Raw genomic sequence first — 243,714 nt, 5'->3', positions numbered from 1 at the left:
GACTTCAAAATAAAAGTATGGCATAATTCTACTAGTTGTATGCATTTGCATCACTGTCAATGACATACATTTATTTTGAAGGCAAACTGCAAATTCCACTATTGTGCCTAATCCTTATTGTGGCTAGCTTCACAGCATATAACCCGGTCCGGTCGAGCATCACTAGCCAGATGAAGCTAGCTGGCTGCTTATAACGTTAGCTTTGGGCAACAGGGTTAAGTAGCTGGATAGCTATTTTTTCAATTCAATATCAGTTCAATTTCAATAGGTGAACAACAAGTGGCAACCTAGCTCATACTTACTTACAAGGATTCCCAAATCATTACTAAGAATAATGAAAATGTCTGCAGTATCTACTGGTCATTGTTTTCAGGCTGGTTGTATTGGCGCTAGCTAGGTACCAAGCTAAAGCTAGCTACCCCAGAAGTTGCGGTCAAACAAATGATGCTCTATTAACAACGCGGTATTGTAAACACATCGTTCGTGGCCGGTGTTTGCAGACATTTTTGTACAGCTTTGACAGTGCTACTGTATCTTTTTGACACGCAAAGACCCAAACGGCGTTCCATAGTATGTATGTATTATGTATGTCGTGAAGCTAATAGCAGTGACGCTATTACTGTGTAACTCCGGTAGGGCAACATATGAAAAATTATTTAAAAAAATAGTCCTGTACAAGGTATTTCCATAGCTGGTAAAGAAATTATTATAAGCCAGCTGGCTGATGATACTACACTTTTTCTGAAAGACGCTAACCAAATTCCCATAGCGAAAAATGTGATACAATCCTTTCCCAAAGCGTCTGGTCTATACCTTAACATTAATAAATGTGAACTCATAGCTGTCAAAGATTGTGTGACACCTTCATATTATGGTATTCCAGTAAAAGAAGAACTTACATATTTAGGCATAACCATTACAAAGGATCAGAAGTCTAGAGGCGTACTAAATTTGAACCCTCTTATTAAAAATACCCAGAAGAAGCTAAATCAATGGCTACAGAGGTACTTATCTTTAAAAGGTAGAGTCCTAATAACCAAGGCCGAAGGCATCTCTAGACTAACATATGGCGCTCTATCTTTATATCTTGACAATAAAATAAGCAAGGAGATAGACCAGATGCTTTTCAACTTTCTTTGGAGAAACCGTACCCATTACATTAGGAAAACTGTTGTAATGAACACTTATGAGAATGGTGGACTGAATTTTCTGGACTTTACTACTTTAAATAATACTTTTAAGATCAATTGGATAAAACAATTCCTAAGAAGACCCACTTCTTCTTGAATTTTATTCCTCATCATGTCTTCTCTACTTTTGGTGGCCTTAACTTCATGTTGTTTTGCAATTATAATATTGACAAAATTCCAGTGAAACTTTCTGCTTTTCATCGGCAGGTTTTCTTGTCATGGTCCTTAATTTATAAACATAATTGTTATCCACACAGATATTATATATGGAATAATCGGGATATATTGTATAAAAATACTTCTTTGTTTTTAGAATGTTTTTAGAATAATATCCTATTGGTGAGCCAACTGGTAAATGCAGAGGGTCTTTTAGTCAGTTATAAGGAATTCCTATCACTTTACAAGGTCCCTGTAACAACTAAAGATTTTGCAATTGTTTTAGACGCCATTCCCTCAGGTGTTGCTCTGTTATTCAGGAACGTGTCAAGACCTGACCCTCAGAACCTACCTTCTATTGACCCTGTTGCCTCATCAGTAGGAAAGATTTGTTTCTCTTTTGGTCCATTCAACAACAGAGCGATACGAACCTTGTTTCAGCAGGATGTTGTATCTATACCTTATGTCATGCCTTATTGGAATGGATTTATTGATAATATCTGTTGGAAAAAAGTTTGGATGTTGCCACAAACATACCTACTTGTTAACAAAATTAAGGAAGTTTCCTTTAAAATTATTCATAAATATTATCCTGCCAACCACTATATGAAGACGTTTAAGGAAAACATCAACTCAAATTGCTCCTTTTGTAATGACCACCCAGAAACAGTGTTGCATCTTTTTTGGCATTGTATACATGTAAGAAAACTGTGGCAAGACATCAGTAGATTTATAATTGAACACATTTATTAAGATTTTACACTATTGTGGAGAGATGTACTGCTTGGATTCTTGACATACGATAAAAATAAGCTGAACATTTTTATGTAATTCATTTCATTATTCTTTTGGCCAAAATTTACATTTGTGTATATGAAATGACTAACAAAAAAACACATTTTCTTACCCTACAAAAAGAAATTGAACTGTATTTTAAGACAGTTAAATACTCTACTAACAAAAAAGCTGTTAGAATTGTAAGTGTATGTATGTCCCTTAAGGTCCTTGTGTAATTGTAATGTGATATTGTACCCCCTAGCTCGATTGTCCATTATATACACTGCTCAAAAAAATCTGAATGAATGAAATATTCTTATTAAATACTTTTTTCTTTACATAGTTGAATGTGCTGACAACAAAATCACACAAAAATTATCAATGGAAATCAAATATATCAACCCATGGAGGTCTGGATTTGGAGTCACACTCAAAATTAAAGTGGAAAACCACACTACAGGCTGATCCAACTTTGATGTAATGTCCTTAAAACAAGTCAAAATGAGGCTCAGTAGTGTGTGTGGCCTCCACGTGCCTGTATGACCTCCCTACAACGCCTGGGCATGCTCCTGATGAGGTGGCGGATGGTCTCCTGAGGGATCTCCTCCCAGACCTGGACTAAAGCATCCGCCAACTCCTGGACAGTCTGTGGTGCAACGTGGCGTTGGTGGATGGAGCGAGACATGATGTCCCAGATGTGCTCAATTGGATTCAGGTCTGGGGAACGGGCGGGCCAGTCCATAGCATCAATACCTTCCTCTTGCAGGAACTGCTGACACACTCCAGCCACATGAGGTCTAGCATTGTCTTGCATTAGGAGGAACCCAGGGCCAACTGCACCAGCATATGGTCTCACAAGGGGTCTGAGGATCTCATCTCAGTACCTAATGGCAGTCAGGCTACCTCTGCCGAGCACATGGAGGGCTGTGCGGCCCCACAAAGAAATGCCACCCCACACCATGACTGACCCACCGCCAAACCGGTCATGCTGGAGGATGTTGCAGGCAGCAGAACGTTCTCCACGGCATCTCCAGACTCTGTCACGTCTGTCACATGTGCTCAGTGTGAACCTGCTTTCATCTGTGAAGAGCACAGGGCGCCAGTGGCGAATTTGCCAATCTTGGTGTTCTCTGGCAAATGCCAAACGTCCTGCACGGTGTTGGGCTGTAAGCACAACCCCCACCTGTGGACGTCGGGCCCTCATACCACCCTCATGGAGTCTGTTTCTGACCGTTTGAGCAGACACATGCATATTTGTGGCCTGCTGGAGGTCATTTTGCAGGGCTCTGGCAGTGCTCCTCCTTGCACAAAGGCGGAGGTAGCGGTCCTGCAGCTGGGTTGTTGCCCTCCTACGGCCTCCTCCACGTCTCCTGATGTACTGGCCTGTCTCCTGGTAGCGCCTCCATGCTCTGGACACTACGCTGACAGACACAGCAAACCTTCTTGCCACAGCTCGCATTGATGTGCCATCCTGGATGAGCTGCACTACCTGAGCCACTTGTGTGGGTTGTAGACTCCGTCTCATGCTACCACTAGAGTGAGAGCACCGCCAGCATTCAAAAGTGACCAAAACATCAGCCAGGAAGCATAGGAACTGAGAAGTGGTCTGTGGTCACCACCTGCAGAACCACTCCTTTATTCGGGGTGTCTTGCTAATTGCCTATAATTTCCACCTGTTGTCTATTCCATTTGCACAACAGCATGTGAAATTTATTGTCAATCAGTGTTGCTTCCTAAGTGGACAGTTTGATTTCACAGAAGTGTGATTGACTTGGAGTTACATTGTGTTGTTTAAGTGTTCCCTTTATTTTTTTGAGCAGTGTATTATTAAAGAAATGCTTTACATTGAAATAGAGATGTAGAAGTTCCAGAGTTAATGATCCAAGGTCAGTTTTGCATTTCACGTCCTGATGATTAAGATGACTGACAGTGTAAGCATGATTAAGCCTTGTGTTTTTTTTTAATGTATTCTCCATCTGTCTCTCGTCTGCAGGTATATTTTGATGTGAGAGAGGATGCCAACCCCCAGCCTCGTCATCACCACCTCACTCGCTCTTAAGATAACCTTCGGACCAACTGGGTGCACAAGGCTGGTTAGGAGACACAGCTAGATACACTATTATGTAATTGTGATGAACTGCGACAATAAGTTTAGTAGCACTGTAATTCAATAATCATATGCTGTCATCCCTGCTCCTCTGTCCTTACCTCTTTCCCTTTCTGTCTTTTATACTCCCTCATACCTCTCTCCCCACCTCCTTTCTTCCTCTATTTTTATAATGCACACCAGATGTGCATTGAAGTAGAGATTGAACTTGTATTTATAATGCATGTATTTATAACACTTGGATAATGAACATGTTCAATAAAGCGTTTCACATTCTCTACAGGTTGAAATTAAGTTTCTCGTTTGATGAAATACTACACCTATCCTGTGTCCTCAGATCAGTGCAGATGAAAGAAATTATATATGGAGATTAACCGGTTTTAGAGTATTTACATGATGCATAGGACGTGTAGTGTACTGTTTATGAATTACAAATCTGCCTTTAGTTAGTTAAATCATGTGTCTATTCTATTGCATAATTACAATGTGTAACCATTGATGTCCCAGGACCAGGATTGGTAACACTGTTGAAGTTAATAATTGTAATACATACAGTACCCGTCAAAAGTTTGGACATACCTACTCATTCCAGGATTTGTCTTTATTTGTACTATTTTCTACATTGTAGAATAATAGTGAAGACATCAAAACTATGAAATAAGACACATGGAATCATGTAGTAGACAAAAAAGTGTTAAACAAATTAAAATATGTTATATTTGAGATTCTTCAAAGTAGCCACTCTTTGCCTTGATGACAGCTTTGCACACTCTTGGCATTCTTTCAACCAGCTTCATGAGGTAGTCACCTGGAATGCATTTCAATGAACAGGTGTGCCTTGTTAAAAGTTAATTTGTGGAACTGCTTTCCTCAATGCGTTTGAGCCAAACAGTTGTGTTGTGACAAGGTATGGGTGGTATACAGAAGATAGCCCTATTTGATAAAAGACCAAGTCCATATTATGGCAAGCACAGCTCAAATAAGCAAAGGGAAACGACAGTCCATTTACTTTTAGACATGAAGGTCAGTCAATCAAAATGTCAAAAACTTTGAAAGTTTCTTCAAGTGCAGTCGCAAAACCATCAAGCTCTATGATGAAACTGGCTCATGAGGACCGCCACAGGAAAGGAAGACCCAGAGTCTTCATTAAGTTCATTAGAGTTCACTGCACCTCAGATTGCAGCCCAAATAAATGCTTCAGAGTTCAGGTAACAGACACATCTCAACATCAACTGTTCAGAGGAGACTGTGTGAATCAGGTCTTCATGGTCGAATTTCTGCAAAGAAATCACTACTAAAGGACACCAATAAGAGACTTGCTTGGGCCAAGTACACGAGAATGGACATTAGCACGGTGGAAATCTGTCCTTTGGTCTGATGAGTCCAAATTGGAGATTTTTGGTTCCAACCGCCGTGTCTTTGTGAGACGCAGAATATGTGAACGGATGGACTCCACATGTGGTTCCTACCATGAAGCATGGATGAGGTGGTGTGGGGGTGCTTTGCTGGTGACATTTATTTAGAATTCAAGGCACACTTAACCAGTATGGCTACTACAGCATTCTGCAGCGATATGCCATCCCATCTGGTTTGGGCTTAGTCAATCAATCAAATTTGTTTATAAAGCCCTTTTTACATCAGCTGAAGAAAAGTGCTCTACAGAAACCCAGCCTAAAACCCCAAACAGCAAGCAATGCAGATGTAGAAGCACGGTGGTTAGGAAAAACTAGAAAGGCCAGAACCTAGGAAGAAACCTAGAGCAGAACCAGACTCTGAGGTGTGGCCAGTCCTCTTCTGGCTGTGCCGGGTGGAGATTATAACAGTACATGGCCAAGATGTTCAAACGTTCATAGATGACCAGCAGGGTTAGATAATAATAATCACAGTGGTTGTAGAGGGTGCAACAGGTCAGCACCTCAGGAGTAAATGTCAGTTGGCTTTTCATAGCCTATCATTCAGAGTTAGAGACAGCAGGTGTGGTAGAGTCCAAAACAGCAGGTCCGGGACAAGGTAGCACGTCCGGTGAACAGGTCAGGGTTCCATAGCCGCAGGCAGAATAGTTGAAACTGGAGCAGCAGCATGACCAGGTGTACTGGGGACAGCAAGGAGTCATCAGGCCAGGTAGTCCTGAGGCATGGTCCTAGGGCTCAGGTCCTCAGAGAGAGAGGGAGAATATACTTAAATTCACACAGGACACCGGATGAGACAGGAGAAATAACTCCAGATATAACAGACTGACCCTAGCCCCCCGACACATGAACTATTGTAGCATAAGTACTGGAGGCTGAGATAGGAGGGCGAGGCCAAACAGGCAGGATATAACCCCACCCACTTTGTCAAAGCACAGCTCCCACACCACTAGAGAGATATCTTCAACCACCAACCTACTACCCTGAGACAAGGCCGTGGGACTATAATTTGTTTTTCAACAGCAAGGACTATTTGACCAAGAAGGAGAGTGATGGAGTGCTGTATCAGATGACCTGGCCTCCACAATCACTCGACCTCAACCCAATTGAGATGGTTTGGGATGAGTTGGACCGCAGATGGAAGGAAAAGCATCCAACAAGTGCTCAGCATTTGTGTGAACCCCTTCAAGACTGTTGTTAAAGCATTCCAGGTGAAGCTCGTTGAGAGAATGCAATTCCACAAATTAACTTTTAACAAGGCACACCTGTTAATTGAAATGCATTCCATGTGACTACCTCATGAAGCTGGTTGAAAGAATGCCAAGAGTGCAAAGCTGTCATCAAGGCAAAGGCTGGCTACTTTGAAAAATCTCAAATCTCAAATATATTTTGATTTGTTTAACACGTTTTTGGTTCCTAAACTCAGCAACAACAAAAAAACGTCCTCTGTCAACTGCGTTTATTTTCAGCAAACTTAACATGTGTAAATATTTGTATGAGCATAACAAGATTCAACAACTGAGACATAAACTAAACAAGTTCCACAGACATGTGACTAACAGAAATGGAATAATGTGTTGCTGAACAAAGGGGGGGTCAAAATCAAAAGTAACAGTCAGTATCTGGTGTGGCCACCAGCTGCATTAAGTACTGCAGTGGCACCAGATTTGCCAGTTCTTGCTGTGAGATGTTACCCCACTCTTCCACCAAGGCACCTGCGAGTTCCTGGACCTTTCTGGGGGGACTGGCCCTAGCCCACACCCTCCACACCCTAGTCAGCTAGCTTACTAAATAGCAATTTACGTAAATTAACTTCATGTCAAAAAAATATGCATAATCGTTGGTCTCTAAATTTACCTAACATATTCTTCTCAACTGTAAATGTTTTGCATGATTAGTTATGACATTATAATTACTTAAATTTGCCTCCATCCTAGAATTTTTGTCAGCCATCTTTGCTGAAGAAAGTCTCCAGCCTTGGGTTGCATCGAGTCAACTTCGTAATGGGAACCACTCAATTTGATTGGTCATCGCCCAGTGGGTGCTGCTGGTGATTCGCGTAAAGTTGGGAAATGCTGAACCTTTTCACTGCCTCCCACGCCACTTTCGAGCCACCCAAAGGTCCCTCGCCCACACTGCCTCTCACTGCTTTCCTTCCATTGAAAATGAATGGGAAGCAGTGTTTCACTGCATGGTAGCGCGTACTAGTGTACACGTCCAGTATGGAGTGTGTGCAGTGTTTTCCACAAGTACCGAGCCTTCAGAAAGTATTCGTGTTGTATTTGGACGTGTTTTAGGTTATTGTCCTGCTGAAACATGAATTCATCTCCCAGTGTCTGTTGGAAAGCAGACTGAAGCAGGTTATATCATGCACTTCTGTCCACTTCCGGTAGTATTGTATACCCCGGTATGGTACAGAAACGTTATGACTGTATGAAAATCTGGATACCGCCTATTCCCCACGACTTTGAGTGGCTGGCTAGATGAAACACTTGGAAAAAAAATACTTAACCAAAAGTATGTGCACACCTGCTCATCAAATTGGCATTAATTTGGAGTTAGTCCCCCCTTTGCTGCTCAAACAGCCTCCACTCTTCTGGGAAGGATTTCCACTAGATGTTGGAACATTGCTTTGGGAACTTGCTTTCATTCAGCTGCGAGTATTAGTGAGGTTGGGTACTGATGTTGGGCGATTAGGCCTGGCTTGCAGTCAGCGTTCCAATTCATCTCAAAGGGGTTCAATGAGGCTCAGGTCAGGGCTCTGTGCAGGCCAGTCAAGTTCTTCCACATTGATCTCAACAAACCATTTATGTATGAATCTCACGCTTTGTGCATGGGGCCGTTGTCATGCTGAAACAGAAAAGGGACTTCCCCAAACTATTGACACAACATTGGAAGCACAGAATCGTCTAGAATGTCATTGTATCCTGTATTATTAAGATTTCCCTTCACTGTAACTTAGGTGCCTAGCCTGAACCAAGAAAAACAGCCCCATACCATTAGTCCTCCTCCACCAAACTTTACAATTGGCACTATGCATTGGGGGCAGGTAGCGTTCTCCTGGCATCCGCCAATCCCAGATTTGTCCGTCGAACTGCCAGATGGCAAAGTGTGATTCATCACTCCAGAGAACGCGTTTCCACTGCTCCACAGTCCAATGGCGGCGAGCTTTACACCACTCCAGCCGATGCTTGGCATTACACATGGTGATCATAGGCTTGTTTGCGGCTGCTCGTCCATGGAAACCCATTTCATGAAGTTCCCAACGAACAGTTCTGGTGCTGATATTGCTTCCAGAGGCAGTTTGGAACTCTGTAGTGAGTGTTGCAACCGAGGACAGGCAATTTTTACATGCTTCAGCACTTGGCAGTCCCTTCCTGTGAGCTTGTGTGGCCTACCACTTTGCGGCTGAGCCATTGTTGCTCCTAGATGTTTCCACTTCACAATAACAGCACTTACAGTTGACCCGGGGCAGTTGACCAGTAGAGCTCCGCGAAAGGATTGTGTCGAGGCACAGATCTGAGGAAGGGTAAGAAAACATTTCTGCAGCGTTGAAGGTCCCCAAGAATACAGTGATCTCCATTCTTAAATGGAAGAAGTTTGGAACCACCAAGATTCTTCCTAGAGCTGGCCTCCCGGCGAAACTGAGCAATCGGGGGAGAAGGGCCTTGGTCAGGGAGGTGACCAAGAACACAATGGTCACTCTGACAGAGCTCCAGAGTTCCTCTGTGGAGATGGGAGAACCTTCTAGAAGGACAACCATCTCTGCAGCACTTCACCAATCAGGCCTTTATGGTAGAGTGGCCAGACGGAAGCCACTCTTCAGGAAAAGGCACATGATAGCCCGCTTGGAGTTTGCCAAAAGGCACCTAAAGTCTCAGACCATGAGAAACAAGATTCTCTGGTATGATGAAACCAAGACTGAGTCAGGATCGAGGGAAAGCTGAACGGAGCAAAGCACAGTGAGATCCTTGATGAAAACCTACCCCAGAGCTCTTAGGACCTCAGACTGGGGCAACGGTTCACCTTCCAACATGACAATGTTCCTAAGCACACAGCCGAGACAATGCAGGAGTGGCTTCAGGACAAGTTTCTGAATGTCCTTGAGTGGCCCAGCCAGAGCCCGGACTTGAACCCAATCTAACATCTCTGGGGAGACCTGAAAATAGCTGTGCAGCTACACTCCCCATCCAACCTGACAGAGCTTGAGAGAATCTGCAGAGAAGAATGGGAGAAACCCCCCAAATATAGGTGTGCCAAGCTTGTAACATCATACCCAAGAAGAATCAAGGCTGTAATCACTGCCAAATGTGCTTCAACAAAGTACTGAGTAAAGGGTCTGAATACTTAGAGTTGAAGTCGGAAGTTTACATACACTTATTTTGGAGTCATTAAAACTCATTTTTCAACAACTCCACAAATGTCTTGTTAACAAACTATAGTTTTGGCAAGTCGGTTAGGACATCTACTTTGTGCATGACACAAGTAATTTTTCCAACAATTGTTTACAGACAGATTATTTCATTTATAATTCACTGTATCACTGTGTCTTTAAACAGCTTGGAAAATTCCAGAAAAGGATGTCATGGCTTTACAAGCTTCTGATAGGCTAATTGACATAATTTGAGTAAATTGGAGGTGTACCTGTGGATGTACTTGAAGGCCTACCTTCAAACTCTGTGCCTCTTTGCTTGACATCATGGGAAAATCAAAGCTATCAGCCAAGACCTACAAAAATTGTAGACCTCCACAAGTCTGCTTCATCCTTGGGAGCAATTTCCAAATGCCTGAAGGTACCACGTTCATCTGTACAAACAGTAGTACACAAGTATAATGGGACCACATAGCCATCATACCGCTCAGGAAGGAGACGCGTTCTGTCTCCTAGAGATGAACATACTTTGGTGCGAAAAGTCCAAATCAATCCCAGACCAACAGCACAGGACATTGTGAAGATGCTGGAGAAAACAGGTACAAAAGTATCTATATCCACAGTAAAACGAGTTCTATATCGACATAACCTGAAAGGACGCTCAGCAAGGAAGAAGCCACTGCTCCAAAACCGCATAAAAAAGCCAGACTACGGTTTGCAACTGCACATGGGGACAAAGATCATACTTGTTGGAGAAATGTCCTCTGGTCTGATGAAACAAAAATATAAATGTTTGACCATAATGACCATCGTTATGTGTAGAGGAAAAAAGGGGGATGCTTGCAAGCTGAAGAACACCATCCCAACCGCGATGCACGGGGGTGGCAGCATCATGTTGCTTTGCTGCAGGAGGGACTGGTGACCTTCACAAAATAGATGGCATCATGACAGAGGAAAATTATGTGGATATATTGAAGCAACATCTCAAGATATCAGTCAGGAAGTTAAAGCTTGGTCGGAAATGGGTCTTCCAAATGGACAATGACCCCAAGCAAAATGACTTAAGGACATCAAAGTCAAGTTATTGGAGTGGCCATCACAAAGCCCTGACCTCAATCCTATAGAAAATTTGTGGGCAGAACTGAAAAAGCATGTGCGAGTAAGGAGGCCTACAAACCTGACTCAGTTACACCAGCTCTGTCAGGAGGAATGGGCCAAAATTAATTCAACTTATTGTGGTTAGCTTGTGGAAGGCTACCCGAAACGTTTGACCCAAGTTAAACAATTTAAAGGCAATGCTACCAAATACTAATTGAGTGTATGTAAACTTCTGACCCACTGGGAATGTGATGAAAGAAATAAAAGCTGAAAAAATCATTCTCTACTATTATTCTGACATTTCACATTCTTAAAATAAAGTTGTGATCCTAACTGACCTCAAACAGGGAATTTTTACGAGGATCACATTTTACGAATTGTGAAAAACGGAGTTTAAATGTATTTGGCTGAGGTTATAAACTTCCGACTTCAACTGTATGTAAATGTGAAATTTCAGTATCTTCTTTTTAATAGATAGCAAACATTTAAAAAAACGTGTTTTTGCTTTGTCATTTTGGATATTGTGTGTAGATTGATGAGGGGGGAAAAAACTATTTAATTGATTTTAGAATAAGGCTGTAACATAACAAATTGTGGAAAATGTCAAGGTGCACTGTATATAGTGTAAATGATGTGCCAGAAAACATCCAGTGCTAATGGAAAACACTGTGTCTTAATGCTGTGGGTCTTCCTTCTGTGTTGGCAGGAGACTTCGCTGAGAAAGCGCAGCCCGGTAGCGGGGAGGAGAGCGGAGGGAACTGGAGAGGATAACCAGTGTGATTGGTGCAGAACAACAGACTGATAGCATGGTAAGCCAATCAGACAGCACCATGGGAGAGAATGGGAGGGAGTGAAGCTGCTGTCATTTCATCTCTCACTGGCTTATTCTTCTTCCTGTGACGTTCTCTTTACATTTTTTTGAATTAACCTTTATTTAACTAGGCAAGTCAGTTAAGAACAAAGTTGAATAAAGGTTAAATTAAAAAAGAATTTAAAAAAAGAAAAATATATTTTTTACAATGACAGTGTACCCCGGCCTATATGGTAAACTGGCCAAATACTATACTATAGTAGACTTTATCACTATGTAGTCTAGGCCTCATGGGTCATAAGAACTGAGCAGAAGCATCGCTGCAACTTTCTAACATGCATGTTTTTAGTACTCTCTGCGCATGACACATGTCAAAGTTATATGCAAATCATATACGCATGCAGAGGGAAGCCAGGCCTGGCAGAGGCCCTGTCAGATTGAACACTGGCCCACCCTATCAGGATGGCTTAAAAAACATTTTTTAACATTTTTAAACAAGTGGGAAAAAATGAATTTGATTTGTTGTTTGCATTGTCTCTTGACTTTTAAAAAATGTTGAAAAATGCACTAAGAGGTTCCAGGGCAAGGTCAGGAATTCCCATCCCTTATTGAAGTTTTGGACAGCTGCAGCCCTGATATTTTCCCTAACATCAAAAGACTACTAGGCCATCACCTTTCCTATGCCTTCATGTACTGTTGAGAGACTCTTCTGTATCAAAACATTGATACAGGCTGTGTCAAAACATAGATCAGATCTTGCATGCTGACTGCACGTCTCAACAATTTAGCCCTGTTGTCCTTTTAAAAGGAACTCAGTGACTCGTTGGACTGTGATGAAATAATCTCCTATATGCAACACTATGCCTTGTGCTGTAAAACTTGAAGAACACAAGAAAGCCTGAATACTGTTTATTTATGATTTAGCCTCATATTGTCATGCCGGCCTTGATAGGCCAGGCCTATGTGTTTTAGTTCTAAGTGGGCTACCCACCGTGATATTTGGCTATGTATAATGATTTCATGTTTGTGTTTGCTGATTCAAGTGAGCTAGTGTATTCATACCCGCCGTGGTATTATGTATAATGATTTCATGTTTTCATACCTGAATGCCTACAGTAGCATTTGCTTATTCAAAGTGAGCTATTCATTTCATACCCTCCATACAGTTCACGATATAGGCCTAAAGTGTTTGTATTGTTTGTCGCTGTTTTTACATGGTAAAAGGTGTGCACTTTCGGGCTAAATGAAAACCCTTTCAGGGCTATCTATTCTTCCTTGCTTCTTTGTACAATAGTGCAATAAACTTTTTGCGCATATTCCAATCCAGTGCCGAGCTGGTGTCCGGCCGATGCCCTGACCGATGGTCCTGAATCCACCTGTTGTGCCTGTACTGTAGACCGCTCCTTTAAGTGGGAGTGGTCGATCTGATATGTTGATTATTTCGTGAGATTGGACTGTCGGATTGAACACTTCATCCATTATCTGTATTTTGTGATTGTACAATACAGAGATGAGTCAGCAGTGACAAGCATCCAAGCCTTCAGCTGCTGGGAAGTGTAGGAACTCCTTAAGTATCCCATTCTCATGTAACAACACAACAGGAATCTGTTATTTTTCTTACCTCGCTTATCTTGTCCCTTAGCCTAACATATCAGCCATAAGGGCTAGGCATATTATTTAATTATGGATATCATGGTGGATGTATTTCGCATTTGCTATGATTTTAGGTCATTCAGAGTAGCCTACATCAGTTTATCATAGAAGTTCTCACACAGGGTGCCTTTCATTCACCCACTTCATTCACCAAGACTACACCACTGATGTATGGGCTCCCGAGTGGCGTAGCGGTCTAAGAAACTGCATCTCAGAATCCGATGGTCACTCTGACAGAGCTCCTCTGTGAAGTTGGGAAAACCTTCCAGAATGACAACCATCTCTGCAGCATTCCAACAATCATTCCTTTATGGTAGAGTGCCCAGACGGAAGCCACTCCTAAAATCAAATCAAATTGTATTGGTCACATACATGGTTAGCAGATGTTATTGCGAGTGTAGCAAAATGCTTGTACTTCTAGTTCTGACAGTGCAGCAATATCTAACAATTCCACAACAAATACCTATAAATAATACACACATCTAAGTAAAGTAATGGAATAAAAATATATAAATATAAATATATGGATGAGCAATGACAGATCGGCATAAGATAAGATGAAATAGATAGTAAAGAATACATATGACATGAGTAATGCAAGATATGGAAACATTATTGAAGTGGCGTTATTAAAGTGACTGGTGTTCCATTTATTAAAGTGGCCAATGATTTCAAGTCTGTATGTAGGCAGCAGCCTCTCTGTGCGTGTGATGGCTGTTTAACAGTCTGATGGCCTTGAGATAGAAGCTTTTTTTCAGTCACTCGGTCCCAGCTTTGATGCACCTGTACTGATCTCGCCTTCTGGATGGTAGTGGGCTGAACAGGCAGTGGCTCGGGTGGTTGTTGTCCTTGATGATCTTTTTGGCCTTCCTGTGACATCGGGTGCTGTAGATGTCCTGGAGGGCAGGTAGTTTTCCCCCGGTGATGCGTTGTGCAGACTGCACCACCCTCTGGAGAGCCTTGCAGTTGTGGACTGTGCAGTTGCCGTACCAGGTGGTGATACAGCCCGACAGGATGCTCTCAATTGTGCATCTGTAAAAGTTTGTGGGGGTTTTAGTTGACAAGCCACATTTTTTCAGCCTCCGGAGGTTGAAGAGGCGCCTTCTTCACCACTGTTTGTGTGGGTGGACCATTTCAGATCGTCAGTGATGTGTACGCCGATGAACTTAAAACTTTCCACCTTCTCCACTGCTGTCCCGTTGATGTAGATAGGGAGCTGCTTCCTCTGCTGTTTCCTAAAGTCCAGGATCATCTCCTTTGTTTTGTTGACGTTGAGTGAGAGGTTATTTTCCTGACACCACACTCCGAGAGCTCTCACCTCCTCCCTGTAGGCTGTCTCGTCGTTGTTGTCAGTCAAGCCTACTACTGTTGTGTCGTCTGCAAACTTGATGATTGAGTTGGAGGCATGCATGCAGTGTTGAGGATCAGCGAAGTGGAGATGTTGTTTCCTACCTTCATCACCTGGAAATCCAGGACCCAATTGCACAGGGCGGGGTTGAGACCCAGGGCCTCAAGCTTAATGATGAGCTTGGAGGGTACTATGGTGTTGAATGCTGAGCTATAGTTAATGAACAGCATTCTTACATAGGTATTCCTCTTGTCCAGATGGGATAGGGCAGTGTGCAGTGTGATGGCGATTGTATCATCTGTGGACCTATTGGGGCGGTAAGCAAATTAAAGTGGGTCTAGGGTGACAGGTAAGGTGGAGGTGATATTATCCTTGACTAGTCTCTCAAAGCACTTCATGATGACAGAAGTGAGTGCTACGGGCCAATAGTCATTTATTTAAGTTATCTTTGCATTCTTGGGTACAGGAACAATGGTGCCATCTTGAAGCATGTGGGTATAGCAGACTGGGATAGGGAGAGATTGAATATGTCCATAAACACACAAGCCAGCTGGTCTGCGGCATGCTCTGGGCCGGCAGCCTTGCGAGGGTTAAAACGTTTAAATGTCTTACTCACGTTGGCCACGGAGAAGGAGAGCACACATGCCTTGGTAGCGGGCCGCGTCAGTGGCACTGTATTATCCTCGAAGCAGGCAAAGAAGGTGTTTAGTTTGTCCGGAAGCAAGACGTTAGTGTCTGTGATGTGGTTGGTTTTCCTTTTGTAGTCCGTGATTCTGTTGACCCTGCCACATACGTCTCGTGTCCGAGCCGTTGAATTGCGACTCCACTTTGTCTCTATACTGACATTTTGCTTGTTTGATTGCCTTGCGGAGGGAATAACTACACGGTTTGTATTCGGCCATATTCCCAGTCACCTCTCCATTGTTAAATGCGATGGTTCGCTCTTTCAGTTTTGTGCGAGTGTTGCCATCTATCCACGGTTTCTGGTTAGGGTAAGTTTTAATAGTCACAGTGGGTACAACATTTCCTATACACTTCCTTATAAACTCACTCACCGAATCAGCGTATACGTTGATATTATTCTCTGAGGCTACCCGGAAATTATCCCAGTCCGCATGATCAAAACAATCTTGAAGCGTTGATTTCGATTGGTCAGACCAGCGTTAAATAATCCTTAGCACGGGTACATCCTGTTTAAGTTTCTGCCTTATAGGAAGGGAGGAGCAAAATGGAGTCGTGGTCAGATTTGCCGAAAGGAGGGCGGGTATGCATCGCGGAAGTTAGAGTAACAATGGTCCAGTTTCTTTTCAGTGCAAGTGCTAGAGTCGATATGCTGATAGCCTTGTTCTCAAATTTGCTTTGTTAAAATCCCCAGGTATAATAACTGCAGCCTCAGGATATATGGCTTCCAGTTTGCATAAAGTCCAGTGATATTCCTTGAGGGCCGTCGTAGTATCTACTTGAGAGGGAATATACACGGCTGTGACAATAACCGAGAATTCTCTTGGGAGATAATATGGTCGGCATTTGATTGTAAGGAATTCTAGGTCCGGTGAACAGAATGACTTGAGTTCCTGTATGTTGTTACAATTACACCATGAGTCGTTAATCATGAAACATACACCCCCACCCTTCTTCTTCCTGGAGAGATGTTTATTCTTGTTGGCGCGACGCGCTGAGAATCCAGGTGGCTGTACCGACTCCGACAGCATATCCCGAGAGAGCCATGTTTCTGTGAAACAGAGTATGTTACAATCCCTGATGTCTCTCTGGAAAGCATCCCTTGCCCTGATTTCGTCGACCTTGTTATCTAGGGACTGGACATTAGCGAGTAATATACTTGGAAGCGGTGGGTGGCGTGCGCACCTCCGAAGTCTGACCAGAAGACAGCTCCGTCTCCCTCTTCTCCGGCGGCGTTGTTTTGGTTCGGCCTCTGGAATCAGTTCAAATGCCCTGAGTGACAAATAACGACACAGCCTCTGTTATTGTGTGAATGGCAGGGCATTACATTTTCTACAGCAATAACTAAATATTATCTCCAGCATGTTCAGGAGTAGAGTCAGTCAGTCACTTAGTCAAGACGAGTGAAAAGGGTTTATCAAAGCATCAGGCAGGGACCATCCTTCCCCATTTGTGTGACTATAATCAAAAGTTGTTGTAAATAAATAATGTGCCAGTTCAGCTTGTGACCCAGTCGTTCTGGTTGGATGGGTCTGGAGAATGCCACCCTGCCCCTCTGCACAGGCCTAGGCCCTCTGTGTGACAGAGAAGAGCCAAGCTCTAATTGTCTATGGGGGCCGGTGGGTGGACATTCTGCCCACTGGGGTGCTCTGAATGAATGGGAAGTTTGGCTGACCCATTCTTTCTGTCAGATGTTTCATGGACAAGGAAAATCTCTGTGGGAAAATCTCATGTTCTCCTGGTTTTTGGATACCCCAAATATGGAGAAAAGACCATAGACCAGGACTAATATACAGTGCCTTCAGAAAGTATTCATACCCCTTAACTTATTCAACATTTTGTTACAGCCTGAATTCAAAATGGATTAAATAGATTTTCTCTACACACAATAAAATCATGTTTTTAGAAAAGTTTGCAAATGTATTTTACACCTTTGCTATGACCTTGCAAATTGAGCTCAGGTGCATCCAATTTCCTTTGATCATCCTTGATGTCACTACAACTTGATTGAAGTCCACCTGTCGCCAATTGTTTGGACATGATTTAGAAAGAAACACACCTGTCTATATAGGGTCCCACAGTTAACAGGGTATGTCAGAGCATAAAATATACAATGAAGTCCAAGGAACTGTTCGTAAATTTCCGAGACAGAATTATGATGAGGCATATATCTGGGGGTGGGTGTAAAATAATTTCTAGAGTGTTTAAAGTTTAAAAAGCACAGCGGTCTCCATCACTGGGAAATTGAACAAATATGGAACTACCCAGACTGCCCAGAGCTGGCCGTCCGACCAAACTGAGCAACCAGGCAAGGACCTTGGTCAGGGAGGTGACCAAGAACTCAATGACTACTCTGACAGAACTGCAGAGTTCCTTGCCTGCAATGGGAGAACCTGCCAGAAGGACAACAGTTTCTACAGCACTTCACCAGTATGGGCTTTATGGGAGAGTGGCCAGTGGGTGGGCCTGGCTCGCAAGTGGGTGAGCCTATACCCTCCCAGGCCCACCCATGGCTGCACCACTGCCCAGTCATGTGAAATCCATAGATTAGGGCCTAATTTATTTATTTCAATTGACTGATTCCTCATATGAACTGTAACTCAGTAATATCAATGAAATTGTTTCATCTTGCATTTATATTTATGTTTAGTATATGTGACCACATCTCTTTTCAGTCTTATGTTTCAAAATTTGAAATAGTGTTTTTTTTTTTTTTACATTGTGTAAAAGTACAGTCTCAGAGCTTCAAATGGCATATCATTTGAGGAAACATGAAGTAATGCTGCTTTAATAGTTGATACATTTATAATCCCATTTAGGAGAAAAATGCTTTTTTTCTCTGAACATTATCTCACCAAGTTACCCCATTAGGCAAACCTTTTACAGTATTAAATGACCCATTATTGTATATCTATAGTGCTGTACTTTCTTTATGCCCATTTAGCATCGTTCACACCCTCTAAAGCCTTAGACCCACCCATCTCTTAAATAATTCACATTGGAACACGTGAATGTGGCCATGTGCTAAAGCAGTAAGGTAGTGCTTAAAAAACAAAAGATTTCAACAAAATGCTTTATTAACTTCAACTGGTAAAGGTAGCCTAGTTAAATAAAGGTTAAATAAATAAAAATAAAATAGTAGCCTACAATTGGGAAAACTTAACACATAAAGGTAAAAACAATATCTAGACCTAGGCCTGTATCATAAGATAATTTGAGTAATTTTGGTTCAGGTAAATAATTAATAATAATGAGTAATTATGGTTCAGGTAAATAATAAATAATAATAATTTGTATCTATGATATGAACAAAGGAATCTAGCCTGAGAGCATATTTCTGTCCTGCCCTTTGGAGCAGCATATAATGTGCATGGCCTTTTCATTGCAAAAGTCCTGATCTTCTTAAAAATATATGTTTGCCGGGATGTATCCATTGCACATCTCTGGGAGGAAGGACGTCAACATTGCACAGCAGCTGAAACCTGGTTCCATCTGAGTGAAAGCTCCTTGGCCACAACACCAGGCTCCAGATAATTAAAGCTATAAAGGAGGAAAGCAGACAAAATAGACAAGACATTGAAACCTTTCATACCAGCAATAACATTAGTTGACCCCCAAGTCCAAGCAATAAGCTCAAAGTACAAAGACAAAATACCTGAAGTGTTGCTTGTTGTCACGTTCCTGACCTGTTTTCTCTTGTTTTGTATGTGTTTATTGGTCAGGGCGTGAGCGGGGTGGGCATTTCTATGTGTTGTGTTTCTATGTTGGGTTAAAGGGTTGCCTGGTATGGCTCTCAATTAGAGGCAGGTGTTTGGCATTTCCTCTGATTGAGAGTCATATTAAGGTAGGTTGTTCTCAATGTTTGTTTGTGGGTGATTGTCTCCTGTGTCTTTCGTGTCTGTGTATCACACCACACGGGACTGTCTTGGCTGTTCGTTCGTTTGATGTAGTCTGTTCCTGTTCGTGAGTTCTGCGTGTAGTTATGTAAGTTCCATGTTCAGGTCTGTCTACGTCGTGTTTGTTATTTTGTAATTTCCAAGTGTTTTCGTATTTCGTCTTCGTGTTTCAATAAATATCATTTATGTCTAATTACCTCGCTGCGTATTGGTCCACCGATCCTTCTCTCCTCTCCTCGTCCGAGGAAGAGGAGGAAGACAACAGCCGTAACACTTGTTCACTCTCAATCATCTCCTTGTACTAGTGGCGGTACGTGGGTTTATGCTGAAAGATACATTCCAGAAAAATAGGTTAAAACATAAATGAATTCATGTTCTATAGCTTGTTATTGCCTGCCGACTGCTACAGCTGTACTAAAATGCCCTGTACACACTTAACCTGCTTCCATCCCAACAATGAAGGCAATGTAGACACAAGTAATAACTCTACCTACATGTACATATTACCTCGACTGACCGGTACCCCCTATATATAGCCTTGCTATTATTATTTTACTGCTGCTCTTTAATTGTTACTTTTACTACTTAGTTTTTTAGGTATTTTCTTAAAACTGCATTGTTGGTTAAGGGCTTGTAATTAAGCATTTCACTGTAAGGTCTACAACTGTTGTATTGGGCGCATGTGACAAATAACATTTGATTTGATTTGGTAGCTAGGTAGTTAAACATGACAAACTGGCAAACATGAAAAAGATTATCATCATGTAATGCATGCCTTGGCACATCAGCAATCCACATTAACAACAGAATGCAACTGGCCACATCTGTAAACAATGGTTTATTGCAGTTCGAAGCAAGCTATAACGGTACCTGTATGCAACTGTCTACCTAACAATAGCTAGCGATGAAAATGACTTTTTATACAGTTGAGATAGCTACATGTACATACGCTATTATCTTAGCATTTTAACTGTAGACTTTTACTGGTGTATGGATTATGATGATTCATGGCAGATTGAAACACTTTCAAAATAATCCTTCCCTCTTGGCTTCAGCCAGTCTAAACTGCTTTAACCACAGAAGACAGAGCTATGTCGATACCAGCAGCTGTATTCAGGACAACACTGGTATTGAAATCTGTAGCTACACTTTGTATGTAGTCCATGATGAAAATATCTGGGGTAGCAGAGAGCAGGATGTGCCATTTGACAGAGCATTTTGACGAAAATGATTTATTTATTTTAAATTCAAATGCCTCTCCTGTGAAGTAGTGGCATGCGTTATATGCCCAGATTTCTGTAATGGGTCACATATTACTTGCATTAACGGCTCAGTGCAGTCAAAAACACGATTTCTTGTGTTTTATATATTTCCACACTGAGGTTGGAATAATACTGTGAAATTGTGAAAATGATGATAATCAGTGAAAGAGCTGTTTGAAAAGACCGCCTGAAATGTCAGCCTCTTAATAGACCATTTTTAAAATGTATTTAACCTTTATTTAACTAGACAAGTCAATAAGAAAGAGTTCCAAACCTCTCTGCCAATAACAGCTAATTTTCAGTTTTCCACCTCCTCACTCAGACCACTCAGACAGTCCTGGCAAAATTTCTTGTTGAGAAATTGCTATTTAATAAGAAGCTATTATTTTAATTGAAAACAATCACAGTGCTGTACTTAATTGTTGCCCACTGTTGGTGTGTGTGTGGGCACAGTAAACATGGGAGCTTTTGTGTCACTCACACAATGCACCATATGATGCCACCCACTGACAGGACACTACAGACTGTGCAGGGCTCCAGTTACAGACTCAGCCAGTCAGTAGGGATATTCCAGGTACATTTAAGTCATTTAGCAGACGCTCTTATCCAGAGCGACTTACAAATTGGAAAGTTCATACATATTCATCCTGGTCCCCCCCGTGGGGAATGAACCCACAACCCTGGCGTTGCAAGCGCCATGCTCTACCAACTGAGCCACACGGGACCAGGTAGGAGCTAGTGATTAGTTAAAGTGGAACTGACAGCATTTGAACTACTTTGCAGATATGAACCAAACAGACAATCATATCAGTAAAACATATCCAATTCCCAGTTTGATTCAAAACCAACTTTCACAAATTAGGTTCCATTTGACAAGAAATGACATGCCTTACAGTAATGCATTGTTGGCAGAATAGATGGATGCGGTTCAACATATGATTCATATAATGCACCAATACATTTCTTGGTAGTCCAAAAAGATTGCTATCAGGTTGTAAATCACAGCTGGCCTGATGCATTGTTTGCTGCCGCCACCGTTTCGGTTTCAGTTTCAATTACTCAATATTTTTAACAAACATGTATGACTGTGACTAAGGCTGGGAATGTTTATACACTCAAACTAGCAAGGGCAATGATCACAAGTCAGTCACAATGTGGCTAATAGGCAAGCGCACGTGTCAAACACAGCCTAATGCACTCGCGTCGGTGAATTCAACTTCAATTGCGCTGCTTTCGTATGTCCCTTTTACAGCACACAGTAGCGGGAAAGTGTACAGACATGCAACAGTCCTAGCTAGGCTACTAAAATGTTGCAGTCTGGCTTAGATTTTTAAAGCTTGATAATGAAGAACCAAAAAACTAAACCGGCAACAAAAATCCTGCAAAAGAGAAACATGTAAACCTATTACAGCAACATTTTAGCAGTAGCCTAGGCTGGCTACTCCACTACAATACATGTTGAGTGTACCATGCAGCAGTGCTGCATTCAACCGCAGCGGTGATCCATGCAGTGCAAAAAAATGAATAATGTTTTAAGTTTAAATGTTACAACAACCATTTAGCTATGTTTTTGTTATTTGGAGTTATTAAATACCTGTGCTAGCATATCTATTGATGTAGCTAGCTATTTATTTAGCAAGCTAAAGGCACGGAGCCTAACGTTAGCTAGATATCTGCTGGGAGCATGTCATATTATTGGAGGAGTGGGTGAGTGACTTTTTCCCCTAATATAATTTTTTTGATGGCTACAGCTAGAGGTGCAGGTGTCATTTGGTTAGCTAGCAAGAAATGTGAACCACTTTGCTGGCTAGCTAGCTATTCTGAATGACTGTTATTCACAGTTAGCATATCTCTTAGTTGTCAATCAAATGTATTTGGCATCGATCAAATGGGCGGGCAGGCAAGTTCCCATTCAGTTGTCAAAACGTGATTAGGCACAACCATGCAACACATTTTGGGCCAAGCTCTGTGGCCTGACTACTGCAGCACTGTGCATGATATTTCTTTTTTTAACAAGAACCCTCCTCCACCTGTTTGACAAGGGAGCCCTCCCTACACAGACACTGTCAGACTTCCTGATGGGCTACCCCCAGCTGGTAAGGGTAGGCAACAATACATCTGCCATGCTGATCCTCAACAACAATGATCACCAACAACGATGAGACAGCCTATAGGGAGGAGGTCCCTCAACGTCCCTCAACGTGAGCAAGACAAAGGAGATGATCGTGGACTACAGGAAAAGGAGGGCCGAACACACTCACATTCACATCGACGGGCTGTAGTGGAGTGGGTCGAGAGTTTCGAGTTCCTTGGTGTCCACATCACCAACAAACTATATCATGGTCCAAACACACCAAGACAGTTGTGACGAGGGCACGACAATGCCTTTTCAGGTGAGGGGGGAAAAAAAGTTATACAGCTGCACCATCTAGAGTATCCTGACCGTTTGCATCACCACCTGGTATGGCAACTGCTCGGCATCCGACCGTAAGATGCTACAGAGAGTAGTGCATACGGCCTAGTACATCACTGGAGCCAAGCTTCCTGCCATCCAGAACCTATATACTTGGCGGTGTCAGAGGAAGGAAATTGTTAAAGACTCCAGTCACCCAAGTCATAGACTGTTCTCTCTGCTACAGCACGGCAAGCGGTACCGGAGCTTCTACCCCCAAGCTGAACAATGAATCAAATGACAACCCGGACTATTTGCATTGACACCCCCCCTTTGTTTTTTACACTGCTGCTACTCACTGTTTATTATCTATGTATAGTCACTTTACACCTACCTACATGTACAAATTACCTCGAATAACCTGTACCCCCTCACATTGACTCGGTACCTGTACCCCATGTATATACATTGCCTTTGGAAAGTATTCAGACCCCTTGACTTTTTCCACATTTTGTTACGTACAGCCTTATTCTAAAATTGATTACATCGTTTTTTCGAGACATCAATCTACACACAATACCCCATAATGACAAAGCAAAAAAAGTTGAGATATTTTTGCAAATTTGTACAAAATAAAAAACTTAAATATTACATTTTTTTTTAACCTTTATTTGACTTGGCAAGTCAGTTAAGAACAAATTCTTATTTACAATGACGGCCTAGGAACAGTGGGTTAACTGTCTTGTTCAGGGGGAGAACGACAGATTGTGACCCTGTCAGCTCGGGGATTCGATCTAGCAACCTTTCGGTTACTGGCCCAATGCTCTAACCACTAGGCTACCTGCCGCCCCATTTACATACAGTACCAGTCAAAAGTGTGGACACACTACTCATTCCAGGGTTTTAATAAATGTTTACTGTTTTCTACATTGTAGAATAATAGTTAATACATTATTAACAAGATGTGGAAAAAGTCAAGGGGTCTGAATACTTTCCGAAGGCATTGTAGCCTCATTTTGTTATTTTGTTACTTTAAAAAAAAGTTTATTTAGTAAATATTTTCTTAACTATTTCACGGTAAGGTCTACACCTGTATTCAGCGCATGTGACAAATACAAATTGATTTGACATATGAGACCATGATCATATATCTGCCCAGTAACTATCAACAGCTGCACCTATAGGCCCTGTGGTTGGTTGGTTGAGTGGATGGATGGGTGGCCTCCTTTCCTAAAATAACTTTAACACTGTGGAGACACAGGATACAGGAGGCCATATCTGGAACTCACTGACTGACTAGTCTGGCTGGTCGGAGGGAGAATGGGTAGAGGAGAGAGGGGAACACTAAGCCGCTCAGTCACACCACAAGACGAGAGCCCCAATGTGCCCTCTAAACAGGAAGCCTTTCGCCTCTTGCTAGGCCGTCATTGTAAATAATAATTTGTTCTTAGTTGACTTTCTTGGTTAAATAAATAAAAACAAATATATATATATTCCATAGGTGGCGCGTGGGTTTCAAGTTTGGGGAAGCTGTATATGTTTTTCCACACAAACGTCCTCTTTAGGCCTGTAATAAAGCATTCCATGAATCATCACATTTAAATCCTAATGTGATGAGTATATTCGGTAACAGTAGGTCTATTAATTGTAATATGTCTAACTCAGTCATTGTTTGCAAAAAAGAACTGAACAGAGCTCGGCAGGGAGCGCAGGCTATGCAGTTCAGCGCAACGGAGTTTCTATAGTCCGGGAAAATGTGGCCTTTTAGAAATCCTATGTCATTAGACATGACTGGAGATGTTAGCAGAACCTATTTAATACCCCAATAATTATCGAAATTACTGGCACAAACTGAGAACTAAAAAACAACTTAGTATTGAATGCAACAAATAGACGAGGCTATGAAAAGAGGGGAGGCACACCGATGGTATACCTACAATATGACATCCATCTAGCCTGAATGAGGAAATTGTTGTCCTAAAAAAAAATCCCAGCATTGACTTCGCATTGATAAAGCCGGGCACTATGCACTCAACTCACCGACGATATGGCAGGTGCGCTCCGCTAGTTACAATAGCCTATATACAGTCGGAAGTTTAAATACACCTTAGCAAAATACATTTAAACTCAGTTTTTCACAATTCCTGACATTTAATCCTAGTAAAAATTCCCTGTTTTAGGTCAGTTAGGTCACCACTTTATTTTAAGAATGTGAAATGTTAGAATAATAGTAGAGAGAATTATTTCTTTCAGCTTTTATTTATTTCATCACATTCCCAGTGGGTCAGAAGTTTACTATTCACATTTCATGAAGAATTACATTTTAGCAGAGAAAGGCTTTTTGTTAATTAAACATGACTGGCATAATCTGTTCATTATGTTCATAACTGTATTATCATGGCCTTGGGATTCCTGTTGGCGTCACTGATCCCGCTCTCTCATGAAAATAAACGTTCAACCCAGACCAAGACCAATGCAAAGGACAAACGCCATGAGCGCTCCATGAGCCTATAATGCAGCATCACTAAAGTGTGGACAACGACAATTGTTTTATTTTGACACAATAAACCCTGAGATGTAATCAAAGTTGTATAATATGAATATCAACGTCAAGCAGCTTTCATGAAATTCAACAAACAAATATTGAAACACTTCGTTCTGGAAATTAAGCAATTATGGTTTCAAACAAAAGCATACACTGTAGGCTATAAATGGCATAGTAGCTGCCAAAGCAAAAGTGATAAAAAAATAACACTTTTACCCTAATGGAGCAGCATCCAACGTCAGGTCTTTGCATCATATGCGTAGATAAGCTGTTCTGGGTCTATAGTTTTGGCAATGTCACTTGATGTGGAGAAGTGACAGGGAAGATGACCATTCCTGGCCCATCTCCAGGACATGGCATGGTGAGTACCTCGCTGTAAAAAGAAGGCTTTCCATGATGGAAGAAAACCGCGAGGCTGTCCGGTTAACTGTGCAGGCCTCCTCCAACAACAGATTGAGCATGTGGGCCATGCAGTGTATTTAGACATGCCGCTGTATGTTCCTGGCGCATTTTCCGTTCACTTTGCCAGCCATGGCACAGCAACCACAGGTAGGTTGGAAATACTGTGCTCTTGCAGGAACTGCTTAATGTGGGTGTATATGGCCTCTGCGTTTGCCTGCTCTGAACAGTCGACAAAGCCCATGAACTGTTCTTGAACTTCCATTTGTTTTTTGTAACGGGCGCACACAGTCATCTCCTCTGTTTTGTAGCTGCGTGCCTAGTCAACCATTAGTTGACTGAGTTAAAAAGCCATTGGCCTCTACCTCCAAAACAAATGTCTTCCCTACCCACATTTTCTAGCCACAATGGCTATGAATTCATTTTGTGTTTCGTGGCTGATGAGATTCAGTGACGTGTGTAGCTTGGCAATAAATGCCACATCTCTTTTAGTGTGGAAATGGGACATTTCTAAGAAGTTGCCCCATTTGCTGGAGGTCTCGGGCTCATCATGCCCCATGCCCTCTCATCATGCCCTGTGGCAGGTAGCCTAGTGGTTAGAGCGTCGGGCCAGTAACCGAAAGATTGCTGCATCGAATCCCCGAGCTGACCAGGTAAAAATCTCGTTATACCCCTGAACAAGACAGTTAACCCACTGTTCCCCGGTATGCCATCATTGTAAATAAGAGTTTGTTCTTCACTGACGTGCCTAGTTAAATAAAGGTTAAATAAATCTAATCCCCTTTTTTTGCCAATAACATAATGATGTCTGCTATAATGGATGCATATTCTCGGTTGTCATGTACTGTGTTTTTGTAGGCTGAGTTCATCTGTGCCACTACCGAGCCCACATCTTTAGACAATATTTCTATTTTGTCCCCAAGCATTCCCACAATATGCGATCGTGTCTCAATGTAATCAAGGTATACATTTTTTATTTTAAAGTACAATCTCTTTTTGGGCTTAGTTGTGGTAAATTTGCTGTGTACCCAGCCTCCCAACCATCCGCTCGGACAAAAATCGGCCCGCCTACCCCTGCCATATATGTCGTGCAATGTGGTGTGCTTTAGAAGTTTTTGGCTGGCATTTCTCCAGTCTCACTCCGCTGTTGGGTTGTCGAGATACTGAAAGGCTTGTAACGTTAGTAGTCAGGGGTGAAGGCACGTTACTCCTTAACAAAGACAGTTTTGGGGTCATCCGGGAGGCAAGGCTGCGCTGGCCCACTGCCCTTCATCCCCAAATTAGCTAGTTTAGCTAATTTGCGCCTTATATGGGTAATGCGGGTTAGATTTTATTTTTAAATATTTTTCACAAAACAGAACTACATGCATAAAAACATAGAAACAACATGACATTTAGTCAGGAAAATACAATTTGACAGAAATGGTAGCAGAAGGTGAATGTTGAACATTTGTTGCATACATATCCTGATGATGCTGCGTCCAATTTGCGCAAAGAAGCTGTCGGTGGGATCGAAGCATAACGCTTCGAACACACCGGCTGTGTCATTGCATCACTGCTGCATAACATTTTGCGCAGCTAGGCAACTATACTGATGCAGGTACCTTTTGCAAATGGTCGCATGCGGTTGGACACATGGAAGAGAGAATAATTTTCGCAGTATCCTCAAAACCGTGTCTTTTTGACACAACTGCTGACAGCTACAGGGACATAAACACAAAAAAATGCTGCTTGGAGACAAGTGTTCACGATAGTAGGATTGCCAGGTCAGTTTAGTAGTGAGCTTGTGCTAGATGTGGCTAGTTAGCGTTAGCTAGCTAGCTAACCTAGCCAATGAGGTGTGTGTGAAAGAAATAGTCAAATAAATAATAAATAAACCATCTCTGGAACCACACAGACCTGCGCTTTCGGCGGGGCTGGTCCCGGCCCAACAGCGCGACCAAGACCACCTTCCTCAACGTTGGTCTCATTGTTGAAAGAGCCTAAGCTGCTATCTTGACTATTTATTTTTGCATTTTGCTCCAAAACTGCATTTGAGGGAAATTATATTATAGGCTCTCACAATTAATTTGTGGATGTCATCAAATAAATAATATATTGGCAAATAAATTAATAAAAAATGTAAATAAATTCTCCACTCAAACTGTTTTTATTATGTTATCACACATTTTGTTTTACTGCATATGTGTGCAACAAAACTTGAACATTCACATTATGCTACTTTCTGTCAAGTAAATCTACGCATACAATTTGATGCATACGTTCGATAAATCGAACGTATGCATCACACAGAACGCACTGCAACTGCCTCTGCAACGCAATGCTGCAAGGCAAACGCAGCGTTCCATTGGAAATGAATGTACTTCTGGTGTTTCGAAACGCAATTACGCAGCCGGTGTGTTCGAAGCGTAACCCTAACAGATATCATACACAGGCCTGCATGCGTTTACCGCATGTGACAGCAAACACGCTATAGAAGGAGGGCATATAATGATTCCTGTTTGCACAGCTACAGTGACATAAAGTGCACAGCTGCACACATACAGTACCAGTCAAAAGTTTGGATACACCTACTCATTTAAGGGTTCTTCTTTATTTTTGCTATTTTCTACATTGTAGAATATTAGTGAAGACATCAAAACTATGAAATAACACATATGTAATCATGTAGTAACCAAAAAAGTGTTAAACAAATCTAAGTATATTTCACACTATTGGCACTCTCAACCAGCTTCACCTGGAATGCTTTTCCAACCGTCTTGAAGGAGTTCACACATATGCTGAGCACTTGTTGGCTGCTTTTCCTTCACTCTGCGGTCCAACTCATCACAAACCATCTTAATAGGGTTGAGTTCGGGTGATTGTGAAGGCCAGGTCATCTGATGATGAACTCCATCACTCTCCTTCTTGGTCAAATAGCCCTTACACAGCCTGGAGGTGTGTTGGGTCATTGTCCTGTTGAAAAACAAATGATAGTCCCACTAAGCGCAAACCAGATGGGATGGCGTATTGCTGCAGAATGCTGTGGTAGCCATGCTGGTTAAGTGTGCATGAATTCTAAATAAATCACAGACAGTGTCACCAGCAAAGCACCCCCACACCATCACATCACCTCCTCCATGCTTCACAGTGGGGACCACACATGCAGAGATCATCCGTTCGCCTACTCTGCGTCTCACAAAGACAGCGGTTGGAACCAAAAATCATAAATTTGGACTCATCAGACCAAAGGACAGATTTCCACTGGTCTAATGTCCATTGCTTGTATTTCTTGGCCCAAGCAAGTCTCTTCTTCTTATTGGTGTCCTTTAGTAGTGGTTTCTTTGCAGAAATTTGACCATGAAGGCCTGATTCATGCAGTCTCCTCTGAACAGTTGATGTTGAGATGTGTCTGTTACTTGAACTCAGTGAAGCATTTATTTGGGCTGCAAGTTCTGAGGTGCAGTTAACTCTAATGAACATGTCCTTTGCAGCAGAGGTAACTCTGGGTCTTCCTTTCCTTTGGCGGTCCTCATGAGAGCCAGTTTTCTCATAGCGCTTGATGTTTTTTGTGACTGTAGTTGATGAAACTTTCAAAGTTCTTGAAATGTTCCGCACTGACTGACCTTCATGTCTTAAAGTAATGATGGACTGTCATTTCTCTTTGCTTATTTGAGCTGTTCTTGCCATAATATGGACTTTGTCTTTTACCAAATAGGGCTATCTTCTGTGTACCACCCCTACCTTGTCACAACACACCTGGCTCAAATGCATTAAGAAGGAAAGAAATTCCACAAATTAACTTGTTAATTGAAATGCATTCCAGGTGACTACCTCATGAAACTGGTTGAGAGAATGCCAAAAGTGTGCAAAGCTGTCATCAAGGCAAAGGGTGGCTATTTTGAAGGATTCCAAATATAAAATATTTCTTGATTTGTTTAACGCTTTTTTGAGGTTACTACATGATTCCATATGTGTTATTTCACAGTTTTTATGTCTTCACTGTTATTCTACAATGTAGAAAATAGTAAAAATAAAGAAGAACCCTAGAATGAGTAGGTGCGTCCAAACTTTTGACTGGTACTTTATATATGGCCAAGGGAATGTTCAAGAAGGCACAACCCAACCATCTAACCCCATAATGTATTCAGTGATACAGTGAGAAAGTACATTAGTTTAATCTGGTCCCCATTGCCAGTTGACGCACCTCTGTTTGATGTACAGTCGTGGCCAAAAGTTTTGAGAATGACACAAATATTAATTTTCACAACGTCTGCTGCCTCAGTTTGTATGATGGCAATATGTATATACTCCAGAATGTTATGAAGAGTGATCAGATGAATTGCAATTAATTGCAAAGTCCCTCTTTTCCAAGCAAATGAACTGAATCCTCAAAAAACATTTCCACTGCATTTCAGCTCTGCCACAACGTCATATCAGTGATTCTCTCGTTAACACAGGTGTGAGTGCAATTCAACAGCTCAGACACAAGAGGTATGTGGCAGGGTCTACAGTCAATCACGGATTACAAAAAGAAAACCAGCCCCGTCGCGGACCAGGATGTCTTGCTCCCAGACAGGCTAAACAACTTTTTTGCCCGCTTTGAGGACAATACAGTGCCACTGACACGGCCCCCTACCAAAACCTGCGGGCTCTCCTTCACTGCAGCCGAGGTGAGTAAAACATTTAAACGTGTTAACCCTCGCAAGGCTGCAGGCCCAGACGGCATTCCCAGCCGGGTCCTCAGAGCATGCGCAGACCAGCTGGCTGGTGTGTTTACGGACATATTCAATCAATCCTTATCCCAGTCTGCTGTTCCCACATGCTTCAAGAGGGCCACCATTGTTCCTGTTCCCAAGAAAGCTAAGGTAACTGAGCTAAACGACTACCGCCCCGTAGCACTCACTTCCGTCATCATGAAGTGCTTTGAGAGACTAGTCAAGGACCATATCACCTCCACCCTACCGGACACCCTAGACCCACTCCAATTTGCTTACCGACCCAATAGGTCCACAGACGACGCAATCGCAACCACACTGCACACTGCCCTAACCCATCTGGACAAGAGGAATACCCATGTGAGAATGCTGTTCATCGATTACAGCTCAGCATTTAACACCATAGTACCCTCCAAACTCGTCATCAAGCTCGAGACCCTGGGTCTCGACCCCGCCCTGTGCAACTGGGTCCTGGACTTCCTGACGGGCCGCCCCCAGGTGGTGAGGGTAGGTAACAACATCTCCACCCCGCTGATCCTCAACACTGGGGCCCCACAAGGGTGCGTTCTGAGCCCTCTCCTGTACTCCCTGTTCACCCACAGATGCACAATCGAGAGCATCCTGTCGGGCTGTATCACCGCCTGGTACGGCAACTGCTCCGCCCACAACCGTAAGGCTCTCCAGAGGGTAGTGAGGTCTGCAGAACGCATCACCGGGGGCAAACTACCTGCCCTCCAGGACACCTACACCACCCGATGTCACAGGAAGGCCATAAAGATCATCAAGGACAACAACCACCCAAGCCACTGCCTGTTCACCCCGCTATCATCCAGAAGGCGAGGTCAGTACAGGTGCATCAAAGCAGGGACCGAGAGACTGAAAAACAGCTTCTATCTCAAGGCCATCAGACTGTTAAACAGCCACCACTAACATTTAGCGGCCGCTGCCAACATACTGACTCAACTCCAGCCACTTTAAAAATGGGAATTGATGGAAATTATGTAAAAATGTACCACTAGCCACTTTAAACAATGCCACTTAATATAATGTTTACATACCCTACATTACCCATCTCATATGTATATACTGTACTCTATATCATCTACTGCATCTTGCCATCTTTATGTAATACATGTACCACTAGCCACTTTAAACTATGCCACTTTATGTTTACATACCCTACAATACTCATCTCATATGTATATACCGTACTCTATACCATCTACTGCATCTTGCCTATGCCGTTCTGTACCACCACTCATTCATATATCTTTATGTACATATTCTTTATCCCTTTACACTTGTGTGTGTATAAGGTAGTAGTTGTGGAATTGTTAGGTTAGATTACTTGTTGGTTATTACTGCATTGTCGGAACTAGAAGCACAAGCATTTCGCTACACTCGCATTAACATCTGCTAACCATGTGTATGTGACTAATAACATTTGATTTGATTTGATTTGAGTGTTGACGAGGACAAGGCTGGATATCACTCTGTCATGCTGATTGAGTTTGAATAACAGACTGGAAGCTTCAAAAGGTGGGTGGTGCTTGGAATCATTGTTCTTCCTCTGTCAGTCATGGTTACCTGAAAGGAAACACGTGCCATCATCATTGCTTTGCACAAAAAGGGCTTCACAGGCAAGTATATTGCTGCCAGTAAGATTGCACCTAAATCAACCATTTATCGGATCATCAGAGAACTTCAAGGAGAGCGGTTCAAATGTTGTGAAGGAGGCTTCAGGGCGCCCAAGAAAGTCCAGCAAGCGCCAGGACCGTCTCCTAAAGTTGATTCAGCTGCGGGATCGGGGCACCACCAGTACAGAGCTTGCTCAGGAATGGCAGCAGGCAGGTGTGAGTGCATCTGCACGCACAGTGAGGTGAAGACTTTTGGAAGATGGCCTGGTGTCAAGAAGGGCAGCAAAGAAGCCACTTCTCTCCAGGAAAAACATCAGGGACAGACTGATATTCTGCAAAAGGTACAGGGATTGGACTGCTGACGACTGGGGTAAAGTCATTTTCTCTGATGAATCCCCTTTCCAATTGTTTGGGGCATCCGGAAAAAAGCTTGTCCGGAGAAGACAAGGTGAGCGCTACCATCAGTCCTGTGTCATGCCAACAGTAAAGCATCCTGAGACCATTCATGTGCGGGGTTGCTTCTCAGCCAAGGGAGTGGGCTCACTCACAATTTTGGCTAAGAACACAGCCATGAATAAAGAATGGTACCAACACATCCTTCGAGAGCAACTTCTCCCAACCATCCAGGAACAGTTTGGTGACGAACAATGCCTTTTCCAGCATGATGGAGCCCCTTACCGTAAAGGCAAAAGTGATAACTAAGTGGCTCGGGGAACAAAACATCGATATTTTGGGTCCATGGCCAGCAAACTCCCCAGACCTTAATCCCATTGAGAACTTGTGGTCAATCCTCAAGAGGTGGGTGGACAAACAAAAACCCACAAATTCTGACAAACTCCAAGCATTGATTATGCAAGAATGGGCTGCCATCAGTCAGGATGTGGCCCAGAAATTAATTGACCACATGCCAGGGCGGATTGCAGAGGTCTTGAAAAAGAAGGGTCAACACTGCAAATATTGACTCTTTGCATCAACTTCATGTAATTGTCAATAAAAGCCTTTGACACTTATGAAATGCTTGTAATTATACTTCAGTATTCCATAGTAATATCTGAGAAAAATATCTAAAGACACTGAAGCAGCAAACTGTGTCATTCTCAAAACCTTTGGCCACGACTGTACATTGTGGCTGTAGTCGGTTCCATACAGTACATTATGGGTGCGTTCGTAAATTCACTCTGTCTGTCTACTCTGATTTCAGAGCACTCTCGTCTCACTGTGCCAGAGGCAGAGCACAGAATAACTGATTAATTTACGTTCGGATCAACCCTACTCCTCGGCCAGAGCGTCTAGTTTGCGCTCGGAACGCTCCGAGAGCGAAACGCTCTGAATTTACGAACGGACAATCTGACAAAGCCCTGAATTTACAAACACCCAGAGCACATTCTGGCACTCCAGATTGAAATCACGAACACACCCTATGATAATAAAACTCTGTCATGCACCAGAAGCCATCCAGATATCCACGTAGTCCATCCCCCTATCTGGGTGTTTTGAGGTTCTCCTCTCTGTTAGCGAGTCACGATCCACGCTATTGCCTGCCTGCCATTGGCCGTCACTCACACTCCCCTCCAGTCTATTGTTACATCACAGAGAGAGGACACAGCATCCATATAGACCAGAGCCCAGGCAGGGTCTGTTTAGGACATTATAGAACAGTCACAAATGATTTGTGTCGAATCAATATGATTGTCTATCCTCAACAATGGAGGGTAATTTCAGCTCTATACATGACATTATACAGTACATTCCTATCTTTTAAATACATCACAGGCCATTGTGATAATGGGACTGATGGAAAGGCTGGGGCTGGATGAGTATTGGCTGCACTACTGTCTAAGGTCAATGGGGCATGCTGCAATACACTAGTAGGGAAGTGCATTCTATTGATACACAATAAAAAAAAAACATTGATTGCAGTGTTATCTTGATTAATGAACTGTGTGTGATGTGTATACAGTTGAAATGCAGGTACAGTAGCTTACACTGCAGGTTCTTGTGTGCAGTTGCTTGGATGACTCTAGAATGTAAAAAAAGAATGGCTCCTCCCAAAGTCACGACTCAACCGTGGTAGTGTGTGTGCCCCTCTGGCTTAGGCGACACTGTATATGCTCGCACACACACACACACACACACACACACACACACACACCTGTCCCCTAGGGAGCAGGCACGCGTGTTGCTGTATCTGGGAACAGTACAGGCAGCACCAAGGAGAAACTCAGAATAGAGGGAGGGTAGGCGAGGGGGCAAGGAGGGGGCAGCGCTGCTGTAGAATGCTGTCACTGGAGCTCTCTGCATAGGCTCACTCCTCTTCCACTCCTCCCTCCATGTTCTGCTCCAACCTACCGTACCACACTGTCAGTCGGCTTGATACTGTTTCAGCGAGAGACCCCATCCTCCCCAGTGTGTGTGTGCCTTCTGATGCAGAGGTGTCGATGTAAGAAACAAACCCTTGTGAAAAACAACCACTAGTGTGAGGTGTTAAATATAGCCTTGTGAAGACATGTTCTGATCGTTTATTTGTGCGTGTGTGTATCTCTACCCATGCATATGCTGCGTTGCAGTGTGGTGCATGAGATAGATGCGTGATGTGCTGGCTGTAGCATCCAGCAGTGGTGTGGTACGGTCTATGCTGCTCTGACGCGTTGCTGAGGAGGCTGCCTGACTGCGTACGAGGAGATGTATCTCGGTGAAGGGTGAACAGGGAAGGGGTAGGTAGGGAGGATGTGATGGCGAGAGAGAGTGAAGCAAGAGCACGTGATTGGGTGAGAGGGTGGAGATGCGCATGGTGTGCTGAGGGTGGAGCTTAGCATCAGGCAATTCCTGCTCTCTGTTTCTTTCTCTCATTTTTCCACTCACGTCTAGTATGTTCACCTGCTCTCCCTTTCTTGTCCTTCATCCTCCTCTTTGTGGGCTATTTCAGTGGACTCTGTGTGTTCTTATGGACTATCATCCGCTTCCTCCCAACTTGGTCTGAGCAACAGGGGGGCTTTCCAGGCACCAGCACTCCCTCTCTCGGTTTTCATCCCCCTCACTCGGGGAGGGGGGGAGGACTAAGGGTGGGGGTGTATAGCACCTCCTGGGGCAGTGTGGGGGTAAGACGGAGGCGGATAGGTGTGGAGGGAGTAGGAGTGGTGAGGATGGTAATGCCGGCCCGTGGCTCTCCCTTCTTCCTGCTGCTACTGCTTCTCTGTAGGCTGTGTGTCTCAGGGGCACAGTCCTGCTTCCTCTTCTCGTCATGAGCCTGGCAGCAAGGGTCTCCTGCTCTGTGCTCAACTGCTTTGTAAGTGGCCCCTTTTTCAAATTCTCTTCTGTGTCTGTGTGTGTGTGTGTGTGCGCGCGCAAGTTTCTATCTGTATTGTGTGTGTTTTGAACGCGCCGTGCCTCTCCCTTTCCTGCGCTGTGTGTGCGCCTTTCAGTCAGCGGGGGATGGAGGTGGGGTAGTGGTCGGCGCACCTTAGCGCTGCCCAGCTGCTAAGGAACCAATGGCGACCGTAATGAAAATACTAAATTAATTACATCCTCTGTTGATGTACAGTATGTGGGAAGGTCAATTTGTGGCTGTGAGTCTGTTGGTGTTCCGGTTCTCTCTTTTCTGTTCTAATCGAGGACAGAGCAAATTAAGATGGGTAGCGGCAGGGAGCGAGGGAGAGACAGGCCCGAAATAGACCAGACTATGGTCAGAGAAGGAACATGCATTGTGAAGAACACACTTTTTTTAATACCACAAAAATTACCAAAATAACAGACTACTCTGTCACTGACATACTGAGATCAATGAAATCTGTTTTAAATGCAACCAATGGCATAGGCCATTGAAAAGAGTGGAGACTACTAATCTGAAGCCATTCTTGTGATTATTTTGATTTTGCTATTGTAAATATTTGTAGGCTTATGTAGCCAAATTGTATCTATGATCTTACGCTATCCATTTATGTTTTTTGTATGCTATTTTAATATATGAGAATTAACCAATGATATCAGGTCACACCCGGCCATGATTACAGACACCTGTGTGTCTTTTGACACTATATAAATGAGTCATCCCGCAGTGTTTGTCATTATACCCTGATGAAGACAGCTTGTCTGTCGAAACATTGGACATAAATGTTTTTGCATCTGAGCTCCTAGAGTGTGCGGCTCTACTTTATTTTTTTAAGTGTTCCACTCCGCTAGCCAGCACCTCGCCTAAATAGGTGTGCGTTTCTTTCACCTCTAAATTACTTGAATAAGCCTATGGGAAAAGTTTAAAAATATTAGTGTATTTGCATCATTAGGCTAAGTGACTGAAATGTATCAAAAATGTATTGGAAAGTTCAGGAAAACATCAGGGAAGCTTATCAGCAGAGCCAGGGTGTACCGTGGCTGAAGTATGTGGACACCCCTTCAAATTAGTGGATTTGTCTATTTCAGCCACACCTGTTGCTGACAGGTGTATAAAATCGAGCAAACAGCTATGCAATCTCCATAGACAAACAGTGGTAGTAGAATGGCCTGAAGAGCTCAGTGACTTTCGGCAAGCAGGTGTCCACATACTTTAGGACATCTAGTGTGTGTGTGTGTGTGCGTGTGTCTATATATATATATATATATACAGTGTATTCAGAAAGTATTCAGACCCCTTTCCCCTTTTCCACATTTTGTTACGTTACAGCCTTATATGAAAATGGATTAAATACATTTTACCCTCATAAATCTACACACAATACGCCATAATGACAAAGTGAAAACAGGTTTTTAGACATTTTTGCTAATTTATAAAAAATAAAATACAGAAATACGTTATTAATATAAATATTCAGAAACTTTGCAATGAGACTCGCATTTGAGCTCAGGTGCATCCTGTTTCCGTTGATCATCCTTGAGATGTTTCTACAACTTGATTGGAACCCACCTGTGGTAAACTAAATTGGTTGCACATGATTTGGAAGGCACGCACCTGTCTGTGTAAGGTCCCACGGTTGACAGTGCATATCAGAGCAAAAACCAAGCCATGAGGTTGAATTAATTGTCAGTAGAGCTCCGAGACAGGATTGTGTCGAGGCACAGATCTGGGGAAGGGTACCAAAACATTTCTGCAGCGTTGAAGGTCCCCAAGAACACAGTGGCCACAGTGGCCATTCTCAAATGGAAGAAGTTTGGAGCCACCAAGACTCTTTCTAGAGTTGGCCGCCCAGCCAAACTGAGCAATCAGGGGAGAAGGGCCTTGGTCACGGAGGTGACCAAGAACCCGATGGTCTCACTGACAGAGCTCCAGAGTTCCTCTGTGGAGATGGGAGAACCTTCCAGAAGGACAACCATCTCTGCAGCACTCCACCAATCAGGCCTTTATTGTAGAGTGGCCAGACAGAAGCCACTCCTCAGTAAAAGGCACATGACAGCCCGCTTGGAGTTTACCAAAAGGCACCTAAAGACTCCCAGACCATGAGAAACAAGATTCTCTCCTCTGATGAAACCAGGATTGAACTCTTTGGCCTGAATGCCAAGCGTCACGTCTGGAGGAAACATGGCACAATTCTTATGGTGAAGCATGGTGGTGGCATCATCATTCTGTGGAGATGTTTTTCAGTGGCAGGGACTGCGAGACTAGTCAGGATCGAGGGAAAGATGAACTGAGCAAAGTACTGAGAGATCCTTGATTAAAACCTGCTCCAGAGCGCTCAGGACTTCAGACTGGGGTGAAGTTTCACCTTCCAACAAGACAACAATCCTAAGCACACAGCCAAGGCAACTCAGGAGTAGCTTCGGGACATGTCTCTGAATGACCTTGAGTGGCCCAGCCTGTGCCTGGACTTGAACCCTATCGAATATCTCTGGAGAGCCCTGAAAATAGCTGTGCAGCAACGCTCCCCATCCAACCTGACAGCTTGAGAGGATCTGCAAAGAAGAATGGGAGAAACTCCCCAAATACAGGTGTGCCAAGCTTGTAGCGTCATACCCGAGAAGACTGGAAACTGACTGGAAACAAAGTACTGTGTAAAGGGTCTAAATACCCATGTAAATGTGATATTTTATTATTTATTTGATTTGATAAATTAGCAAACATTTCTAAAAAACAGTTTTTGCTTTGTCATTATGGGGTATAGTGTGTAGATTGAGGTGGGGAAAAAACAATTTAATCCATTTTAGAATAAGGTTGTAACGTAACAATGTGTAAAGGTCAAGGGGTCTGAATACTTTCAAATGGCACTGTATATTTTCAAATAACTTCCCCTTTTCTGGCCCGCAAATTGCTTTTAGGGCCCACCACTGTTTTTTTTTTATTGCCCATCCCTGCATTAATATTCTGTAATATAATAATCACTTCAAGAACTCATGTAGTAATTCATAAATGCATTTCTTTAGCTTCCAAAATCTTTTTTTACAATGGTGGGGAGTACTAAAATGGAGTCTGTGGCTTCAAAACAACGGCCACTGACTGTCATCTAGTGTATATATACATAATTGAATTCTACAGGGTGTAGACAAAATGTCAACTTTGTCACACACGCCTTCATGTGCAGTCATGTGGCCTGGCAGGTTGAGCACGGCTGGATATATTAACTCTGTGTGGACCCCTCACTTGGCTGTGTTGTGTTTTTACTGTCAGTGATTCAGCTGAATTGGCTGTTCTCATGGCTGCACCAGTCACTGTCTGTATAATTTAGTATCAAGACTCCCTTGTTGTTTCACTTTTGAAGGAGGCTCGAAACTGAACGTTTTTTATAATGTCCCAAGCTTGCACTAGTCTTTGCTTTTGGCACAGCTAAATAATATAACTTCCATAGTTGAATTTCTAGCACTCACATGCTAGCTTGTCTTACATTTATTTTGGCAAACTCCAGAAAATTAATTCAAAAGCTCTTAACTGAAGTCAAATGCTCCATTCCCCCCTTCTATCTTTCATCTCTCCTCCTCTCCCTCTGACTATCATGTTTGTTTCTTCTGCAAATATATTTCCGTCAGTAAATTGAGCCATAAAAAGCAATTGTAATTGTTTCCGTAACTCAGACACCATTATAGCCCTCTCTCCTCTCTGTGCTGGCTAAGTGAATCAGGTGGAGTGCAATTGGAGCCAAGGGCTTCTGGGGGAGGTGGTGCATCTCTTTCTCTTTGCCCCTGGCCTGCATCAGCCACTCTGGCACCTGGGAGGGCTCATATATCAAGTGGCAACCTGATTGGCATGGCACCTAGGTTACTATAATAGTGGGTGAGCCCTATGAGAGCCTGGCAAACGTTTTGAAATGGGGAGGTACTGTCTCTCTGCCTCTGGCCTGTTGCTCCATCAACACTGGAACCTGGAAGGACTCGCAGATCAAGTGGCACCCTGACTGCATGGTACCTAGTGGGTTAGTCCCCAATCAGAGCCTGGCAGCAGATGGGCCGTGTGATGAGTGGTGCCCTGAGTCTCACCACCGCTCTCCATCTCTCGCTCCATCACACCGTCCTATTAGAGGCTCAAAGGCACTTCATCATTCCCTGTATTATTTCTTAGTTTAGGCTTCCTCAGTTTCTGCACATTCAGTTCCAGCTATAAAAAGTAGCGCTGGCCACGTGACCTGAGGTCAAGGAATTTAAAATTGAATTTTCATTCCATGTGCTTTCTCCCTGTTGATCCGTGAGGTCACAGGTAGCAGAATGTCTGCATTCCCTCTGAGGTCACTGCACTCTCCCTGTAGCTGATCTGATGGATGGATTATCTGCTGACAGTGCCCCATGATTTTAACATGTTTTAACAGAATAAGGGTGTTTTCACATATAGTTCTGAGCTATAGTTCGAATCAGAGTTCGATTATTTGTTACATTGTACAGTATTTTTGTTATTTGGTACAGTTGGTTTCACATTGTCCAACAAACTAAAATGCCTAAACAAAATCACGTGTTCATGCAAGTAATTTGTTTATTGGAGGAAAATGCTCTTTGATTAACAATCAGCTTAACTTGTGTTTCCCAAACGTTATTACTTTAACTTTGATCTTCAAACAACGTGCGGTAGGAAACGGCACAAATGCCACTCTAACCGCAACGTGAATAGGCTATATTCAGTAGCCTATAATACCTTGTAGGCTATAGCCCCTACCTCCCCTAATCTGCATCGGATGCGCTCATGAATGCGCTGCTACTCATAATGTGTCAGATATATCAAGTTATGGTACGCTACTGCATGCATTTAAGCAAATGCTCGCCGTCAAACAACCAAATAATAGTTCTACTGCACGCCAGTGGATATTTTATTTTGTTTGCTCCAGATTTGTTTGGTCCAGACTGCGTTCTCACCTGCAGCGAACTAGACCACCGTACGAAAAGAATCGGACCGAGACAACAATTTTTGAGCGAACCAAGGTGCGTTGTTTATTGCGCTCTTGAGTGTGGATATTGTTCACACCAGTCCAAACGAACTGAACTAAGGGGGAAAATGAACCAAAACAATTTAGTGTGAAATTTGGTAATCAATGCACATTTCTGCCTGTGTGTGTCAGTGCTTGTGTGTACATGTACAGTCATGGCCAAAAGTTTTGAGAATGACACAAATATTAATGTTCACAAAGTTTGCTGCTTCAGTGTCTTTAGATATTTTTGTCAGATGTTACTATGGAATAGTGAAGTATAATTATAAGCATTTCATAAGTGTCAAAGGCTTTTATTGACAATTACATGAAGTTGATGCAAAGAGTCAATATTTGCAGTGTTGACCCTTCTTTTTCAAGACCTCTGCAATCTGCCCTGGCATGCTATCAATTAACTTCTGGGCCACATCCTGACTGATGGCAGCCCATTCTTGCATAATCAATGCTTGGAGTTTGTCAGAATTTGTGAGTTTTTGTTTGTAAAACCCGCCTCTTGAGGATTGACCACAAGTTCTCAATGGGATTAAGGTCTGGGGAGTTTCCTGGCCATGGACCCAAAATATCAATGTTTTGTTCCCCGAGCCACTTAGTTATCACTTTTGAGGTGCTCCATCATGCTGGAAAAGGCATTGTTCATCACCAAACTGTTCCTGGATGGTTGGGAGAAGTTGCTCTCGGAGGATGTGTTGGTACCATTCTTTATTCATGGCTGTGTTCTTAGGCAAAATTGTGAGTGAGCCCACTCCCTTGGCTGAGAAGCAACCCCTCACATGAATGGTCTCAGGATGCTTTACTGTTGGCATGACACAGGACTGAGGGTAGCGCTCACCTTGTCTTCTCTGGACAAGCTTTTTTCCGGATGCCCCAAACAATCGGAAAGGGGATTCATCAGAGAAAATGACTTTACCCCAGTCCTCAGCAGTCCAATCCCTGTACCTTTTGCAGAATATCAGTCTGTCCCTGATGTTTTTCCTGGAGAGATGTGGCTTCTGTGCTGCCCTTATTGACACCAGGCCATCCTCCAAAAATCTTCGCCTCACTGTGCGTGCAGATGCACTTACACCTGCCTGCTGCCATTCCTGAGCAAGCTCCGTACTGGTGGTGCCCCGATCCCGCAGCTGAATCAACTTTAGGAGACGGTCCTGGCGCTTGCTGGACTTTCTTGGGCGCCCTGAAGCCTTCTTCACAACATTTGAACCGCTCTCCTTGAAGTTCTTGATGATCCGATAAATGGTTGATTTTTACTGGCAGCAATATACTTGCCTGTGAAGCCCTTTTTGTGCAAAGCAATGATGATGGCACGTGTTTCCTTTCAGGTAACCATGATTGACAGAGGAAGAACAATGATTCCAAGCACCACCCACCTTTTGAAGCTTCCAGTCTGTTATTCGAACTCAATCAGCATGACAGAGTGATCTCAAGCCTTGTCCTCGTCAACACTCACATCTGTGTTAACGAGAGAATCACTGACATGGTGTCAGCTGGTCCTTTTGTGGCAGGGCTGAAATGCAGTGGAAATGTTTTTTGAGGATTCAGTTAATTTGCATGGCAAAGAGGGACTTTGAGGGACAATTAATTGCAATTCATCTGATCACTCTTCATAACATTCTGGATTATATGCATATTGCCATCATACAAACTGAGGCAGCAGACTGTGAAAATTCATATTTGTGTCATTCTCAAAACTTTTGGCCACGACTGTACAATGCATTCGGAAAGTTTTCAGACCCCTTGACTTTTTCCACATCTTGTTACATTGCAGCTGTATTCTAAAATGGATTCAGTAAAAAAAATGTCCAGGAGTGTGCAAAGCAATGGGTGGCTACTTTGAAGAATCTCAATTATAAAATCTATTTTCTATTTTCTATTTTGAACACTTTTTTGGTTGCTACATGATTTCATGTGTTATTTCATAGTTTTGATGTCTTCACTATTATTCTACAATGTCGAAAATAAAGAAAAACCATGGAATGAGTAGGTAGTGATGGTCAGATTTGCCAAATGGAGGGAAAGGGAAGGCTTTGTATGCGTTTCTGTGTGTGGACTAAAGGTGAACTAGATTTTTTTTGGCACAGGTGGCATGCTGGTAGAAATGAGGTAAGACTGATTTCAGTTTCCCTGCATTAAAATCACCAGTCACTAGGAGCACCGCCTCTGGATGTGTATTTTCTTGTTTGCTTATATATAGCTTGTTGAGTGCGGTCTTGGTGCCAGTATCGATGTGTGGTGGTCGATAGAATGCTACGAAAAATATAAATAAACTCTCTTGGTAAATAGTATGGTCTACAGCTTATCATGAGGTATTCTAACTAGAGGTCGACCGATTAATCGGCATGGCCGATTTCAAGTTTTCATAACAATCCGTAATCGACATTTTTACACGCCGATTATGGCCGATTACATTGCATTGCAGGAGGAAACTGCGTGGCAGGCTGACCACCTGTTACGTAAGTGCAGCAAGGAGCCAAGGTAAGTTGCTAGCTAGTATTAAACTTATCTTATAAAAAACAATCAATCTTCACATAATCACTAGTTAAAACTTAATTGGGACGCTAGCGTCTCACCTTGACAACATCCGGTGAAATTGCAGAGTGCGAAATTCAAATTACAGAAATCGTAACATTAAACATTCATGAAAATACAAGTGTCATACATCATTTAAAAGCTTAACGTCTTGTTAATCCAGCCACGTTATCAGATTTCAAAAAGGCTTTACTGCGACAGCACGCAATGCGATTATCTGAGGAAAAGTGCCCCGCACACAAAAGCATTACATACATTTTCCAACCAAGCAGAGGCGTCACGAAAGTCAGAAATAGCGATAAAGTAAATCATTGACCTTTGAAGATCTTCATCTGGTTGCAATCACAAGGGTCCCAGCTACATAACAAATGGTCCTTTTGTTCAATAAAGTCCTTCTTTATATCCCAAAAAAGTCAGTTTCATTGGCGCCCTAGACTCAATAATCCACCGGTTTCCCTCGTTCAAAATGCATACAAATGAATCCCGTAAGTTACCAATAAACTTCTTCCAAACATATCAAGCAACGTTCCTAATCAATCCTCAGGTACCCTAATATGTAAATAAACGATCAAATTTAAGACGGCAAGTACCGGAGATAAATAACGAAGTACCCGCACTCACCGGAACGCGCAACAAACACTACAGAGAAAATGGGAGCCACTTACTAAAACTACAAATTCTAGCAATAAAAAAAAAAAACAGCCTGAAACTCTTTCTAAAGACTGTTGTCATCTAGTGGAAGCCCTAGGAACTGCAATCTGGGAGTTATTCCTTTTATATTCCCATTGACAGCCATAGTAATCAAGGGTGAGCTGAAAAAAACAAATTCTGGATGGATATCCTCGGGTTTTCGCCTGCCATATCAGTTCTGTTATACTCACAGACATTATTTTAACAGTTTTGGAAACATTACAATGTTTTCTATCCAATACTACCACTTATATGCATATCCTAGCTTCTGGGCCTGAGCAGGCCTAACAGGCAGTTTACTTTGGGCACCTCATTCATCCAAACTTCCGAATACTGCCCCCTAGCCCGAAGAAGTTAACTACACATGGTTGATGATATTACTCATTTAACTAGCTTGTCCTGCATTGCATATAATCAATCCGGTGCCTGTTACTTTATCATCGAATCACTGCCTACCTCTGCAAACGGGGGATGATTTAACAAAAACTAATTCGCGAAAAAAGCACAATCGTTGCACGAATGTACCTTACCATAAACATCAATGCCTTTCTTAAAATCAATACACAGAAGAATATTTTTTTAAACCTGCATATTTAGTTAAAATAAATTAATGTTAGCAGGCAATGTTAACTAGGGAAATTATGTCACTTCTCTTGCGTTCATTGTACGCAGAGTCAGGGTATATGCAACAGTTTGGGCTGCCTGGCTCGTTGCAAACTAATTTGCCAGAATTGTACATAATTATGACATAACATTGAAGGTTGTGCAATGTAAACGCAATATTTAGACTTAGGGTTGCCACCCGTTCGATGAAATACGGAACGGTTCCGTGTTTCACTGAAAGAATAAACATTTGTTTTCGAAATTATAGTTTCCGGATTTGACCATATTAATGACCAAAGGCTCGTATTTCTGTGTTTATTATATTATTATTAAGTCTATGATTTGATATTTGATAGAGCAGTCTGACTGAGCGGTGGCAGCACGCTCGTAAGCATTCATTCAAACTTTACTGCGTTTGCCAGCAGCTCTTAGCAATGCTTGAAACACAAAGCTGTTTATGCCTATCAACTCCTGAGATTAGAGTGCCTATTAGAACATCCAATAGCCAAAGGTATATGAAATACAAATGGTATACAGAGAAATAGTTGACGCGTCATCATTCCTATAATAACTATAACCTAAAACTTCTTAACTGGGAATATTGAAGAACTGGGAAAAATGAACCACCAGCTTTCATATGTTCTGAGCAAGGAACTTAAACGTTAGCTTTTTTTACATGGCACATACAGTTGAAGTCAGAAGTTTACATACACCTTAGCCAAATACATTTAAATTCAGTTTTTCACAATTCCTGACATTTAATCCCCGTAAAAATTCCCTGTCTTATGTCAGTTAGGATCTCCACTTTATTTTAAGAATGTGAAATATCAGAATAATAGTTGAGAGAATGATTTATTTCAGCTTGTATTTCTTTCATCACATTCCCAGTGGGTCAGAAGTTTACATACACTCAATTAGTATTTGGTAGCATTGCCTTTAAATTGTTTAACTTGGGTCAAACGTTTTGGGTAGCCTTCCACAAGCTAACCACAATAAGTTGGGTGAATTTTGGCCCATTCCTCCTGACAGAGCTGGTGTAACTGAGTCAGATTTGTAGGCCTCCTTGCTCGCACATGCTTTTTCAGTTCTGCCTACAAATTTTCTATAGGATTGATGTCAGCGCTTTGTGATGGCCACTCCAATACCTTGACTTTGTTATCCTTAAGCCAATTTGCCACAACTTTGGAAGTATGCTTGGGGTCATTGTCCATTTGGAAGACGCATTTGCGACCAAGCTTTAACTTCCTGACTGATGTCTTGAGATGTTGCTTCAATATATTCACATCTTTTTCCTCTGTCATGATGCCATCTATTGATTCAATAAAATGCTAATTAATTACTTAAAAATCATACAATGTGATTTTCTGGATTTTTATTTTAGATTCCGTCTCTCACAGTTGAAGTGTACCTATGATAAAAAATTACAGACCTTTACATGCTTTGTAAGTAGGAAAACCTGCAAAATCGTCAGTGGATCAAATACTTGTTCTCCCCACTGTATATACAGTGGGGAGAACAAGTATTTGATACACTGCCGATTTTGCAGGTTTTCCTACTTACAAAGCATGTAGAGGTCTGTCATTTTTATCATAGGTACACTTCAACTGTGAGAGACGGAATCTAAAACAAAAATCCAGAAAATCACATTGTATGATTTTTAAGTAATTAATTTGCATTTTATTGCATGCCATAAGTATTTGATCACCTACCAACCAGTAAGAATTCCGGCTCTCACAGACCTGTTAGTTTTTCTTTAAGAAGCCCTCCTGTTCTCCACTCATTACCTGTATTAACTGCACCTGTTTGAACTCGTTACCTGTATAAAAGACACCTGTCCACACACTCAATCAAACAGACTCCAACCTCTCCACAATGGCCAAGACCAGAGAGCTGTATAAGGACATCAGGGATAAAATTGTAGACATGCACAAGGCTGGGATGGGCTACAGGACAATAGGCAAACAGCTTGGTGAGAAGGCAACAACTGTTGGCGCAATTATTAGAAAATGGAAGAAGTTCAAGATGACGGTCAATCACCCTCGGTCTGGGGCTCCATGCAAGATCTCACCTCGTGGGGCATCAATGATCATGAGGAAGGTGAGTTATCAGCCCAGAACTACACGGCAGGACCTGGTCAATGACCTGAAGAGAGCTGGGACCACAGTCTCAAAGAAAACCATTAGTAACACACTACACCGTCATGGATTAAAATCCTGCAGCGCACGCAAGGTCCACCTGCTCAAGCCAGCGCATGTCCAGGCCCGTCTGAAGTTTGCCAATGACCATCTGGATGATCCAGAGGAGGAATGGGAGAAGGTCATGTGGTCTGATGAGACAAAAATAGAGCTTTTTGGTCTAAACTCCACTCGCCGTGTTTGGAGGAAGAAGAAGGATGAGTACAACCCCAAGAACACCATCCCAACCGTGAAGCATGGAGATGGAAACATCATTCTTTGGGGATGCTTTTCTGCAAAGGGTACAGGATGACTGCACCGTATTGAGGGGAGGATGGATGGGGCCATGTATCGCGAGATCTTGGCCAACAACCTCCTTCCCTCAGTAAGAGCATTGAAGATGGGTCGTGGCTGGGTCTTCCAGCATGACAACGACCCGAAACACACAGCCAGGGCAACTAAGGAGTGGCGCCGTAAGAAGCATCTCAAGGTCCTGGAGTGGCCTAGCCAGTCTCCAGACCTGAACCCAATAGAAAATCTTTGGAGGGAGCTGAAAGTCCGTATTGCCCAGCGACAGCCCCGAAACCTGAAGGATCTGGAGAAGATCTGTATGGAGGAGTGGGCCAAAATCCCTGCTGCAGTGTGTGCAAACCTGGTCAAGAACTACAGGAAACGTATGATCTCTGTAATTGCAAACAAAGGTTTCTGTACCAAATATTAAGATCTGCTTTTCTGATGTATCAAATACTTATGTCATGCAATAAAATGCAAATTAATTACTTAAAAATCATACAATGTGATTTTCTGGATTTTTGTTTTAGATTCCGTCTCTCATAGTTGAAGTGTACCCATGATAGAAATTACAGACCTCTACATGCTTTGTAAGTAGGAAAACCTGCATAATCGGCAGTGTATCAAATACTTGTTCTCCCCACTGTATATATTTAAATCGTCCGCTTTTTTTGGTCCTCCAATAATCGATATCGGCGTTGGAAAATCATAATCGGTCGACCTCTAGTTCTATCTCAGGAGAGCAGAACCTCGAGACAATAATATTAGAGATTGCGCACCAGCAGTTGTTATCAAATAGACACACACCTCCCCCATTGAGTTTAACCAACGCTGCCGTTCTGTTCTGCCGATGCATAGAAAAACCAGTCAGAAAAAGGCATAGAAAAATAAGTGTCCTTCAGCCACGACAGTTTGTTTGTTCTCAAGTGACTGTACGTTCGCCAATAGAACGGGGGGTGGGTAGTTTTGTCAGGGTGCCCGCAGGGCGGCCTCACTTATGCCCCCCCCCCCCCCCCCCTCCGAGTACATCGCTCTGTTTCTCTAGTCAATCTTTTCCCCTTTTTTTTAACCCTTGCAATCCTGTTGGAGATGTGCCTGTGACTAGACCTAGTGCTTTAGTTAGTATTGGGTGAAGTGGTGGACATTGAAGGCCATGTGCATAGTGGATGTTTCTGCCTCGGTGCTTGTGAGCAGAGCTCTACTGTTGCACTGGAACAGGCTGGATGGGCCTGTACTGTAGTCACTTGTCATATAACCTTCAAAACCCAGAGGATGTCCATCTCATAGAGATAGATACAGTGTCTCTCTTTTTATAAAATGCAGTACGGAACACTCACAGTACTAATACAGGGGTTCTGTAAATTATCCAGAGAATTATAGTCCAGGCACAAATCCCTAGTCAGATTAGGTGAATAGCATCGGTCTAACGATGAGTAACGAGGAAGAATGGGTGAGAAACTAGGAATGGGATTTATCTCGGAAAAAGGGTGATTTTCATTTCCATAGCAACCAGACTCAGTCAGACTTATTCATGATTGAAGTAAATGTTCATATGCCGCCTTTCCTTTGTCTTTCTGTGTCTGAATACCTCCAGTCACCCAACTCTTTTCTATTCTACATGTTCCCTCTCTTTTTCTCCTTCAGTAGTCTATCACATTAATTTTCTATCTATACTTACAGTACAGTATTCCCTGGAAAGGGAGTCTGTCACTCGACTCGCGGAGCTTTTTACAAAAGGATTAGAACGCCATTGTTTTTAGTTAATTAAAAAGACCAGCTGTAACAACCCCATTCACTACTAGTGGCCTTAAGCTGAACTGTGTCAGAGGCTAAGCACTGAGGAGCCCCTCAGAAGAACAGATTTACAGTATCACAGCTGAGGAAGATAAGGTGAAAAAATAAGTAATTGTTATAATAAGCCCAGATATGATGTGTTGGGACTGGGGAGGATGGAAAAGGGAAAGAGGGAAGGAGAGGTGGATGGAAAAAGAGAGCTGAGACGTTAAGCTGCAGCTTGTTCTCGTGTTCTTTTTTCTGACTCTGTGATTGTTAGAGGGGGGAAGGGGGCGCAGGCAGGCAGGCTTTCAGAACAGCAGTGACGAAGCAAAAACGCGTAGTTGGCTTGTCTGTCGCAGCAGCACAGCTCGGGCTGTTCTCTATCTTCCTGGCTTCGCCTGCAGGGACAGAGTAGAACGTCTCTCTCTCCCTGCCTCACTCTCTCTCTCTCTGCCTGCCTCGCGCTCTCTCGTTCTCTGTCCTTTCTGCCCTTTCTTTCTGTCCTCTCTGTCTGTCTGTCTTATTTTATCTGGAAGTGGACTACCATCAAATGGATGGGGCGGGAGAGAGACTAATAAGAAATACATTGGCAGACTTTTGTTTACCTCCTGCTTCAAGCTGCCAAGTGTTTTTTTTCTTCTCTTTTTGCTATTCTGAAGCTCTGCTATGACCTGTTGGAGGTCATCAGGAGTTCAGCTGGGTGTCTGCAGGTCGCTTCATCTGCACTGTATTAATGGAAGACTTGACAGGTGAAAATATGATGGAAGCTCATCATTAGGCTGGCTTTGACCTGGTCTGTTCTTTCAGATCAGTGCACGGAAATGAAGGAGAGGAGATGCGGAGAGGACAAGATGATTGAAAAAGAGCGCAGTTGCTTGTACCACAATCTGCTCTGAATAATGTGAGCCTCTGACTTTCCTGTGCCCACCCTCTGTCTGCCAGCCTCTCAGCGCTCTCACTCCTATTGCTTCTGCTCTCTTTCTTTCCTTTGTCTCTGCTCCTAGTCCTCACAGTCCTATTTAACGCCTTTTAACCAGGGTTTCTGTCGGGGTCTGGGCCTGCCAGGAACAGTATTTTGAAGCTCTGCCTCTCCTGGCTCTCTGCATTCTTAATTTGGAAAGTGTGGCTCGTCCGTTAAGCCGTTGAGCATCAAAACACCAAGCGACAAATTAAAACCCTTGTCTGCATCTAAAATGACACCTTATTCCCTGATAGCCCTGGTCAAAATTAGTGCACAACAGGGGAAAGGGTTCCATCTCGGACTCACCCCCAGGTTTGTTAGTGGCAGTGTCTGGACTGGACTCAAATTCTGTTATGCACTGTGATGGGTTTATAGTGTAATATTAATTAAAGGGTAGGAAGCAGGAGTTTTTACTCACCAAAGTAATAACACAGTGTGGTCAAAGCCTTATAACTTAGTTGTAGTCATTTCTAGTTACCTATAACTCCAAAAATAGTTATGTTTTGGGTTTTTGAAATATTTATTAACTTATATTCGGATATCTTTGGAACTACCAACGATGCACTAAAGTCAACGTCATTCAGAGAACCTACTCTGTGCAGTTGCAAACCATAGTCTGGCTTTTTCTATGGCGGTTTTGGAGCAGTGGCTTCTTCCTTGCTGAGCGGCATTTCAGGTTATGTCGATATAGGACTTGTTTTACTGTGGATATAGATACTTTTGTACCTGTTTCCTCCAGCATCTTCACAAGGTCCTTTGCTGTTGTTCTGGGATTGATTTGCACTTTTCGCCTCAAAGTACATTCATCTCTAGGAGACAGAACACGTCTCCTTCCTGAGCGGTATAATGGCTGCGTGGTCCCAATGTGTTTATACTTGCGTACTATTGTTTGTACAGATGAAAGTGGTACCTTCAGGCGTTTGGAAATTGCTCCCAAAGATGAACCAGACTTGTGGAGGTCTACAATTTTTTTTCTGAGGTCTTATCTGATTTCTTTAGATTTTCCCATGATGTCAAGCAAAGAAATACATCCACAGGTACACCTCCAATTGACTCAAATTATGTCAGTAAGCCTATCAGAAGCTTCTAAAGCCATGATCTCATTTTCTGGTATTTTCCAAGCTGTTTAAAGGCACAGTCAACTTAGTGTATGTAAACTTCTGACCCACTGGAATTGTGATACAGTGAAATATAAGTGAAATAATCTGTCTGTAAACAATTGCTGGAAAAATGACTTGTGTCATGCACAAAGTAGATGTCCTAACCGACTTGCCAAAACTATAGTTTGTTAACAAGAAATTTGTGGAGTGGTTGAAAAACAAGTTTTAATGACTCCAACCTAAGTGTATGTAAATTTCCGACTTCAACTGTATATACTGAGAGATCCTTGATTAAAACCTGCTCCAGAGCGCTAAGGACCTCAGACTGGGGGCGAAGGTTCACCTTCCAACAGGACAACGACCCTAAGCACATAGCCAAGACAATGCAGGAGTTGCTTCGGGACAAGTCTCTGAATGTCCGTGAGTGGCCCAGCCAGAGCCCGGACTTGAATATCGAGAGACCTGAAAATAGTTGTGCAGCAACTAACTTGATAGAGCTTGAGAGGATCTTCAGAGATAAATGGGAGAAACTCTACAAATACAGGTGTGCCAAGCTTGTAGCATCATACCCAAGACTCAAGGCTGTAATCACTGTCAAAGGTGCTTCAACAAAGTACTGATTAAAGGGACCGAATACTTATGTAAGTGTCATATTTCAGTTTTACATTTTTTATAAATGTTCAAAAATGTAATTAAAAAAAACTGTTTTTGCTTATTCATTGTGGGATATTGTGTGTAGATTGAGGGGGGGGGGACGACGATTTAATCAATTTTAGAATAAGGCTGTAACATAACAACATTTGGAAAATGTTAAGGGGTCTGAATACTTTCCGAATGTAGTGTATGTATGTGCAGTACCAGTAAAAAAAATGTTTTACTCTTTTTTACATTGTATAATAATAGTGAAGACATCAAAACTATGAAATGACACATATGGAATCATGTAATAACCCAAAAAGTGTTTAACAAATCAAAATATATTTTATATTTCAGATCCTTGAAGTAACTACCCTTTGCTTTGATGATAGCTTTGCACACTCTTGGCATTCTATCAACCAGCTTCATGAGGTAGTCACCTGGAATGCATTTTAATTAACAGATGTGCCTTGTTTAAAGTTCATTTGTGGAATTTCTTTCCTTTTTAATGCGTTTGATCCAATCAGATGTGTGGTGACATGGTACACAAAAGATAGCTCTATTTGGTAAAAGACAAAGTCCATATTATGGCAAGAACAGCTCAAATAAGCAAAGAGAAATGACAGTCCATCATTACTTTAAGACATGAAGGTCAGTCAATACGGAAAATATCAAGAACTTTGAAAGTAGTCACAAAAACCATCAAGCGCTAGGATGAAACTGGGTCACATGAAGACTGCCACAGGAAAGGAAGACCCATAGTTACCTCTGCTGCTGAGGAGAAGTTCATTAGAGTTAACTGCACTTCAGATTGCAGCCCAAATAAATGCTTCACAGATTTTAAGTAACAGACACATCTCAACATCAACTGTTCAGAGGAGACTTTACAACATTAACAATGTCTACACTGTATTTCTGATTAATTTGATGTTATTTTAATAGACAAAAAAAATTGCTTTTCTTTCAAAAACAAGGACATTTCAAAGTGACACCAAACTTTTGAACTGTAGTGTATGCGGGAACTCCTTCAAGACTGTTGGAAAAGCATTCCAGATGAAGCTGGTTGAGAGAATGCCAAGAGTGTGCTAAGCTGTCATCAAGGCAATGGGTGACTACTTTGAAGAATCTCAAATATAAAATATATTTTGATTTGTTTAACACTGTAATGTATCAGCTAATCACATTAACCTCACACGCCACATCATCCTTGATTTGGTAAACTATTAGAAGCGTAAGACAGACAACTGAAAGTGTAAGAAAGACACCTGAAAGTGTGAGAACAACAATGAAGTACTTTTCTATTCTAAATGTGTCTACAAGCTTCACGTGCGTAGATCTACATGTGCTTGGGTGGAGTCTGATTTTTCTTTTTGCAACGCACACCTTTTGTAACATGATACCTCGCCGGTCCAGACTCCCAAATAGTTTCAAGTTTAAAGGTTATTCGCCACGTGCATAGGACACAACCTGTGTAAAACAGTACAGTGAAATTCTTACATTGAGAGCTCGTTCCCAACAATGCAGTGAATAGTAATATAGATAATAATAGAAAATAGACAAAAAAAATTAAGTATGAATTAAAGCCACACATGCAAGTACAGTGGCAAGAAAAGTATGTGAACCCTTTGGAATTACATGGATTTCTGCATAAATTAGTCATCAAATTTGATCTGATCTTCATCTAAGTCACAACAATATACAAACAGTGTGCTTAAACTAATAACACACAAATGATTGTATTTTTATTGTTTATATTGAATGCATCATTTAAACATTCACAGTGTAGTTTGGAAAAAGTATGTGAACTCCTAGGCTAATGACTTCTCCAAAAGCTAACTGGAGTCAGGAGTCAGCTAACCTGGAGTCCGCTAACCTGGAGTCCAATCAATGAGATGAGATTGGAGATGTTGGTTAGAGCTGCCTTGCCCTAAAAAAACACTCACATAATTTGAGTTTGCTATTCACAAGAAGCATTGCCTGATGTGAACCATGCCTCAAACAAAATAGATCTCAGAAGACCTAAGATTTAGAATTGTTAACTTGCATAAAGCTGGAAAGGGTTACAAAAGTATCTCTAATAGCCTTGATGTTCATCAGTCCACGGTAAGATAAATTGTCTATAAATTGAGAAAGTTCAGCACTGTTGCTACTCTCCCTAGGAGTGGCCGTCCTGCAAAGATGACTGCACGAGCACATCGCAGAATGCTCAATGAGGTTAAGAAGAATCCTAGAGTGTCAGCTAAAGACTTACAGAAATCTCTGGAACATGCCAACAACTCTGTTGACAAGTCTACGATACGTAAAAAAAACACTAAACAAGAATGGTTTTCATGAGAGGACACCACAGAAGAAGCCAATGCAAGTTTGCAAAAGTGCACATGGATATTCCACAGCGCTACTGGCAAAATATTCTGTGGACAGATGAAACTACAGTTGAGTTGTTTGGAAGGAACACACAAACGCTATGTGTGGAGAAAAAAAGGCAAAGCACACCAACATCAAAACCTCATCCCTACTGTAAAGTATGGTGGAGGGAGCATCATGGTTTGGGGCTGCTTTGCTACCTCAGGGCCTGGACAGCTTGCTATCATCGACGGGAAAATGAATTCCCAAGTTTATCAAGACATTTTGCAGGAGAATGTTAGGCTATCTGTCCGCCAATTGAAGTTCAACAGAAGTTGGGTGATGCAACAGGACAACGACCCAAAACACAGAAGTAAATTAACAACAGAATGGCTTCAAAAGAAGAAAATAGACCTTCTGGAGTGGCCCAGTCAGATTCCTGACCTCAACCTGATTGAGATGCTGTGGCAGGACCTCAAGAGAGCAGTTCACACCAGACATCCCAGGAATATTGCTGAACTGAAGCAGTTTTGTAAAGAGGAATGGTCCAACATTTGCCCTGACCGTTGTGCAGGTCTGATCCGCAACTACAGAACACAGGCTACACTAAATGAACTAGTGTAGCCCACAGCCATATGGTATAGCCAGATCAGGACCTAAAATAAGGACAACTCAGAGTATACTATTCTTTTCTTCTGAAATAGACTACATTTTCTTCACATTATGTTTCTTTAGACCTGTCTAAAATAAATAATGGATTTATTGTGAAGGTGTAGGCTCCATTACATGGATTTATTCGACTTTAAAAAAAGTAGATGTTCAGTGGCTTGTCGGCTATGTGTGGAAGCTAAATGTGTTTATGCTAATTAACAGTCAATAACCATAACGCCGACAGTTTTATTATTTCTTTTTTTTTACCCCTTTTTCTCCCCAATTTCGTGGTATCCAATTGGTAGATACAGTCTTGTCCCATCGCTGCAACTCCTGTACGGACATTGGAGAGGCGAAGGTCGAGAGCCGTGCATCCTCCGAAACACAAGCCACCAAGCCGCACTGGTTCTTGACACAATGCTCGCTTAACCCGGAAGCTAGCCGCACCAATGTGTCGGAGGAAACACCGTACACCTGGTGACCCTGTCAGCGTGCATATACATGGCCCGCCTCAAAGGGGTGGCTAGAGCACGATGGGACAAGGACATCCCGGCCGTCCAAACCCTCCCCTAACCCTGACAACGCTGGGCCAATTGTGCGCCGCCTCATGGATCTCCCGGTTGTGGCCGGCTGTGACACAGCCTGGGATCGAACCAGAATCTGTAGTAACACAGCTAGCACTGCGATGCAGTGCATTAGACCGCTGAACCACTCGGGAGGCCCTGATACTGACAGTTATTTACTTGACAATCACCAGCTGATGAAATTTCGTGACCGCCACAGCCCTAGCCGCAGTGTAAGTGATGAGTCAAGAGTTAGTGCAAAAAGCATCTATGCAGATGGTCGGGGTAGCTAGGTCCTGGATGGCAAGGAGCTCGGCTTGGGCCGTACACACTACCCTCTGTAGCGCCTTGCGGTCAGATGCCAAGTAGTTGCCATACCAAGCGGTGATGCAGCCAGTCAAGATGCTCTAAATGGTGCAGTTGTAGAACCTTTTGAGGATCTGAGGGCCTATGCCAAATCTTTTCAGCCGCCTGAGAGGGAATAGGTGTTGTCGTGCCTTCTTCATGACTGTGTTGGTATGTGTGGATAATGATCATTCCTTAGTGATGTGGAAACTGAGGAACTTGAAGCTTTCGACCTGCTCGACTACAGCCCTATCGATGTGGATGTGGGCATCTATTTCCTGTAGTCCACAATCAGCTCCTTTGTCTTGCTGACGTTGAGGGAGAGGTTGTTGTTGTCCTGGCACCACACTGCCAGGTCACTAACCACCTCCCTATAGTCATCGTCGTCGGTGATCAGGCAAACCATCATCGTATCGTCAGCAAACGTAATGCTAATGTTGAAGTCATGAAGCCTGTTCACCCGCATGCAGTCGTGGGTGAACAGGGAGTACAGGAGGAGACTAAGCACACACCCCTGAGGGGCCCCCGTGTTGAAGGTAACCATGGCGGATGTGTTGTTGCCTGCCCTCATCACCTGGTGGCGGCCTGTCAGGAAGCCCAGGATCCAGTTGTAGGGGGAGGTGTTCAGTCCCAGGGTCCTGAGCTTAGTGATGAACTTGGAGGGCACTATGGTGTTGACAGCTGAACTATAGTGAATGAGCAGCATTCTCACGTAAGTGTTACTCTTGTCCAGGTGGGAGAGGGCAGTGTAGATATAGATATTGTTGTTTAGCCACAACTCAGAGAAACATAGGATATTACAGTTCTTCAGGTCCCGTTGATGGGATAGTCTTGATGGCTGCAGCTGCACTCAACCTGCTCCAAGACACACTCTCCACCATTTTGCCTTCTAGCCAACTCCCAATCACACATTTCGCTTCCATCCTCAGTCTATCCACCCCACACTTCTTGGCTCAGTTAGTGGCCAGACTGGCTTTGTTGTGTTGCCTCGCTGTTGCAAGGCACAGATGGCAGAAAGAAAAACCACCAGGGAAATGCCAACATCTAGGCCCGAGTGCTCTCTTTCTCTCTCTTTATGCCTTAGGCAAAATGAAACATTTCAGAGAATGAGATGCAGTCAATTTACAATTGAAATGATAATTGAGTCGTGCTATAATTTTCTGGCTATTGTTAGAGAATGTCTGAGCCAAGGTTGTCAGGGTTGCAGTAACTCTTTGAGACTCTTTTGAGGAACTGGGCTGACCCTCGGCCTATGGCTACTGCCAAGGCAGATACGTCTGTCGGAGTTACTCGGATTGGGTGGGGAACACATATGTCAGCACTCCAGTTTAAATGTTAATGCTCACGCTTTCTATGCTGCACCTCACATTCCCGTGCCATCCTCAAACCAAAGTCAAGGGAGAACCTATTTGTTCCTCCTCTGTTTACACATGTCAAATCAATGTGACAGGTGTTGACACCTAGTGCCTGTCATCCCCTCTGTTTCTTGTAGTTGTTTGAAGTGGACAGGTTCAGTTTGATGGCACAGGGTAGGTGAAAAACAAAATGATTTGACGAACAGAATTGAAAACGAAAGTGATATATACTGTTCAGGAACAGAATCGTTATTTTTAAAAGCATGGGAATCGGTTAATAGCATTTCTTTATGTTCCAGGCATTTTTTTTCAGGCCCACAAAAATCACAATAAAGCACCTATGCAAAGCCCTCACTTTGTTACTCAAATTTATTCCAGTGTCTGCCTGCCAGCGGATGTGTGTGTAGGCTACCTGCCCTTCCCCTCTGAAGCATAGCTGTAGCCTGACGTTACAAGCATGATTCAGAAGTTAGTGAGAGATGTTTAAAAGAATAGATTCACTTTTTCAATGTTAGTTAAGGATACTATGTTATCACATTTCGCATTGGATTTATTAACTACAAAAATGTGTTTTTTAATTTTAGTGCTGCTCTTCACGCACACGCTTGTTAGCTAGCTAGCTAGAACTCAGAATTTCAAATACATTCAAAGTTCCTCCATAGAAGCCGCTCCTCCGTAAGTATAATTCTGTGGGCCTAATTCAGATAATGCATTTCATAACAAGATGGCTAGCGCTTCAAGGAAAGCTTCCTCCATTCTCTCTCACTCTCTCCTCGCCTGCAAAAATTCAGTTGCATCTCACACCCTACACTGTGACTGGCAGGACAATGACGCGTGTGTTTGTCTTTCATTATGATTAAACCATGCTGTTTACGGCAAAATAAAATCTGCTTTTAACAGCTTTCCTATACAAATTAAATTGCTTAAACCGCCCCATGGCAAGCTGCTCTATCAGCACTGATTGGTGAAGTGAATTTAATGTTGAGCTAAATGTAAAATAAAATATATATATATTTCAGAGGTTTAAAAACCTGTACTTTTTGGGGGTTTTAACCAGCTTCCCACTTTCACATGGCTGATAATGATGTAGGCTTAGTGGGCATGTCCCAGGGGATGTAGCCCCATGATAGTACTGACATTTGATTCTCGTCTGATATGAGGCACATGCCAGCATGCAGTACATTGAGTAAAGACCTCGTGTTGCTGTGTTTGGTCTGTCTGTGGTGCTGTAGACCCCGCAGAGGGCCTTCTCATCTTGACCCATGTGTCTGAGCCAAGGCAGTGGATGGATGGAGGGAGGGAGGGAGCTGGGCACCTGCTGCTGGGGAGACAGCCGGGATGGAGGGAGGAGGGAGGGAGGGAAGAGGGGGTTATATCTGTATCCTCCTGCTGCTTCCCCTGTTTCTCCTCAGTGGAAGGAGACTGGGCAATAGCATAGTGAGCATTATTGCTTGATGCTTCAGTTTCCAAGCTAGTTTTTTATCTAGGATGTGCCTTGTGTTTTCCTAAAGGAGTTCAACAGTTGACACGCATCTAATAATCTATATTGAAATTGTTAGTTGGTCCTCAAAGAATTGTTGTTTAACAAGTGTAAAAGCTTGTTTGTTTCTTCCCTCTGAGGTATCAATCAGGGTCTTGAAAAATGTAATTCATAATTTCCTCATAAATGGCCCAGTACAAGACTCAAGTGGTACTGTGGTGTAGCATATAGCCTATAGTTGTAGAATAAGATTAGGTATTGCTGAATTAGGGCATATATGTAGATTGCTGTGTAAGCAAATATTAAAAAAGACTTGCCCTAGAGAGGGTTGCACACGGTAGAGTACGCTTGTGTTTTTGTTCTAGTCTTTTTAAGAGTAACATTTTCAAAGGGAAAGATTTCCCTAGAAATGTGCATTTGTGCAATAAGACCTGTAGTCATATACATTGGTTTTTCGACTCCTGCTCATTTGAAGGTATTATCTGAAATATGCAAATCACATGATAATTGTTGAAACCCCAAACCCTTTGTCTAATTGGTTGCATCTTTTACGAAGCTCTGAGATTGTCAAGACTCAGCTGCTTCCCTGCTTTCAAGGTCACGGTCTCTTCCCTTTGACTCCCCCAGTCTCCTCACTGTTCCCTCACAATCCCAGCCATCTGCCATGCTGTCCCATCTGTGGGCCGCAGTCCCACCTCCAATAAGCCGTCTAAGCAACTTATCTACAATCTGTAGGGAATAAGTACACTATATATACAAAGGTATGTGGACACCCCTATTTCAGCCACACCCGTTGCAGACAAGTGTATGAAATCTAGCACACAGCCATGCAATCTCCACAAACAAACATTGGCAGTAGAATGGCCTTAATGAAGAGCTCACAGACTTTAAACTGGCCCCGTCATAGGATGCCACCTTTCCAACAAGTCACTTAGTCAAATTTCTGCCCTGCTACAGCTGCGACGGTCAACTGTAAGTGCTGTTATTGTGAAGTGGGAACATCTAGGGGCAATAACAGCCCAGCCACGAAGTGGTAAGCCACACAGGCTCACAGAACGGGAACACTGAAGTGCGTAGCGCGTAAAAGTAGTCTGTCCTCGGTTGCAACACTCACTACCGAGTTCCAAACTGCCTCTGGAAGAAATGTCAGCACAAGAACTGTTCGTCGGGAGCTTCATGAAATGGGTTTCCATGGCCAAGCAGCCGCACACAAGCCTAAGATCACCATGCGCAATGCCAAGTGTCGGCTGGAGTGGTGTAAAGCTCACCGCCATTGGACTCTGGAGCAGTGGAAACACATTCTCTGGAGTGATGAATCACGCTTCACCATCTAACAGGCCAATGTACGAATCTGGGTTTGGTGGATGCCAGGAGAACGCTTCCTGCCCGAGTGCATAGTGCTGTAAAGTGTGGTGGACGAGGAATGGTTCGGTCTAGCCCCTTAGTTCCAGTGAAGGGGAATCTTAACGCTACAGCATACAATGACATTCTAGACGATTCTGTACTTCACTTCATGGCAACAGTTTGGAGAAGGCCATTTCCTGTTTCGGCATGACAATGCCCCGGTGCACAAAGTGAAGTCCGTACAGAAATGGTTTGTTGATCGGTGTGGAAGAACTTGACTGGCCTGCACAGAGCTCTGTCCTCAACCCCATCTAACACCTTTGGGATGAATTGGAATGCCGACTGAGAGCCAGGCCTATTCGCCCAACATCAGGGCCCGACCTCACTAATGCGCTTCTGACTGAATGGAAGCAAATCCCCGCAGTAATGTTCCAACATCTAGTGGAAAGCCTTCCCAGAAGAGTGGAGGCTGTTGAAGCTCCAATTAATGCCAATGATTCTGGAATTATCTGTTTTACGAGCAGGTGTCCACATACTTTTGGTCATGTAGTGTATGATAATTCAATAAAAAAAACGTTATTAATCTCTGAGGGACAATTATTACTAGCAGGCATATGTACAGATACAAGATGACAACAACTTAATGAATACATCAAGCAAGACTGTGCAATGTACATTAGACAAACAGCAATACAGTGCTATAGACTAGTCCATATACAATGCCTTCAGAAAGTAATCATACCCCTTAACTTATTCCACATTTTGGATAAAATTGTTGTAGTGTTTCTCACCTATCTACACACAATTCCCCATAATGACAAAGTGAAAACATATTTTTAGAAATATTAGCACATACAGTTGAAGTCGAAAGTGTACATACACTTAGGTTGGAGTCATTAAAACTCATTTTTCAACCACTCCACAAATTTCTTGATAACAAACTATAGTTTTGGCAAGTCGGTTAGGACATCTACTTTGTGCATGAGACAAGTCATTTTTCCAAGATTATTTCACTTGTAATTCACTGTATCACAATTCCAGTGAGTCAGAAGTTTACATACACTAAGTTGACTGTGCCTTTAAACAGCTTGGAAAATTCCAGAGAACGATGTCATGGCTTTAAAAGCTTCTGATAGGCTAATTGACATAATTTGAGTCAATTGGAGTTGTACCTGTGGATGTATTTCAAGGCTTACCTTCAAACTCAGTGCCTCTTTGCTTGACATCATGGGAAAATCTAAAGAAATCAGCCAAGACCTCAGAAAAAGATTTGTAGACCTCCACAAGTCTGGTTCATCCATGGGAGCAATTTCCAAATGCCTGAAGGTACCACGTTCATCTGTGCAAACAATAGTACGCAAGTATAAACACCATGGTACCACGCAGCCGTCATACCGCTCAGGAAGGAGACACGTTCTGTCTCCTAGAGATGAACGTGCTTTGGTGGGAAAAGTGCAGATTTATCCCAGAACAACTGCAAAGGACCTTGTGAAGATGCTGGAGGAAACAGGTACAAAAGCATCTATAGTAAACACAGTAAAATGAGTCCTATATCGACCATAACCTGAAAGGCCGCTCAGCAAGGAAGAAGCCACTGCTCCAAAACCGCCATAAAAAAGCCAGACTACGGTTTGCAACTGCACATGAGGACAAAGATCGTACTTTTTGGAGAAATGTCCTCTGGTCTGATGAAACAAAAATAGAACTGTTTGGCCATAATGACCATTGTTATGTTTGGAGGGAAAGGGGGGAGGCTTGCAAGCCGAAGAACACCATCCCAACCGTGAAACACGGGGGTGGCAGCATCATGTTGTGGGGGTGCTTTGCTGCAGGATTGTCTGGTGCACTTCACAAAATGGATGGCACCATGAGGGAGGAAAATGATATAGATATATATGATATAGATATATATGATGATATAGATATATAGAAGCAACATCTCAAGACATCAGTCAGGAAGTTAAAGCTTGGTTGCAAATGGGTCTTCCAAATGGACAATGACCCCAAGCATAATTCCAAAGTTGTGGCAAAATGGCTTAAGGACAACAAATTCAAGGTATTGGGGTAGAACTGAAAAAGCGTGTGCGAGCAAGGAGGCCTACAAACCTGACTCAGTTACACCAGTCTGTCAGAAGGAATGGGCCAAAATTCACCCAACTTATTGTGGGAAGCTTGTGGAAGGCTATCTGAAACGTTTGACCCAAGTTAAACAATTTAAAGACAATGCTATCGATTACTAATTGAGTGTATGTCAACTTCTGACCCTCTGGGAATGTGATGAAAGAAATACAAGCTGAAAAAATCATTCTCTTAACTATTATTCTGACATTTCACATTCTTAAAATAAAGTGTTGATCCTAACTGACCTAAGACAGGGCATTTTTACTAGGATTAAATGTCAGGAATTGTGAAAAACTGAGTTTAAATGTATTTGGCTAAGGTGTATGTAAACTTCCGACTTCAACTGTATGTTGTTCTTGCTGTGTAGGGCTACAGCTGGGTTGACTGCTGTGGGTGCAGTGCTGTCTGCCACAGTCTGCCACGGGCACATGCCGTCTCGCTGGCTGGGGAGGAGGCACAGACATAAACAGCAGCTGTCTAGGGGACACTCTCTGTCATGTCCTCCCCCAAAAAACACAGGTCACTTATAATAATAAATAATTGCCTGACTGAAAGTTCCAACTTCAAACTGACCTGTGAGAACTCCCTTTTTCAGAGAAGTGAGTGTGTTGTATGGTGTTTGACGCCGGCTCTTTGCAGGCAATGTTAATGGCAGCTCTTGTCTACCATTTCAGAAAAACAGGACAGTGCCCCTGTAGGCTCCTGTAAAGGAAGTTGCTTTTATTGACCTTTTCCTGGGTGGCTGATGATTGATTGAAGCCCCTGTTCTTGTGCTTTCTTTTTGATCTGATGAAGTAATGTTACTGTTACTATTTGTATGTTGTATGTTAAGAACTGAGATGTCTGACCAGCCTGTGTTCATCTCTGTCCTCCAGGGTGAAGAAGGACCCCCCAATCTGGAGTATATCCAGGCCAAGGACTTGTTCCCTCCGAAAGAGCTGGTCAAGGAGGACGACAGCCTCCAGGTGGGTGACTGAGAACACACACAGGCGCGTGTGCGCACACTGACACACACACATACACAGAAATACTCACATATACAGAAACGCTCGGGCTTGCATACACACATGCATTATACACACACACCGCAGACAGACGATGACTCATGATGTGGGTTGAAGTCAAACTCAATAATAATAGCAATGGAAGTAACACCTATAATTAATTTCACAATCTCAATGTTCCTCAGGTTTAGCTGGGTATGTTGTAGTGTTGTAATGTGTTGTTTTTCTGAATTGTTGTAGTTTGCTAAAGGGATGGGTTACTGTGCATTACAGACACATACATTTGTATTTGTATTTACTATGGATCGCCGTTAGCTGCTGCCAAGGCTACTCTTCCTGGGGTCCAGCAAAATGATGGCAGTTATACATTTTAAAACATTACAATACATACAGATTTCTACGACATATCTATAAAATACATGTGTACGTGCGTGTATAGTGCGTATGTTATAGAGTGTTTGTATTCATGTGTCTATGTTTGTATTGCTTCACAGTCCCCACTGTTCCATAAGGTGTATTTCTATCTGTTTTTTAATCTAATTTTACTGCTTGCATGAGTTACTTGATGTGGAATAGAGTTCCATGTAGTCATGGCTCTATGTAGTACTGTGCGCCGCCAATAGTCTGTTCTGGACTTGGGGGACTGTGAAGAGACCTCTGGTGTCTTGTGGGGTTTGCATGGATGTCCGAGCTGTGTGCCAGTAGCTTCGTACATTCAACATGTCAATATTTTTCACAAATACAAGTATTGATGAAGTCAATCTCTCCTCCACTTTGAGCCAGGAGAGATTGACATGCATATTATTGAAGTTTGCTCTCTGTGTACATCCAAGGCCCAGCCGTGCTGCCCTGTTCTGAGCCAATTGCAATTTTCCTAAGTCTCTCTTTGTGGCACCTGACCACACGACTGAAAAGTAGTCCAGGTGCGACAAAACTAGAGCCTTTATGACCTGCCTTGTTACTGGTGCTGTTAAGAACGCAACAATATAGACAGACTTCTCCCCATCCTAGCTACTGTTGTATCAATATTTTTTGACCATGACAGTTTACAATCCAGGGTTACTCCAAGCAGGTTAGTGTCCTCAACTTGCTCAATTTCCACATGATTTATTACAAGATTTAGTTAAGGTTTAGGGTTTAGTTAATGATTTGTACCAAATACAATGCTTTTATTTTTTTAATATTTAGGACAAACTTATTCCTTGCCACCACTCTGAAACTAACTGCATCTCTTTGTTAAGTGTTGCTGTCATTTCAGTCGCTGTGGTAGCTGACGTGTATAGTGTTGAGTAATCCGTATACATACACTCACTGGTTTCACTCAAAGCCAGTTGCATGTCGTTAGTAAAGATTGAAAAAAGACAGCTGCCCTGGGGAATTCCTGATTCTCCCTGGATTTTGTTGGAGAGCCTTCCATTAAAGAACACCCTCTGTGTTCTGTTAGACAGGTCACTCTTTATCCACAATATAGCAGGGGGTGTAAAGACATAACACATACATTTGTCCAGCAGCAGACTATGATCAATAATGTGACAAGCTGCACTGAAGTCTGACAAAACAGCCCCAAAAATATTTGTATCATCAATTTCTCTCAGCCAATCATCAGTCATTTGTGTAAGTGCTGAGCATGTTGAATGTCCTTTTCCTATAGGGGTGCTGAAAGTCTGTTGTAAATTTGTTTACTGTAACATAGCATTGTATCTGGTCAAACACAAATTTTTCCAAACGTTTACTAAGGGTTGGTAACAGGCCGATTGGTTGGCTATTTGGGCCAGTAAAGGGGGCTTTACTATTCTTAGGTAGGCGAATAACTTTTGCTTCCCTCCAAGCCTGAGGGCACACACTTTCTAGTAGGCTTAAATTGAAGATATGGCAAGTAGTGTGCCAATATCGTCTGCTATTATCATCAGTAACTTTCCATCTAGATTGTCAGACCCTTGTGGCTTGTCATTGTTGATAGACAACAATTATTTCTTCACCTCTTCCACACTTACTTAACGGAATTCAAAAGTACAATTCCTGTCTTTCATAATTTGGTCAGATACACTTGGATGTCTAGTGTCTGCGTTTGTTGCTGGTATTTCATGCCTGTTTGCTAATCTTGCCAATGAAAAAATAAGTTAAGTAGTTGGCAATATCAGTGGGTTTTGTGACAAATGAGCCATCTGATTCAGTGAATGATGTAGCAGAGTTTGCCTTTTTACCCAAAATTTCATTTTAGGTGCTCCAAAGCGTTTCACTATCATTCTTTATATCATTTATCTTTGTTTCATAGTGTAGTTTCTTCTTTTGATTCAGTTTATTCAGATGATTTCTCAATTTGCAGTACGTTTGCTAATCGAATGTGCAGCCAGACTTATTTGCCATTTCTTTTGCCTCATCATACCATACCATTTTTAAATTCCTCATAAATCCACAGGGATTTAACCGTTTTTACAGTCAATTTCTTAATGGGTGCATGCTTATTAGTAACTGGGATAAGCAATTTCATTAATGTGTCAAGTGCAGCGTCTGATTGCTTGCCATTACACACCACGGACCATCAACAACATAGAAATCACTACTTATTGTATGACCTCTTATACACTATATTAGGCCCAGCCTTTTGAACTTTGGTTTTCTTAGATATGGCTACTATATTGTGATCACTAAATCCAATAGATTTGTTGATGATTTCATTCCTGTGCTGTGTATAACTACACCTGGTAGGTTGATTGATGACCTGAACCAGGTTAAAGGCACTAGTTACAGTTTGAAGCTTTCTCTTGAGTGGGCAGTGTGATGAAAGCTAGTCAATATGTAAATCACCCAGAAGATATACTTCTCTATGGATATCACATACATTATCAAGCATTTCACACATGTTATCCAGTGTCATGACGTTGGCCTGGGGGTAGGTTTATGACAGTCATAAATACCTCTTCCCCCTTTTTCCTCTCTCTACCCTACTGATGTGAAATTTGAAAACCCCTTGGTTAACATAGAGATTCTGGGAACATCAGAAGGTGGGGGGAAATGAACTATATTCTGGTAATCCGACCAATTGAACATATGCGGTGGTACTTAATGAATACGATGTCAGTTCGGTTGTCATCTGAGACATTCTCATCAATGATAGATTGACATAAACTCTACAGTGGAAAGTCTACACATCAGAGTTATCGGATTCACATGGAATTGTTGTTCAATTTAAATGTTTGAATATGAAATTATTCATGATGGGATGAAATGTGATTTTAGCTTCTAAAATGTGAGAATTGGGTTTTCATGAGTGAATTAGGGCCGACTCTAGGTTGTAAATTATGAAACACACCCCTTTTCTCCCTCCACTATATAAGCCCTTGACGAAAATGAAACCTCCTGTTCCAAGGATGTGAGGACGACGGTCCCTACGTTAAAAAGGACTAACATGTCAACTACAGAACTAAGCCAACCTCAGCATGAGCTTTGGTTGCGAATGGTATGAACTTTGAACTCTTATTCGCTACAGAAGTGATACGTCCTAGCCGTTGAGTTAGCAACAGCAGCTGCAAAGGTAAATTAGGATAGGACAGACAGAGTATCCCGTCTACCACACAACGACGTTACTACAACGTAGCCAATTTACCAGCAGAGACATTCTTCAAAGGACTCGGTTGGGCAACACGGCCTTCCATCTACCACCAACCTACCGAAGCGCAGCTCAGAGTAAATATTTATTGCATTTTCCTTTTCCAAATGGGCAGTAATTTAGAATGCATAAGATACTGTATTTACGATAGCACAGCTTCGCCCTTTGTTCCTCAGTCTTCCCGCTCTTTCACTCAAACCCAGCCCCTTTTCTTTTGTGTAACCAGCTGTCATATCTGTTCCGCCCGGGACGTTTTCCTTTGTGACGTAATTTGTAATCAAGGTATGATTCATTCTGTGTATATGTAATTCTGTGTGATTAGTTAGGTATTTCGTAAATAAATAATTAAACCCAATTTTGTATTGCTGATTCAACTTGTTAGCCAGGGTTCGTGAAGATAACCAAGAATTTACAACTTTCAGATGAGACTGAAATAAGGTGACGATTAATATTGACTGCTATTGATGTAAAATATTACTAACAGCTCTATAAATAATATTTTGTGGTGCCCCGACTCTCTAGTTAATTACATTTACATGATTAGCTCAATCAGGTAATATTAATTACGGAGAAACGATTTTATAGAATAGCATGTCATATCACTTAATCCAGCATAGCCAAAGACACGACACCAGATACTGACTGTTAGTACATGGTGGTCTATAGCAACTTCCCACCAGAATGGGCTTTAGGTGAGGCAGATGAACCTGTAGCCATATTACTTCAACAGTATTTAACATGAGATCCTCTCTAAGCTTTGCAGGAATGTGGTTCTGAATATAAACAGCCACTTCTCCACCTTTGGCATTTCCACCACCTGCAACAGACATGGCAGCTCTGCTTCTAGCTCCTAAGCAACTTTGCAGTATTTTGTTTTTTGTGTGTTATTTCTTACATTATTTCCCAGCAAGTGTTTTGTGTTATTACGTACAGCCGGAAATAACTTTTTGATATTAGAGCGGCGGTAACTCACCAGCATTACGACCAAGAATATTACTTTCCCGAACTGGATTCTTTGTTCGTACCACCCAGGGCAATTGAACTTATCACAAGCATTTTGCTACACCCGCAATAACATCTGCATGTGACCAATAACATTTGATTTGATTTGTCTTTTCTGTAGATCTTATAACCATGTATTGCTACCTGTAAGGCCTGGGTGTCGGAGTGGAAGTCAAGCGCAGGCAACAGCAGGTGCAATAACCAAATGTTCTTTAATGAACATGTAGAAAACTAGGCCACCCAACTAACACACTGGGTGACCACTTAAACAACCCCAGACACGGGGAATACGAAAACAGTACAGCATGCACGAAACAAACACCACCACTTACAAACAAACAATCCCGCACAAAGAAACGTGTATGCCGGCTGATTAAATAAGCCCAACTAATTAACCCTCATACAAAACAGGTGCGCCCAATAAACACATAGGGAGGGGGAGAAAAGGATCAGTGGCAGCTAATAGGCCGGTGACGACGACCGCCGAACGCCACCCGAACGGGAAGGAGAGCCTGCCTCGGTCGAAGTCGTGACACTACCACTGTATCATCAAAGGTATTATCTAAGTGAGTTTCAGAGATTGTCAGAATATGAATGTCATCTTTTACTAGCAAATTATTGATTACATGAACCTTGTTTCTTAAGCTAAATATGTTAATGTGGGTTATTTAAAACACTCTCTTGCTTTATTGGGAAGTTTAGCAGAGGTAGACATGCTTAGGTTATTTTTATTAGTGCAGGGTGAGCTGCACACAGTGGACGTCCTACTAGGGCACACCACCTTAGTGCTAACAGTATTATTCTGGGCATATGATTACTGCATACAATAGCTGTAGGATCCGCAGAGGCATTCAGGGCAGTAAGAGGGACATAAATTATAAAAACTTCCAATGCCCCTGGGATAATGTACATTTGCTGAAACATTATGACAACTCAGTGACACAATCCTAGGGATTAACTTTGGTGGATTTGAGTCATTGATAAATCATTGTTTCAACACAGTCTTATAATGCTGTGAAAGGATCCAGGAACCCAAATTATTTGGGTGGATCCCATCCTCATAATACAAGCTTTGTTTCCAGAAGGTATCAAAATTATCAATAAATGTTACACTCACAGAGCTGCAATAGTCTGGTAGCCAGTTATGGAGTACTACAAATCTGCTGCACTGTTCAATGCCACAATTTGGGGAGGGCAGAGGGCCAGATATTATGGGGCGTTTGCTGGTGTTAAGTAGAGACACAATCAGTTCTTTAAAATCCATCTTCAGCTGTTCTGAGCTGCCCTTCATATTGTCATTCGACCCCACATGAACCATGACAGTATCAGCCCCCGGTGACTGACTCACAGCCTCGGGAAGCAACCTGGTTATATCCTGAACTTTTGCCCCAGGAAAACAGAAAGTCTTTGCCCCAGGTACAGATATATGCCTCACCATCGAAATCCTTATCACAATCGCTGGAATGATCCGGCCTCTGACGTGTCACGCAGAAGGTTGTGAGGCCAGAGCCACAGAACTCTCCTGAGAAGAGGGCTGCTGAGACACCGGCTGTGTGCAGGCCACAACAGGCAAAGCAGAAACTATACCATGCAGTCCAAGGAACTGTCAGTAGATCTCTGTCCGTAGATCTGATGCGGCATAACAGTACCAGTCAAAAGCTTGAACACACCTACTCATTCAAGGGTTTTTCTTTATTTTTATTATTTTCTACATTGTAGAATAATAGTGAAGACATCAAAACTATGAAATAACACGTATAGAATCATGTAGTAACCAAAAAAAGTGTTAAACAAATCCAAATATATTATATATTTGTGATTCTTCAAAGTAGGCACCCTTTGCCTTGATGAAAGAATTGCACACTCTTGGCATTCTCTAAACCAGATTCACCTAGAATTCTTTCCCAACAGTCTTGAAGGAGTTCCCACATGCTGAGTACTTGTTGGCTGCTTTTCCTTCACTCTGCAGTCCGACTTATCCCAAACCATCTCAATTGGGTTGAGGTCGGGTGATTGTGGAGAACAGGTCATCTGATGCATGACTCCATCACTCTCCTTGGTCAAATAGACCTTACACAGCCTGGAGATGTGTTGGGTTATTGTCCTCTTGAAAACACTAAGCGCAATCCAGATGAGATGGCGTATCGCTGCAGAATGCTGTGGTAGCCATGCTAGTTAAGTGTACCTTAAATTCTAAACAAATAACCGACAGTGTCACCAGTGTGAACCACACATGCGGAGAACATCCTTTCACCTACTCTGCGTCTCACAAAGACATGGTGGTTGGAACCAAAAATATTAAATTTGGACTTTTCAGACCAAAGGACAGATTTCCACCGGTCTAATGTCCATTGCTCATGTTTCTTGGCCCAAGCAAGTCTCTTCTTATTATTGGTGTCCTTTATTAGTTGTTTCTTTGCAGGATTTCGACCATGAAGGCCTGATTCACACAGTCTATTTGAGCTTTTCTTGCCATAATATGGACTTGGTCTTTTACCAAATAGGGCTATCTTCTGTATACCACCCCTACCTTGTCACAACACAGTACTGGCTCAAACGCATTAAGAAGGAAAGAAATTCCACAAATTAACTTTTAACAAGGCACACATGTTAATTGAGAGAATGCCAAGAGTATGCAAAGCTGTCATCAAGGCAAAGGGTACTTTGAAGATTCTCAAATATAAAATATATTTAGAATTGTTTAACACATGTTTGGTTACTACTTGATTCCATGTGTTATTAGAATGTAAAAAAAAAAAAACCTGGAATGAGTAGGTGTGTCCAAACCTTTGACTGGTGCTGTATAACTGGGGAAGGGTATTAAACAATTTCTAGAGTACAGGGGTCTTCATCATTGGGAAATGGAAAACATATGGAACTACCTAGACTCTGCCTAGAGCTGGCCATCCAGTTTGGTTGCTATAAACTCTCCTTCCAGACTCACATTAAACATGTCCAATCCAAAATTAAATCTAGAATCGGCTTCCTATTTCGCAACAAAGCATTCTTCACTCATGCTGCCAAACATACCCTCGTAAAACTGACCATCTTACCGATCCTCGACTTCGGCGATGTCGTTTACAAAATAGCCTCCAACACTCTACTCAGCAAATTGGATGCAGTCTATCACAGTGCCATCCGTTTTGTCACCAAAGCCCCATATACTACCCACTACTGCGACCTGTATGCTCTCATTGGCTGGCCCTCGCTTCATACTCGTCGCCAAACCCACTGGCTCCAGGTCATCTACAAGTCTCTGCTAGGTAAAGCCCCGTCTTATTTCAGCTCACTGGTCACCATAGCAGAACCCACCCGTAGCACGCACTCCAGCAGGTATATCTCACTGGTCACCCCCAAAGCCAATTCTTCCTTTGGCCGCCTCTCCTTCCAGTTCTCTGCTGCCAATGACTGGAACGAACTGCAAAAATCTCTGAATCTGGAGACTCTTACCTCCCTCACTAGCTTTAAGCACCAGCTGTCAGAGCAGCTCACAGATCACTGCACCTGTATATAGCTCATCTGTAAATAGCCCATCCAATCTACCTCATCCCCATACTGTATTTATTTATTTATCTTGCTCCTTTGCATCCCAGTATCTCTACTTGCACATTCATCTTCTGCACATCCTACCATTCCAGTGTTTAATTGCTATATTGTAATTCCTTCGCCACCATGGCCTATTTATTGCCTTACCTCTCTTATCCTACCTCATTTGCACATGCTGTATATAGATTTTTCTACTGTATTATTGATTGTATGTTTGTTTATTCCATGTGTAACTATATGTTGTTGTATGTGTCGAACTGCTTTGCTTTATCTTGGCCAGGTCGCAGTTGCAAATTGTTCTCAACTAGCCTACCTGGTTAAATAAAGGTGAAATAAAAAATATAATAAAAAAGGACCTTGGTCAGGGAGGTGACCAATGACCACTCTGAACTACAGAATTCCTTGGCTGAAATGGGAGAACCTGCCAGAAGGATAAGTCTCTACAGCACTTTATCAATCTGGGCTTTTTGGGAGAGTGGCGAGACTGAAGCCACTCCTGAGAAAAAGGCACATGACAGCACGCCTGGAGTTTGCAAAAAGTCACATGAAAGACTCAGATCATAAGGCAAAAGATTATGTGGTCTGATTAGACAAACATGTTACTCTTTGGGTTCTTGTATAATGGCGCCGTAGGGGATGGCTGCCGTTTTTCGGGATACTAACCAACTATGCTATTTGTTTGTTTTTTCGCGTTGTTTGTAACTTATTATTTTACTTATTTTGTACATAATGTTGCTGCTACCGTCTCCTATGACAGAAAAGAGCTTCTGGACATCTAAACAGCGATTACTCACCTCGAACCGGACAAAGATTTTTTTAACCAGTCCGACGCAAAGGATACACTGCTTTCTCCAGACCAGGCCCAAATCCCCCAAATCATTTGCGTGAAGAAAAGACGGAGAAAAAGGGGGTGGAGGTCGGGCTGCCATCTGAGAATTCATAGGCGAGTGAGTAAACCTCCACTACCATCCGTACTATTGGCCAACGTGTAATCATTGGAAAATAAAATGGATGATCTACGATTAAGACTATCCTATCAATGGGACATTTAAAACTGTAATATCTTATGTTTCACAGAGACGTGGCTGAACGACGACACGGATACTAAAGAGCTGGCTGGATATTCCGTGCGTCGACAGGACAGAGAAGCTACGTCTGGTAAGACGAGGGGCGGCGGTGTGTGTCTTTGTAAATAACAGGGGGTGCAATTTCTAATATTAAAGTTCTCAAGGTATTGCTCATCTGAGGTAGAGTACCTCATGATAAGCTGTAGACCACACTATCTACGAAGAGAGTTCTGATATATATTATTCATAGCCGTCTATTTACCACCACAAACCGATGCTGGCACTAAGACCACACTCAATGAGCTGTATAAGGCCATAAGCAAGCAAGAAAATGCTCACCCAGAAGCGGCGCTCCTTGTGGCCGAGGACTTTAATGCAGGCAAACATAAATACATTTGACCAAGTTTCTACCAGCATTTCACATGTGCAATCAGAGGGGAAAAAAACTCTAGACCCCCTTTACTCCACACACAGAGATACAAAGCTCTCCCTCGCCCTCCATTTGGCAAATCTGACCATTATTCTATCCACCTGATTCCGGCTTACAAGCCGAAACTCAAGCAGGAAGTACCAGTGACTTGCTCAATACGGAAGTGGTCGTATAACGCGGATGCTACGCTACAGGACTGTTTTGCCAGCACAGACTGGAATATGTTCCGGAATTCATCCAATGGCATTGAGGAGTATACCATCTCAGTCACCGGCATCATCAATAAGTGCATCGACGACGACGTCCCCACAGTGACTGTACATACATATCCCAACCAGAAGCCATGGATTACAAGGAACATCCGCATCGAGCTAAAGGCTAGAGCTGCCGCTTTCAAGGAGCAGGACACTAATCCGGACGCTTATAAGAAATCCCGCTACACCCTCAGACAAACAATTCCACAGGCAAAGCGTCAATACAGGTCTAAGATTGAATCCTACTACACCGGCTCTGACACTTGTCGGATGTGGCAGGGCTTGAAAACTATTACGGACTACAAAGGGAAACCCAGCCACGAGCTGCACAGTGATGCGAGCCTACCAGACGAGCTAAATGCCTTTTATGCTTGCTTCGAGGCAAGCACCACTGAAGCATGCATGAGAGCATCAGCCATTCCGGACGACTGTGTGATAACGCTCTCGGTAGCCGATGTGTGCAACATTCACAAAGCCTCGGTCATTTTCAACCTCTCCCTACCGAGTCTTTAATAACTACATGTTTCAAGCAGACCATCATAGACCCTGTGCCCAAGAAAGCGAAAGTAACCTGCCTAAGTGACTATCGCCCGGTTACACTCACGTCGGTAGCCATGAAGTGCTTTGAAAGGCTGGCCATGGCTCACATCAACACCATCATCCCGGGAACCCTAGACCCACTCCAATTTGCATACCGCCCCAACAGATCCACAGATGACGCAATCTCAATCGCACTACACACTGCCCTTTCCCACCTTGACAAAAGGAACACCTATGTGAGAATGTTGGTCATTGACTACAGCTCAGCATTCAACACCATTGTGCCCACTAAGCTCATCACTAAGCTAAGGACCCTGGGACTAAACACCTCCCTCTGCAACACCTTCCCCCTCAGGAGACTGAAAAGATTTGGCATGGGTCCCCAGATCCTCAAAGTTCTACAGCTGCACCATCGAGAGCATCCTGACCAGTTGCATCACCGCCTGGTATGGCAACTGCTTGGCATCTGACCGTAAGGCGCTACAGAGGGTAGAGCGTACGGCCCATCTCATCACTGGTGCCAAGCTTCCTACCATCCAGGACCTATATACTAGGCGGTGTCAGACCAAGAACCAAAAAATTGTCAAAGACTTCAGACTTTTTTCAGACAAAGACTTCCAAGTCATATGTTCTCTCTGCTACCGCACGGCAAGCGGTACCAGAGTGCCAACTCTAGGGCCAAAAGTCTGCTTAACAGCTTCTACCCCCAAGCCATAAGACTACTGAACAACTAATCAAATGGCCACCCAGACTATTTACATTGACACACCCCCCTCCTCCGTTTGTTTTTACCCTGCAGCTACTCGCTGTTTATTATTTATGCATAGTCACTCTATCCCTACCTACATGTACAAAATAACCAGACTAACCTGTACCCCCGCACATTGACTCGGTACCGGTAACCCCTGTATATAGCCTTGTTATTTTAATTTTATTATACACTGCTCAAAAAAATAAAGGGAACACTTAAACAACACAATGTAACTCCAAGTCAATCACACTTCTGTGAAATCAAACTGTCCACTTAGGAAGCAACACTGATTGACAATACATTTCACATGCTGTTGTGCAAATGGAATAGACAAAAGGTGGAAATTATAGGCAATTAGCAAGACACCCCCAATAAAGGAGTGATTCTGCAGGTGGTGACCACAGACCACTTCTCAGTTCCTATGCTTCCTGGCTGATGTTTTGGTCACTTTTGAATGCTGGCAGTGCTCTCACTCTAGTGGTAGCATGAGACGGAGTCTACAACCCACACAAGTGGCTCAGGTAGTGCAGCTCATCCAGGATGGCACATCAATGCGAGCTGTGGCAAGAAGGTTTGCTGTGTCTGTCAGCGTAGTGTCCAGAGCATGGAGGCGCTACCAGGAGACAGGCCAGTACATCAGGAGACGTGGAGGAGGCCGTAGGAGGGCAACAACCCAGCAGCAGGACCGCTACCTCCGCCTTTGTGCAAGGAGGAGCACTGCCAGAGCCCTGCAAAATGACCTCCAGCAGGCCTTAGGCATTAGAAGAAGACAAATAGAATCCATCAAACGCATTTTGTCACGCTCTGACCTTTATTTCCTTTGTTTTTGTCTTTATTTAGTATGGTCAGGGCGTGAGTTGGGGTGGGCAGTCTATGTTTGTTTATCTATGTTTTTCTATTTCTGTGTTTGGCCTGATATGGTTCTCAATCAGAGGCAGGTGTTAGTCATTGTCTCTGATTGGGAACCATATTTAGGTAGCCTGTTTTGTGTTGGGTTTTTGGTGGGTGGTTGTTTTCAGTCTTTGTGTCTGCACCAGATAGAACTGTTTCGGTTGTCACTTTTGTTGTTTTGTATTTTGTGTGTTCACCTTTATTAAAGTAAGATGAACAATTACCACACTGCGCATTGGTCCTCCGATCCTTCTAACTTATCCTCCTCAGACGAGGAAGACGACAGCCGTTACACATTTGGTGTATCATCATAGTGGACTCTATCTTATTGTCAAACTCGCTCAGGTGGAACAAACAACAAACTTAAAACTTGTGCCTTTTTAAGTGTTGAATTGAATGTCATTGAGAAAACAGAAAGGTGTCATAATGTATTTTTTTCAGCAAACATCCTATCTGTAATCTGATTACAATATTTTTGCTGGTAACGTAACCGATTACTGTTTTTTTTACAGTGACTTCAGAAAGTATTCACACCCCTTGACTTTTTCACTGTCAGTGACCTACACACAATACCCCTTAATGTTTTCATATTAATTAAAAACTGAAATGTCTCAAGTCGATAAGTATTCAACCCCTTTTTATGGCAAGTTTAATTAAGTTCAGGACCAAAAATGTGCTTAACAAGTCACATAATAAGTTGCATGGACTCACTTTGTGTGCAATAACAGTGTTTAACATGATTTTTGAATGACTCATCTCTGTACCCCACACATACAATTATCTGTAAGATCACTCAGTCGAGCAGTGAGTTTCAAACACAGATTCAACCACAAAGACCAGGGAGTTTCTCCAATGCCTCGCAAAGAAGGGCACCCATTGGTAGATGGGGGAAAAAATTAAAAGCAGACATTGAATATCCCTTTGAGCATAGTGAAGTTATTAATTACACTTTGGATGGTGTATCAATACACCCAGTCACCACCAAGATAAAGGTGTCCTTCTAACTCAGTTGCCAGAGGGGAAGGAAACTGCTCAGGGATTTCCACATGAGTCATGGTGACTTTAAAAGAGTTACATAGTTTAATGGCTGTGATAGGAGAAAACTGAGGCTGAATCAACAACATTGTAGTTACTTCACAATACTAACCTAATTTACAGAGTGAAAAGAAGTAAGCCTGTACACAATAAAAAATATTCAAAAACATGCATCCTGTTTGCAACAAGGCACTAAAGTAATACTGCAAAAAATGTGGCAAAGCAATTCACTTTTGTACTGAATATAAGTACCACTCTCCATATTTCCAAGCATAGTGCTGGCTACATCATGTTATGGGTATACTTGTAATCACTTAAGGACTGGGGAGTTTTCAGGATAAAAAAGATACGGAATGGAGCTAACCGCAAGCAAAATCTTAAAGGAAAACCTGGTTCAGCCTGTTTTCCACCAGACACTGGGAGATGAATTCACCTTACAGCAGGACAATAACATTTACATTTACATTTAAGTCATTTAGCAGACGCTCTTATCCAGATCGACTTACAAATAACGGACCGGAATTGAATACGAGCCATGTGTGTAGCTTCTAATAAAGAGTGCCGGGCTACACAATGGATAGTGATACTCCTACTGCTCGGTGGTTCTGTGGGTCTGTCTAACTGCTTTGTGGTTGGTTGAGAAAATGGGTGTGTGCCCATGTCATACAGACATTTGGGCTGGCTAAATAAAGTGCTGTGTCTGTCTAATTTGTTTCCCCACAGCTGTCACACAAGAGGATCATCATAGACATTTTGTTTCATTCAAGTCACCCTCCCTCCTTTAGGCATCCATTTAGTCGCTCTCTCTCTTCCTTATCCCTCCCATCTGTTATCATCGCCACTCTCTTGCTCTCTCTCGCTTGCTCTCTCTTTCATGCGCTCTCCATCCCTCTCTCTCTGTTTCACTCTCTGTTTCACAGTAATTTGCATGATCATACCACACTGCCAGCGGAGTTATAACTTGAACAATTCTTTGTTAGTTTTCAATTGTACAATTGAATCTCCCCGTATATAAAGACCACGAAAGACTGCTGGAAAGAACGTAGCCTACTGCAGGGTTTCCCAGACTTTTTCAAATTCGGCACACAGAAATTAGAGGTCATGAGTAACTTGGTCAAAAAGAATGGCACCGATTGGCTTATAGGTGGTGCTGTTATAAGAAGTTTCACTTAAATCATCATGTCTGCCGCCCTATTTGACCTACAGACTTGAACATTTGTATGTAGGTGTCTTTCCTCCTGCTGAACAAATTTGCCTGAAGGACCCATAAGGTTGACAGAATAGATTATTGATAAATAAGGAATTCTGGTTTTATGTGTCCATTTACATCCTTTTTAAATCCACTTCTCAATGGCATATCAACTTGAAACGTGTTACTGTTATCAGACATTACCATAATGAACCATGTTAAGTTTGGCATTGATATCTTAAAAAATAAGGACACTATTAACAATTCACATTTTGACTGTAACGCTAATGCTTAAAGGTCCTGAACAGTGAAAATCATGTTTTTCATGAAATCGAATGATATTTGGATGAAACCAGTTCAAAGTAGGATAACTCAAGTATAACACATTTCTGTAGCTGGTACATTGATAAAGTTTGATAATAAAGTTACTTGTCCCCTCCCCCTGTGTCAAACACTTGGATTCAGGGGGCAGGCATTACCAAGGATTACACTAATGGTAGGGTCTTATCATCTTTACTTATGTACCATCTTAAAACGGTCATCCCATGCTCCTACACCTTACTTTAGCTTTATTTACAAACCGTAAGATAGCTACTAGGAGAACGTTCGACCAAAGATATTGGTAACCATTAGTCTGTGTTGTGACTGATAGCTAGCAAGCTACTTACCAGCATGCCGGCAAAAGCACTCTGTGTTGTGACTGGGTGTATAGTAGTGTTAATTTAACGTTACACTATTTTCCGAAGAATGAAGACAGAAAATTACAATCATGTTACGCGTCTGCAGTGCACATTCCGTGCCAAGTTGCTTTATTGGGGAGAACATTCAATGGGTCTTACTAGGAAGCTAATTCGGAAGACGCCATCATTAACAGTGTTTGTAAGTATCAGTGTTTGATGAGTCTGACACAGTAGCCAACAGTTTGGGGTGATCGGGGGGCTAACGTTAGATAATGCAAGTGTTAGATAATGCAACTGTGGCTGCTTTGACGGTATATTTTTTGTAACACACCTGATAGTCACTATATGGTTTTTGATCTTCCATCCCTAAGCCCCCTACATTGAGTCTGAGAACTTCCAGCACACAGCTGGAACGAAGGAAGGTTGTCCCCAAAAGTTTTTTTTTCCTTTAACGTCTCCTTTTGTCTTCCCACTATTATCAAGCAGTAATGATACACATTTTAGATAATTCAACCTTTATCTGCACAGCTTCCCAGGCAACTATCACAGCAGGAATGCTGTGATACAAAATCAACTTTAAGTCATAGTTATTCATTTAAAATCTGCATCAATTGAGTATTTCAGGCACAGAAACATTTCCAAATACAAACATTGAAAAGTTTCACAAAAGTGCACGACCAAAGTTAGCAAATTTCAAATTGAGTACTTCCAAAATACCAGAAAATACATTGTAGAATGAGTAGATCACCTCATCAACAAATGGATAGCATCATGACAAATAAAAGGAAAATCACTACCCATTTAACAAACATTTCCCTTTTCAGAAACATTACAGGCTCCGTAGACAGGCTCCTGGATCTCCTCTTCAACATGGTCACCCTTGATCCAGTGCCGTATGTGGGGAAGCTGTGCAAGCTGTCCATCCCAGGACCCTTGTCTGCCTAGTGTGAGAGGCCTGACAAAGAGCAGGCCATAGCTAGATTTTTCTCTGACTTCTATCTTGGGGGTGACTGAAGCCTGCTTGATTGAAGCGGGGTACATGGGTCCTCCTGTTCTCTCGCTGTCCTCCCCATGAATTTCTGTAGTTGGTTGTATTTCCTAAAGCCTAAGTAATTCACTGTTACGTGATACAGTATATCACATTTTGTTACATTGTATTGTTTTTTTCAAGCATTTGGACAGGAGATGAGGGTTACAAATTGTACGAATCAATGGGTCCTGCATACTGTAGGGTGGCTGGGTGCCTATATTAGGCTTATGGCTCTAATTATTATTTTTTATAATGTCAAATGGTGTCTCACCATTATTTCTCACCTTTATTTTTCATAAGTGTTCATGTTGATCAATATTTTGGCTAAGCTGTCCTTTAGTAAATTATCAAATAAATGTCTGCTCAATGCATACAATTCTGAACATATTGTCATGTATAATGCAGAGGGAACCAATAAATGATCCAGTACAGTTATTGTATCCTGTTTTCATGTACATTACCTTATGTCTAAGCTTCTAAGATGACTCAGACTTCATGTGAAGTATATCGGTGAACTGTATTCTGTAATTATACAGTACAAAAATATTAACGCAGCATGCTACAATTTCAACGATTTTACTGAATTACAGTTCATATAAGGAAATCAGTTAATTTAAATAAATAAATTAGGCCCTAATCTATGGATTTCACATGACTGGGCAGGGGTGCAGCCATGGGTGGGCCTGGGAGGGCATATATTGAAGCAACATCCTCAGACATCAGTCAGGAAGTTAAAGCTTGGTCGCAAATGGGTCTTTCAAAGGGACAATGACCCCTTTGTTGGCTTGAGGACAACAAAGTCAAGGTATTGTAGTGGCCATCACAAAGCCCTGACCTCAATCTTATAGAACATTTGTTGGCAGAACTGAAAAAGGGGGAGGCCTGCAAGGAGGCCTACAAACCTGATTCAGGTACACCAGCTCTGTCAGGAGGAATGGGCCAAAATTCACCCAACTTATTGTGGGAAGCTTGTGTAAGGCTACCCAAAAAGTTAAACAATTTAAAGACAATGCTACCAAATACTAATTGAGTGTATGTAAACTTCTGACCCACTGGGAATGTGATGAAATAAATACAAACTGAAATAAATCATTCTCTCTACTATTATTCTGACATTTCACATCCTTAAAATAAAGTGTTGATCCTAACTGACCAAAGACAGGGAATTTTTACTAGGATAAAATGTCAGGAATTGTGAAAAACTGAGTTTAAATGTATTTGGCTAAGGTGTATGTAAACTTCCAACTTCAAATGTACCAGTAGATGCATATTAGCACATACGCTAATGTAGCATGTTCTTAGCGTGGAACACACACAACTGATCAATGGACTATGTTCGGGAAGAGCATTAATAAGATTATCATATGAAAGACCAGACCAGAGACCAGGATATAAAGTTTAAATGCTAATGCCGGATTGTTTATTTTAAGAAAGTTGTTTGTAGTTATCTAAAAATAAGATTTTTAATTCACAATGTTCTCAAAAAAATATTCACACTAATAAAATACCCTGGGTTAAATAATATGTGGGTGCACCTGCCTAATTAAATATCTATAGTAATATCAAATATCACCAGATTAGTTCAATATAGAAATCAAAATGACATTCAAATACACATTCACAATTTCACAGTCTTACCACATATATGACCATTAAACACGGAGCTGTGCAGAATAGTGTATTTAAGTGTGCTTCAAGAGAGGTCCTTTTAAAGTGATATCTTCAGATATCTTTCTTTTGCATGCAATAGAAGATGTCGATCTCTCTGGGTAGGCTCGCCATCCAAGACTCAATCTCCAACAAAAAATCTGACCAATATATTGAATAAGCAGACCAACATTGAGCACGGTTACATGCACACAATAATATGAGTATTGTGGATAGTCAGATTAATATAATAGTATATTTAAAATGCTTTGCAAGAAGAACATTTTCCCTAATAATCCTGTTTACATCTGAAATCAGGCTACTTGATGGGACTTACTGTAAATAAATGCAATCGCCAGTCAAAATAAATGTTCTACCACAGTGACTATGATATTTTAGTTCAGACATATAAAGTTTGTATTTGAAAACTATTTAAGTTTTTCCAAACTCACACAATGATTTGTACAACAAATACACAGATGGAACTAGAGTTTAAGCTGTTTACATGTTCTAATAATTTGAAAGATTGCTCTGAAAACCAGGTTGTACCAAAAGCAACATTCAGATACAATATTGTTCACTATAAAAAAAAGTACACTGAGTGTACAAAACATAAGGAACACCTGCTCTTTCCATGACATAGACTGACCAGGTGAGTCCAGGTGAAACCTATGATCTCTTATTGATGTCACATGTATTTAAATCAGTGTAGATGAAGGGGAGGAGACAGGTTAAAGGATGATTTTTAAGCCGTGAGACATGGATTGAGACAAAGACAAAGATTGAAGTGCCTTGGAACAGATTGTGGTAGTAGGTGCCAGGCGCACCGGGTTGAGTGTCAATAACTGCAACACTGCAGGGTTTTTCACGCTCAACAGTTTCCCGTCTGTTTCAAAAATGGTCCACCCACAAAGGACACCCAGCCAACTTGACACTACTCTGCATTGGAGTCGACATGGGCCAGCATACCTGTGGAACGCTTTCGACACCTTGTAGAGGCCATGCCCTGACAAAGTGATGCTGTTCTGAGGGCAAAAGGGGTTGCAACTCAATATTAGGAAGGTGTTCCTAATGCTTTGTACACTCCGTGTATAATTACCTCGAAAGAAGTGCACGTAGCAATTTGCATAAATAGCACAATTTACTTAACATGGTAAAAGTTAGCATTGGCCCGCTAAAGATGCGCTAATACAGCAGCTTAATTTATTTGTCATCCACAAACGCATTCAATCGGTCTCAGGACGAGAACGATGAATGGACCATCAATTATCAGCATTTCTCTTAAGATATATCTATGTTTAGCTCATTATTTCTAGCTTTATATCAGTTTTTTGACCTTCATGGACAATAGAAAATCTGTCATAAAATAGGTCCCTTTACAATGCTTACTCAACATTGCATTGATTGAGTTGACAAAGGCGGGACCTAACTGATTTGCGCACTTCTGATTGGTTAGGTCATTTCTCATAACTACAAGGATATTTAACCATTACTTGACCTCGGTTACCCTAAAATATGCTAACAATAATTTTTCAATCGTATTTTCATGAACCATAGGACTTGGTTTGAGAACAGCTAACGGATTGGTCAAAGGATGGCTGAGTTAAATCAAAAAACTTGTCATCGCTATCATGGACATCCATCCCTAAGGTCTACCACGCTGAATTTGGTATTGATATCTATATATATTTTTTTAAATGTTAGGGGGTAGATCAGCTTTAATATTGCAGATAGATTGTAGCTTCCATCAATGTAATTGTCTGCGTCACTTCCAATCCCCCATATATTTTTTTGCAAATATATATATATTTATATATATCACACACACACACACACACACACACACACACACACACACACACACACACACACACACACACACACACACACACACACACACACACACATACACATACACACATACATAAACACATAAATTAAATACATATATATATACAGACCTTTTTTATTTCCTTTGTTACCCTTCCTTTATTACCCTCCAACCCTACCACCCCTCCCTCAATTGGAGAAAACTAGTGAACAACAACGCTTAGGCCTGTATTTCCAGCTTATACATACTATATATTGTTTTTAACTCTTGTCCTTCCTCTACACGCAATCTCTCCCATATATTTATGATGTCCATCCGATTTGATTTCCATTTGCCATATCTTTCAAACTGTACTTTTTCAAAAACAGTTCCTAACCTATGTACTTTTTACGGGCACAGTATGTTTTACATTAGTTATCTTGTTGTTATTAGTCCAAACCTTCAGCTTCATTCAACCCCTCCCATCTATCGCTTAACACCATCCATATTGGATTTCTGTTTGCCATATATCTTTCAACTGTGCTGTGATGTTTCACAAAATCTCTGTTATCTGCAGGGTTAGCTCCAGGTAAATATTCCAATTCTTCAGCCATTCCTGGATGTGACCAAAAATAAGCTACATATGGACAGTACCAAAACAATTGATCTAATGATTCTGCCTCTTTGCAGCAAAATCTGCAGAGCTGGGAATGTTGTATCCCCCATATAAATAACATTATGTTGGTTGCAAGAATTCTGTATAATAGTTTTGAATCTGGCGTCGTTTTGCGTATCAGTTCATATAAACCATGTGCCATGGAATCAAAAATCTCTTCCAAACTATTTTGCAATCTATATGGCACGGCTGTCAATTTTTTGGTCCTTAAATGAAACTGGTCAACTTTTTTACTTATCACAATTTTCTTTAACCAATAATGGTCTTTAATGCTGGGCCGACAGACAAGTTCCTTACTTTTTCCCCCTTCCACTTTCCTCTTCCATTATGTTTTAGTTAGCTGCATGTATGACATAACTCCACCAGTCATATTTATGATATAATTTACGAAGATTATAACTTTTTATTTTTTATAAAAAAAGCATGTTTTTTTTAATCAATTGGTATATTTGAGTTTAACCACACTATTTGTTGTATTATTTCTTCTGTCTTTTCTGGTGGATTAAATTGAAATGGATTCAAATGTATTAAACTTCACTAAACTCTAAAAAGGCGATCAAAAAGGAGATGAATAAAAATGCAATTGCTAGCTCCATACTGTTACTGTCTTTATACCTATGGACAAAAAAATATATAGAAAGGTGAGGATGACTTTATATTTCCTCACTGTATGACACTGACCGTGGGGCGTTATAGGATTGTTTCCGAAGTTAGAGCTGATTTTGAAAAAACCTCAAGCCCAATTTTCAAAACAACATTACAGTATAAAAATGTATTTAAGACTGTCATTTGGGAATTTCTTGAGGTGCTCTAAGTTGCTATTACAGTGCATTCGGAAAGTATTCAGACCCCTTGACTTTTTCCACATTTTGTTACGTTACAGCCTTATTCTACATTTTTTTTACATTTAAGTTATTTAGCAGACGCTCTTATCCAGAGTGACTTACAAATTGGAACGTTCATACATATTCATCCTGGTCCCCCCGTGGGGAATGAACCCACAACCCTGGCGTTGCAAGTGCCATGCTCTACCAACTGAGCCACACGGGACCGTTGATTAAAGTTGATTAAATTGTTTTTTTCCCCTAATCAAACTACACACAATAACCCATAATGACAAAGCAAAAACAATATTTTTTGAAATTGTTGCAAATTTATTAAAAATAAATAACTGAAATATCACATTTACATAAGTATTCAGACCCTTTACTCACTACTTGTTGAAGCACCTTTGGCAGCGATTACAGCTTTGAGCTTGGCACACCTGTATTTGGGGAGTTTCTCCCATTCTTCTCTGTAGATCCTCTCAAGCTCTATCAGGTTGGATGGGGAAGGTCGCTGCATACTGTAGCCATTTTCAGGTCTCTCCAGAGATGTTCGATCGGGTTCAAGTCCTCGGGCTCTGGCTGGGCCACTCAAGGACATTAAGAGACTTGTCCCGAAGCTACTCCTGCGTTGACTTGGCTGTGTGCTTAGGGTCGTTGTCCCGTTGAAAGGTGAACCTTTGCCCCTAGTCTGAGGTCCTGAGCACTTGGGAACCTTCAGTGCTGCAGAAATTCTATGGTACTCTTCCCCAGATCTGTGCCTCAACACAATCATGTCTTGGAGCTCTACAGACAATTTTTTCAACCTCATGGCTTGGTTTTTGCATTGACATGCACTGTCAACTATGGGACCTCAGGTGTGTGCCTTTCTAAATCATGTCCTATTAATTGAATTTACCACAGGTGGACTCCAATGAAGTTGTAGAAATATCTCAAGGATGATCAATCAAAACAGGATGGCACCTGAGCTCATAGCATAGCAAAGGGTTTAAATACTTAAAAAATCTGTTTTCGCTTTGTCATTATGTAGAATGATAAGGACATGTTTTATTTCATCAATTTTAAAATAAGGCTGTAACAAGGGGTCTGAATACTTTCCGAATGCACTGTATTTGCTTTTCTGGCATTGAGAAATAGGTGCTACCTACACTGACTTTAACTGGGTCTCACTGTAGGCGAATTGCAGACATCCCCCAGTATAGCTAGCCTCTGCCACAGTAGTATCACAGTGGTGCTTTACAATCGTCCATTTCACATACTGTATTGCTCTGCATTTCAACCCTCCCCTCTTCCACTCCCCTCTCTGGAGTGCCCCTCCCTCTCCAGTTGCCTAAAACCGGAAGTCACGACTCACAAACCACCAAGTCATAAAATATTTGTCACTGCATGGTCTTTTTCCTCCCTCTATCCATCTCTCTCTCTTTCTCTAGGTCTCTCTTCCCTCTCTTTTTATCTGTACTGCCTGAGGCAGGATAGAGGGAAAAACGTGACACAGTTTCTTCTGCTGCACTAGCCGGCCGTCTATGAGTCATACAACTCTATTTGGAGCAGAGCAGAACCACAGAGCCAGTTTGATGCAGCTCAGAGAGACTGTACAGGATGTTAACTATGACAATATCAGCAGAGCTAGAGCCAGTTTGATGCAGCTCAGAGACTGTAGTGGATGTTAACTATGACACTATCAGCAGAGCTAGAGCCAGTTTGATGCAGCTCAGAGAGAGACTGTACAGGATCTTAACTATGACACTATCAGCAGAGCTAGAGCCAGTTTGATGCAGACCTGAGAAAGACGGCACAGCGTGTTAACTATGTATGACACTTTCAGCGGGATGTGTTAGTTTCCTGCCTTCAACAGTGGAGTTGCAGTGGATTGCCTTCATCCACTCTTGCCTGGACAGTTAACGAGCGGTGCACATGATTTAGCCCCTGGAGGCTTCGTTAGTATTCTGATGATATTGTCTCTCCTTGTCATTTCAGTTTCTCATAATAAACAGTCAGACTCAGAGACCATGTTAGGAATATTACACCTCCCATAGAGAGAGAACCATACCCATAGTTTTATCTGTACAGCTCCTCCACTCATATTTAGGCCTACTACTGATGTCATCTGTGAGACCCCATCGACACTGCACCCCACCCTCTCTCCTGCACCTCTGCCAAGCCAAAGCTACCCAGGCACTTTCTTTTTGTGACAGATGAACAGCAACACAAACATTAGTAAGATATATGGGGCACAGGGCATACTATGGGGCACTGGTCTGGGCTGGTTCAAAGAGCTGGCCCGGGAGGGACAATGATAAAAAAACAAGTAAAGGTTATAATCTCCACCATGGAGGGAGCGTAGCCTAGTTAAACCAGACTGAACGCTGCCCTCACCATTCATTCAGTCTGGTGTTAACCAAGCTAGAGGGAGCGTGATCTGGGCCAGACATCAGTGCCAGGTTCCATCCAGAGCCATCAGTAAGCCTCACGGCCTCTATCGATTTGTGATGCTTCCATTTGGAAGCCTGCATGCACCCTGTTTTTTAAATAGATTGTCCATTTCTTACATTTTCTGTGATCAAATAAAAAAAAAAAAAAAAAAGTTGCACACTCATCTCTCCTTGCTCTGATCCTTGTGCATTTCTCTGATCATTCATTTCACCAGAGAGAAGTGAGTTTGAGTAGATAATGAAATAAGTTTTATTTTTTATACAGACATTCATTTTGTAGTACCCAGGCCCAATCACATGCTCCTTTTAATTAGTTGTTTTCTCTGGGCTGTACCATTTCACATCTTACAGTAATCCTCTCTCCCCTGCCTGTCCTGTATGTTCATGCCCCAACAGGTCCTGCTCTTAGAGTGACTCAGTAAGTAGTGAGTGTGATGAGGCAATGCAGTATTATTGTGCCTAAGTGGTCACTAGGCAACAACTCTGTGCTATGTCTTTCCAAAATAGAGATTTTTTAGATGTTGTAGTCTCTAGTGAATGCTCACGGCATAACAACAACCAAACCGCTTTTCGCTGGCCAACAAGGGTCTGGTACACCAGTTTTTCTCACAGGTGAAATTACTTTCTTGCTTGCTCTTTCGCAACAGTGCAGTAATCAATATCAGTAGTACTATAAAAAATAAATAAAGTAAAGTAGAACAAAAACACACGAGAAATAGAAATAGAAACAAAATAATGTAAGCTACTGTATATACACGGTCAGTTCCAGAGTCAGTGCCAATACCATATTTACAATGTGCAGGGATACTGGAGTTGGAGGGTTAGATATGTATATGGTTAAGGTGACTAGGTATCAGGCTATATGATAAACAGAATAGCATCATATATGATGATTTTGTGTGTGTGTGTGTGTGTGTGTGTGTGTGTGTGTGTGTGTGTGCGTGCGTGCGTGCGTGCGTGCGTGCGTGCGTGCGTGCGTGTGTGTGTGTATGTGTATAGTCAGTGCAAAAATAAATTAGAAGGGTCAATGCAAATAGTCTGTGTAACCATTTTGTTAGCTATTTAGCAGTCTTCTGGCTTTCTTCAATACCATTTGCTGTGCGGAAGCAGAGAGAACAGTCTATGGCTTGGGTGGTTCGAGTCTAGAACAATTTTCAATGCCTTCCTTTTATTTTATTTTACATTTTAACATTTTTTATTTAACCTTTATTTTACTGGGCAAGTCAGTTAAGAACAAATTCTTATTTACAATAGCGGCCTACTCACCTTTCACACTGCCTGATATAGAGGTCCTGTATGGCAGGGAGCTCAGCCCCTGTGATGTACTGGGCTGTCTGCACCCTCCTCTGTAGCGCCATGCAATCAAGGGTGGTGCAGTTGTCATACCAAGCAGTGATGCAGCCAGTCAAGATGCTCTCAATGGTGAAACTGTAGAACATTTTCAGGATTTGAGGGCCCATGCCAAATATTTTCAACCTCCTCAGGGGAAAGACATGCTATCGCACCTTCTTCACGGTGTAGATGGCGGCGTGTTCCACACTGCCAGGTCACTGACCCCCTCCCTGTAGGCTGTCTCATTGTCGCCGGTGATCAGGCCTCGCTGTCGTGTTGTCAGCAAACTTGACGGTGTTGGAGTCATGTGTGGCCACACAGTCGTGTTGAACAAGTGAGTACAGGAAGGGACTGAGCACACACCCCTGTGGGGCCCCCATGTTGACAGCCAGCGTGGCGGAGGTGATGAGTAAAGTAAAGATTGATGCCAGGAGACATGAGTGGAAGAGAAAAATCAAAGTAGGCCTTTCTACTCCGAGAGAGAGAAGTATAGGTTAGAGATGTTCTTCAATTCACCAGACATACACACACAGCGTAATTATACATTATGCATTACAGACCCTTGTCATGGCACCAGTGAACAAGACTAGAGCTAAGTTCAAGGCAGAGGAAAATTATTTCATCCCATTTAGACATTATTTCATCCTGTTTAGGCTTCACTGTAAAACATCAATTACACCCTAGATGTTTCTCATCTGTTGCCACGCACCAGTCTAATGACAAGACGAACATGGGCATAATTTGTCTCTGTCACTATTACACTCAACAAAAATGTAAACGTAACATGGAACATTTTCAAAGATTTTACTGAGTTACAGTTCATATAAGGAAATAAGTAAATGTAAATAAATTAGGCCCTAATCTATGGATTTCACATGACTGGGCAGGGGTGCAGCAATGGGTGGGCCTGAGAGGGCATAGGCCCACCCACTGGCGAGTCAGGCTCAGCCAATGAGAAATACGTTTTCCCCACAAAAGTGCTTTATTGCAGACAGAAATGCCCCCCCCCCCCCCCCCAGACGATCCCGCAGGTGAAGAAGCCAGATGTGGAGGTCCTGTGCTGGTGTGGTTACACATGGTCTGCGGTTGTGAGACATCTGTGGCATTGTTGTGTGACAAAACTGCACATTTTAGAGTGGCCTTTTATTGTCCCCAGCACAAGGTGCCCCTGTGTAATGATCATGCTGTTTAATCAACTTCTTGATATGCCACACCAGTCAGGTGGATGGATTATTTTGGCAAAGGAGCAATGCTCACTAACAGGGATGTAAACAAATTTGTGCGCAAAATTTGAGAGAAATAAGCTTTTTGCGCATGTGGAAAATGTCTGGGATCTTTTATTTCAGCTCATGAAACATGGGATCAACACTTTACATGTTGCATTTATATTTTTGTTCAGTATAAATTATTTTCAGTGAAGTGCAATAAAATGTTGAATTAAGTTTGAACACAGTGATCGTTAATGTTTGTTTGGCTGCATCTCGTTAATTGGCTTCCTGTTTTAGACGACTTGACGCATCATTTAGACTAGAGTTTGGCATCATCAGTTCCCTCTATTTAGTCTTTATCTGTCTCCCTCCATCCACCTGGTTGGGTTTTAAGCAGCTAAGCTGCTACTTCTGAGAGAGATGAAACATGTGTTCTATTCTGTGATGGGAACCAATTATCTTAATGCATGGGTCTTCTCTATCCCTGTGTCCCAAATGTCACCCTATTGCCTACATAGTGCACTTGTTTTGACCAGAGCCCTGTGGGTAATACGTTGCCATTTGGAATGCAGGCCTGGAGTCTGGGCTGAGGGACAGGGCTGTGGGACTAATGAAATGGGCATGTATCTGGAATGTTAGACGGTTTGAGAGCCATCACAAACCCAGTACCGTCAACCATGTACACACACACACACACACAGTACATAGTACACAACCTCCCTGCCCGCCTGCCTGTCGGCCTGTTCACTCAGGCTCAAAGAACAGCCAACCTGCTCTCCTCTCTCACATAGATCATTTTATGCTGTTAGTGCTAATGGCGACTGCCACAAAGCACATTTATGAATGGATTCAAGAAGCTACACATTTGGCGTTAGTTCCTACTTCACAGTAGGGTAATAAAAAAAAATTGTCTTTCTTTTTAAAAGAAATGCCTTCTTGAACATGAACTTTCATGTACCTTAATAACAAACTTGTATGTGATCTGTAAATATGAATACAAATGTTAAATGACGAGCCATGTTGGTTAAGCCACAAAAAAAGCCAGCAACCTTCCCACTAGCCATGATTGGAGAAAGTAATTATATTTCTATACTGTTTACCAAAGCAGCTGGAGAACAAGCCAATCAGATTCCAACAACACTGACCAGGAGAACTAAAGGTCTTTTCACACTACTAGGTACACATTTAAGAGACCACGAACAGGTGTGATAATCAGCAGGATAGTGTTGATTCTCTATTGGACCATGTACTGGTAATTTTGTACTGGTTTGATGTGTGATGGCTGTATTGCAAGTTTTACAGAGAACAATGGGATTAATAGGAAGATAATGAAGTGAATATACTGTAAAAACTGCAAGGTTTTAACTTTGTGATGTTTGTGTCCTGATATCCAACGTTGTCCTTATCGCAATGTTGATTAAGCGTTGTGGTTCATGTTGTCTTAACGTTGCGTTGACGTTTGTGTCCCCTCTAGGTGCCGTTCCCAGCTCTGCAGGGGGAAGGGGTGGAGTATCTAGGCCGAGCCGATGACACCATCATCGCCATCTCCAACTACAGGCTCCACATCAAGTTTAAGGACTCCATTATAAATGTAAGACATAATGAACACATGCGTATTTTACGATAGGCTGGTATTGATCCACGGACCGGTTTGGGTTTTTACTTTACCTTCTATATCGGTATTTAAATATTTGGTTTGTTAAATGTGATACGTTGTGTGTAACGTCCATTTTTATAGTTTACTTCGCTACTTCTGTCATCGCTCTCTGCTCTCTCTTAACATGCCGCTTTCCACACAGACATAGCCCCGCCCCCTGTCACTCAAGGTGGGCATTTGTTGTTCCTCGACCACGAGACACTTGCCTTCAGTCTGTATGGTCAATGCAACACATGGATCAATGTTGATGACAATGATGCTGTTTTCACTTTGCTTCCTAATATAAATCCAGTAGTGCTTTATAATTACACTATTAGTTTGTATTTTCTTAGCTAGTTGGACCTAAATCGTGTTAGCTGCTAATGCTAATCCCTAGTTAGCTGGCTAGCTAGCTAGCTAATGTACTGAGTCAGAGCAAACATACAGTACCACTCAAAAGTTTGTACACAGCTACTCATTCAATGGTTTTTCTTTATTTTTACTATTTTCTATGTTGTAGAATAATAGTGAAGACATCACAACTATGAAATAACACATATGGAATCATGTAGTACCCAAAAAAGTGTTATTTTATATTTGAGATTCTTCAAAGTAGGCACCCTTTGCCTTGATGAAAGCATTGCACACTCTTGGCATTCTCTAAACCAGCTTCACCTAGAATGCTTTCCCAACAGTCTTGAAGGCGTTCCCACATATGCTGAGTACTTGTTGGCTGCTTTTCCTTCACTCTGCAGTCCGACTTATCCCAAACCATCTCAATTGGATTGAGGTCAGGTGATTGTGGAGATCAGGTCATCTGATGCATGACTCCATCACTCTCCTTGGTCAAATAGCCCTTACACAGCCTGGAGGTGTGTTGGGTCATTGTCCTGTTGAAAAACAAATGATAGTCCCACTAAGGGCAAACCAGATGGGATGGCGTATTGCTGCAGAATGCTGTGGTAGCCATGCTGGTTAAGTGTGTTTTGAATAATAAATAAATTACTGACAGTGTCACCAGCAAAGCACCATCACATCTCCTCATCCGTGCTTCACGGCGGGAACTACACATGGGGAGATCATCCGTTTGCCTACTCTGCGTCTCACAAAGACACCGGGGTTGAAACCAAAAATCTCAAATTTGGACTCATCAGACAATAGGACAGATTTCCACTGGTCTAATGTCCGTTGCTCGTGTTTCTTGGCCCAAGCAAGTCTCTTCTTCTTATTGGTGTCCTTTAGTAGTGGTTTCTGTGCAGCAATTTCACCATGAAGGCCTGATTCACGCAGTCTCCTCTGAACAGTTGATGTTGAGATGTGTCTGTTACTTGAACTCTGTGAAGCATTTATTTGGGTTGAAATTTTTGAGGCTGGTAACTAATGAACTTATCCTCTGCAGCAGAGGTAACTCTGGGTCTTCCTTTCCTGTGGCGGTCCTCATGAGAGCCAGTTTCATCATAGCGCTTGACGGATTTTGCGACTGCACTTGAAGAAATGTTCAAAGTTCTTGAAATGTTCCGCATTGACTGACCTTCATGTCTTAAAGTAATGATGGACTGTCATTTATCTTTGCTTATTTGAGCTATTCTTGCCATAGAATGGACTTGGTCTTTTACCAAATAGGGCTATCTTTTGTTTACCACCCCTACCTAGTCACAAAAGAAATTACACAAATTAACTTTTAACAATCAACACCTGTTAATTGAAATGCATTTCAGCATACCACCCTGCATACCACTGCTGGCTTGCTTCTGAAGCTAAGCAGGGTTGGTCCTGGTCAGTCCCTGGATCGGAGACCAGGTGCTGCTGGAAGTGGTGTTGGAGGGCCAGTAGGAGGCACTCTTTCCTCTGGTCTAAACAAAGATCCCAATGCCCCAGGGCAGTGATTGGGGACACTGCTCTGTGTAGGGTGCTGTCTTTCGGATGGGACGTTAAACGGGTGTCCTGACTCTCTGAGGTCATTAAAGATCCCATGGCACTTATTGTAAGAGTAGGGGTGTTAACCCCGGTGTCCTGGCTAAATTCCCAATCTGGCCCTCAACCATCACGGTCACCTAATAATCCCCAGTTTACAATTGGCTCATTCATCCCCCTCCTCTCCCCTGTAACTATTCCCCAGGTCGTTGCTGCAAATGAGAACGTGTTCTCAGTCAACTTACCTGGTAAAATAACGGTAAAATAAATAAATAAATAAATAAAAAGGTGACTACCTCATGAAGCTGGTTGAAAGAATGCCAGGAGAGTGCAAAGCTGTCATCAAGGCAAAGGGTGGCTTCTTTAATGAATCTCAAATATAAAATAGATTTTCATTTGTTTGACACTTTTTTGGCTACTACATGATTCCACATGTGCTATTTCATAGTTTTGATGTCTTCACTATTATTCTACAATGTAGAAAATAGTAAAACATAAATACAAACTGTGTCCAAACTTTTGACTGGTACTGTAATTACCTATACAGCCTGATAATACCAGTGATGATGTAGACCTAAATCATCATGTTTTTTGTGCAACAGTATCTTCTAAATCAAAGAGGAATAAACAAAGCATGAATATGTTAGTTACATGAAGTAGCTAAGAGAAAACATTCAATGTAGCCAAAAGTTATAGGGTCCCCAAGTAAACACTTATCAACACTTTGGTTTCTACCCTGTCACAATAATTCCTTCCTGGTGTTTTCATTTGTTGTCATCTTAATAAACATTGTATTCAAAGTGCCCACTATTATATTCTAACTATGGAATTAGAATAATCATTCTATTTCCATGATTCCAACAGTTCACCCAAGTGTTTTGCTCTAAATCCCAAGTCAAATCATAATTGCAACATTTGGTTAAAAATAAGGGCTAGATTATTTGCCTATATTGTGCAGCCCTACGTGGCAGTGTGGAAATAGTCTAAAATGAGTGCAGGAAATGCAGAAATTGAAGAAAATGCGGAAATCACTTAGAATGTATGTGTTGCCACCCTAAGGTCACGCACTACACATAAAGCAAATTTAGAACTTTTATTATTCTGTGATATTACATTTTTGCCATATCGCCCAGCCCTAACACATGCAATACACATGATACAGAGATCCTGGAAAAAAACAACACTAGCATGTTCAAGTAGCTAGGTAGCCTAGTGGTTAGAGTGTTAGACTAGTAACTGAAAGGTTGTAAGATCGAATCCCCGAATCTGTTGTTCTGCCCCTGAATGAGGCAGTTAACCCACTGTTCCTAGGCCGTCATTGAAAATAAGAATTTGTTCTTAACTGTCTTGCCTAGTTAAATATAGGTTAAATAAAAAAATAGCTCCTCTGACATAGCCTGGTTAAACCAGATTGAACGCTGCAGTGTAATGTACATAAATCATTTTGGTTGCCAGGCTAATTGCTACACTGTCTATAGATCTGTAGATATGTGCACAGAACTGAGAGGTAGTAATGTGAGGAACAGAACCCTGCCTGAAAGGAGAGGCTCTGCTGGTTAGGTTCATTACAGGCCATATAATACATTTTAGACAGAATGTCCTGCTACTTACAAGCCAAGGCTGGTAGCACTTCAAATTGTGTGATTGAGATGCAGAGCCATTCCCAGGACCTGATGCCTGGTCCCCTCCTCACACCCACTGAGTTGGCAGTGTGTCGGGCACCACAGGAGTGGTGCAGTGAGCGGTGTCTATGATCTCACCACCAGCCAGGACTGTTTTACGTGACCTCTGGAGTTTCAGGGAGCCGGCCCAGCGCTTACTTAAAGTTGCACGTGCACACCACAGACACACACACACACACACACACACACACACACACACACACACACACACACACACACACACACACACACACACACACACACACACACACACACACACACACACACACACACACACACACACACACACACACACACACACACACACACACACACACACACACACACACACACACACACACACACACACACACACACACACACACACACACACACACACACACACACACACTCATCTTGGCATCAGAGTGAGATTCCACCTCCTCCCCTACTCCTCTTTAGTCTCGAAACTCGACCCTAGGCAACAGTGACTAGGGTTTGGTTTCAATGATAGAATCTTTTGGCATAGAGGATCGATGTCAATGCCTATGTCGATAAGGGAGAAAAATGTATTTATTTATTCTGCTTGAATAAAAAAAATCACATGGCAGACATGTGAGAATGTCGCGATTCAAAACCTTTTTAATTCAAGCAGATAAAGTAATGAAGTAGGCAGTGACGTAGTTCCTCTATGCCAAATGAGTCCGTCATTGAAACTAGACCCTAGTCACTGACCACGTTTACATGCGCACAGTATTCCTGATAGTAGCTCATATCCTACATAAGGTCTTATTCGGGATAAGCTGTTTACATTCACCTTTGATATCCTGCTTACGAGTATCTATGTAACCATGAATATACAGCAAATCCTCATTTAAGTTCATATGGGTTAAATGGAATAGTAACTGAAATAAGGACACTGACTGTAGGCCTATAACCTTCTACATGTAGAGTAAAATAATATAAACTCCAGGTGATTTATGCATTTCTTGCAGTAAAATTATACAACAAATGTTTATTTTGTCTCGGGAACAGAAGTGGAGAAATATGATTTCTTTCTTTCAGCATCTCTTGAGAAAATGTGAATGTGTGTGTAATGTGTTATCTCTGGCACTGTTAAACAAGTAGACAGTATTTCAACCACATGAAATATGCACCCAATATGAACTGAAGTCTTATCAGAAACGTGTTTCATCGTTTTCTCAGCGTTTCGTTTCCTTAAAACCTGTCAAACTGATGACATTTGGACATTTTGCACAGGACCAATCTCTCCACTGTTTTTAGTTATTCCGTTTTCTCCCTGATTCCTATACGAAACAGACAACTTTACCGGTGTTAACTAGATTACTAGTGCATTCATTCTATCGATGTAAGAAATTATTCTGGTGAGCATACTTTATAGTCTTCTGGGGCAGTTATGACAGAAGAGAAACAACATGTATCTAACTATAGTTGACAAACAAATGGCCTACCAAATGTCGGAAAAAGCATGTCTAAATTATTGGTGAAATTAGCCAGTAGGCTATATGGACCAGTACGGAGTATCAGCAAAATACATTATTATGTAATTATGGTGGATCAAATTGCACAGATTCTTCATTTTTTTAAAGTGATTTGTTTGACAATCAGATGAAAACATCATCACACAACACCTATGATATGCGAAACTGAGCCTGCGCAGAACGCGAAAAACAAAAGTCAACGGGATAAGATGTTTACATGCCACAGTATCCCGTCAAAGATCAGCATATCATAGACATCTTATCCGAGTTTCTCATAACCGGGATACAAGCTTTTTCGTGTTGTTGTAAACGGGATATGATGTTTATATGAGTCAACTCAAAAACAGAATGCGGCAGTATCCCGAATATTGGTGTGCATGTAAACAAGGTCAATGTGTTGCCTAGGGTCGAGTTTTAGAGACTAACTCCTCTCCTCCTTCTCCCCCATCCCAGAACTCCAGTCATCTAACAGAGTACCTTTTTTTTTTTAAACATACAGACATCTGCACTGTCAGTTTGTGCTGCCTGGGTATTAAAATGTTACATTTTGATATACTTTCCCCTTCCATTTTCTTCTCTCATACTTTCCTTTTCAAGCTTGGTTGTGGTCAGCAAAAGTCACTCTTTCTGCCTTGCTAATTTGTGTTCTCTGCTTGATTTTATTATCTTCCATCTTTAGCTCTTTCTTTTTATTTTTTGCCTATCATTAACTTCGTTCTGTTGTTTTTCTTCAGTTTAATAGTTTTTCCATTTCCTCTGTCCCCTGTCTTGTTGTCACCCCCCTCCTTCATGCTCTCTGCTCCCTCCCTGGTCCTGGTGTATGTCTGTCACTTTGTTGTAGACCTATCAAGGTGTGGACAATCATATTTCTGTGAGTACCTTGTGTCAACAGCAACCCTCAGCTTCCCCACTCCTCCCTCCCACAGTCTAGACTAGACCACTCTATCATTCAACCTCTGGTTCAGACTGACTACTCCTGGATTATTGTGCACTCCGGAAGGACAAAATGTAATTTAATTTGAAATTGGAAGCAATCTAAAAACTGTTTTATTAATTTTCTGATTCAGAATCTTCTCAACATTGAATATACACTGCTCAAAAAAATAAAGGGAACACTTAAACAACACAATGTAACTCCAAGTCAATCACACTTCTGTGAAATCAAACTGTCCACTTAGGAAGCAACACTGATTGACAATAAATTTCACATACTGTTGTGCAAATGGAATAGAAAAGGTGAAAATTATAGGCAATTAGCAAGACACCACCAATAAAGGAGTGGTTCTGCAGGTGGTGACCACAGACCACTTCTCAGTTCCTATGCTTCCTGGCTGATGTTTTGGTCACTTTTGAATGCTGGCGGTGCTCTCACTCTAGTGGTAGCATGAGACGGAGTCTACAACCCACACAAGTGGCTCAGGTAGTGCAGCTCATCCAGGATGGCACATCAATGCGAGCTGTGGCAAGAAGGTTTGCTGTGTCTGTCAGTGTAGTGTCCAAAGCATGGAGGCTCTACCAGGAGACAGGCCAGTACATCAGGAGACGTGGAGGAGGCCGTAGGAGGGCAACAACCTAGCAGCAGGACCGCTACCTCCGCCTTTGTGCAAGGAGGAGCAGGTGGAGCACTGCCAGAGCCCTGCAAAATTACCTCCAGCAGGCCACAAATGTGTATGTGTCTGCTCAAACGGTCAGAAACAGACTCCATGAGGGTTTTAAGAGGGCCCGACGTCCACAGGTGGGGGTTGTGCTTACAGCCCAACACCGTGCAGGACGTTTGGCATTTGCCAGAGAACACCAAGATTGGCAAATTCGCCACTGGCGCCCTGTGCTCTTCACAGATGAAAGCAGGTTCACACGCACATGTGACAGAGTCTGGAGACGCCGTGGAGAACGTTCTGCTGCCTGCAACATCCTCCAGCATGACCGGTTTGGCGGTGGGTCAGTCATGGTGTGGGGTGGCATTTCTTTGGGGGGCCGCACAGCCCTCCATGTGCTCGCCAGAGGTAGCCTGACTGCCATTAGGTACCGAGATGAGATCCTCAGACCCCTTGTGAGACCATATGCTGGTGCGGTTGGCCCTGGGTTCCTCCTAATGCAAGACAATGCTAGACCTCATGTGGCTGGAGTGTGTCAGCAGTTCCTGCAAGAGGAAGGCATTGATGCTATGGACTGGCCCGCCCGTTCCCCAGACCTGAATCCAATTGAGCACATCTGGGACATCATGTCTCGCTCCATCCACCAACGCCACGTTGCACCACAGACTGTCCAGGAGTTGGCGGATGCTTTAGTCCAGGTCTGGGAGGAGATCCCTCAGGAGACCATCCGCCACCTCATCAGGAGCATGCCCAGGCGTTGTAGAGAGGTCATACAGGCACGTGGAGGCCACACACACTACTGAGCCTCATTTTGACTTGTTTTAAGGACATTACATCAAAGTTGGATCAGCCTGTAGTGTGGTTTTCCACTTTAATTTAGAGTATGACTCCAAATCCAGACCTCCATGGGTTGATAAATTTGATTTCCATTGATCATTTTTGTGTAATTTTGTTGTCAGCACATTCAACTATGTAAAGAAAAAAGTATTTAATAAGAATATTTCATTCATTCAGATCTAGGATGTGTTATTTTAGTGTTCCCTTTATTTTTTTGAGCAGTGTAATTGAATGCACTTAGCAAGGCAAGAGCCAAGCAGTTTTGTTTTGCAGAGATTTCATTTATAGCGCATCTTAAGATTTTGTAGCACCACTTTGTGCCGAAGTCTGTCTGAAGTGTGGCAGCATGAATTGGTTGTTCATTACCGAGTTAGATGACCCAGGCCCCCGCCGGTCAGCGTAGATGCTGATTGGCCTGCCCCAATCAAAGGTCAAGCCTCATTGGGTAATTTTAAAACTGTTGCGTTCGGAGTGACATCATTAACACCCCTGAGCTGTGGACCAATAATAGAGCTAGAGCTGTGGTACGGAACACTACAGGCTCAGCATGATAGAATGACTGAGTGAAGATTCTAGAATAGATTGCACTGCTGCAGACTCCAGAGCTTGGCCTGTGGTGATGACTCATTGGTTTAAAATGGTTATTATGGTTGCATAATGGTTGTTGTTTGTATGAATGAGATTTACTGTGTTAGAATTTACTGTGGCAACTATGAAAAGTGTAAATACATATAAACGTTATAGTTCATGGAAGGCATTGACAATGTAATAACATGCAGCGTGATGATTTTATAAGGAAATGCAAATGATGCTGTCGTGAATTAGATATTGGTCTGGCAATAGAGGCATTGTTATGGTGTCTGTTTTAGGCCTATACCTAATAGAGGCTTGCGTGAATTTACATAACCCATGGGAAAGGTAAGTCCACCACAAATATCCTCTTCCAATCCCCTCTGCTGTGTGAAAAATAATATTGTTACCTCACCGTGCCTTGCTGTCTACCTTACAGTAGGTACCTTAACTAGCCATGACGAGCCTAGATTACTAGGTACTTCATTAAATGTGTTGTGTTCAGTGAGGTATCCTGTGTAAAGTGGTGCCCCCGTTATTAGAGGTGTTGTGTCTATCCTGGTGTCTTGTGTAATGTGGTGTCCTCTCTCTGTCTCCCCGTACAGGTGCCTCTGAGGCTCATAGAGAGTGTGGAGAGCAGAGACATGTTCCAACTGCACATCATCTGCAAGGACGCCAAAGTCGTCAGGTAAAGAGAAAATTCCTACTTTATATCTACGGTACCTACACTGGCTTGTGACAAACAACTATTATTAGGACTTATTGATAAATGGATATCTTGTGCTCCATGAATCATTGTTTTTTTACATGATCAAAAATAGGAATTGTTTTCATAAGTCTTTTTTTCAATTAAATTTGATTGACATTAAGCACAACATGATATTTCTTGACACAATGTATAGGTTTAATTCGTAGTGGTCTTTTTTGATAGGCCTATGCCACAATATTTCTGCTAATGGGAAAACTAGATCCTTTGTTATTGCAAAAGTTGAAAAAGAGATGTCATGAAGTTGGCTTAAGAACATTTTTGACTCAAAACCACTTAAGATCCTTTTTTTTTGCCCGCCCCTCTGGAAACCTCTTTTTCAAAGCTAAGAATCCGGATCCGGTTCTGTGCATGTGTTATTTTACACACACATAGCTGCTGCTCACAATCCCCCTCCCTTCACGTTTCACTCTTTACTCACCCTCTTCTGAAAAGACTGAAATTTCAAGGAATCAAAGCCAATCTATGCACTGCAGCCCACTTCTCTCCTATACAACTGTAGTGTTGCTGGCTCACTTTGACAGCCTGTCTGGCATCTTCTTCACAGAGATGCAGACATCAGAAGTGTTCCCACCTCTTTGATTGTGATGGCTTTATATCCTGCCTGAGGAGCAGATGTGATGTGGTACGGCCCAGGGAAACACTCAGAGCACTCATGAGAATATAGAATCATAGAAAAATCTCCATGTTGGAGAGCACTCATTATTACCCGTTTGTGAACTACTGTAAGAGAGAATATAGGCCTACATACAGTAACTGTATACCACCCTCACATTCTGTCCAATTAAGATGACTTTCAAAACAAACTTGTCGGACAATATGTGATAATGTAGGCATAACCCATGGCTATGTATTATCTTTTAGTCCTTGAACATGTTTTGCCTAAGAATAATAATAGATAATGTACACAAACCATAATAATATGGTGAAAGCATGATAATGGTGTTGAAGTTGGTGGCCATCCTCTGATTTTCCATCCTATGTGTTTGTGTTTTGTTATCTACTCAGATGCCATTTCTCGACATTCAAGCAGTGCCAGGAGTGGCTGAAGCGTCTGAACCGGGCCATAGCCCACCCTGGCAGGCTGGAGGATCTGTTTGCCTTGGCCTACCATGCCTGGTGTCTGGGGGGCAGCGCAGACGATGAGGACCAGCACCTACACCTCTGTAGACCAGGTTAGTGTCAGACATGTACACACACACATGCACACACACACGCAGATTAAAACCCTGAGGCCTCATTATTGTTGCTTTACCTCTCTTTCCTCTTTCTCTCTGTGTAGGTGATCATGTCCGTCAGAGGCTGGAGATGGAGGTGAGGAGGATGGGCTTCGACATGCAAAACGCCTGGAGAGTGTCCGACATCAACCTCAACTACAAGTATGATACACACAAAAACACGTACACACGGCCCCCAGTCTCAACACAGAGCGGGAAGATTGATGATCAAACAACTGCCTCATCGCAGTGCACGCTAACCAAGGTCGCCAGGTGCACGGTGTTTCCTCCGACACATTGGTGCGGCTGGCTTCCGGGTTGGATGCGCGCTGTGTTAAAAGAAGCAGTGCGGCTTGGTTGGGTTGTGTTTCGGAGGACGCATGGCTTTCGACCTTCGTCTCTCCCGAGCCCGTACGGGAGTTGTAGAGATGAGACAAGATAGTAACTACTAACAATTGGATACCACGAAGTTGGGGAGAAAAAGGGAGTAAAATTCCAACAACAAAAAAATTATATTATAATAAAAAATATTTAAAAAACTGTCTCATCAAGCCAACACTCACACCTTAGCTAGCTAGCCCACTCTCTCCTAAGCAGGTACGTCTAACATCTGTGCTGTTAAATAGTCCCAGACTCGTTTGCGGAGCAGACTGGGTGGGGAGAGTGACTCAGATTTTCAAATAGCGTTTTCTTCGCCAGTCAGTGTTTAAACTCTCTCTCTGTTGCTGCTCAGCTCTTGATAATCTGTGTGACAGGTCTATGGGGGAGGGAGAGGGGGATACGAGGGGAGGGAGGGAGAGGGAGATACAGGGGGAGGGAGGGAGGAGGGAGGGAGCGAGGGAGGGAGGGAGGGAGTGGGGAGAGACGAGGCGAGAGAGAGAGAGACAGGGATTAGGCGGAGGGGTAGAGTAAGAGTCGATGTCATCCCTGTGACAGACTGAGCTCTCTCTCTCTCTCTCTGAAGGACAGCTGCGCAATGGGGCCCGGGGGAGGGGGGGCTTCCATCTGTCTGTTCCTCTCCTCTGTCTGACACTCACCAGTCACGTCGCACACACATCACACACACATTTCTGTGTATGTCTGTCTTGCACTGAGACATACATGCAAATCATACAAACATTTCTGTAGACCCATCTCTAACACACTTACACACGCATACATATTTAACATAACTTTCACAATTGCACTCACACACTTGAAAATACATTAAAAAGTGTCTGAGGCCTGTGTGTGTCCTCTGCTGGGTAGGTAAATAAGTAAATTAATCTGCAGTATGCTCTGAGAGCCACAGTGTCATGCTCTCGCTGTCTCTCTCACTCTGTCTCTCTCTCTCTTGTTGTCTTCTCTGAGTGTCCTGCTGAGGGGGACAGACACACTGGAGGAACGGGTAATTTAAGCAGGCCGGAACCTGCTGGGGATACATGACTCAGCACAACACACACACACACACACACTGAAACACATACACACTCATATCTACCTGGAGCAGACAGTAGAGAGCGACTGCAGGCTAGGATAGAGATTGGAGGGGGAGAGAGAGAGAGAGAGAGAGAGAGAGAGAGAGAGAGAGAGAGAGAGAGAGAGAGAGAGAGAGAGAGAGAGAGAGAGAGAGAGAGAGAGAGAGAGAGAGAGAGAGAGAGAGAGAGAAAGAAAGAGAGTGCGCAACAGTGATGGGCAAACTAGAGGAGATGGTGTAAGTGCTGGAGGGTCAGAATAGATGATAGAAAGATTTAATAGGGGATCAAGAGACAGCGGGCCACTGAATATCTCTGTTACAGCAGGGCTTGGAGTTGTCGATCTCACTTTGGATATTTTATCTGAGAAATAAAAGCCCTCTCTCACTAATACTCACCTAAATAGTAGCCAACAGTCTTGATGCACTACGTTGATAATTACCCTGCTTTGCTGTGCATTTTAGTCAGTGGTAAATTAAGTACATTCTCCCTTTCCTATACGTATAAATCTACAGTCTGCAAATGTAATGGAGGTGATTTGATTAACTATACTTGCTTGATGAGTAACCTTGCCTGAGAGCTGAAGACTTGTTAGATGCCTAGAATTTAAATCAATGGGTCTGACAACTTTCCGAATGCACTGTATAATAAACGTCATAATCTGTATAACCCTAACCTGTCCTCTCATCTTCTCTCCTGCCAGGTTGTGCTCCAGCTACCCCCAGAAGCTGCTGGTGCCAGTGTGGATCACAGACAAGGAGCTGGAGAGTGTCGGCTCCTTCAGGTCCTCCAAGAGGATCCCTGTGGTGGTCTACAGGTACACACAGGACACACACACCATAACGTACACACACACATCATACACACACACACATCATACACACACACCATAATGTACACACATACACATGATACACACCATAACGTACACACACATCATACACACACACACACACACCATAACATACACACACACACACACACACACACACACACACATCATACACCCACATCATACACACACACTCACCATAATGTACACACACACATCATACCATACACACACACCATAACATACACACACGCACATCATACTCACACACCATAACATACACGCACACACACACACATCATACCATACACACACACCATAACGTACACACATCATACCAAACACACACACTATAATGTACACACACACATCATACACACACACCATAACGTACACACACACATTACACACACACGATAACATACACACACACATCACACACACACACACACACACACACACCATAATGTACACACACACATCATACACACACACCATAACGTACACACACACACACACATCATACCATACACACACACCATAACGTACACACACACACACACACATCATACCATACACACACACCATAACGTAGACACACACACATCATACCATACACACACATCCGCCATACTACACACAAACACGTTGTACATTTTATTCAATTAGCAGAAGCTCTTATCCAGAGCGACGTACAGTTAATGCGTTCATCTTAAAGGATCGTTTTTGTTCTATTGATGTGTAACAGAACTATTCGCCCTTCAAGAAGACAGAAATACAGCTGGTATGAGTTTTGCATCATATGTTTAGGTAACTAGGTGAGGCAACCACATATCACAGACATAGTAAGTAAAAAAAATCTCAAATGAGCAGCTATCAGCAAAGTCAGTGCTAGTAAGAAAAGACAAGCGAGTGTTCTTTTCCAGAAACACAAGGGGCTCCTGAGTGGCGCAGGGGTCTATAAGGCTGTATTCAGGCTAAGGCTGAATCCAGGCTGTCTAAGGCTGAATCCAGGCTGTATCACAATCGGACGTGATTAGGAGTCCCATAGGGCGGCGCATAATTGGCCCAGGGTCGTCTGGGTTTGGCCGGTGTAGGCCGTCATTGTAAATAAGAATTTGTTATTAACTGACTTGCTTGGTTAAATAAATAAAATCGTTTATTTTGTATTTGTTTTCTGGGGAGGGCTACTTTGTAAAGCGTTTTTCAGGCGTCTTTGTAAGACTGGTAGGCACTCAGCTGCCCTGATGTTAGGGGGAAGCTTGTTCATTTACATTACATTACATTTAAGTCATTTAGCAGACGCTCTTATCCAGAGCGACTTACAAATTGGTGCATTCACCTTATGATATCCAGTGGAACAACCACTTTACAATAGTGCATCTAACTCTTTTACGGGGGGGGGGGGGGTTAGAAGGATTACTTTATCCTATCCTAGGTATTCCTTAAAGAGGTGGGGTTTCAGGTGTCTCCGGAAGGTGGTGATTGACTCCGCTGACCTGGCGTCGTGAGGGAGTTTGTTCCACCATTGGGGTGCCAGAGCAGCGAACAGTTTTGACTGGGCTGAGCGGGAACTGTACTTCCTCAGAGGTAGGGAGGCGAGCAGGCCAGAGGTGGATGAACGCAGTGCCCTTGTTTGGGTGTAGGGCCTGATCAGAGCCTGAAGGTACGGAGGTGCCGTTCCCCTCACAGCTCCGTAGGCAAGCACCATGGTCTTGTAGCGGATGCGAGCTTCAACTGGAAGCCAGTGGAGAGAGCGGAGGAGCGGGGTGACGTGAGAGAACTTGGGAAGGTTGAACACCAGACGGGCTGCGGCGTTCTGGATGAGTTGTAGGGGTTTAATGGCACAGGCAGGGAGCCCAGCCAACAGCGAATTGCAGTAATCCAGACGGGAGATGACAAGTGCCTGGATTAGGACCTGCGCCGCTTCCTGTGTGAGGCAGGGTCGTACTCTGCGAATGTTGTAGAGCATGAACCTACAGGAACGGGTCACCGCCTTGATGTTAGTTGAGAACGACAGGGTGTTGTCCAGGATCACGCCAAGGTTCTTAGCACTCTGGGAGGAGGACACAATGGAGTTGTCAACCGTGATGGCGAGATCATGGAACGGGCAGTCCTTCCCCGGGAGGAAGAGCAGCTCCGTCTTGCCGAGGTTCAGCTTGAGGTGGTGATCCGTCATCCACACTGATATGTCTGCCAGACTTGTTCCACAGTTTGGGTGCCAGGACAGAGATGAGCTTAGACTGGGATGAGCGGGAGCCAGCCCCTCATAGTGGTGGGAGGGCCAAGAGATGAGCGGTGGCAAAACGGAGTGCTCAGGTTGGGGTGTAGGGTTTGAACATAGACTAAAGGTATGGAGGGGCAGTTTCCCTTGCTGCTACGTAGGCAAGCAGCAGGGTCTTGAAATGGATGCGAGCTTCGAGTGTGAGCTAGAGGAGAGTGCGAAACAGCATGGGAGAACTTGGGATGGTTGAGAACCAGGCGGGCTGCGGTATTGTTGCAGGGCTTTGATGGCTGAAGCGGGTAAGCTTGCAGTAGTCCAGACGGGAGAGGTCAAGTGCCTGGACATGTACCATGTCCGGTGTGAGGAAGGGGTCGTACTCTACTGATGTTGTAGAGCATGAACCGGCAGGAGCGAATCATTGCTCATAGAACGACAGGGTGTTGTCCAGGATTATGCCCAGGTTCTTTGCACGCCGTAGGGTTGGGACACCGTAGAGTTGTCAACCATGATAGAAAGCTTTTGGAGCTGGAAGTCCTTCCTTGGGAGGAAGGGCTGCTCCGTCTTGTCCGTCTTGTAGAGTTTGAGGTGAGGGGCCAACATCCAAGCTGAGATGTCTGCCAGGCACGCAGAGATACGTGTTGCCACCTGGATGTCAAAAGGGGGTAAGGCAGGAAGGAGGAAGAAAAAACTGAAGAAAACACACTGACACATTTCAAATATCCTCACCATACCACACCTAAGTAGCAACACATTCCAAACAATGATAATTTGACTGTTGACCTGCTCTGTTTTTTTATTGTATGTCTACTTATGGTTGGTCCCCGCTCTCTCTCCTGCCGTCCCACCAGGCACCAGAGGAACGGGGCAGTGATCGCCCGTTGCAGCCAGCCAGAGATCAGCTGGTGGGGCTGGAGAAACACAGAGGATGAATACTTGGTCACCTCCATTGCTAAGGCCTGTCTGATGGACCCAGGGGCCAGGGTCACCTGTGGGGCCGCAGCCTGCAGCCGGCCCCGAGGGGAGGGCCCAGACAGCTCCGACAGCGACTTTGGTAAGGCTGACAGAGCTTTATTATTTGACCTTTACTATACCTGATAAGTTGCCTGATAAGTTGCCTATCCTACATTCTCTTTTTTTTAATATATATATAATTTCTTTTACCCCCTTTTTCTCCCCAATTTCGTGGTATCCAATTGTTAGTAGTTACTATCTTGTCTCATCGCTACAACTCCCGTACGGGCTCGGGAGAGACGAAGGTCGAAAGCCATGCCGCACTGCTTCTTAACACAGCGCGCATCCAACCCGGAAGCCAGCCGCACCAATGTGTCGGAGGAAACACTGCACCTGGCGACCTTGGTTAGCGCGCACTGCGCCCGGCCCGCCACAGGAGTTGCTGGTGCGCGATGAGACAAGGATAGCCCTACAGGCCAAACCCTCCCTAACCCGGACGACGCTAGGCCAATTGTGCGTCACCCCACGGACCTCCCGGTCGCGGCCGGCTGCGACAGAGCCTGGGCGCGAACCCAGAGTCTCTGGTGGCACAGCTAGCGCTGCGATGCAGTGCCCTGGACCACTGCGCCACCCGGGAGGCCCCTATCCTACATTCTCATATGAAAAAATCTCACAGCGCTTGCTTTAGCAGCTCTTTCCAGTCTTTTGAAACCAGTAGGAATGATAACTTGTTTATGGACAACTGTAGCCGTTTCAGCTCATTCAGTTTGCACTGTCCCAAAAACAACCCCAATTAGATTGATGAGAACTAGCTATGAAGACATAAGTGCCTGGGAATATGCCATTCTCAATTAATACATTCACATTGGCGTGCAATTATGTCTGGTTCACACACACACACACACACACACACACACACACACACACACACACACACACACACACACACACACACACACACACACACACACACACACACACACACACACACACACACACACACACACACACACACACACACACACACACACACACACACACTCCTCGCCCACATACATTGTGGCTGGACAGAGGATAAATTGTCGTCAGTCAAGACCGGATGTGTATGGGCAAAATTGCTGTGGCTCTCTTGTTTGTTACCTTGTTTTCATGTTGGAGGCCAAGAATGTGGGGCCCATTTTGGGAGTGACTGTTCCCTCTCTCTTCCATTCACTTTGTGTGTAAATGACTGTGACATGCAGATGGGAGAACAACGGTGGGCTGCACACTGTCTACACTCTCCAAGTTTCTGTCTCGACTCTTCTAGTTAGACAGCCCCTAAGCTTTGAGCTCGTTGAGTTTCTAAACAACACCACTGTTCTAACTGAACACACAATATTGGCTTCTCTTCACAAAAAATGGACAGCGGGACAGGAGTTGGAGCCTGTGAAAGGACTACCCCTTTTCAGAGAGTGAACTAAAGGCTAAACGCACCCCGAATCTATTCCCATGACTTTTCTGTTTTGAGGGGGGTAACATGGAGTAATAGAATTGACTTCCTGAATGCCAGGACATTGATTCAGTTGAGTGGGAGAGGGATAGCCTGGTCCCAGATCAGTTTGTCCTCAATTGCCAACTATAGGAGTGAGTTGACCATATGAGTTGGCTATACTGCACAAACAGATCTGTGAACCAGACTAGACAGACATGCAGTACAGAGAATGTTGACTTAGTCTAAATGGCAGGCCATGTATTGACTTGGGCGGGTGAGAGATTGAGGCTAGTAGCTCTGGTCCACTGTGAGTAATGACTCCATCTGAGGTGTCTGCTGGCATGATGAGGCCCTGCCTAGCAATCACAGTTCCCTAGCAATGTTGCTGTCCCCCTTCGTTGTGGTAGCTGTTACTGAGCGATGCTGCAGTGGCCATCATCAGGAGGAGATATTGATCGTCTCAAGGGGACGAGCTGAGAGCTGAGCCAGCACTATTGTTCATCATGGCCCTGTTCCTAACACTCCTCTCTCTGTTTATCCCCAGTCCATCCCCTGTCGCTCTTGCTCGCTCTCTCTCTCACGCTCTCTCACCCTATTCCATCCCAAAATCTTTCATGCTCTCTACCTGTCCACCTCTTCCCTTTCTCTTTCCCTCCATCTCTTAATCTCTACCTGTTCCCTGTCAACATCTCTCGTTCCCTCTCTCCTATGCTCCATCTCTCGTTATCTGCCTGTCCCCTAAACACACCACCCCATCTCTCTCTCCCTCCTGACTCTCCATCTGTCATTCTCTTTACCTCCCTCTACCTCACATCTCTCATTCTCTCTACCTGTCCCCTATCTGGACCATTCCATCTATATTTTTCTCTTCATCCCTCATTCTGCCTCTACCTTCCCCCCACACCACTAAAACTGAAATCTAAATCCTCTCTCTCTCTCTCTGCCTCAGACTCCTCTCTGACAGGATGTTCAGGCCCTGATGCCAACGCTGCGCCACAGAAGCTTCTCATTCTCGACGCCCGCTCCTATACCGCTGCAGTGGCCAACCGCGCCAAGGGAGGTGGCTGCGAGTGTGAAGGTCAGTACACCAGGCCTGGAATTTTAAGAGGTGCCCTATTCTGCTAGGGCACCAAGACCATTAACCAAAATATCCAATTAAATTAATTGGAAAAACAAAAAATAAGTTTAATTAAACGTAGATAAATAATTTGCCTACATGTCAAAGTATAGGTGATAGACTATGTGTATTGGCTACAGCCTCTTATGTCCACAAAGATACTGACATGAGGGAGGCGCCAGAAAATGTAGTCAAATTTTGAGACTTAATTACTTACAGTGCCTTCGGAAAGTATTCAGACCCCTTGACTTTTTACACATTCTGTAAGGTTACAACTAGAGCTCGACCGAGCAGATACTGAATATTGGACGACCAAAAAAAGCAGATACCGATTAATCGGCCGATTTTTACAGTGGGGAGAACAAGTATTTGATACACTGCCGATTTTGCAGGTTTTCCTACTTACAAAGCATGTAGAGGTCTGTAATTTTTATCATAGGTACACTTCAACTGTGAGAGACGGAATCTAAAACAAAAATCCAGAAAATCACATTGTGTGATTTTTAAATAATTAATTTGCATATATTACAACAATACTGAATGAGCAATGAACACTTTTATTTTAACTTAATATAATACACAAATAAAATCTATTTAGTCTCAAATAAATAATGAAACATGCTCAATTTGGTTTAAATAATGCAAAAAAACTGTGTTGGAGAAGAAAGTAAAAGTGCAATATGTGCCATGTAAAAAAGCTAACATTTAAGTTCCTTGCTCAGGAACATATGAAAGCTGGTGGTTCAATATTCCCAGTTCTTCAATATTCCCATTTAAGAAGTTTTAGGTTGTAGTTATTTAAGGAATTATAACGCGTCAACGATTAATCGGTTGACCTTACAACCTTATTCTAAAATTGATGGATTAAAGAAAGAAAAAATACTCATCAATCTACACACATTACCCCATAATGACAAAGCAAAACCAGTTTTTTTTATTTTGCTAAAAAACATTATAAGTACATATTCATAAGTGTTCAGACCCTTTACTCAGTCCTTTCAATAAGCACCTTTGGAAGCGATTACAACCTTGGGTCGTCTACAAATCAAATCAAATCAAATTTTATTTGTCACATACACATGGTTAGCAGATGTTAATAATTGCGAGTGTAGCGAAATGCTTGTGCTTCTAGTTCCGACATTGCAGTAATAACCAACAAGTAATCTAACCTAACAATTCCCCAACTACTACCTAATACACACAAGTGTAAAGGGATAAAGAATATGTACATAAAGATATATGAATGAGTGAATGGCATAGGCAAGATGCAGTAGATGGTATAGAGTACAGTCTATACATATGAGATGAGTAATGTAGGGTATATAAACATAAAGTGGCATAGTTTAAAGTGGCTAGTGATACATGTATTACATAAAGATGGCAAGATGCAGTAGAGGATATAGAGTACAGTATATACATATACATATGAGATGAGTAATGTAGGGTATGTAAACATTATATTAAGTGGCATTGTTTAAAGTGGCTAGTGATAAATTTTTACATAATTTCCATCAATTTCCATTATTAAAGTGGCTGGAGTTGAGTCAGTATGTTGGCAGCGGCCACTAAATGTTAGTGGTGGCTGTTTAACAGTCTGATGGCCTTGAGATAGAAGCTGTTTTTCAGTCTCTCGGTCCCTGCTTTGATGCACCTGTGCTGACCTCGCCTTCTGGATGATAGCGGGGTGAACAGGCAGTGGCTCGGGTGGTTGTTGTCCTTGATGATCTTTATGGCCTTCCTGTGACATCGGGTGGTGTAGGTGTCCTGGAGGGCAGGTAGTTTGCCCCCGGTGATGCGTTGTGCAGACCTCACCACCCTCTGGAGAACCTTACGGTTGTGGGCGGAGCAGTTGCCGTACCAGGCGGTGATACAGCCCGACAGGATGCTCTCGATTGTGTATCTGTAGAAGTTTGTGAGTGTTTTTGGTGATAAGCCGAATTTCTTCAGCCTCCTGAGGTTGAAGAGGCGCTGCTGCGCCTTCTTCACAACGCTGTCTGTGTGGGTGGACCAATTCAGTTTGTCCGTGATGTGTACACCGAGGAACTTAAAACTTTCCACCTATTCCACTACTGTCCCGTCGATGTGGATAGGGGGGTGCTCCCTCTGCTGTTTCCTGAGGTCCACAATCATCTCCTTTGTTTTGTTGACGTTGAGTGTGAGGTTATTTTCCTGACACCACACTCCGAGGGCCCTCACCTCCTCCCTGTAGGCCGTCTCGTCGTTGTTGGTAATCAAGCCTACCACTGTAGTGTCGTCCGCAAACTTGATGATTGAGTTGGAGGCGTGCATGGCCACGCAGTCGTGGGTGAACAGGGAGTACAGGAGAGGGCTCAGAACGCACCCTTGTGGGGCCCCAGTGTTGAGGATCAGCGGGGTGGAGATGTTGTTACCTACCCTCACCACCTGGGGGCGGCCCGTCAGGAAGTCCAGGACCCAGTTGCACAGGGCGGGGTCGAGACCCAGGGTCTCGAGCTTGATGATGAGTTTGGAGGGTACTATGGTGTTAAATGCTGAGCTGTAGTCGATGAACAGCATTCTCACATAGGTATTCCTCTTGTCCAGATGGGTTAGGGCAGTGTGCAGTGTGGTTGCGATTGCATCGTCTGTGGACCTATTGGGTCGGTAAGCAAATTGGAGTGGGTCTAGGGTGTCAGGTAGGGTGGAGGTGATATGGTCCTTGACTAGTCTCTCAAAGCACTTCATGATGTTGGAAGTGAGTGCTACGGGGCGGTAGTCGTTTAGCTCAGTTACCTTAGCTTTCTTGGGAACAGGAACAATGGTGGCCCTCTTGAAGCATGTGGGAACAGCAGACTGGGATAAGGATTGATTGAATATGTCCTTAAACACAACAGCCAGCTGGTCTGCGTATGCTCTGAGGACGTGGCTGGGAATGCCGTCTGGGCCTGCAGCCTTGCGAGGGTTAACACGTTTAAATGTTTTACTCACCTCGGCTGCAGTGAAGGAGAGCCCGCAGGTTTTGGTAGCGGGCCGTGTCAGTGGCACTGTATTGTCCTCAAAGCGAGCAAAAAAAGTTATTTAGTCTGTCTGGGAGCAAGACATCATGGTCCGCGACGGGGCTGGTTTTCTTTTTGTAATCCGTGATTGACTGTAGACCCTGCCACATACCTCTTGTGTCTGAGCTGTTGAATTGCGACTCTACTTTGTCTCTATACTGGCACTTAGCTTGTTTGATTGCCTTGCGGAGGGAATAGCTACACTGTTTGTATTCGGTCATGTTTCCGGTCACCTTGCCCTGGTTAAAAGCAGTGGTTCGCGCTTTCAGTTTCACGCGAATGCTGCCATCAATCCACGGTTTCTGGTTTGGGAATGTTTTAATCGTTGCTGTGGGTACGACATCGTCAATGCACTTTCTAATGAACTCGCTCACCGAATCAGCGTATTCGTCAATGTTGTTGTTGGACGCAATGCGGAACATATCCCAATCCACGTGATCGAAGCAGTCTTGAAGAGTGGAATCAGATTGGTCGGACCAGCGTTGAACAGACCTGAGCCCGGGAGCTTGCTGTTTTAGTTTCTGTTTGTAGGCTGGAAGCAACAAAATGGAGTCGTGGTCAGCTTTTCCGAAAGGAGGGCGGGGGAGGGCCTTATATGCGTTGCGGAAGTTAGTATAACAATGATCCAAGGTTTTACCAGCCCTGGTAGCACAATCGATATGCTGATAGAATTTAGGGAGTTTTGTTTTCAGATTAGCCTTGTTAAAATCCCCAGCTACGATGAATGCAGCCTCAGGGTGTGTGGTTTCCAGTTTACAAAGAGTCAGATGAAGTTCGTTCAGGGCCAACGATGTGTCTGCTTGGGGGGGAATATATACGGCTGTGATTATAATCGAAGAGAATTCCCTTGGTAGATAAAGCTTGGCACACCTGTATTTGAGGAGTTTCTCCCATTCTTCTCTCCAGGTCCGCTCAAGCTCTGTCAGGTTGGATGGGGAGCGTCGCCGCACAGCTATTTTCAGGTCTCTCCAGAGATGTTCAGTCGGGTTCAAGTCTGGGCTCTGGCTGGGCCACTCAAGGACATTCAGAGCCTTGTCCCAAAACCACTCCTGCGTTGTCTTGGCTGTGTGCTTAGGGTCGTTGTCCTGTTCGAAGGTGAACCTTCACCCCGTCTGAGGTCCTGAGCACTCTGGAGCAGGTTTTCATCAAGGATCTCTGTACTTTGCTCCGTTCATTTTTCCCTCGATCCTGACTGGTCTCCCAGTCCCTGCCACTGAAAAACATCCCGACAGCATGATGCTGCCACCACCATGCTTCACCGTAGGGATGGTGCCAGGTTTCTTCCAGACGTTGCGCTTGGCATTCAGACCAAAGAGTTCAATCTTGGTTTCATCAGACCAGAGAATCTTGTTTCTCATGTTCTGAGAGTCTTTAGGTGCCTTTTGGCAAGCTCCAAGCGGGCTGTCATGTGCCTTTTACTGAGGAGTGGCTTCCGCCTGGCCACTCTACCATAAAGGGGTGTTTGGTGGAGTGCTGCAGAGATGGTTGTCCTTCTGGAAGGTTCTCCCATCTCCACAGAGGAAGTCTAGAGTCAGAGTGAGCAAAGACCAAGGCCTTTCTCCCTCGATTGCTCAGTTTGGCCGGGCGGCCAGCTCTAGGAAGGGTCTTGGTGCTTCCAAACTTCTTCCATTTAAGAATGGAGGCCACTGTGTTCTTGGGGACTTTCAAAGCTGCATAAATGTTTTGGTACCCTTCCCCAGATCTGTGCCTCGACACAATCCTGCCTCAGAGCTCTACGGACAATTCCTTCGACCTCATGGTTTGGTTTTTGCTCTGACATGCACTGTCAACTGTGGGACCTTATATAGACAGGTGTGTGCCTTTCCAAATCATGTCCAATTCATTTAATTTACCACAGGTGGACTCCAATGAAGTTGTAGAAACATCTCAAGGATGATCAATCGAAACAGGATGCACCTGAGTTCAATTTCGAGTCTTATAGCAAAGGGTCTGAATACTTATGTAAATAAGGTATTTCAAGTTTTTTATATTTAATACATTTGCAAAGCGAAAAACCTGTTTTCGCTTTGTCATTATGGGGTATTGTGTGTAGATTGATGAGGATTTGTTTTTCTTTAATCCATTTTAGATTAATGCTGTAACGTAACAAAGAGGAAAAAGTCAAGGGATCTGAATAATTTCCGGTACTGTATATTGGCTAAACTCCAGTCATATTTGACAAAAATAATGTATTATAACCCCCTAGAGTCCCCCCAATCTAAGTAACATAATAAAAAAAATCCCATCAAAATCCGTCAATTTCAGCTAGAAATATGTTTTTTGAATCTGCCGATGTTGCACTTCCGCATCTGCGTTGAAAGATGGCAGAGCTAGAGCGATGTTTGTCAGACCATGAGACATCCTGAAAATCCATCTTCACACAAAAACATCTGTAGCGTCCGAACAGTTTGATCTACTATTATGATCATTCTATAGAAAGAGGAGACTCTCACGAACATGATGGTGTTGCTCTTACGACCCCCCAAAAGTATCAGGGGACTCGTCTGAAGGTAACCGGTACTGGTAAAGAAATGAGTGGATGAAGGTTGTTTTTTTGCATACCCAAAAAAGGGGTTAAATATGTGTGAGAAAAATATATATTTCCTGAGCTTTCATATATCTCCTAGATATAGGACAAACACTTCAAAACCTTGATTCTTATGATATTTTGGGGGGACTGTATTTTTTCCCATTTATTAATGTGTTATTCAATGTATTTCACTGGGCTATAGTAGTAAAGGCCAATTTCAATATTTTATAAAATATTTTTGGGGTATTTATTTTTTATGCCTAAAGGGGTCCTAAAATTCAATATCAAATAGCTAAATGATCCATATTATGACCGTCTTAAAACAAAAGGCAGAGGCGTAACATGACATGGCCCTATACTGTGGGTCTATTTCTCTCTCTGGGAGATGCTGTCATGAGCCGCTCACATTGGTCTTGTTGACATTCAGACCTGTCAATCTGTCAAATCACCTGTTCTGAGCTTGAACACAACCGCAATCAATCATCTTTACAGCTCACTCTCCCTAAGCAGTAAAGATTGTACTTGGCGTTTTATTCTGACTGATGATATTTTTGTCTTTGTGTGTCTGCAGGGTACTAATACCCCATGTGACTGAAGTTATTGTGTGTCTGTTCCTGTGTGTTTCCTAATATTACCCTAACTGTAGTCTGAGTGATTATGTTTTTGTTTATCTGGATGTTTTTGTTTTCAGAGTATTACCCTAACTGTGAGGTGATGTTCATGGGCATGGCCAACATCCACTCCATTAGGAACAGCTTCCAGTCCCTCCGAACAGTCTGTAGCCAGATCCCCGACCCTGGGAAGTAAGTGGATCCCTCTGACATTTCTCTCCCTCCCTCCATCCATCTCTTTCTCCTTTCATCCCATCATTCCCTTCTCCAGGCCTCAGTAAGGTTACACCACAGGGAGAAGGGGAATGCAGCCAGCCACAATCCAGCCCCAATCCCGCTGGGCAGGCCAGCTGTCTGTCTGATGTGTGTGTTTGTGTTGTTTGTGTTTGTGTTGTTTGTGTGTGTGTGTGTGTGTGTGTGTGTGTGTGTGTGTGTGTGTGTGTGTGTGTGTGTGTGTGTGTGTGTGTGTGTGTGTGTGTGTGTGTGTGTGTGTGTCTCTCTCTCTCAAACCTGTCTTAAAATACTATTTGAAATTATTTAAAATACTTGAACTGTGCTTTTTATTGCATCCATTGTGACAGACAATGGATGCAATAAAAGCACAGTTCAAGTATTTTAAATAATTTCAAATAGTATATAGTATATAGAAGAGTCCCTAAAGGGCAAACACTACCCACCTGGCATTCTAGGTTAGGCTAAAGAAAATGCTCTAAGTACTTGAAAGATTTCAAATAATATTTGTCCCAGGTCTTTTGTGTGTGACTGTCTCCTTGCATGTAGAGAGTGCATGCCCCAACTCCCAAACTGGAATCAGTGACATCACATGATGCACACGAGGCCTTTTCTAGTGGTAGATTTTCTGGTATTCTAAAAGAGGTGCTGTAGTGACCACTTTTAAAATGAGAGAGCCCATTACAGATCTAGGTCAGGGGCTTCACTTCCCCCTGCCACACCCCCCTCCCCGGTGTCCTCAGGGTTACCTCCGCTTACTCAACCCATCGTTATTTATTTACCTCCCTCAGAATACATTCTAAAACCTCTAGACCTGTTCTGATTGGTCCCTCCTTGGCTTGTGTATTCCCAGCTGGCTTTCTGCTCTGGAGAGCACCCGTTGGCTGCAGCACCTATCCGTCATGCTGAAGGCTGCCACTCTAGTGTGCTCTGCGGTGGAAAGGGAGGGACGTCCTGCCCTGGTGCATTGTTCAGACGGGTGGGACCGCACCCCACAGATTGTGGCTCTTGCCAAGATCTTGCTGGACCCCTTCTATAGGACACTAGAGGTAGACACACATACACACTCACACTCACTCTCTGACACGTTCTGACCCCTGGCCCTTAGGATACTGTGGTCACTAAGACTAACACTGATGCAGCAAATATCAGGTTTTGTTACATTTTGATAGTGAAAGTTCATGGTATTACCAATTGTTTCGCACACCCTTTTGAATTTACCAAAAACACACACACACACCTTTTTTATGCCATGGTGTGAGAAACACAACTGAACCCCCCCCCCCCCCCCCCCCCCTCCCCAATCCACAGGGTTTCCAGGTACTGGTGGAGACAGAGTGGTTGGACTACGGTCATAAGTTTGGCGATCGCTGCGGTCACCAGGAGAGTGCTGATGATGTGAGTGAGAAGTGTCCTGTCTTCCTACAGTGGCTAGACTGTGTTCACCAGCTACTCAAACAGTTCCCCTGCTTCTTCGAGTTCAACGAGGCATTCTTGGTATGTACAGTAGGCTACACTTAACCACCTCTCCTTTTCAATTTCTTTCTTTCTCACTTTCCTTTTCATTCTCTTCTCTCTCTTTGCCCTCGTCTCTCTTTTTCTCTCCTCTTTCTCTTTCTCTTTGCCTTCACCTTCTCTCTCTTTCTACCTCTAGAAGCTCTTTCTACCTGGCACTTTTTACTACTCTTCTGTTGGCATAGGACATGTCTTAAAGATTTATTTAACGTTTGTACATAAGAGGTATCAGACAGTAACCTTTGAATACAGTATTATGTGTATTGTGTCTTAAAGTGTACATACAGTATTGTATGCTGTGTAAGGACTGAGAAAAAGCCATTGTAAAGGTCTAACTATATATACCTTTGTACTCTTTGTTAAGAGTGTACTGTTGTATGTATTGTAAGGAATGTGTGTAGGGCTAACTATGTTGTGTTGTGTTCCTCTCCCCCAGGTCAAGCTGGTTCAGCACACATACTCGTGTCTGTACGGGACGTTCCTGTGTAACAACAGGTGGGAGAGAGAGGCCCGCAACATCTACAAACGCACCTGCTCCATCTGGTCTCTGCTCCGCACCGGCAACAAGAACTTCCAGAACTTCCTTTATATTCCCTGTCATGATATGGTAACCTACCTCTACGGTCACGTTTTTCTTTTCTATTCACTTCTGTTCTATCCTATCCTCATTATCTCCTCCCCTCTCCTCCATTTTCATATTGAGACACAAGGTGTCAATCTTTCCAATGTCCAATACACTTCTGATGACGCCCAGGATCATAGTGTGTCGGTAATGAGTGGAGCTTTTTGATACTCTTGTTGACCTTTAAAAGAAAGGAAAGATGCTCTCATCCAAATATACAAGATTAATGCATAAAAAAATGATATCGGCAACTTTTATATGGATTTACTGAGACAAAACGTAATTTATGTGTTTGTCTTTTATTGACCTCTGCCCCTTGGTCCTCTCCTCCCTGTCCCCTGTGTCCAGGTGCTGCAGCCGGTGTGCCACACCCGGGCCCTGCAGCTGTGGACGGCCGTCTACCTGCCCACCTCCTCCCCCTGCACCGCTGCCGAGGACGCCATGGAGCTCTACCTGTGCCCCTGCGCACAGGGAGATGAGCTCACCTCACGATCTCTCGACAGGTGGGGCTATCCCTTACCCACTCCATTCTTCCATCTCGGTCTCTAGTCATCAATACAGTCCATTAGTGTTTTCGTAAGACCATTTACTTATCTCAAGCCATCGTCGTGCTACTTGTATTCCTTGTATTGCTCTGAGCTCTCTCTTTTCAAGGCTTATTAAATAAGGAGGGAACAGGCTTGTGGTGAAAACTGAAGGTGTGCTTGGTTCACTATCTTACATCTCTAGTGTTGCTCAGATCATGCCTGCTCTCTAGTGGTACAGAAGGAAGCTCACAGATGAGGGAAGCTCCGTCAACTTGAGATTGGTATTTTTTCCCCTTTGTGCAGGCTTCCTAAGTCTCGCTCCATGGACAGCCTGGTGTCGGCCTGTGAGAACGGGATGGCCCTCACCCGCACCTCCAGCGACCCCAACCTCAACAAGCACTGCCAGGAGGGCCGTACTGCCCATGGGTTGGAGCCTATGGCTGCTATAGGAGGAGGGGCCGAACCCGATAGCCCCGAGGACGTCAGCCCTGACACGGGATTGGACGACAATGACTCGGAGGTGGAGCCTGTCACTCAGACTCCTCCTACCACACCCCTGGAGATGGAGCCAAGGGAAGAGGGCTTTGAGGAGGAGTTGAGTGAGGAGATTTGTCTGACGACACAACCTCTGCCCTCCCTGCCCCTCCCCCCTGTCACTCTGGAGAAGGGCTTCCCCCATCCCCCCCCTCTCCCCCTGCCCACACCCATTCTCCTCCATTCCCACCTCCAGACTACCAGCCCCCATTGCCCTCCCCCTCCCTTGCCACAACAGGCGGCTGACAGCCACTACAGGACTGCTGAGGTCACTACCCACCCTGCCCGGGCAGCAGAAGCATGCCTACCTTCCCCACCTGCCTGGAAGGGCCCACTACCGGCAGCTGTTCTGAATGGGCCTATCACCAATAGCCTCCAGAACAGACACTCAGCTTCTGCAGAGCTGCCGGCCCTCGAGCAGCTAGTTCCTTTATTCCCTATGGCCATGGAAGACTCCACAGAGACCCTCACGGACAAAGCAGAGGCCCCACCAACACCGCCCCACAGCAGGAAAGAAAGTCTGGGCCAGACCCGGGCCCCAGAGTGGGCCTTACCCCAGGCCCAGACCCAGTCCCAGGCCCAGGGAGCGGAGAGAGAAGGGAAGAGGACAGGGGTTGTGAGTGGTAGAGAGTTGGTGCCTTTGAGAGAATGTGTTGTAGCAGTACCAACAGTAGCAATGGCCTCCGCATCTACAGTGCCCCCTGTTGACAACAGCCAGGTAGTGGCGGTGCGACACCCGGTCTCCCAGAGCCAACTGAGTGTCAGTGAGGAGCTGTCTCTCCTGGGCTCCCACTGGGAGAGTGTCCAGGGCCTGGTCCAGTCCGCCTGCAACACCGCAGCCAGCCAGTCTGGCCTCCCAGCTAATCTCTCCTCAGGTTTCTGTCAGGCCCTCCAGCCCACCGCCTACCAGAGTCGACGCCTGGCTGGCAAGCTGCTCCGTGCCCAGGGCATGGCCGTGTCCAACGGGTTGCCTAACGGAGGTTCGCAGTGCTGCCGAAAGGAGAAGGAGGAAAGGGTCCGTGGCCCGGCTCCAGCCCCAGCCAGCTCCAGCACAGTCCAGTCAGGGTCAGGCTGGCTCTCTGCAGTCAGAAGCAGCTCAGGCTATGCTGCCATCTGCAGCCAAACCAGCACCAGCACTCCACCCACCTCTTCAACCCGCCAGTTCTTACCAGCCTCTCCCTTCTCCCCGCCCTCCCAGCCCCCCCCGGCCTACCTGGATGATGACGGGCTGCCGGTGCCCATGGACGCGGTGCAGCAGCGTCTCAGGCAGATCGAGGCGGGATATAAACAGGAAGTGGAAGTGCTGAGGAGACAGGTGCGCCAGCTGCAGATGAGGCTGGAGAGACAGTACGGCATGCCGCCCTCTGAGCCTGACGTCGACTACGAGGACGACATTGTGAGTAACTCTCACATGTAGACTTTAAACAGTAACCCAGTGTTGATAAACCCCCAATGTATTATTACTGTACTGTGAAATTATGAAAGTGAAAAAAGGTATGGAACAGTGTCTCTCTCGCTCTCTCTCAACATACTGTATGTCTCTCGCGCTCAACCTGTCTCCCTCCCTCTCATATTGACCTGTCTGTTCCCAGACGTGTCTGCGTGAGTCAGACGATAGTGACGAGGAGGAAAGTCTGTCGGATCACAGCGAGGACTGTTTCTCCGAGGGCAGCTGGGACAGAGTGGAGCAGAAGGACACAGAGGTCAGCGTCCCTCGTAGTCTGCTTCAGGTTTCTCTCTCTCTCTACTGCTTCTTATAAATAACCCTAACCCTATACTACACTGTATACTACAGCCTCTCCTCTCCCACTCATCTTTCTACCTTTCTGCCCCAGATACGTACAGTGCCTTCAGAAAGTGTTCATATCCCTTGACTTATTCCACATTTTGTTATTACAGCCTGAATTCAAAATGGATAAAAATAAATACAAATAATTCACCCATCTACACACAATACCTTATAATGTCAAAGTGAAAACATATATTTTTTTACATTTTTGCTATTTTATTATAAATTAAATACCGAAATATCTCATTTACAGTACATCAGTTTTCACACGCCTGAGTCAATACTTTGTAGAAGCATCTTTGACAGCAATTACTACTGTGAGTCTAAGCGCTTTCCACACCCGGATTGTGCAAGATTTGCCCATTATACTTTTCAAAAATGTTCAAGCACAGTCAAATTAGTTGTTGATCATTGCTAGACAACCATTTTCAGATCTTTCAAATCTTGCCATAGATTTTCAAGTAGATTGAAGTCAAAACTGTAACTCGGAGACTCTGACTTCTTGGTAAGTAACTTCAGTGTAGATTTGGCCTGATTTGGCCAGCTCCCTACCATTTTTTAATCCTAAAAAACTCCCCAGTCCTTAACGATTACAAGCATACCCATAACACGATGCAGCCGCCACTATAATTGAAAATATCAAGAGTGGTACTCAGTAGTGTTTAATTGGATTTGCCCAAAACATAACACTTTGTATTAAGGACAAAAAGTTAACTGCTTTGCCAATTTATTTACAGTATTATTTTAGTGCCTTGTTGCAAACAGGATGCATGTTTTGGAATATTTTTATTCTGTACAGGCTTCCTTTTTTCACTCTCAATTAGGCTAGTATTATGGAGTAACGACAATGTTGTTGATCCAGCTTCAGTTTTCTCCTATCACAGTCATTAAACTCTGTAACTGGTGAAATCCCTGAGCCCTTTCCTTCCTCTACAGTAACTGAGTTAGGAAGGACACCTGTATCTTTGTAGTGACTGGGTCTATTGATATGCCATCCAAAGTGTAATTAATAACTTCACCATGCTCAAAGGGATATTCAGTATCTGCCTTTTTTATTTTTAGCCATCTACCAATAGGTGACCTTCTTTGCAAGGCATTGGAAAACCTGCCTGGTCTTTGTGGTTGAAACTGTGTTTGAAAATTCATTGCTTGACTGAGGGACCTTACAGATAATTGAATGTGTGGGGTACAGAGATGAGATGGTCGTTCAAAAATCATGTTAACCCTGTAATGTTGATGTCCGTGCACCCGTGAAAATCTAATTAGCATAATAAAAACATCCATGTAAAAATCCATCAGTTTAAACACTATTATTGCACAGAGATTATTATGTGACTTGTTAAGCACATTTTTACTCCAGAACTTATTTAGGCTTGCCATAACAAAGGGGTTGAATACTTAGTGACTCAAGACATTTGTGACTCACCAACTGGATTTGGTCTTATGAAGCAAAATGTAAAATTGTGTATTTTACATTGATAAAAGTGGAGACTACAAAATGGTAAATCATACACTGCATTTTTGAGGAACAACGGGAAAGTAATTCTGCTTTGAAAGTTGTTAAACTTGTAAACTCACTTTTGAGAAAATGGCCTTTGAATGTTTTGGTATGTAGTGAAGAGCTCCTCTTTGTCTACACCCATTCAGCATCGTTCACACCCTCTTAAGCTTTAGTTCCAGACATTTGTTTACCTCTGGATAACATGAAAATAGCCTAACCAGCTCTGCTGGCAACAATTTCAGCTAAAATTAGGCTCTAACTAGCAAAGCAAACGGTTCTGGGATACGAATAATAACGTCATACACGTAACGTTAGCTAGGGAGCCAGCCAGCTAATGTTAGCTAGCTAGCTAACAGTACACTTTAGCTTGAAATGAAACTACATTCTGTCAAAATTATAAACATGTAACATATGAAAATGTAGCTAGCTAGACTATCTTACCTGTATACATCATCATGCATGATGGACATGTCTCCCTGTCACGGATGCCATGCCACGGTTGCCCTTAGTTTGAAGATGTAATCCGGAAACAGGTATTTTCTCCATCTCTTTTGCTATCATACTCTAATTCCGCTGATTTCAAATCTCGATCCTCCAGAAAGTGGAGAGCAACACTTATGCAGCTCCACTACACAATTTGTTTTTTTTTAAAGCCACATTCAACAGGATTACCAACACAGACTGACCAGCTCAAATAGACAGAAGCCTTCTATATGGCAGAACAATCCTAACTCCTCTCTCGGCATGTCCAGCCCACTCATTATCTCAGCCAATTATGGCTAGTGAAAAGGTTTCTGGCTTTTTCTGTGTCTTAACCAACATGGCTCGGAATTTAACAATTGTATTCATATTTAAAGATGGCATACAAGTTTGTTATTAAGGCAAATGAAAGTTCACATGTTCCAGAAGGCATTTCTGCCCAAAAAACGCATTTTGATTTTTTTTTAAAATTCTAATGGCTCTCTGTGAAGTCGTGACTTGTGACATACGCCTAGTTTCCTGAAACACGTCACATTTCAGCTATTCATTTTTTATTAATTTGTAAACATTTTGAAAAACAGAATTCCACTTTGACATTATGGGGTATTGAGTGTAGGCCAGTGACAAAACAAACTCTGTTTAATCCATTTTAAATTCAGGCTGTAACACAACAAAATGTGGAGAAAGTCAAGGGGTGTGAATACTTTCTGAAAGCACTGTATGTGTCACACACTGTTCTAATAGAAATGCGTGTATCTGCAGGTCACCAGGTGGGTGCCCGATCACATGGCCTCCCATTGTTTCAACTGTGACTGTGAGTTCTGGATGGCCAAGCGACGTCATCACTGCAGGTTTGTTTAGCTTTACCATTGATCACTAATGTATGCATTAATCAAGAAATTAAAATGTAAAGTGTAGGATAATAAACATAGCATAAACCTTCAACGCACAGCAGATTTTATACCACACCAACCGTGATTTGAGATTTAAAAAAGACTTAGCAGCACGTACGACATCCCTTGCATCTTTAGTGAATCTAGTTGCAGATCAGCTGTTTTGAAGAAAGTTGGTTGTTTTTCCTATGTTAGTTGAATGCACTCTCAGGATAAGAGCATCTGCTAAATGACTAAAATGTGAATCTAGTTGTTGACTCTGTTTGCCCTTTTCCCTCCTTTAGGAACTGTGGCAATGTGTTCTGTAAAGACTGCTGCCACCTGAAGCTGCCCATCCCAGACCAGCAGCTGTACGACCCTGTCTTAGTGTGTAACATCTGCTATGACCTGCTGCTGGAGGCTAGGAACAGAGAGATCTGCAGCCAGCAGCTCAAGAAGCCCATCGCCACAGCCTCCAGCTGAGAGACAGGAGAGGGAGCCCCTTACTGTGCTGGCTCAGTCTGGCCTGGCCTAGTTCAGTTTGGCCCGGTTAGGACCTGGATGAGCAGCTTCTTGGATCAGCTTGAGCCATGTGCCCTGCTCCTACTACCCTAACATGGTCTGGTCTTGGCTGTGTGGGAAGATGAGGAGGACTTGTGGTTGCTCTGTGGCAGGGAGGCAAAACTTGAGAATGGAGAGAGGCCACTGACCACTGGGGATGAGAGACTGACTGAGGAGTGGAAGAGGATAGGGGATGACAGTGAATTAACTGAGTGAGGGAGATGGATGAGGAAGAGCTGTTATGGAGGCTATCCCACTGAGTTGAACCCCTTTTGGTCTAACACATTTCCAGCCTGGAAGGAAGGCTGCAGCGTCCTGCTGCCCTGCCCTGGGGCTATTGTTCTCCACTGGTGCCTCAGATACCCCCTGATGCCCCATGCCACCCCCCTGCTCCTGTAGCTCCATCTCAAACCTACCTGAATGTCCACCCCCATTCTAGCGCATCCCTCTCACACACACCAACCAACCACCCCATAATGTGCCTCCCCGCCCGAAACACACACACACACACACACACCCACCTACTCGCCTCCAAGGACAATCTCTTGCCCTCCCAAGTGTTGGGGACTCCAAAGCCTTTACCTGTTAAATGGAGGCTGATGACAACTTTAACAAGAAAAATAAAAAATGCTGCTACAGTATTTAAGTCTAATTTTGTATTCTTATTATTTTGTGCACTACAAGCTGTTTGTGTATTTAAGGGAATTTGAGACCAAACTCGAGCGAAAGGGAGAAATCTGCTGTTTACTTGCTGTTGTATCTTTTTGTGGAGCTTGAATGTAAATGTTAGAAATGAAATGGACAAGTGTGTTGGAGTAACTGGAAGACTGACGATAATATTTGATTATGTGGTAACACTTGACACCCAGCATCATAACACGTTATGACATGGTCATAACCATTTCATATGTCATAACAGCTGACATAACTTGTCATAACCTGTTATAATAGGGTCATAACACTCATGACACATATTTAGACTTGTTGTGACATATATTGTGTTATTTTATGGCTGGTTATGACACCTACATAAGAGTAAAAACGCACAAAACCTACCACAGTAGTTATTTTATGGCTGGTTGTGATGTTATGTATATTTTTTTAAGTTGGCCAATGCTGATGACTGGATGAATGCAGGAGAAGATTTCAGGAGCAGGACAAGACACATTCTTTTTGACTGATATAAAGGGGATGTAAATGAGCATATCTGGCTTATATGATTATGATGGTCATAATGCTTCTTGACAGTGTCATAAAGTGTATTTTCTCAGTCCAAGTAAAGTGACACAGAGTGGTCATAATGCTTCATGACAGTGTCAAAGGTAATTTTTTTTTACAAGTTATTTAAAATATGATGAAAAATAACATGACTGTAAAGAATTCATTACAACAACAAAGGTTTCAAGAAACAAACATTCAAACGAAAGGAAACATCTTGTCAGGGAAAAAAGTATTACATTTTTTTTTTAGTTGTGACACTTGTAGGTGTCATAACCAGTCATAAAATAACGAAATAGATGTCACAACAGGTGTAAATATATGGGTCATGACTGTTATGACCATGTTATGACAAGTGTTACTGTTTATGTTAATGCACATTAGGTGGGTTGTGTACTTTTTCATTCCTGCAATGTGTTATTTAAAAAAATATATAATATGCACAGTTAATGTGGTTCTGCCTTTATCAAAGCTATTCTCAATTCCTGTCGCAACGGTTTTAACATTAGAGGTACCCCACTATTTGTATCGAGAAAGGTTTATCACAGATAAATAATTGTCATTCGGATATATATGCACCTGATCAGAGGAGTCTTTAAAAAATTATAATAGAATGGCTAACCATCCAGACAAGGAAAGTTGTTTCCGCGTTTCCAAATAGAGGGATTTCTGCAATGTTGTCATAGAGTATGACTTGAAAGATCACTAGAAAGCACTTGATGGCTGTTAGCTGATGGGAGAGGGAGGGATGGATGGAGGGGTTTTGAATAATGGAGTACACAGTACCAGTCAAAAGTTTGGACACACCTACTCATTCAATGGTTTTTCTTTATTTTTACTATTATCTATATTGTAGAATAATAGTAAAGACATCAAAACTATGAAATAACACATATGGAATCATGTTGTATCCAAAAAAGTGTTAAACAAATCCAAATATATTTATATTTGATTCTTCAAAGTAGCCACCTTTTGCCTTGATGACAGCTTTGCACACTCTTGGCATTCTCTCAACCAGCTTCACCTGTAATGCTTTTCCAACAAACTTGAAGGAGTACCCACATATGCTGAGCACTTGTTGGCTGCTTTTTCTTCACTCTGCGGTCCAGCTCATAGTAAAACCATCTCAATTGGGTTGAGGTTGTGTGATTGTGGAGGCCAGGTCATCTGACGCAGCACTCCATCACTCTCCTTCTTGGTCAAATAGCCCTTACACAGCCTGGAGTTGTGTTGGGTCATTGTCCTGTTGAAAAACAAATGATAGTCCCACTAAGCGCAAACCAGATGGGATGGCGAATCGCTGCAGAATGCTGTGGTAGCCATGCTGGTTAAGTGTGCCTTGAATTCTAAATAAATCACAGACAGTGTCACCAACAAAGCACCCCGACACCATCACACCTTCTCCTCCATGCTTCATGGTGGGAACCACACATGCGGAGATCATCCGTTCACCTTCTCTGCGTCTCACAAAGACACGGCGGTTGGAACCAAAAATCTCAAATTTGGACTCATCAGACCAAAGGACAGATTTCCACTGGTCTAATGTCCATTGCTCATGATTCTAGGCCCAAGCAAGTCTCTTCTTATTATTGGTGTCATTTAGTAGTGGTTTCTTTGCAGCAATTCGACCATGAAGGCCTGATTCAACAGTTGATGTTGAGATGTGTTTGTTACTTGAACTATGTTACTTGAACTATTTATTTGGGCTGCAATTTCTGAGGCTGGTAACTCTAATGAACTTCTCCTCTGCAGCAGAAGTAACTCTGTGTGTTCCTTTCCTGTGGTGGTCCTCATGAGAGCCAGTTTCATCATAGCGCTTGATGGTTTTTGCAACTGCACTTGAAGAAATGTTCCGCATTGACTGACCTTCATGTCTTAACGTAATGATGGACTGTCATATCTCTTTGCTTATTTGAGCTGTTCTTGCCATAATATGGACATGGTCTTTTACCACATAGGGCTATCTTCTGTGTACCTTGTACCTGTCTACCTTGTCACAACACAACTGATTGGCTCAAACGCATTAAGAAGGAAAGAAATTACACAAATTAACTTTTAACAAGGCACACCTGTTAATTGAAATGCATTCCTGACTACCTCATGAAGCTGGTTGAGAGAATGCCAAGAGTGTGCAAAGCTGTCATCAAGGCAAAAGGTGGCTACTTTGAATAATAAAAAATAAAAAATATATTATGATTTGTTTAACACTTTTTGGGTGACTACATGATTCCATATGTTTTTTAATAGTTTTGATCTTCACTATTATTCTGCAATATAGAAAATAGTAAAAATAAAGAAAAACCCTGGAATGAGTAGGTGTGTCCAAACGTTTGACTGGTACTGTATTTCTACAGTGATGTTTGAGAAGGGCTTGATGTTGATGTACAGTAACATTGTCCTGTTTTGATTGACTGCTCAACCCTCGTCTTTTGATTGATTGTTCGATCAATCGTTCGATCATCCTCCTTGTCAGGTTCCTGTCTCAGAAATTAGTACCCGGCATTAAAAAGACTCCAGAGAAAGTACTAAAGTGCTATTTCTTTATTTCCTGTACTTACAGTAAACTGAGTTTGTCATGTTTCCAAAATGAACTGACACTGTTGTGGAACGTAGCTAAATAAGTTTGGATGCCGTGCCGGAGTTTGGCTGTGGTTCCAACAAATTGTTCGATTGCAAAAAGCTCTGTGTTTGTTTCGTCTAATGTGCGTTCCTTGACACAATAGTGCCATATTTTCTTTATTTTGGTATTTTTATTTTTGAAAGCATTTCTCATGGAGACGACAGCAGGTTAACTAACTGGCCACTGCTTGGTTTGATTTAAATGGTACAGATAGCTGCTTTAACAACATGGAAATTATTTAAATATCAGAACAGGGACATGTCCATTAGATAATGAGATTGATTTGTTTGTTTGTAAAAGAATGAACTGAAGATTTAAAGATTTAAATTAAATATTGAGTTTGTATGGTTGTCATGGTTATCCATTGCATAATAACTTTTGGGGTCTTTTCACACGATGTTGATTAAGGCAAAACCTTAACGAGGAGGTTGTGGAACCCAGATATGCATAGTTATCTGATTCTGTACAAGTGGCTAAAACCTGTCACTTAGCAAATAATTGTGTAAACAAATTAAATGCACTGTAAAAGGTCAAGGGTTAAAATAAAAAAGATTATCTATATCATGGATGTGCTTCCCATCTCCATTCTCTGTTTGATGTTTTTATGGCGTAATATTATCTTCAGACAAAGCTTTTCGGTGCCCACCTGCTTCAGAAGTATGATTGAGCATTGTAAATAGTTCACCTTTGGGCAAGCAGCCACCTTTGGGCAGGCTGCGAAACAGGATTTGAGTTCAGACTACCACCACCTGGCCCTCTCTACCCATCCAGGTCCCAGACAGGAGGCTGGCATGTGGAGTGGAGATCTCTTGCCATCCCTCAAAAGGTAACTATATCAAGGACATGGACATCATCATTCAAATGACATTTATATTGGTTTAAGGATAGTTAATTAGTTAACTTCATATTGCACATTCTAGTTGGCGAGGTCTTGTACTTGTTGTAGCCTCAGACACTGGATAAGGTGCTGAAATGCCAGTAGTCTTACTGAGCAGGCAAGATGGCCTGAGAATGAATTGGATGGGATATGTCATTTTCGGTTGATATCAGTTGAGAGATATTGGCAGTCTGCAGTTGATTATAAATGTCCCTTGGACCCTGTTTTTTAAAATTTCACATGGATACTGTGCTACTGACAGAGTTCCCACCGGCCATGGCATATCCTAGTGAGAAAGAATTTCCTGTATTTTCCAAATTGACCACAAGATGGTGGTGGGCTGAAGTTAATACCTTTCCTTCTGTATGTCTACTACAGTATGGCATTGACACAGTACAGTAATAAGGCCCCCACACAGGCTGTGTTTCGTCACAGAATGCTTTGTAAGAAATTACTTAATGTCATTTTCTGACAGTGTTCGGAGGTAGGAGATGTTTACATTCATACATGGCATTCAACTCACAACTCTAATATGACTTCTCTCATCTCTAAAATCCCATGTCCACTTATAAGCCTTCCACTACTATTCAAAATACTCACACTAATAGGAATGGCAAGCAGTAACATATTTTAGGTTATTTCAAGAGGGTTAAACATGGAAAACATAAACAATAGGCTAATAACCTGGCTGAGGAGTAAGTGGTTCAAATGTTACAATAATGTCACACTACTAAGCCGAACCTAGCCGAGCTGTACTGCGCTGGCTTGGTTTCACATTCACCATAGTTGCTACCATATTGAAAAGGACAATGTAAAAAGAAAACATCAGTCGGCACAGTACAGTTCGGGTTGGCCCTATATTGTGAATCAGGCATGTGTGTCTGTTTATGGCCTCTGAGGGGCAACTGTGTTCAGAATAAAAGTACTGTAGCAGTGAAACAGCCTGTTCATTTGTTTCCAAGTCTCAGAGAGTGGACAATCAGGCTTTTACAGTATAATTGTATCTGTGTGTGTGTGTGAGTGTGAGTTAGTTATTAACTATCAGATGAGGTGACAACCTCTTTATCCTCTATATAGATGGAGGAATTTATAATTGGACTTTAACATAAAACAAGTTGATGCTGCATGGCTGAGATTACGTTTTATCACCCAGATCCAGGTCAGTTAAATAAAGGGGTCATGGGGAAACATATTACCCACACCCTCATCATTCCAGAGGGGGAATAGCTCAGATCCTGAACAATGGACACACACACACACACACACACACACACACACACACACACACACACACACACACACACACACACACACACACACACACACACACACACACACACACACACACACACACACACACACACACACACACACACAGATATATGTTTAAGTAATCAGAGGTGGTCAGTTGTCACTTTGTATAATGAGATATCTCTACCTGCACGGTGTTAGTTTAGTGTCAGTCTTCTCATACCCCCTGACAGTTGAACTGTCAATAAATGCCAGCATATTAATTATTGAAAATAATCTCATAATGAAGACCTCTGTAAATATGTGAGCAATTGATAGGCTATTAGAGGAAATGTTATCGGTTGGGATGTTTATTAGAAGTAATGCCTGAGGGGGAGGGGCCAGGGCTGTTAATAAAGTATAAGACCCCCTTAGAAGAAGAATGGATCACATTTAATAACAAACTCATTGTGTTCCCCTGCGCTGCTCGAGCCTGACAGAGACGCGCTCCAAAATGCAGCGGCATCTAATCGTACAGATTTTTTTGCCATCCTTTTTGAAGATCTGCACCGGGGCAGGTGAGTCGATTTCAATTAATTGTGTTCGGAATTTAGAAGGAAAGGTATAATCTCTATATAGGCTATATATTAAATAAATCAGATTCGTGCATATTTTTCAATTGTCAACTGACACAAAGATGTAGGTGTTTAATACATTTGGGAGAAACGAAAAAAGTTAAATGAGCTCATTGTAAATTCAAAACAAATGTAAAAAAAAAAAGAATGTTTATTTGCAGTTTAAATTGATCAAATACCCTGAAGTAAACATGCGACAATGTTCTCATTTCCTACCACTGAGTTGAAACTAGCATATTACAGATAACATCAACTTGGTGAGGGGATCACTTTACATCCTTTGGTCATTCTAGCCGATAAAGTTTATGCATGATCCACCTGCTCATTGTTACCCTCTGAAAGCATTTACATTGTTGTACATTTACATTTGCATTTACATTGTTGATGTTGTATTGAGGGTTTAGATTCGTTTAATTAAACGGCAACACATCTACTTCTTATTTCCTATGATATATCAAAAGCTGTACAAGTCGACAAATAAAACAGTACAAGCAATTGGTTGAAGTCAGTTTTAGCTGTTATATTTTTGTTATAGACTTCAAAAATGGCCTTTTATTTGGGAAGGTCCTGTTTTGGCATTTAAAAAATGATAAGTCAATGATCCACGAGCAGCCTTTCAGATATCATCCGGTGTCCCATTTGAGCATTTATGAAATTGATAACACTTCGCTGGCTAATTTAATATAAATAAAAAATAAGTTTGTAGTCTATATGTAGGCTACTAGCGTACCCTATGACCACTACTAGCTTTGAACATCAAAGACATGCTCATATTCCACGCACCGCACTGTCATCACTCCAAACGCGCGCATAAAATTCTCTCCAATAACTAACTGCCTTGTCGATAAGAGATTTCCCACGCATTTCTCACGAGCGTCACGGCATTGCTGGCAGGCTCTCACCCCCCCCTGACGAGGAAAGCACAGTGAGTTCAAGGACATAAAGTGAGAGTCTCTGCCTGTCAGCAAATCAATATGCCAAAGGTGCCGGCACTGAGGTGTCAAAGTGATGCCCGGTAGATTATTCTGGGCTACTATTAAAAGAAAACGAACCGAGAAGCCCATCATATCGTGTTTAGAATTGTATTTTGAAAAGGCTACGTTATATTAAGCAATCCCATTCATTCTTCCACGTGCACCTGCATCATATGCGGGGTTCAACGCGAGCCAATGAGAGGAACGTGCGTGTTTGCCGCAGCACTCAACGAGACGCGGCATGAGCTCCAGGAATAAGCGCTGCGTAAAAACGTAAAATCTTTAACCCGGCGAACGCAGATATCCTACAGGCCTAGTTTCATTGATAAAATTACGACACAATCCATGATCTCCCGAATGCTGAAATGGGTAATGCACAGGCTACACTGCATGCTCTACAGATGTTGAGAGCAGGTGCTGTTGAAACTGGATACCATACCATTTGGATAAAAATTGCATTGACAAACGTAACTGATCATGGTACGTTTGTTTTGCATCTGATAACAAGACACCTAGAGCTTTAACACATTAGATCTGGTAAAAGATAATACAAAGAAAAACCATGTGGTTTTTTGTATTTTTTTTGTACCATCATCTTTGAAATGCAAGAGAAATGCCATAATGTATTATTCCAGCCCAGGAGCAATTTAGATTTTGGCCACTAGATGGCAGCAGTGTATGTGCAAAGTTTTAGACTGATCCAATGAAACATTGTATTTATGTAAAAAAAAATGTAGCAAGATGTACCTAATTGGTTTATTAATACATTTTCAAGTTCATAACTGTGCACTCTCCTCAAACAATAGCATGGTATTCTTTCACTGTAATAACTACTGTAAATTGGACAGTGCAGTTATAGATTAACCAGAATTTAAGGTTATATCAGATATGTCTATGTCCTGGGAAATGTTCTTGTTACTTACAACCTCATGCTAATTGCATTAGCCTACGTTATCTCAACCGTCCCGAGGTAGGGACACCGATCCTGTAGAGGTTTAAATACCTGTGCACTGAATTCTCCCCTGCTCTTCCAGGTGGTCGTTCCCTTTGCATTCCAAAAGACACACATGACCTCTGTGCACAATTACTTGGCCATGACATACCCATTTGCATTGTTGATTATTATGGTTCATTAATAGCCCCTTGGAATTAGCACTATGTTCCAGTTTAGAGCAAGCTACCTATAACCTGTATTTTTTTTTTTTTTTTTTTTTTATTTCACCTTTATTTAACCAGGTAGACCTACATACCATGTAAAATGTGGAGTGTTGTTGTGTAAGCCTACTCATAGAGAACACAATGACATACATCTCCTGAGATCTCTCTCACTGTCTTTTTTTTAACATACCTTAAAACCTTTTTGGGCTAGGGGGCAGTATTTTGACGTCCGGATGAAAAGCGTGCCCAAAGTAAACTGCCTGTTAATCAGGCCCAGAAGCTAGGATATGCATATAATTGGTAGATATGGATAGCTTCTTATGGCTAGACAACATCCGCTGAAAAGGCAGAGCGCGAAATTCAAAAATATTTTTTTGAAATATTTAACTTTCATACATTCACAAGTGCAATACATCAAATTAAAGCTTAACTTCTTGTTAATCTACCCATCGTGTCCGATTTCAAAAAGCCTTTACAGCGAAAGCACACCATATGATTATGTTAGGTCAGAGTCACAAAAAAACATACAGACATTTTCCAGCCAAAGAGAGGAGTCACAAAAAGCAGAAATGGAGATAAAATGAATCACTAACCTTTGATGATCTTCATCAGATGTCACTCATAGGACTTCATGTTACACAATACATTTATGTTTTGTTCGATGAAGTTCATATTTATATCCCAAAAATCTCAGTTTACATTGTTATGTTCAGTAATGTTGTGCCTCGAAAACATCCGGCGAATTTTCAGAGAGACAGATCAATTTACAGAAATACTCATCATAAACTTTGATAAAAGATACAAGTGTTATGCACAGAATTAAAGATATACTTCTCCTTATTGCAGATTTCAAAAAAGCTTTACGAAAAAAGCACACCATGCAATAATCTGAGTACGGCGCTCAGACACAAAAACAAGCCATACAGGTACCCGCCATGTTGTGGAGTCAACAGAAGTCAGAAATAGCATTATAAATATTCACTTACATTTGATGATCTTCATCAGAATGCACTCCCAGGAATCCCAGTTCCACAATAAATGTCCATAATTTATGTCCAAATACCTCCTTTTTGTTAGTGCGTTTAGTTCACAAATCCAAACTCACGAGGCGCGGGCAAGTCCAGGCGAAAGTTCAGACGAAAAGTCCAAAAAGTTATATAACAGTTCATAGAAACATGTCAAACGATGTATAGAATCAATCTTTAGGATGTTTTTATCATAAATCTTCAATAATGTTTAAACCGGAGACTTCCTTTGTCTTTAGAAATGCAATGGAACGCAGGTCGCTCTCATGGCAACACGTGTGACCAGCTCATGGCATTCTGCCAGACATCTGGTTGAAACAGCTCTAATTCTCTCCCCCTACACAGTAGAAGCCGCAAACAAAGTTATAAAGACTGTTGACATCTAGTGGAAGCCTTAGGGAGTGCAATATACAAACATCAGATTTCCCACTTCCTGGTTGGATTTGTCTCAGGTTTTTGCCTGCCATATGAGTTCTGTTATACTCACAGACATCATTCAAACAGTTTTAGAAACTTCAGAGTGTTTTCCATCCAAATCTACTAATAATATACATATTTTAGCTTCTGGGCCTGAGTAGCAGGAAGTTTACTCTGGGCACGCTTTTCATCCGAACATGAAAATGCTGCCCCTTATCCCAAACAGGATAGAAAACACTCTAAAGTTTCTAAAACTGCTAACATAATGTCTGTGAGTATAACATAACTGATATAGCAGGTGAAACCCCAAGGACAAACCATCCACAAATAAAAAATTCAGCCTACCACTGTTTCCAATGGCTGTCATGTTTATTATGAGGCGGAATCCTCCCAGATTGCAGTTCCTAGGGCTTCCACTAGATGTCAACAGTCTTTAGAAAGAGTTTCAGGCTTGATAGAATTTGTCATTTTTCTAAGTGGCTCCCATTTTGGCTGTAGTGTTTTCATGCGCGTGGATGAGAGCGCGTTCTTTGTTGTTTATCTCTGGTAAAGACAATAACGATTCTCCGTCTTAAATTTGATCGTTTATTTACGTATTAGGGTACCTGAGGTTTGATTATAAACGTTGTTTGACTTGTTTGGAGAAGTTTATTGGTAACGTTTGGGATTCATTTTGTATGCATTTTGAAGGAGGGAAACCGGTGGATTATTGAATGAAGCGCGCCAGCTAAACTGAGTTGTTGTGGTTTTAAAGAAGGTCTTTATCGAACAAAAGTACAATTTGTGGTGTATCTGGGGCCTTTTGGAGGTAAGGCTTTTATTATATTGCTATTTCTGACTTTCGTGGCGCACCTGCCTGGTTGAAAAATGTTTTTCATGCATTTGTATGCTGGGCGCTGTCCTCAGATAATCGCATGGTGTGCTTTCACCGTAAAGCTTTTTTGAAATCTGACACAGCGGCTGGATTAACAAGAAGTTAAGCTTTATTTTGATGTATGACACTTGTATTTTCATGAATGTTAAATATTTCTATTTCTGCAATTTGAATTTCGCGCTCTGCAATTTCACCGGATGTTGTCGAAGTGGGTCTCTGGTGGAACGCCTGCTCCAGAAAGGTTGATATCCTGATTAAGTTTTCATACTGGTCGTGCAGACAGATATGAATTTATTTTAATTTCATTGCCTTTTGTTTTGATTTCATTGCTTTTCTTTATCTTTGACAGCTTCCTATTTCTTGGCTGCTGAAAACCTTGCTCTCCTGGGAGTGCGCCCAGCTCAAAACCATTGAGACCCTATTGCTCATATTACTTTGTCCTGCACTGGTCTAATAAAGATTAAAGCAGCATCAGGGTCTGCCTATCAGCAGATTGCCAAATTAGTTAGACAGGAATTGTGCGCACGGAAATGTGATTGGATGCCAATTAACAGCAGCAGGCTCTGTTTGTAGGCTAATTGATTGACAAAGAGCAACTGGTTGGAATTAAGATTAGAGTGATTGGTTGATTGATTGGCCAATACACTTGAAATCCAGTACAATAAAAAAAAAATCTATATAGAAATATATTGAACAAAAATATGAACGCAACATGCAAAAATGTCAAAGATTTTACTGAGTTACAGCTCATATAAGGTAATCAGTCAATTGAAATGAATGTATTAGACCCTAATATATGGATTTCACATGAATGGGCCGGTGCACAGCCATGGGGGGGTCTGGGAGGGCATAGGCCCACATACTGGGGAGCCAGTCAGCCAGTCAAAATTATTTTTTCTCCACAAAAGGGCTTTATTACACCCAGAAATACTAATCAGTTTCTTCAGCTGGCCGGGTGGCTAGTCTCAGATGATCCCGCAGATGAAGAACCTGGATGTGGAGGTCCTGGGAATACTGCCAAATTCTCTAAAACAACGTTGGAGGACGCTGATTGTAGAGAAATTAACATTCAACCTTCTGGCAACAGCTCTGGTGGACATTCCTGCAGTCAGCATGCCAATTGCACTCTCCCTCAAAAATGTAGACATCTGTGGCATTGTGTGGTGTGACAAAACTGCACATTTTTAGGGTGGCCTTTTATTATCCCCATCACAAGGTGCACCTGTGTGATAATAATGCTGTTTAATACGTGTATTTGGGGAGTTTCTTCCATTCTTCTCTGCAGATCCTCTCAAACTCTGTCAGGTTGGATGTGGAGCATTGCTGCAAAGCTATTTTCAGGTCTCTCCAGAGATGTTCGATTGGGTTCAAGTCCGGACTCTGGCTGGGCCACTGAAGGACATTCATCGACTTGTCCCGAAGCCACTCCTGCATTGTCTTGGCTGTGTGCTTAGGGTAGTTGTCCTGTTGGAAGGTGAACTTTCACCCAAGTCTGAGGTCCTGAGCACTCTTGAGCAGGCTTTCATCAAGGATCTCTCTGTACCTTGCTCTATTCATCTTTGCCTTGATCCTGACTAGTCTCCCAGTCCCTGCCTCTGAAAAACACCCCCACAGCATGCTGCCACCACCATGCTTCACCGTAGGGATGGTGCCAGGTTTCCTCCAGACGTGACGCGTGGCATACAGGCCAAAGAGTTCAATCTTGGTTTCATCAGACCAGAGAATATTGTTTCTCATGGTCTGAGAGTCTTTAGATGGCTTTTGGCAAACTCCAACTCCAAGCTTTTGGCAAACTCCAAGAGTCTGTATGTAAGCATTTCACTGTAAGGTCTACACCTGTTGTATTCGGCGCACGTGACAAATAAACGTTGATTTGATTTGAAGTATGCCTTTTACTGATGAGTGGCTTCCGTCTGGCCACTCTACCATTAAAAGGCCTCATTGGTGGAGTCCTGCAAAGATGGTTGTCCTTCTGGGAAGTTCTCCCATCTCTACAGAGGAACTTTAGGGCTCTTTCAGAGTGACCATCAGGTTCTTGGTCACCTCCCTGACCAAGGCCCTTCGCCCCAGATCACTCTGTTCTTGGGGACCTTCAATTCTGCAGAAATGTTTTGGTACCGTTCCCCAGATCTGTGCCTTGACACAATCCTGTCTCTGAGCTCTACGGACACTTCCTTTGGTTTGGTTTTTGCTCTGACATGCACTGTCAACTGTGGGCCTTATATAGACAGGTGTGTGCCTTTCCAAATCATGTCCAATCAATTGAATTTACTACAGGTGGACTCCAATCAAGTTATAGAAACATCTCAAGGATGATCAATGGAAACAGGATGCATCTGAGCTTAACTTCGAGTCTCAGAATACTTCTGTAAATGAGGTAAAGAATTGTCGTTAGCTTTTTTTAACTAAAATTGTAATACTTTTTTTTAGAAATGAGCTCTTTTTTTACAGAGCGAGAATTAAAATGTTGAGTGAAGACTGTTGGAGAAGGTTTGTTTCTACAGACATTTGAGGTATTTCTGTTTTTTATTTGTAATAAATGTATAAACATTTCTAAAAACCTGTTTTTGCTTTGTCAATATGGGGTATTGTGTGTAGGTTGCTTAGGATTTTTATTTATTTAATCAATTTTAGAGTAAGGCTGGTGGAGTGGGAAAATGTGGAAAAAGTCAAGTTGTCGGAATACTTTCCAAAGCCACTGTATACACATTAAAGTACACACACTTTAAGGGCCAATCGGCAGTTGAAACAATAACAAATGAAAAAGGATGCACCTGAGCTTAATTTCGAGTCTCCGATCACAATTTGTGGATTGTTTACGTGCTGCTGTGCGGTTTGTTGCTAATGTTACTTGCCAACTTTACGGTTGTATATTTTTATTCCCTCGCTCTACTTTTTTCATTAAACTTTTTCACCCCTGACGCTTTATCTGGACATGGTTCTACACGGGTTCTACACAACCTCAACCAACCGAAGCTAATAGTAACATTAACATTATTCCTTGAAGTGTAGCAAAGGATTAAACAGCATCTGTGCCACCAATAAGTACAGATAGTAGTATAAATCCCCTTGCACAGTCCCCGCAGCCGGACAATTTTCTCATGGCTTCTGGAAGGAAATGCTGTAGGAATGCTCAACCGGTGTCGTTCATACAGTCGACATAAACTTTCAACCGGTTCTCCCCATGAAGCAATGAGTCGGAGTCAGATGCCGAGCCTTCCCTGGTTTCTCCTCCACCCGTTACGGGGTCTGAGACACCGAAGCCTCCCACCATTAGCTCTGATAAATTGAAAACCCTAGTCATTGGAGACTCCATTACCCGCAGCATTAGACTTTAAAAAATCATCCAGCGATCATACACTGTTTACCAGGGGGCAGGGCTACCGACGTTAAGGCTAATCTGAAGATGGTGCTGGCTAAGTCTAAAACTGGCGAGTGTAGAGTGTATAGAGATGTTGTTATCCACGTCGGCACCAACGATGTTAGGATGAACCAGTCAGAGGTCACCAAGCACAACATAGCTTGTAAATCAGCTAGAAAGATATGTGTGCATCGAGTAATTGTCTCTGGCCCACTCCCAGTTAGGGGGAGTGATGAGCTCTACAACAGAGTCTCACAACTGAATCGCTGGTTGAAAACTGATTTCTGCCCCTCGGGGGAGATAGAATTGGCCCTCTTTCTGGGACACACCCACAAACAGGACCAAGCCTGGCCTGCTGAGGAGTGACGTACTCCATCCTAGCTGGAGGGGGGCTCTCATCTATGAACATAGACAGAGCTCTAACTCCTCTAGCTCCACAATGAGATAGGGTGCAGGCCAGGCAGCAGGCTGTTAGCCAGCCTGCCAGCTTAGAGGAGTCTGCCACTAGCACAGTCAGTGTAAGTCAGCTCAGCTTTCCCCATTGAGACCGTGTTTGTGCCTCGATCTAGGTTGGGCAAAACTGAACATGGCGGTGGTCGCCTTAGCAATCTCACTGGAAAAAAGACCTCCTCCATTCCTGTCATTATTGAAAGAGATTGTGATATCGCACATCTCAAAATAGGGCTACTTAATGTTAGAACTCTCACTTCCAAGGCAGTTATAGTCAATGAACTAATCACTGATCATAATCTTAATGTGACTGGCCTGACTGAAACATGGCTTAAGCCTGATGAATTTGCTGTGTTAAATGAGGCCTCTCCTCCTGGTTACACTAGTGACCATATCCCCCAAGCATCCCGCAAAGGTGTATGCGTTGCTAACATTTACGATACCAAATTTCAATTTACAAAAACAAAAGTGACTGCATTTACGTCTTTTGAGCTTCCAGTCATGAAATCTATGCAGCCTACTCAATCACTTTTATAGGTGCTGTTTACAGGCCTCCTGGACCATATACAGCGTTCCTCACTGAGTTCCCTGAATTCCTATTGGACCTTGTAGTCATGGCAAATAATATTCACATTTTTGGTGACTTAAATATTAAAAAGGAAAAGTCCACAAACCCACTCCAAAAGGCTTTCGGAGCCATCATCGGCTCAATGGGTTTTGTCCAACATGTCTCCGAACCTACTCACTGCCACAGTCATAATAAATATTGTGGATCTTAATATTTTTCCTCATAATCCTGGACTATCGGACCACCATGTTATTATGTTTCAATTCGTAACAAAAAAAAACATTTGTCATAAGAAACTAGCTCCCTGGTATACAGAAAATACCCGAACCATGAAGCAAGCTCGCAGAAAATTGCAACGGAAAGATGCTACACCAAACTGGAAGTCTTCCGATTAGGTTGGAAATACAGTACCATGCAGTATCGAAGAGCCTTCACTGCTGCTCGATCATCCTATTTTTCCAACTTAATTGAGGAGAATAAGAACAATCCTAAATGAATTTTTGATACTATCGCAAAGCTAACTAAAAATCAGCATTCTCCAAGAGATAAATTGAATCAGCAGTGATAAATTCATGAACTACTAAGATCATGATCATTACAAAGCAAAATACGGACTCCTCTTTAAATCTGCGTATTTCTCCAAAGCTCAGTTGTCCTGAGTCTGCACAACACTGCCAGGACCTAGGATCAATGGAGACACTCACGTTTTTTAATACTATATCTCCTTACACATTGATGAAATAGTCATGGCCTCTAAACCTTCAAGCTGCATACTGGACCCTATTCCAACTATACTGAAAGAGCTGTGCTTGGCCCTCCTATGTTAAACATAATAAACGGCTCCCTATCTACTGGATGTTAACCAAACTCACTAAAAGTGGCAGTAATAAAGCCTCTCTTGAAAAAGCCAAACCTTGACCCAGAAAATATAAAAAATTATCTGCCTAAATCAAATCTCCCATTCCTCTCAACAAAAAAAATTAAAAGCTATTGCGCAGCAACTCACTGCCTTCCTGAAGACAAACAATGTATATGAAATGCTTCAGTCTGGTTTTAGACCCCATCATAGCACTGAGACTGCACTTGTGAAGGTGGTAAATTACCTTTTAATGGCGTCAGACCGAGGCTTTGCATCTGTCCTCGTGCTGCTAGACCTTAGTGCTGCTTTTGATACCATCGATCACCACATTCTTTTGGAGAGATTGGAAACCCAAATTGGTCTACAAGGACAAGTTCTGGCCTGGTTTCGATCTTATCTATCGGAAAGATATCAGTTTGTCTCTGTGGATGGTTTGTCCTCTGACAAATCAACTGTACATTTCGGTGTTCCTCAAGGTTCCATATTAGGACCACTATTGTTTTCACTATATATTTTATCTCTTGGTGATGTCATTCGAAAACTTAATTTTAATTTTGACTGCTATGCGGACAGCTGTACATTTCGATGAAACATGGTGAAACCCCAAAATTGCCCTCCCTGGAAGCCTGTGTTTCAGCCATAAGGAAGTGGATGGCGGCAAATGTTTTACTTTTAAACTCGGACATAACAGAGGTGCTAGTTCTAGGTCCCAAGAAACAAAGAGACCTTCTGTTGATGGTTGCACAGTCGTCTCAAATAAAACTGTGAAGGACCTCGGCATTACTCAGGACTGATCTCTCTTTTGACGAACATCTCAAGACTGTTTCAAGGACAGCTTTTTTCCATCTTCGTAACATTGCAAAAATCAGAAACTTTCTCTCCAAAAATGATCCCTGTATCCCTGCTTTTGTCCATTCTAGATTAAATTACTGCAATGCTCTGCTTTCCGGCTACCCGGATAAAGCACTAAATAAACTTCAGTTAGTGCTAAACACGGCTGCTAGAATCTTGACTAGAACTAAAAAATGTGTGGTTAAGGAAGAGTGTTTGAATACTGATGTTAACCTTTCTGGTTATAACCTTTTTCGGGAAGACAGATCTTCCAAAGGTGGGGGAGTGGCAATCTTTACCAAGGATCACCTTCAGTGCTCGGTTGTCTCCACCAAGTCTATCCCCAAACAATTCTATTCACTGGTTTTATGTATTAAACTGTCAAATAGCTCTTTGTTGACTGTTGCTGGGTGCTATCGCCCCCCATCAGCACCGGCCTGTGCCCTACCTGCCCTAAACACTCTCCTGGCCCCTTACACCAAGTCTGATTTTGTCCTGCAAGGTGACCTAAACTGGGACATGCTTAAACCACCTGACCAAGTCCTAAAGCAATGGGACTCCCTAAATATTTCTCAGATTATTACCAATCCCACAAAGTACGACTCCAAACACCCAGAAAAGGCTACTCTTCTTGATGTTATCCTCACAAATAATCCTGATAGGTATCAGTCTGGTGTTTTCTGTAATGACCTTAGTGATCACTGTTTTACAGCCTGTGTTCGTAATGGCTGCTCAGTGAAACGATTTGTCATAGACGCTTGCTAAAAAACTTTAATGAGCAAGTCTTCCTTCATGAACTGGCCTCTGTAAAATGTTATAGAATCAGCTTGATCCCCTCTGCCGAAGATGCTTGGACCTTCTTTTTTTATATTTTCAGTGGTATTGTTAACAAACACGCCCCCGTAAAGAAAATGAGAATTAAAAACAGTTCTCTAACTGTAGGTCTAACCCCAAGAAGTTCTGGAGAATGGTTAAAGACCTGGAGAATAAACCCTCCTCCTCACAGCTGCCCATGTCCCTTAAAGTTGATTATGTGGTTGTTACTGACAAGAAGCACATGGCTGAGCTCTTTAATCACCACTTCATTAAGTCAGGATTCCTATTTGACTCAGTCATGCCTCCTTGCCCGTCCAATATTTCCTCATCTCCCTCCCCTTCTAATGCGACTATCCCCGATGCTTCTCCCTCTTTTTCCCCCGCTACAAATTTTCTCCAAGCAGGCAGTCACTGAGTCCGAGGTGCTAGAGGAGCTCCTGAAACTTGACCCCCAAAAAACATCTGGGTCATATGGTTTAGACCCTTTCTTCTTTAAGGTTGCTGCTCCTATCATCGCCAAGCCTATCTCCAACCTTTTTAACCTGTCTCTCCTTTCTGGGGAGGTTCCCACTGCTTGGAAGACAGCCACGGTTTGTCCTTTATTTAAAGGGGAGATCAAGCTGATTCTAACTGTTATAGGCCTATTTCTATTTTGCCCTGTTTATCAAAAGCGTTGGAAAAACTTGTCAATAGTCAACTGACTGGCTTGCCCTTGATTCTATGCAATGTTGTGCTGCTATTTTTATTTACTTGGCCAAAGCTTTTGATACAATAGACAATTCCATTATTCTGGGCCGGATAAGGAGTATTGGTGTCTCTGAGTGGGCTTTGGCCTGGGTTGCTCTCTCATCCATTTATATGCAGATGATACAGCCTTATACTCAGCAGGCCCCTCCCCGGATTTTGTGTTAAATGTTCTACAACAAGCTTTCTCTACCCTTAACCTTGTTCTGAACACCTCCAAAACAAAGGTTATGTGGTTGGTAAGAAGAATGCCCCTCTCCCCACAGGTGTGATTACTACCTCTGAGGGTTTAGAGCTTGAGGTAGTCACCTCATACAAGTACTTGGGAGTATGGATAGACACTACACTGTCCTTCTCTCAGCACATATCAAAGCTGCAGGCTAAAGTTAAAGCTAGACTTGGTTTCTTCTGTCATAATCGCTCCTCTTTCACCCCAGCTGCCAAACTAACCCTGATTCAGATGACCAGCCTACGCATACTATATTACGGAGACATAATTTATAGATCAGCAGGTAAGGGTGATCTCGAGCGGCTAGATGTTCTTTACCATTCGGCCATCAGATTTTCCACCAATGCTCGTGATAGGACACATCACTGCACTCAATACTCCTCTGTAAACTGGTCATCTCTGTAAACCCGTCGCAAGACCAACTGGTTGATGCTTATTTATCTTCTCTAGGGTCTGTGGGACGCCCCACCTGGCCAACATCCAGTGAAATTGCAGAGCGCCAAATTCAAAAACAGAAATACTCATTATAAAAATTCATAAAACATACATCGACTTAAAAATTAACTTCTTGTTAATCCAACCGCTGTGTCAGATTTCAAAAAGGCTTTACGGCGAAAGCATACCATGCTATTATCTGAGAACAGCGCCCAGCAGACAAATCATTACAAACAGTTACCAGCCAAGTAGAGGAGTTACAAAAGTCAGAAATAGCAATAAAATGAATCACTTACCTTTGATGATCTTCATATGGTTGCACTCACAAGACTCCCATTTACTCAATAAATGTTTGTTTTGTTCGATAAAGTCCCTTTTTATATCCAAAAACCTCTGTTTTGTTGGGGCGTTTTGTTCAGTAGTCCACAGGCTCAAAGGCAGTCACAACAGGCAGGCGAAAAATCCGAAAAGTATCAGTAAAGTTCGTAGAAACATGTCAAATGATGTTTATAATCAATCCTCAGTTTGTTTTTAGTCGTAATAATCAATAATATTTCAACCGGACAATAGCTTTGTCAATATAAAAGGAAAACAAGAAAGGCGCACTCTCGGTCGTGCGCAGCGAACAGCTCTGGGGACTTTCCCAGACCACTCATTCAGAGTGGTCTTACTCCCTCATTTTTCAGAATACAAGCCTGAAACTATTTCTAAAGACTGGTGACATCTAGTGGAAGCCATAGGAAGTGCAAGTTGAGTCCTAAGTCATTGGAATCTGTATAGGCAGTCAATGGAAAACTACAAACATAAAAAAATCCCACTTCCTGGATGGATTTTTCTCAGGTTTTTGCCTGCCATATCAGTTCTGTTATACTCACAGACATTATTTTAGAGTGGTTTCTATCCAAATCTACCAATTATATGCATATCCTAGCTTCTGGGCCTGAGAAACAGGCAGTTTACTTTGGGCACGCTTTTCATCCGGAGATGAAAATAGTGCCCCCTACCCTAGTGAGGTTATAAAACCCTCTTAGGCCTCGTCTTTTGAGTTTGCTGCAGCTAGCGACTGGAACGAGCTGCAACAAACACTCAAACTGGACAGTTTTATCTCAATCTCTTAATTCAAAGACTCAATCATGGACACTCTTACTGACAGTTGTGGCTGCTTTGCGTGATGTATTGTTGTCTCTACCTTCTTACCCTTTATGCTGTTGTCTGTGCCCAATAATGTTTGTACCATGTTTTGTGCTGCTACCATGTTGTTTTGCTACCATGTTGTTGTCATGTTGTGTTGCTACCATGCTGTGTTGTCGTTTGTTGCTGCCTTGCTATGTTGTTGTCTTAGGTCTCTCTTTATGTAGTGTTGTGTTGTCTCTCTTGCTGTGATGTGTGTTTTGTCCTATATTTATGTTATTTTTTTTAAATCCCAGCCCCCGTCCCAACAGGAGGTCTTTTGCATTTTGGTAGGCCGTCACTGTAAATAAGAATTTGTTCTTAACTGACTTGCCTAGTTAAAAAAAGGTGAAATAAAAAAAATAAAAAAATAATAACAAATATTCACACAGGACACCGGATAAGACAGGAGAAATACTTCAGATATAACAGACTGACCCTAGCCCCCGACACATAAACTATTGCAACATCAATACCGGAGGCGGAGACAGGAGGGGTCGGGAGACACTGTGTATATAGGATATAACCCCACCCACTTTGCCAAAGCACAGCCCCCACACCACTGGAGGGATATCTTCAAACCACCAACTTACTACCCTGAAACAAGGCTGAGTGTAGCCCACGAAGATCTCCCCCACGGCACGAACCCGAGGGGGGCGCCAACCCGGACAGGAAGATCACGTCAGTGACTCAACCCACTCAAGTGACGCACCCCTCCTAGGGACAGCATGGAAAAGCACCAGTAGGTCAATGACTCAGCCCCCGTAATAGGGTTAGAGGCAGAGAATCCCAGTGGAGAGAGGGGAACCGGCCAATCAGAGACAGCAAGGGTGGTTCGTTGCTCCAGTGCCTTTCCGTTCACCTTCACAGCCCTGGGCCAGACTACACTCAATCATAAGACCTACTGAAGAGATGAGTCTTCAATAAAGACTCAAAGTTCGAGACCGAGTCTGTGTCTCTCACATGGATAGGCAGACCATTCCATAAAAATGAAGCTCTATAGGAGAAAGCCCTGCCTCCAGCTGTTTGCTTAGAAATTCTAGGGACAATAAGGAGGCATGCATCTTGTGACAGTAGTGTATGTGGAAAGATCTTTATATTGGAACGATAGGTAGGAGCAAGCCCATGTAATGCCTTGTAGTTTAGCAGTAAAACCTTGAAATCAGCCCTAGCCTTTATTTATTTATTTATTTATGTAACCTTTTTTTAACCAGGTAGGCCAGTTGAGAACAAGTTCTCATTTACAACTGCGACCTGGCATTAAAACTTCTTGTCAATAGGAGGGCGCTATTTTCACTTGGGAAAAAATCGTGCCCAAATTAAACTGCCTCGTACTCTATTCTAGATCATATAATATGCATATTATTATTACTATTGGATAGAAAACACTAAAACAGAACTCATTTTGCAGCAAACTTCCATACAGGAAGTGAAAAATCTGAAAACGAGGCTCTGTTCCCGGGCCTGCCTATTCAACTGGCTTATATTTATCGATATGCATGCACTTCATACGCCTTCCACTAGATGTCAACAGGCAGTGGAAGGTGGAATGGGGTGTCTAGCTTGATCTGAGGTCGAACAAGAGCTTTTGGAGTGGCAGGTCAGGAATTTCCTTTCTCTACCTAGGCGCGCGAAGCACCTTCATATTGTCTTCTGATAAGCGTTCGGTATACACAGCTAATATCTCCGGCTCTGATTTTGTTTGATACATGTGATAATAACATCGTAAAGTATGTTTTTTCAACCAAGTTTTATCAGATTATTCAACGTTTATTGGGACTTTTGGAGTTTTCCGTTCTTTGCGTAGAGAGAAGATGGGAACGTTATCAAGATTGGCTAGCATTGTGGCGCGAATTCGACAGGAGAAAAGGACATTCTAAAACCAAACAACGATTTATTCTGGACCAAGGACTCCTTGTACAAGTTTCTGATGGAAGCTCAGCAAAAGTAAGAACAATTTATGATGTTATTTCGTATTTCTGTGGAAAATTTTATTTCTATTCTCCGCCGTTTTGGCGGGCGCTGTCTCGCAATAACGCAAGCTGTTTGTTATGGTAAAGTTATTTTTAAAAATCTAACACGGCGGCTGCATTAAGAACCAGTGTATCTTTCATTTGCCATACAACAACTATTTTTATGTAAAGTTTATGATGAGTTCTTTGGTCAGATTAGGTGAGTGTCCAAAATATCTCTGGAGATTCTGGTGAATCGATGCTACGTATTCACAATGTATAATCAGGATTTGTAGCTCTAAATATGCACATTTTTGAACAAAACATAAGTGTATTGTATAACCTGATGTTATAAGACTGTCATCTGATGAAGTTGTTCAAGGTTAGTGATTAATCTTATCTCTATTCTGTCGGTTTTGTGCAAGCTATTTTGGCGGGGAGTAAATTGCGTTGTGTGTTTGGCTACTGTAGTGAGCTAATAGAAATATATATTGTGTTTTTGCTGTAAAACACGGAAATATTGGCTGAATTCACAAGATGTTTATCTTTCATTTGCTGTACACCATGTATTTTTCATAAATGTCTTATGATGAGTATTTAGGTATTTCACCTTGCTCTCTGTAATTATTCTGGCTGCTTTGGTGATATTTTTGATGGTAGCTGCAATGTAAAACTATGATTTATACCTCAAATATGCACATTTTCGAACAAAACATACATTTATTGTATAACATGTTATAAGACTGTCATCTGATGAAGTTGTTTCTTGGTTAGTGACTAATTATATCTCTGAAAATATGCGGTTGAGTCTTTGGCTATTGTGGTTAGCTAATAGAAATACCTATTGTGTTTTCGCTGTTAAACATTTTAAAAATCAGAAATGATGGCTGGATTCACAAGATGTTTATCTTTCATTTGCTGTATTGGACTTGTAATTTCATGAAAATTATATTATATGATATCCCTGTCCCGTTAGGCTAGGCTATGCTAGTCAGCTTTTTTGATGAGGAGGATCCCGGATCCGGGAGAGAGAAGTGGTAGAGGTTTTAAGTAACTCTAATTCTCTCTTTCTCCCTTTCTCTCTTCTCTCGGAGGACCATGCCTCAGGACTACCTGGCCTGATGACTCCTTGCTGTCCCCAGTCCACCTGGTCGTGCTGCTGCTCCAGTTTCAACTGTTCTTTCTGCGGCTATGGAACCCTGACCTGTTCACTAAACGTGTTACCTTGTCCCGGACCTGCTGATTTTGACTCTCTCTCTCTCTACCGCACCTGCTGTCTCTAACTCTGAATGATCGGCTATGAAAAGCCAACTGACATTTACTCCTGAGGTGCTGACCTGTTGCACTCTCTACAACCACTGTGACTATTATTGTTTGACCCTGCTGGTCATCTATGAACGTTTTAACATCTTGGCCATCTTGGCTAATCTCCACCCTGCACAGCCAGAAAAGGACCTGGTTCCTCTCTAGGTTTCTTCCTAGGTTTTGGCCTTTCTAGGAAGTTTTTCCTAGCCACCGTGTTTCTACATCTGCATTGCTTGCTGTTTGGGGTTTTAGGCTGGGTTTCTGTACAGCACTTTGTGACATTGGCTGATGTTAAAAGGGCTTTAGAAATACATTTGATTGAAATTTGATTGATAGCAAAGGGTCTGAATACTTCTGTAAATAAGGTATTTCTGTTTTTTATTTGTAATACATTTCAAAACATTTAAAAAAACTTGTTTTCGCTTTGTCTTTATGGGGTTTTGTGTGTAGGTTGCTGAGGATTTTTATTTAGTTAATCAATTTTAACAAAATGTGGAAAAAGTCAAGGGGTCTGAATACTTTCCAAAGGCACTGTATATAAAGTAAAGTACACACACTAAAGGGCCAATAAGCAGTTGAAACAATAACAAAGCGTACTCCCCACCACTGTTTCCATAAAAAGCTGAGGGATGGGGCTGGAGGTATAATCACTTTCAAATTCATGGACAGCGATATGGATGTATCCATGATATTGAAATTATATCTTTAACCATGTTTTGAGGCTATACAGTGTTTGTTTACATTTACTTTGTTTACTAACATTGGAGTAAAACAAGCTTATATTTTGTGTTCTGATGGGGTACAGCGGTTAAACTAAGCTCATGAGGCATTTAAGTTATATTCTTCAAGAATCCATTGGTACATATTATACATTTTGTCCAAAAAAGGATTTAGCAACTGCTGATTGCCCCTTTTAAAGATATTCTCTAGAACTTTTGTATACTTTTTAGCGGGTGGTTCTGAAAGTACCGGCCACGAAAATTGCGTACTACGTCACAAATGTGCAGATATGTGCGCCACGTAATTGCTCTCTCTCTTGCTCTACTGTGTGCACGTCCTCCTAGCTGTCACTCAATTGGTGAGGTTCTGAAGCTCATTGGCAGAAACTCGAATTTCTATTGGGCTGGCCCTTGTGGGGATAAATGTAGGGAAAATGGTGTCGCACAGCTGCCAGAAAACAGTGGATTTCAAACTAGGCATTTCGTGACTAATTCAGGTAAGACAATAATTTTGCTCATAGATTATGCATGTATGAACTACTTATTGGCACATCCAGTCCAAAGCGGGATGTTTAAAAATGTTCTTACTACCGGGCCATGTCTTAAAGGGTAAAAAAATAGAGGTTTTGAGCAAAATAGAGTTTTTTAGACACAAATTCAAGGAGTTGGCAATTCAAGGAGTTGGTCCGATGGGTGCTGTCACGTTCCTGACCTGTTTTCCTTTGTCTTGTATTTATTTTAGTTGGTCAGGGCGTGAGTTGGGTGGGTTGGTCTATGGTTGATTTTCTATGTTGGGATTTGGTGTTCGGCCTGGTATGATTCTCAATCAGAGACAGCTGTCAATCGTTGTCCCTGATTGAGAATCATACTTAGGCAGCCTGGGTTTCACTTGTGTTTTGTGGGTGTTTGTTCCTGTGTCAGCGTTTGGGCCACACAGGACTGTTTCGGGTTAGTCACGTTTGCTGTTTTTTTGTATTTTGAAGTGTTTTGTTGTTTTTTCATTAAATATGAACACTTACCACTCTGCATCTTGGTCCGATCCATGCTCCTCCTCGTCTGAGGAGGAGAACGACTACGACAGCCGTTACAGGTGCACTCTGAGGTCATCGGCCTCCTCCCTTGCATGCGGGAACAAAAGAAGAGCATTAGCGGACAAAACAGGAAAGGCCCACCCCCCACTTGTGCCATGTCATGAGGATACCTGGACCACCTATTTAGATTTGTTAAGTAAATCAGATGATAAATGAGGTGCTAGGGAACCTGAAGTAGGTCTTTAACAATGTATTACAGTCATAAAACAGATTGTGTAATTTGATTCTATTTTATGTATGGAGTATAACACTGACCATGTGGCTCCCTTATGTTTCTCCTGTTGTTCCAGATTGGTGCTACCAGTCCCAGCATACCTGTGCCACCCCTTGTAATGGTGATTTTGATACACCGTGACTGAACTTTCCATACAACACACTGCACTGACTTGGATCCTCTCTTACCTTTGTGTCATCATCACAAGTTCAAGTTGTTAAAGGAGGGAGTTGACAGTTACAGCCACAAATCCACTTCCTCTACACCCACCTATCCATCCATACCTGTCCCTCCTTCCCTCGCCTCCCAATTAAACACTTACCCATTCAAAACAGTTTTACTCAGACAAACAAACTTGAACATTCCTCATTTGTGGCTTGCGGTCAGAGCTTGATGATGTACAGTATTTTCTCTCCTCACCGTTCTACAGGACCTGAGAAGTGGTACCATGCCAACAAAGACTGTGAAGGCAGAGCCCAATCCCCCATCAACATCGTCCACAGGAAGACCCTACCAGATGAACGCCTCACACCCTTCCAGTTCAGAAAATACCAGGATTCCTTCCGTGGCCTGATCAAAAACAATGGACACTCTGGTATGTTTAATTTAGGCCAGTCTATATAAAAGTTTGTGGTCATACGCACATCCTTAAAAACATACACTACCTGATATAAAGAAGGTCTTTATCGAACAAAAGGACAATTTGTTATGTGGCTGGGACCCTTGGGATTGCAAACAGAGGAAGATCTTCAAAGGTAAGTCATTTATTTTATCGCTATTTCTGACTTCCGTGACGCCTCTGCTTGTTTGGAAAATGTTTGTAATGCTTTTGTATGAGGGGCGCTGTCCTCAGATAATCGCATGGTATGCTTTCGCCGTAAAGCCTTTTTGAAATCTGACAATGCGGCTCGATTAACAAGAAGTTAAGCTTTTAAATGATCTAGGACCCTTGTATTTTCATGAATGTTTAATATTACGATTTTGTATTTTGAATTTGGCACGCTCCGATTTCACCGGATGTTGTCGAATTTGATCCCCGCTAGAGGGATTTACACACTTAGAGGTTAACCTCTCTTGGGTAGGGGGCAGTATTTTCACGTCCGGATGAAAAGCGTGTCCAGAGTAAACTGCCTGCTACTCAGGCCCAGATCCTAGGATAGGCATATTATTAGTAGATTTGGATAGAAAACACTCTGAAGTTCTTAAAACTGTTTGAATGATGTCTGTGAGTATAACAGAAATCATATGGCAGGCAAAAACCTGAGAAAAAAATCCAACCAGGAAGTGGGAAATCTGAGGTTTGTAGTTTTTCAACTCTTTGCATATCCAAGATACAGTGGAAATTGGGTCATGATGCACTTCCTAAGGCTTCCACTAGATGTCAACAGTCTTTAGAACCTTGTTTGAGGCCTCTACTGTGAAGTGGGGGCGAATGAGAGGAGATTGAGTAAGGTCTCTCCCAGAGTGCCACGATCTGACCATGCGCATTCATGTGAGAGTTAGCTTGCGTTCCATTGCATTGCTGAAGACAAAGGAATTTTCCGGTTGGAACATTATTGAAGATTTATGTCAACAACATCCTAAAGATTGATTCTATACATCGTTTGACATGTTTCTACGGACTGTAACGGAACTTTTTGACTTTTCGTCTGCACCTAGTGATCGCGCGTCATGAATTTTGATTACTGGGCTTAGCGCGTGCTAACAAAAAGGAGTTATTTGGACATCATCGAACAAAACAAACATTTATTGTGGAACTGGGATTCCTGGGAGTGCATTCTGATGACGATCATTAAAGGTAAGTCAATATTTATAATGCTATTCTGACATCTGTTGACTACACAACATGGTGGATATCTGTTTGGGTTGTGTTGGTCTGAGCGCCATACTCAGATTATTGCATGGTGTGCTTTTTCCGTAAAGTTTTTTTGAAATCTGACACAGCGGTTGCATTAAGGAGAAGTGGATCTAAAATGCCATGCATAACAGTTGTATCTTTTAGCAATGTTTATTATGAGTATTTCTGTAAATTGATGTGGCTCTCTGCAAAATCACCGGATGTTTTGGAACTACTGAACATAACGCGCCAATGTAAACTCAGATTTTTGGATATAAATATGAACTTTACCGAACAAAACATACATGTATTGTGTAACATGAAGTCCTATGAGTGTCATCTGATGAAGATCATCAAAGGTTAGTGATGAATTTTATCTCTATTTCTGCTTTTTGTGACTCCTCTCTTTGGCTGGAAAAATGGCTGTGTTTTTCTGTGACTTGGCTCTGACCTAACATAATCATACAGTGTGCTTTTTTGAAATCGGACACTGTGGCTGGATTTACAACAAGTGTATCTTTAAAATGGTGTAAAATACTTGTATGTTTGAGGAATTTTAATTATGGGATTTCTGTTGTTTTGAATTTGGCCCACATACCCTAGAGAGGTTAACAAACAAATTACTGACCATTTCGAAACCCACCGTACCTTCTCCACTATGCAATCTTGTTTCAGAGCTGGTCATAGGTGCACCTCAGCCACGCACAAGGTCCTAAACAATATCATAACGGCCATCGATAAGAGACATTACTGTGCAGCCATATTCATCAACCTGGCCAAGGCTTTCGACTCTGTCAATCACCACATTCTTATCGGCAGACTCAACAGCCTTGGTTTCTCAAATGACTGCTTTGCCTGGTTCACCAACTACTTCTCAGATAGAGTTCAGTGTGTCAAATCAGAGGGCCTGTTGTCCGGACCTCTGGCAGTCTCTATGGGGGTGCCACAGGGTTCAATTCTCGGGCCGACTCTCTTCTCTGTATACATCAATGATGTCGCTCTTGCTGCTGGTGATTCTTTGATTCACCTCCACGCAGACGACACCATTCTGTATACTTCTGGCCCTTCTTTGGACACTGTGTTAACTAACCTCCAGACGAGCTTCAATGCCTCCAGACGAGCTTCTCCTTCCGTGGCCTCCAACTGCTCTTAAATGCAAATAAAACTAAATGCTGAAAAACAGCTTCTATCTCAAGGCCATCAGACTGTTAAACAGCCACCACTAACATTTAGCGGCCGCTGCCAACATACTGACTCAACTCCAGCCACTTTAAAAATGGGAATTGATGGAAATTATGTAAAAATGTACCACTAGCCACTTTAAACAATGCCACTTAATATAATGTTTACATACCCTACATTACCCATCTCATATGTATATGTATATACTGTACTCTATATCATCTACTGCATCTTGCCATCTTTATGTAATACATGTACCACTAGCCACTTTAAACTATGCCACTTTATGTTTACATACCCTACAGTACTCATCTCATATGTATATACCGTACTCTATACCATCTACTGCATCTTGCCTATGCCGTTCTGTACCATCACTCATTCATATATCTTTATGTACATATTCTTTATCCCTTTACACTTGTGTGTATAAGGTAGTAGTTGTGGAATTGTTAGGTTAGATTACTTGTTGTTATTACTGCATTGTCGGAACTAGAAGCACAAGCATTTCGCTACACTCGCATTAACATCTGCTAACCATGTGTATGTGACTAATAAAATTTGATTTGATTTGATTCAACCGATCGCTGCCCACACCTGCCCGCCCGTCCAGCATCACTACTCTGGACGGTTCTGACTTAGAATATGTGGACAAATACCTAGGTGTCTGTAAACTCTCCTTCCAGACTCACATTAAGCATCTCCAATCCAAAATTAAATCTAGAATTGGCTTCCTATTTCGCAACAAAGCATCCTTCACTAATGCTGCCAAACATACCCTCGTAAAACTGAACATCCTACCGATCCTCGACTTCGGCGATGATGCTACTCAACAAATTGGATGCAATCTATCACAGTGCCGTCCGTTTTGTCACTAAAGCCCCATATACTACCCATCACTGCGACCTGTACGCTCTCGTTGGCTGGCCCTCGCTTCATACTCGTCGCCAAACCCACTGGCTCCAGGTCATCTACAAGTCTTTGCTAAGTAAAGCCCTGCCTAATGTCAGCTCACTGGTCACCATAGCAGCACCCACCCGTAGCATGCGCTCCAGCAGGTATATCTCACTGGTTACCCCCAAAGGAAGAATTGGCCAGTTCTCTGCTGCCAATGACTGGAACGAACTGCAAAAATTGGAGACTCATATCTCCCTCACTAGCTTTAAGCACCAGCTGCCAGAGCAGCTCACAGATCACTGCACCTGTACATAGCCTATCTGTAAATAGCCCATCCAACTACCTCATCCCCCTTACTGTATTTATTTATTTATTTATCTTGCTCCTTTGCACCCCAGTATCTCTACTTGCACATTCATCTTCTACACATCAATCACTCCAGTGTTTAATTGCTATATTGTAATTACTTCGCCACCATGGCCTATTTATTGCCTTACCTCCCTTATCTTACCTAATTTGCACACACTATATATAGACTTTTTCTACTGTATTATTGACTGTATGTTTGTTTATTCCATGTGTAACTCTGTGTTGTTGTTTGTGTCGAACTGCTTTGCTTTATCTTGGCCAGGTCGCAGTTGTAAATGAGAACTTGTTCTCAACTAGCCTACCTGGCTAAATAAAGGTGAAATATATATATATATATTTTTTAAATAGTGTAAAAAATGTGCACATTTAGAAATATGCCTTTTAACTGGAAATGTTTTAATTCAAAGATAAAACATGCTGTCATTGACCTCCCCCACCTCCCTCCAAAAGCATGCAGTTTTCTATAAATATATATAACGTTTTTTAGTCCTTTGTTGTCTGATTTCCACTGTGTCTTCCCCCTCAAGTTCAGGTGAACGTGCCTCACCAACCGTATGTGATTGGTGGAGACCTGGAGACGCCCTATAAGGTAGTGCAGTTCCACCTGCACTGGGGAAAGAACGGAGGACCAGGGTCGGAACACACTATCGACGGAGAGCAGTACCCCATGGAGGTAATGTCATGTACAGTGCATTCAGAAAGTATTCAGACCCCTTGACTTTCTTTTTTAAAACTTTACAGCCTTATTCTAAAATGTCTCATTGTTTTTTTCCCTCATCATCAATCTACACACAATACCCCATAATGAGAAAAAACAAAAACAGGTTTTCAGAAAAAAACTGAAATATTGAATTTACATAAGTATTCAGACCCTTTACTCAGTAATTTGTTGAAGCTCCTTTGGCAGCGATTTCAGACTCGAGTCTTCTTGGGTATGACGCTACAAGCTTGGCACATCTGTATTTGGGGAGTTTCTCCCATTCTTCTCTGCAGACCGTCTCTAGCTCTGTCAGCTTAGATGGGAAGCATCGCTGTACAGCTGTTTTCAGGTCCCTCCAGAAATGTTCAATCAGGTTCAAGTCCGGGCTCTGGCTGGGCCACTCAAGGTCATTCATAGACTTGTCCCGAAACCACTCCTGTGTTGGCTTGGCTATGTGCTTAGGGTTGTTGTCTTGTTGGCAGGTGAACCTTCGCCCCAGTCTGAGATCCTGAGCAATCTAGAGCAGGTTTTCATCAAGGGTCTCTGTGTACTTCGTTCATCTTTCCCTCGATCCTGACTAGTCATCCAGTCCCTGCCACTGAAAAACATCCCTACAGCATGATGCTGCCACCACCATGCTTCACCGTAGGGATGGTGCCAGGTTTCCTCCAGACGAGACACTTGGCATTCAGGCCAAAGAGTTCAGTCTTGGCTTCATCAGACCAGAGAATCTTGTTTCACATGGTCTGACAGTCTTTAGGTGCCTTTAGGAAAACTCCAAGTGGGCTGCCATGTGCCTTTTACTGAGGAGTGGCTTCTGTCTGGCCACTCTACCATGAAGGCCTGATTGGTGGAATGCTGCAGAGATGATTGTCCTTCTGGAAGGTACTCCCATCTCCACAGAGGAACTCTGGAGCTCTGTCAGAGTGACCATCGGGTTCTTGGTCACCTCCCCGAACAAGGACCTTCTCCCCCAATTGCTCAGTTTGGCTGGGCGGCCAGCTCTAGGAAGAGTCTTGTGCCTCAACACAGTCCTGTCTCAGAGCTCTACGGACAATTCCTTCGACCTCAGGGCTTGGTTTTTGCACTGACATACACTGTCAACTGTTCAACCTTATATAGACAGGTGTGTGCCTTTCCAAATCATGTCCAATTAATTGAATTTACCACAGTTGGACTCCAATCAAGTTGTAGAAACATCTCAAGGATGATCAATGGAAACAGGATGCACCTGCGCTCAATTTCGAGTCTCATATGTAAATAAGGTATTTCTGTTTTTTATTTTTAATACATTTGCAAAAATGTCTGTTTTCGCTTTGTAATAATTAGGTATTGTGTGTAGATTGATGAGGAAAACATTTTGGGGGATCAATTTTAGAATAAGGCTGTATTGTAACAAAATGTGGAAAAATTCAAGGAGTCTGAAAACTTTCTGAATGCACTGTAGGATGGCCACACGCATGCAAGCACACACACACACACAAACACAGTGGTTGTAACAGCAGAACAATATACGCACAGGTCGTAATGACCTTTACCTTTACAGGCATTTATTTTGTAAACAACTTTTGATTGACATTTTCTCAAGGTCAATTAAACACAATCAAATTGATAACAAATCCATAACCTGAGCCCAGATGGTGTTTAAATGCTACTATTGGGAATGGCTTGTGACATTATCTGTAACACATTTCTATTGACACTCTTTTCTACAGCTGCATATTGTTCACATGAATGAGGAATACTCAAAATTGGAAGATGCCCTGAAAGACCCTATAGGAGTTGCAGTCCTTGGATTTTTCTATGAGGTTAACATTTCAATATGTTTTTATTCATATTTGCTAAACTCTTTGCCATACCCAGTCAATCTTTGACTTTGAATAGATATATCCATAGCAAGACTTAAAATGTGGAGGATAATGATATTACATTATATTATGCATGCATTATAGGACCCTGCAATAACCCTAATGGAAATCTACTGTCTTTGTCTTGTATGTGATTTAGAATATTATGTAGGTATACGTATATTTATATGTTGAGTTGTATGTAGATATGTCTTCGGAAAGTATTCAGACCCCTTGACTTTTTCCACATTTTGTTACATTACAGCTTTATTTTAAAATCTATTTCATTTATTTTTTCCCCCCAATCTACACACAATACCCCATAATGACAAAGAAAAAACTGGTTTTTAGAAATGTTTGCAAATTTAGTCAAACTAAAAACAGAAATATCTTATTTACATAAGTATTCAGACCCTTTGCTATGAGACTCGAAATTGAGCTCAGGTTTATCCTGTTTCCATTGATCATTCTTGAGATGTTTCTACAACTTGATTGGAGTCCACCTGCGGTAAATTCAATTGAGTGGACATTATTTCGAAAGGCACACACCTGTCTATATAAGGTCCGTTCCTACAGTTGACAGTGCATGTCAGAGCAAAAACCAAGCCATGAGGTCGAAGCAATTGTCCGTAGTGCTCCGAGACAGGGTTGTGTTGAGGCACAGATCTGGGGAAGGGTACCAAAACATTTCTGCAGCATTGAAGGTCCCCAAGAAAACAGTGGCCATCATTCTTAAATTCAAGATGTTTAGAGCCACCACGACTCTTCCTAGAGCTGGCCGCATGGCCAAACTGAGTATTCGGGGGATAAGAGCCTTGGTCAGGTAGGTGACCAAGAACCTGCTGGTCACTCTGACAGAGCTCTAGAGTTCCTCTGTGGAGATAGGAGAACCTTCCAGAAGTACAACCATCTCTGCAGCACTCTACTAATCAGGCCTTAATGGTAGAGTGACCAGACGTAAGCCACTCCTCAGGAAAAGGCACGTGTCAGCCCACTTGGAGTTTGCCTAAAGGCACCTAAAGACTCTCAGACCATGAGAAACAAGATTATTTGGTCTGATGAAACCAAGATTGAACAACTACCCTAAGCACACAGCCAAGCCAACACAGGAGTGGCTTCGGGACAAGACTCTGAATTTCCTTGGAGTGGCCCAGCCAGAGCCCGGACTTGAACCTGATCGAACATCTCTGGAGAGACCTGAAAATAACTGTGCAGCAACACTCCCCATGCAACATGAAAGAGCTTGAGAGGATCTGCAGAGAAGAATAGGAGAAACTCCCCAAATACAGGTGTGCAAAGCTTGTAGCATCATATCTAAGAATCCTCGATGCTGTAATCGTTGCCTAAGGTGCTTCAACATAGTACTGAGTAAAGGGTCTGAATACTTGTGTAAATGTGATATTTTTTATAAATTAGCAACATTTTCAAAAATATATATATATTTCATTATGGGGTATTGTGTGAAGATTGATGAGTAAAAAAATGACAACAATTGAATCAATTTTTTAATAAGGCTGTAAAGTAACAAAATGTGGAAAAAGTCAAGGGGTCTGAATACTTTCCGAAGGCACTGTATGTACGTGTCATGATTCTTATTTCGTATCGTTTTCAGGAATCCCTCAGTGCCAACAGAAAATATGATCCTGTTGTAAGAGCCCTCCAGACCATCATGACGACTGGTGAATAAATGTCATAACTAATATTTCCTCTAGCAACCGTATGTGTTATTCAGATCCATCTTGCTAACAATATAACATGTCTCATAAATTTGATTTACAAAATTGCATACAAAGCTACACTCACAGCTGAGACACTGAAATGAGTATCTGCTAAGATTTATGTATCTTTGTACATGTAATACATAATTCATTCTGTGTATTTTAGTTCCTGTGTAGCAGATACTGTTCATCATTACATACAGTAGTTTTATTTTGTTGATGCGCAATGATCAACAAGAAAGGCTGAGGTGATTAGATGTCTTCCCTAATTTCTTCAATGCTTTCCTCTGTGTCTTGTCCTATCAGCCCCAAGATGCCAACGTTTCCATGAATACATGCTACGATGAATGTAACTTTGTACAGTATATAACATGTGCATTGCAGAAATAATTTGTCTCAATTTGTTCTGTTTCTCCCGCATTCTGTTTGTCTGCAGGTACCGACACCAATGTTTTGCTAAGATTAATATAACTTCAGTGTAGCAAATACAATTTGTCTGTTTGTTTCATTGCTCAATGTTTCTCAATGTACGCTGTGTTGTTGCAGGTGCCAATACAACTCTGGTCTCAGTTTCTCTGGAACAGCTGATTCCTCCCCAGCAGAACCTAACCAACTACTACCGCTACAAGGGCTCCCTCACCACCCCCGGCTGTACTGAGTCTGTGATCTGGACTGTGTTCGAGAAGCCCATCCCTCTCAGCAGAGACCAGGTAGAGCAGCTCGTTAACCCAACATCTTGCTGGCCAGTGGTGTAAAAATAGGTAAAGTAAAAATACTTTGAAGTACTACTTAAGTATTTTTTGGGGGGTATCTGTACTTTACTTAAGTATTTATATTTTGACTACTTTTACTCCACTACATTCCATAAGAAAATTTGTATTTTTTACTCCCATACATTTTCCCTGACACCCAAAAGTACTCGTTCCATTTTGAATGCTCAGACAGGACAGCAGGTAAATTCACACACTTATCAACACATTTTCATCCCTACAGCCTCTGAAGAGATGCTACACTAAACATCCCAACAAAAATGACTCACTAAACACAAATACTGTGTTTGTAATTTATGTTTGAGTGTGCCTCTAGCTATCTGTAAAAAAAATTAAATACAAGAAAATCGTGCTGTCTGGTTTGCTTAATATAAGGAATTTGATTGATAACATTTACTTACACTTTTGACTTTATCTCAAATAATACAATTCAGTACCTTTTCTACCATCGTACTTAATTACATTTTAAACCAGATACTTTTAGACTTTTACTCAAGTAATATTTTATTGGGTGACTCACTTTTCCTTGAGTCATTTTCTATTAAGGTATCTTTACTTTTACTCAAGTATGACAACTGAATACTTTTCCCACCACTGTTTGTACCTTATGAAACACTCTGGAAGCAGAGAAGTTATGTGGTAGAGAGCCGAGGCATTCTGTCTGTCTAAAAATACTTCTGTGAAGAGAGTCTGTTAGTCTGGCTTTGAGTAGTTGAACAAAACGCACCAGTAGATACACTGTGTTCATTTTATATGATACTTATTGTTACTTTTAATATCAACTGCGTCTCTGTGACCTTTGTGCCTGTGTGTTCTTTCCATCTTCGAGCTGCGGGTGTTCTCAGACCTCCAGTTTAAGGATGGCAAGCCTATGGTGGGTACATTCCGGCCGGTGCAGCCCCTGAATGGCCGCGTGGTGTACCGGTCGGGAGGCGTTGTGGTAGTGGCCAGCACTGCAATCCTCATGGCCTCCTTCACCATGGCGATGGGACTGTCACAGCCCAACTAGAGGAAGGAAGGCTTTCTGAGCGAGCCGCACCACGACATGCATAAACACAATGAGTTCTCAAAACCAAAAACCAAACAACCAACTGACAAACTAAAGTACAGCACCAACCAACAGCCATGCCCTAAACATTCAGCCTGAAAACCAACACGCCCCGGGCCCTTACGATACATCATAGTGATTCATGAGTTCTAGAGTTCTTGAATTATCGAGTTCTGTAGCTCGAGTTCTAAAGTTCACAAGTCCTACAGTCCATAGGTTCAACCTCCCTCACCGTCCAATGTCAGATCAATTTAGAGTCCTCAGCCTAAATTTACAATACAAAATGTGAGGAGCCTCTGCTCAGTGCTCAGGTCGTTGGGTCGCTGCACTGGAGTCTAAACATAGACGTCAATAAATCCATGACCTAGTTGGTACTAGACTGGCACGTGACCATGTTCTTAGAACGGAATGTGTGAATGGTTTGTCATAGCTAATAATAGATAGCACTCATAAATACTCTCCAGTTAAAACCTAGGAGAGGAGAAGAGAGAGATGCCATGGCCTTGCCTTTCCCTCTGCATTGCCCTCTGCAACTCCTATTTCCACCACCACTGTCACCAGTCAGGTGGGGATTCTATGCCACCCACCACGGGCCGGGCAAATTATCTGAGGGGTGAGGGGAACGGAGGTCCCCTAGCTCCAGGTGAATCACCCACCATAGGGTAATAGAAGGGCACAGGCTGATGATGATCGCAACGGACCATGCTATTCTGTGTGTTACCGAGTTAAGAGGCTGAACTGTCCCTGTCCCGACTCCCAGATCCCCAGTCACATATGAGTTCCACGAGGAGGAGATGGAGGATAATAATGATGATGATGCAGTGATGGGGCGAAGAGCTTGTCGGCTCCCTGCAAAACTGCTCTGACATTAGGTCATGAGGCAAGTGACAGGGGGATTCTGAAGACGCAGTTTCTAGAAGCTAAATACAGCAATGTTTAAGATAAATAATTAATTAATTAATAAATAGATTAATCAATTGATTTGAAAAATTGACTTATTGATTGATACTTATTGAACCATTGTCATTACAGTGTTCTGACCAATTATCCATTTAGCATTGATCTGCATGTTCTCTCGTGCTGTAATCTTGCTGTAACAGAACTACAGTACAGTACCATACAGACTGTACAACTGTAGCACAGCTTTCTACCCAGCCACCATGGACACTTCAGTAACTTTATACTCCTTCTCCACCAGCTAGGCCAATTAAACTGTCTCAGGTTCATCTTTGCGAACATGCGACTTGTGTCCATGGCTTGTATTGCAGGGTCTCGGATGCATTGAATTATACCCACTGTGAATTATTACTACATTCAATATTTTGACTTCTCATTTTGTTAATTCACATGGCTTATAGCTAGCTAATTCAAGCAAGAGATTTGTGAGTTTCTTGTGAATAAGACAAGATTGAAGTGGGAATATATTAGAAATGTTCCATTGTTTCATAACGCACCAATGTTATATTTCTATACTCTGACATTTGTACACATGTATTTATGTACTGTATGTGTCATGCCTGCTCCCGCTTCCCCTCTCTGGCGCTCGAGGGCACCAGGCTGTCCTTCATTACGCACACCTGTCACCATCATTACGCGCATCAGCGCTCACTGGACTCACCTGGACTCCTTTACTTTGTTGATTGCCCCTCTATATCTGTCTGCTCCTCAGTCTATTCCCCGTGTCAACATTGATGTCGTTATGTTTTCCCCTGTCCAGACACTGTCCTTGTTTGTTTCTTGTCTATTATCCATTAAATGTTCACTCCCTGTACCTGCTTCTCGTCTCCCAGCATCGGTCCTTACAGTATGTGTATATTGACATATAAAGACACACTGTTGATGTTATTTATATAGCTAGTTATTTAAAAGTTTATATATTGACATCTATCAGAAAGAAGAACCTCCCCAAAAAAGTTAAATTGACTGCATTATCAAGTGGTTTCTGACCAATTCAAAATACCTGTACTCTTGGAATGATGTATGTTGACGTTCAAAAGTATTGAATAGTTTAGTTTGTTTGTTTGTAATGCTTGAAAATGTTATAAGTGATATGGAGAATGTGTTCCGATTGAACAATAAACTACTGACATGCCTTTTCAATGCTTTGGTCTGTCTGGTTCATTGTCAAATTGTTCATTGTTCGACGAGCAGGTGTCCACATATTTTGCTCATGTTGTGTATGTATGATTGGCATGAGCAAGAAAAGGTGTGTGTGTGTACACGTGCATGTGTAAGTGTGTCTGCTCTTTGAATTCAATGACAAACACAGGTTCCTGCCTCAGCTTCTGAGTTACTGCTAATCCCTACTGTACCCTGAAAGGTGCTAATCTAAGATCAAGTGTTCTGGCTCTGAATCATTTTATCTGGGGGCTCAAAGTCTGTGGTTCGGACAGACAGTTTCTGCTTGTCTAGTCGGTCTGTCAGAGAGTCTGATCTCAGTCCTCTAATCCTTTTCTAATTGACTTGTTCTGGGTGTTTGGGTGCTGTCTTTGGCTCACACACACACACACACACACACACATGCACACGCACGCGCAAACGCTCACAAACACTACACACCACACACAGAATCCTGGTAAGATGATGCCGACAGACGGTCGCTTGTTGCTAGATCCTTCTCAACTTTGCGGTTTTCTATTGTTTTTAGTGTTTGTTTTTTTACTTAATTTGCTCAGAACATTTCTGGTATTTGTTTTATTTTTTTATTCCGCTTTCCAGAGCTGAACCCTTTGTTTGGATTCTCTGAAACAGTCCTACTCATACCTGGCGCCTTAACCAGGAAGAGGCGCCGGCGTTAACGTGGTAGGAGAGGTGGTGTTTTAGTGAGGCTGAGAAAATGGAATTCCTAGTATTTTACTAGTCAATGTTCAGTATCTGGACGATAAGGTGGATCAATCAATCAATCAATCAAACGTATTTATAAAGCCCTTTTTACATCAGCCGATGTCAAAGTGCTGTACAGAAACCCAGCCTAAAACCCTAAAACAGCAAGCAATGCAGATGTAGAAGCACGGTGGCTAGGAAAAACTCCCAGAACCTAGGAAGAAACCTAGAGAGGAACCAGGCTCTGAGGGGTGACCAGTCCTCTTCTGGCTGTGCCGGGTGGAGATTATAACAGAACATGGCCAAGATGTTCAAATGTTCATAGATGACCAGCAGGGTCAGATAATAATCACAGTGATTGTAGAGGGTGCAACAGGTCAGCACTTCAGGAGTAAATATCAGTTGGATTTTCATAGCCGATCATTCAGAGTTAGAGACAGCAGGTGTGGTAGAGTCCAAAACAGCAGGTCCGGGACAAGGTAGCACATCCAGTGAACAGATCAGGGTTCCATAGCCGCAGGCAGAACAGTTGAATCTGGAGCAGCAGCATGACCCGGTGGACTGGGGACAGCATGGAATAATCAGGCCAGGTAGTCTTGAGGCATGGTCCTAGGGCTCAGGTCCTCTGAGAGAAAGAGGGAAAGAGAGGAAGAGAGAAAGAGAGAAAGAGAAAGAGAGAGAATTAGAGGGACTTAAATACTTAAACTCACACAGGACACTGGATAAGACATGAGAAATACTCCAGATATAACAGACTGACCCTAACACATAAACTATTGCAGCATAAATACTGGCGGCTGGGACAGGAGGGGTCGGGAGACACTGTGGCCCTGTCCGACATGACCTCCGGACAGGGCCAAACAGGCAGGATATAACCCCACCCACTTTGCCAAGGCACAGCCCCCACACCACTAGAGGGATATCTTCAACCACCCACGGCATGACCCGAAGACCTCACCCACGGCACGGACCCGAGGGGGGCGCCAACCGGGACAGGAAGATCACGTCAGTGACTCAACCCACTCAAGTGACGCACCCCTCCTAGGGATGGCATGGAAGAGCACCAGTAAGCTAGTGACTCAGCCCCCGTAATAGGGTTAGAGGCAGAGAATCCCAGTGGAGAGAGGGGAACCGGCCAATCAGAGACAGCAAGGGCGGTTTATCCTCTCCAGTGCAGTTCACCTTCACACCCCTGGGCCAGACTACACTCAATCATAGGACCTACTGAAGAGAAGAGTCTTCAATAAGGACTTAAAGGTTGAGACCGATTCTGCATCTCTCACATGGATAGGCAGACCATTGCATTAAATTGGAGCTCTATAGGAGAAAGCCTTGCCTTCAGCTGTTTGCTTAGAAATTCTATGGACAGTTAGGAGGCCTGTGTCTTGTGACCGTAGTGTACCTGTAGGTATGTACGGCAGGACCAAATCACAAAGATAGATAGGAGAAAGCCCATGTAATGCTTTGTAGGTTAGCAGTAAAACCTTGAAATCAGCCCTAGCCTTAATAGAAAGCCAGTGTAGAGAGGCTAGCAGTGGAGTAATATGATCAAATTTTTTGGTTCTCGTCAAGATTCTAGCAGCCATGTTTAGCACAAACTTTAGCTCTAACGAGCACTAAGTTTATTTAGTGCTTTATCCTGGTAGCCGGAAAGTAGAGCATTGCAGTAGTCCAATCTACAAGTGACAAAAGCATGAAAAAGTTTCTGTGACAAAAGCACAGAACGTTTCTGATTTTTGCAATGTTACGAAGATGGAAAAAAGCTGTCCTTGAAATATTCTTGATTTGTTTGTCAAAAGAGAGATCAAGGTCCAGAGTAACGCCTAGGTCCTTCACAGTTTTACTTGAGATGATTAATTGTCAGATCCAACAGAAGATCTCTTTGTTTCTTGGGACCTAGAACTAGCATCTCTGTTTTGTCCGAGTTTAAAAGTAAAACCTTTGCCACCATTCACTTCCTTACGCCTGAAACACAGGCTTCCAGGGAGGGCAATTTTGGGGCTTCACCATGTTTCATTGAAATGTACAGCTGTGTATCATCCGCATAGCAGTGAAAGTTAACATTATGTTTCCGAATGACATCACCAGGAGGTCAAATATATAGTGAAAACAATAGTGGTCCTAAAACGGAACATTGAGGAACAACGCAATTTACAGTTGATTTGTCAGACGACAAACCATCCACAGAGACAAACTGATATCTTTCCGATAGATAAGATCGAAACCAGGCCAGAACTTGTTAGTGTAGACCAATTTGGGTTTCCAATCTCTCCAAAAGAATGCGGTGATCGATGGTATCAAAGCAGCACTAAAGTTTAAGAGCACGAGGATAGATGCAGAGCCTTGGTCTGACGCCATTAAAAGGTAATTTACCACCTTCACGAGTGCAGTCTCAGTGCTATGATGGGGTCTAAAACCAGAATGAAGCATTTCGTATACAATGTTTGTCTTCAGGAAGGCAGTGAGTTACAGCGCAACAGCTTTTTCTACAATTTTTGAGAGGAATGGGAGATTCAATATAGGCCAATAGTTTTAAAAATATTTTCTGGGTCAAGGTTTGGCTTTTTCAAGAGAGGCTTTATTACTGCCACTTTTAGTGAGTTTGGTAAACATCCAGTGGATAGCGAGCAGTGTATTATGTTCCACATAGGAGGGCCAAGCACCGGATGCAGCTCTTTCACAAGTTTAGTTGGAATAGGGTCCAGTATGCAGCTTGAAGGTTTAGAGGCCAAGACTGTTTCCATCAATGTGTCAAGAGATATAGTATTAAAAAACATGAGTCTCTCCCTTGCTCCTAGGTACTGGCAGTGTTGTGCAGACTCAGGACAACTGAGCTTTGAAGAAATATGCAGATTTAAAGAGGAGTCCGTAATTTGCTTTCTAATGATCTTTAGTTAGCTTTGCGACAGTATAAAAAATTCATTTTGGATTGTTCTTATTCTGCTCCATTAAGTTGGAAAAATAGGATGATCGAGCAGCAGTGAGGGCTCTTCCATAATGCACGGTACTGTCTTTCCAAGCTAGTCAGAAGACTTCCAGTTGTAGCGCTCGGGTATTTCCTGTATACCAGGGAGCTAGTTTCTTATGACAAATGTTTTTTGTTTTCAGGGGTGCGACTGCATCTAGGGTATTACGCAAGGTGGTTAACTGATTGTTGTCCTCTGACGTCCTTGGGTAGGTGGAGGGTGTCTGGAAGGGCATCTAGGAATCTTTGGGTTGTCCGAGAATTTATAGCATGGCTTTTGATGATCCTTGGTTGGGGTCTGAGCAGATTATTTGTTGCGATTGCAAACGTAATAACATGGTGGTCCGATAGTCCAGGATTATGAGGAAAAACATTAAGATCCACAATATTTATTCCACGGGACAAAACTAGGTCCAGAGAATGACTGTGACAGTGAGTAGGTCCGGAGACATGTTGCACATAACCCACTGAGTCAATGATGGCTCCGAAAGCCTTTTGGAGTGGGTCTGTGGACTTTTCCATGTGAATATTAAAGTCACCAAAAAAAAATCAATTATCTGCCAAGGCTCGATAGGAATTCAGGGAACTTAGTGAGGAACACTGTATACGGCCCAGGAGGCCTGTAAACAGTACCTATAAAAAAACTGATTGAGTAGGCTGCATAGATTTCCAGACTGGAAGCTCAAAAGACGAAAACGCAGTCATTTTTTTTTTGTAAATTGAAATTGGCTATCGTAAATGCTAGCAACGCCTATGCCTATGCGGGATGCACGGTGGATATGGTCACTAGTGTAACCAGGAGGAGAGGGCTCACACAGTCAATTCATCAGGCTTAAGCCATGTTTCAGTCAGGCCAATCACATCAAGATTATGATCAGTGATTAGTTCAATTACTATAACTGCCTTGGAAGTGAGGGATCTAACATTAAGTTGCCCTATTTTGAGATGTGAGATATCACAATCTCTTTCAATAATGACAGGAATGGAGCAGGTCTTTATTCCATTGAGATTGCTAAGGCGAACACCGCCATGTTTAGTTTTGCCCAACCTAGATCGAGGCACAGACACGGTCTCAGTGGGGATAGCTGAGCTGACTACACTGACTATGCTAGTGGCAGACTCCTCTAAGCTGGCAGGCTGGCTAACAGCCTGCTGCCTGGCCTGCACCCTATCTCATTATGGAGCTAGAGGAGTTAGAGCCCTGTCTATGTTCATGGATAAGATGAGAGCACCCCTCCAGCTACGACGGAGTCCATCACTCCTCAGCAGGCCAGGCTTGGTCCTGTTTGTGGGTGTCGTGTCTTTGGCATCATTTAACTGAAGACTTATTTTTATCAAATAAATTCTCTGTAATTATTATTACGTGATTAAACTAACTTAATCATGTAACTGTAATTAACTAGGAAGTCGGGGCACCAAGGAAAATATTCAGATTACAAAGTTATAATTTTCCTAATATAATTTTCAGATATTTTAATATCAATTAATTAATCAATTCTTATTGATGAATAATTCTTTACCTCACGTTAGTCTCATTCCAAACGTCGTCAATTGTTGGTTATCTGCAAGAACCCAGTCTTCACTATGAGTCATCCATACATCAATTGTCTCAATCATTTATTTATTAACTAACTAAATAATCACAGAAATGCACAAACAAACAAGTAGATATGGTTACAAGGAAATGATAGGGGAATGTGCCCTAGTGGGCTAAACCGGCATGGCGGCTTGTTGGACAAAGGGACTGAGAAGGGCGCGAAAGATAAAAGACAATTCAAAGTTGATAATTATAACAATTGAATTGTTAATCCTTTGCACATGAACGCTCACTCATTCGGGAATAATTGCAATCAATATATATATTTACGCTCAGTGTGTCGTCATGATCTCTGTTGTAGATCCGTGGGGCGACGCACAATTGGCATAGCGTCGTCCGGGTTAGGGAGGGTTCGGCCGGTAGGGAGGGTTTGGCCGGTAGGGATATCCTTGTCTCAGTATGTAAAAAATAAATAAAAAATAAAAAAAATGTAATAAAATGTATGCACTCTACTGTAAGTCGCTCTGGATAAGAGCGTCTGCTCTTGGCCGGTAGGGATATCCTTGTCTCAGTATGTAAAAATGTAATAAAATGTATGCACTCTACTGTAAGTTGCTCTGGATAAGAGCGTCTGCTAAATGACTAAAATTTAAAAAATGTAAAAAAATGTAAAGTTTGTTTCTGTTGGAGAGTTTGTCCGCCCTCTCGCCCTAGGGATAGTTCAGAGTAACATTCAGCAATGTTGTTATAGAATAGATGTTTCGGCGGTTGTCGGTCTTCACGTTCACGGGTACATAATTCCTAGCTGCAGACTAGTAATTAGTATCAAAGATTTGTTCTTATTCTGTCGGGAATTGATAGTCTCAGAGTTTAACCACGTGGTATGGTTAAGAATTCAGCAATCTACTCAAACCTTAGCCCTCTCTGTTATCGAGGTAAGCTGGTCTGGGCTCAAACCTTAGCCCTGTCGTAATTGAGGTAATCTTGGTCTGAAGATAAATTCCCAAGGTGGGGGTTATATTCAGAAGAGCAGAAAGGGGCTGTCCCATGACGCCAGATCAATGGCTGTGCTCATGGGGCGGGCCAATAATTTAGTTAAACTCCAAAGGGAATTGGAGTTTCCTTCATTAAACAGTTTATATTCACATTACATAATTTCACAAATAGTTTCATCATTCATTTTATACAACAATTAGATGCAAGCCTCATAACTGAGACTCTTGTATAAACAGGGTTATGGTAATGAGGCTGTATTGTCTCTCATGAGTTTCACAAACATTAAACGAAATGGACCAGTCGTAGCTGGATTCTTTCCCGACTGTGTACACCTTCTCCAAAACATGTACATTGTTCAGTCCTCAAGTTCTATGCTGGAGAAGAGGTTCCTTTGTTCTCTCTATGAAAACTCACTCTCTCTCTATACTGTCTGGCCATGAGGAAGAATCTCCTCCAGGAATTTACGACCTGAGATAACAGCAGCCTGGGTGTAGGAGAGAGAGAGGGGGGGAAGGCACGCTATACCCAAAGAGGGCCACGTCATGACATGGGTGAGTCCCAGAAAGAGGGCCAATTATCTACAAATTCTATCTTTTGGGAGGGGCAGAAAAGGGAATTTCAACCAGCAATTGAGTTGTGAGACTCTGCTGTAGAGTTCATCACTCCCCCTAACTAGGAGGGGGCCAGAGACAATTTTTCGATGCCGACACATCTTTCTAGCTGATTTACACGCTGAAGCTATGTTGTGCTTGGTGACCTCTGACTGTTCCATCCTAACATCGTTGGTGCCGACGTGGATAACAATAACCCTATACTCTCTACACTCGCCAGATTTAGCCTTAATCAGCACCATCATAATACCATGGGTAATGGAGTCGCCATTGACTAGGGTGTTCAATTTGCCAGAGCTAATGGTGGGAGGCGTCGGTGTCTCAGACCCCGTAAAGGGTGGAAGGAGAGACCGGAGAAGGCTCGGCCTCCGACTCCGACTCGTTGCTTACACAACTTCATTGGGATAGGGGGCAGTATTTTCACGTCCTGATGAAAAGCGTGCCCAAAGTAAACTGCCTGTTTCTCAGACCCAGAAGCTAGGATATGCATATAGATTTAGATAGAAAACATTCTAAAGTTTCTAAAACTGTTAAAATATGTCTGTGAGTATAACATAACTTATTTTGCTGGTGAAACCCCGAGGACAAACTGTCCAGGAAAAAAAATATTTGAGGTCACTGTGTTTTCAATTCGTTTTCTATGGGAAACTATATTTATAAGGAACCTGGTTGCAGTTCCTATGGCTTCCACTAGATGTCAACAGTCTTTAGAAATTGGTTGATGTTTTTCTTTTGAGAAATGAAGAAGTAGGGCTGTTCATTGTGAGTGTCAAGCCAAGTGGACTCTTCTGTGTTGCGCGCGTGAACTGGAGCTCGCTCCACGTTGTTTTTATCCGCTATTGAACACAGTATATTCCGTGTAAAATTGTATTGATTATTTACATTTTAGGATATCTAAGGTTGGATTAGGAAAGTTGTTTGAAGTGTTTGGACCAAGTTTATAGGTAACTTATTAGACACTTTGTAGTCATGTTGGGCTAGTTGGAACCGGTGTATATCAGAATCAAACGCGTCAAATATATGGACATTTTGGGGATATAAAGAAGGAATTTATTGAACAAAAGGACCATTTGTCATGTTTCTGGGACCTTTTGGAGTGCCAACAGAAGAAGATCTTCAAAGGTAAGGCATGAATTATATAATTATTTCTGACTTGTGTCGCACCTGCCTGGTTGAAATATGTTTTTCATGTGTTGGTATGCGGGGCGCTGTCCTCAGATAATCGCATGGTTTGCTTTCGCCGTAAAGCCTTTTTGAAATCTGACACAGCGGCTGGATTTACAACAAGTTAAGCTTTATTTTGATGTATTGCACTTATGATTTTATGAAAGTTAAATATTTCTAGTAATTTAATTTGAATTTGGCGCTCTGCAATTTCACCGGATGTTGTTGAGGTGGTCCCACTGATCTGAAAGAAGTTAATGGGGAGAACCGGTTGAAAGTTTATGTCGGCTGAATGAGCGACACCTGTTGAGGATTCCTACAGCATTTCCTTCCAGAAGCCATGAGAAAATTGTCCGGCTGTGGGGACTGTGCGAGGGGATTTATACTACTATCTGTATTTATTGGTGGCACAGACGCCGTTTCATCCTTTGCTACACTTAAATTACCCTTTCCTAACGATTGTGTCTGAAGCTGGGCTTGCAGCACGGCTATCCTCACAATAAGGCGATCGTTCTCCTGTATATTGTGATTACAGCGACTGCAATTAGAAGGCATAATGTTAATGTTACTACTTAGTTTCGGCTGGTGGAGGTCGTGTAGATCATGTCCAGATAAAGCTTCCGGGGTGAAAAATTGAATGAAAAAGTTGAGCGAGGGAAAAATAAAAAATATAAAACGATAATTAAAAAATAAAAACCATAAAGTTGGCAGGTAGCAAAGAAACGTGAGAAACAAACCACGCGGATATCCTACCAATGAGACATGAGGGATTGTATCGTCCTTATTTTTACCCAAACTTGGGGCTTTCCCCATCAGTGCTAAACCCAGCTATCCAGCCTGCTGGGATTTCCATTAATCAGATGGACAAGAAAAAGGAGTCTGGAAAAAAAGGAGGGAGGGTTATTCAACAACTATTGGTGTGACTTTTGTCATGTATACTGAACAACAATATAAACGCAACATGTAAAGTGTTGGCCATATTTCATCAGCTGAAATAAAAGATCCCAGAAATGTTCCATACTCACAAAAAGCTGATTTCTCTCAATTTTTTTGCAAAAATTTGTTTACATCCCTGTTAGTGAGCATTTCTCGTTTGCCAAAATAATCCATCCACCTGACAGGTGTGCATTTGCCAGTATGTCCAACCGGCCTCCCACCCGCGACTGTGTGTAGCCACGCCAGCCCAGGACCTACACATCCGGCTCCTTCATCTGCGGGATTGTCTGAGACCAACCACCCGGACAGCTGATGAAACTGAGCTGTATTTCTGTCTGTAATAAACCCTTTTGTGTGGAAAAACCTATTCTGATTGGCTGGGCCTGGGTCCCCAGTGGGTGGGCCTGGCTCTCAAGTGGTGGGCCTATGACCTCCCAGGACCACCCATGGTTGCGCCCCTGCGCAGTCATGTGAAATCCATAGACAATGGCCAAATTCATTAATTTCAATTTTTTCCTTATATGAATTGTAACTCAGTAAAATCGGTTACAATGTTGCGTTTATATTTTGTTCAGTACATATATAGTATATATATATCCTTTTGACATTTTGTTAACCAAATCTGGAATATTTGATGATTAAATGCTGACCCTTCTACCTCCCGATAGAATTCTCATCTGTTATCGTCACTGCTGTTTACATTTCCCCATTCTGGGACAGATACAATATTTCACCCCCCTTCAGCAAATCAGATCATGCCTCCATCCTGCTTCTCCTCACCTATAGGCAGAAATTGAAGCAGGAAGTGCCAGTGGTAAGAGCTGTTAAATGCTGGTCTGGCCAATCAGAATCTATGTTACGGGACTGTTTTGTTTCCGTGACCTGGGAAATGTTACACGTTGCCTCCGACACTAACATCATAGAGTACACAGACTCAGTTACGGGGCTCATCAGGTAATGCATAGAGGATGTTGTTCCAATAGTGAATGTTTGTACATATTCCAATCAAAACATTTTGGGTAAATGGCAACACAAAAGCATGGACCACCGCTTAACTCCAGCTTGGAATCCTGGAATATGGATGAATGAATACAAAAGTCCAGCTACAACCTCCGAAAATCTATTGAAGGCGCAAAAAGACCGCACAGGGACGAAGTGGAATCGTAATTCAACTGCTCCAATGCGAGACGCATTTGGCCGACTACAAACGATCCTGGATTATAAAGGGAAAAACAGCTGTGTGGCGAACACTGATGCTTCTCTCCCAGACGAGCTAAACCCTTTTTATGCTTGCTTCAAGATCCTCCTCTCGGTCTCTGTGGCCGACGTGAGTAAGACTTTTAAATGTGTGAAAACTCACAAAGCAGCCTGCCAAAATGGTAGGCCCACCTGCGTCCTCAGAGCATGCTCAGACCAACTGGCTGGAGTGTTTACGGACATATTCAACTTCTCTCTGTCCCAGTCTGTAATCCCCACATGGTTCAAGATCACCACCATTGTTCCTATTCACAGGCAAAAAAAGATAACCTACCAAATTGACTATTGCCCTGTACCACTCACTTCTGTCATCATGGAGTGCTTTGAGAGGCTGGTCAGGGCCCACAACTCCACCCTACCAGATACCTTGGACCCACTCTAGTTTGCATACTGCACCACATTGCACTGCATACTGCTCTATCCCACCTGGACAAGGGTAACACCTACAGTTGAAGTCGGAAGTTTACATACACTTACGTTGTAGTCATTAAAACTCGTTTTTCAACCACTCCACAAATTTCTTGTTAACAAACTATAGTTTTGCCAAGTCGGTTAGGACATCTACGTTGTGCATGACACAAGGAATTTTTCCAACAATTGTTTACAGACAGATTATTTCACTTATAATTCACTGTATCACAATTCCAGTGCGTCAGAAATGTACATACACTAAATTGACTGTGCCTTTAAACAGCTTGGAAAATTCCAGAAAATGATGTCATGGCTTTAGAAGCTTCTGATAGGCTAATTGACGTCATTTGAGTCAATTGGAGGTGTACCTGTGGATGTATTTCAAGGCCTACCTTCAAACTCAGTGCCTCTTTGCTTGACATCATAGGAAAGTAAAAAGAAATCAGCCAAGACTTCAGAAAAAATTGTAGACCTCCACAAGTTTGGTTCATCCTTGGGAGCAATTTCCAAACGCCTGAAGGTACCATGTTCATCTGTATAAACACCATGGGACCACGCAGCCGTCATACCGCTCAGGAAGGAGACGCTGTCTCTTAGAGATGAACCTACTTTGGTGCAAAAAGTGCAAATCAATCCCAGAACAACAGCAAAGGACCGTGTGAAGATGCTGGAGGAAACAGGTACAAAAGTATCTATATCCACAGTAAAACGAGTCCTATATCGACATAACCTGAAAGGCCGCTCAGCGGGGAAGAAGCCACTGCTCCAAAACCGCCATAAAAAAGCCAGACTACGGTTTGCAACTGCACAAAGATTGTACTTTTTGGAGAAATGTCCTCTGATCTGATGAAACAAAAATAGAACTGTTTGGCCATAATGACCATCGCTATGTTTGGGGGGGAAAGGGGGAGGCTTGCAAGCGAATAACATCATCCCAACAATGAAGCACAGGGGTGGCAGCATCATGTTGTGGGGGTGCTTTGCTTTAGGGGGGACTAGTGCACTTCACAAAATAGATGGAATCATGAGGCAGAAAATTATGTGGATATATTGAAGCAACATCCTCAGACATCAGTCAGGAAGTTAAAGCTTGGTCGCAAATGGGTCTTCCAAATGGACAATGACCCCAAGCATACTTCCAAAGTTGTGGCAAGATGGCTTAAAGACAACAAAGTCAAGGTATTGGAGTGGCCATCACAAAGCCCTGACCTCAATCCTAAAGAAAATGTGTGGGCAGAACTGAAAAAGTGTGTGCGAGCAAGGAGGCCTACAAACCTGACTCAGTTACACCAGCTCTGTCAGGAGTAATTGGCCAAAATTTACCCAACTTATTGTGGGAAACTTGTGGAATGCTTCCCGAAACGTTTGACCCAAGTTAAACAATTTAAAGGCAATTCTACCAAATACTAATTTGTGTTTGTAAAAACCTGACCCACTGGGAATGTGATGAAATAAATAAAAGCTGAAATAAATCATCTCTCTACTATTATTCTGACATTTCACATTCTTAAAATGAAGTGGAGATCCTAACTGACCTAAGACAGGGAATTTGTACTAGGATTAAATGTCAGGAATTGTGAAAAACGGAGTTTAAATGTATTTGGCTAAGGTGTATTTAAATGTGAGAACACTGACTACAGTTCAGGATTCATCACCATTGTTGCTCGTCACCAAGCTCAGGGCACTGGGTCTGAACACCACCCTCTGCATTTGGATGCTGGACTTCCTGACGGGCAGACCCCAGGTGGTGAGGGTAGGCAACAACACCTCTGCCACGCTGACTCTCAACACTGGGGCTCCCCAGGGTTGTGTGCTTAGTCCCCTCCTGTTCTCCCTGTTTACCCACAACTGTGTGACCAAATACGACAGCAACACCATCATCAAGTTTGCTAACAACACGACAGCGGTAGGTAGGCCAGATCAACGACAATAATGAGAAAGCCTACATGGAGGAAGTTAGAGCCCTGGAAGAGTGGCACCTGCTCAATAACTTCTCCCTTAATGCCAGCAAAACCAAGGAGGCCCCATCCACATCGACAGGGCTGCAGTGGAGAGGGTCAAGAACGTCAAGTTACACATTAAGTCATCACCTATGCCTTAATGTGGTCCCACCACACTGGCACAGTCGTTAAGAAAGCACAGCAGCACCTCTTCTCCCTCAGGCGGCTGAAGAGATTTGGCATGGCCCCTCCGATCCCCAGGAACTTTTACAGATGCACGATTGAGAGCATTCTGTCTGGCTGCATCACCGCTGGTTATAGCAACTGCACCACCCTCGACTGTAAGGCCCTACAGAGGGTGATCCGGACAGCCCAGTACATCCCCATATTTGCTGCTGGTGCTACTATTTATTATTTTTATCCTGCTACTCAGTTACTTTAACTTTAACCCACTTCAACCATCTCTTTCACTGATTGTTATTCATACTGATATTGTATATAGTATAGTGTACATTGCATTCGGAAAGTATTCAGACCCCTTGACTTTTCTACATTTTGTTACGTTACAGCCTTATTCTAAAATTGATTAAATTGTTATTTTCCTCATCAATCTACACACAATACCCCATAATAACATAGCAAAAAAAGCGTTTTAGAAAAAAAATTGCTAAAAAAATAAAATAGAAACTGAAATATCACATTTGAATAAGTATTGTAAGTACTCAGTACTTTGTTGAAGCCCCTTTGGCAGCGATTACAGCCCTGACTCTTCTTGGGTATGATGCTGCAAGCTTGGCACACCTGTATTTGGGGTGTTTCTCCCATTCTTCTCTGCAGATCCTCTCAAGCTCTGTCAGGTTGGATGGGGAGCATCGCTGCACAGCTGTTTTCAGGTTTCTCCAGAGATGTTTGATCGGGTTTAATTCCGGTCTCAGAGACTCCTGCGTTGTCTTGGCTGTGTGCTTAGAGTCGTTGTTCTGTTGGAAGCTGAACTTTCGCCCCAGTCTGAGGTCCTGAGCTCTCTGGAGCAGGGTTTAATCAAGGATCTCTCTGTACTTTGCTCCATTCATCCTTCCCTCAATCCTGACTGGTCTTCCAGTCCCTGGCACTGAAAAACAACCCCACAGCATGATGCTGCGACCACCATGCTTCACCTTAGGGATGGTGCCGGGTTTCCTCCAAATGTGACGCTTGGCATTCAGGGCAAAGAGTTCAATCTTGGTTTCATCAGACCAGAGAATCTTGTTTCTCATAGTCTGAGAGTCCTTTGGAGCTCTGTCAGAGTGACCATTGGATTCTTGGTCACCTCCCTGACCAAGGCCTTTCTCCCCCGATTGCTCAGTTTGGCCGGGAGGCCAGCTCTAGGAAGAGTCTTGGTGGTTTCAAACTTCTTCCATTTAAGAATGATGGAGGCCACTGTGTTCTTTGGGACCTTCAATGCTGCAGAAATGTTTTGGTACCGTTCCTCAGATCTGTGCCTCGACACAGTCCTGTCTCGGAGCTCTACGGACAATTCCTTCAACCTCATGGCTTGGTTTTGCTCTGACATGCACTGTTAACTGTGAGACCTTCTATATACAGGTGTGTGCCTTTCCAAATCATGTCCAATCAATTGAATTTACCACAGGTGGACTCCAATCAAGTTGTAGAAACATCTCAAGGATGGTCTAAGGAAACAGGATGCATCTGAGCTCAATTTTGAGTCTCATACCAAAGGGTCTGAATACTTATGTAAATAAGGTATTTCTGTTTTTAATTTTTAATACTTTTGCGTACATTTCAAAAAACCTGTTTATACTTAGTCATTATGGGGTGTAGATTGATGAGGAAATGTTTTTATTTAATACATTTTAGAATAAGGCTGTAACGTAACAAAACTTCCGATAGAAGTAACACCATTCTCCATTTACTGTAGTTTTCAAATTGATGAGCTTTTGATAAGAGTTAGGTAAAATGAGTAAGCCGTTTGGCTAGCCATGTGCAAATGACAGTATAGCGCCAAACCTACCGAGTTGATTTATGATTTTTAGAATGTTTTAATTATATGCCCATTTGTTTTTTACAATTTGTATCGTGTTAAATATTGGCCACAGCCACCATCAGTTGCACCCACATACATTTATAACTGTCGCGTCAGTGTTAGTTTCCTTACATTTTGCATCATTCCATTACATTGTTAGTTTATCTTTCTTTCCTCTGTCACATTTGTGTGGTTGTTCCTAAAGATTGCTAGCGATAGTGCATCATATTAGGCTAACGTTTCACAAGTTGTGCAATCATTTGGGACATATAGCCTCTTTGAATCATTATGGAACGCAGACCATATGTAGCAGTTTAAATCTGGAGCCTGGCGCACTGTTCACGATGACTGGACCGTTGTCATCATAGTTCCATGATTAGTGAGGATTATTAGGGTAGTTTTATATGACTACTGTTCAGCTCCTAATGTACACTTTTCTCACCTTCCAATATTTTATGGATTGAACAATTGAATATGGCAACTCGCAGGATGAATCAAACCACTGTGTTTTTGATTCACCAATATATATTGTTAGGCTCTCCAAACCTGTTTTTTATTATTCATAAATACCTTCCTAACCCTAAATAATATACAAGATCAAAATATTTTTGATCTACCAATTGGTGCTGAAAAGGAGACAAATATGCATGTATTTATATGATTTTCTTTCATTGATCCCTAATAATCTGAACCGCTCTCTCCTTATATTCTTGTGTGTTTGTCGAGAAAATCCAAATGAAAGGTTCACAAATTTAAAGGGATGGCTTTAGAAGAGCGTTTCCCAAATTCAGTCCTCGGGACCCCAAGTGGTGCACATTTTGAGGTTTTGCCTTAACACTACACTGTCACTTCCTGACCATAGAAAGCCTTTATTTTCTATGGTGGAGTAGGTCAGGGTGTGACTGGGGGTGTTCTAGTTTATTATTTCTATGTGTAGTCTAGTTTTTGTATTTCTATGTTGGCCTGGTATGGTTCCCAATCAGAGTCAGCTGTCTATCGTTGTCTCTGATTGGGGATCATATTTATTTTTATAATATGTTTATTATTTTCCAATAAAAATAAAGTAAAAAAGACAGCAATACAAACAATGACATTCATTGTACTGTTGAATGGGATGGCCAGTTTAGAGGACAAAACAAAAGTTAACTCACACATACACAAAATAAAACAAAATCCTATTAGGTGGTACATGTATAAGAAGACAGCATATAGTCATTACAAGCAGTGTAGTTCAGCCAAAAATAAATATTGAGTGGAGTACAGCACAGAGTAGCAGCAGATCGTCAGCCCAGTTATGAAGCGGGGCTAGACCATTTATCCAGTATCGGCTGCCATATTTTGTAAAACAATGGACTTCTATTGGAGGTGTTGTATCGAATCTTTTCCATATGTATTACATTCCCTAAATCCCGTAACCACATTTCAAAGGTAGGTACAGTCTCCAATTTCCAAAATTGCAATATGAGCCTTTTGGCTAATAGAGTACACAGAGAGACAGCTTTCCCTTCCTGGTTATTCCCATCAACTGTACCAAACAGAGCGATCAATGGGTCTGGGGCTAGAACTCTATCAAAGGCCTTAGATAAGTAATCAAAAATGAGAGCCCAGTAAGCATGTAATTTAGGGCATGTCCAGAATAAGTGGGTCAACGTCCCCTCATCCTGCTTGCACCTCTCACACAGTGGTGAGGTGTCCGGGAATATTTTATGCAGTTTTACTTTTGAGTAGTGTAACCTGTGTATCACCTTAAACTGTACAAGGTTGTGTCTGGCATTCACTGAACTGTGGTTTATATTCCTGAGAGCTTCTATCCAGTCCTCATTTGAGATTTCTGAACCAAGTTCTTGTTCCCAAGCCCTTTTAATGGTGTCTGTGGATACCTCTATGTGGGCCTGTAGCACATCATACAGTCTAGAGACCGACCCTTTTGAATGGGGTTTGACAAGTATCAAGCTATCTAATGTAGGACTATTGGGCTTAATGCCATACTGTGGGATATGTGTCCTTAAGAAATTCCTGATTTGGAGGTATCTGAAAAAATGTGTTGTTGGCATGTTGAACTTTGCCTGTAATTGTTGAAATGAAGCTAACTGACCATCTATGTATAAATTACCAATTGTTGTGAGCCCCTTCTCCCTCCACTGTGAAAACACCACATCATCCAATGCAGGGTGGAAAGCATGATTCAGGCTAATCGGGCTGTCTATGTAAACAGTGGGTATGTTAAGAAAATCCCTAATCTGTTTCCAGATCCTAAGCGTATGACAAATGACTGGATTGGAGTCATAAGTGGGTTTTTTCACATATGATGGGCTATTAACAAGTGCAGGGAGTGAGGAACGTTGACAGGAGGCCTGCTCGATCAAAAGCCATGAAGGCATATCCTTCTGTCTCATCGCAGGTAAACTTTCCCTCCAGAAAGACACAATGTTCAGATTAGCAGCCCAATAATACAGTTTGAAGTGAGGAAGGCCAAAGCCCCCCTCTATCTTGTACTTGCATAAATGCTTCTTTGAAATTCTGGCTGCCTTGTTATCCCATAAAAATGGAGTTACTATTGAATCCAGTTTCTTAAAATAGCTTTGTGGTATGAAATTGGGTAGACATTGGAAGAGGTAAAGAAACCTGGGTAGGACAACCATTTTAATAGCGTTTATACGACCAACCAAGGAAATAGGCAGAGTTTTCCAGAAATCTATATTTTGTTTAAGCTGATATATTTTCATGTCCCAATTCACTTTCAATAGCTGGTCAAGGTCTCTTGTCACTACAATGCCAAGGCTTGTGAACTTGTCCCTCACTGTTCTAAACGGGGTAGATTGCAGAAATTGCATATCCACAGGCCGTGATATTGGCATCAACTCACTTTTTTGCCAGTTTATCTTGTAGCCAGAGAAGGAGCCGAATGTGTTTATCAAGTTAAGTAATGGTGGAATAGAAGTTTTAGGCTTAGACAAAAACAAAAGAACATCGTCTGCATATAGGGAAATTTTGTGCTGTGTGTCTTTTATTTTAACAGAAGCTATATCGGCACATGCCCGAATGCGAGTAGCAAGGGGTTCCATGGCTATAGCGAAGAGAGCAGGCGAAATAGGGCACCCCTGTCGGCACCCCTTGAACAGGCGGAATGACTGCGACATTTCCTGATTGGTCACAACGGACGCCATTGGGTGTGCATAAATAATTCTTATCCAATTAATAAATTCCTTTCCAAATCCGAAATGCTCCAGAACCGACATCATATACTTCCACTCAATCTGATCAAACGCCTTCTCTGCATCAAGAGCTATTACCACTGCCTCAACTTTATGATCATGATACATTACGTTGAAAAGGCGTCTCAAATTGTAGTATATATGTCGGCCCGGGATAAAACCTGTCTGGTCAGGGTGTATGATGTCGGAAATATATTTTTTCAATCGGTTTGCCAATATCTTTGTCAACACCTTGTTTTCTATGGGGAGTAACGACACGGGGCGATACGACGACATCTCCATGGAATCTCTATCTTTTTTCAAGATCAGGGCTATTGTAGCCTCATACAGTGTTTGCGGGAGTTTGGTATTTTCTTTGGATTGTTGAAACATTCGCAGCATAAGTGGAGATAGACTAGCGCAGTACTTCTTATAGAATTCTATTACATATCCATCGGGCCCAGGGGCCTTGCTGTTTGGAAATTGTGCTATCGCTGTGTTAATTTCATCTAAGGTTATCCCTGCATCGAGTGCGGCAGCTGCCCCCCTGTCTAGTTTAGGAAGTTCACATTCAGCGAGAAAGCGTTCCATAGTTTGTGGATCAGTAGCATCGCATTTTGATTGGTATAGCTCTGAGTAAAACTGCGCAAAGCATTTATTAATGTCCTGCGGATCTGTTACTATTTTACCCTTCTTGTCTTTTATTTTGTGAATAGCTCTAGATGCTTGTACATGCCTTAGCTGTCTTGCTAATAATTTATGTGGTTTGTCCCCCAGTTCAAAATAACTTTGTTGCGTTCTAGCAAGTAAAGAGCCCACCCGTTTCGAAAGGATGGTATTGTATTCATACTTTAACTTTGTGATCTTCTCAAGGACTGTATACGAGGAATTTGTCCTAAAAACGTTCTCCTGTTCCCCTAACTCTCTTTCAATTTCTCTCAGCCTAGTATTGGCACGTTTCTTCCTCTCTGATGTATAAGAAATAATGTAACCTCTAATCACAGCCTTTAGAGATTCCCAAAGGGTGGAGTCGTCAACATCCCCCGTGTCGTTAGTACTGAGGAAAAAGGCAATCTGCTCCTTCAAATACTGACAAAAAGCCTCATCTTTCAACAGGTATGCGTCTAAGCGCCACGGTCGCCGACCTGTCGACATATTGTCGAGTTTCAGCACCATGGACAGAGGAGAGTGGTCCGTAATTAGAATGGGGTGATAGGTAACCGACTCAGCTGCTGAAATTAGTTTGGAGTCCAACAAAAAATAGTCAATTCTGGAATATGATTTATGAACTGATGAAAAGAAAGAATAATCCCTGTCTGTTGGGTGCGTCAGTCTCCAAATATCGACAATGTTAAGGTTTGTCATCAATGTATTTAGACAGACACTGGCATTTGATTGTTGAAGTGACCTTGATAGCTGTTTATCTAAAAGAGGATCTAACGTACAGTTAAAGTCACCTCCAACAATAACACTTGTATCCGAGATATTTGGTATGGCCTTAAATACCCTTTGAAAAAATAATGGATCATCGAAGTTGGGTCCATATAAATTGACCAAGGTTATTGGTTTTGAATTCAGTGTACCAGCCACAATAATATACCGACCATTAGGATCTGAAATCGAGGTTGAGTAAACAAAAGGAATGTTTTTCCTTATCAGGATTGCTACCCCTCTCGCTTTTGCATCAAAGTTAGACTGGTATATCTGACCGATCCAGCCGACTCGTAGCTTAGCCTGCGCGGAGCGTTTAATATGAGTTTCTTGAAGAAGCACTATGTCAGCACCCAGTGATTTAAGATGAGAAAAAACCTTAGCTCGTTTCACGACATGCCCTAATCCATTACAGTTCCAGCTGACTATCTTTATTCCACCTGGTCTACTCTGTGCTCGGTCACTATGTGGCATTTCTTATTTTAAAGCAAATTGCTGCTGTCAAACAAAACCCTGAAGAAAAACGTCCCGCCGTGCGGGAGCTTGTCATGCCACCTGTACTAATAAACGTGAACATAAAACACAGACCCCATCCCCCCTCCCGTCCCTCCACCCGTCCCTTTACTGAGTGACTTCCCCAAACGAAGCGCTCCTTGACTAACACACAAACCTTAGGGTGTCTAGACATAAAGCTTGAACTAACTCGTCGTCTATAGATGCTCCGCATATAAACTAATATTAAATAACACTTAACTTAACTCTCACGTTAGGGGGTGAGTGGCGTTAAAACATGACATGCCAAACAATGCTATATTAGCCACAACATCTCACCTATCATATAAGTCCCAATTTCTGATCTTCTGATCGAAAAGACATAGGCCGGAAATTCAATTCACACACATTCCTGGCCTGTATTTGGCCATTTAGCCTGCTGGCACAGCCGTTCTGTATCCTCAGCCGGGGAGCTTGCTTGTCAAGAACAGATCGGCCTCTTTTGCGTTGTCAAACGTACGTGTTGATCCCTCGACTGTCACCTTAAACCGGGCTGGGAAGAGGAATCCATATCGGATGTTGGCCGCCCTGCATTTGTTGCGTACCTCATCATACTCTTTCCGTTGGTTCCTCACCTCCAAGGTAAGATCTGGGTAGAAAGACACCCTGGCTCCGTTGTAGTTAAGGGGGAACTTTTGACTAGCCAGCTTGAGGATGAGATCCCTGGTGTGGGGATAGTGCAGCCTTACAATGAATGGCCTTGGTGGCCCGCCCTTGGCCGGCTTCGTTGCCTGTGCTCTGTGTGCGCGGTCGATCAGGATGGCCGTTTTGAAGTGTTCACTCCCCAGCAATGCCGGTATCAGCTCCGAGACAAATTCAGTGGGTTTCCCTTTCTCAGTGTCCTCCTGGATCCCACATATTCGGATGTTCTGGCGTCTTGAATGCGACTCGAGCATTTCCAGTCGGGCCTTCAGGGTTTTGTTGTCATTTTTGAACGTTGCGCACTGTTTCTCTATGTCCTGTAGCCTGGCCTCGTGATCGATTGTCGTCTGCTCAACCTCGTGCACCCTTCCCTTAGTTGCCTTCACAGTTTCGGCCAAAGTCCCAATACTCTTTGAGATATCAGCCAACCTTGTGTCCACCTTCTTGCTTAGTGCGTTTATGGCAGCCAGTATGTCACTTTGAGTAGGATCTGTGGGGAACTCTTGGAAGCTAGCCTCTTCAGCTAGCTCCTCGTGGGTCGGCGACGTTGAAATTGGTTCGTTGTCTATCTCATTCCAATTATCTTGTTTAGCGCCCCCTTTTTTGTTGCCTTTTCCTTTTGTCATATTTGTTTGAAGTTATAGGTTGTGAGAGGTTAAGATAAATATTAATTTGTTTCAAAATTGAGCGGAGCTCTAGCAATGCACGTCTACTCCATAGCACGCTCTCTAGCGCCCCCCTGGGGATCATATTTAGGTAGCCTTTTCCTACCTGTTGTTTGTGGGATCTTGTTTTTGTATTGTTGCTTTTGAGCCCTACAAGGCTGTACGTTCGTTTGTTTGTTTCTCTTCATTGTTTTGTTGCTGGTTCACATTTAAATAAAATATGATGAACCCAAATCACGCTGCGCCTTGGTCTACCCATTTCGAAGAGAGTTGCATACACAGCTGATTCAAATGATCAAGCCTGATGATTAGTTGATTATATGAATCAGCTGTGTATTGCTAGAGCAAAAACCAAAATGGCCACCCCTTGGAGTCCCGAGGACAGAGTTTTGGGAAACCCTGCTTTAGATAAATGTACTGAAAATGATTTAATGAAAACTCTACGAGAAAATCTGTTGGCCTGCAAGTGGCAGGGTTTTTAGTAAACCATGACTTTAAGCCCGTTACGCACATGCATAAGGTCAGTCTGAATACCAACTACTGAGAAGTGCATAGGAGAGGCGTGCGTGGAAAAGGCGTACATTTCCTAAGTCTGAATTGGGCTCTATCTGCCAAGCAGGGCAGTCGGTGGGATGTTGAGTGTTAAATAGAAGTGGAAAATAATCCATGTGTTGTAAGCTGCTGTGGTACTCCATGTCCTTGTTTTTATGGTGATAGGGATCTAAAGGAAGCAATTGAAAAAGTGTCTAAAAAGGGCCTTTACCCTCTTGTGAAAGTCAGAGGAGATTTAAGAGGATCGGAGACCTGCTGACTCTCGCAGGGGGAAAATACACACCCCTGTGGTACTCCCCTTTAAAAACACATAATAGTGGCCCCGCTGTGGTAGCCAAGCTGGTTAAGTGTGCCTTGAATTCTAAATAAATCACATCTCCTCCTCCATGCTTCACGGTGGGAAGCACACATGTGTACATGGATTTTATAATGTTGTATGTTTTTCTCCAAACACCACTTTCCATCAATTTGTATAGCAGACCGTCATGCCAAAATGAGTCAAAAGCTTTTCTGAAATCAACAAAGCACGAGAAGACTTTGCCTTTGTTTCGGTTTGTTACTTTGTCAATTAGGGTGTGCAGAGTGAATACGTGGTCTGTCGTAGGGTAATTTGGTAAAAAGCCAATTTGACATTTGCTCAGTACATTATTTTCACTGAGGAAATGTATGAGTCTGGTGTTAATTGTAATGCAGAGGATTCTCCCATGGTAGTTATTGGGGTCAAATTTGTCTCCACTTTTGTGGATTGGGGTGATCAGTCCTTGGTTCCAAATATTGGGGAAGATGCCAGAGCTAAGGATGATGTTAAAGAGTTTAAGTATAGCCAATTGGAATTTGTGGTTTGTATATTTGATAATTTCATTCAGGATGCCATCAACACTACAGCCCTTTTTGGGTTGGAGGGATTGTATTTTGTCCTGTAGTTCATTCAATGTAATTTGAGATTCCAGTGGGTTCTGGTAGTCTTTAATAGTTGATTCTAAAAGTTGGTTTATCCATACATCTCCGTTTTGGATAGATAACTCTACGTGTTGTTGTTTGTTTAGCGTTTTCCAATTTTCCCAGAAGTGGTTAGAGTCTATGGATTCTTTATTTACATTGAGCTGATTTCTGATGTGCTGTTCCTTATTTTTCTGTAGTGTATTTCTGTATTGTTTTAGTGATTTACCATAGTGAAGGCGTAGGCTCACATATTCTGGGTCTCTATGTTTTTGGTTGGATAGGTTTCTCAATTTCTTTCTGAGGTTGTTGCATTCTTCATCAAACCATTTGTCATTGTTGTTCATTTTATTTGTTTTTCTGCTTGAAATGTTTAAGATTTGATAGGGAAGCTGAGAGGTCAAATATACTGTTTAGGTTATCTACTACCAAGTTTACACGTTCACTATTACAGTGAAATGTTTTGTCCGTGAAGTTGTCTAATAGGGATTGAATTTGTTGTTGCCTAATTTTTTTTTTTTGGTAGGTCTCCACACTACTTTCCATCCATCTATATAATTTCTTAATTTTATTCTGTTCCTTTGGCTTTGATCCCTCATTTTAACGGTTTTCTTCTGTGGAAGAAGAAGAGGACCAAAGCGCAGCGTGATTAGTGTTCATCATGTTTAATAAAAGACAATAAACTGAACACTTCCAAAATACAAAACAACAAACGTGAAAACCGAAACAGTTCTATCTGGTGCAGACACACAAAGACTGAAAACAACCACCCACAAAACCCAACAGAAAACAGGCTACCTAAATATGGTTCCCAATCAGGGACAATGATTGACAGCTGCCTCTGATTGAGAACCATATCAGGCCAAACACAGAAAACCAACACAGAAATAGAAAACATAGATTACCCACCCAACTCACGCCCTGACCATACTAAATAAAGACAAAACAAAGGAAATAAAGGTCAGAACGTGACACTCATGTTCAGTGGTGTAAAGGTATCTGTACTTTACTTCACTATTTATATTTTTGACAACTTCTACTTTTACTTCACTACAGTCCTAAAGAAAATGATGTACTTTTTACTCCATACATTTTCCCCTCACACCCAAAAGTACTCGTTACATTTTCAATGCTTAGCAGGACACAAATGGTCCAATACACGCACTTATCAAGAGAATATCCCTGGACATCTCTACTACCTCTGATCTGGTGGACTCACTAAACACAAATGCTTTGTTTCTGAATGATGTCTGAGGGTTGGAGTGTGCCCCTGGCTATCCGCAAATTAAAATAACACGAACAATTGTGCCAACTGGTTTGCTTAACATAAGAATACTAAAGCACATTTTTGCAATGACATATACTTTTGATACTTAAGTATATTTGAAACCAAATACCTTGTGGACTTTTACTCAAGTAGTATTTTACTGAGTGATTTTCACTTTTACTTGGGTAATTTCCTATTAAGGTATCTTTACTTTTACTCAAGTATGATAATAGGGTACTTTTTCCAGCACTGCTCATGACTGAGTACTGCTCTGTTCAAGTAGACATAGATTTTGCTGTGATCTGATCAGTGGGCTGACTGTGAACACTCTGAGAGACTCTGGGATGAGGTCATTGATAAAGTAGTCTACAGTACTAGTGCCAAAAGATGTGTACCTACCGAGAGATGTGTACCTATATGTACCTACCGTAGGATTCCCTTCGAAACCTACCATTGACTATGTACATACCCAGGGCGCGACAGAGCTGCAGGAGAAGTGACCTGTTTTTGTTGGTTATGTTGTCGTAGTTGTTCCTAGGGGGGCATATAGGGGAAGAAATGCTATCACCTCCAGGTAGGTGTTTGTCCCCCTATGTGCTGAGGGTTTGAGGTTCTTGTCCAGGTCTGGAATTTAGGTCGCCACAGACTAGTATATTTCCCTGGGCCTGGAAATGATTGATACCCCCCCCCCCCCCCCCCCAGGATGGGGAAGCTGTCTTCGTTAAAGTATGGGGATTCTAGTTGGGGGTTATAGGTAGCACACAGGATGAAATTTTTCTCTGTTAAGATCATTTCCTTTTGAATATCTGGCCAAATGTAAAATTTTCCTGTTTTGATTAATTTAATAGAGTTACAGTACCTGTCAAAAGTTTGGACACCTACTTATTCCAGGATTTTTCTTATTTTGTACATTTTGTACATTGTAGAATAATAGCAAAGACATCAAAATAACACATGGAATCATGTAGTAACCAAAAAAGTATATTTTATATTTCAAATTCTTCAAAGTAGCCACCCTTTGCCTTAATGACAGCTTTGCACACTCTTGGCAAACACTTTTTGGGTTACTACATGATTCCATATGTGTAATTTCATAGTTCTGATGTCTTCACTATTATTCTACAATGTAGAAAATAGTAAAAATAAAGAAAAACCCTTGAAGAGTAGGTGTGTCCAAACTTTTGACTGGTACTATAGGTCTGCTCTATACCAAATTAGCATAACCCCTGAGTCCCTTCCCTGTTTCACACCTGGTAGTTTGGTGGATGGGACTACCAGCTCTCTGTAACCTAGAGTGCAACTAATGCTGTTCAAGTCCAGGGTGGAGTGGTGGGCCAGCTAAACATTTGGTTTTGAGGCACAGTCACGGGAAATACTTGCGTTTACCCGCTGTATAGTAGCAGGGTGGAAGTTTTTTTGTGGTAGCAGGGTGGAGATAACCACTTGTGCATTGGGGAAAGTAGAAAATGCTTTTTCAATTACTTCCTTTCCTGCTGTGCTCTCAGGTCATTTGTGTGTGTATTATTACGTGGCTGGGTGACCCTACAGTCGTGGCTAAAAGTTTTGAGAATGACACAAATATAAATTTTCACAAAGTCTGCTGCCTCAGTTTGTATGATGGCAATTTGCATATACTCCAGAATGTTATGAAGAGTGATCAGATGAATTGCAATTAATTACAAAGTCCCTCTTTGCCATGTAAATGAATTGAATCCCCCAAAAAACATTTCCACTGCATTTCAGCCCTGCCACAAAAGGACACGCTGACATCATGTCAGTGATTCTCTCGTTAACACAGGTGTGAGTGTTGACGAGGACAAGGCTGGAGATCACTCTGTCATGCTGATTGAGTTCGAATAACAGACTGGAAGCTTCAAAAGGTGGGTGGTGCTTGGAATCATTGTTCTTCCTCTGTCAACGATGGTTACCTGCAAGGAAGCACATGCCATCATCATTGCTTTGCACAAAAAGGGCTTCACAAGCAAGGATATTGCTGCCAGTAAGATTGCACCTAAATCAACCATTTATTGGATCATCAAGAACTTCAAGGAGAGCAGTTCAAATTTTGTGAAGAAGGCTTCAGGGCGCCAAAGAAAGTCCAGCAAGCGCCAGGACCGTCTCCTAAAGTTGATTCAGCTACGGGATCGGGGCACCACCAGTACAGAGCTTGCTCAGGAATGGCAGCAGGCAGGTGTGAGTGCATCTGCACGCACAGTGAGGCGAAGACTTTTGGAGGATGGCCTGGTGTCAAGAAGGGCAGCAAAGAAGCCACTTCTCTCCAGGAAAAACATCAGGGACAGACTGATATTCTGCAAAAGGTACAAGGATTGGACTGCTGAGGACTGGGGTAAAGTCATTTTCTCTGATGAATCCCCTTTCCAATTGTTTGGGGCATCCGGAAAAAAAGCTTGTCCGGAGAAGACAAGGTGAGCGCTACCATCAGTCCTGTGTCATGCCAATAGTAAAGCATCCTGAAACCATTCATGTGTGGGTTGCTTCTCAGCCAAGGGAGTGGGCTCACTCACAATTTTGCCTAAGAACACAGCCATGAATAAAGAATGGTACCAATACATCCTCCGAGAGCAACTTTTTCCAACCATCCAGGAACAGTTTGGTGACGAACAATGCCTTTTCCAGCATGATGGAGCACCTTGCCATAAGGCAAAAGTGATAACTAAGTGGCTCGGGGAACAAAACATCGATATTCTGGGTCCATGGCCGGAAACTCTCCAGACCTTAATCTCATTGAGAACTTGTGGTCAATCCTCAAGAAACGGGTGGACAAACAAAAACCTACAAATTCTGACAAACTCCAAGCATTGATTATGCAAGAATGGGCTGCCATCAGTCAGGATGTGGCCCAGAAGTTAATTGACAGCATGCCAGGGCGGATTGCTGCGGAGGTCTTGAAAAGAAGGGTCAACACTGCAAATATTGACTCTTTGCATCAACTTCATGTAATTGTTAATAAAAGCCTTTGACACTTATAAAATGCTTGTAATTATACTTCAGTATTCCATAGGAACATCTGACAAAAATATCTAAAGACACTGAAGCAGCAAACTTTGTGAAAATTAATATTTGTGTCATTCTCAAAACTTTTGGCCACGACTGTAGTTGGTCCTCAGACAGAAGGTCTAGTACGCGCTGGGTGTTTGGACACCAGAGTTTAGACACTGTGTTTGGGAAAAAGTTTATTTTCTTGTATAGGAGTACAATATGTGGCTTGTGTATGTCCTCAGTGGATGTGGGGGGGTTGTCAGGAGGGCAATCGGGGTGGCTGTCAGGAGGGGGTGCTCAGAGGTGGTGGGATCCCATGGGCTTGGGGTTCTTCATTTATCTGTCCTGCTGTGGTGTCGAGGCTATGGTCAGGGTTTGTGGTGGACTGTTCTGCTGTGGTGTCGAGGCTATGGACAGGATCTCAGGTGGGCTGTTCTCCTGGCTTCTCTGCAGGGATGGCCAGCTCTCTAATGGGTTGTTCTCTGTCACATGTCATCATTCTCACCTTCTCCTGCAGCACTTTTACTTTCTCATCTAGTGCTCTGTCATTCTCCTGCTCCTGCTCTTTCTCCTGTTGATGTTGTCTCACCACAGTCAGAGTGCAGACATGTCTCTCTCCACCTCCAGCTTTCCAGGTCTGGTTGAGGGGGTGTTGTTGTGCTGGACTATATTTTGTGCTGACTGGAGTGTGTTCCCCTGCTGTTCTAGCTCCACCTGCCTTACCTCCAGCTGGGTGAATTCATCCTTCATTTCAAGGAGGGAGTAGTGCTCTGTGCTGGGAGGTTGACTTTCCGCTTGGGGTTGCTCGTCTGTGGGGTTGTTTAATGAAGAGGTCTGGTCTGACATGCTTGGGGTGGAGGTATCTTTCTCAAGAGAGAGCTTCTCCTGCTGCACTCCCTCTTTGATTATGTGAAAGTCCAGCTGAAACTCATTGGGGTTGCCCTTTACCAATACTGTTCCAGACTTGAACAGGTTGACATTGGCTAACTCAGAGTCCTCGTTGTCTAGTATTTTGAGTTTCCACCCATCACTAACACCCCCCTTAACAGAGGGGTAGTGTGTTAATATATCACTGCATCATGCCAGGGGATGGTCTGTGTGAAAGACACATTCCCAATTTTATAGCAGTCAGCAAAAAGTGTCTCTTGATTTTCCATAAGGAGTTTATTTTTGTATTCTTTCTGTGCCTTCTCATTTTTTACATCCAGTGTGTACTGGATTGTAACGACCTCTGCACAGAGGGAGGGGACTTGAAAGGCCTCTACATTTGGGTGTGGAATGCTGTGAAACTCTCCTGCTATTGTTGGGCTCAAGGGCTTTGACACCTCTCACTTCACACCTCAGTGCTAATTGAAGTTGCAGCTTGATCTGTTCTGTCTTAGCAAGCTTGGTAGCATTAACTTAGCATTCAGTCCTTATTAATTGTTCAGGTTTCTGTTGTGCTTCTTTTGCTGGTCGTTGGTTTGCCTGAGCATTTGCTTTATAGTCCTTCGGAATAAGAATCTTTGGTAGTAGGAATCCTTCCAAGTAATTTTGTCCAAAATCAGGTTTCGGTTTTGATTTGGAGTGAAGGTTATGTTGTGTAGGGTAGTATCCTGTATATGTCCTTGTGGGAAAATCCAAGTTCATCTCATTCTAAATCTATCTTTTTGTAAAATTCTGGAGCTCATCTCCCTCCCTCCCTCCCTTGTGGAGGACCTAAGCCCTAGGGACCATGCCTCAGGACTACCTGGCCTGAATAATCCTGGCTGTCCCCGTCCCCAGTCTACCTGGTCGTGCTGCTGATCCAGCTTCTGCTGTTCTGCCTGCGGCTATGGAACCCTGACCTGTCCACCGAACATGATACCATTGTCCTGGACCTGCTGTTTTAGACCCTCTCTCTCTCTCTCCCCCTCTATCTCTCTCCCTCTCTCTCTACTGCACCTGCTGTCTCGACCTCTGAATTCTCGGCTATGAAAAGCCAATTGACATTTACTGCTGAGGCGCTGACCTGTTGCACCCTCTACAACCACTGTGATTATTATTTGACCCTGCTGGCCTTAATGGCCATGTACTCTTATAATCTTCCCCTGGCACAGCCAGAAGAGGACTGGCCACCCCTCAGAACCTGGTTCCTCTCTAGGTTTCTTCCTAGGTTCCTGCCTTTCTAGGTTTTTTTTCCCTAGCCACCATGCTTCTACAACTGTATTGCTTGCTCTTTTTGGTTTTAGGCTGGGTTCTGTATAAGCTGATGTCACAAAGGGCTTTATAAATAGATTTGATTTGACAGAGAAAATACTGTTAAACAGTATCCAGATCCATCTCTCCAATGGAACATTACATTTTAGGTTGATACATAGATTCACTGGACGACAATGGTGAACACATGCGGTGTACAGAGAAGTGGAATGACAGATGATGGGAATAAGCCTAAGAATGTGAACTGCTTACATTCTTTTGATCTCACAACCTTAAGAGGGTCTCTCAGGGGTGCGTGGATAAATCATTGGGTCTAAATATGAGTTTCATTTTCAGCAAAGGTTAAAGGTAAACTAAAAGGTCAAAGGGGTTCACTGAACTGTCCAATAAACTGTTAAAGCTTCTCAGCTTTTGTCTCTGGTATCTGTAGTCATTGCCATGTCAATGTTCCATGGTAGTGTTTTGGTCAAATGCTGACATTTTAACAACACAAGTTTGATTAGCCTTTGAATTGCTTTGAGAGTGTGTTAATCCAGCAATTTACAGAGGCAGCTCAACCCATGTTGCTTGTTCCCATGGAACCCATCCTGTCTGAGGACTCAATAAAGCAGACAATAAAGAAGACAGAGAGCAGCCAGGCTTGGAGAAGAGTCCGTGAAATTTAGTTAAAGATGATAGGTTAACCTCCTTAATCCATTTTCGGGGCACCAGTTTTGGGAAAGTGATCTGAATTAGTCTCAGGTTGGGCTACTGTAGGCGAAGAAGGGGGCAGAGGGGAGGGTGGGTGGAGAGGCATGGCAGGGTCTCGGCAGCTTATTTATTTAATTATTTAATTGAACCTTTATTTAACTAGGCAAGTCAGTTGAGAACAAATTCTTATTTACAATGACGGTCTACCAAAAGGTAAAAGGCCTCCTGCGGGGACGGGGGCTGCGATTTAAAAAAAAAAGATTATAATAATATATATAGGACAAAACACACATCACGACAAGAGAGACAACACAACACTACATGAAGAGAGACCTAAGACAACAACATAGCAAGGCAGCAACACATGACAACACAGCATGGTAGCAACACAACATGACAACAACATGGTAGCAACACAACATGGCAGCAGCACAACATGGTAGCTGCACAAAACATGGTACAAACATTATTGGGCACAACAGCACAAAGTGCAAGAAGGTAGAGACAACCATACATCATGTAAATCAGCCACAACTGTCAGTAAGAATGTCCATGACTGAGTCTTTGAATTAAGAGATTGAGATAAACTGTCCAGTTTGAGTGTTTGTTCCAGCTCATTCCAGTCGCTAGCTGCAGCGAACTGAAAAGACAAGTGACCCAGGGATGTGTGTGCTTTGGGGACCTTTAACAGAATGTGACTGGAAGAGTGGGTGTTGTATGTGGAGGACGAGGGCTGCAGTAGATATCTCAGATAGGGGGGAGTGAGGCCTAAGAGAGTTTTATAAATAAGCATCAACCGGGGGCTGATCAGTCGCATCTTTTTTAGCTCCGCTACACATTTGAAATGAATCCTGAAATAAGTTCACCCTTAAGCTTAATGTACCAGGAAGACAGTAATAGTTTATTAGCTTCCGAAACCCACAATGCCGACAAAGAAAAGTCACACCAAAAAGCCAGACTCAACGAGTGAAAGTTTTGAGTCTGATGAAGGTGTCGTGATAGCTTGATGTGCTAGTGGTGGAAGCAGGACTGAGGCGATAAACACGTGCAATGTCGTTAGCTCCGAAGATATCCTCAAGGCCATCAAAGATATGAATGCGGAATTCTCTATCAAATTCGAAAATGTACTCTACAGTGTACAATGTTGAAAAGGAAGTCAAAGAATGTGCTGGGAAAATCTCTCAGGCTGAGGAACGCATCTCTGGAACCGAATACAACATTATAGCCCTGCAGGCAACGACCACCACTCTTGAGGAAAAGGTTGAATCGCTTTCCTCTAAACTAATTGATTGAACTTGAGACTAGTACATCTCCCCGAAGGCGTTGAGGGGAGCAATGCTTGCTCATTCCTAGAGCGTTGGCTTCCCGAGGCTCTGGAGATGGAGCCACTCCACTCTCCTTTGATCATTGAGAGAGCCGACTCCAACGCACCCCGAAAGCTCTGATAATGAAGTTCTTAAACTATAAAGATAAAATGCGCGTGGTGAATGCAAGCAGGGTGAAAGGCAGAGTACTCTACAAGAATTGGCAATTTATGTTCTTCCCAGATCTCTCCATGGAAGTCCACAAGCAGCAGAAATGCTTCGACAGTGTAAAGCAGCGGCTACGGGCTAAGGCTATCCGGTATGGAATCATCTTTACAGCGGGCCTTAGGGTCTCTCACGGTGATCGTTCCTACATTTTTTAAACACCAGCCGAGGCGGAGCAGTTTCTTGAGAAGCTAGGTAGAGGTGTGGAAGTGGAGCAACGCTGAAGAAGAGGCAATAGCAACGTAAAATTAAATTTTGACCTTTTTTTTCTTTTTTCGAACTGTTGCTTTCGGTTTTGTCTAAACAAGTATTTAAAGTTTGAGCCAGTTCACCGTGTTATAATTCATCTAGTAACATAGTAGCACTGTCTACTGAACTATTATAACATGGCCTGTTTACAAGTAGGCCTTATTATGATTTTATGTACCATAAAACTTTGCTTTTATCCATTGGAACATCCTGGTGCAGGTTTGTTTTATTTAGGCCTATATGAGGCTAGATCACGGTGGTCTTATATTCTGGCTCACTCCTGGTATTTTATTTGGCGCTTTGTTAAATGATGAACACAATATAGTGTAATGACAAGTGGAGGGCAGAAGGCGTACAGAGGGGAAAAAATGCATAGGCAGAGGCGGCTCCTCGTGTGTGTGGATCTGTTGAGCACCTTATACGGAGTGTCACTGAGAGGGGAAGAGGGAGGTCTGTTAGAGGGAGGTCTGTTAGAGACTTTGGGGTAAGAGTGTTAATCACACGTTTGTGGTTGATTGTTAGGCATGTGTTTTTGTACAATGACGTGCTTTAAAGCGTCCTTTGTGTTTTTGTTTATGGTGGTAACAGAGGTCTATTGGTATATTAGGCTGATCCAATGTGCTCTTATAGGACAATGTTTTAGTTCAAGTGTCCCTGGTAAATGTGATGACTCATAGTGTTAAGGTTAAATTTACATCCTGGAACTGTAGGGGATTAAATAAAATCACCAAAATAAAACAGGTAATAAGTAGATTAAAACAACTTCAGGCGAAGATCATATTTTTGCAAGAATCAAATCTATTATCTGGCGACATTTCTAAGATATGCAAGAGGTGGCCTTTAACAATTTGTTTTTAAACCTTTCCACAATTCCAGGTAATTATATTGTTTCAGGAGACTTTAATTGCACTTTAGATCCTGTTAAAGATCACACCTCGGGTTCCAACTACTCCCACACCCAGTCTAGGAAAACCACAGAGCATTTTATGAAGGATTTAAACTTATTTGGAGAGAAACGAAACCAGATGATGTGGAGTACTCCTGTTACTCTAGCACTCACCAGACCTATTCCAGAATCTACTATTTTTTGATCTCAGCAGCATTACGCTCTAAAATTGAAGATCGCTTTTATGATAACATTGTCATCTCTGACCATGCTCCAGCATCTCTTATATATTCCGATTCTAAGTTAGTAGGTGACCCACCTAAATGGAGCTTCCAACCTAAATGGCTGCAAGATACAAGTTTTACAGAATACATTGGACAGCAAATAGACCTATACTTTTCAATTAATACAACACAGACTTCAGCTTGTACTAGATGGGAAGCCTTTAAATCTTTATAAGGGGTCAAATGATACATTTCACCAGCTCCAAGTCAAAAAATACTCGTCAAAAATTGAAATTATTTCATAACAAAATTAAAACTCTGGGGAGAGGAATATTCCTCACTAATTCCACAGGTGCACACAAGGAGTTGCACTTGCTCAGGGCACAATATAAAATAATTTCTGCGGGTAGAGCTGCAGCAAGCTTATTGAGACTAAAACAATCATATTATGACCAGGGTGAAAAAGCTGGGAATCTTTTGATCTGGCGAATCAAACAGCAGCAAGCAGAGAGAGCAATCAATTCAATTCAGGATGCAGGGGGGAGCTGTGATGGTAGACCCTTGGGAGATTAACAATACCTTTAAGTCCTTTTATGAAAAATATATGCATCAGAGTATCCTCCTGAAACTGATACCTAGGCTAGCTTTTTAGATAGATTGGAGTTTCCTAATATTTCAGATGAATCTAAGGATATTCTTAATGCTGAGCTGACTGTGGAGGAAATTTCCAATGCAATTGATAGAATGAGGGCGGGGAGGGCATCTGGCCCAGATGGTCTGCCCATTGACATCTACAAGAGATTTAAGAACAAACTGTGCACTCCCCTCCTGGAGATGTTTTTGGAATCTTACGAAAATGGTCTCCTGCCCCCTTTGAGAGGAGCTCTGATCACTCTGCTCCTAAAACCTGCAAAACTGCAGAGCAAATGTGATTCCTATCGCGCTATTTCACTTTTGAATTCTGACACTAAGGTTCTTTGTAAAGCACTTGCGAGGAGGTTGGAGGGTTATCTCCCGGATGTGGTGGGTAGAGACGAAAATGGCTTTATTCAAGGTCGTCAAAGATTTCATAATGTTAGGAGAGTGCTAAATGTTCTACATGTTCGAATTGGGTCGTCGGACACACAGAGAAGGCCTTCAACAGGGTTGAGTGCCCTACCTCTTTTAAGTGTTAACTCAATTTGGTTGTGGTGAGAGCTTTTGTAAATGGATAAAGATACCATATACAAATCCCACTGCAGAGAGCCTTACTACTAATACGCTATCTAAACCTTTTGACATATGCAGGGGTTCTAGGCAGGGCTGCCCTCTTTCTCCTCTCCTGTTTATCCTAGCCATTGAGCCTCTATCCATACCTGCTAGGTCCCACCCCAATATTTCAGGTATCAGAATAGATCAGATGGAACATCAAATTGCCCTTTATGCAGACAACGTCATTTTGTTTCTTACAGACTTGTGTAATTCCATACCCACATTTTTGGACCTAATCAAAGAGTGTGGGGTGTTCTCGGGATACAAAATGAAAACTGCAACATCCTCAATTATTATGCTAAAGGAGGAGGAAAGACGTAGACCTACACTTCTGACTTCGGCATTCGTATTGTGCCAGAGATTGACCGTATAGTCTCAACTAACTATGTCCCTGTCGTAGATTCAATAACTCAATCGATAGATAGATAGATAGATAGATAGATAGATAGATAGATAGATAGATAGATAGATAGATGGTCATCTTTACCTATATCTTTAATTGGCCGGATTAACATTCTGAAAATGAATGTCCTCCCAAAACTGTTGTATCTATTTCTATTTCTATTTCAAGGCTTAAAAAGATGTTCACTATATTTATCTGGAATAACAGACGTCGCAGAGTTCGCTTGTCCTTATTGTACCTAGTGTATGACAGAGGGAGGCTCCATTTGCCTAATATCCAGTGGTACTACTGGGCAGCTCAGCTTCGCACTGCTATGTACTGTTTTACCTCTGAGTCTCTCCCTTCGTGGATGGAGATTGAAATGTCTTCAGTTGTACCCAAATTACCCCTTGACCTCTACATTTACTCAGCTGATATCAAGACACACACACACAAAAAAAATCCCTTTGTTTTTAACCCATTTAATCCCGAATTTTTCCCAGACATGAAAATATCCAAATCAAGTGTCATTAGTAACCCTTTGAAGTAATCAATCATTCTTTTTTGAAATTTTAATGGAAAAGTAGGTGAAAAAGTGTGTTTTATGGTCGGTCACAATTGTGACCGGTGGGATAATGTTACGTATACTAAATTAACATATTTCTCCTATGCAGTTATCAAAGTTCTTATAAATCCCAACCCAGTTATTAACACATTTAAAACTCTGTCACTGGCTGTCCCCAGCCTTGCCTCTAGAATGCCCCGTCACATTCTAGTGTGACTATTTTACACATCAAAAACCCTTATACAACACGTTATGAACACTGAGAGCAAAGACAAAAAACAACCATCAATGTATTTCAACATTGTTACTTTATTGTAACATTGTTACTTTAGTGCAACATGTATTGAAACATTAATATTGTAACTTTATTGTAACATTTGAACTTGTACTTTAGTGCAATATTCATTGTAACATTTTAGTGCAACATTCACTAACAACTGTATAGCAGTCGTGTGATTCATTCCCACTGAACATAAAGGTAACATTTAGGATAGAGGTAGCCTGTAGAATATGCATTCAAATAGAGGCCTACACTGAACAAAATACAATTATATATATATATTTAAAAAGCACCACTGCACAATGAGTGCTTATATATATATACAGTATATCATAGAGTTAGGCTTCAGAACCAAGTGCAAAATTAGTTTGTGCATCACTATTTTGAACTGTGATCAGTCAGTCCTACTGTCATACAGTATGTCTTGAATTAATTGACCTTCTTTTCCAAAAACATTTCAGTCATTTTAATTGTCTTTTTCGTCGACTTTTCTTTTTTTACCTAGAGTCCGTTGTATTGCTTCTCCTCACCCTTTATCGACTTTTCTATTTTTATTTTATTGTCTTTTTCAGCCCTTTTTCATTCGATCTTATCTCCTTTTCTACTGTCCATGGTATATCTTGAAGCACTCAGTGTGCAGTGGCGCTTTGCATTTCTCACATGCCTAGGTCACTCAATGGAGGGGGGTGGGGGAGGTTGTGGATGGGGGGGTGAGGGGTGGGTCATCATCACTGATAACGTTGTTCCTGTCATGATCTGTTTGCATATGTTCAGCATATGCATTCAACAGCCTGACTGGCAAATGGCCTGTCCATAGTCCATATCTGACCCATCGCTATCACGATCACTCAGGACAGCATCTTTCTCATTTTGAGGGATAACTGCAATGTTGCATGCCTTGTCTGGGCAGTCACCTAGATCCAACATATCCAGAACTTGACTCAAAGTGAAACTAAAAGAAAGAACAGAGTGGAAAGTTAGGTAAAACAAGAACTATGTATGTGTATAACTATGTGTATACCTAGACGCACTGTGTTATCCCGCCGGTCACTATTGTTGCCGTCAACATGTTTACACATTCTATGACCACACTGAACAAAGTTGAGTAATTGCAAATGAATGTATCAATACTAGACACCTTAAAGATGATGTGTACCAAAAATCTTTGTCCTAACTTTATGTTAACATACTTTACCAACCTTTTGTTTGGGAGCTTTGATGCAGCCATCCTCTTCTCATGGTGCAACCAGGAAGTAAATAGCTCTGGTCATGTGACAATTCACACTAAACATGTGACACTGCACATCTTTCATTGAGACCCTTTATTATTTCAATATTTGCTGGAAATACATTGATAGATCATTCAGTAACATTTTTAGAGCCTTATAACTGAAAACGTTTTTTACGGTCACTATTGTGACCGATGGGATTAAATAGGTTAATACAATCAATGTTTGGTATGAGGTGCGGAAGTTCCTTGCTGAAGCGCATTCTTTGTCATGTTTTAGTCCTATCTGGGGAAATCACAGTTTCACTCCTGGGAGAGCTGATCTGGGTTTCCAACTATGGGCCAGCAAAGGTTTAAGGAAAGTTTGAGACCTGTATAAAGAAGGTATTTTTAAATCATTTGAAGAACACATAGTAAAATATTACATTCCTAGAAAACATTTTTTTTTTATATTTACAGTTTAGGAGCTTCCTCATGGCTGCCCAGAACCAAAACCTAACTTAACCCCTTCTGTCCACTTTATAAAATACAATCTCAACTCATTGTAATGATAATGGTAGAATTTCAGCTCTATACAATATGCTAGAGTCTGCCTCAACCGAATCCTCTGCACACAAACTGAACTCTTGGAAGGAAGATATTCGGGAGGACATAGTCTTGGACGAACGGAGTAGTATATGTACTAAGGCTCAGACACAGACTGTGAATACTCGGCTAAACTAATGCAATACAATTGGTTGATGCGAACATATGTAACCCCTGCTAAGTTAAATAAGTATAATAGTACAGTTCCAGATATATGCTACAAGTGCAATCACTCTGAAGGGACTCTGTTTCATTGTCTGTAGGATTGTGAGAAAATTCAAGATTTTTGGAAGGATGTATCACATATGATATCCCAAATAGTATCAGTAAAATTGCCTCTCCATCCCAAAGTGTTTATCCTGGGGTTGTACCCAATCAATCCTCATCGAAAGAACCAAGTACAAACACTTATAGCAAAACGCCTGATAGATCCTTGCCTGGACACGCCTAGTATTGCTCAATGGCTTATGGGAAATGTCGTCCTGCCTAACAATGGAAAAAAATAACATATACGGTTAAGGGTAAACAAGACACTTTTGACAATGTTTGGGGATCATTTTTGGATTTTGTTGAGCATTGTGATGTGGGTGAAATATTGGCTAAATGAAGGGAACTCTGGGTAGTGTACTATGCTTTGTATGCATGTGGGGTGGTGGTGAGAGATATCCGATTGGCTTGTGGCATTGTGTTTCACCTGAAATTTGTCCCAAATATGTTCTATTCTATTGAATTAGACCACTGTAAAATGTATTTGGGGGTTTTATGCTTCTGTAACACTTTTGTTTTGTCTTAGATGTTTCATCATTTATTTATTTATATTTGTTGTTGCTGTTAGCTTTTGATGTGGTTTTCACTGTAATTTTTTTCATGTAATATTTCTGCTTATATATGTCTTGTTAAAGATCAATAAACATATTGTTTAAAAAAAACATATAAACCAGCATCAACCAGTTGGTCTTGCGACGAGTATACAGAGCTGACCAGTTTACAGAGGAGTATAGAGTGCCGCTTAGCAAGACCTGAAAATCAAATTAATAAGTGGCCTGTTGTGCCAGATTCTGGTGTAGTGGTCTAAGCTCCTGACTCTAGACCTCACATGCCCCTTTGGCGGCAGGCGGTTCAAGCCCCAGCTCAGCTGACTGTGCCCTTAAATTCTCTCTATGTTGACATTTCACACTTTACTTACTATGTATTGGTCCTGTCAATGAACAATAAAATAGGTAAAAAGATCAGAACTCAATTATTCTATTAAGAAAGAAAAAGTGGTGTGTGATGTAGGCCTACAAGATCTTCTATATCTGTAACATCACAAGATGTTTGTAAGTTGTTGATTCTCCACTATGATGTCATTCAAACGAGCCTAGCTTATTTTCAGCATAGAGGGAAGGTCTTCCACAGAGAAGAGTATAAATAAAATAAAAAAACAGACAAAGTTAACTCTGGGCAGAGACACAACACAACAAGCATAATTGCACTTAGGCAATAAAAAGGCCTGAGGTGTCATGGCGACCTGAATAAACACTGAGGGAGGAGACAGACAAGGTAGCTAGATATACAGGAAGTTATGCAAAGGCAAGGGTGAAATATGGTCCTCTCTAACCAAAAACAAAGCAGCCCATTATCAGCCTCAAAAACTAATTCTGTGACGTTTTTACAAAAATATCTTCACAGCGCATGAAGCTTATGTCAATACAAAGCAGTCAATGGGAAAATATGAGTTTCAACCATGTGATACTTACAGTGCCTTCAGAAAGTATTCACACCACTTAATAACCTGTTATGGAGACTGGTTATTGTTCGGAATTTCGGATGACTGACGTGTCCAAAGTAAACTGCCTGTTACTCAGGACTAGAAGCTAGGATATGCATATACTTGATAGCATTGGATAGAAAACACTCTGAAGTTTTTAAAACTGTTAAAATAATGTCTGTGAGTATAACAGAACTGATATGGCGAAAACCAGAGGAAAATCCATCTGGAATTTTTAGTTTTTGAGGTCACAGACCATTTCAGTGCTAGCCTATGGGAAATACAAATAGATAGGACCCAGATTGCAGTTCCTATGGCTTCCACTAGATGTCATCAGTCTTTAGAAAGAGTTTCAGGCTTGGTTTTTGAAAAATGAGCAAGTATTTGGAAAAACTACAGGGTGTCTCTCATTAAAAAAATAGTCTTGTTGGCGCATGAAAGAGGTGCGCGCTCTTCGTTATTTATCTTACCTATTGAACATACTATTCTCCGTCTTAAATATAATCATTTATTTAGATATTAAAGTACCTGAGGATTAATTAGAAACATCGCATGACTTGTTTGGACAAACAATACCGCAAACCTTTTGGATTCGTTTGTATGCATGTTGAACGAGTGGATTACTGAGATCATTGGCGCCAACTAAACTGACTTTTTTGGATATAAAGAAGGACTTTATTGAACAAACGACCATGCATTGTGTAGCTGGGATCCTTGGGATTGCAAACAGAGGAAGATCTTCAAAGGTAAGTGATTTATTTAATCGCTATTTGTGATTTTGTGACACCTGTGCTGGTTGAAAAAGTATGACACTTGTATTTTCATGAATGTTTAATATTACGATTTTTGTCTTTTTGAATTTCGTGCTCTGCAATTTCACCGGATGTTGTCGGAGGTGTCATAGGTTTTAACTCTATCCACATTTTGTTGTGTTACAAAGTGGAATGAAAATGTATTTCATTGTAATTCTTTGTCAACAATCTACACAAAATACTCTGTAATATCAAAGTTTAAGACAAATTATACAATTTGTAAAAAAATAAATTAAAAAAAACACTAATATATCTTGAAGAGATAACTATTCAACCCCCTGAGTGAATACATGTTAGAATCCCATTTGGCAGTGATTACAGCTGTGAGTCTATCTGGATAAGTCTCTAAGAGCTTTTCAAACCTGGATTGTGCAACATTATTATTTTCAAAAATCTTCAAGCTCTGTCAAACTAGTTGTTGATCATTGCTACACAACCATTTTCTAGTCTTGTCATATATTTTCAAGCAGATTTAAGTCAAAACTGTAACTCATGAACATTCCCTGTCTTCTTGGTAAGCAACTCCAGTGTAACATTCACTGTCTTTTTGGTAAGCAACTCCCATGTTAGATTTGGCCTTGTGTTCTAGGTTAATGTCCTTCTGAAAAGTGACTTCATCTCCCAGTGTCTGGTGGAAAGCAGACCTAACCAGGTTTTCCTCTAGGATTTTGCCTGTGCTTAGCTCTATTCAGTTTATTTTTATGCTGAAAACTCCCCAGTCCTTAATGATTACAAGCATACCCATAACATGATGCAGCCACCACTATGCTTGAAAATGTGGAAAGTGGTACTCAGTAATGTGTTGTATTGGATTTGCCCCAAACATAACACTTTGCATTCAGGACAAAAAGTGAATTGCTTTGCCACATTGCAGTATTACTTTAGTGCCTTGTTGCAAACAGGATGCATTTAAAAATCTATATTTTTATTCTGTACCAGTGGTTGGAACAGAAATTATTTTCCAATATGGATTGTGACAAAGAATCTCAATTTAATCCATTTTAAATTCAGGCTGTAACACAACAAAATATAGAAAAAGTCATGGGATGTGAATAGTTTCTGAAGGCACTGTATGTCAATACATTACAGTTCTCTACCAGTGGTTGGACCATAAATTATTTTCCAATGGTTTGGTTCTGAACAGAACCATCATTTTTTTCATTCAATAGCTTAACATTTGTTTACTTTACCAATCAGTGTGGAAAATAATTAAGAACAAATTGTGTTTTATCGTAACAGCATAATGAAAGACAAACACACACACTGTGCTGCCAGTCACAATGTAGGGTGTGAGCTGCAACTGAAATTTTGAGGGTGAGGAGAGAGGAAGCTTGCCTTGATGCGCTGGGCATCTTGTTATGACATGCATGATCTGAATTAGGCCACAGAATTGTACCTACGGAGGAGTGGCTTCTATGGAGGAACTTTGAATGTCTCTTAACTTCCAAGTTGGTTTAACGTTGGACCAGAGCAAATGTTAGCCTGCTAGCTAACAAGCTTGTGTGAACAAATCAAATCAAATTTTATTTGTCACATACACATGGTTAGCAGATGTTAATGCGAGTGTAGCGAAATGCTTGTGCTTCTAGTTCTGACAATGCAGTAATAACCAACGAGTAATCTAACCTAACAATTCCACAACTACTACCGTATACACACAAGTGTAAAGGGATAAAGAATATGTACATAAAGATATATGAATAAGTGATGGTACAGAACGGCATAGGCAAAATGCAGTAGATGGTATCGAGTACAGTATATACATATGAGATGAGTAATGTAGGGTATGTAAACATAAAAGTGGCATAGTTTAAAATGGCTAGTGATACATGTATTACATAAAGATGGCAAGATGCAGTAGATGATAGAGTACAGTATATACATATACATTATATTAAGTGGCATTGTTTAAAGTGGCTAGTGATATATTTTTGATCAATTTCCATCAATTTCCATTATTAAAGTGAGCTGGAGTTGAGTCAGTATGTTGGCAGCAGCCACTCGATGTTAGTGGTGGCTGTTTAACAGTCTGATGGCCTTGAGATAGAAGCTGTTTTTCAGTCTCTCGGTCCCTGCTTTGATGCACCTGTACTGACCTCGCCTTCTGGATGATAGCAGGCAGTGGCTCGGGTGGTGTTGTCCTTGATGATCTTTATGGCCTTCCTGTGACATCGGGTGGTGTAGGTGTCCTGGAGGGCAGGTAGTTTGCCCCCAGTGATGCATTGTGCAGACCTCACTACCCTCTGGAGAGCCTTACGGTTGTGGGCGGAGCAGTTGCCGTACCAGGCAATGAGCAGTTTTGGGCCCACCTATTGTGTGTGAGTTAGTAGCCTATAAGACATGTATCTGAACATTTATTTTCAAGTTTTTTTTAATGCATGCAATCCTTCCACCACAGTGTATTAAAATAATATTGGATCTGGAAAACCTGTTGGAGATTCCTTGAGTCGTCTCATCACTCCTCTATAAATCTGAATTCAATATTTAATCTTCAATGTCATACTCTTTTTGGCCAGACAGCATCAGATACTGTACATGGGCTACATTCAGTAAGGCAGAAGGGCGCTGTTTCGTTCACTAGGATGTTATCTCCACCACAGGAGGTTGGTGGCACCTTAATTGGGAAGGATGGGATCGTGGCAATGGCTGGCGCGGAATGGGTGGAATAGTATTCAATACATCAAACACATGGTTTAATGCCATTCCATTTGCTCCGTTCCAGCCATTATTATAAGCCATCCTCCCCTCAGCAGCCTCCACTGTTCTCAACTGAGATAATTTCAGCCACTTGAAAATTTAAGGAAAGCAGGATGCTGGAATTATTTTGGACCGACGTCCTTACAATTGCCACAGTCTACTACTACTTTTTGAAGTGATTTGTTTGACGATCAGAAGAAAACACCATGACTGCTTTTGTTCATGCCACATTTATAGGTAATACATTTTTACAGTTAAATGACATGTCTTTACTATAAAACCCATTAAAACATTTTGTACACATACATAGGAAGTCCAGTGAAAAAAACTAGCCCTCTTAGGGAAATCAAATGCCCGAACAAATGACACGTTCTGGTGCCAGCCCTTGAACGTCCCACTTGTTTATTTAGAACTTTCGCAGTTGCTCATGACAATCCTTAATTAGCTTTCCTTCTTACATTTTGCCCCAGTTTACTATAGCCAGTTACTGTAATTGTTAATGATTAGTTTCCTTACAGTTGCCCCAGTTTACTAGCCATATAGTAGCTTAGCTATCATCAAAATAAATACCAGTTACCTGATAGCACTCAGTATTCACTTCAGTATAGCAGGTCAAAGACTGCTCTCTTTCAGTCAACATTAATCTGATACAGGACATTGTGTCTGATAATGAGGTCTGACTGGAAGTTACTTCAGTAGAACAAGCTGTACTGCTAAAATGACAAATTTAACACCAACACAGTGTCATCATCACTATCCCTACTGTACCTGTACAGCCTAGCAACATAACTGTATCTCTCTTTCTCACACTCTCTTTGATCATTATCCCTTTCTCTCTATTGCTGTCTGTCTGTTTCATGTTTATTTTTCTTATTGTTATCCCCTCTATTTCTTCTTAAACATTTCTCTCCTTCATTCATATACTGTGCAACTGTTCTACATACTGCATATTAAATTATGCCATTAGCAGCAAGAGGACATGTAACGATCATTGTTGGAAGGATTGGACCAAGGTGCAGCGTGGAAAGCGTAAATCATGTTTATTAAATTGAACCAGCAACAAAACAATAAAAAGTAACAAAACGAACGTGCAGCTTTGTAGTGCAAAAAGGCTACAATACAAAAACAAGATCCCACAACCACAGTGGGGAAAAGGCTGCCTAAATATGATCTTCAATTAGAGACAACGATAGACAGCTGCCTCTGATTGGGAACCATACCAGGCCAACATAGAAATACAAAAACTAGAGTACCCACCCTAGTCACACCCTGACCTAACCAAAATAGAGAATAAAAAGTATTTCTAAGGTTAGGGTGTGACAGGACAGCTATTCAAGGAAAACATACTTATTGTACTTGGCATTAACATAGCCAGCTACAACATGAAACGTGTTGTTATATGCACACTCAGGATATCTTATCGTTTCCCTTATGCTCCGGGTCATTTTAACCGAGAACAGAGTTTGAAATCATTAAAATACTATTTCAAAATGTTCCACCATGACCCTTCATCTACTTTTTTTTCTTAGTATGGGTCTCAAACTTGTAACCCCCCCCATGATGCTAAGAGGCTGAGCAACACTGATCTGAAGTCAATTTAAGTCAATTTGACCTTGACCTTTGACTTTTGTGCTAGAGACAAATGGTCTTCTGTGCAGTAAAGACATATGTTGTGCAATAATTTGTTACATAATTTGTTGGAACTCAGACAACAAGTAGCAGGTCAAACCTGGAGCGTGGTGCATAGTTCTGTACAGTGATCTGAAGTTGGGCCCAAAAAGTTAAAAAACAATCATAATTGACAAAAAACGTTGGTACAGTAATCAAACATTTAGCTAAAAATGTTTACTGTTGGGTCTATTAACTCGGGGGGGCATATGACGGAGTACATTCTCAGATACTGGAAAATACATTTTGGGAGGTTAAAATAATATATTTATGATCTTGTACTTACTGTACGAATCATATTGAACTGGAACATTAGCGGTGTAGGCCGATTCGAACATAAGGGAAGGGTTACACCCGTAGTCATTCCTGTGGTGCAATCATCAAATGTCAATGTAGGCCTTCTCCTCTTCTCATTGGTAACTTCTGATATTTGGACTTTATCAAATCAGAACATCCCTCCATATTGGCAAGTAAGACAAAGGTCGAAAGAAGTACAGTTGCTATGTCACCTCTTTTCCATGTGACCTTTTAAAAGATGGTGATAAGTCTTCCGTATATTGTTACACTGACTCCTCAACGCGGCCCTGGGGAGGGATTCCTGCTCACTCTACCAGATGGTGCCAGAGACACGCGCTGTGAGACGCTGCGCCAGGCCAAGAGAACACACACCTCAGACGTACCAGTAACCTTTGTGAAGAGAGACAAGGTAAGGAAAGAGGAAGGAAAGAGGAAATATCAAAAGAGGAGTCCCCCTGTACCCCTCTCTCTCTCTCTCTCTCTCTCTCGCTCGAGGGGTGGTGGAGGAGGAAGGAGGGTGTTGTTATTTCTTCTGACCTACCGGCCTCTGCTGGCCGGGCCACAGCAGCATGCTCTGAAAGGTCCAGAGGTTGAGGATCAAGTTCGATCAGTGTCTCTCTCACAGACAGACGCACGCACACACACACACAAACATGCTCCGAAATGTACCCAAATGCCTTCACACCAGTACATCAGCATACTTTATAAACTGTTATACACGTACTTATCACATAGTATTCCATACATAAATTAAGGCCATGCAACCTGAGTTGAAACCTGAGTGAGGTGCACGTACAGTACATAAACAGACGCATGCGCCATATATTTATGTGGTGGACACTTGATACGGTCACATGATATTGCTGTGGTATATCACAAAATCATGTTACCACCACACATATTAATATTCACAAGCCCACCCACTTTCTCTCTCTCTCCCCCTATTTATATTGTTCTCTCCCTCTCTCTTCTTACAGCTGCAGCTCTGTATTTGGGTCCTGCTATGCAGTGTGGGTCGGCCCAGGCTTCTCGTTTGTCTGGGAGTTCATTCAGCCTTTTTTCCCGGTTTGAAAAGCCCAACCTGGAACAAGGGGCTTTTCTTTCCCCAGCTTGTGCTGACTTGGTGCTGATAGGGATGGAGGGATAGGAAGGGAGGACAGATTTTTCAAACGGATCTGCTGTCATGTGATGGGGCTATGGGGACAAAGGGTGAAATGCCTCGCTCTATTTCCTTTCATCTGCTTTTTTCCCTCCTCTTTTTCATCCCTCTTTCCCATTTGTTTGCCTGTGTGTTCAGCTGCAAGTCGGGGATGTTGGTGTCCTCACTGCGCCCTAAATAAGTTGAGGCAGATGACAACTTTTGTCAACATCAGAAGTAGGGGATGCGTAGTCATCTCAAAATACATGAAAGATGTTCAATTATGCAATATAATAAAGGAGAATAGAGTATACATGCAACAATAGGTGTCTTTTGCTTCCTTTATTGAAATACACTATTTCAATAATATTGAAATACACCGTTCAAAAGTTTGTTTTTGAAAAAAAAGCAAATTTTTTTGTCCATTAAAATAACATCAAATTGATCAGAAATACAGTGTAGACATTGTTAATGTTGTAATTGACTATTGTAGCTGGAATCGGCTGATTTTTTATGGAATATCTACAAAGGCATACAGAGGCCCATTATCAGCAACCATCACTCCTGTGTTCCAATGGCACGTTGTGTTAGCTAATCCAAGTTTATAATTTTAAAAGGCTAACTGATCATTAGAAAACCCTTTTGCAATTATGTTAGCACAGCTGAAAACTGTTGTTCCTGATTCAAGAAGCAATAAAACTGGCCTTCCGTAGACTAGTTGAGTATCTGGAGCATCAGCATTTGTGGGTTTGATTACAGGCTCAAAATGGCCAGAAACAAAGATCTTTCTTCTGCAACTCGTAAGTCTATTCTTGTTCTGAGAAATGAATGCTATTCCATGCGATAAATTGCCAAGAAACTGAAGATCTCGTACAACGCTGTGTACTACTCCCTTCACAGAACAGCGCAAACTGGCTCTAACCAAAATAGAAAGAGGAGTGGGAGGCCCCGGTGCACAACTGAGCAAGAGGACAAGTACATTAGAGTGTCTAGTTTTGAGAAACAGATGCCTCACAAGTCCTCAACTGGCATCTTCATTAAATAGTACCCGCAAAACACCAGTCTCAACGTCAACAGTGAAGAGGCAACTCTGGGATGCTGGCCTTCTAGGCAGAGATCCTCTGTCCAGTGTCTGTGTTCTTTTTCCAATCTTAATCTTTTCTTTTTAATGGCCAGTCTGAGATATGGCTTCTTCATTGCAACTCTGCCTAGAAGGCCAGCACCCCCGGAGTTGCCTCTTCACTGTTGACGTTGTGTTAGGAGTGTGTATTGGAGGCAAAGTCAGGTGCAGGAGAGCAGAGTGTAGTGAACAGGTGCACTTTTTATTCCGGTCAAAATGACAGCACAAAATAACATAAAATGTGCCCAAAACACGGAACATAGACAAAAAGTAATGCGCGTAACAGTATCCACAATATCAAATTACACGTAACACAAACAATCCTACACAAAGACATGATGGGGAACAGAAGAATAAATACATATGAATTGATTGGGGAATGAAAACCAGGTGTGCAGGGAACAAGACAAAACAAATGGATACATGAAAAATGGAGCGGCGATGGCTAGAAAGCCAGTGACGTCGAACGCCGCCTGAACAAGGAGAGGAGCCGACTTCGGTGGAAGTCGTGACAGGACAATCCCATCCCCCCGATGGCATCGACACCGGCCTCGGGGACGACCCGGAGGGCGAGGCGCAGAGCGATCCGCGCGGCGACGGTGGAACTCACGCAGTATTTCAGGGTCTAATACATCAGCCACCGGAACCCAGCACCTCTCCTCCGGACCGTACCCCTCCCACTCCACGAGGTACTGAAGGCCGCCAGCCCGACGCCTTGAATCCAGGATGGAACGGACGGAGTACGCCGGGGCCCCCTCGAGGGGGCGGAGGAACCTCCCGTACCTTGGACTCCTGGAGCTGACCAACCACCACCGGCCTGAGGAGAGACACATGGAACGAGGGGTTAATATGGTAATCGGGGGGAAGCTGTAACCTGTAACATACCTCGTTCACTCTCCTCAGGACTTTGAATGGCCCCCCAAACCGCGGGCCCAGCTTCCAGCAGGGCAGGCGGAGGGGTAGGTTTCGGGTCGAGAGCCAGACCCTGTCCCCTGGTGCGAACACCGGGGCCTCACTGCGGTGACGGTCCGCGCTGGTTTTTGGCGCAGCGCGGCCTGCTGGAGGTGACCATGGACGGCTTCCCAGGTCTCCTCCGCGTGTCTGAACCACTTGTGCACTGCAGGAGCCTCGGTCTGACGATGCCACGGTGCCAGAACCGGCTGGTACCCCAATACACACTGAAAGGGGGAGAGATTAGTGGAGCGAGTTCTGCGCCATCTCTGCCCAGGACACGAATGCCGCCCACTCCCCCGGCCGGTCCTGGCAATAGGACCGCAGAAACCTACCCACAACCTGGTTCACTCTCTCCACCTGCCCATTACTTTCGGGGTGGAAACCCGAGGTAAGGCTGATCGAAGTGAACTGGGGACCCCGATCAGACACTATGTCCTCAGACACCCCGTAGTGCCAGAAGACGTGTGTAAACAGGTTCTCCACAGTTCGTAGGGCCGTAGTGAGACCGGACAGAGGGAGGAGACGACAGGACTTAGAGAAACGAGCCACAACGACCAAGATCGTGGTGTTCCCCTGTGAGGGAGGAAGATCCGTTAGAAAATCAACCGACAGGTTTGACCAAGGCCGTTGTGGAACGGGTAAGGGATGTAGCTTACCTCTGGGCAGGTGTCTAGGAGCCTTACACTGGGCGCACACCGAGCAGGAGGAAACATAAACATTCACGTCCCGAGCCAAGGTGGGCCCCAGTACTTCTCAGACAGACAGCGCACCGTTCGACCGATCCCCGGATGACCAGAGGAGGGTGATGTGTGGGCCCCATAGATCAACTGGTCATGGACAGCAGACGGAACGTACTGAAGTCCGACGGAACACTGGAGTGGAGCGGGTTCAGTACGCAACGCCCGCTCAATGTCCGTGTACGCAACGCCCGCTCAATTCTCCAGGAGGCTGGGAGAATGGGAGTCTGATCCATGGGCCGCTCCTCTGTGTCATACAGCCGGGACAGTGCATCTGCCTTAACATTCTGGGAACCTGGTCTGTAGGACAGGGTAAACACAAAACAGGTAAAGAACATGGCCCACCTTGCCTGATGAGGATTCAGTCTCCTAGCTGCCCGGATATACTCCAGGTTGCGGTGGTCAGTCCAGATGAGGAAAGGGTGTTTAGCTCCCTCAAGCCAATGTCTCCATGCTTTCAAAGCCTTAACCACAGCCAACAGCTCCAGGTCCCCCACATCATAGTTCCGCTACGCCGGGCTGAGCCTCTTCGAGAAGAAAGCACAGGGGTGGAGCTTCGGTGGCGTGCCCGAGCGCTGAGAGAGCCTCTGACGCGTCCACCTCCGCTATGAATGCCAAAGAGGGATCCGGATGGGCCAGCACGGGAGCCGAGGTAAACAGAGCTCTCAGCTGCCCAAAAGCCCTGTCCGCCTCAACCGACCACTGCAGACGTACAGGACCCCCCTTCAGCAGTGACGTAATGGGAGCAGCCACCTGGCCAAAACCCCGGATAAATCTCCGGTATTAATTGGCAAACCCTAAAAATCGCTGCACCTCCTTTACCGTGGTGGGAGTCGGCCAATTACTCTCCATCTCCACCCCTGATGTGGAAATGCGATACCCTAGGAAGGAGGCGGACTGTTGAAAGAACAGGCATTTCTCAGCCTTGACGTACAGGTCAGGCTCCAATAGTCGTCCAAGTACCCTGCGCACCAAGGACACATGCTCGGCGCGTGTAGCGGAGTATATCAGAATGTCATCGATATACACCACTACCCCCTGCCCGTGCAGGTCCCTGAAAATCTTGTCTACGAAGGATTGGAGGTACTCATAATGTACTCATAATGTCCTGAGGTGGTCCTGAGGTGGTACTAAACGTCGTTTTCCACTCGTCTCCCTCTCGGATACGCACCAGATTGTACGCACTCCTGAGATCCAGTTTAGTAAAGAAGCGCGCCCTGTGCATTGACTCAATCGCCGTGGCGGGTAACTGTACCTCACCGTGATTTGATTGAGACCTCTATAATCAATGCACGGGCGCAGACCTTCATCCTTCTTCTTCACAAAAACTCGAGGAGACGGGTGAAGTGAAGGACTGAATGTACCCCTGACGCAGGGATTTGGAGACATATGTCTCCATAGCCACCGTCTCCTCTTGCGACAGGGGACACACGTGACTTCTGGGAAGTGCAGCATCTACCAGGAGATTTATCGCACAATCCCCCCGTCGATGGGGTGGTAATTGAGTCGCCTTCTTCTTACAGAAGGCGAGAGCCAAATCGGCATATTCTGGGGGAATGCGCACGGTGGAGACCTGGTCTGGACTTTCCACCGTGGTAGCACCAACGGAAACCCCTACACACCTCCCCGAGCACTCTCGCGACCACCCCGTGAGAGTCCTCTGTTGCCAGGAAATGGTGGGGTTATGACGAGCCAACCAGGGAAGGCCTAGTACCACGGGAAACGCAGGAGAGTCAATGAGAAAGAGACTGATTCTCTCATCGTGACCCCCCTGCATCTCCATAGCCAGGGAGATGGTGGCCTCCCTGATTGGCCCGGACCCTAATGGTCGACTATCAAGAGCGTGAACCGGATAAGGTCCACATTAATAATGGGGATCCCTAAACTAAGTGCTAACGCTCTGTCAATAAAATTCCCATAGACAAAAAGTAATGCGCGTAACAATATCCACAATATCAAAATACCCATAACACAAACAATCCTACACAAAGACATGATGGGGAACAGAGGAATAAATACATATGAATTGGGGAATGAAAACCAGGTGTGCAGGGAACAAGACAAAACAAATGGATACATGAAAAATGGAGCAGCGATGGCTAGAAAGCCGGTGACGTCGACCGCCGAACGCCGCCCGAACAAGGAGAGGAGCCGACTTCGGCGGAAGTCGTGACACGTTGAAACTGGTGTTTTTGCAGGTCCTATTTAATGAAGCTGCCAGTTGAGGACTTGTGAAGCGTCTGTTTCTCAAACTAGACACTCCAATGTACTTGTCCTCTTGCTCAGTTGTGCACCGGGGCCTCCCACTCCTCTTTCTATTCTGGTTAGAGTCAGTTGCACTGTTCGGCACATTTGGGCAGTCTTGATACAACACTTTGAACAGATATTCAATGGTTAATTGGATCAGCCTAAAACGTTTCACATACACTGCTGTCATCTGGTGGCCAAAATATAAATTGCGCCTGGGCTGGAATAATACATTACATCGGCTTGCGAAAGTATTCACCCCCTTTGGCATTTTTCATATTTTGTTGCCTTACAACCTGGAATAAAAATGTATTTTGGGGGGGGGGGGTTGTATCGCTTGATTTACACAACATGCCTACCACTTTGAAGTGAAACAAGCAAGAAATAAGACAAAAAAACTCAAAACTCAAAACTCGTGCATAATTATTCATCCCCTGCAAGGTTGCAGCTGCAAGTCTCTTGAGGTATGTACCTTCTTCCATATGTTCGGGGAGTCTCCCACATGCCTTTTGGCGAACAACAAACGTGTTTGCTTATTTTTTTCTTTAAGCAATGTCTTTTTTCTGGTCACTCTTCCCGTAAAGCCCATCTCTGTGGAGTGTACGGCTTAAAGTGGTCCTATGGACAGATACTCCAATCTCCACTGTGGAGCTTTGCAGCTCCTTCAGGGTTATCTTTGTTGCCTCTCTGATTAATGCCGTCCGTGGGTTTTGGTGGGCGGCCCTCACTTGGCAGGTTTGTTGTGGTGCCATATTCTTTCCATTTTTTAATAATGGATTTCATGGTGCTCCGTGGGATGTTAAAAGTTTCTGATATTTTTTATAACCCAACCCTGATCTGTACTTCTCCACAACGTTGTCCTTGACCTGTTTGGAGAGATCCTTGGTCTTCATGGTGCCGCTTGCTTGGTGGTGCCCCTTGCTTAGTGGTGTTGCAGACTCTGGGGCCTTTCAGAACAGGTGTATAAATATTGAGATCATGTGACAGGTCATATGACACTTAGATTGCACACAGGTGGACTTTATTTAACTAATTATGTGACTTCTGAAGGCAATTGGTTGCTTCAAAGCAAAGGGGTGAATACATATGCACGCACCAATTTTCCATTCTTTAAAAAAAATGTTTTATTGAAACAAGTAATTTTTTCCATTTCACTTCACCAATTTGGACTATTTTGTGTATGTCCATTACATGAAATCCAAATAAAAATCCATTGAAATTACAGGTTGTAATATAACTCATTAGGAAAAACGCCAAGGGGGATGAATACGTTTGCAAGGCACTGTATGGCCTTTCTCTTGCATTTCAAAGATGATGGTACAAAAAAAAGACACATGTTTTTTTCTTTGTATTATAAATTACCAGATCTAATGTGTTATATTCTCCTACATTAATTTCACATTTCCAAAAACTTCAAAGTGTTCCTTTTCAAATGGTATCAAAAATATGCATATCCTTGCTTCAGGTCCTGAGCTACAGGCAGTTAGATTTGGGTATGTCATTTTAGGAGAACATTTTTAAAAAGAGAGGTGAAGACCTTAAGAGGTTTTTAAGTACATGTATGAAAGAAGAAATAGGAAGTTATAACTTGTTTCTGTTGAACAATTCTACTTTATCCAATACTGTATCTTCTGCATGTATATGCATTTTCTCTTCATAGAAAGCTATTAGCTTGTGCATTCCTGGGTAAAACTTTCCAATGCTTTTCATTGAAAAAAAATGTTTCACTGTTTATAACAAGCTATATTCAAGTAATTCTAATAGATTCTACGTAGGCCTCCTGCCCTGCCTGTGAGAAAGGCAGATTCTTTTCAGTGCATGTTTTATTCAGGTTATGGAACTTCTAAAAGGGGTAACATAACTTCGACCATTCAACTGAGAGAAGTAGGGATCCCAGGCACTGAATCTATGTATACAAACACGCATAGTGGACATAACACACAACCTTTACTTTTTCAGGGAGAGAAACATGTTTTAGAATGAGCTGATGAATATAATCATGAGTAGATTGAAAAGAAATAGCCAAATCATTCTGTCAATAAGTGACACTTCTATGGCTCAGCTGCGTATATCCATCTTTTCATTTTAAATCGATCTGATGTTAACCTCAATTGCCCTTTAAACAGGATCACAGTCTAAGGTTTTTACATATTTAATGGTTCTCACTCAAGAAGCATATGGTAACAGCAGGTCTAGCATCTGCTGCCCCTGTCTATTCTCTCACATATGAGTGCTTCTCAAAAACAACTGCTTGTAAGATTATTAATATTGATAATTTAAACTTCCTGCCTCACAACACAACATTGATTCCTATTTCTGTTCAGAAAAAATGGATGTTTGTTTATGAAAGAAGGTGTCATGGGGTGCTGGATAAGGCAGGGAGACAAGGCAGGGTTGAGGTCAAGGGTCACAGTGTGTGATTTAAACACATGCCCACCTCTGCTCCGTGGCCCCTGACGCAGCGCCGCTTAGGTCATCATCCTCACCCTGCAAAAACGCCTCATAGGAACACCTCATATTAGGAAAATGCATGATGGTAGTCTTACATTGCGTACATTAACGTCATTGATAGAAGACCCTACACTGTAGGTCCTATAAGAAAAACGATTAAATACTGTGCGTGACATTTCAATGTCAACAATGGCCATATGACAGCACAATCTATTATGAAAAACATGGCATTCCTAACTCAAGTGTCATCATGACATCACACATGCTGTTTGCGCTTCCCTACATGCGTGTGTACAGTATAATGACCCAATAGAGATCCTCCTGGACTATTCATGGACACCCAGCCAAGACAGCTCATCCATGTTTAGAATAAAACACAAGAAGGTTGGTGTCAAAACACTTAATTGGTAGTATTAAATTCAAATGCCCGGAACATTTTAATAATATTCATCCAATCTCCTCGCCAGATCCTTCTTTTCCGTTTCCGGCAGGCACACATGGGAGTGGTGAAGGGAGGTTTCAGTCATTGCTCAGTTCCAGTATATCATCTGAAGGGAACAGTGCTGTCTCAGTCTCCTCAGTTTGTTTTGGTTCCATCAGTTGAGTCGGGAGGAATATAGGGACTAAGAGAGAGGGTAATGAATGAGGTTTGACAGTATGTATCTTCATACATTAGTCCTTTGAACTGCAGGAAATAAGAGTGGGATGAATAGATGTTTCTCTCTCTCTACCACACCTGCTGTCTCGAACTCTGAATGCTCGGCTATGAAAAGCCAACTGACATTTACTCCTGAGGTGCTGACCTGTTGCACCCTGTACAACCACTGTGATTATTATTATTTGACCCTGCTGGTCATCTACGAATGTTTGAACATCTTGGCCATGTACTTTTATAATCTCCACCTGGCACAGCCAGAAGAGAACTGGTCACCCCTAAGAGCCTGGTTCCTCTCTAGGTTTCTTACAAGGTTCCTGCCTTTCTAGGGAGTTGTTCCTAGCCACCGTGCTTCTACATCTGCATTGCTTGCTGTTTGGGGTTTTAGGCTGGGTTTCTGTATAGCACTTTGTGACATTGGCTGATGTAAAAAGGGCTTTATAGATAAATTTGATTGATTTCAGTTCCAATACACTCTCAGTGTACTCAGTTTGTTTAGTGCTGTAGGGTGAGGGAGGAACAAGACGTGCTGTAGAATGGAGCATGTGGAGCCCCTGCTGGGGCCTCTGAGAGGGGGCGGAGAGGAGAGCAAGTAATGAGTAAAGGGTCTGAATACTTGTGTAAATGTAAACTTTCTGTTATATTTTGTTTAAATGATCAGAAATGTCTAAAAACCTGTTTTCACTTTTTCATTATGGGGTATTGTGTGTAGATTGATGAGAGAAAAAAATATTTTTATCAAATTTAGAATAAGGCTATAATGTAACAAAATGTGGAAAAAGTCAAAGGTTCTGATTACTTTCCGGATGCACTTTACTTCTTGGAGTGTCTCAGATTTACATACAGAGTAATACAAAATGCTCAGAGACGTGGTTGAGGTTTTAAACTTCCAGTTTCTCCAGTAGTGCAATGTGAAGGAAAGAGAAATGGTAAGTGGTGCTTCTATCTTTATCAGCACTTATGTGAAAGAGCTAGACTGGCAAAAGTAAATACCTAAGGTTATCATATCAGTTCAAATGAAGGAAAGGAAACAAGGAAAGAAAGACATTTTAGACAGAACTTGAGACTAGGCTGCTGGTGTTGAATTTAGTTATCGAGCAGTCAACTCTGCAGATCATCTAAGTTGTTGGGTTAGACTAGACTAATGACTGTCCCTACATGTGTACGCCATGGGGCGTCTGTGTGAGGAGTCCATGAGTAGAGTCCTTCTCGACTCAGTGCTTTACAACAACTCTGGCCCATATAAAATGCAATTTGTTATGAGCAAAAGTATGTCATCGTCACACCCTGATCTGTTTCACCTGTCTTTGTGATTGTCTCCACCCCCCTCCAGGTGTCGCCCATCTTCCCCATTATCCCCTGTGTATTTATACTTGTGTTCTCGGTTTGTCTGTTGCCAGTTCGTCTTGTTTGTCAAGTCAACCAGTGGTTTTGTCTCAGCTCCTGCTTTTCCCAGTCTCTCTTTTTCCTCACCCTCCTGGTTTTGACCTTTGCCTGTCCTGACTCTGAGCCTGCCTGCCTGACCACTTTGCCTGACCCTGACCCTGAGCCTGCCTGCCAACCTGTACCTTTACCCACCTCTGGATTATTGACCTCTGCCTACCCTGACACTGAGCCTGCCTGCCGTCCAGTACCATTGCCCCACCTCTGGTTTACTGACCCATGCCAGCCTTGACCTGTCTATTGTCTGCCCCTGTTGAACTATTAAACTATTGCTAATTCAACGTTGTCTGCATCTTGGTCTTACCTTCTTACCTGATAGTCATAGCAAAACAAGTTGCCCTAAAGGAGGTTGTCTGCTCAGCGGAATAAAATCTGTGAACCTGTGAACTGTTGTGTATGTGTCGGGGGAGGAGGGTGCGAAGGGAGGATTTTCTACCCTTGTTTCCCCATTTTAACCCTCTCTCTTCCTGGATAGAGGATGCTGAAAACCCTATATAGGTTCAGGAAGAGCCTGCAGCCTCGTGGTGGAAACATATGTGTAGAGGCATCTGGTCTATAGGATTTAGCTATACGACAAAGAGAGGTGGACCGGGATGTGGACCCCCATAGGTGTGCGGGATGCAGCCTTGCCTTCACAGGGAGTGGGGTCTGGGGCCTATTGGGGTTCTGGGGAAGGTCATGATAGAACATCCAGCCACAATGGTGGGAAGTGGAACGACTGGATGACTGCACGGTAATCATGAGAGGCAAGCGAGCAGTGGAGCTTCAGCGCCATGAGAAAGTCACGGCCTTGTGTGTAGCAGCCATCCTCAATAAACAAACCACAAGAGACAGGGCGAAACATCTGCAACTGCCTCCAACCGTCTGCAACGTCACTAAGATTTGGAACAGTAAGTTTCACGTTTAATATCCCCTCCCAAGTTGGGTGTCGAGTTGTTGAGATATCTGGTGAGATTTAAAATTGTGATGTTACTAATAGTATAGTACGATACTCAACCATGTTGGTTGAGGCTATCAGTAATGAAATCTCTTAAGACTTTTGAAAACCCAAACAATAGGAGAGTATTTCTTGGAACAGTATTCATTGGTCATTGGCATGGCTGAAAAGGAACAGGAAATGATGTTGCTGTCTGCCGCATGCCGAGAGTCTCCCCCTGAGAGAAAATAGCAATACACTTTGTCCCCCAAGTGTAACAATAGTAGCCTATTTATAAAACCGCCACGTCATGGCACAGAACCATTTTTAAGAAGGTAAAGCCTTTTTTGAAAGGCTCCTGAAACAGGTCCAAGTTCAAGTTGACCCTGGTAAACGTCTAAATGGGATCCTTTAAAGTTGTGGGATTGTAGGTTTTTGGTTTCCCATTAGTTATGGGAACAAAGGCATACTTTTCCTGACTAGCAAAGAGCAATGTATAAAAATTCTGAGAACAGAAGTGGAACTTTCGCCTGTTTTAGGAACTTACATTTTTAGGTTGCAGGGAGGTTTTGAGAATGTTTTACAATGGTTATTTGAAAGTTTCTTTAATAACATTCTGAGAGCAGAAATTATAAGTTATTTGGAGGTTTTTTAATAACTTCCTTGAAGCCTCCACTGGCCACTATAGAGAATGATTTGGGCCAGTTTTTCCTCACCACGTTGAGACTATAACTCAGACCCAAAGAGTTTGATAGTCAGGAAAGACTATTTTACTTTCCTTGGTCAGGACATGTGTTCAGGAAAAACTCCTGGCACTAAGAATGTGGGTTGAGAGGGTCCGTTTCTTATCAACAAGGTATAAAAAGATCAATGGTATAAATGACATACCAACAAATCAGCTATTGTGTGCAATATCTCCCAAGGTCTGGTTTTGCTCAATTAAAGGTATGTCGTGGAGCAATCGTGTGTGCATGAGCTTTGGGGATTTATCTGTTCAAGCTTTCATTTATCTGTCGCCTCCTCTGGTGGAGAGTTCTCATTTATATTATTCGTAGCCATCTATTTACCACCACAAACCGATGCTGGCACTAAGACCGCACTCAACCAGTTGTATAAGGCCATAAGCAAACAAGAAAATGTTTGTCCAGAAGAGGTGCTCCTAGTGGCCGGGGACTTTAATGCAAGCAAACTTAAATCGGTTTTACTAAATTTCTACCATTATGTGCATGTGCAACCAGAGTGGAAAAAAACTCTAGACCACCTTTACTCCACACACAGACGCATACAAAGCTCTCCCTCGCCCTCCATTTGGCAAACCTGACCATTATTCTATCCTCCTGATTCCTGCCTACAAGCAAAAACTAAATCAGGAAGTACCAGTGACTCGCTCAATATGGAAGTGGTCAGATGACACGGATGCTACGCTACAGGACTGTTTTGCTAGCACAGGCTGCCGCCTAGTGCGGTAGCCTAGTGGAGTATACCACCTCAGTCACCAGCTTCATCAATAAGTGCATCGACGACGTCGTCCCCACAGTGACCATATGTACATATCCCAACCAGAAGCCATGGATTACAGGGAACATCTGCACCGAGCTAAAGGCAGGAGCTGCCACTTTCAAGGAGTGGGACACTAATCCGTATTCTTATAAGAAATCCCGCTACTACCTCAGATGAATCATTAAACAGGCAAAGCGTTAATACAGTACTAAGATTGAATCCTACTACACAGACTCTGACACTCGTTGGATGTGTTGGAACATCATCATTCAATTTGCTGACGACACAACAGTGGTAGGCCTGATCACTGACAACGATGAGACAGCCTATAGGGAGGAGATCAGAGACCGGGCAGTGTTTTGTATCAGGACAACAACCTCTCCCTCAATGTGAGCAAGACAAAGGAGCTGATCGTTGACTACAGGAAAAGGTGGGCCGAACAGGCCCCCATTAACATCGACGGGGCTGTAGTGGACTGGATTGAGAGTTTCAAGTTCCTTGGTGTCCACATCACCAATGAACTATCATGGTCCAAACACACAAAGACAGTCGTGATGAGGGCACGACAACACCTTATCCCCCTCAGGAGATTGTAAAAATTTGGCATGGGTCCCAAGATCCTCAAAAAGTTCAACAGCTGCACGATCGGGAGCATCCTGACCCATTGCATCACCGCCTGGTATGATAACTGCTCAGCATCTGACCGTAAGGTGCTACAGAGGGTAGTGCATATGGCCCAGTACATCACTGGGGCCAAGCTTCCTGCCATCCAGGACCTATATACTAGGCGGTGTCAGAAGAAAGCCCAACAAATTGTCAAAGACTCCAGTCACCGAAGTCATAGACTGTTTTCTCTGCTACCGCACGGCAAGCGGTACCGGAGCACCAAGTCTAGGACCAAAAGGCTCCTTAACAGCTTCTATCCCCAAGCCATAAGACTGCTGAACAATTAACCAAATGGCACTAGATTATTTACATTGACAGACCTAGATATAGTATAGGCTGTTTTTAGCCTTCAGCCTTTATATACTGTAAACATATTAACAAATGTATGTATGTCTATGTCACGAGAATTATGTTCTCGATGTTCATAAACTGAACTTCAATTAACTACTCAGTCTGCTAACCAGGATTTGTGAGATATTGATTGAAATTAACCAGACGGAGGCCCAGCTAAAATAGTCAATAAGGTTTATTCACGAGAGCGCTGGTTAGTTGTACAAAACCATTCATTTTATACTGGCTTCTTACGCACATACTTTCACACACAAACATTAGGTATCCTACGCACACATTGTCCTGCTACCCAGCCGACAAAGATTAGGGGAGTCCGTGAGAATCACTCCCCGTCCTCCCTCAAGATAGGGAGACCCTGGGAAGTACCCTCAGTGGCCCCCCAGCCAAGGTCGGCACCGAATCTTGCTCAGACAGTCTGCTTTAAAGATACTATAATAGACATTGTTACAGTTATATTGTTTTACCCTAATTCTGACTAAAACTACACACGACTAAAACTAACACACATCATTTATTATAATTTTACTGACTAGCACTACACACTTAATTGATTATAATTTTATGATTATAATCAATTTCATACAATTATATAGCTTCAGGGTGGAATATTCTAGTCATTCATTTAAACCTATAAATTCCATCAACAGCCTACATTAACAAATGTATTTTATTCCATAACTGAACCAATTTCTGTAGGCTATATATAAAATATTCTGCCCATATGAATAAATGTACATGCAACATGTAAAGTTTTGGTACCATGTTTCATGCGGTGAAATAAAAAATCCCATAATTTTTCCATACGCACCAAAAGCTTATTTCTCTCAAATTGTTTGCACAAATATGTTTACATCCCTGTTAGTGAACATTTCTCCTTTGCCAAGATAATCCATCCACCTGACAGGTTTGTCATATCAAGAAATAAAAGGCCACTCTAAAATGTGCAGTTTTGTCACACAACACAATGTCACAGATGTCAAGTTTTGAGGGAGCGTGCAATTGGCATGCTGACTGCAGCAATGTCCACCAGACCTGTTGCCAGATAATTTAATATTCATTTCTCTACCATAAGAATTTGGCAGTACATTCAACCGGCCTCACAACTGCAGACCACGTGTAACCACGCCAGCACAGGACCTCCACATCCGGCTTCTTCATCTGCGGGATCGTCTGAGACCAGCTACCCGGACAGCTGATGAAACTGAGGATTATTTCAGTAATAAAGCCCTTTTGTTGGGAAAAACTCATTCTGATTGGCTAGGCCTGGCTCCCAAGTGAGATCCATAGATTAGGGTCTAATTTATTTATTTCAATTGACTGATTTACTTATATGAACTCTAGCTCAGTAAATTGTTAGAAATTATTGCATGTTGCGTTTATATTTTTATTCAGTATATATATACACAATATTTATAGCCTTACATGATTTAATAAAAAGCAGTAAACATACACATTGTTTCAAATTCTTTAATAACAGACTCATAAATACAATCACGCGTCACAGCTTCCCCGGGAAACGTAATATATTGTAGTCTCACAATTGATTGTCATGTTCACTTGTTTAGCCCTAATTACACAATTTAGCTGTCTTCAACTGGGGTAAACAATCTTATCCACAGAGGGATTTTGTCATGGCAGGGTTAAACATTATTCAAGAAGACCGTGTGGATCTAGGAATTTATATATAAAAATGCCACACGGATTAAATTAATCATATTCTGACCCAATACCTTTATTATATGCATCATTGGGTGTATCTGGTTGGCCCCACACTTGCCTTTGCTGGATAAGATTAAATACATTTGATGAGACAAGACATGGTTGGAGAACAAAACTGCACTCAGTTTTGTTTTGGAGAGTTTACATTTACATTTACATTTAAGTCATTTAGCAGACGCTCTTATCCAGAGCGACTTACAAATTGGTGCATTCACCTTATGATATCCAGTGGAACAACCACTTTACAATAGTGCATCTAACTCTTTTAAGGGGGGGGGGGGGGGTGTCGAGACCACGTGCAACAATGTACGAGGCCGCCAGAGCAGAAAACAAATCTAATTGTAAACTCCCCTATGAGAACAGTGAGAAGCAGACAGGCCCCTAGACAGGGATTATCTTAGAACACATCTGAGATATTACTGAGGTGTACCACACTGGTCGTAAAAGAAGTCCAGTGGACTCCTACCTCCAAAACAAATGGCAAAAATAGTCATGCCTTGCCATGTGTAGGTTCAATTACAATACAACTAGTAAAATGCTCTAATCATGTGTTCCTGTAGGATAAGATTTCAGAATAAATCAGTAGGATAACTGGTCCCCTTGAGTACCAGTACCAATACCACAGTCAGTCCAGCAACAATCAGTAAGAGGATTAGAGACCTCACAAGTCAAATTTCTATTGATAATAGCGACAGAGGAGTTAGTAGTCACTCAGATTGCAATACATGTAAGTGAATCTCCAGAACACTCTTCTGATGGTAAACACACATGCCACTAATAAATAAATCCCTCCATTCAGGAGGAAAGGTATTAGAAGTCATGAACCATGATCACACCTTGTACAACTGGTTCAGTGCTTAGAGAGTACTTCCGTCGTGAGGTTAGCTCCTCCGTGGATAACATAGCTATGAAATAGACTTCTTCATACCCATCGCCACTACAATAGTGGAAGAATAAATCCCTTGTTACTTGTAGTAAAACCACTACAGACTCCCTCGACACCAATTCTGACTGACCTCCAGGCATTGACCTGAAAATTACCTAATTACGTCAGACTCATTCTGAACAAGTTGTGGTCTACCAGGATACTTGGTTTTCTTCCCTTTGCATGCGCGTTTGTGTAAGCATAAACGCACATGTACAACGGATTATTCAATGAGGATTCATGCTAGGATCACTTAAGGGTCCGAGCAAAAATGCCAGCTTGGGTAAAATTGAAAATGTACCCTGCGACCTTTGACCCTACAGCTACCGTACTCACCAGTTTCTCCCCAGAAGTCCATAGGTCCTCCCTAGACTGCCCCAAAAAAGTTCCTTACAGCTGTAGACTTATCATGTAGTTATCAACTTAGGATAGTGCCCTAAGCAACACACCGCTAATTAAGAACATCCTAGACATAACATTAGAGACAATGCCATGATAGTCATTTTGTATAGAATACAGTCTAATTAGATGATTAAGGTGTGATAACTATAAAATATAGTTATCTTTTGTTTATGCTTTTATTCATTTTCTTTGACACTTAGGAAGTGATAGAGCCATAAACAACTTCCCCATACAACCATCAGTTAGTGCCACAATGCTGCTCATTTGGGAGGAAATGTAATTTATATATTTTGTGAGTGTGTGTGTGCATTGTTAACATCTGCCTAAGTTACTGCCCAGATCTTCCAGTCTGGATGACCAGACGACAGGTCCGGAATGGCTATCCCCAACTCGGACATCCCCTGGCCATTCCTGTGGTGCTTTGCAGCTTCCAGAAAACCTACCAAGGGGGACCGCAACAGCAATCACCAACTGGACATCCGCTGCCCAGCATTGGAGCGGCCTGCTTCATTGGCATAAACCCTACCCGTGTCAACCACCAGAGGTGGACCACAACGATGGTCCACAACCAGACACAACCCACAGTCATTTTTACGTTGGTTTGCAACTTGCAGGATAACTACAAGATCGAACCCAACAAAGAGGGACTGTCATGACGTTGCCCTGTTGGGTGAGGTTTATAACCCCCCCCCAAAAAAATACCTTTACCCCTTTTCCCTCCACTCTACGGACTGGACTCTTGGAAAGCCCTTTGTTACCACAGAGAAAGTACGGCAACATCAAAAGGTTGGGGAATGGAACAATAATTCCCTTTCTCAACCAGTTGAAAGTGTCTGTTGGTACTTAAAGAATATGATGTTAGATCAGTTGTTGTCTGGGACATTATATCTGATGATAGGGCAACATAAATTGTATCTTGGAAAGTCTACACCTCCTAGTTATCAGATTCACATGGGATTGTTGTGCAATTTAAATGATTAAATATGAAATTATTTGTGAGAAGATAAAATGTGATTTTAGCTTCTAAATGGGAGAATTGCTTTCATAAGTAAACTTATGCTCACTCAGTTGCCACGCCCAAGTGAACAGACATTTGTTGGAGAGGGATGAATGCCCTTCTCTTCCCCAGTACAAAAGCCCCCGTGACCCAATTCAGGTTAGACTAAGCAAACCCCGGCGTGAGCTGTGGTTGCGAATGGTTGAACGACTACTCTATCTAACTAAATTTACACGAGACCAGGTCACGTGGAGGTGACGATCACCACGCTGGAATGGTGAATTTTGACTAGACCAGCCAGAATACAACACAAACTGATTATGGCAACTTTGAACTATTATTCACTAAAGAAGAAGTGATACATCGTAGACATCGAGTTATCAGCTGCAGCTGTAAACGTACGTGGCCTAGGAAAGGACAGAAAATCTCCTATGAACGACAGGGTACTTCAACGTATCTGCTCTACAACACTACTACCAGAAAGATTCTAAGGACAATGGCGATCTCTGATGGGCAAACCAGTCTTCCATCTTCGATTTATGGTATTCACGGTAGCATAGCTTCTCAAGGTCCGATAGAGACAAGACCCCTTTGTCCCTCAGTCTTCCCGCTCTTTCATTCAAACCCAACCCCCTTCCTTTGTGTAACCAGCTGTCATATCGGATTAGTCCACCAGGGACTTTGACATGACATGACTAGTAATCGATGTATGATACATCCTGTGTGTATATACAGTACATATATATATATATATATATGCGTGTAATTCTGTGTGATTATTTCGGTATTTAGTAAATAAATAATTAAGACAATTTGTGTATTGCTTATTCAACTTGTTAGCCAGGGTTTGTGCAGATCACCAAGTACTTTACAACCATCAGAATGGGACTGAATAAGGTGACCATTAATAATAGACTGCTATTGATATTAAAGATCTTCAGATCTTTAAGAGAGTGGATTCGGGAGATAACTGCTCTATATAAATGAATGCTTCCTTGGTGCCCCAGGTTATTAATGGTATAATTGTTGCATGGTTTAATTAAATCACGTAATCAATTAAACGTTAGGTAATCGATTTGATAAAATAGCATGTCATATAATTTTATCATAGTCAGAGATACGACATTGGTCTCCTCAAAACCAGGTAGGTTGAAGGCCTTGACCATGTTGCTTGCACTATCAGTCACCACTCGTAATACTGAACATTCCAATTCCTCAGGACACTTTTCATATTTCTGGTAAATGAGCTCTGCTGTGTGGTGTCCTTGTATGTGCTCGCAGCTCAACAACACCGTGTAGCCTTTATATTTTCCGTCAATGAATCTGGCGACAATACCCAGGAAACTGTGTCCCCTTCTGTTGTCCAAATGTCAGTTGACACAACGCAACCAATCCCTAGTTGCAATAGGTCGCTCAGCTTGGCTTCCATTTCTTGGAGGGCATGGGCATGAGTGCGTCTCAGACCGTACTATAGCAAGGTGGTGTGTAGCCTGGTTGAGCTGCACTTGCAAAGTACCGCATCCCTTCCCGTTCTCCCTTAGCTGGGGGCTCATAGTCCAAAGTAAACCATTTTAAAGAAAGCCTCATTCAATTGTCTCTTTCTCTCCCGCGACACTGCTGGGGCTTTATGTGCAGAAAAGTTATCTTGGAATGTGTCTTTCTCCTGCAAAGTTTGTTGCTGCTGCGTCTCCTTCTCTATAAATACAAATGAAAGCTTAATTAGCCTAAATTAATTTAACCTTTATTTAACTAGGCAAGTCAGTTAAAATTAAGAACAAATTATTATTTACAATGACGGCCTTCCCTGGCCAAACCCTAACCCGGACAACACTGGGCCAATTGTGCGCCGCCCTATGGAACCCAATCCCGGCCGGTTGTGATACAGCCTGGAATCGAACCAGGATCTGTAGTGACACCTCTATCACTGAGATGCAGTGCCTTAGACCGCTGCGCCACTCGAGAGCCCAAAATGATAGACTACCTTAAATTAGCACCAAAATAAGACTAGACAAAGTCACAGATATAGGCCTAACCAGACATGTAGCCTACCTTTAATATAGACCTAAATCGGCATGATAATCAATTGAAATTAATTTAATTGTCATATGAACTCCACAAAACATGAATGATGATTATTTTTTTTCATTTATTTTTTTCACCTTTATTTAACCAGGTAGGCTAGTTGAGAACAAGTTCTCATTTACAACTGCGACCTGGCCAAGATAAAGCAAAGCATTTTGACATACAACAACACAGAGTTACACATGGAATAAACAAACATACATTCAATAATACAGTAGAGAAAAAAAGAAGTGTATATATATAGTGTGTGCAAATGAGGTAAATAAGGGAGGTAAGGCAATAACATAGGCCAAAGTGACGAGGTAATGTACAGGTGCAATGATCTGTGAGCTGCTCTGAAAGCTGGTGCTTGAAGTTAGTGAGGGAGATATGAGTCTCCAACTTCAGCGATTTTTTTGCAGTTTGTTCCAGTCATTGGCAGCAGAGAACCCAACCTGTCAATTCTAGGTGTGCACAGGAGGCCTTGGTGTGGCCCCTGCTGCAGGGTTGGGGCTGCCATGGGGGGAGGGCAAGAGTGTCCCAGGCCTGTCCTTGGGATGGTAGTAGGGAGGGTAAACAAAACTAGCCTGGAAGGGAGGTTGTGGGGGAAATTGAGAAGGGTGGTGTGTCTGTCAAAGCTCCAAACTCTCAGCATATGAGGGCTGATGATGTAAATTATACATGGTGTGGACTGCATCATGTGGTGCACTACCCTTGACAGTGTTTTGCCAGACCCTGGTGTAGTGGTCGGTGGTGTAGAGCTGGGCTCAGTTGAGGTGGGTCTGCTAGAGCTGTGCTGTGATGGGCCAGGACTGGTAAAGCTGTGCAGAGGTGGGCCGGGTCTGGTTGAGCTGTGCTGTGATAAGCCGGGTCTGGTTGATCTGTGCTGTGGTGGGCCGGGTTTGTTAGAGCTGGCTGAGGCAGGCTAGGTTTGGTTGAGCTGTGCTGTGCTGTGATGGGCCAGGTCTGGTAGAGATGTGCTGTGATGGGCCGGGTTTGGTTGAGCTGTGCTGTGATGCGTCGGGTCTGGTAAGAGCTGTGCTGTGATGGGCTTGGTCTGGTTGTGCTGTGCTGAGGCGGGCCGGGGCTGGTGGACCTGTACTGAGGCAGGCCTGGTCTACTAGCATGGGAGAGAGGTTATAGGGGGAATTGAAGAGGGTGGTGTCAAGGGCAGTGTGGTCGACGATGCTCAAAACTCTTTGCCTGCGTATGTCTTGGACATAGCTCAGTGTATCTGCATGCAGTTCCTGAGAGAGAAGTGGTGGATGGTGGTGTGGGGGGCAGTGTTGCTGGCTGTTCTCCAGTCTCTGAGGTGCCACCAAATGCAGGTCTAAAGGAGTCTGTTGGTGGCTGGTCTGCTGCTCCTGTGGGGTGAGGTGGACTGGCCACCCAAAGCAACATCCTTTAACTTCCTGGAGAAGGTGGGGATTGTCTCTTTTTACAGGTGTAAATTGTCATAAAGACAGTCCAGGCTGAGGGTTGGATGGTGAGCCAGGTGCACGTTGGGCCATAGCATTAAGTCCCGAGAGAGGCTGGCATTTATCCTCTAGATGGTGGCAGGGTGGAATTCTCTCCTCTGGAGCAGGGTAGATATTACAATCTTTTCAAGAGGGAAGATGGTGGAGGCCCTCTCGGTCACTCCCCTTAGTGATGTTGCCAACCTCTCATGTTGCGCACACAGGTCATTGGTCCCAGTGTGAATGATGATATGGCTGGGGGAGCCAAGCTGGGCCACAGTCAAAGCTCTATAGCTCTATTTTATTTTATTAATTTAACCCTTATTTTACCAGGTACGTTTTGACTGATAACACATTCTCATTTACAGGAACGACCTGGGGAATAGTTACAGGGGAGAGGAGGGTGGATGAATGAGCCAATTGGAAGCTGTGAATGATTAGGTGACCGTGATGGTATGAGGGCCAGATTGGGAATTTAGCCAGGACACTGGAGTTAACACCCCTACTCTTACGATAAGTGCTATGGGATCTTTTAGTGACCACAGAGAGTCAGGACAACCGTTTAACGTCTCATCCGAAAGATGGCAGCCTACAAAGGGGATTGTCCGTCATCACTGCCCTGGGGCATTGGGATATTTAATAATTTTATTTATGTTTATTTTTTTGGACCAGAGGAAAGTGCCTCAGACTGGCCCTCCAACACCACCTCGCCCTCTCTGTTGTGAGGCACCATAACTTTGCCACCTTACTATTTGGGAAAAGTTTATTCTCTAATATAAATGTTCCATTGGAGTCCATCATTAATATAATGTCTGGTTTCTCGTCAGGTCTGTGGAGGATGGCAGTAGTGATGGGAATAATTACAGGCCGTGAGAAGGGGATGGAGGGGGTTAGCTGGGTTGGTGCATTGGTTGGTTGGTGGTTTCTGATTCAGCTGTTGGCTTTGTCCTGGGTTTTTGTGGGACTCTTTGTAGAGTGGATGGTGTTGGCTGAGAAAGTCCTGCCTTAGCTCATGCAGCTCCTTCTGCAGGTCCTGCATGTGGCTGGTGTTGACTGTGCTGGACAGTTCGAAGTAGTGGACAAATTGATCCAGACTGGCCTCCGAACATTTACATTTTTATATTAAACATTTTAGTCATTTAGCAGACACTCTTTTTTCGTACTGGTCGCCCGTGTGAATCAAACCCTCAACCCTGGCATGCCATGCTCTACCAACTGAGCTACACATGACTAAACCTTGAACCATCACAGTGCCGTTATTATAAATAGTAATATTACATTTTGGGGTGGAATCAATTTACAGTTGCCTCATTGTTCTGTTTTCTGACATTTTAAGTTAATTGTTGGTCTTGTGGAGAGCTGTGTGCCAAGCATTAAGATCATCCGCGTAGAACAGAAGGTCTCTTTTTATTTCCTTGTTCACTTTTAGGATGAAGTCTGCCCTCAGATTATCAGGGAATTCTCTTAGCAATTTAGTTTAGAATAAACAAATGTCTGACTCACTTTGAAAATGTTCAGGATACGTGATGGCAAGGTCTCTGAAATAATGCTTAGAGAAGGCCTCCATCTTTATCTCCATGGTGACCTCTTTAAACAATGCACTCTGCTCTAGAATGATATGCATGTGCCTCTTGATGAAAGTACTTATTTAAATAATGCACCTATAGATAAATGCACTTTTTAAACAATATACTTTAATGAATAAAAAAAATAAAAAAATGTTTTTCAATGAAACCACACATTACATACAGTGCATTCGGAAAGTATTCAGATCCCTTGGGTGGGTTGCACCAACATGGAATAACTATTAAACTGGGTTAAATCAAGGTTTATCTAATAATCTCGTTGCACCAGATTTTAAACCTAGTTTTAAATTATTCCAAGTTAAATTAAATCCTTCTCTAATCTAAGTTAAATTTTCACTTTAAACCTCGGTTAATTTTAAGACTGTTGCGCAATGAATTAAAACAAATATATATAAACTTAGATTAAAGATTCATTTTAAACTACCACTTGTGGTTTAACTGATAGAATGGAGAGACCAAAATGAGTTCCTCAGAGAATAGAGACAGGTTGAATTTTATGATAATTAAGTCATAGGCTATCGTAGGCTATTTACGTGCCCAATTTGTACAACAATTGAATTGGGGTTTATGATATACCCATGAAGGCAACAGCCTGATTTAAAAATATATATATATAACCTTTATTTAACTAGGCAAGTCAGTTAAAAACCTCTTGGAGCGGAAATCCATGTTACCGGAATCAAATTCAACAACATCCGGTGAAATTGGAGCGTGCCAAATTCAAAATACAAAATTGTAATATTAAACATTCATGGAAATCTTCTTGTGGGCCGGTGGCAGTATTCGGTATTTCGGATGACTGACTTGCCCAAAGTAAACTGCCTGTTACTCAGGCCCAGAAGCTAGGATATGCATATGATTGGTAGTATTGGATAGAAAACACTCTTTATCGAACAAAAGGACCATTTGTTATGTAGCTGGGACCCTTGGGATTGCGAAAAGAGGAAAATCTTCAAAGGTAAGTGATTTATTTTATCTATATTTCTGACTTTCGTGACGCCTCTGCGTGGTTGGAAAATGTTTGTAATGCTTTTGTATGCGGGGCGCTGTCCTCAGATAATCTCATGGTATGCTTTCGCCGTAAAGCCTTTTTGAAATCTGACAAAGCGGCTGGATTAACAAGTTAAGCTTTTAAGAACAAATTCTTATTTACAATGACAGCCTACCAGGGAACAGTGGGTTAACTGCATTGTTCAGGGGCAGAACGACAGATTTTTACCTTGTCAGCTCAGGGATTCGATCCAGCAACCTTTCGGCTAGTGGCCCAAAGCTCTAACCACTTGGCTACCTGCCGCCCCTGATAACAGTAACATTGTAGTGAAGTAGCATTAACGTTTGTTTTAACGTGCATTCTAGGCATTGATATTTACCAGTTATTTATGCTTACTAAATATTGGTGGGTCAAGTTGTCCGTCGTCATCATAGGGGTTATGGAGAGCGGCAAACTGCTGGGGAATCATCTCGTATATCTTCTGGGTGATATAGGATCAATTCTCTTGGATGGAGGCCCCCCTCCAGCTCCGGTCAGAAATAGCCCCCGCCTCTCCTCTGCCGCATCCTTTTTGGCTTTGGCTTTACATTTTTTCCAGCACGCTTTCATCCGATTTGGGTCCCTCTTCTCTTTAATCCGTGTCAATCCATTACAAGTGTCGCATAAAATGGCCCAGATGTCTTGCTTCTTTTTGTCAGTCATGTTGTCTGTCTATTTATCCTCCAGTACGTTACAATATTCCTCCATCAGCTCCGACAAGAGTATTTTTTCATAAACTAAGAAATCTGAACTTCTTAGACGTGCCGTAATCAGGTGGCTACCGGACAAATAATAAATGGCTAAATAACATTAAGTAATGACAATAAATAATATTGTATGCTAGCTAGCTTGGTTTATAAACTAGCTAGCTACAGTAGCTAACGTAAGCTAACAAATTTGTTTTCTGTCTAGTACTGTCAAATAACGGATTTTATTTCAAATCAGCCAACCCATGAGAACCTTTCACGATGGAGTTGCAGTAGTTCTAACGTTACATTGTTATTATTTTATCAAGGAACAGCAACTTTGTGGCCTCATTTATGAAGTAGGCTAGCTACTTCGTTTCAACTCACGAAATACCTCAGATATTGGTGTAAAATGTCACTAATCATAGTTTAAAACCGTTAATCATAGATTTACTGATCCAGATTTAAAATTAAGTGGTGCAACACATCTCTGATTAATTATAAACCTAGATTTACAAAACCTAGATTAACTCTAATCCTAGATTAATTTAAACCATATTGGTGCTACCCACCACTTGACTATTTCCAAATTTTGTTATGTTACAGCCTTATTTTAAAATGTATTTCCAAACATTTCCATAAGTATTCAGACCATTTACTCAATAATTTGTTTAAACACCCTTGGCAGCGATTACAGCTTTGAGTATTCTTGGGTACACAGCAAATTTGAACGTGTTAATTTAACACCAGGCGTGTTCATTGTAACAATTGTGCAGTGTTAATATAGGTCCACTCTCATCAGTGTTAATTTAACCATTTTTGTAGTGTTAATATTGAAACACTCTCTGATGTTGTTCAAATGACCCATGGGAGTGTTTTTTCAACACCCTCAGTATTAAGCAGCAACACATTTCAGTGTTGAGGATCAACTCTAGAGAATGCATCCTGTATCTGAATTGACACCAGGAAGTGCTAAATATTCACACTAGGAAATAACCATTATTTGTATGGTTCTTTCCCACTCATAAATCACGCCTGCAAGTTGTAGGTGAGTTAAACAGGAGCAATAAAGGATTCCTTACAAGAGTAGTGACTCTGCTTTGTTTCATTTATTTAGGCCAAAGTAAAAACAGTGTATCACAGTGAAAACAGTGCATCACAGGCACATCACAGTGAAAACAGTGCATCACAGGCTCCTCAGAATGAAAACAGTGCATCACAGGTGCCTCAATACATACGAGAACACTAGTATTTGCAGAGTTGTTATTTAACAAGTGGAAGTCCTCCTAAGACTACGTATGCAATTTTCTTGACAAAGTTGCCAATAATCTATTATTCAATCATGTCAAACAAATGAACAACATAAAGGCTCTCATCAGCACCATAAGCACTTTGAAGGACAAAAGGCTTTTTAAAATGTCAGATCCTCAACTTTTACAACAACTTTGTCATCAACACTATCAAACACAATGAATGCATGTTAATGTTCACTGAACTCATCAGTATGCAACTTGTCCAGCAATAGGTATACAATATTGTAAACCACAATGATCATACACTGTAAAAAATTACCCACGGGCTTAGTAAATATTGCAAAAGAAAATCGATGATTTTTACTTAAAATAATAGGTTTTTGGTTTTACTTACATTTTGGAATATAATACTTAATTTATATGGGTTGAAAAAGACTGGCATTTGCAAATAAAAATCCAAGGTAATATTCTGCTAAATTAGAACTAATATTTCTAAGTAACAACCAACAACTTAAAAATATGATATTCAAAGTATAATTATTATGTTGGACTGACATGCTAAATCTAGTTCTGAATGTCAATTGTGCTTGGAACATTTCAACAAACTTTGTCTTGATTTGTCTCCTCTGGAATGGCTATGCGGCAGGTAAGGACCAAATTATAACTTGGAATGTAGTTGGATCTCTCTTCACGACGAAATTTTGAAAATATTTGTGGAAAACGTTAGATAATATTCTTCAAGCTTGCCAGAGAACGTTATATTTGCACGTTGATAAGCTAGCTAGTATAAGGGATTTGTATCAATTCAATCTGGTATCAGGACAAAATGTGATTCAGAGTCACCGAATTTACTTTTAAGTATTTTTATTAAACTCAAGCGATAAATGGTAAATGCAATTTTCGTATATACGGGTTCACTGTACCACCCCGCAGGGTAGAACAGAGAACTGGCAGGATGTTTTATTTATTTTATTTTATGTAAGTAAACAGCTGTTCTTATACTGTGACAGACTAGTTCCAACCCGTCTGTTGGCCTATCACAGTAGAGGCTGAGTGTGGTTTAAACTCTGCTCAGCCTATCGCCGGCGCTCAGGCTAGTCCTAGCCTCTTTGCACTCTTTGGTGTCCCGGCGCTGTTGCTGTGTAGATTACGCTCCCTCACCCCAGAGACTGAGGTCAGACAGCTCTGCAACATTGTCTGCGCTATTTGCACCTGTATACAAAAGCACACTGTTCTCGCTCAAGGCTAACTACAGCTTCCCAGCACACTTATCTGGGGCTAACTGTTACTTCCAGCACACACACACAGACACACAGGCCAACAGTTGCTAATATTCAATCACATGTGATATAGCATTGGGTTATAGTGCAATAAACACAAATCCTAACACTAGTTAACGGCCGTGATGTCTGTATAGTTAGCTAGTAAGTTAGCAGTGCATTTAATCGCCTTCGCGCTGTTTCTAACCTTTGTCATTTTTGTGTACGTTTTATATTAACTGAAATAGCTATGTAACATATTATCTACCTAGCTTACCAAAACATGCATCGTCAGTAAACATTACAGTAGAACTGAACACATGATGCCCCTGCAATTTAATGTTTGCCTGCTAGGCAAGCTAGCCAGGTAGAGACAGGAACGAACAATATGTAGCTAGCTATCCAGCTACACCTAGCTATCCAGCTACACCTAGCTATCCAGCTACACCTAGCTATCCAGCTACACCTAGCTATCCAGCTACACCTGTCCTTGCAAAAACGTTGTTGTTCACGTATTCACAACATGTTCATGGCAGCACTGCAAACGTTGACCTTGACGTTGACCTTGTGTATCTAGTCAATAATCTAACAGCCAAACTAGGTAAATGAAATAACTGGCCTGGCTAGTAAGATAACAAGCAGGTCTTCCAAGTCAGCAAGGATTGCGATGTTTCTGCTAGCTATCTAAAGCTGAATTAGAGTTTTATTTTCCTAACATTGTCATAGATTTTAATACAACACCTCTTCTTTAGGTAACGTTATAGGTATTCACGTATTCAGATGTTCCTGAGTACTGGACAGACCATATTTTCCAGAATACAATGACAAGGTTTGTAAATATATTCAAATGTCTGTGTTTTGATTGTTACTCAAATTAGGGCTTATAGGGCCCTATGATTTCCGCAATGCGGAAAACTCAGATGGAATCCAGAAATTTAAAACGGAATACCCCTTGGACAGGATACGCAGGATATTTTTATTACAGTAACCCAACATTAGTGTGAATAATAGGTATTAGATACAGTATATACTGTATTTTTTAAATCAACCAAATGGATTGAACAAGTTAGGCAACAAAAAGTTAACACGGGCCCTATTAGTGTTTTACACAATGCTTTGTTGCCCAGGCAGGTATTAACAATGTGTGTCTTCCTTATTTTAGAATGAGATAGCATAGGGGATGTTAGTAATAATATTTTAAGCTTATATACACACAAAAATAATAGATTTATCTTAATTCTGTAGGGATCAGGTGGCACATGCAATGTAAGAACTGCAGTTTTTCTGCATTCAAACAAACATAACTTTTGAAACACTATAGCATGGACATAAGGCATGGACATAATCAACCACTGCCCTGCCTCCACCCAGATTGCATCTGTTCCTTCAAAACATGGGGTTCCCATAAGGTACATTTGTTGAGGCACGCAACTGACAAGTCAGTAAGGCCAGGAGAGGTCTTTTCTTTTAAATGTGAAATTTCTAGAGCTTGCAGTTTCTCAACAGAAAAATATTTTTTGAAAACCTAGCCATCTAAAGAAACACGGAACTGTCCTCTGCGGAGCTACTGGGAGAAATACAAATATGTGACAACCACAACATTGTGAGTGCCAAAATGGCAAAGACCTTCTCATATTGAAGACAAGATGTCATTCAGGCACTTCCTGTGAAGGACTTCAAAGAAAGATGGCCAGCCCTGTTTGAGCCCACTCAGGTACAAAATACAGCTGAATAAGAATAGTCAATGTAGGTAAAAAATGAATATTGATTTCAATATTTTGTGTTGTTTTGACCTAATATTCTAATCTACAATTAAATATACATTAAAGATTAGTCTGAACATTCTCACTCTGGACATGCTTTGGGAGGGCTTTCCCAATAGCATTCTGGCTCTCAGATCATCTGTTATCTGTTCAGAATTCTGTAACTCTCTTACTCAGATTAAGGAAAAGTGCAGAAGAATTACAACTGTTGCTCTTGAGTCCACCTTTATGCAGAAGCTGGACGAATTTACACCAAAACTATTGGACTTGCTTAAGTCAAAAGGAGGTGCTGTAAAGGCGGACATGCAGAAAATCCTTGAAGTTCTGTACGGGGTATGCACAGTAACACCTTCACAATAGTATATAGGTTATACTGTGTATTTATTTGCCGGTGTTAAATGCAATTATTTGTATAACATCATATTACAGTGCAACACCATCCAGGAAAGAAGAGACAGTGTGATCCGTGGCCTGATCATATACCTTGGCGAGAGGGTTGAAGACCTGATCACAGAATACAAGGTAAAGGGTTTTATTTGTGTATCTTTATTTATCTCTAAATTAAGTATCTTCCTTTGGTTCCCTCTCTCTCCCCTCAAATTGCACAGTTAATCTAGTAACCTAGTCTGTTATTTCTTAATTTTTTCACTCAGGATGCTGATGACACCATGATTCGAGAGGACCTCGTTCAGCATGTGATGAAAGTGTTCACTGGAAAGGATCTGCACCAGAATATAGAGCATGGGATCTGCATTGAAGGAGCAGAGGTTCTGGCTGATATTCCCAGTGTTACACAGTCATGTACGTTGCTTATGGACCTCATCTATGGCTTAAATCTAAGGTACCCCAAAGAACTGAAATATACCTTTGAGGTGTTCCAAAAAGTATTATTGGAACTTGATGATCTCAGGACCTCCCCAAGCTCTAAAGATGAAGTTACTTGTTTTCAGAGATATCTAAAGATATCTATGAGAACTCTCAAAGGGTCACTCACAAACTGTGGTCTAAACCCTACTCAATAAGCTGAAAAGCTAGTTGCTAGGTGGTATAGGAGCTACAGTTCACATTATGCTCTTTGTCAGGTGAAGTCATAAGAGACATTGTCAATTCCTGTTTAAAAAAACAGCTTTGGTTTAAAACTTACTCCATATGCACTAGTGGATATTTGAGATTATTTGTCAGGTGCAAGCTATCTGGATGTAACTTTACCTAAGGAAGCAAGGTGGAGTTATACCCAGAATGCTTATACCTGTCAAAATAATATGCCCATATGGGCTTCACTAGTGAATATGGTGTCAGTGAATACTAGTGAATATGGTGCATCTAACTCTTAAAAGAGTTAGATGCACTATTGTAAAGTGGTTGTTCCACTGGATATCATAAGGTGAATGCACCAATTTGTAAGTCGCTCTGGATAAGAACGTCTGCTAAATGACTTAAATGTAAATGTAAATGTATTTTGAAACAATATGTGCAATGTATGGTTTGAAAACCCATGTTTTGATTAATCTAAAACAGTTTGAATGAGGTTGTATTTGAGCTAAAGTTCATATTGTGCTTTGTGTAAAGTCTATTAAGACAAATGGTTAATTTACATTTCCGTTAAAATATTGCTTTGTTGTTAAGGGGCACACAGACCACCAGAAAAGTATTACCAAACTGTACAAAGATGTGAGGTCAAAGTGCTAATCCCAAACTATCACCTAAACTTTATGCAGTTGTGAAGATCTAAAATTATTTGTAGTCAGCTGCAAGCTATCTGGATGTAACTTTACCTAAGGAGGCAAGGTGTAGTTATACCCAGAATGCTTACAGATTACAAAATACAAAAGGAGTAGGGTTTAAGGGGCAATTTGAGGTTCAGGTTTGAACCTTGAAGGATTTAAGCAGGTACATGACTTGAAGGATTTAAGCAGGTCAAACAAAAAAAACTGTTCTGAACCTGATCAAATTAAGTTGAATGAAAGGAATTTTTGAGATCCAGTTAGTTGTTTGCACTTCATATATTTGAGTTTGTAATACACTTTAAGCGAAGTATATTATACTCAAAATATCCTCCTTGTTGGATTTACTTAAAAAGCTGATGCAAATAGTTAAACAAATAGTTTTTAAGTTAAAGGGGTACAATCTTTTTTTACAGTGTAGTTATTTTACAAAAGACTGGCATTTCATGTTCCATCTTACTGCAAACTAACAGTCCCTCTCTGTACTCCGTGCCATCCATCTTAACCCAGCTGGTAAAGTAAATGGCTTTCTACATAGTGACCTGAAGTGATGCTGCCAACTCCTCACCACCGGTACAATCACTCAGGAAAATGCTTTCATCAGTCCATACTCAGTATGTCGCAATGGTGATGTCTCCCAGTAATGGCCTATAGCAAATTAATATTTTGGGCAAGGGACTTAGTAGTAATGTTCTTGAAGTTTTTTCAAGGGTGTTATTAAAGAGTTTGTGCTTTGCTTCATGAAATAAAGGACCAATTTGTCTTATGCATGCTGGGTAAATGTATCATAAAGTGATGTTTGGGTATCAAGTTTTTACATGGGTACAACGGTTTGAGAAAAGTGTGTGATGTTCAATTATCAAATGCTTCAGATACAGTCATGCCCTGGCTAAGAAAATGGGAAAAAACAATGTTGATTATTTACAGTAAGATGAGCAGCAAATTCCAGTTCTCATTTCCTTGTGGAACAACAGTGGATTGCTGTGGGTTTGGGAGCTGTGGGTCTGATTGCAACTGTTTCAAATGCATCTTTACCACGCAAGACAATCTTAGGGTCATTCTCACTGTAAACCGTCTGAGCATTAGACTTTTCTATCAAATAGAACCAGCAAAAGTAATGACCACTGAAGGACTCTGTGAAACCAAGGACTGCATGCATCCCCAAATTGTCTCCAGTTATTTGGCAGATAGTTTATGGCACTATCAGTTAAAAAAGGCAAATTTACACCATCACTCTCCAGTTTTTTAACATCATTAACCAAGGGCTCTAGAATGGCATCAAAGCCATATTTCTTTAGATCTTGATAATGAAATAATGACACTAAATTAATATTCATCACAGCAGAGTTAAACTTGGGTGGCAGATTCCTGAGGACAGAATAAATCTTGTGACACCACACTTGGATCCAAGCGGGTTGGCAGTTTCAAAGTCATCATAGTACAATTGGATCGGTACAGCATTTCTATGTTTTGACAACAAGGGATGAATCTTAAAGTAACTTTCCATCACAAAAGTGTCTTCCATAGATGTATCTCTAGGTGCATTTTCCAATAGCTTACAGATTTCAGAATTGCGAGACATGAATGTCAATGCTAAGTAAGTAAGTAAGTAAGTAAGTAAGCTAACGTCTATTTTAAACAGCGCACATTGCTAAATGGCTTCTAGGACTGACAGGGACATGTGATTAAGGAACCTTCTGGAATGACCTCGGGGGAAGGCGCAGTGTGGATTGCCAACCAGGTCTCAGAGCATTTCATATGATTCTGTACGTATTTCCGAGACACTCCATTTAGTATGATGATATGTTTCTTATGGTATGTATTCATTTGTGGATGTCCATCACCCATTTCGTATGATAATACAACATGTAATTCGTAACTTATTTTACGACTTTGCAAAACGTACACTGTTACGGAGTTCCAAAAAGTACAATATGTTACATATTTGCTCATTATATGTTACAAATTCTGGCTAGGTGGCTAACATTAGCTAAGCCAGGGGTTAGGGTTAAATTTAAGAGTTAGGTTAGGGGAAGGGTCAGCAAACATGCTAAGTAGTTGCAAAATAGCTTAAAAGTTGCTAATTAGCTAAAGTTGTCAGTGATTTGAACTCTCAACCGTTGGGTTACAAGATGTTCGTGTTATCCACCCCAACCAAGCACCCAATTAAGTAACCATCTGCCTTTTGTAACCATACCAAATGTAACGTATACTACACGGAACAAAAATAAACGCAACATGTGACCTGTTGTTCTCATGTTTCTGCTGAAATAAAAGATCCAAGAAATGTTCCGTGTGCACAAAAAGCTGATTTCTCAAATTATGTGCACAAATTTGTTTAAATCCCTGTTAGAGAGCATTTCTCCTTTGCCAAGATAATCCACCCACGTTACAGGTGTGGCATATCAAGAAGCTAATTAAACAGCCTGATCATTACACAGGTGCACCTTGTGCTGGGGACAATAAAAGGCCACTCTAAAATGTGCAGTTTTGTCACACAACACAATGCCACAGATGTCTCAAGTTGGGGGGGTGTGTAATTGGCATGCTGACTGCAGGAATGTCCACCAAATCTGTTGCCGTAAGTTGCCTCCAACATTGTTTTAGAATTTGGCAGTACGTCTGACCGGCCTCACAACCACAGACCACGTACGTGTAAGGCGTTGTGTTGGCGAACGGTTTGCTGACGTCAACGTTATGAACAGAGTGCCCCATGGTGGGATTATGGTATCTATGTGCAGGCATAAGCTATGGACAACGAACACCATTGCATTTTATCGATGGCAATTTGAATGCACAGAGATGCCGTGATGAGATCCTGAGCCCCATTGCCATTCATCTGTATACATCAATGATGTCGCTCTTGCTGCTGGTGAGTCTCTGATCCTCTACGCAGACGACACCATTCTGTATACTTCTGGTCCTTCTTTGGACACTGTATTAACAACCCTCCAGACGAGCTTCAATGCCATACAACTCTCCTTCCATGGCCTCCAACTGCTCTTAAATACAAGTAAAACTAAATGCATGCTCTTCAATCGATCGCTACCTGTCCAACATCACTACTCTGGACGGTTCTGACTTAGAATATGTGGACAACTACAAATACCTAGGTGTCTGGTTAGACTGTAAACTCTCCTTCCAGACTCACATCAAACATCTCCAATCCAAAGTTAAATCTAGAATTGGCTTCCTATTTTGCAACAAAGCATCCTTCACTCATGCTGCCAAACATACCCTCGTAAAACTGACCATCCTACCGATCCTCGACGTCGGCGATGTCATTTACAAAATAGCCTCCAATACACTACTCAATAAATTGGATGCAGTCTATCACAGTGCCATCCGTTTTGTCACCAAAGCCTCATATACCACCCACCACTGCGACCTGTACGCTCTCGTTGGCTGGCCCTCGCTTCATACTCGTCGCCAAACCCACTGGCTCCAGGTCATCTACAGTCCCGTGTGGCTCAGTTGGTAGAGCAAGGCGCTTGCAACGCCAGGGTTGTGGGTTCATTCCCCACGGGGGGACCAGGATGAATATGTATGAACTTTCCAATTTGTAAGTCGCTCTGGATAAGAGCGTCTGCTAAATGACTTTAAAAAAATAAAAATAATAATAATAAAAAATAAAATAAAATGCTTCCAGTATAGGAATATATACAAAAGTATCTTTCACTGGACTCATACATGCCTGTTTGTGTATTTCGCCTGCTATCATATCTAAATCCCAACACTACTTCTACTGGCTCCACAACACCCCATTTTAGGTTGAAGTACTTTGTTCTCTTGGTTTCTGTGTTAAAACTGGCAAATGGGTTTTCAAAGTTCTCAAAACTATCCTTTACAACAGATGTTGAGGGGTTATCCCTATGCATAACTGTCAGAACATCTTGTTAATTTGGGAGTGCAGCCCAGTAGTAAGCTCTTCTAAATCACACACTACTGTTGACAACACTATTTGCAACGCCACTAGCTTGCAATTTGGCAATGATGGAGGCACACATATCTTTAGCAAGACTCTGTCCATTCTTCTCAAAACAATCAATTTGAGTGTTATCATGTGGGACACCAATGTCGCTACCCATTTGCTGAGCTTCTGACTGGTGTGGGGTTTTTATAAGGTTTTTTGACATGCTTAACTAACTATAAGCTAGTAGGGCTTCTTATGCATTAAAGTTTGAATTACTGACTCATGTGAACCTGCATTTTCCATTAGTCTCTACTCTTACCAGTGCTCTGTCTAACCATGAGGCCACAGCCTGAAATTGCAACAAATGTATCTGAGCATAAGATATGAACAAGCAGTCTGAAATGTGTGTGTGTTAGAAAGGGCGCTGTGGGCGCTGTACTGTGTGACCGAGACTGTGCTAATCTTAGAGAGACACAGGAGGGGGGTGAATCAGGGGACTGCTGACTGTGGTGTACATTATGCACTATAACCCAATACTATAACACATGTGATTGAATATTAGCAACTGTTGGCCTGGGAGACTGGGTGTCTGTGTGTGTGTGCTGGAAGTAACAGTTAGCCCCAGATAAGTGTGCTGGGAAGCTGTAGTTAGCCTTGAGCGAGAACAGTGGACATTGTATACAGGTGCGAATATCTCAGACAATGTTATAAAACTGTCTGACCCCAGTCTCTGGGGTGAGGGAGCGTAATCTACACAGCAACAGCGTCGGGACATCACATGCGCTAAGGGGCCAGGACTGGCTTAAAGCGCCAACATCAACGATAGGCTGGGTGAATCTAAATCACGCCCAGTCTCTACTCTGACAGGCCGGCTCGGAAGTGGGAACTATCTCTGTCATGAGTATTTATTATAATGTCTTTGTCAGTAACAAGTGTCTTCTCTGTTTCCACCCTGCGGGGTGGTGCAGTGAACCCGTATATACGAAAAATGCATTTGCCATTTATTAACTTTTGAATTAAACAATTATTTTAATCAAGTTCAGTTGTGTTATTGTTCCTATCTCAGTTGAACCTTACGCAGCCCTAACACTGGACTGGAGAATCAGCAACATGAGAGGGTCCTTCTAAGCTTAAAATGCATCAACTACTTGACCAATATCCTTATGAATACTATTGAAATGTTTTCTGAAACCTGAGTATGTTGAAAACTGCCGTCTACAACCATCTTGGTGGAGGGATAGAAGCTATGCTCAATTCTCAAATGAGATACCAATGAAAAAAGTTTTGTCTTCAACTCTATCACGCTAGGGGCCTCTCTAGTTTTGCCTACATCAATGTTGTAGATGGTTGTCATTTTCTATATGTTAGCTGGTGGCCAAACTTGTTTGTTATATCGGCTAAGTGAATGGTTGAGATCTTTGTTTGTAGATATAACGTTAGCTAGCTAGCGTGTTAATGTTGGCGCTAGATTAATTAGCTATCTAGCTAAATGTTAGCGGGAAACTTTCTCAACTTCAGTAGTTTGCAAACTATTCGATTTAAGAAAATGAATCGAAATCCAGAAGGATCAGAGTCAGGCTGTACCGTTAGGTGATTTCAGCCATGTGTGTGTTGAGTTCACGAGGCCAACAAACATTAGTGGTGCATGGTGTTAATTGGGGTGACCTAGTGTGATCAATTTGAGCCTCGTTTGGTGCAGGATGTAGCTAGCCAGGAAGTGGAGGTAACATGGCTAATATTTACACATTTATTTTTCAAAACGCATATAACTTAGATTGTTTGTCTGGCCAAAAATGGTTAGCTAGCTAGCTATAACAACAACCTCTTGTAACTTAGCGTTAACTAGCTAGTGCACGTGATAGCATGTCCTTTTCATAGGAGTCGAGACTCTGGCAACAACAGAAGCCGTGTCACAAAGTTACTTGTGTTGCACGACACACATTTATTCTGAGGTCTTGCCTGATAAACTGAAAATAGCAAATCAAGAGTGAATTAAATATTTTTTTGGAGCTCGCTAAACATGTTATGATACCCACCTTTGCTCCTTCTGGTAAGTCACGGCCATTCTATGCTTTACAGTTGAAGACTTTACTTGCTCAAGATTGGATTCAGGCCGGTGACGCCGTTACATCAACAGTGACATGTTTTGCTAGGGCCCCGGGTTGATTTGAGTTTGTTGCTTCTAGTTAGTACACTGTTGTTGTCAGACAAAAGTTAGCTAGTAAATTACCACCATAGCTGCAATCCAATATTTATTTGTGCCCTAGACATGGGTTTCACTCCGTAGGTTAATGTGATTGTTTCGTCTAAATTTCACTAACTTACGAAGACATTGCTAAAGTAGGCTAATAATTAGTAGGAAACAACTTTGCCATATTATGTAGTCAAATGTACTTTAGAGATGGCAATGGTGCCATTACTGTTACTAGCAAAGTTCATTAAAAAAAATAGCTAGCATTGCTGGGTGGTCCTCTCAATCTTAGTTAGCTGGCCAAAGTTAGACTGCATCTAGTCTGGCGACATCACAATCCCCCCCAAAAAAGGTTTTCCTACTAATTATTTGCATTCTTTTGAAATGTTAACACATTTCCAAGCCAAATCCTAGTTGTATTGAGGTAGGCTAAAGTCAGCCAGCTACTGTTAGTAAAACGTTTATTGGAGACAGGAGATCAAGTAGAGACATAGGACGAGGTGGATTATTATATAATAAGGCCTTTTATTGATATGTAAAGATATCTTAGTAAATCGTGCATCACGGCTCCTTCTGTCTGACTCGTATAAAATCGTCGGAAGAGAGACCCTCTAAACAGTACATACAGATTATATAGGCAACAAGCAAAGTAGGTTGATCTTGTCGTCTGGCCTTCCGATTGGTCGATCTGGGTCGTGGGTAGTCCTGTTCGGCCTGATGTCGACATTCCATTGGCTTTTCACTCAGTTCTTTGTCCTAGTCACATCCAAAGGCATCCTGCATGTGCGTTTGTTTTCACAGGCCCTATTCATGGGGGAGGGGATGTGTGTGTGGGTCTGACAAAGTAGTGGGGATGGGTGCATGTTGTGCCAAGAATAGCTTATGTTGAGAAGTGGTTAAAACAAGTTACCAGTATCTTATACAATTTCTTACACTACCTAGCTAGGTACTATAGCTAGCTAACATTAGCTATGCTAGCAATGATAGTGAATGATTTTCAAAATATACATAACCAGCAGTCTACGGTCTAGCTATCGGTATACTCACCA

The 243,714-nt window shown here is 42.3% G+C and overlaps 2 protein-coding genes and 2 long non-coding RNA genes across 9 annotated transcripts in view; 3 read left to right on the top strand and 1 right to left on the bottom strand.

Annotated features, from left to right (window-relative positions):
* LOC139582836 (uncharacterized) overlaps positions 1-4,510 on the top strand; it is a 6,180-nt gene extending 1,670 nt beyond the window's left edge. Inside the window, exon 2 of the long non-coding RNA XR_011676434.1 lies at positions 4,117-4,510. This is a non-coding gene — a long non-coding RNA (uncharacterized lncRNA). The remainder of the gene's footprint in view (positions 1-4,116) is intronic.
* Positions 4,511-11,812: 7,302 nt separating this feature from the next.
* On the top strand, positions 11,813-127,612 carry LOC139582816 (phosphatidylinositol-3,5-bisphosphate 3-phosphatase MTMR4-like). 4 transcript variants are annotated; one of them, XM_071413189.1, is made up of 19 exons: positions 11,813-11,918; positions 62,592-62,681; positions 71,956-72,036; positions 90,149-90,265; positions 98,995-99,077; positions 100,164-100,330; positions 100,438-100,534; positions 102,530-102,643; positions 105,731-105,933; positions 108,254-108,382; positions 114,657-114,768; positions 115,661-115,856; positions 116,119-116,304; positions 116,759-116,929; positions 117,293-117,447; positions 117,775-119,401; positions 119,598-119,735; positions 122,538-122,626; positions 122,953-127,612. In XM_071413189.1, exons 5-19 carry the CDS (start codon positions 99,034-99,036, stop codon positions 123,128-123,130), a joined length of 3,606 nt encoding a protein of 1,201 aa, XP_071269290.1. In that variant the 5' UTR covers positions 11,813-11,918; positions 62,592-62,681; positions 71,956-72,036; positions 90,149-90,265; positions 98,995-99,033; the 3' UTR covers positions 123,131-127,612. The 4 variants fall into 4 exon arrangements, with proteins under 4 accessions (XP_071269290.1, XP_071269281.1, XP_071269307.1 ...); XM_071413198.1 differs by lacking the exon at positions 11,813-11,918 and adding an exon at positions 35,677-35,716; XM_071413180.1 differs by lacking the exons at positions 11,813-11,918; positions 71,956-72,036 and adding an exon at positions 35,121-35,716.
* A 1,987-nt stretch (positions 127,613-129,599) lies between these two features.
* LOC139582803 (carbonic anhydrase 4-like) lies at positions 129,600-161,448 on the top strand. Of its 3 annotated transcripts, none has more exons than XM_071413148.1 (8): positions 129,600-129,731; positions 149,057-149,101; positions 149,411-149,575; positions 153,793-153,938; positions 155,681-155,773; positions 157,425-157,491; positions 158,077-158,240; positions 159,130-161,448. In XM_071413148.1, exons 1-8 carry the CDS (start codon positions 129,668-129,670, stop codon positions 159,307-159,309), a joined length of 924 nt encoding a protein of 307 aa, XP_071269249.1. In that variant the 5' UTR covers positions 129,600-129,667; the 3' UTR covers positions 159,310-161,448. The 3 variants fall into 3 exon arrangements, with proteins under 3 accessions (XP_071269249.1, XP_071269268.1, XP_071269259.1); XM_071413167.1 differs by having other exon boundaries at positions 158,077-158,291; positions 159,130-159,262; XM_071413158.1 differs by lacking the exon at positions 155,681-155,773.
* A 35,912-nt stretch (positions 161,449-197,360) lies between these two features.
* LOC139582799 (uncharacterized) lies at positions 197,361-197,740 on the bottom strand. The gene is made up of 2 exons (XR_011676429.1): positions 197,684-197,740; positions 197,361-197,436 (listed from the first exon to the last, which is right to left on the bottom strand). It is a non-coding gene; the product is annotated as an uncharacterized lncRNA (long non-coding RNA).
* Between the last annotated feature and the right edge of the window lie 45,974 nt (positions 197,741-243,714).

This window comes from Salvelinus alpinus, chromosome 1, assembly GCF_045679555.1.
Source record: "Salvelinus alpinus chromosome 1, SLU_Salpinus.1, whole genome shotgun sequence".
In the NCBI taxonomy this organism is placed as follows: domain Eukaryota; kingdom Metazoa; phylum Chordata; class Actinopteri; order Salmoniformes; family Salmonidae; genus Salvelinus; species Salvelinus alpinus.
This window is presented reverse-complemented; position numbering and strand designations above follow the sequence as displayed.

Coding starts and splice junctions, on each gene's coding strand:
- LOC139582803 (XM_071413148.1), top strand. CDS start 129,668: ATGCAGCGGCATCTAATCGTACAGATTTTTTTGCCATCCTTTTTGAAG. Junction 129,732..149,056: donor GAAGATCTGCACCGGGGCAG/GTGAGTCGATTT, acceptor CTGTTGTTCCAG/ATTGGTGCTACCAGTCCCAG. Junction 149,102..149,410: donor CTGTGCCACCCCTTGTAATG/GTGATTTTGATA, acceptor ACCGTTCTACAG/GACCTGAGAAGTGGTACCAT.
- LOC139582816 (XM_071413180.1), top strand. CDS start 35,672: ATGAGCCTGGCAGCAAGGGTCTCCTGCTCTGTGCTCAACTGCTTT. Junction 100,535..102,529: donor GACATCAACCTCAACTACAA/GTATGATACACA, acceptor CTCTCCTGCCAG/GTTGTGCTCCAGCTACCCCC. Junction 116,305..116,758: donor AGTTCAACGAGGCATTCTTG/GTATGTACAGTA, acceptor CCTCTCCCCCAG/GTCAAGCTGGTTCAGCACAC.